The sequence below is a fragment of the Cyprinodon tularosa genome, unplaced genomic scaffold (assembly GCF_016077235.1).
Source record: "Cyprinodon tularosa strain WSP-4 unplaced genomic scaffold, ASM1607723v1 ctg797, whole genome shotgun sequence".
NCBI lineage: Eukaryota > Metazoa > Chordata > Actinopteri > Cyprinodontiformes > Cyprinodontidae > Cyprinodon > Cyprinodon tularosa.
This window is the reverse complement of record NW_024039559.1, coordinates 10,165-298,522: the sequence shown is the minus strand read 5'-3', so window position 1 is coordinate 298,522 and position 288,358 is coordinate 10,165. Positions and strand designations below refer to the sequence as shown.

At 39.4% G+C, this 288,358-nt stretch overlaps 4 protein-coding genes across 8 annotated transcripts in view; 1 reads left to right on the top strand and 3 right to left on the bottom strand.

Annotated features, from left to right (window-relative positions):
* nr2f6a (nuclear receptor subfamily 2, group F, member 6a) overlaps positions 1 to 15,243 on the top strand; it is a 17,072-nt gene extending 1,829 nt beyond the window's left edge. The window contains exons 2-5 of one of the 2 annotated variants that reach the window (XM_038271263.1): positions 4,236 to 4,330; positions 10,683 to 11,014; positions 11,092 to 11,338; positions 14,050 to 15,243. In XM_038271263.1, the coding sequence (XP_038127191.1) occupies positions 4,236 to 4,330; positions 10,683 to 11,014; positions 11,092 to 11,338; positions 14,050 to 14,324 (949 nt within the window). In that variant the 3' untranslated portion in view covers positions 14,325 to 15,243. Of the gene's footprint in view, positions 1 to 4,235; positions 4,331 to 10,679; positions 11,015 to 11,091; positions 11,339 to 14,049 lie in introns of both variants that reach the window. The other variant, XM_038271262.1, reaches the window with a different exon arrangement.
* Positions 15,244 to 37,172: 21,929 nt separating this feature from the next.
* Positions 37,173 to 66,410, bottom strand: zgc:154006 (uncharacterized protein LOC563016 homolog). Its single transcript, XM_038271256.1, has 9 exons — positions 66,255 to 66,410; positions 61,266 to 61,845; positions 57,814 to 58,017; positions 57,561 to 57,722; positions 44,216 to 44,346; positions 43,890 to 44,138; positions 42,562 to 42,733; positions 38,082 to 38,123; positions 37,173 to 37,275 (listed from the first exon to the last, which is right to left on the bottom strand). Exons 2-9 carry the CDS (start codon positions 61,812 to 61,814, stop codon positions 37,174 to 37,176), a joined length of 1,611 nt encoding a protein of 536 aa, XP_038127184.1. The 5' UTR covers positions 61,815 to 61,845; positions 66,255 to 66,410; the 3' UTR covers position 37,173.
* An 8,911-nt stretch (positions 66,411 to 75,321) lies between these two features.
* Positions 75,322 to 86,277, bottom strand: ocel1 (occludin/ELL domain containing 1). Its single transcript, XM_038271255.1, has 6 exons — positions 86,135 to 86,277; positions 82,319 to 83,432; positions 78,710 to 78,909; positions 78,460 to 78,631; positions 78,290 to 78,340; positions 75,322 to 75,936 (listed from the first exon to the last, which is right to left on the bottom strand). Exons 2-6 carry the CDS (start codon positions 83,429 to 83,431, stop codon positions 75,820 to 75,822), a joined length of 1,653 nt encoding a protein of 550 aa, XP_038127183.1. The 5' UTR covers position 83,432; positions 86,135 to 86,277; the 3' UTR covers positions 75,322 to 75,819.
* A 24,838-nt stretch (positions 86,278 to 111,115) lies between these two features.
* On the bottom strand, positions 111,116 to 284,778 carry LOC119774002 (small conductance calcium-activated potassium channel protein 2-like). Of its 4 annotated transcripts, XM_038271257.1 has the most exons (11): positions 283,295 to 284,778; positions 210,221 to 210,694; positions 191,394 to 191,489; positions 183,993 to 184,411; positions 169,639 to 169,647; positions 150,234 to 150,375; positions 148,193 to 148,303; positions 145,732 to 145,859; positions 145,342 to 145,350; positions 118,274 to 118,343; positions 111,116 to 113,328 (listed from the first exon to the last, which is right to left on the bottom strand). In XM_038271257.1, the coding sequence occupies exons 1-11, from the start codon at positions 284,471 to 284,473 to the stop codon at positions 113,023 to 113,025; spliced, it is 2,943 nt and encodes a 980-aa protein (XP_038127185.1). In that variant the 5' UTR covers positions 284,474 to 284,778; the 3' UTR covers positions 111,116 to 113,022. The 4 variants fall into 4 exon arrangements, with proteins under 4 accessions (XP_038127185.1, XP_038127187.1, XP_038127186.1 ...); XM_038271259.1 differs by lacking the exon at positions 145,342 to 145,350; XM_038271258.1 differs by lacking the exon at positions 169,639 to 169,647 and having other exon boundaries at positions 113,023 to 113,328; positions 283,295 to 284,777.
* Between the last annotated feature and the right edge of the window lie 3,580 nt (positions 284,779 to 288,358).

Genomic DNA, 288,358 nt, shown 5'->3' with positions numbered 1-288,358 from the left:
TAGAGATGAATACTATTATAAATAATGAATATAATATATATATCACTAGTGTTATGAACTAAATTTACAGCTGGATATGTACCGAATATATTATACAGGTGGATATTGCTATTAAAAAAAAGGTTTTTACAGTTATGTACAATAGCATAATAATAGAATTTTGTCAGTGAATATGATCTGTCCATCATGCTTTTAATTTACTTCGTTTTAGCTTTAAAGGACACATGTAATGAGCATTATCAACTGATGCGTCACAGCTGATTAAATAATAGGTAATATAGACAGACTTTCAATAAAAAAAAAGAAAAAAATTTAGCTTATGTCTTTTTTGATTCCTAGTGTGTAGGCCACCTTTAGACTATATTTCTAAGTAACTCCACCATGGAGCTACATTACGTTTAGGGCGGGGCGTTTTTATAATGAATTAATAATGAATATGACTTGCATGAAGTGCTGGTTTCAGGCTAATGGTGGCCAAGGCCTTTCTGCATGTTTCCAATAGAAGAAAACATCTCAACAAAAATGAACAGTTTTATTTGGTGTAAACCAATTAATTTTATTTCTGTTAGTCCATTTCAAAACACATCGTCTTAAAGGTTAGGGATTGAACTGCTGCAGAGAAGGAATGTCCTGATCCAATATTGATATCAGAAATTGGTCTAACAGCAAAAAACATTAATATTTGATGATATCAGCCTGCATAGTAGGGGTGTAAATCACATCCATCATGGCGATTTGATTCAGTATCGATTTCCTGACCCAACAATTCGATTGTTTTTGATACTCAAGAATACACCACGATGCAATACGATTAATCGGTTAATTTTTTTTTTACACCTTACAGGCTAAACAAAGTTTCAGGTTTGAAATAAATCAATGAAAGCTGTAATATCGTTATGCTTTTTTTTTTTTTTTTTTAGAAAACAGCAAATAACAGAAGTAGAAAAGTTGCATCAAAAAATACTGCAGAAAATCAGTGCAATGAGTGCAATGCAATACCTCGGCTCCAGACGTCCCGCCCCCTCCACAGACGCTCCGCTGCTCCTCTCAAATTGTAGCTGACCGCAGACAGCGCCGCAGACAGGAGGCCGGCTTGTTTTGTTTTTATGACCGAAATTGCGGAAAACAACTCGTGAAGTTTGACCCGCTAGAAGAGTGAGGTGCTCGAGTACGCTGGGACCCTTTTTCCACCTGGATCTCCGCTCTTTTTGGCCCTCATGTCCCTCCGTCGTCGGACTAAACTCGCCCCCACTTCCTCGCCGCCTCGGCCATATCTAGACCCACAGCGTGTAGCGCAGACCACGCTTCAATATTGACCATAATTTAAAAATGTCTGTGTCAAGCTCACTGCAACACACTGCTGTAAGAGTATAACCAGGAAGCGAGGTAGGAGGGAAAATAGGTTTAGCGCCACCGCAGCACGGGAGGGAGAATTACGCCCAGGAGCAAATGGATAAAAATAGACCGGAGGAAAAAAAAAACATGAATCGATTCTCTTGCGGACGTGTCGATGCATCGGATCGTCAGCTGTTGGATCGATGTATCGATACAAAACTAGGGATGCAGACCACATTTTTCATTAGTAAAAGAGATTGATATGGTGTTTTTAAATGGCAATATATCAGCATATGAAGATATAGTCATATTTTAATGTATCAATATTTTTTCCCTCGTCTTTAGAAGTTTTTAAGCCTGTAAAAAAGAAGTTTTTGAGGAAGAAGAAGAAGTAGTATTTTTAATTTTTTTTTAGACTTTAGAAACTCAGAAGCTGATCAAATATCGGGTTAAATATCGGTGGGGTGGCCGATGTCCGATATTCAGTTTTAAGGCCGATACCGATAGGGGGCCGATTATATCGTGCATCCCTATACAAAACGATTGATATTTACACCCCTACTGCATAGAACTATTATATTCCAGAAAATGATAGGTATGGTCTGCTTCTGTTTAAAGTCGTAGGGAAATCACATTAAAATGTCAAATCATTCTGGCTTAAATATGTATATAAATGTACTCTTTATCAGACCATATTGTCTGAAAAATGTGAAAATTTCTATTCTAAAAAAAAAATCCTGTCTTAAAACCTGTGGGGTTTTTTTCTCGTTATCTTATGCAGGCCAGTTACTTATGCATCTGCTTGTACACTGAAATTGGGCCAGTCAAATATCAACGGTCGCCTGTCAATCAAATTTTTTTTGGTCATAGCATCTTGATTCATGTGTCGCAGCTAATATACGCAACGGTTGAAATCAGAACCCTTTCCTTTCCCATTGAGTTGCGTCCCAGTGTTCACGGGGATGGACGTCTGTGTCTTCGGCAGGCGTAGAGCTAACAGAACTGGCAGCGTTGCGAGGCAAGGGCTCAAACATGTACGGCTGGAAGCCTTCTACACCAAACCAAGCTTCTGCCGCCCTGGCGTCCTCTTCCACAGCATCTTCGACCCCGCTTTCCTCCTCTAAATAAAAAATGGATGACGGAGGAGACTCATCCACGACCTCCGACCCCTTAACTCTACTCCTCTTGCATGTTTCCGCTGTCCATAGCGTTCCTTGACAGCGTCGTTTCTAAGTCACCAATTTAGTGCTACTTGGTCCCAATGGAATTTCCCATTGGGAACCTGCTAGACTAAGATGCTAACCGGTCAGCAAGATGCTTCCGACAAACCGACCACAACCAAACTTGCTTGCAAACCTTGCGCCTCAACAATCCCGGCCTCTTGATAATCGACCAATCAGATTCACTTTATTCACTCGTGTAAAGTCGAGCACCACTTGGTAGAATTCAGGAGAAACGGTTGGAACAGCCGCTTCCCTACGGCTTTAAAGTTCCGGTTCATAATAAATGGGTCAGTTGATCCCCCTCTCCATTTGAGGGAAAACCACAGGATAAAGCATTTTCTGACACGCATCTATTCTATTAGTTATAATTTAAAGCTGCAATATTGGTGTCCTGTGGAGAATAAACCAGTATTTAGTGAAACGTCTCCCCACAGAGGTGGAAAGAAGCTAAAAACAACTAATAGTTTATTTTAAATGAACACTTCGTACTGTCAAAGATGAAAAAAATTAACATCAGAATCAGTTCCATTGGTTAAACTGGGCCGATACAACGGTTTTATTTCCATCTACTTCCTGCTTGTTTTTTTCGCAGAATTGTTTGTGCTTCTTGTGTAATGGTGGGCAGGTTTGCTGGTGTCTTTAACTAAAGCAGTAGTTCAGAACTGTGGTCTGTTTTAGGGATGCACCATATAATCGGCCCCCTATCGGTATCGGCCTTAAAACTGAATATCGGACATCGGCCACCCCACCGATATTTAACCCGATATTTGATCAGCTTCTGAGTTTCTAAAGTAAAAAAAAAAAATACTTCTTCTTCTTCCTCAAAAACTTCTTTTTTACAGACTTAAAAACTTCTAAAGACGAGGGAAAAAATATTGATACATTAAAATATCACAATATCTTCATATGCTGATATATTGCCATTTAAAAACACCATATCAATCTCTTTTACTAATGAAATATTGCTATATGTCATCGTTATGCTACGAAATCCCCCGAAAATTCACAAAATTTTGCCATATTTTTATATGTTGATATATTGACGGGGTATCGATCTATTTTACTAACAAAATCTCACGAGAATTTGCAAAATATCACGAGAGTTTGTAACAGAACGATGAAATTTCACGAGATTTTGAAAGTAAAATAGATCGATACCGCGTTTTTAAAAATCAATTTGATATCAGCATATGAAAATATATTTGAGTATATTATTTTTCAAAGTGTCAGAAATGGATAACAAAACTGCTATTTTCAATGACTACTTATTTTTGTCCAGCTTTAACATCGGTATCGATATCGGTTATCGGCTACATGAGTTTTAAAATATCGGCATATCGGATATCGGCCAAAATCCCAATATCGTGCATCCCTAGTCTGTTTCTTATTCTGCATCCATATAGTAGAAAAAATGTATAATGCATCCCTGATTATTTCAAATAAAAGTGATTTTACTATCCGTATCTGTATTGTGCTACACACTGCTGCTCTACAACATGCAGCTTTAGCTTAATGTTTCCATCCCTCACATTTTATCTAACAGAAATATTTGTCTTTAATGGAAGCCAGAAAAAAGGCCTGCTGACGGGAAAAGCTTTGGTGTCCAAATGATCCTTTGTACATCCCTCCCATCCGAGGATCCACATGTAATGGTCTTTATTCTGGTGTTTCTAACAGGTCCAACAGGGAGTGTCAGATCGACCAGCACCACAGGAACCAGTGCCAGTACTGCCGCCTGAAGAAATGTTTCCGCGTCGGCATGAGAAAAGAAGGTAACTCCTCCAGGAACCGCTGGGTAAATCCCACCAGTTCTGATCTCTGAAAGAAGTCTAGTTTTCGTATCAGAAAAGCTGTTTTCTCTATTCTGGAGATTGAATGTTATGTTGATAAGCTTTATTCTACAAGGACAAAAAAAACAATATGAACTTCTGCACAAACTTCTAAAATGTCTGGTTGCAGCTGTCTAAATACAACAATCACATTTCTTAATTTAAATTACAAATTTTAAACTGTGCTCATATTATAACTTTATTCTAATTTATTATCAGTTTTAGTCACTTTTTACCTTTTAAAAGAACAAAAGTCTCTGCTTTTGGAGTTCCCAGATATTTCATTTACCGTATTATCCAGACTATAAGCCCTACTTTTTTTCCCACGCTTTGAACCATACGGCTTATAAGAAGCTGCAGCTTTTCTGTGGATTTTTACCAAACTACCAGAGGGGAAAGTCAGTTTGGGAAATAAAAGAATAAGGGGCTAATTTTCAATTGGCACAACAACATGCTAGCAGCGGCACAACGAAAAACAATTGTCACGAATTCAGACATTTTGACATTTATTTGCTGCATTAAAGCTGCCGAACCAATGAAGGGACTGTGCTAAATTCCTGAAATAAAGAGCTGATGAAGCCCCATCTTTCAGTAGAAGCTCTTACTGCTGTGAGCTAACAAGCTAACGGGAGCTAGCCTCCTTCTTCGTCCCTCCTTCAGGAGCTATATCCAGGAGCTCCCCCTACAGGTTTGGTGGGAGACAGTTCAGTAGATACCAGTGGCTTGTACATTTCCATTATTTATTTATTTGTGGGCGTGGCTTATAGTTGGATGCTATCTATACTCCGCAAAATACGGTAGCGTGTGACCCTATAAATAACAAAACAATGTTAAAAACTTCGGAGTAAATTTTCAAATGAAACAAATCTATTAAAAAAAACAGACTTTAAGGGTAACTAATGTTTTCATACATTTGATTTTTTCAAATAATTTTCTTTTTTTTGTTTTTTTAATTAGAGGCCTTAAGGAATCGGGAAGTCAGGAGAAAAGCAAACTTGTTTGAAATTCAGTCGGCCGTCATAAGGTTGTCGCGGGCAAATCGCTCTTCCTCTCAGACGAAAAACAGAAGCACGGGCTGTAGCTGCGTGCAACGATTGAACTAATCGTACAGTGTATGCCCGGCTTTAAGGAGTTCTCTAATGGTACTGCCACATGAGGCCGAGATGTAGAACTGCACCACTCTTTTGCTCTTTCTCATATTTTAATCTCCTACTTGATATTTTTTTAGTTGTTTTTGTCTTTATCACCTTAGCTGTAGTTGCCACTGGTGTTCGATTAGAGCAGGATGCCGTTCTCTTCTGAGTATAGAGAAAAAAACATCTTGAATATAAAACTTTGTTTGGTGAGGCCTATTTAATGTGAAGGCGCAGGTGCAGGAGCTTCCGACCCAAAGAAAATTAAGAAAAATAGGCCACAGGCTTATTGATGCATCAACGCTGAACAACTGAGGTATCACTCTGCTCATCAAACGATGTTTTAGTTCTAAAGGATCAAATAAAAAGGCTATTTTATAATATTGAAAAATATAAAATTAGAAGTATTTAAAAAAATGTGAGAAAACATCAAATTTGCTCTTAAACTTTTTTTTCATCAAGGATTTTTTTTATGCTTTACAACTTTTTGTTCCGAGATCCATTTAATTCAATTCAGTTTATTTCTGTAGCGCCAATTCACTACAGATGACATCTCAAGAAATTCAACCAGATCATTATCTAAGGAAAACCAGCTGATTGCATCGACTCTTTGACTCTTCAGCAATCCCTCACACTAAGCATGCTTGTAGCGACAGTGCAGAGGAAAAACTCCCTTTGAACAGGAAGAAACCTCCAGCAGAACCAGGCTCAGTGTGAGCGGCCATCTGCTGAGGCCCACTGGGGTTCAAGGAGACAGAAGCAGACATAGAAAAAGAAGCATAGATACTAAAGGCAACTGTCAACCAGCTCCACAGGCGGCCCCGTCCAGGAAACACACAGTCAGGCAGACGAGCTCCGAGCCAGATCCCATGTCAGAGGATGAAGAGAGCACATCCAGTTAGTCACAGTCAGAGAAACAGGACTACACTGGAAAACAGGCCAAGCTCCAACATCTAGAAACAAAGGTGTTGATGGCAGCAGCACAGCTGATATTTCTCTCCAGGATGGAGTCACAGCCAAACAGGAACAGACCAGATGAAGCTACTATGAGAAAAAGCAGAGAGAGCAGAACGTTAGAGATTGAATTTACAAAACATGTTTTTGCCTGAAAACAATTATAGAACAAAATTCTGTAAATATGGTCTCCCTGATGATTCACCAAACAATTGGCTGAAACGAGGAGTCCCCCGGCGCCTGCTTTCAGGTGGAAGCAGCCATCTATTTATCCACACACTGGTTTTCCACTTTAGCCTTTTGTTTTTCTTTAGGAAATGATTAGTTTTTTATCACTTAAAATGCAAGTTTTAGAGCAGCTTTAAGATCAATATGTCCGCTCACTCCCATCGTACTGCGCCTCTCGCTCTGTTTTTAGTCACTTCCTTCTGTCTTAATCACAGACCATAAAGCGTCCTAACGAGACGCATTACAGCTCCCTGTGGAAAAATTCTCCTTGCTGCACCCCCTCCATCGAGAGGTCAGGGGTTGGCTTCTCTGCAGCGTTCCTGTTTAGGATTCTAGATGAGCTCGTGCTTGCATAAGCTCACCACATGAACAAACAGGGCTGGAATCCACCGCCGCCGCTCGCTGCATGGCAGAGTAAATGCAGTTTTTCTGAAACAAACAGCTTTCAGGCTCAGAGGGAAAATCTAAATACTTGCATTTTTGCTTTTGTTTTTTAACAATGTTGATGTAACTTGTAAATAAGACTAAATATGCATCGACACACATTGATTGACTTAATCGGACCAATCTCAGGGTTCCTGCAGGTCCTTAAAAAGTCTTGAATTTAACTCGCCTTATGCTGTAGGAACCCTGAATCTCTTAAGAGGCAAGTAGGTTTATTCATAATGCATATTTTAGTGGCAAGATGATTCAGAGTGACGTATGAGGAAAAACGTATATTGGTTAAAGACAACAGATAATTAATAATGAATGTTTAAAATAAGATGATTATATTAAAAGAAAGATATAATAGGTAACAGCGGTTGACGTAATGGATTTTTACCACTTGCCCACTTTCACATTTCATTTGCCCAGAAACAATTTTTACTTGCCCAGTATAATGCTTGATAAATATAGTTCCTAATATTAATTTTTGTATATATATATCAATGAAACATGTTTGTTTTTTAAATGTTTTTTGTAATTCAGTATTTTTTAAGTTTCCAGGTTCCTGGTGTGTATCTGCATGCGTCAGATAATGAACTCAAGCCTACATTACCGTGTTAACATGCTTTTCAATCCTTCCTGCACATTCTTTTCAAACTAAACTACTAAACTACTTTCAAAACTAAACTACTTTGCTTTAAACTGTTGTGTGCTTGGAAAAATATAAATTGTAATGTTAAAAATCTAAAAAAAAACAGGTTAAGATAAATCACAAGACAGAAGTCAATGTCACAAATGAATAACTTTTATTTTAGAGTCACGGTATGTTTATAGAAGATAACACTATTAATATAATGTGACTTTTCTAGAGAATCATTATAGATGGTTATTTTATTCAGGGTTTCCACAGTCTGACATCATTTCAGAATTCCCTGACTTTTAACTGACTCAGGATTAGTTTTCCCTGACAAAATAAATGCAGCAACAAGACAATAATAATAACATAACAGGTCACCAATCTAACATGTTTTGCTCTATAACATTTAAATGCACCTCTCCAATATCTGAGAGAAAAAAACTTAATGAACATTTTTAATGTATGACCTGCATCACTGTACAGAAGACTGCCATATAATAGCCATATTTACTCTGCGCATGGCATACAATTATGTTAATTTCCCTAATCCCTGATCGATAATTTTTAACCTAGGGTTATCTGGGTGGTGGGTGAAATAGCCTTGTTGTTGTTTTTTAGCCTACCAAGTTGAAAAAATGTGTCTGATTCGCAGCAATTCCCAGACAAAAATCACACCATCTGTCAGAAAATCGTGCAGCTTTTTCAAATCACGCGCGAATGTGTGAAAAAACAACAAAAATGGCGCCGGCAACGCTTCTGGGTCGTTTTCATCAAATGTCGGTGGTTTTAAAGTAATTTTGAGTGATAAATAATTTTGTTTTGCGATCATTGTACTCGACCGGCGGCCAAATGCAATGAAATTTGTACTCTCCTGACAATAAAAACTACTTGCCCGGGGAGATTGGTTGATGGTTAACATTGAGCCCTGGGTAAGAAAGTTTCACTGAAAACTTGCAGTGGTTTCATAGGTCAGTCAAAGTTGTTTTGGATTTAAAGCATTTTAAGGTTTCAGCACTTTTCCAGTTTTCTAGGATTTTATTCCAGATTAGTATAAGAACGCATAAGAACAAAAAGCTGCTTCTTAATGTTTGGTTCTGCAGAGTAGATTAGAAACAGTAGACCTGAGTGGTCTGCCTGTTGATCCACTGACAATAAGTATGTATTTTTTTCGTTAAGATGTTCAGTGATTTCCAGACTAACAAAAGGATTTTAAAGTCTATTCTCTGAGATACAGGAAGCCAGAGGACCGACTTCAGAACTGGGCTGATGTTCTCGCTGTTCTTAGTTCTAGTGAGGATGCGGGCAGCTGGATCAGCTGTAGCTGTCGGACCTGCTTTTTAGGCCGACCTGTGAAGACGCCGCTGCAGTGATCGATTCTACTACAGATCGTTTTTCAATGTCCTGCTGAGACATCAATCCGTTTAATCCTTGAGATGTTCTGTAGGTGATAAGTCGACTTTGTTCCCATCTTTAAGAGCCTCTGAATGTTTAGTCTGGATTAGCTGGAGCTGTGTGCTAACTTTTAAACGCTCATTTGTTCCAAAAACTGTTACTTTTGTTTTAATATAAGATTTATTTCCTCTCTGCTTTTACCCAGAGCTGGAATGGGTTCCCAGTGATCGGTCTGAGCACGCTAACCGATATAACTGTTTAGTGTAAATAGCACGCACAACTGAACCGGACCGCGCCAGACGCAGCCGAACCGCCCTAACATGGTGCTGGTTCATCAGTAGGGCTCAGCGCCGTTCAGTTGTGGCGCAGTTCTCTGCGCCTAAGCAGACTGAGTCATCTCCTTACAGTCAGCTTCCTGTATTAGGCGGTAATGTACATCAGTAAATTGCTCGACAACGGCCACAAAACGGAAGAAGAATAAGGACTGTATATGGATGAATAAAAATACTAGCTTCCCTACGGTGTAACACAATTTCAAGGTTTGATTCTGCTCAGCAGTGTGATGAATGGTTTCTTCCTGAATCGTTACCTTTGTCTCTAAGCCCTAATTAGACTATCGTTTGTCGTATCTATTTCCCAAAAGCCGACTCTGTCAAGTAAATTCACCAAAGGCTGCCTTCTTCGCCCGACTCTCCGCAAACAATAAAATATCACAATGATAACAAAATATAACTTCCTGAATGTTACAGACGCCGCCATGTTGGTTTGCTTGTTTACATCTAGAGCGGAGGTCTTCCACAGGGGGTCTGTGACCCCTAGGGGATCCATGGAGGTACTGCATGGGGGTCGCAAAAGTTTTAATTGATTAGCCTTTTTATATATATATATATATATATATATATATATATATATATATATATATACTGCTCCCTGTATTTTTTTCCTCTAATAGAAATATCTTTAAATCCACATTAACATGAATTGAACAGACTGTAGTAAACAGATAAATGGAGGCAGAAGATGTCTTTCAGTCATCAATGCTCACATTCAGAGACACACAGGAGCTCTTTCAAGCTGGGCACCGTTTCATTCACAACACCTGTCCCATCAACCAGGAATCAGAAATACTTTAATAATCCCAGGGAGGGATTACTTTAGTTACATTACTCCATCTGTAATAGAGGGACTATAGGACCAGTTTGATCAAACACTATTTCATACAATATATATAATTAGGTCCCCGCTCCATCTAACCATCAGTTTGGGGTCCTTGGCCTGGAAAACGTTGCAGGCCGCTGCTCTACAGAGCAGTAGTACCGTAGATCTCCACTAGGAGGCGAGGAACCATGGTAGCATGGTGTATAAATGGTCGTAAGGAGCAGTTAATTCTCTCTAATTCTTTTAGACTGAAACGTTTCTTAACATTTTGTTTCTTCTCTTAACTTCCCCATATCCTGCTTCCTGTTTCACCCCCCCTTTTCCCCTCCCCGTCACCCCCCTCTGTCCCCCAACCTAACTACAGCAGTTCAACGCGGGCGAATCCCACCTCAGCCGAGCCTCAGTCCTTCCATCACGCCCATAGGTGGCGCCAGCGGCATCGGAAGCGGCGAGTTCTACAATAACAACAACGGCGGTGGGGGCAGCGGGGGTCAGCCGGTGTCGGAGCTCATATCCCAGCTGCTGCGAGCCGAGCCGTACCCCAACAGCCGATACGGACACCAGTACAACCAGCAGGCCGGGCCGGACGGCGCCATGGGGATAGACAACATCTGCGAGCTGGCGGCGCGGTTGCTCTTCAGCACCGTGGAGTGGGCCAGGAACATCCCTTATTTCCCCGAGCTGCCGGTTTCAGACCAGGTCGGATCAATCGGTCAATCTCAACTCATTTAAACCAGAACAAGGGATAAGAGCTGACCTTTCCCTCCGCTTCACAGGTGGCGCTGCTGAGGCTGAGCTGGAGCGAGCTTTTCATCCTCAACGCGGCTCAATCCTCCCTGCCGCTCCACATGGCGCCCCTGATGGCCGCCGCAGGCTTCCACTCCTCGCCCATGTCGGCGGAGCGCGTGGTGTCCTTCATGGACCAGGTGAGGATGTTCCAGGACCAGGTGGAAAAGCTGATGAGGCTGCAGGTGGACTCCGCCGAGTACAGCTGCCTCAAGGCCATTGCGCTGTTCTCACCAGGTGACTGTCGCTCGATCACTGTGAAGTAGATCTGAAAGACGCCTTTTCCTCATCTTAGATTTTCTTTCAGCAAGACACAGACTTTCATATAAGACCTACGGAAGAGGATTAGGGCCACTGAAAAAAAATTAACGGATTTTTACATTTTATTTCAGTTTAACATGGGAAAAAAGTCAAAATTCTGTCTTTTTTTCTCAGAATTCTGAGATTAAAGTCAGAATTCTGAGATCACAGACATTAAAGTCAGAATTCTGAGAAAAGAAGTCAGAATTCTGACTTTTTTCTCAGAATTCTGACAATAAAAAAGTCAGACTGAAACTGAAATAAAATTAAAGTCAAATTTCTCAGAATTCTGACTTTTTTCCCCATACTAAACAAAAAATTTTAAAATCAGTTAACTTTTTTTTAATTCCCCACTGGCCCTAATCCTCTTCCATAAAGACCTCCAGGCCTATAATACGCTATGATTAGTCACATGTTTTTGACTAGTGTCAAATTTCCATTTCCACATTTGTCTAAATGAAAAAAACAACGATTTGAGCTTCAAAACTAATTCAGTTAAATTCATTTATTTCTATTTTGCCATTTCACAACACATGTCATCTCAAGGCATTTTCCAGTTTAACCAGATGATCCAGTATGATTGATTCAAAGTTTTCTATCTAAGGAAAACCAGCTGATTGCATCGACCCATTGCCTCCAATACAATCCCTCACACTAAGCATGCTTGTAGCGACAGTGGAGAGGAAAAACTCCCTTTAAACAGGAAGAAACCTCCAGCAGAACCAGGCTCAGTGTGAGCGGCCATCTGCTGAGGCCCACTGGGGTTCAAGGAGACAGAAGCAGACATAGAAAAAGAAGCATAGATACAAAAAGAAGCTGTAAAAGGATGAAGAGAGCACATCCAGTTAGTCACAGTCAGAGAAACAGGACTACACTGGAAAACAGGCCGATCTCCATCATCTAGAAACAAAGGTGTTGATGGCAGCAGCACAGCTGATATTTCTCTCCAGGATGGAGTCACAGCCAAACAGGAACAGACCAGATGAAGCTACTATGAGAAAAAGCAGAGAGAGCAGAACGCTAGAGATTGAACTAACAGATTCTGCAGAGTGGGAGAATAGAGATAGAATGAAGCAGAATGATGAAAAAGGGGTCCCTATGTCCTCCAGCAGTCTAAGCCTATAGCAGCAGAACTATAGAGATAGATCAGGATAACCTGAGCCACTCTAACTAGAAGCTTTATCAAAAAGGAAAGTTTTAAGCCTAGCCTTAAAAGTAGACAGGGTGTCTGCCTCACGGACTAAAACTGGTAGTTGGTTCCACAGGAGAGGAGCCTGAGAACTAAAAGATCTGCCTCCCATTCTACTTTTAGAAATTCTAGGAACCACTAGTAAACCTGCAGATTGGGACTAACAAGATTCTCCTTTTTGTGGTTGGTTGCCAGCTCTGTTTCTTCATCGCAGCCACCATTATCACCTTCTTTAGGGACGCAATAAAATGCGGCTTCCTTTTTTCCTTGTTGGTAATTTGGAGGAAAAACTGCAACAGCTGGTGGGCGTGTTCTGTTTGTTTTAAGTTTGTTTGATAGTCTAAAGAGGAGGAGTCGTGGGCTTCACAGCCTTTGTATCCTTAGTAATAGGGCCTCAATTTCTTTCATTTTAGAAAGTTAGTGATAGTGATAATTTAAAATCGATCTTATGAGTCGGTCTTATGTACAGCAGCAGCCATTCCAAATGGATGGGTATCTTGAAATGATCTAGACAGATATGGGGCAACAAAAGAAGCCAAACGACCGCCATTCCACATCGCCGGACCGCTTCGTTTTTTCCCAATTTGCATGTTTTCAAAATAAGGTTTTGTTGGGTTACTGTATAAAACCTCAAACTCAACGCTATTCCTGACACTTTGATTTAGAAAAGCTTCCTGGATGGGAAGCAAAACGTCTTTAAAGTTGGAAACTAAGTCCAGTGGATTGTTTTTAATTTTCTGAAGTTGCTTTGCAAGTAGAAAGAAGAGAACAGCCTGAATTTCTATAAGAAAAACACTGAGAGTAAAAAAAACAATTTTTTTTTAGGTACGATATAACCTTAGAGGCATTAATGTTGATATTGGCAATTACATTTCATAGTTCATAAACCTAAATATAACTATTAACTGGTCTTATTAACTTTTTAACTTTGCTTTTCAATTAGCTTTTTACGTTTTTTTTTTCCAAATTAATTTCCAGTAGGTAATATATCATTCATGTGCTCATTTTATTGGTCAAATACCAAAATAAGATGTACAGACATGTAGCAGTATTGTTGCTGAATGTCTGGATATAGATCTTATGCTTCATTTTTAAGGGGCAAGTGATCAAAAACGGTAAGTTGCCCTTTAAAGGGTCAAGCTTATTAAAAAGCCGAATGAAATTTTAAGCAACTTTTTGATTTCATTTTGGACCACATCAGTTCTACAGTTCATGTTGCTCACAGCAACATATAAAAAGCAATAATTGATTGCTGTGATCTGCTGCAGCGCCATCTGTTGTTCAGACTGCAGTACTGCTCTGGTCATTGAGCAGATTTTAAGTTTTCCTGACCTGGAAACCATAAAAGATGTAATAGTTGAAAGATTTGGCTGTTTTCTTGTTTCTCTCAGCTCATCACGACTCTTTATGTAACCTTCCCACGCTGTTTAATAACCGCCTCCTCCTCTTCCTCCTGCAGATGCCTGCGGCCTGACGGACCCGGTCCACGTGGAGTCCCTGCAGGAGAAGGCCCAGGTGGCTCTGACGGAGTACGAGCGGATGCAGTACCCGAGTCAGCCGCAGCGCTTCGGCCGCCTGCTGCTGCGTCTGCCCGCCCTGCGCGCCGTCCCCGCCAACCTCATCTCCCAGCTCTTTTTCATGCGCCTGGTCGGAAAGACCCCCATAGAGACGCTGATCCGAGACATGCAGCTCTCCGGAAGCTCCATCAGCTGGCCGTACGTCCCGGGACAGTAGCTCCATGACGGGGGGGGGGGGGGGGGGGGTCTCCGTCTGGGATTAGTGACGACAAAGACCCACAGGAAACCTCCTGATCTCATCGTTGCCCATCTGCGTGGTTGTCAAGTCGCAGCGCCAGCTGGCCGTCATTCCATAACCCCCCCCCCCCGCCATGAAACAGGCTGGCGCCGCCTCATCGCCAATCCGCTGTCTCTGGTGCCAGAAAGCAGTTTGGACGCCCCGGCCTGCTGGTTATGCTGACTAAACTCCGCCTCAGGTGGAGGGGCGGCGGCGCCCTGCTGCGGCGGAGCCGCTGTCGCTCCACGCCGTCCCACTGGAACCAGAGGAAATGAGACCAACGTTTGTCATCTTCAGATTGTTAAACTAAATGAAGAAAAGAAAGGAGCTGCATCAGAGGAGTGACTCTAGTGGAAACAGACTAATACCTCATCAGACATCAGAATGCTTTAGTGCGATATTTCCTTACCATGAACCTCCTGTAAGATTTGTTCACCAGAAACCGCCTTCTTTTTCACAAACTGCTTTGTTTAAACGGACGATAAAGTCGAGCTCCACAGGCTAACGAGCTCATCCTCTTCTATCTGTACTTTTTTTTTTATTTCAATTTTTTTCTAATGGTGAGTTTTGAATCTCTGTATGGTTAACTCTGCTTTTGTTGGATAAACCTTTTTTTGTTTTTCTTTCTTTTAAAAAGATGTAAACATTGAATTTGGATTTTTATACTTTTTTTTTTTTTTTTTTAAACCTAAAAAAAAAAGATTAAAATAGAGCCGGTTTAAGATTTGACCGGTAAAATTCAAGATCATGTTCCTTCTTAAGGTGCCTTGCAAAAGTGTTCACACCCTTAAGCCTGTTTCTCACTAACGCCCTGGGATTGGTTTTACCCAGTGGTGACTAAGGCCCCGTCCACACGAAGTCAAACCCTGGCCTAAACGCACAAATTTTTCACCAAACCAGCCTCTCATCCATTCGAAGCCGGCGTTTCGGGGGTCTGTAAACAATCTTTTTTTTTATTAAGCCTTCAGAGTGGGAAGATTTTGAAACGCAGTTTTCGCGTCTCCATCTTTAAGCTCTAACCGCATTTTTTTTCTTACACGCATGCGTCATAGCGTCGCCTCTAAACACGCATGCGCGACACAGTATCACAACAACAATGGCGCCGTACTGTGTTGAATGGTTGCTGCTCATGCTACTCACCCTGCTGTCGGGCTTACAACAGAATCTTCTTCTTCTGGAATATCTCCAGGAAGAACAGAGCAATATCGACCACATAGTTCAGCACCTGAATTTGACTGAACCACAAAAATTGACCCGCAGAGCAACCGTGTATAAATATTAGTGCGCATGCCCAACATTTCGTCGCCTATTTTTGCTTTGGCACCACAGCGCCACTTATAGGCCTGGCATACATTTTGCAGCGTTTTCATGCATTCGTGTGGACGCTCACATTTATTTTACGTCTCCGTCTTTACGACAAATGTTCTGGAAAATATTAGCGTTTTGTATTCGTTTTGACTTCGTGTGGACGGGGCCTAACTTTAAGCCCAGTTCAAACACTCGTTCTTCACCAGTAAAAATGTTGCTGCTAACGTCCAACAGACCAATAGAAATGCACTCCTCACTCTAAAGGAAAACCTCCTGAGGTGAAGAGCATGTGATAAAAAGAAAAACCTAATCTTATAAGAAAGATAACTTTGAAAAAAGAAACTATAAAAATTAGAAAATGTTGAGTTTTCTATCAACTCTGTAACTAAATTCTCTCCATAAGAACATGAAGCCCTGGTAAAGTGAATTTCCCCCAATCAATAGCCCCATATACGCTACCCTTATGAAACCGTGCCGAGATCGGTCCCAGCACGGTAACCAAGGTAACTGCTGAGTGTAAATGGTAAACAAAACTGAACTGGACACAACCAAGTTGCGCTTAACTGGTGCTAGTTCATCAGTAGGGCTCAGCGCGGTTCAGTTCTGGCTCTGTTCTCAGATAACAATAATCGTATGGGCGGACCACGTGATCTCCTTACAGACATCCTCCGTAATCAGGAAATTTCGGACATTCATAAAAATACTAGCTTCTCTACCGTGCCGCACGATTTCCAGTGATGATTCCGTTTAGCGGTTTGATGAACCTCAGCTTCTGTCGTTTCCTGCGTCTGTAAGCCCTGATTAAGCCTGGCTTAAACTGTGCGATTTATTTTGCCCTTTTCTGGGCAGTCGTTCAAGAATTTTCCGATCGGCCAGACTGATGGTGTAGTGAACAGGGTGTAACAAGGTTACGATCACGCTCTCACAGCCACATCCTGATCAGGAATCGTGAGGTCAAGAGAAATTCAAACATGTTTGATTTTCATTTGACCATCGTGGGAAAATCGCTCAGTGGGCAAACAAGGATTCTTCTTAATCTTCTTCCTCTCAGATGAAAACATAGAAGCATGGCGGGGGTGCAATGAATGAAATGGAGTTCTTTCTGTAAAACTGACAGACCGTAGTAGCCACGTTTGCTCTTTGTCCAAATATGTCGTCACCTTTTCTTTTTAGGGCTTTCAGCGCAAAATTGCCAAATATCCAAGGTAGCGCGTTTCACTCTAGTGACCTTCAGATTCCTCATCTACTGGTTTGGCTTCTGGATAGACGAGTCCGAGTAGCGCAATCCCACTGCGGAGCTGAGTCCGATGTGGTTTTTAGACGTACAGTGTGAGCAGGTAGATCGGATCAGTGTCGAGCTGTAATCTCACACTGTACGGCGAAACCGCAGAGACGGTGAGAGCTGCAGCTGCGTACGACTAAAAAAATCATACGGTGTATCCCCGGCTTTAGACTATCCACTTCCAAAACGCCGACTCTGTGAAGTAAATTCACCAAACTCACAAATATCACAATAATGATAACAAAACTTCCTGAATGTTACGGACCCCGCCGTGTTGATTTGCTTGTTTACCTCTAGAGGGCAGTAGTACCGTAGAACGCCACTAGGAGGCGAGGAGCCATGCTAGCGCCGTTAGCAAACGGCCGTAAGAAAACAAGCTCGGCACGGATCGGTTTCAGAGGGTCGTATGTATAAAAACGCTTCCTGGTAATTTAAAACCTGCAAACCTATTAGTCACAATGGAAAAGAAGCTTTTTGAATTTTGTCGAGTTACAAACCAAAACGTTTCAATCATTGTGGTGGCGTACATGCTGCTGCGGGTTCCTGTTTGGATTGGTCAGGTTTTTATTAATAATCTTGGGCTGCTTCTGGGGCTAAATGAGGTGAACTATGAGATGTTCCCCACTTTAGAGTGTTTTTTTTAGGTTTTACAGTACTGGTGGCTCACATTCCTTTTTTTTGCTATATGAGAGAGAGGTCGGATTCGAACCCGGCCACATCCAGGACTAAGGCCTCTGTACATGGGTCGTACGCGCTAACCACTGCGCCACCAAAGCGTTCCCTTCCAGTATTGTTTTTTTCTCTGCTTGCATCAACGCTGAAGCTGGAAACAGAACCGCTGCATCAATTCACACACTGATGCTCTTTGGCTGTAGCCTCGTGAGACCATCCTGATCTCGTGAGCTTTCAAGGTTTCACTCGCAGATCAGTCTGGAGACTCTCCGTTGAAGAAAATTTGGAGCCGTTCACCAAACGAACGTCCAATCAGCATTGGCTTTGAGGCGGGTTGAGGTGTGACGCAACGAGAAGCGCGACAGTTCAGTTTAAAGAACATGGCGGCTTCAGCCGATGAAACTAGCGTTAGCGTGGCTATCGAGCAAGTTTTATGGGAATTACAGAGTATTTCTTCACTGAAATACTCTTTTTGCTCTTCTCCCGACTGGTTTCGGCAAGAGTTTGATCTATCAATTGGCTCCTCTTCGTCGTCGCTCTGTTAGTACGTCATATGCTTCGTTGATCTGATTGGTTTATTTGGCCCGTCTATCACCAACATAGGCCAATCAGCTAACCAGTATTTTCGCCTCTTCCCAAAATTACTTCAACGGAAGGTTTCCAGATGGATATGCGGAGCAAATCCATCTGGTGGAGTCAGGTTACTTTGGCTGCACTGGGGATTTATTCAGGAGTGTCAGAGTAAAGAGAAAATTAAAAGCACAAAACACTTCAGATTTTTATTTATACTAATACATCTTTCAACTTTGCAGTTACAGATCAGTTTACTTCAAATACTTCATATCTCACAATATGACAAAATATGTCAACAATCGGAGGGTGGGAAAACTTTTGCTAGGCACTTCACTGCGTCTGGAGTAACGATTTTCATAAAAATGTTTAAAAATCTGTATATATCTATATATATTAACGCCAACTCTTTCTTTCTGCATGTTCAGGTGTTTTTTGGATCTCTGATGGGACGATTTTTTTTCTCGTTTACACTATTATTCAAGTTTGATTTAAACGTTGAGCTATTCGTTTGATTCGTAGCTCCTAAATGTTATTTTTTATTTTTTACTACAATACCTCTGCTCCGACATCTTGAAGGAAGCGATCTGTTCATCCTGTGGCGGTGGGTGGTGATGGATGTAAATCTGCGATCAGAGGCTAGCCGATGCCAAAAAAAAAAAACCCCATCACACTGAGTGAAGCGGGCCCTGATCCTTTTGGATTTACCTCATGATTATTTCAAGAAGCAGGATTTACAAAAAGAAAAATGCACATTCTGTTGATTTCTGAAAGAATTTTGGTCATGAAATGATAGTTTGTAACGCTGCTTCTTGACGTACTGCTGGGCCCCGCGGGACATTATTTAAATGCTCAGCTACGTCTTAGAGGGTTCAAAATGAACATAGTTGCTTTGTCTGTTTTTCTTTTTGATCTGTTACTGAATTTCCTTAGATTCCGGATCTCCTGTAAATGGCTGTTATTAAAAAGACTCAAACATGACGACGTGTGAGAACTCATTTGGAAAATGTCATTTTCTGTATGACAAATAAATGCAACGTGATGACAACTTAGGATGTGTTCATGCAAATGTTAGGCTACAAAACAAATTCAATTCCGTTTATTTCTATTGAACCAATTCAGAACGCATCATCTCAAGGCTCTTTAAAGACAGTTTAGATAGATTGGTTAAAAGTATTAAGGAAAACCAGTTGACTGCTTCACAGTCAGAGAAACAGGACTACACTGAAAAACAGGCCAAGCTCCAACATCTAGAAACAAAGGTGTTGATGGCAGCAGCACAGCTGATATTTCTCTCCAGGATGGAGTCACAGCCAAACAGGAACAGACTAGATGAAGCTACTATGAGAAAAAGCAGAGAGAGCAGAACGTTAGAGATTGAACTAATAGATTCTGCAGAGTGGGAGAATAGAGATAGAATGAAGCAGAATGATGAAAAAGGGGTCTCTATGTCCTCCAGCAGTCTAAGCCTATAGCAGCAGAACTATAGAGATAGTTATGCTGCCCCTGGTTGAGCTTGCAATGCAGATTTTCTCTCACACCCAGCCTGCATACAGTGACAGTAGAGAGGAAAATTTGCTTTTAACAGGAAGAAACCTCCAGCAGAACCAGGCTTAGGACGGCCATCTGCAGAGACTGACTGAGGTTCAAGAAGACGGAAGCAGACATGAGCCCCATCTACACCACCCCCTGAAAACTGATCTGTGCTGAGCTTGGTTGCTTACGACCATTTCCACACCATGCTAGCACGGCTCCTCGCCTCCTAGTGGCGATCTATGATACAACCGCTCTCTAGAGGTAAACAAGCGATTCAACATGGCGACGCCCGTAACATTCAGGAAGTTTGTGGAGAGTCAGGTGAAGAAGGCAGCCTTTGGTTAATTTATTTGACAGAGTCGGCTTTTGGGAAGTAGATACGACAAACAATAGTCTAATCAGGGCTTATAGATGCAGGAAACGACAACAGACATGGATGCTCATCCCACTGCTAAGCAGAATCATCCCTGGAAATCGTGCGGCACGGAAGGGAAGCTAGGATTTTCATGAATGTCTGAAATTTCATGATTACAGAGGCTGACTGTAAGAAGACAACGCGGTCTGCTCATGCACTCTTTGTTACCAGAGAACCGAGCCAGAAGTGAACCGTGCCGAGCCCTACTGATGAACCAGAACCATGTTAGCGTGGATGCTAACATGCATTCCTTAAAAGTTCAAAAAACATGCATTCCCTTTCGTGCAAGTATCGCGTTGCAGTGAGCTTGTCGCAGGTATGATGCAGATATTTTTGATTTATGCCCAATTTTGTTATTTTGCTATGTTATCCACGCCAGAGGGACAATCAGGAACTAGCTGTGGGTCTAGATACGGCCGAGGCGGTGAGGAAGTGGGGGTAAGTTTGTGCGACAACGGAGGGACATGAGGGCCAAAAAAGAGCAGAGATCCAGGTGGAAAAAGGCTCCCAGCGTTCTCGCGCACCTCGCTCTTCTAGCTGGTCCAACTTCACGAGTCGTTTTCCACAATGGCGGTCAGACAAACAAAACAAGTCAGTAAGGAACCAAACAGGAAATACACAGTTTAGAGCGGATGTAGATTTGACCAATCAGAGGCCTCCTGTCTGCGGTCACCTACAACTTTTGGAGAGGTGCAGCAGAGTGTCTGCAGAAGGGGCGGGGATGTCTCTGCGTTCACTGCGACACACACAGACCAGTGGCGGCCTGCCCATAGGGGGCGCTGGGGCACCGCCCTCCCTGATAAGAAGAGAGAAACGTAAAATATATTTTTAGAAATTAACTCATAAATGTCAGTTTTACTCTCTAGAGTGTGTACCTATAAGCAAAATTTATTATTAATAATATAAACTACATTTCCCAACCTACTGTCATTCATTTGTGGATTTCCACAGACAGACTCCTACCGTCTCTGTCTTGGGGCTGTGATCAGACTGCCCTACATTTGCAGAGAATCTGCCAATCATGTACTATTGCTAGGTGAATTTAATAATTTAATGGCCAATCAGCGTCTCAGAATTTTATGGTCTTGGGGCGCTGAAAATACTGCCCTTTAACAGGCTTCTGCACCCAATGCACAGGTGCAGACGATTAGGGAAGATGGTGAACGTAACGAACGAGATGCAGCTTCCACCAAATTCGGTGAGATCCTTATTTATCTACCCGTTAACCAGAAGAACATCCCTGTTGTAGGGTATGAAAATTTCCTGTCATGGTTATTGTGACTGTGACGAATCCACCTCGTCACTTAAAATGACCTCTAACTTTGCGTGCCACACACACATTCCTGTTATACTGTGCTTGTGAGGACCAATCCGCTCGCGCTGAGACCAGTAGCTCCATGAACTTAAAACACACAAGCTGTTCCTGGTTACCTGCTGGCGTATTGAGGGTGCACACTTAATATTTCAGTGGGGTTAGCCGTGTGTGTGTGTGTGTGTGTGTGTGTGTGTGTACGTGTTTATGCGGGGACTTGTCATCTTCAGTCTGGCTGAGTCTTTGCTGGGTTCAAACCCAGTTTGGTGTAATTGAATAAGTCAATGAATCTGTGTAAAAGAATTAAGTTGTAAAAATTATTTGTTTTTTTACATCAATTGTTTGTGGAGGTAATATATGGACAAAACTGATTAATGAGAAGAAATCAGAAATAAGAGAGCCTGAGGGGAGGGGCTTAAACTATTTAATGAGGGCTGTGGGAAGAAGAGCAGCCATTTCTGTTTTCTGTTTCTTTGTTACATTGCTGGTAACTGGAGGGAGGCTGAGGCCCAGAGTATATTGCACATGTTTAGTTTCTTTTGCACCCTGTTTTGAGTTTTTGAGCTCAATAAATCACCAACACCGGTAACCCGACTGAGCCTGGATTCTTGGAGGCCAAACAACCATCAATCACAGTGACCCAAATCATCACTGTTACTGTTATTATATAGTAAATTAAATCATTACTGTTAAATTGTATTTCATTTCCAATTGTTTATTTGAATTCTTATTCCGGATTAGTTGGAGACATACACTAGGCTATATCAGCCCCACCAAAAATGTTTTTCACCAGCTGCCACTGACACAGACCACCCCTGGTTTCTGAGTATAAATCAGCCTTAACAGACCAGATGAAGCTAAAGCAGAGAGTATAAAGTTGTGGATGGGACTAACAAAAACTGCAGAATGGAAGAATAGAAATGCAATTATGAAAAAGTAATCCCTATGTCCTCCAGTAGCTTGAACATAAAGCAGCATAAATATATATATGGTATATAAAAAAAGGGCAGGATAAACCAACCATTTTGGATGAAGTATAGAGAAAGTTAGAGCCAGGGTAAAATTTCTGTCTGGACTGAATTCTCCCCCACTGGGATAGAGGGGATAGCAGTTTGATTAAGTCCCAACTGAGCAAAGCAGTAATCCAAAAGTTTCGATGGGGTTTTATTATGTGCAGCCGGTCTGCTCCTTACCAGATTGACTTAATCCTGACGGTTTAAGTTTTTAGTGAGAGTGTCTGTGAAATCCATTTATTCACCTGAATAAAAGAAAAACGACAGACGCCTGCCGTGTGAAGAGAGAAGTTTATCAGATAAAGGACTCTGAGCAGCTCCTCCCCAGGTGGGCCCAAAGCAGAATAAAGAATCTGCTTTTTTATTCACTCTCCGCTTCCCTCCCAGGTTCTCTGTCTCCTCCTTTGTTCCCAAGAGGTGAGGTTGAGGTTGAAGGAGCATCGAGGAGGAGTCGGATGAGCTTACTACAATGGTGGAGAAGGGGATGGAGGTGGGTTGTCTGAATCAAAGTCTGACATGGGAGCGCCGGATCTTGCGCTTGCTGAGGAGCAGGCCTAGAGATGATTTGGAGAAGCTTTTAAGGTGAGTGCTGGAAGATGATTCAATGGCGGAGGAGGGGATGGAGGTGGGTGAATTGTCGTCTGAATAAAATCTGACATTGCGTTTGCTGTATAGCGGGCTGAGACGGGGATTTGAAGGTGCTTATGAAGTGAAAGCAGGATGCTGATTGGGCTTCGTGGAGGAGTAGTTTGAAGCTGATTGGCTCGCTTCTGATGGATGAGGTAAGCCAGAGTTTCTTCAATTGAACTTCCACTAGAGCTTCATGTTAAAAGTCAAAAGTCTTCTTCTATCTTTTATTAGTGATTAAGTGTCGGTTCCGGGGACACAGAGGCTTAAATTTCCGGCTGCATAAAATTTTTTCACTGTCAGTATTTTTTTTTATTTTTTTTTTTACTCAGTAACGAGAGAGGGTTTTAAATGTAGCAAAGTAAAACTACTTAGGTTAAAATTTACTCGAGTAAAAGTAAAAATTACATATTTCAAAAATTATTCAGAAAATTACAAATTACTCATAAAAAGTACTCAATTACAGTAACTTGAGCAAATGTAATTCGTTACTTTCCACCCCTGGGTAGGTTATACAACTATTCATTTTAAAACCATTTTGATTACTGTTGTTTTAAGATTGACACAAAGGCCTTTAATAGAATATCCCGTGCTGCTGCCTTCTTCACCTGATTATCTGCAAACTTCCTGAATGTTACGGGCGCCGCCATGTTGGTTTGATTGTTTACCACAAGAGAGCAGTAGTACTGTAGATCGCCACTAGGAGGCGAGGAACCGTGCTAGCGTGGCGCGTAAATGGTTGTAAGGAACCAAATTCGGCACGGATCGGTTTTCAGAGGCTAGTGTAAATGGGGCTAATGTGTATAGCATGGAGGCCATAACCGATTTACACAACAGATGTATAAATACTTGTGTAGTAGTTGTATTAGCAAGGCCCCAAGAGGTTACTCATGTAAATATAATTCATTAAAACCACATTCTGCAAATAATAAATACTTAATTTTCACAAATTTTTTTCTCTTAGATTAAAAAAAAGCATTATTTTGAAAACAAAGGGGAATAGAGGCATTTTTATTCTTTCACATGTGGTGAAAAAATAAGTTTTATTTTGGTAAATTCGTCTGTGTCACTTTTTGTCTGATGAATCTGCTAATATTTTAACCATTTATGGAAATGAAACCCAAAAGGAACAATTGATACGAATTTTTTTTCTTGAAAGAAATGTAAAAAAAAAAAAAAAACTAAAAAATTAAAATACGAAAATATAAAATCTGTAAAAAATGAAAAAAACAAATAAAAAACATTTGAATTTCTTTTTGGAAAACCAAAAATCTGAGAAAACTGCCGGTACTTTTAAAACGTTGTTTGATTAGGACGTTTTTCAAAGTTTCATTTCTGGATTGCTTTTCTTCTTTTGAATTTGATTTTTTTCTTTGCTCACAACAATAATGGAACAACATTCACTCCATATGTTTTGAAAATAATTTAATATTAAGGTTTTAAAAAAAGCTGCAATAAAGTAGAAAATTTTAAATCTTGGAGAAAAAAAAAGAATTTTGCACCAACTTTGGAAAATATACTACCGTACTTCTGAGCTTATTGAAATCTTAAGTTAACAATTCTTTATGGTTTTAAGATCTATTATGTTTTTTTTTTTTTTTTTTTTTTTTTTTTTTTTTTTTATTGAGCATCAGTGGTACAATCTATAATTTCCATACAAGAGGCATGATACTCATATTTATATTTTAACCCCCCCATCCCGACAACCGTTTGGACACCAATCTAGCAGGAGTAGGTAGTTAAAAGTAATACAAAAATAGACAATAGCTAAAAAAATAAAAGAATAAAAAAATAAATAAAATTAGATAAATAAATAAATAGGGGACATATACATATATACACATGTATACATGCACACCTACATATACCCGTACTTATACATATATATATATATAGAATATTGATTAAATAAAAAAAAAAAAAAAAAAAAAAAAAAAAAATAATAATAATAATAGTAAAATAAAATAAATAAATAATTTATCGTAATAATAAATGAGAGTAATGAAATATATGGATAAAAAAAAAAAAAAAAAAAAAAAAAATTATAATAATCAGTTTTACATACATATATACATCAAGATATGCACGCACGCAAGTATACATAACGAACATTTATCTCAGTTCTCCAGCACCAAGACTGTGCACCTCACCGGTAATGGTACACATGGGTTGAATGCAAATCACATATACAAACTCAGAAGGACTGGCAGAGGGTATTTAAGTGGGCACAGTTTTAAGTTTACATATATGTGTCAGTAACGGACCCCAGACAGAGAAAAATTTGTCCTTAGATCCCCTTAGAGTATATTTCATTTTCTCTAATTGCATGAAGTGTGTCAGGTCACTAAACCACAAGGACACCTTGGGTGGATTTTTAGATTTCCAGTGCAGTAAGATTCTTCTCCGTGCGAGCAGCGTTGTAAAAGCGATTATGTTTCTATGGCCTTCCCTTAATGTCATATATCTTCCATCTATGGCACCAAATATGGCCATAGCGACGTTGGGTTGAAGGTTAATATTCAATCCTTCTGATAGTGTTTTAAAGATGGTTGATCAGTAGGTTGCCAGGGCTGGGCATGACCAAAACATATGTGTCAAGTCAGCTGGAGTGTTTTGACACCTGTCACATCTTGCATCTATGTTAGGATATATTTTAGCTAGTCTTGATTTGGAATAGTGAATACGATGTAGGACCTTAAATTGTATAATATTAAGCTTAGCACAGAAAGTGCTGCTGTTTACTCTTAATAACGCGTTTTCCCAAGTGTCCTTTTCCAAGTCCTCCCCCAGCTCTTCCATCCAGTCTGCTCTGGTCTTTTCTAGTGTTATGTTTTTAAAAGAGAGTATACTATCATAGATTCTGGAGACCAGTCTTTTGGAATTAAACTGAGATTTTAATAGATCATCTAGACCAGAAGGTAATATGTATGGAAAACTGGGGTCGTGATGTTGAAGAAAGTGGCGGATTTGGAAATATCTAAATAAGCTAGACCGAGGGAGGCCAAATTTATGTGACACATCTTCAAAGGTTCCAAAGCTATCATTTATGTACAAGTCCTCAAAATTAAGAATGCCACGTTTCTGCCAGAAAGTAAACTCAGAGTCTACCTTAGCTGGGAGGAAAAGGTGATTATTGTGTATAGGACCCAGATGGAGAAGGTTATTAAACCCAAAGTTCTGTCTGAGCTGAGACCATATTTTGAGAGTGTTTATAACTATAGGATTGTTAGTATATTGTGAGAAGGGGAGGGGAAGGTTGGAAGTGATCAGGGCTCTAAGAGAAGTAGAGATGCAAGATACAGCTTCAAAGTGGCACCAGTCTGCATCAGGAGTGTGGAGCCAGTACATAATTTTTTGAACATTTGAGGCCCAATAGTAGTGACATAAGTTTGGAAGGGCTAAGCCACCTTGGTTTTTAGGCCTCTGTAACAGTTCTAACCGTATTCTAGGCTTCTTCCCGTTCCATATGAATGAAATCAGAGCCTTATCAATAGATTTAAAAAAAGATTTAGGAAGATAAAGTGGGATACATTGAAATAGGTAAAGAAATCTGGGAAGCACGTTCATTTTGATACAATTAACTTTTCCTGCCAGAGATAGATGAAGTAATTTCCATTTCTTTAAATCTAATTTAATTTTCTCGAATAACTGATAGAAGTTTTCTTGGTAAAGATTCTGCAGATCTCTTGTAATATTAATGCCCAGGTATTTAAAGCCGTTTTTAGACAGATGGAACGGCAGGGCACCATCCTGTATTTGAAGGGCCAAGTCATTAACAGGATAGCATTCACTTTTATTTAAGTTCAGTTTGTACCCAGAGAGGGCGCCAAACCTCTTCAGGGTGTGAATGATATGAGGAGCACATAAAGCAGGGTCAGATACATACATTAATAAATCGTCAGCATAAAGAGATACCTTGAACTCTCTACCCCTCCTAATGATCCCAGTAATGGATGGGGAAGTTTTGAGAGTAATAGACAGGGGTTCTATAGCCAAGGCAAACAACAATGGACTGATTGGACAGCCCTGACGGGTGCCCCTTGATAGATGAAAGTACTGTGAGCGTTTACCATTAGTGATTACACAGGCTTTGGGAGAGGTATACAAAAGTTTAATCCACGAGACCAAATTGGGGCCATATCCAAATTTCTTTAGACATGCAAATAAATATCCCCATTCTACCCGATCAAAAGCTTTCTCTGCATCCAGCGCGATAACTACTTCAGGTACAGCGCTGGACACAGGAGAGTGGATAACATTTAAGAGCTGACGGATATTTGTGAATGAATGTCGGCCTGAAATAAAACCAGTTTGGTCAGCAGAAATAACGTCATGTATTGTGGTTTCAAGGCGTAAAGCAAGGGCTTTGGCCAGGATCTTCACATCACAGTTTAGGAGGGAGATGGGTCTGTACGAGCTACACTCTTTGCTATCTTTACCTGGCTTTAGCAGGAGGGTAATTGATGCTTCAGTCAATGTCTGCGGGAGTGATCCATGGGACAGTGAGTCGTTAAACATATCGAGTAGAATTGTTGATAGTTTATGAGAAAACTTTTTAAAGAACTCTATGGGATATCCATCTGGGCCTGGTGCCTTGCCACTCTGCATCGATTTTATTGCAGTAATAATTTCCTTACAATTTAATGGAAGTTCGGATTCTGTCCTGTGATTTGTTGTTACAGAAGGAGCTTGGAGGTTATTAAAGAAATCTTCCATGTCAGAGCAATTATTTGTCTTCTCTGAGGTATACAGATTTGAGTAAAATGAGGTAAATGTGTCCTTAATTTCTTCTGGATCAATAGTTAGGGTGCCATCTTCTCTACGAATTTGTGGGATTTGTTGAGAGGCAGAGTGGCACTTGAGTTGATGTGCTAATAAACACCCAGCCTTGTCACTGTGCTCGTAAACATACCCACGTGATTTTAATAGGAGACGTTCTGTTTTTTCAGCTGATAGTAAATTATAATGTGTTTGGAGGTCCAGCTTCCTCTTATAGAGCTCGGGGGAGGGAGAAACAGAGTATTGGGCATCCACCATAGATATAGCTTTAATAAGCTCCTCTTGCTTATTTCTATTGATCCTCTTCATTTTTGCTGAGTAGGCTATGATCTCACCCCTAATCACTACTTTTAATGTTTCCCACAGGAGAGAAGGAGAGATATCATCTTTTTTGTTGAAATTTATAAAGTCCTCAATCTTTTGGGATATCATTTCACAGAAGTTCTCGTCAGCCAAGAAGTTTCTGTCAAGTTTCCAGGGGGGATGTTGTAATTGATGAAGAGGAAATGTAAGATCAAGCAGTACAGGGGCATGATCTGATTCTACTATAGATGAATATTCAGCTTTTTTGACAGAGGGAAGAAGGTTCTGGTCTATGAAAAAATAGTCTATTCTGCTATAGGAGTGATGTACATTGGAAAAAAAGGAGAAGGACTTACTTTGTGGAAATAGAAAGCGCCATGGGTCAACACCTCCTATCTGATCCATAAAATCTGATAATAGTTTTGCCTTTTTGGAGAGGTTTGCAGTTTTAGAGCTGGAGCGGTCAAGTGTTGGATTCATCACACAGTTTAAGTCTCCGCCAAAAATCATCTGTTTTGAGTTCAGATCTGGGATTAGTGATATAATTTTGACTATAAAAGTCTCACCATCCCAATTTGGGGCATAAATATTTACTAGGACCACCGGCTTGTGATAGAGGAGCCCTGAGACCATTACAAATCGTCCCTGTGGATCAGAGATAACAGCAGTCGCATTAAACTGAATTTTTTTATTGATTAATATAGCTGTTCCGCGAGTTTTGGAGTTAAGATTGGAATGGAACACATTGCCCACCCATCTCTTTTTAAGTCTAACTTGATCTTTTAGTAATAGGTGGGTTTCCTGTAAAAATGCAATATCGCATTCTAAATACTTTAGATGGTTAAATATCCTGGCTCTCTTAACAGGCCCATTCAAACCCCTCACATTCCAACTGACGAATCCTATAGAAGCCAGTTCTGTGTTGATACTATTTACCATGTTTAACTAGAGTTGATATGAGATGGAACAGAAATATGAAATGGAGAGAGAAAAAAGAAGAAAATAAACAAATAAATGAATAAATAAGAGAGAGAAGAGAGAAAAAAACAAACAAACAAAAAAAACAAAAAAAAAAACAAAACAATGTACAGTTAAGCTATCTTTATCACTCAAGCTAGTAGAAAAAAGTATATGTTGCAAACATTCAGTGGTGTCCCTTTCCCCAGCCCTCCCCACAAACAAACATGAAACTAAAACTAAGCCTATACTTGTAGCTCTCTCTGAGGCAAGCTGCAGGCTAAACACTAAATAAAAAAACTTCCAGAAGCACATTTTCTCAATACTCTGGAAGGCTCCCAGTCAACAGTAAGCTGGACTCTCTTAACCTCAAAATTGAAACAAACCATGAAGGGGAAAAAAAAAAAAAAAAAAAAAAGACTGATGGTTAGACATCAGGATAATCAACAAACAAATAGGCACATATATAAGAATATATATAACCTCAAGATTGAAATGTAACGAGAGTGTTTTAATAGAGAGAAAAAGAGAAAAAAAAAAAAAAGTCTAGATATAATTCATCATAATGCTGATAAGTCTAATAGTTACATCACTGAGTGATCAAACCTCGGGTCCATGAGCCGCAGGTTGACATCGCATGTCATGGAGAGTTATTCTGAGTTACCGAACCTCCGATCATAGAACTTCTGAGCTTCCTCAGGTGAGCCGAAGGTGAACACGTCGTCTCCACACGTCACTCGCAGCCGGGCCGGGTAGAGCAGTTGGAATCTGATGTTCTTCTGATACAGGGCCTGCTTGACGCCGTTAAACGCGGCTCTCTTTTTAGCGAGCGTTGCACTGACATCCCGATAAATCCTTATTGTGGCGCCTCGGTATTTGAGCTCATGATTCCTGGCCCAACGCAGCGCAGCTTCTTTCTGTTGGAATCTGGAGAAGCAGACCAGGAACGCTCGAGGGGAAGATCTCTGGCCGGCTCTGGAGGTCGGGGTACGGTGGGCTCTCTCCAGCTCAGGCGGTTTAGAAAAAACATCAGGACCCATAACTTCCATCAAGACGTCCGACATGTACTTTAAGGGATCTTTGCCGTCTTCACTGCCCTCAGGAATATTTAATATGCGGAGGTTAGATCTCCGTGAGCGGTTCTCGAGTTCATCGCACCGGTCCAGCAGCGACTGGGTCTGGCTCTGGAGCATTTTGATGGTAGACTCGGCCGCTGTTACCCGCTCGAAGTTATCACCTGCCACCGACTCAACGGCGGTGAGACGGTTCTGGAATGAGGTCACTGTTGTCTGTAGGGAGTCAAGTGAAGCTTGTAGCGGTCTAATGGCGTCTTGAATAAGAGTAGAAACATCTTCTTTAAGTGATGTTCGCTGTTTAGCGAATTCCGCCGCCAGTTGGTCCATGGCCACCACCGTTGCCGCAGGTTTGTCGGGTGACACAGGGTCCTCTGTTGTTGTTGGAAGGTTGCTAGCTGCAAAGGCTGCTAGCTTGCCCGCCGCACGTGTAGCCGGAGTCTGTAAGTTAGCTGATTTCGCGTTTTTGGACATGTTAGTCACTGAAAAAACAATTAAATCAACTTTAGCATTTAATATTGTGTCAAAGTTCGTGCAGAAAGTTTGTTCCAAGGGAGCATAACAAAGTGGGCTGGGAGCCTTCGCGTGTGCGTCCTCTCCCTACATGTTCCGGAAGCCGTCTCAAGATCTATATAAGACTCAAACTCACTGCAGATCCAGACATTTGAATTGAGAAAGCTTCCTGGAGAGGTGGAGAAACGTCTTCAAATCTTGAAAACCAAGTCCAGTGGATATTTTTTGAATTTTTACGGAAAAAATATACTACCGTACTTCTGAGCTTATTGAAATCTTAAGTTAACAATTCTTTATGTTTTTAAGATCTATTATGTTTTATCTATATTTTTTAGGCACTTTTTTCACATTTCTATGTTAAAACCTTGAGGCTTTATGTTAATGACAGTGGCTTCACCGTGATACTTTGAACTTGGCTCATATAAATTTGATTTAGTTCTGTCCCCTCCTTTTTTATTTCTATATAATAAAGTCATTCAACTATAGATTGATAGATAAATCTATATAAAAATATTACCCATGTTTATTTTTTATATTTCCATGGAATTAAAAGGAGAACCAGATGTTTTTTTTAACACCTAAACCAATCCAAAGACCCAAGGCTGGGGTTTAAACCCAGGTTTTGCTTGCTACAGTGCAGCACTGCGCAGCCCCTTGCCCCCTTTTATAGAAATGCAGTTTTTCAAAACGAAGCTGTTCATTTTCCTCATCATTAAATAGATTAACTGTTTTAAAGTCTAAGAGGTCTGAAAAGTATAGAAGCACAGAGCTGCCAAGAAAACAGAGCTGAAAAAATTAAGCTGTAAATATAACAATAAAACATTTTATTATTCAAGCAACACCTTTGTTGAATGTATGAGAACAATAAATTGTCATATTATTTAAATTGTTACATTTGAGCAGTCTAACATGATGGGAATAAAAAAAAACGTCAAATGTATAAACACTGGTGTAGATGTATTAGCAAGGCTCCAAGAGGTTACTCATGTCAATATAATTCATTAAAACCACATTCTGCAAATAATAAATACTTAATTTTCACACATTTCTTTTCTGGTAGATTAAAATAAAAGCATTATTTTGAAAACAAAGGAGAATAGAGGCATTTTTTATTCTTTCACATGTGGTGAAAAACTAACAAGTTTTATTTTGGTGAATTCATCTGTGTCACTTTTTGTCTGATGAATCAGCTAATATTTTAACCATTTATGGAAATTAAACCCAAAAGGAAAAATTTATAAGAATTTTTTTTTATGTAAATGTAAAAATAAAACCTAAAAAACTAAAATACGAAAATATAAAATCTGTAAAAAATGAAATAAATACATTTGAATTTCTTTTTTGGAAAACCAAAAATCTGAGGAAAAAACAGCGGGTACTTTTAAAACGTTGTTTGATTAGCACGTTTTTCAAAGTTTCATGTCCTCATTGCTTTTCTTCTTTTGAATTTGAATTTTTTCAACAATAATAGAACAACATTCACTCCATATATTTTCAAAATAACTAAATATTAAGGTTTTAAAAAAAGCTGCAATTAAGTAGAAAAATTTAAACCTTGGAAAAAAAAAAGAATTTTGCACCAACTTTGGAAAATATACTACCGTACTTCTGAGCTTATTGAAATCTTAAGTTAACAATTCTTTATGTTTTTAAGATCTATTATGTTTTATCTATATTTTTTAGGCACTTTTTTCACATTTCTATGTTAAAACCTTGAGGCTTTATGTTAATGACAGTGGCTTCACCGTGATACTTTGAACTTGGCTCATATAAATTTGATTTAGTTCTGTCCCCTCCTTTTTTATTTCTATATAATAAAGTCATTCAACTATAGATTGATAGATAAATCTATATAAAAATATTACCCATGTTTATTTTTTATATTTCCATGGAATTAAAAGGAGAACCAGATGTTTTTTTTAACACCTAAACCAATCCAAAGACCCAAGGCTGGGGTTTAAACCCAGGTTTTGCTTGCTACAGTGCAGCACTGCGCAGCCCCTTGCCCCCTTTTATAGAAATGCAGTTTTTCAAAACGAAGCTGTTCATTTTCCTCATCATTAAATAGATTAACTGTTTTAAAGTCTAAGAGGTCTGAAAAGTATAGAAGCACAGAGCTGCCAAGAAAACAGAGCTGAAAAAATTAAGCTGTAAATATAACAATAAAACATTTTATTATTCAAGCAACACCTTTGTTGAATGTATGAGAACAATAAATTGTCATATTATTTAAATTGTTACATTTGAGCAGTCTAACATGATGGGAATAAAAAAAAACGTCAAATGTATAAACACTGGTGTAGATGTATTAGCAAGGCTCCAAGAGGTTACTCATGTCAATATAATTCATTAAAACCACATTCTGCAAATAATAAATACTTAATTTTCACACATTTCTTTTCTGGTAGATTAAAATAAAAGCATTATTTTGAAAACAAAGGAGAATAGAGGCATTTTTTATTCTTTCACATGTGGTGAAAAACTAACAAGTTTTATTTTGGTGAATTCATCTGTGTCACTTTTTGTCTGATGAATCAGCTAATATTTTAACCATTTATGGAAATTAAACCCAAAAGGAAAAATTTATAAGAATTTTTTTTTATGTAAATGTAAAAATAAAACCTAAAAAACTAAAATACGAAAATATAAAATCTGTAAAAAATGAAATAAATACATTTGAATTTCTTTTTTGGAAAACCAAAAATCTGAGGAAAAAACAGCGGGTACTTTTAAAACGTTGTTTGATTAGCACGTTTTTCAAAGTTTCATGTCCTCATTGCTTTTCTTCTTTTGAATTTGAATTTTTTCAACAATAATAGAACAACATTCACTCCATATATTTTCAAAATAACTAAATATTAAGGTTTTAAAAAAAGCTGCAATTAAGTAGAAAAATTTAAACCTTGGAAAAAAAAAAGAATTTTGCACCAACTTTGGAAAATATACTACCGTACTTCTGAGCTTATTGAAATCTTAAGTTAACAATTCTTTATGTTTTTAAGATCTATTATGTTTTATCTATATTTTTTAGGCACTTTTTTCACATTTCTATGTTAAAACCTTGAGGCTTTATGTTAATGACAGTGGCTTCACCGTGATACTTTGAACTTGGCTCATATAAATTTGATTTAGTTCTGTGCCCTCCTTTTTTATTTCTATATAATAAAGTCATTCAACTATAGATTGATAGATAAATCTATATAAAAATATTGCCCATGTTTATTTTTAATATTTCCATGGAATTAAAAGGAGAACCAGATGTTTTTTTTTAACACCTAAACCAATCCAAAGACCCAAGGCTGGGGTTTAAACCCAGGTTTTGCTTGCTACACTGCAGCACTGCGCAGCCCCTTCTGCTGGTGTATTTTATAGAAATGCAGTTTACAAAGCAAAGCTGTTCATTTTCCTCATCATTAAATGGATTAACCGTTTTAAAGTCTAACGGGTCTGAAAAGTATAGAAGCACAGAGCTGCCAAGAAAACAGCTGAAAAAATTGAGCTTTAAATATAACAATAAAACATTTTATTATTCAAGCAACACCTTTGTTGAATGTATGAGAACAATAAATTGTCACATTACTTTAATTTTTACATTTGAGCAGTCTAACATGACGGTAATGAAAAAACCGTCAAATGTATAAATATGTGTGTAGTTGTATTAGCAAGGCCCCAAGAGGTTACTCATGTAAATATAATGCATTAAAACCACATTCTGCAAATAATAAATACTTAATTTTCACAAAAAATTGTATGGTAGATTAAAATAAAAGCATTATTTTGAAAACAAAGGGGAATAGAGGCATTTTGATTTCCTCTTTCCATTGCTCCACTTTCACATGTGGTGAAAAACTAACAAGTTTTATTTTGGTGAATTCATCTGTGTCACTTTTTGTCTGATGAATCAGCTAATATTTTAACCATTTATGGAAATTAAACCCAAAAGGAAAAATTTATAAGAATTTTTTTTATGTAAATGTAAAAATAAAACCTAAAAAACAAAAATATGAATATATAAAATCTGTAAAAAATTAAATAAATACATTTGAATTTCTTTTTTGGAAAACCAAAACTCTGAGAAAACAGTGGGTACTTTTAAAACCGTTGTTTGATTAGGACGTTTTTCAAAGTTTCATTTCTGGATTGCTTTTCTTCTTTTGAATTTGAATTTTTTCAACAATAATAGAACAACATTCACTCCATATATTTTCAAAATAACTCAATATTAAGGTTTTAAAAAAAGCTGCAATAATATAGAAAAATTTAACTCTTGGAAAAAAAAGAATTTTGCACCAACTTTGGAAAATATACTACCGATGAAGGTTCTCAGTCATCCAGGTCATAGTCATTCCGTAAAAATTCAAAAAATATCCACTGGACTTGGTTTTCAAGATTTGAAGACGTTTCTCCACCTCTCCAGGAAGCTTTCTCAATTCAAATGTCTGGATCCGCAGTGAGTTTGAGTCTTATATAGACAACGCCTTGTATCGCTGGAAACATGCAATAGAAACCGATGAATGGGTCGTTAGTTCCATCGTTAGCCTGTAATATCTGAAACTGTCTATGATTCTAGGGGTCGGTCGTTAAAGGGGGGATTGTCATTAAGGGGGGGATTGTCTCCTGTAATACCTGAAACCTGTCTATGATTGTTAAGGGTTGGTCGTTAAGGAGGTATTGTTCACCGGCTGGAGCGGGACTTACCCGCTCCAGCCGGGACTTGAAAAGCTCTTGAAAAGCTCAAGAGGATTTTCTCCAAACACAAGATCCCAGTACATTTCCAGCCAAACCAAACCCTTAAACAGAGGCTAGTGCATCCGAAAGATAAAACCCCCAGACCAAATATGAGCGGAGTGGTATATGCTGTTCAGTGCAGTGAGGAATGCTCTGATCTTTATATTGGAGAAACCAAACAACCTCTCCACAGACGCATGGCCCAACACAGAAGAGCGGCCACCTCTGGACAAGACTCCGCAGTACACCTACACCTTGTGGACAAAGGACATTCTTTTGAGGACCAGAATGTCCATATTCTGGATAAAGAAAATAGGTGGTTTGAGAGGGGCGTGAAGGAAGCCATCTATGTTAAGAGAGAAAAACCAACTTTAAACAGAGGTGGTGGACTGAGATTCCAGCTTCCAAAAACATACAATTCAATCATAGACATGATCCCTTCCAGATATCACCAAACCCCCCACCCCATCACAGAGGAACGAGGGACCTACCCGCTCCAGCCGGTGAACAATACCTCCTTAACGACCAACCCTTAACAATCATAGACAGGTTTCAGGTATTACAGGAGACAATCCCCCCCCCTTAATGACAATCCCCCCTTTAACGACCGACCCCTAGAATCATAGACAGTTTCAGATATTACAGGCTAACGATGGAACTAACGACCCATTCATCGGTTTCTATTGCATGTTTCCAAGCGATACAAGGCGTTGTCTATATAAGACTCAAACTCACTGCAGATCCAGACATTTGAATTGAGAAAGCTTCCTGGACAGGTGGAGAAACGTCTTCAAATCTTGAAAACCAAGTCCAGTGGATATTTTTTGAATTTTTACGGAAAAAATATACTACCGTACTTCTGAGCTTATTGAAATCTTAAGTTAACAATTCTTTATGTTTTTAAGATCTATTATGTTTTATCTATATTTTTTAGGCACTTTTTTCACATTTCTATGTTAAAACCTTGAGGCTTTATGTTAATGACAGTGGCTTCACCGTGATACTTTGAACTTGGCTCATATAAATTTGATTTAGTTCTGTCCCCTCCTTTTTTATTTCTATATAATAAAGTCATTCAACTATAGATTGATAGATAAATCTATATAAAAATATTGCCCATGTTTATTTTTTATTTTCCCATGGAATTAAAAGGAGAACCAGATGTTTTTTTTTAACACCTAAACCAATCCAAAGACCCAAGGCTGGGGTTTAAACCCAGGTTTTGCTTGCTACACTGCAGCACTGCGCAGCCCCTTCTGCTGGTGTATTTTATAGAAATGCAGTTTACAAAGCAAAGCTGTTCATTTTCCTCATCATTAAATGGATTAACCGTTTTAAAGTCTGAAAAGTATAGAAGCACAGAGCTGCCAAGAAAACAGAGCTGAAAAAATTAAGCTGTAAATATAACAATAAAACATTTTATTATTCAAGCAACACCTTTGTTGAATGTATGTGAACAATAAATTGTCATATTATTTAAATTTTTACATTTGAGCAGTCTAACATGACGATAATAAAAAAACTGCTCCTCTAATAGTATTTAGAATGTGATAATATATTGTTCAGGTATATAAATATATATATATTTATATATAAACACAGTATTAAATTAAAACATGATTTGTACAGAGTTATATTATAGAGCAACAGTTTACAAAGAACACAAACAACTTTAAATATTGATGTTTTTTTTTAAGCTCCTTAACAGAAACCTTGATCGTAGATTTTCACCAGATGTTTGATGTGAAAAAGTTTTCTCCGAAGTTCTTTGGTTTGTATTTTCTTTGCTTGATAGTTTTCAGTCTGAAAACAAAGCAATAAAACTATTAAAACTAATAAACTTTTAAAACAACACAAATAAACTTTTACACTGCAAAAACAATATAAAAATAAGTAAAAAATTTTTAAATTAAGTGTATTCACCCTTAATTTGAGCAGGTAAATGAGATAGTTTGCCAATGGAATGAGTATTATTACTTCCGTAAAAATTCAAAAAATATCCACTGGACTTGGTTTTCAAGATTTGAAGACGTTTCGCCACCTCTCCAGGAAGCTTTCTCAATTCAAATCAAGTATTTTTACTCTTAAAATAAGATAATTGGATAAAATGCACATGAAATAAGTCAATGCAATTGTGTTTTCTTATTTTAAGTGTAAATTGTCTTGTTCCATTGGCAAAATGTCTCTTTTACCTCCTCAATCCAAGAACAAATGCACTTATTTTAAGAAAAAAACGACTTATCTAGATTTCGATTTTTTTGCAGTGTAGCCATTAGCAGTCTAGACCTGTAACCTGGTGCGTTCACACCAAAAGCGTTTTTGGTGTCAAAAATGCTTAAATGCAGAAATTTGGACGCTGGATCAAACTGTGGTCAAGATACTACTGCTAGCATGTTCTTGATCTAAATGAAAATTAGCCCATTATTCTTTCATTTCCAACTTTGACTTCCCCCTCTGGCGAAAAAATCCACAGAAAAGCTGCACCTTCTGATAAGCCGCATGGTTCAAAGCGCGGGGAAAAGTAGCGGCTTATAGTACTTTTTCTTTTGGTAAACTAGTGATTTATAAGTTAAAGATCGTGATTATTTGCATCAATTGTGTCTCCTTACCTTTTTAAGGTCCTTCAGTCGGTTGTACTCATCTGCCACACCCTGCAAATCATAACAGAGGTTTCACATTTTTTAACATTTTTTATTTTTATCTTGTGAGAGCATTACAATACAGAGGTAGTTACTTTCAGGGAACGTACAACGTTACTACCGCCACTCACAATTATTATAGACGAAATATACCAAATGTAAATTACATCTAACAACTTTGAACAACACGGAAAGATAAGTCCACCTTAAAAAGCAGGAATAAATTATATACCAGGCAGTTTTGAAATAAAGTATGAGAGATACATTAATAAATGAATCCTTAGATGCTACAGAGCATAAATTAAATAACAGGCACTGCCTGTTTTCGCGTAGGGCCACTTTGGGCAAGTGACTTTCACATTTCATTTGCCCAGAAACAATTTTTACTTGCCCGGTATAATGTTTGATAAATATAGTTCCTATCAGAGATGGGAAGTAACGAAGTACAAATACTTCGTTACTGTACTCAAGTAGATTTTTCTGATATTTTTACTTTACTTTACTACTTATTTTTATGGCTACTTTTTACTTCTACTCCTTACATTTTTACACAAATATCTGTACTTTCTACTCCTTACATTTGAAAAAATTGTCTCGTTACTTTAGTTTTGAATCATTTCAATGGAGTTACCGTTATTATTTTTCACGTCATCAATACCAAATTCAATCTAATTGGAAGGGAATCTACGTTACATTTGACGCACCACTACAAGATGAATCGACAGATTCGGCGGTATTCATTGGCGGCCAATCATTGCAGCTTGGTGGCGGTGGCGTTAGCATAGTAGCATGGACGACGAGATGATTGAAAATGAACACAACGGAGATCTAGTCCTATTGGCAGACATCCATTTAAAATATAGGCAACGGCATGAAAAAAGTGGTTTCTACTTTTACTTTTATACTTTAAGTAAATTTACAAGCCTGTACTTTGTTACTTTTACTTGAGTAAAGAAGTTTAATCTGTACTTCCACTTTTACCAGAGTATTTTTTAAAACAAGTATCTGTACTTTTACTCAAGTACGGAAAGTGAGTACTTTTGCCATCTCTGGTTCCTAATATTCATTTTTGTATATATATCAATGAAACATGTTTGTTTTTTAAATGTTTTTTGTAATTCAGTATTTTTTAAGTTTCCAGGTTCCTGGTGTGTATCTGCATGCTTCAGATAATGAACTCAAGCCTACATTACCGTGTTAACATGCTTTTCAATCCTTCCTGCACATTATTTTCAAACTAAACTTTGCTTTAAACTGTTGTGTGCTTGGAAAAATATAAATTGTAATGTTAAAAATAAAAAATAAACTTAACAGGTTAAAAACTTACACTACTACTACTCACCAATCTAACATGTTTAGCTCTATAACATTTAAATGCACCACTCCAATGTCTCAGAGAAAAAAAATTTAATGAACATTTTTTTTTGTATGACCTGCATCACTGTACAGAACACTGCCATATGATAGAAATATTTACACTGTGCGCATACTAGGGCTGGACGATATAGAAAAAAAGATTGAAAAGATTTGAAACCATATTTTATGTGCAGCTCTGCCTGGACTTTTTATGATATTGCTAAATGATTTAATTTTAATAAAGAACACAAACACAGACTTTCAATTAAATCTTTATTTAACCAACTTTTTTAACCATAACAGAATTGTTTTAAAGAAAAATAACTTAAGAGACCTGAGTTATGTTATTAAATACTGACAAAGAATAAACTAAAGTGACCAAAATAAATATAACAAATAAATAAATGGACCCCCCACCCCCCCATATTCTTCTAAGCTGAACCTGGTTCAGCTGAGTTTTCTGCCTTAACCTGAGTTATTACTTTGAAGTTTCTGGCCCCTCAGCATTTTTCTCTCAATTGTTAGAACTACGTGGTAAACTGCCCAGAACTGAAAATATATATATATTTTCCCGAAGATTCCTCAGAGGACGGCGCAGACGCGCGTCGGGGCCTACACAGCTCGTACTCCTGCGGGTGTGAGCGGCTGAGATGATAAAAAAAAAAAAAAGTTGGTTGTGTTATCAGACTGGTTTTCACTGGTTCCCGACACATTTTCCAGATGACTGTGGTTTGTTTTTTGGTCCGACTTGCCAGGACCGAAATACTGCCAGACTGCCGAACTACAAAAACCCTTCTTTGAAACAATTTCCTCCGCCTCGCCTTGCTGCGACATCTTCATGTGCTCTGTGTTGTGGTTTGAGAGGGCGGCGCTTGGTGACGGCGTGCCTGGGTCCGCGATTGTGATTGGTTGGGAGGAAGCAGTGACTAGCATAAACCTACATGCTAGGCTACAATGAGAAGGAAGGAAAACTGCGTTTCTTTATCGAACTTTTATCGACTCTCTTTTTTTCTATTGCGCCACACGTCTATCAATCGATATATATCGTTATTGAATTATCTCCCAGCCCTAGCGCATACAATTATTATTATTATTTTCCTAATCCCTGACTGATCATTTTTAATCTAGCGTGTATTATAGTATAGATTAAATTTATCGTCCAGCTGCTGCTCTGCAGAATTCTCTCCCCAAGGAGAGAAAAATCACGCCATCTAGCGGAAAATCACGCGGCTTTTTAAAATTACGCGAGAATGTGTACAAAACAACAAAAATGGCGCCGGCAACGCTTGTGGGTCGTTTTCAGGGAATGTCTGTGATTTTAAAGTTATTTTGAGTGATGAATATTTTTTTTGCGATCATTGCACTTGCCCGGCGGGCAAATGCAATGAAATTTGTACTCTCCCGACAATAAAAACTACTCGCCCCGGGCGATCGGGCGATGGTTAACATCGAGCCCTGGGAGGCTTAGTAAAGTTGGTAGAGACCAACTCCTAGAAGAGCTGCAGCTGTAGATGTTGGTTCTACAAACTAATGAATCAGAAGAGCTGATTGTAAATATATGGAGTGGATCGTGTTCCATTTAAGCGAAGGAATTTGTTTTTTTTAGTTGAAATTTGTAAAAAAGTAAAACACGTTAAACTTAGGCCCCGTCCACACGAAGTCAAACCCTGGCCTAAACGCACAAATTTTTCACCAAACCAGCCACTCATCCATACGAAGCCGGCGTTTCGGGGGTCTGTAAACAATCTTTTTTTTTATTAAGCCTTCAGAGTGGGAAGATTTTGAAACGCCGTTTTCGCGTTTCCATCTTTAAGCTCTAAACGGATTTTTTTTCTTACACGCATGCGTCATAGCTTCGCCTCTAAACACGCATGCGCGACACAGTATCACAACAACAATAGCGCCGTATCGTGTTGAATGGTTGCTGCTCATGCTACTCACCCTGCTGTCGGGCTTACAACAGAATCTTCTTCTTCTGGAATATCTCCAGGAAGAACAGAGCAATATCCACGACATAGTTCAGCACCTGAATTTGACTGAACCACAAAAATGGACCCGCAGGGCCATTTTCCGGTTTTGTTGTTGTATAAATATTAGTGCGCATGCCCAACATTTCGTTGCCTGTTTTCGCCTATTTTTGCTTTGGCACCACAGTGCCACTTACAGGCCTGGCATACATTTTGCAGCATTTTCATGCATTCGTGTGGACGATCACATTTATTTTACGTCTCAGTCTTTACGACAAACGTTCTGGAAAATATTAGCGTTTCGTGTTCGTTTTGACTTCATGTGGACGGGGCCATAATGTTATAAACAGAAACTTGAAAAGAAAAAATAAAATAGAAAATAAAATCTGTATAAAAAATGTTTACTTAATGAAAAAAAACATTCAAATGTCACAAGATAAAACATGAAAAATAAAAGAGTAAAAAAATACTGTGTGTATCAAATGTGGGAAAAAAGCAAATTGACTTTAAAAATGAATAAAAGCATTTTTCAACAAATCATTTCTGGGTGGATTACTTCTAGATTTCCATTCACAAACATGTTATTTGCTTGGAACAATAATGGAAGAAAATTCACTCCACACTGCAAAAATCATCTAGAGAGAAGTAAAAAAAAATTCTTAAATTAAGTGTATTTAGCGTTAATTTTAATCAGGTAAATCAGATGATCTACCAATGGGATCAGTATTTTTACTCTTCAAATAAGAAAATTAGATAATATTCACTTGAAATAAGACAACACAGTTACTTTGTCTTATTTTAAATGTAGATTATCTTATTCCATTGGCAAAGTGTCTCACTTCCCTCCTAAATTCAAGAAAAAGTGCACTTATTTAAAAAAAAAATGAACTTATTGAGATTTCATTTGTTACAGTGCATTAGAGGTGTACACCACACTTTTCAGATTCCTAACACTTCATCTGGACTGTGGTAGAAAAGTTCAAGGCCTTGTAGAGACAAGGTCATTTCTACAACAGAATAAAACGTGCTTAAGACGTGTATTATTCTGCAAGTCGTTCCTATAACGTGCAGAAAAATCCACCTCCATGTCCGTCAGCCCAGCATTTACCCTCCTGCTTCCTGTTTACCTGGTACTTCACGGAGCCTTCCTCCAATGTGTCCAGCTCTCTGCTCAGTTCCTGGATTTGGTCGCTGATGTCGTCCATTTCACGGCAGAGGCTCTTATAGCGGGCCAGATCAGAGTCGAACTCAGCTTTGTACCGCCGCCGCTGCTCGTCCCTAGTTATGGCCGGGTACAGCCTGAAGGTGAACCAGCTGATGATTATTCTCAGATGCAGAGAAAAGAACTTTCTATCAGCAAGTTTCTAGTGAAGATTCTCAGTCATCCAGGTCATAGCCATCAAAAACAGTAAAAAAAAAAAAAAAAATCCACTGGACTTTGTTTCTAAGTGTGAAGACGTTTCACTTTCCATTCAGGAAGCTTTTTCAATTCAAAATGTCAGAAATACATGAGTTCAAGGCTTTAAAGAGTGGCCCAGCAAAGCCTTGTTTTGGCTTAGAAAATACCTTCTTTGTCAAAAATTTTTCTCATTTTGGACAAAAAAGATAGGTGGTTTGAGAGGGATATGAAGGAATAACCTGACTCCATCAGATGGATTTGCTCCGCATATCCATCTGGAAACCTTCCGTTGAAGTCCAGGTGGCTTTTCAGATCCCTTGCACCTCCATTGGACACCGAGACATATGTGCACAAGGCCTCCCGTTTGTCTCGACCCGGTCTGAAAGCGGGGAAACTCTTTTGTAAATCGTCGGTAAACATACATTTGCGCTTTTGCATGTTGTTGGCGTTCTGACAGCCACTCTATCTATATTCTGATTAAGAACAGGGCTGCCCGCACTGACGCGGCTCAGGGATTACGTCACACGCAGCGCCGTGCGCAGTGCCCTAGTGCCTGTAAATTTAATGGTCCAATTAAGGTCATTTAAAAAATCAGGACATTTCCTCACTTCCTAAAAAAAACCCGGGACGCCCGGGACAGGACGTGAAATACGGACATGTCCCGGGAAATACGGACGTTTGGTCACCCTACATAAATCAAAAATATCTGCAACAAGCTCACTGCGACACACTGCTGATAAAGCATAACCAGGCCTTAATAAAGAAACCAAAACACACCTATTCCAAAGGGGCAGACTCGTTCTTCCGGTTCAATTTGCATGTTTTCTAAGCCACAACAAGGCTTTGTCTTTGGTCCACTCTGGATGGGAAGCGAAACGTCTTCAAACTTGGAAACAAAGTCCAGTGGATTGCTTTTGAACTTTTTTGGATCATTAGTCATGAAATCACACGTGAAGCAATGTAATGGCTATTTTTTCACTGATTTGACAGTAATGATCACTACTGTTGTGTTTTTTCCTGCTTTATCAACTTAGTTCAGCTAAAATGAAGGCCCACCTGTACAGGTTATCTCTGTTATCCAACTCCAGCTCATTACCAGTATCTCCGGAGGTGTAGCCAGTTTCGTATTGGGACTCGATCATTTCCTGAGCAGCAGGCTCGCTGGGTTCAGTGAGTTTTTTCTGCCGCTTCATGTGATGCGGAGCAGGTTTTCTCACGCTGTCGGTCTCATAAGAGCTGCTGGAGCACGCAGTGGCTCCGACGTTCTGGTACAGAGGCTCGCACAGTTTTTTAGCCTCATACAGACTGTATCATGAAAGACATAAGCTTTAAGGTTAGAGGACTGAGTCAAGCTATTCGGATGGGGCCATATAAGGACTCACCTGTTGCTTTTATTGTGTCCTTCACCCTGGAGGCTGACTGCGTTCTCCACCCTCAGATCAGGCGCTGCTCGCTCAGACACCACAACCGTCGGCGCCTGCTGAGTGCTGCGGGCCTCTCCGACGTCGTTCACCTGACACCACATCCAAAAACGCACTGTCAAAGTCTCTCATTTACGATTTTATAAATATCTCATATAAGTCAGATTTGACTTTTTTATTTATTTTTTGCCCAAAAAGAGGTTAAAGGACAGACGTGTTATTAAGTTCTCTGATTCCCTTATGGCCCTGATTCACAAAACATTCCCAACATGCATTTAGTTTAGTGTGGAGTTACTTTTTTTATTTGGGACGCCCTGATGATCAGCCAGAAATTTCTCTCCGTTATTGTTGCAAGCAATGAGTACGTTTTGTACATTGAAATAAAAGAAAAAAAAATTCAGAAATTATATTTTGAAAAACTTCTTAATGTCTGTTCCTGTTTGGCTGTGACTCCATCCTGGAAAGAAACATCAGCTGTGCTGCTGCCATCAACACCCTTGTTTATAGAGGCTGGAGATCGGCCTGTTTTCCAGTGTAGTCCTGTTTCTCTGACTGTGACTAACTGGATGTGCTCTCTTTCTCATCTGACATGGGAGCTGGCTCGGAGCTCGTCTGCCTGGCTGTGTGTTTCCTGGACGGGGCCGCCTTTTACAGCTGCTTTTTGTGTCTCTGCTTCTGTCTCCTTGAACCCCAGTCGGCCTCAGCAGATGGCCGCTCACACTGAGCCTGGTTCTGCTGGAGGTTTCTTCCTGTTAAAAGAGAGTTTTTCCTCTCCACTGTCACTACAAGCATGCTTAGTGTGAGGGATTGCTGAAGAGTCAATGAGTCGATGCAATCAGCTGGTTTTCCTTAGATAGAAAACTTTGAATCAATTTGACTGGATGATCTGGTTGAACTGGAAAGTGCCTTGAGATGTTGTGAAGTTGGCGCTATATAAATAAACTGAATTGAATTGAATTAATCAAAAACTTTTTAAGACAATTTATTTATTTATTTTAGTTTTTCAAATTTCTCCTTTTTAGATTTTGTTTTACGAATTTCATTCCTTTTTAGCTTTGTTTTACAGATGATATTCTCTTTTCTTCTGGGGGCGGGTTTTCCTCTTGAGTGAGGACAAAGACACATTTCTATTGGTCTGTTGTACGTCAGTAACAACATGTTATTGGTCTGTTTGTAATGGGCTTAAGGTGGACAAAATGTGAACTTCAAAAGAATAAAAAAAAAAAGATTCATAAAACTCAACCTGAAAAAAAAAGAAAACTAATCTGCAAGAAAAGAAATCAGAGGAAATAGCAAAGCATTTTGTTTTTAATTTATGCTACGCTCAGACAACACACTGCAGAAGCAGCTAGTTTACATGCAAAGTCAATGGTTGACGTTAGGGTTGCCAACTCCCTGAAAAAAAAGGCACACCTCATGTGCGTACTAGCGTACCTCATTGCCTTCACCCCTCCTGGGGTGGGGATTTTTTTAGTCCTCCTTCTTGTGTTAAATGATTTTTTTTTACCTATTTGACTCAAATCCTTATTGAATTAGAGGCATATTTGTGAGTGACATGAACACATGGAAAACAAATTATTATCCAGCAAATCACTTTAATATAAAATAACTAACTTTTCTGAATAAAAAAGTACCTTAAATCTAAGCCTGTCCTGCTTAACTTCAAACTGTAAAAATAAATATATAAAATAATTTAAAAATAGTGCAAATTTTTGGTGCAACAGCAAACCTGTGCAAACTTGTAAACATATTTGATGGGGAGTTGGTCGTTAGAGGCTGATCGCCCCTCGTTACCCCCTGTATATACGATGCACGATCAGGCTGAAAGTCGGCCCAATCGAAACACTGGAAGAAATTGGAATCTAGTTAAGTCATTTTTTCTTGAAATAAGTGCATTTGTTCTTAGATTGAGGAGATAAAAGAGACATTTTGCCAATGTAACAAGATAATTTACACTTACTATAAGAAAACACAATTGCATTGTCTTATTTCAAGTGCATATTATAGGGATGCACGATATAATCGGCCCCCTATCGGTATCGGCCTTAAAACTGAATATCGGACATCGGCCACCCCACCGATATTTAACCCGATATTTGATCAGCTTCTGAGTTTCTAAAGTCTAAAAAAATACTACTACTTCTTCCTCAAAAACTTATTTTTTACAGACTTAAAAACTTCTAAAGACGAGGGAAAAAATATTGATACATTAAAATATCCCAATATCTTCATATGCTGATATATTGCCATTTAAAAACACCATATCAATCTCTTTTACTAATGAAATATTGCTATATGTCATCGTTATGCTACGAAATCCCCCGAAAATTCACGAAATTTTGCCATATTTTTATTTGTTGATATATTGACGCGGTATCGCTCTATTTTACTAACAAAATCTCACAAGAATTTGCAAAATATCACGAGAGTTTGTAACAGAACGATGAAATTTCACGAGATTTTGAAAGTAAAATAGATCGATACCGCGTTTTTAAAAATCAATTTGATATCAGCATATGAAAATATATTTGAGTATATTATTTTTCAAAGTGTCAGAAATGGATAACAAAACTGCTATTTTCAATGACTACTTATTTTTGTCCAGCTTTAACATCGGTATCGATATCGGTTATCGGCTACATGAGTTTTAAAATATCGGCATATTGGATATCGGCCAAAATCCCAATATCGTGCATCCCTAGCATATTATCTAATTATCTTATTTTAAGATTAAAAATACCCATTCCATTGACAAACTATCTCATTTACCTACTCAGATTAAGGATAAATACACTTAATTTAAGAAATTTTTTCTTATTTCTGGAGCTTTTTTCCAGTGGGTCGACTGGAGAATTGGCCCCAAAAAGGGCAAAAAAAATCTTACAGTGTATGCCCCACTTTAGAAAGAACCCTAAGTCTGTCATACTGGCTGAAAGAAGCAGTGCAGCTGGGAAATTTAGTCAAACACAAGCCTTCAATTGTACCCACACACATTTACACACTGTATGTATGACAGATGTGACATCAGCCCCAGAGAGCAGAAGCCCTTCCCTCCAGGATTCCCTCGGTCTCATCTTAAATCCTTTCAAAAAGCAACAGAGCTAATTCCCTGGAAGGAAACACACAAAAACAAATCCCCTCACTGCGTTTGACAAGAAACGCGTGTTATTAATGCGAACATGGGTGCATCTCTGTATCATGGTAACTGCACTAAAAGCCTAAAATTCTGCAGTCATCGGAGAAGAAAATGAAAGTAACGCTAAAAGAGCAGGAAGTAATTCGGGAAAAAAAAAGGTGCGGGTTACAATATTATTTAAGACGGCAACATATCAAAGGGGAAAGACCAAAGGAAGCGTCAGTCTGATATCAGCTCTGCTCTCTTACTGTAAAATGAAATATTAAAGACTTCTTGTCTTTGACCTATTTCTGTATCGCTGTGTAGTCAAACAGAGTTAGGTCTGATGTGGGAGGAAGGGAAGTCGGTGAAACAGATCTTATGAAAGTGAAGTCAGAGGATAATAATAATCTGAGGAAGCTGATAGTGACAAATCTAGTTAGCTCACTGCAAAAATGATCTCAAAACGAGTAAAAATGTCTTAAATTAAGGGTATTTACCCTTAATTTAAACAGGTAAATAATATGATTTGCCAATGGAATTAGTATTTTTACTCTTCAAATAAGGTATCTGGATAAAATGCCCTTGAAATAAGACAATGCAATTGATTTTTTTCTTATTTTAAGTTAAATCCTTAATTCAAGAAAAAATTCACTTATTTAAGGAGAAATGACTTATTTAGATTTAATTTTTTGCAGTGTGTTTCTTAGGCTGGCTACTAGAGGAAAACACAGTATTTCACTTCTGATTCATTGTGTTTTCAATTAAAATAATACAATCCTTTCTGTATTCAAGCATTTTTCTACTTATTCGAAGTAAGAAAAAAAAAACATCTAAAAATGTTTTGCAAAAAATGTAATTCAAAATGCGTCTTTCTTACAATAAGTGCACTGCAAAGAAGGAAAATCTATACAAGTTTAATAAACTTGAATTCAGCATTTTGGTCTTATTACATTTGTTTTTCAATGTATTTTCTTAGTAAAACTGAATATTGTTAAGATTATTTGACTTGTTTTAAGAAAATTCATTGTTTTTTCATCCTAACTAGATAATACAACTAATTCTGAGCAACTTTTTTCTTAAAATAGCACACATTGCGGACTGAGTCGCGTTAACATTTAGACTGTGAGTACATTTTTACTTGTTTCAAGACAATAAGACAATCCATATTAACTTGTTTTAAGAGCTGACCCCATCTCATTAAGATATTCCGGCTGATCAAATCTGATTGCATTCAAATTGATAGGGTCATTGAGAAGATTTAGCTTTGAGATTCTGAACATCACCTGTGGACCATTCACTGTTTGCAGAACAAAGTAAACTACAATACATCATAACTACTGTACATAGGGTTGTCAAAAGTATCGATACTCAAAAAAGTATCGATACTGAAACGTATCCGGATACAATACTCATTTTCAAAAGTATCGATACAGTGCCACCACCAGTGGCACCTAAGCAGTCATTCACCTAAAGTGCAGAACAGAGGACAATGCACTTTCAGAACACTGTGTGATTGAATAATTCTGTGCACTTTTCAGTTTCAGGCCCCGTCCACACGAAGTCAAAACGAACACGAAACGCTAATATTTTCCAGAACGTTTGTCGTAAAGACGGAGACGTAAAATAAATGTGAGCGTCCACACGAATGCATGAAAACGCTGCAAAATGTATGCCAGGCCTGTAAGTGGCGCTGTGGTGCCAAAGCAAAAATAGGCGACGAAATGTTGGGCATGCGCACTAATATTTATACATGGTTGCCCTGCAGGTCCATTTTGTGGTTCAGTCAAATTCAGGTGCTGAACTATGTGGTCGATATTGCTCTGTTCTTCCTGGAGATATTCCAGAAGAAGAAGATTCTGTTGTAAGTCCGACAGCAGGGTGAGTAGCATGAGCAGCAACCATTCAACACAGTACGGCGCCATTGTTGTTGTGATACTGTGTCGCGCATGCGTGTTTCTTAACCGGTTTGGCTAGTGTCATTGCTATGTGTGCAAAGCATAGCCAAGGAAGGAAAATTTAATTTTAATTTTGTAAGTTTTTAATCAAGCTTGTTAATACTGTGCACAGCAAACAACCTCAAAATATAGTTCTTATTGTTTATTGTATTTATTTATTGTATTTTAATTATTAATTAAAATATTTCTTTTGAAATTTTGAGTTTTTATTCCTGTGGTATAGAAAATGGTATCGAGTATCAAATATTTTCCTTAGTATCGGTATCGAGTTGAAAAGTTTAGTATCGTCACAACCCTAGCTGTACATCATACATATGCTTATTGTAATAGAAGCTCTGGCTTAAAGGGGAACGCCGTTTTTTTTACATTTGGCCCTTGATTTTACGTGATTACATCGTGTTCTATAAGTTTTGTGTCATTTGGAGCCGTTCTGAAGATATTCTGTTATTCGGTTATATCCAGGTAACGTCTTCCTATGGGCAACGACTTGAAGCACAAACTAAACTGTTCATAATTTATTCTTTATGATACGCCAGCGTTCAGAACTTAGGCGAATCACTGTCCCCCAGACATCCGCGTCTATATTTTTTATGTTTTTATCTTTTGAAAACGAAGCGGTGTGTGTATGACATCATCCGCGTGCGCCGGCTACCGTTCATTCTTCCTGTCCGCTGAACTGCTGCTAGTTTCCCTCACATGCCTGGAAGATGTCTAGTGCTGCTACCACAGATGATCTCGCTCTCCAAATGGAATTAAACGATTCAGATTAGCTAGAATGAATAGAACATTTTTTTTTCAGAGCCCCTAAAGGGACATGGAGGGAAAAAATAAACTTTTGCGAGATCCCGCAATACTTTTGCGAGATCTTGCAAAACTATTGTAGGATCTCGCAAAAGTATTGCGAGATCTCGCAAAACTATTGCGGGATCTCGCAAAAGTATTGCGAGATCTCGCAAAACTATTGTGGAATCTCGCAAAAGTATTGTGAGATCCTGCAAAAGTATTGTGGGATCTCGCAAAAATATTGCGGGATCTCGCAAAAATTCTTTTTTTTCCCCTCCATGTCCCTTTAGGGGCTCCATAATTTTTCAACTTATTCAAAGTAAGAAAAAAAAAACATCTAAAAATGTTTTGCATAAAATGTAATTCTAAATGAGTAATTTTTTTCTTACAATAAGTGCATTTTTTCTTGAATTAATGAGGTAAGTGAGACACTTTGCCAATGGCACAAGACAATTTACATTTAAAATACGAAAAAACAATTGTCTTGCCTTATTTCAAGTGCATATTATCTAATCTTATTCTAAGAGTAAAAATTCTCATTCCTTTGGCAAATCATCTTATTTACCTACTCAAATTAATGGTAAATACACTGAATTTAAGACATTTTTGCTCATTTCTGGATAGTTTTTGCAGTGTATGAGGAACCTTCATGAGCTGAATCATTTAGTGCCACCACACTCTGAGGGATTTCACACAGAAACATAGATGCAACTCAACCCCTTTTATACATTATACATGACCCATACATTATATATGCTTTCCTGCAAGGCAAGCGTCTTCACTGCGATACAAGAGTGGCCCAGAATAGGACCTGCATCTCAATGGAGAGACCTCCTACACCACAGGCAGAGAGAATGCTGAGCCCCGGATAGATAAGAACAATGAATATGCTCCTTGGTTTACTGAGAGTTAGTGCAGAGTTGCCTGTTTCACAGCACACTGTTCCTCATTTCTTCCCTGCTTGGTAGGTTAAAGCTATGATGCTCAAACAGTACAATGGAAAAATGATCTAGAAATAAGTACAAATTTCTTAAATTAAGAGTATTTACCCTTAATTTAAGTAGGTAAATGAGATAGTTTGCCAATGGAATTAGTATTTTTACTCAAAATAAGATAATTAGATAAATTAGATAGTTTTCTTATTTTAAATTTTAATTGTCTTATTACATTGGCAAAATGTCTTTTTCCTCCTCAATCCAAGAACAAATACACTTATTTTAAGAACAAATGACTTATCTGGATTTCAATAGAAAAGTGTAGAGAAGAGGCATATCTCACTACACTGGAAAAACGATCTAGAAATAAATAAAAATGTCTTAAATCAAATGTATTGACCCTTAATTTGAGCAGGTAAATGAGGTAGTTTGCCAATGGAATGAGTATTTTTACTCTTAAAATAAGTTAATTCGATAATATGCACTTGAAATAAGACAATGCTATTGTTTTTTCTTATTTTAAGTGTAAATTGTCTTGATCCATTGGCAAAATGGCTCTTTTACCTCCTCGATCCAAGACCAAATGCATTTATTTTAAGAAAAAAATAACTTATCTAGATTTCGATTTTTTTCCAGTGCTACTACGCTGTTGAAAACCGTTAGTCAAGACCTACAGATTTCCATTTATAAGAAAAATGCAAGCTTTATACCTTATAAGGAAAACTTGAAGGAAAGCTTGAAGCCCATAATTCAAAGATGGCTTAAAATCTAAAATCCCAAATACACAATTTTAACTGCATGATACCATTAATTAGATCCATATTAGTCATTTTAGCTACAAACCTGTTGATAAGTTTAGTCTATTCTGCACTATGGGGTGCAGAATGTAAAAAAAAAAATTAGAAAAAAACTATTTTCATTGAAACATTTCAAGCAACTTAGAAGACCTGGCCCTGAATTACTGTTTCAGGTGTTTCGGGGTAGTGGTGGTATAGGTACCAGATCTGCTTGGGGCCCTGCCCGTCAATATATGGCAACTCCACTCGGACAAACTGTTTTGCATGCGTTTCCTAAGGATCGAATCTGTTTTGCAGTCTCAACATATTATTACCTATCTTTTCTAATATTTTACATTTCATCTGCGATCTAAAGTAGCCAAAAGTAGAAAACAATGATTGTGAGTCTTGAAGGTAAGTAATGCCTTCTAAGACAGACTCAGCTCTGCCATTTATCAAGGTGACAAAATAAGTCTTAGCTTATTTTTATTCTTTTTATTAAGATCTGAGGGCAGAGGAGGACAAATGGAACATCTTAAAAAATGACTTTCGTAAAGAATTTAGACAAACAAAATAATTATTCTACTTGTAGGAAATGAACAGTTGTTGTTGATACAAATTTAAAGAAGTGTAGCTTAGTGTGGCTAACTGACTGAGCTAAAAGCGGCTAACCTGTTAGCTACTGAGCACAGCTAGCCACAGCGCTACCCAGCTCTCCCCCTTTATATCTCGGCCTAACAGTTACTTTGTTCAGCATAAACAGATTTAATTCAGTTTTGATATCAATCGGGTAAAACTTCATCGGTCATTAGACACGCTAACGTTACAGATGCTCCTGACTTGGCCTACTGACGCTGTGTGATGTTATTATCGTTGTCTGGGCAACCACTATGCTTTACATCATGCGGGCATAGAGCTTGGAATCCTGAGGTTCTGAGTTCGAGCCCCAATCCCACATGCTGCCGCTCTGGGTCCCTGATCACCTGCATATCTCTTACAAATGGAGTCCCCCCAATTTTGGGAAGGGGCGAAAATACTGGTTAGCTGATTGGCCTATGTTGGTGATAGACGGGCCAAATAAACCAATCAGATCAACGAAGCATATGACGTACTAACAGAGCGACAACGAAAACACAACCACAAGCCAGGCTACTCTTGCCGAAACCAGTCGGGAGAAGAGCAAAAACATCTTTTCCTCTGAGAAAAGCCTCCAGAGCAGTGTTTTGCTCTTCTTTCAGTGAAGAAATACTCTGTAATTCCGATAAAACTTGCTCGATAGCCACGCTAACGCTAGTTTCATCGGCTGAAGCCGCCATGTTCTTTAGACTGAACTGTCACGCTTCTCGTTGCGTCACACCTCAAAGCCAACGCTGATTGGACGTTCGTTTGGTGAACAGCTCAAAATTTTCTTTAACGGAGAGTCTCCAGACTGATTAGCGAGTGAAACCTTGAAAGCTCGCGAGATCAGGATGGTCTCACGAGGCTATCTAAGGTTATGTTGGACCGAAAAAAAAAAATATCTTTCTTTTGCCCGGAGCAAAGAGACGCCGCCCAGGGGGACGAAAGACACTCCGGTTAGATCTGTACCTTATTTTTCTTTTTGGGGATTTTTGGTGGTACCACTCTTTTTTGTAATATTCTTTTGGAGGGGGTTTGTCGTTTGGATTTTTCGTTTTGGAAAGGACTTTGGACTTAAACGCTTCCAGGAGTTTACTTTATGCTCGGAGCATATGGAACTCCTGTTTGGACAATATTATAAAAAATAAAAAGAATGGACAGTTTTGGACTTTCAGTTATTAAGGTTGGTTTTGTTTGTTTTTTGCGGATATAAATTGAAAATTTGGGTTTACTTATAAATTGGTTATCGATCTATTTATACTGAAATATTATTGAATGAAACTTTGGATTCTTGGTAGTAGTGTGATTTTTTTTATTATTATTTTTTTTTTATATAAATCTTTGTTTGCTAACAAAATCAACATAATCCTACTAAGTGGTTGGATTTTTTTTTCTTCCGTTTTAGATTTATATTGTAACACTTACTGCCTGTTTTCCTGTGGGGAAAAAAACCCTTGAATATTTGAGAGTTCTTGTCACAGTCTTGGTTTTGTTTTGTTTATTTAGAGTATTCAGTTTTACTTTGCTCCTTGTTTTAGTGTTTAATTATTATTTTATTTTCTTATTAGTTCCTGTCTTCCAGGTTTTACATTTGTTGTCCTCTGCTGCCCTCTTGTGTCCTCTATCCCTGGCTCTGTTTTCTGCTCTGTCCTCACCTGTTTCCAATCGTCTCGTTAGCCCTCTCTTTGTCCCTGTCCCCTTTAAAAGCCCTCCCTCTTCAGTTCCTGTTTGCTGGATCCTCGTCTAACTTCTGTCTGCTTACCTCGTCTCTCCCTGGCTCCTAGAGTTTGGTTTCCCCTGATGTCTCCTTGGTTCTGGTTTGTTTGTTATTTTTGTTGGATTTTTTTATTCCTGCCTCAGTTCCTGTGAACCTCATTAAACCCACCTAAATTCACCTCTGCCTACTTGCCTCTGCTTTTGGGTCCTCAATCCAACACCAAATCGTGACAATGACAAATGTTTTCATGAATTTCGTATAGAAACACTTTTGTTATTTTTCTTAATATATTCGGGCAAGTTTCTTGCCATTACATTAATTTTTGCCATGAAAATATCCATATTTTGTAAATAACAAAGGTAATAACATGGAGTTCAATAACACTATTCGTTTGAAGTTTTAATTTTCCAAGTATTTAACTGAGTACCCTATAAACTGTTAACCCCACACTGCTCCCTGCGCGCCCCACAGTGGCAGCCCACTGCTCCCTAAGCGGATGGGTTAAATGCATTAAGTTCATTTCGTTACTCTGTACTTGTGACAGTGCAGTGACAATAAAAAAAGCTTCACAGAAGTTTTAACAACTTTATATCAGAGGACCGAACTTGCTGCACTTCAGACATGCAAAAGGATCTTTTATGTGCTTAAAATAACAACAATGAGCCGCTCCTCCAAAAGACTCACACTTTATTGGACGTATTTTACACCATATCTGAGGTGTGTATTTGTAGACGATATTCCAGCAAGGTGAAACCATAAATCGCTATGGTAACCATGCAGTCAGTTACTTTATAAAAGTCTTGTGATCTGCCTCCAGCCATAAAACACCCTATAATACCGTCCATTCGTTGTAGGAGCAGCAGAGTGTAGCTGTTATCTCTGTCCTGGTTAATGATCAGCCAGAGTGAAACTGGGGAGTGCCAACAGTAATCTCTGACTCAACACGGCTTAAAAAGACTTAGTGCGGAAACTACATATAATAAAAAGGCACATCCAGTTTACATCGACATACTGGTATTGACTATATGGGTATATGGTTTGATGATCAGAGCAGCATGGCAGCACAAGAACTCGGCTAAAAAGATGATTGGCCAGATGGGGCCACTAACATTTGGGGTGGCACACTAAAACTAAAAGCCATAATTTCAAGATATGGATCTACTTTTGTGATGAACCTGCCTATAGAAATCATAAAGACTTAAGTAAACACCTACTCATATTCAATAAAATTTTTCAATTCAGTTTATATCTGTAGCGCCAATTCACAACACGTCATCTCAAGGCGCTTTATAGTTCACCAGATCATCCAGTCAGATTGATTCAAAGGTTTCTATCTTAGGAAAACCAGATTATTGCATCAATGTATTGACTTAAATGCAATCCCTCACACTAAGCATGCTTGTAGCAACAGTGGAGAGGAAAACCTCCCTTTTAACAGGAAGAAACCCCCAGCAGAACCAGGCTGTCGAGTGGTGCCCGACGTTACACGAGTGAAAAAAGGGAATGTGATTGGTCGTTTATCAAGGGGGCAGGATAGTTGTGGCGGAAGGTTTGCAGGATTGTTTGGTTGTGGCCGTTTGTGGGAAGCATCTTGCTAACCAGTTAGCAACTTAGTGCTAGTAGGTTCCCAATGGGAAATTCCATTGGGACCAAGTAGCACTAAATTGGTGACTTAGAAACGTCGCTGTCAAGGAACGCTATGGACAGCGGAAACATGCAAGATTCTTATTTCAACCGTTGCGTATATTAGCTGCGAAATATGAATTAAGATGCTATGACAAAAAAATTTGATGACAGATGGCCGTGGATATACGATTTTAAGACAGGATATATATATATATTTTTTAATAGAAATTTTCTGAATTCTGGGACAATATGGTCTGATAAAGAGTGCATTTTCATACGTGTTTAAGCCACAATGATTTGACATTTAAATATTATTTCCCTACGACTTTAATAAAGGACATTTACTGCCTAGTTTCCCAGCACTGTTCCACTCTAATCCCTCTTGGAATCAATTATTTTAGCTTTTTTTCTTTTTTTAAACTGGATCTTTAACTGTAATTTTCATTTTTTATTATTTTTAATGCTAGGACAAACCTGCTTAACTCATTGTTTATCATCTGGGCACATGTGCAATATCATAGCTCATTTTTGTTTTTGTAAATATATACGTAGAGGGGTATATTAACTAACAAACTGAGCAAAAAATAAAAAAGAAACACCAAAATCCCAGATAATACGACAGCAGGATGCAATAATCTTTCAGAAAAAGTTGTATCAAGTAAAAAAGTGTTTCTGTTATGTTTTTTTTTTATGTTAAGCTTTGTTTTGCTCTGTGTTTTATAGTTTTTTATGGTTTCATTCTTATTTTGTTGTGTTATTTGGGTTTTTCTCTATTACTGTCTCAGTCTTGGTTCTGTTATATTTTCTTTTTAGTATTCAGTTTTTGCTTTACTCATTGTTTTCTAGTTTTAGTGGTTTTATTTTTGCTGTGTTCTCTGGTCATTCTTGGTTACTGTTTCAGTCTTGGCTCTGTTATGTTTTTCTTTTGAGTTTTCAGTTTTGCTTTGCTCGATGTTTATTATATATTCTTTGTGGTTTAATTATTATTTTGTTGTGTTTTCTAGTTATTTCCAGTCTTCCAGGTTTTTATTTGCTCCCCTCTGCTACCCTCTTGTGTTCTCCTTTTTCCCTAGCTCTTTTCCTCTGCTGCCCTGTGCTCACCTGTTCCCAATCTGCTCATTAGTCTTCTCTTTGTCTCAGTCTCCTTTGAATGCTCTCCCTCTTCAGTTCTTGTTGCTAGGTCCTCGTCTGTCTTCCTCCAACTCGTCTTTCTTAGCCATCCTCCTGGTTAAAGTTCTTCCCCTGATGACTCCATGGTTTTTTGGGTAATGTTTGACTTGTGTTTTCTTTTTCTTTTTCTTTTGGATCTCCTGGTTTCATGTTAATTTGGACTTTGGTTTACATTTTGGATTTGTGGATAACCTGCCTCTGTTTTCAGTTCTTTAAATTCATTAGAAATTTACTTACAATTCACCTCTGCCTTCCTGCCTTCGCTTTTGGGTCCTCAACCCATAACCAAATCCTGACAAAAAGTCAAATAATGTGACTAAGTAGCTTTAACGCATGAACAGTTCCTGGATGTATGAATAGAAATCTTGGTGTTTATGTTTAAGCTGGAAACAAAATTATTCTCTGACTGACAGATGAGGACAAGATGAGCCAATAAACACAAAAACTAAGAAAATCAATTCCAGATGTGACTATGTAAATTCAGATAAAAAAAAAAAAAGTATATTTGTGCCTATATTTACATTTCGTCATTTTTTTTTTTCTGAATGGATTTTCCTAATTATTAAAAAAAATATATAACATTAAATAGCACCGAGAGACAAACTCACCCAGTCCAGCACAGTATGCCCCTCTGCCGTCCGGCCCACTGCCTCGTCCCACAAGATATTCGATTTCCCGTGGCGCCAAATCTTGCTGCGGGTCTTGTACGCATAGTAAGCAGAAAGCGACAGAACCAAAACCACCAGCAGGCCCAAAACAAACCCAACTGCCTACAGAGAAAGAGTCAGACATTACAGCTTTATTACGATAAAAACAACACAAAATTAAAGTAAACAATGGAATAAAAATGTTTGTTCCAACCTCCTCTTGGTCCATGAAGCAGTAGTGGTACAGGTATTGATTATACATGGGAAACCCTCCAGGAAAGCCGGCCCCCACGCTGCCGCTCAGGCTCGGGGTCCCAGGGATGTTCTGACACATCCTCAGCATGGGGTTATACAGCATGCTCTGTGAGCTCTGAGACATGGGGTTCACCCCTATCACGAAGATAATATCGATGATGCCCTGTGGGACGTAAAACAGAGCATTGTAAAGGTTTCAGCCATTCCTAAACCTTATCCAATCACTTTTCCCTGAGGTAAAGTTAGAAAACGTGCTGATCGGGCTATAAGATGCACTAACCAATAGTTATTCCACATTTGATTTTGAAAGAAGTGGGTCTGATTGATGAGCTTTTGTTAAATCTTCACAGTTCTTTAAGTTAAACAGTGTTTTTTTTTCTGAAACCTTTTAAAACCTGTGAATTTTAAGTGAACAGCAGCGATAAAATTTACCTTTAAAAGATGCACAAATCAGCCTTTTCAGGTCGTTTTTTCCCATTATTGTTTCAAGCAAAGAACATATTTTCTAAAACGAAATAAGAAAAAACTATCCAGAAAAGAAATGGTATGTATGTATGTATGTATGTATGTATGTATGTATGTATGTATGTATGTATGTATGTATGTATGTATGTATGTATGTATGTATGTATGTATGTATGTATGTATGTATGTATGTATGTATGTATGTATGTATGTATGTATGTATGTATGTATGTATGTATGTATGTATGTATGTATGTATGTATGTATGTATGTATGTATGTATGTATGTATGTATGTATGTATGTATGTATGTATGTATGTATGTATGTATGTATGTATGTATGTATGTATGTATGTATGTATGTATGTATGTATGTATGTATGTATGTATGTATGTATGTATGTATGTATGTATGTATGTATGTATGTATGTATGTATGTATGTATGTATGTATGTATGTATGTATGTATGTATGTATGTATGTATGTATGTATGTATGTATGTATGTATGTATGTATGTATGTATGTATGTATGTATGTATGTATGTATGTATGTATGTATGTATGTATGTATGTATGTATGTATGTATGTATGTATGTATGTATGTATGTATGTATGTATGTATGTATGTATGTATGTATGTATGTATGTATGTATGTATGTATGTATGTATGTATGTATGTATGTATGTATGTATGTATGTATGTATGTATGTATGTATGTATGTATGTATGTATGTATGTATGTATGTATGTATGTATGTATGTATGTATGTATGTATGTATGTATGTATGTATGTATGTATGTATGTATGTATGTATGTATGTATGTATGTATGTATGTATGTATGTATGTATGTATGTATGTATGTATGTATGTATGTATGTATGTATGTATGTATGTATGTATGTATGTATGTATGTATGTATGTATGTATGTATGTATGTATGTATGTATGTATGTATGTATGTATGTATGTATGTATGTATGTATGTATGTATGTATGTATGTATGTATGTATGTATGTATGTATGTATGTATGTATGTATGTATGTATGTATGTATGTATGTATGTATGTATGTATGTATGTATGTATGTATGTATGTATGTATGTATGTATGTATGTATGTATGTATGTATGTATGTATGTATGTATGTATGTATGTATGTATGTATGTATGTATGTATGTATGTATGTATGTATGTATGTATGTATGTATGTATGTATGTATGTATGTATGTATGTATGTATGTATGTATGTATGTATGTATGTATGTATGTATGTATGTATGTATGTATGTATGTATGTATGTATGTATGTATGTATGTATGTATGTATGTATGTATGTATGTATGTATGTATGTATGTATGTATGTATGTATGTATGTATGTATGTATGTATGTATGTATGTATGTATGTATGTATGTATGTATGTATGTATGTATGTATGTATGTATGTATGTATGTATGTATGTATGTATGTATGTATGTATGTATCTATCTATCTATCTATCTATCTATCTATCTATCTATCTATCTATCTATCTATCTATCTATCTATCTATCTATCTATCTATCTATCTATCTATCTATCTATCTATCTATCTATCTATCTATCTATCTATCTATCTATCTATCTATCTATCTATCTATCTATCTATCTATCTATCTATCTATCTATCTATCTATCTATCTATCTATCTATCTATCTATCTATCTATCCTCCTGTCTTTGTGTTTCTGTGTTTTTCTCCCTTCCACCAGCAGGAGGCGCCTGGTTCTGGTCCGCCTCCTCCCACACCTGCTGATGGTTTCCTCGTTAAACGGAGTGTTCTTAAGCTGCTGACTGTCACTACTTTGTTGCCAGAAAGTTTGCCAGTTTTGGGTACTCTAGCCAAGTTGAGTTTTTGCTGAGTCAAGCTGAGCTTTTTGTCAACCTGAGTTTAACTTTATTTTTGTCTTTGCCTCTCGGCAGGAAGTCATCCTGCAAACTGAATTACTTGGACCTTCACTCCCTGGAAGGATCAACTGAGCTTCAAACTGCGCTGGAGTTCAAACAGGAGGTTTGGATCCACTTTCCCCAAGAGATCGTTTGAGCTTCTCACTGACAAAGGGATTATTCTCCACTACCACCCGTTCAAGTACAGTAGGAAATCTGAGTGGCAGACAGTTTCTCCGTTCACCAACAATCAACCGCATTCTGGGTAAACCCTGTTCCGCCCTTCACCGAATCGGACCAACACTGGAACTACAGCATACAGACAGGAGTCACGGATTCAACAACTTCTCTGGAAATGTGAGTTGGCAACCAAATCCTCTTCTCCAAGTTCACGAGTCAAATTCCCCACTGAGCCTGAACTAACCGCTGTGTCTTCCCCTCAATTTATAGTTCCGGTTGAGCAGTGTTCAGAGCAACACTTCTCCCTCTGTTTAACTACTTCAATAAAACCCGTTAAACCTTTTCCCTGGTCTCTCTGTTTGGTTTTCTGCATTTTGGGTCTGAACTTTGTAACATCATGACAATATATATATATATATATATATATATATATATATTGTTTTACAAATTTTATTATTTTCTTATATTGCCCTTATATTTCTTATGTTTTTATTTTTTAAGTGAATCTTTTTCAGACTGAGTTTAATGAATTTTATCCTCTGCAAGCGTTTTTTTCCAGATTACATTCTCTTCTTTACAGGATCAGAACACATTTCTTTTGTATGGGAGAATTATCCTGCCATAATGCAAGAGCGCATAATTTCAATTTGAGAAAAGAATTTCATCTTCTTGCACTCAAAACTTATAATGCTCACACTCAAAACATGCGCTCTCTCTCAAATATTTTCTCTTCTCTCTCACATCTTTGTTTCTTCTCTCAGATTTAATGCTTCTTGCACAGATAAAAGCCATTTATCGTGATTCTGCTTTTTGAGGACCCACCTGAAGCACAGCCAGGATGATGTCACAGATGAAAATCGTCAGGTAAAACCTGCATCCTCGCATCATCCGGGAACGCGAGAAACTTCCCACCAGAAAACCCAGTGAAACCAGGAAGTTGATGGTAGCCATGGAGATCATCGCCGCCTTGGCAGCCTGCGGCGTCATGTAGGAGCTGCTGTAGCCGTAGCTGCCTCCGTAATAACCTGAACCCGCTCCTCCAACGGGGCCCATGTCCCCAACGCCGTATCCTCCGTACCCGAAGCCATTTATGTCCCACACCAGGGTGGAAGCCACGCAGGCGAAGATGATGAAGCACATGAGGGCTGTAGCTCCTTGGAAGGTTTTAACAAAACCAGGAGGGGAGAACCATCTGTAGAAGTGCTGAGGCTGACCCTCCATATAGTAGGAGTCAGGAGGAGGATGGTCAGTGTATGAGGCATACTGGCTGGGGGGGGAATGGATGCTTCTTGGAGGGTAGAAACTGTGGGAGGTGGTGCTGTAGGGTGGACTGTACACAGGGGGTCGGTCATAGTAACGAGGCTCGTACATGTTTCTGGGAATGTTTCTCCTGGAATTTCACCTGGAAAGAAAACATTTGGTTTAATCTCACGTTACGCCCCGTCACTCATAACAGGAAAGCATAAAGAACTGCATCATAATCTGGTTGAAAAATAACTTTCTTCCAAATACAGCTTCACCCCAGCGATTGTAATTCTGCTCTAGATGTAGAGCGATACATCGACTGGCTGATATTTTTGGCCCATATTGCTGGTCTGTTTTTGTATGTGCATGCATTCAGCGATGCATTAGCACATTATGCAGCCATGCCATAACTGCAAAACTCACCTAAACATTGCTGCACCATCCATTCTTTTCCATTTGAGACAAATATTTTTCTTTTGTGTTTAGATTTACACTTGTTTAACATTGTATGGAATTAATTTTGTTCCATTATTGTTACTAGTGTTGCACCGATACAAGTATCAGGGGGTCCAGCTCTAAAATGGTGGTATCGGTGAGTACCAACAAATAGGGCACCGATACCATTTTGAGAGCCAAAAATTATTCAACTATTGTCACACATTCCAGGTAGGCAATAAAAAGTTCTACTGGATTCACTTTTAGTCTTTTTCCTGCTTCACAAAGGTAGGCAGCAGCTTGACATGAAGCCATGACGGGAATTATTTTACATCCCAGTAGGGATGCACGATATAATCGGCCCCCTATCGGTATCGGCCTTAAAACTGAAAATCGGACATCGGCCACCCCACCGATATTTAACCCGATATTTGATCAGCTTCTGAGTTTCTAAACTCTAAAAAAAATAAATAAATACTTCTTCTTCTTTTTCCTCAAAAACTTCTTTTTTACAGGCTTAAAGACTTCTAAAGACGAGGGAAAAAATATTGATACATTAAAATATCCCAATATCTTCATATGCTGATATATTGCCATTTAAAAACACCATATCAATCTCTTTTACTAATGAAATATTGCTATATGTCATCGTTATGCTACGAAATCCCCCGAAAATTCACCAAATGTTGCCATATTTTTATATGTTGATATATTGACGCGGTATCGATCTATTTTACTAACAAAATCTCACAAGAATTTGCAAAATATCACAAGAGTTTGTAACAGAACGATGAAATTTCACGAGATTTTGAAAGTAAAATAGATCGATACCGCATTTTTAAATATCTATTTAGTATATTATTTTTCAAAGTGTCAGAAATGGATAACAAAACTGCTATTTTCAATGACTACTTATTTTTGTCCAGCTTTAACATCGGTATCGGCTACATGAGTTTTAAAATATCGGCATATCGGATATCGGCCAAAATCCCAATATCGTGCATCCCTACATCCCAGTAGTCTGCAGTTCTTCAGATAAACACGCACATCAATTTCAAACAGACGGTATCGGTCTGGGCCGATACTGTCCAGCCAGGTATCGGGTATCGAGGCCAAAAAATGGTATCGGTGCAACACTGGTTACAAGCATACAGTAGGACACATTTTTTAAACAAAAAATTGAAGAAAAAAAATATGAAATCCAGAAATAAAACTTTAAAAGTTTTAAAACCAGGTTTTGAGACTAAATTTGCTGTCATTTCACATTTAATTTTTTCCAAGGATTCTTTATTCGATACTTTTTTCAGTTTTTTATTTTTTCTAATTTTTATTTTCCTTCTTACAGAAAATCTTTTCAAAATTTATTTTTTTAAATTTCTCTCTTTCAGTTTTACAAATTCTTTTCCAATTGCGTTTTACAGAATAAGTTTTCTTTTCTTTTGGATCTGGGATCTTCTCTGGAACGAGAACCAAAGGAGCATTTCTATTGAGGAAAGAGACTTTTTTATTGGTCAAAGTTGGCAAAGTTAATGGCATCCATTCTTAAAACTCAATTTGAAAAACAGAAATGTAAAAGTTAAAAATAAAAAAAATATATAAAATTTGCAAAAAGAACAGGTAAAAAATACAGCATATTAAAGTGAAATAAATAAACAGAAAAACAACAAAAAAGTTTCTAAAGTTTCATTATTGGATTGCCGTTTGTAAAGTTAAGCAGTCAAGAATTTGGAGCAATAATTATGGTTATTTATTGTGTTTTAAAAGAAAAATAAGTTGGTTATTTTTTTCCATGTCATTTTTTTCACAAGTCATTTATTCATCTATAAAAATCTTACTTTGGTAAAGAAACATTTAGTTTTTTTAAAGAAATATTTAGCTAGATATACTAAAATAACTAAATATATAAATTAAATATATAGTTTGTTAAATATTTAGCTCCAAACTAAATATTTAGCTAACTTTCTTGGTGGTAGCTAAATATTAAATTTGGAGCTAAATATTTATTTAACAAACTAAATATTTAGTTTGCAGCTAAATAATTATTTAAAAAAAGAAATATGTCATTTGGACCAAAATATTTATTTAACAGACTAAATATTTATTTAGCAAAGTAAGATCTTTGTAAATGACATAGTGAAAAAATGGTTTTAAAATAAATAACCGCATTATTTTTCTCTAAAAACAGTAAATAACCATAAATATTGCTCCTATTGTTTGACTGCTTAACTTTACAAACGGCACCCCATATTTCTGACTGTATGTTCCAGTGGCGCAACGACACAACAATAGGCAACAATAAGCAACATTATCTGGGGGCAACACGTGATAAAGGTTCAGGATACAGCGACGGTTCCATAAATCGGCCAAAAAGATAAAATTATCCAATTCTCAGTAGTATTTGATCACACATCACACATGAAAAAAATAGTGACTGTGCACGTGAATGGAACCATTAGTGACAGCGCACTACCACATGTTAGCACAACAAGCCATGGGGCTACCTCGAGCTGCACAGGCCTAACATGACTCCGCCAGATGAATTTGCTCCGCATATCCATCTGGAAACCTTCCGTTGAAGTAATTTTGGGAAGGGGCGAAAATACTGGTTAGCTGATTGGCCTATGTTGGTGATAGACGGGCCAAATAAACCAATCAGATCAACGAAGCATATGACGTACTAACAGAGCGACGACGAAAACACAACCACAAGCCAGTCGGGAGAAGAGCAAAAACATCTTTTCCTCTGAGAAAAGCCTCCAGAGCAGTGTTTTGCTCTTCTTTCAGTGAAGAAATACTCTGTAATTCCGATAAAACTTGCTTGATAGCCACGCTAACGCTAGTTTCATCGGCTGAAGCCACCATGTTCTTTAGACTGAACTGTCGCGCTTCTCGTTGAGTCATACCTCAACCCGCCTCAAAGCCAACGCTGATTGGACGTTCGTTTGGTGAACGGCTCCAAATTTTCTTTAACGGAGAGTCTCCAGACTGATTAGCGAGTGAAATCTTGAAAGCTCGCGAGATCAGGATGGTCTCACCAGGCTAGCACAGGCCTCCTCCTCACCCACGCTCTCTCCATTCATCTCCTGGTCGCCATCTTTACTCACTGAAGCAGCATCGTCCTCCTCTCCCTCTTCGGTTCGGTTTCCATTCTTCCAGCATCTCGTCTTCGTCGCTAACACATTGTACGTATTATGGTTTTAATCTACGCTCTGGATTACCCATAATCCCAGGTCGTAGTTTAAAAATCAAAATACTCAAATACATTGTTCTCTTACGATCTTTATTGCGGTTTGAAACATATCATATGAGTGTATTTTTTTTTTTACCAACTGTCTAATGAACTATACACAGTTATTAAAATAGTAATTAAAAACACTACTGTCTGCTTTATTGGTGTCGTGTTCAAACGGCTCACCATCATGGTGAAATCTGCCGTCAGTCACTTCAGGATCAGGTGGGTTTAAGAGGAATTTTTCTCGCCATTACATCTGCTAACAGACATCCTCGTCTACAATAGCGTAGGGGGCCAACCAGGTGTCAGTGATGGGGCCCCTAAGCGGTCGTATTTACGCCATTGGTATGTTCACCTGATCTTGGAATAATTAGTTTAGACAGAGATTCTACAGAAGTAGGATTACAAGAATATCAAATAAATTACTTAAATAAAAGTAAAAAGTACAGTACAGTAAAACTACTTCTAAATTTATCCTCCTTTATGTTACTACAGTAACTGTGTGAAAGAAAACAGCAGTTATTACCCCCTCTGGCTACATTATGTAGGAGTGAAAGAAATGCACCTGCCTCCCCTCCACTGTCTCCACTATCAATGACCTGGACTTTATTTCTGCAGAAGAACTCAACCCAGCAGGCTTCAATTATTCAGTCAGGCAGCATAAAGGAGGCAGAGCTGAGGCCCTATGACACATGGGGGCCCCTGCTGGGAGCCAGCAGACCATGGAGGAGGTCCCTGATCAATAGAGGGATCATTAAAGTTCCAAATGTTTCCTTTCTCCTGTTTTTATGGCTTTATTTAGTAGTTTCTCTCTATGATATTCACTGCAGAGGGAGAGTTGACTTCCTGATCACAACTTTATCAAGATAAACCAACAGAGAGTGAAACATGGCACCTACCCAGGCGGCTCCCAGCTGTGGCTCCCGCTCCGCTGCTGATCAGTGTCCGCTCTGACTGCGCTAAAACTCGGTCACCGATGATGAAAACACGCAGAGGAACGCAGACAGGTGTCCGCCTCCCCGGAGCCTCCCGCCCCCACCGGCCCGCTGTGGGACAGGCTCCAGCAGCAGGAAGCGTTCCCTCCCACACACCCAGCCAGGCTGTGGGGGGAGTTTGGTTACATTATTATGAAAAGCAGAAAACACTTTTTATTACGGAAGAGGATTAGGGCCAGTGGAAAAAAAAAAAAAAGTTAAATGATTTTTAAATTTTATTTCAGTTTAGTATGGAGAAAAACTCAGAATTCTGACTTTTTTTATTGTCAGAATTCAGTCAGAATTCTGACAATAAAAAAAGTCAGAATTCTGACTTTCTTCTCAGAATTCTTAGAAAAAAGTCAGAATTCTGATTTATTTTCCTCAGAATTCTGACTGAATTCTGACAATAAAAAAAGTCAGAATTCTGACTTTCTTCTCAGAATTCTGAGATTAAAGTCAAAATTCTGACTTTTTTCTAAGAATTCTGACTTTTTTCTCAGAATTCGACTTTAATCTCAGAATTCTGACTTTTTTTCTCAGAATTCTGATTTTTTTTCCTCAGAATTCTGACTGAAATCTGACAATAAAAAAAGTCAGAATTCTGACTTTCTTCTCAGAATTCTGAGATTAAAGTCAAAATTCTGACTTTTTTCTAAGAATTCTGACTTTTTTCTCAGAATTCGACTTTAATCTCAGAATTCTGACTTTTTTTCTCAGAATTCTGATTTTTTTTCCTCAGAATTATGCCTGAAATCTGACAATAAAAAAAGTCAGAATTCTGACTTTCTTCTCAGAATTCTGATTTTTTTTCTCTGAATTCTGACAATAAAAAAAGTCAGAATTCTGACTTTCTTCTCAGAATTCTGAGATTAAAGTCAAAATTCTGACTTTTTTCTAAGAATTCTGACTTTTTTCTCAGAATTCGACTTTAATCTCAGAATTCTGACTTTTTTTCTCAGAATTCTGATTTTTTTCCCTCAGAATTCTGACTGAAATCTGACAATAAAAAAGTCAGAATTCTGACTTTCTTCTCAGAATTCTGAGATTAAAGTCAAAATTCTGACTTTTTTCTAAGAATTCTGACTTTTTTCTCAGAATTCGACTTTAATCTCAGAATTCTGACTTTTTTTCTCAGAATTCTGATTTTTTTTCCCTCAGAATTCTGACTGAAATCTAACAATAAAAAAAGTCAGAATTCTGACTTTCTTCTCAGAATTCTGATTTTTTTTCTCAGAATTCTGACTGAATTCTGACAATAAAAAAAGTCAGAATTCTGACTTTCTTCTCAGAATTCTGAGATTAAAGTCAAAATTCTGACTTTTTTCTAAGAATTCTGACTTTTTTCTCAGAATTCGACTTTAATCTCAGAATTCTGACTTTTTTTCTCAGAATTCTGATTTTTTTTCCTCAGAATTCTGACTGAAATCTGACAATAAAAAAAGTCAGAATTCTGACTTTCTTCTCAGAATTCTGATTTTTTTTCTCAGAATTCTGACTGAATTCTGACAATAAAAAAAGTCAGAATTCTGACTTTCTTCTCAGAATTCTGAGATTAAAGTCAAAATTCTGACTTTTTTCTAAGAATTCTGACTTTTTTCTCAGAATTCGACTTTAATCTCAGAATTCTGACTTTTTTTCTCAGAATTCTGATTTTTTTCCCTCAGAATTCTGACTGAAATCTGACAATAAAAAAAGTCAGAATTCTGACTTTCTTCTCAGAATTCTGATTTTTTTTCTCAGAATTCTGACTGAATTCTAACAATAAAAAAAGTCAGAATTCTGACTTTCTTCTCAGAATTCTGAGATTAAAGTCAAAATTCTGACTTTTTTCTAAGAATTCTGACTTTTTTCTCAGAATTCGACTTTAATCTCAGAATTCTGACTTTTTTTCTCAGAATTCTGATTTTTTTTCCTCAGAATTCTGACTGAAATCTGACAATAAAAAAAGTCAGAATTCTGACTTTCTTCTCAGAATTCTGAGATTAAAGTCAAAATTCTGACTTTTTTCTAAGAATTCTGACTTTTTTCTCAGAATTCGACTTTAATCTCAGAATTCTGACTTTTTTTCTCAGAATTCTGATTTTTTTTCCTCAGAATTATGCCTGAAATCTGACAATAAAAAAAGTCAGAATTCTGACTTTCTTCTCAGAATTCTGATTTTTTTTCTCTGAATTCTGACAATAAAAAAAGTCAGAATTCTGACTTTCTTCTCAGAATTCTGAGATTAAAGTCAAAATTCTGACTTTTTTCTAAGAATTCTGACTTTTTTCTCAGAATTCGACTTTAATCTCAGAATTCTGACTTTTTTTCTCAGAATTCTGATTTTTTTCCCTCAGAATTCTGACTGAAATCTGACAATAAAAAAGTCAGAATTCTGACTTTCTTCTCAGAATTCTGAGATTAAAGTCAAAATTCTGACTTTTTTCTAAGAATTCTGACTTTTTTCTCAGAATTCGACTTTAATCTCAGAATTCTGACTTTTTTTCTCAGAATTCTGATTTTTTTTCCCTCAGAATTCTGACTGAAATCTGACAATAAAAAAAGTCAGAATTCTGACTTTCTTCTCAGAATTCTGATTTTTTTTCTCAGAATTCTGACTGAATTCTGACAATAAAAAAAGTCAGAATTCTGACTTTCTTCTCAGAATTCTGAGATTAAAGTCAAAATTCTGACTTTTTTCTAAGAATTCTGACTTTTTTCTCAGAATTCGACTTTAATCTCAGAATTCTGACTTTTTTTCTCAGAATTCTGATTTTTTTTCCTCAGAATTCTGACTGAAATCTGACAATAAAAAAAGTCAGAATTCTGACTTTCTTCTCAGAATTCTGATTTTTTTTCTCAGAATTCTGACTGAATTCTGACAATAAAAAAAGTCAGAATTCTGACTTTCTTCTCAGAATTCTGAGATTAAAGTCAAAATTCTGACTTTTTTCTAAGAATTCTGACTTTTTTCTCAGAATTCGACTTTAATCTCAGAATTCTGACTTTTTTTCTCAGAATTCTGATTTTTTTTCTCAGAATTCTGACTGAATTCTAACAATAAAAAAAGTCAGAATTCTGACTTTCTTCTCAGAATTCTGAGATTAAAGTCAAAATTCTGACTTTTTTCTAAGAATTCTGACTTTTTTCTCAGAATTCGACTTTAATCTCAGAATTCTGACTTTTTTTCTCAGAATTCTGATTTTTTTCCCTCAGAATTCTGACTGAAATCTGACAATAAAAAAAGTCAGAATTCTGACTTTCTTCTCAGAATTCTGATTTTTTTTCTCTGAATTCTGACAATAAAAAAAGTCAGAATTCTGACTTTCTTCTCAGAATTCTGATTTTTTTTCTCAGAATTCTGACTGAATTCTGACAATAAAAAAAGTCAGAATTCTGACTTTTTTTATTGTCAGAATTCTGACTTTCTTCTCAGAATTCTGATTTTTTTTCTCAGAATTCTGACTGAAATCTGACAATAAAAAAAGTCAGAATTCTGACTTTCTTCTCAGAATTCTGATTTTTTTTCTCTTAATTCTGACAATAAAAAAAGTCAGAATTCTGACTTTCTTCTCAGAATTCTGAGATTAAAGTCAAAATTCTGACTTTTTTCTAAGAATTCTGACTTTTTTCTCAGAATTCGACTTTAATCTCAGAATTCTGACTTTTTTTCTCAGAATTCTGATTTTTTTCCTCAGAATTCTGACTGAAATCTGACGATAAAAAAAGTCAGAATTCTGACTTTCTTCTCAGAATTCTGAGATTAAAGTCAAAATTCTGACTTTTTTCTAAGAATTCTGACTTTTTTCTCAGAATTCGACTTTAATCTCAGAATTCTGACTTTTTTTCTCAGAATTCTGATTTTTTTTTCTCAGAATTCTGATTTTTTTTCCTCAGAATTCTGACTGAAATCTGACAATAAAAAAAGTCAGAATTCTGACTTTCTTCTCAGAATTCTGAGATTAAAGTCAAAATTCTGACTTTTTTCTAAGAATTCTGACTTTAAAGTCGACATGTCGAGTTTAATCTCGTCATGGCAAAAATATTTGTTCTCTTCATGTATGGCCCTAATACTCCGTCGTATCTTCCGTATTTTATAAATGCAAATGTGAGGAAAAAAAGAAAACAGAAACGCAATTCAGAAATTAAACCTAAAAAGCCTCTGAGGGTAAATTTAAGATTTACTGATTAGATATTTATTCAATATGGGCAACTTATTTGTTTTTATTTTCAAGTTAATATTTACAAATGGCATTTTTATAAAAAAAAAAAAAAATGTTTTTCAGTGATAACATTTTCTGTATTTCAATTAAAATGCAAATGCTAGCAAATTGTTGTTGCTAACATCCATGCAATTTTTACAATTTATTTTTGTAAAAAAATATAAAAACGGAATAAAAAATAATATAAAAAATATGGAAAAACGATACATTTTTATAGCTTAATTTCCCACCTAATTTTCTAACTCTTCCCCCTATCTTGAAAAAAAAAAGATATTTAAAATCTCCATTCTTCAGTTAATACTAGTGACAATGATTATAAACTAAACATGAATAAAACATTGTAGGTATCAAAATTATATTTCTACTAGTAGAAATGTCATTACTGATATAAAGTACTATGGCAAGCTGTTTTAAGATTTAATAGCTTGCCTGGAATTTACAGCTCTGACTTGTAGATATGTAATTTTGATTCCCGAGAGTGATATGTTGGTGATTTCAAAATGGTACAAGCGAGAGGAATAAACTTTGAATAAATGTTAGAGAGACCTACAATTCAATTAAATTCAGTTTATTTCTATAGCGCCAATTCACAACACGTCATCTCAAGGAACTTTATTTTCAATTCAACCAGATCATACAGTCAGAATACTTAAGGGAAACTGACTGATTGCATCGACTCAAAAGCAATCCCTCACACCAAGCATGCTTGTAGTGACAGTGGAGAGAAAAACTCCCTTACTTCCTGCAGCAGCTGAAAAAAATAAACCTGCCAAGGACAATGATGGTGCACTTCGACTCCTCCATCATTGAGTCCGTCCTCACCTCCTCCATCACCATCTGGTGCACTGGTGCCACCTCTAAGGACAATGGCAGACTGCAGCGTGTCATCCGTTCTGCAGAGAAGGTGATTGGCTGCAATCTTCTATCTCTCCAGGATCTTTACGCCTCCAGGACTAATCAGCTTCTTTTTCAAAGACTATGACTTCTGTTTTGTCTGCATTCAGGAGCAGAAAGTTAAGAGTCATCCATGTTTTTATGTCTTCAAGACATGCCTGTATTTGTAATGGGTTAGCTTCATGTGGATTTATAGGCAGATATAGCTGAGTATCATCAGCATAACAGTGGAAATGAATCCCATGCTGTTGATTGAGAGCATTTATACTGTAAGGAATGAATATCCATCCATTTTCTCCCACTTAGTTCTTGTGAAGGTCGCCGTGGGGCCGGTGCCTATCTCCAGCAGTCTATGGGTGAGAGGCGAGGTCCAACCAGTACAGGTCGCCACTCTGTCAATCATGCACACACATACTTACACCTAAGGAGAATTTAGAGAAGCCAATTAACTTAACAGTCATGTTTTGGGACTGTGGGAGGAAGCCGGAGTACCCAGAGAAACTTAAATGCACATGGAGAATGTGCAAACTCCATGCAGAGAGACCCCAGAACCTTCTTGCTGAACCCCCAAGCAGTCCTCTAAAGAATAAATATATATATATATATATATATATATATATATATATATATATATATATATATATATATATATATAGATTAATTAGTTTGCTCCCAGTGGTGATAAAGGGGAGAGGGGTAGTAAGTAGTTACATTTGCTTAGTTACATTTAATTTAGTATGCTGATGAAGATTCTCAGTCATCCAGGTCATAGTCATTCCGTAAAAATTGAAAAAATATTTTTTGAATTTTTACTGAATTTAATTTAGTAACTTTTAGAAAAACTTGAACCATTGGGAGTAGTTGTATTTTAGTTTACTTTTGACCTTACATATTATTTTTTGGATAGTACTGATACTCTTACTTGTGAAAAGTTTGTGGTTATTCTAGCCATCACTCCACAAGACGTTTGGTTTCACCAAACCATGAGAAAAACAGGTTTGGTGAAAAAACATTAAACAGTTGATATTGTTTTTTTTGTTTTTTTTACTAGAAATTTCTCTCTTGCTCATATTTGTTATTTTGTCTGTAAATTATGTCTAATTTTTTCATTTAGATTTTCTTCATTAATATCTATATCATTTTCAATATCTATCTATCTATCTATCTATCTATCTATCTATCTATCTATCTATCTATCTATACATATCTATATCACTGACATGACTTCTACTTTATTTATTTTAATTGATTACTTATTTCAATTTCCATTTATTTTACTGGCAGCTGATTTTTTTTCTGTCTTTAATGGAAGGATGTGCACATTTTCAACACAACTGTATATACCTAAATAAATAGATACCCAATAAATAAAAAAGGCAAACAATTATATGCTCTAAAAATACAGCAAATAATAATAATATATATATATATATATATATATATATATATATATATATATATATATATATATATATATATATATATATAAACTAAATGAAAGAAGAAAGATGATAATAAATATCAAGATGAATAAATTAATTACTACAAAGATTAATAACTAGAAACGCTTATTGAAAGAGGTTTACATATTTATTTCTGATATTGTCTTTGCTGTATCTTCTATTTAATTGTATTTATTGAACATTTATAGATTTAAGTATTTACTTTTCTTATTTAACAGCTGGTCCTTGATAAGTTATAGGCTACTAACATCTGGATAATAATTTATAAAACCTGTTACAGATAATGTAGCTACATCAAAGAATATCAGATCAACAGATAAATAAATGAATAAGCACATCACAGATGAACGGATTCGTTTATTTGATCTTGTGAATAATTGCTCTTGTTGGTCATAAACAACAGCAGATCACAAAATGTGTGCAGCCTTCAATCTATTGGCTATAAATGTCATTCCGGTCCCTAATGTGCGTCTGGACGCCACAGCCCACTGGATGGTCATGGATGAAAAGAAAGGGAGATGCAAGGTACCAGCAAAGGTACACCTAAAGCACCAAAAATGCAATATCCACCTCTGTTTCACATCCACCAGCAACTGCTTCTTGAGGTTGCACAGAATAATACACTGTGTTTTGAAAGAAAAGAAAAAATGATAAAAGCTACTCCACAGGAACACATGTTCGTAAACACAAACACGCACTGCAGCTAATCTCTAACCCACTGATTCCTAAAACGTTGGCTGCTGACGCTTGTTGAAATAAAACTTAAATTGAAGGAAAACTGTTGTTGAAATAAAACGTCTTCTAATGCATTTATGGAGGTTTGTTCTTCATTCAATTTATATGAAAATATTGAAAACCTTTGCATTTTAGTACTCTCATACAGGGTTCCCGCAGGTCCTTAAAAAGTCTTGAAAGGCATTGAATTCTTCAAAATAAAACTAAGGCCTTAACTGGTATTAAAATGTCTAAAATCAGTCTTTCGTAGGTCTTAATTTTTAAAACATTATAAATAGGATTATTTTTATTACGATTTATTTTTGTAATCTAAATAAAACATTAAAATTGACAATTTTTTTTTATTGTTTAAAAAAAATAACGACTTGCCATTATTGGTTCCGTCCCGATAGCGGAACCAGTAAAGCGTTGTTGCGGCCGGGACATTTGGGAGATGCGCCATTAACTTTTTGTCTGGAAAATATGAGCAAGTGTAAATGTAACCAAAATTGTCTCCAGCCAAGAGTTTTCTCCATGGCTAAAACCAGGGAACATACATGAGGCTCAGTGGATTTAGTGCAAGAAGTCATTCAAGCTCAGAACGATGGGAATTAAGGCAGTGGAGTCACACATGCGAAGCGCGAAACACAAAGCGTCAAAATGGGGTTACAGAGAAACAGCCGGTATTTCTCAGTTTAGTTCCACCCTTGTCTCTGCAACGCCTCCACTTATCACCAAATCAAACATACTAAGAAAACCATACAAAGAAAAATAGCTGCAAAAAAGACTTAGCACTGGTTATGTTGGGGCTTTAAAACTGATTTTGTGAATTCAGTTAAATAATTGTTCAAATATATCTGTCATTTGTGTGTTTTTAGCTTTCTTCCTGTATGGGAAGCTTTTCAACATTTGAAACATTAGTGCAGTGGTTTATGTTAAAATAAACCTTTGGGTTAAGTTGTCGCAAGCAGGTTTTTCTTGTGTTTCTTGTGAATTTGGTCTTAAATTTTTATTTCAAGTGGCATTAAAAAGTCTTGAATTTAACTTTCCTTATGCTGTAGGAACCCTGGAGTAGCATGTTGTTGACGTGAAGCAACAAAACAAAATCTGGCTGATATGGCTGATATGTTATGAGGGATGCCCAAGCTCCCAAAAAACTAGGGTGAGATATTTTTTCCCCCCCCAAAATAAAAAAAAGGATGCCTTAGAGGGTTACGCTGGGTTAACTGGTGACAAAATCCATCCACATGAGACTGAATAGGACAGCTCAATCTGATTAGTTTATCTATGATCTATAGATGACCTAGCAATGCAGAGTCATAAAAGTGATGCAGACGGAACAAGAGAACCCATAAAGACTCACATCCTACCTGCTTAGAATGACTGACGGCAAAGAAAACACCATTAAGTCCTGAAGATCAATGCAAACTTCCATGGAAGTCCCCAGCTGAGTCTTTAATCCATGAATGTAGCAGTAAAAGTCAATACAGCTCTACTTTTAAACAACAACAGATTTTCACAGCTTCACTTCAAGTTGGTCCATTTTTTTCGATCTACAGGTTTAAAAAATTTATTTTTATTCAGAAAAAATATTTAAAGCTTTGCGAAATTAATGTTTTAATGGCATATTTCAAAATAAATAAAGGACATATAAAATAGAAAACACTGGAATCAACATAAAAAAGAAATAATCTTTTTAAAAAACAGCTACACTGAACTCTTGTTGTTCTTCAGACCTTATTTTACCTGAATGCATAAACGCTATTTGAAGTTGTTTGCTGGCTTGATAATAATTTTTCTAAAAACTGAAAGAAAAACATTTAAAATTCAACTGTGTTGACAATAATCCCAAAAAAAAAATATAAAAAATTAATCTTTCTGATAATATTTATGTACATTGAATGTGAGAGTTTTACATTTTTATAACCTATGATCTCTTTTTAAGCACAAATGTAATATAAAATATTTGTGAAATTATGATGCAATGTATATTTTATTATTATAAACCTGCCCAAGGACTTCAGATGCAAATTAGCATGAGCTAAATCTGGTTCAAAGCAGCTTTTCTTTGACAGAATAGTGTATTTTATACATTTTCCCTGCCACATAAAATAATAAACTAACCTACAGGAGAACTTATAATATCCTCTGGAGTGAAATACTGCATCAGAAAACCAAAAGTATAAAGTAAATAACCATATTTAGCATTTCTTATCAGGTCTGATGATTGGCTGCAGCCTCCTGGTCATAAAGCAGAATTCTGTTTTTAATGTGCCTTAATTTAGCTTTCAGGTAGTCGCAGCGTTCCTTCTTCTCAACGAAAGCAGGATCCTGTAAAACACACAGATCAGGTTTTACTTTTTATTGCCACATACATGTTCTCAAATCTACTTCCTGCTCCCTGGTTATGACCTGATCTAAGCTGGGTTTATGCTTGATGCACAACGCTCTGCGTAGAAATGAGATGACATTCACAGCATTTTAAACTCACTTTTCTCTATAGTAACTAATATTCAGGTCAACTCTAGGGGGCAGTGTAGAGCACATATTTGAAGCTACAGCATGACAAATGTAGATGTGGAAAAACATCCGCCTTAATCACTATGGTTGTGTCCGAACGTCTGCTCTAACCCCTCTAGGGGCAAAGCAGCCCCCTATGGGAATCGCATCATGGCAGGCGCCCTGGCAGCCGAAGGAATACACCTTACGGCGTTCTTAGGCACAGATGGTCTCAGTCAATTGTTCCCCTGTCCAGCTCTCCTTGCAAACCATTCCAGGATATATCGACTTGTCTAGTGACGATGGATGATCACTACTTTTCAAGGTGCATTGTGGGAAATTTCGAGTCCACTACTTTTTCACCCACCAGACCAGGGGTAACCAATTAAAAATCAGTTGGGTTCGAATAAAGAAAATCAACAACCAGTAAAGGTCCGGAGACATTTTTAATTATAATTATACATTCAGTCTGGTATATGGACAATTTCCTGATTCATACATTTTATAAAACACCTGAACTAACCATTTTTTGTTTTTGTTTTTTTTCTCATTTCTGTCTTAATGTTGGCAGTGGGCTTTAGGCTGCCCTGCAAGGCTTTAAACCTGAGTTTGAATGGAGACTAAGCCATTCTCAAGCACATATCAAGGTGCTCATTCTGAGCCCGGTTACTTACGACCATTTACACACAACACTAGCACGTTCCTACGATCTACGGTACTACTGCTCTCTAGAAGTAAACAAGCAAACCAACATGGCGGCGCCCGTAACATTCAGGAAGTTTGCGGAGAGTCAGGCGAAGAAGGCAGACTTTGGTGAATTTAATTGACAGAGTCGTCTTTTCGGAAGTGGATACGACAAACGATAGTCTAATCAGGGCTTCCAGACGCAGGAAACAACAGGTTCATCACACTGCTAAGCATCATCCCTGGAAAGCATGTGGCACGGTAGGGAAGCTAGGATTTTTAATGACTGAAATTTTATGATTACAGAGGCTGACTGTAAGGAGAAGACACGTTCTGCTCATGCTCTTTGTTATCTGAGAACCGAGCCAGAACTGAACGGCGCTGAGCCCTACTGATGAACTAGCACTAGTTTAGAACGGTTTGGTTTGCATTTACACTAAACAGTTATCTCGATTCCCGTGTTCGTTCCGATCTTGGCACGGCTACACAAAAGTAGTGTATAAAAGGAGCTATAGTTGGGACTAGGGGTGTGCAAAATAATCGCCATGACGATGCATCGCAATTCTAATTTTTGTGATCTACTTCATCGATTCTTGATGCCAAGTATCGATTCTTAATTAACAAAAAGGAATAAATAAAATACATGAATGGTTGGCACACATCAGCCAAAAACAAGTGGAATACAACTTTCAGTCCAGTAGATGTAGCTGCGGATACTGCGACGGGTCATTCATAAACAAAACATGGAGGAGACTGAGAAAATTTGCCCAGCTCCATCACATTTCAAGTCAGATACTTGGATGCATTTTGGCTTTAAAAACAAAGAATGTAAAAACGAAATTGATATAACGCATGTAATTTGTGAAAGGGGAAATGTCAAGGTTTAAAGGACCACTGAGGCCATGTAAATGGCACTGTTATTTTAAGTTTTAGAAATCCTAAGCAGTTTTTGTCGGTGTGTCCACTCCAGTAATAGTAATATTTGTGTCCAGTATTTGTTTTCATGGCAATACCTTTGTTAGTCATTTCAATAAATCCAGCTATGTATGTATTCAGTTGCTTTCAGTTATGTGTCAATTGAAGACACGATCCAGATCACACCCAGCCAGTCAGCCACTGGTAATAGCTGTATTTTTTTCTTACAGTGTTCAGTGAAAATATCGCAATGCATCGCGATGCATCGCAATATGTCAAGTATCGTGATGCATCGTGATAGAATCGCATGGTGGCATATGAATGGTGATTGGAATCGAGTCGTGACTTCTTTGGCAATACCCACCCCTAGTTGGGACCTATTTGGGGCCTCGTGGTTTTGGCCCTAAATTCATAAAACATCTAAAATGCGAAGAGTTGTTTACATGTGTGTGTTTTACTTAAACTGCTCCCATGTGTATTTATTAATATGTCTGCCATTTTGACAGACGTCTGACTTGATATTCTTCGGTTAGTTTTAGGTAAAACTTTCTCGTTAAAAGCAAAATAGTTCATCTTTTGTACTTACATTTCTCTTCTCTTGATATTTTTTTAATATATTTTGAATCCTCTGTTGATCCTGTTAAGTAAACAGGTACAAGATTAGTTTTCCGAGTCTAAACTGGATATCTCCTTTACACTGTCAGAAATGGTTTATTGTGAAAGTGGTTAATCAGTAGGGATTTACACCAGTTCTACCTCCAGGCTTTTCCCTTTTCTGGGAAGTTGTTCCACCATAGCATCCAGCTCACTGAACTTCTGAAGGGTGGTGATGATGTCTCTGTGAAGGTCCTTGTACTCTTGATACTGGTCATTAAAAACAGCCTTGTACTTTTCCCGTTCCTCTGCAGATCTGATCTCTGGATACTTCCTGTGAAGAAAGTGGATGTGATGCGAATCAGATTTCTATAGGAACAGAAAAACCTCCTTTGTTTGGGTCTGGACTTACATTATAAAGTCTGCAATGACATGCACCTCGGGTGTGTAGTTGGACATGGTAGATCTGTTAGGACTGATTTGGGATTTATGGACCTCAGGGGACCGTTCACACTTATACTTATCATCTTTATTCATCGATTTATCTGGTTCATCCCTGGATGATAGGTTGGTTTTAAGGGGATTTAGTGAAATTGAATGGTTAAAGTCACCCTGCAGAAAAGAGAAAATAAGATGACTATTTTTGAAACATCAACCAACAAAAGCAATCTGAGATGTACATAAATATTTTACCTTATATTACATGCACAAAATAACTTAAATTGGAAGGAAACCAGACTTTTGCTTGTTTTTTTTAAAGACATTTTGACATCCAGCCAGAAGTCTTTTAACCTGACTCCATTGAAGTAATTTTGGGAAAATGCGAAAATACTTGATAGCTGATTGGCCTATGTTGGTGATGGATAACAGATCAATGAAGCATATGACGTACTAACAGAGCGACGACGAAGAGGAGCCAATTGATAGATCAAACTCTTGCCGAAGCCAGTCGGGAGAAGAGCAAAAACATCTTTTCCTCTGAGAAAAGCCTCCAGAGCAGTGTTTTGCTCTTCTTTCAGTGAAGAAATACTCTGTAATTCCGATAAAACTTGCTCGATAGCCACGCTAACGCTAGTTTCATCTGCTGAAGCTGCCATGTTCTTTAGACTGAACTGTCGCGCTTCTCGTTGCGTCACACCTCAACCCGCCTCAAAGCCAACGCTGATTGGACGTTCGTTTGGTGAACGGCTCCAAATTTTCTTTAACGGAGAGTCTCCAGACTGATCTGCGAGTGAAACCTTGAAATCTCGTGAGATCAGGATGGTCTCACGAGGCTAGAAGTCTTTAGCCCAATTTCCACTATCCTTTTCAAACCATGTCGAGAACGGTCCAAGCACGGTAACCCAGAAAACTGTTGAGTGTAAATGCCACAAACAACTAAACCGGACACAAACAAACCGCACTAAACTGGTACTAGTTCATCAGTAGGGCTCGGCGTGGTTCAGTTCTGGCTCGGTTTTTTGAGATAACAAAGAGTGCATCAGCAGACCACGTAACCTCCTTACAGTCTGCCTCCATAATCATGAAATTTCAGACATTGTAGCTTCCCTAATGTCCCACACGATGTCCAGTGATGATTCTGCTTAGCAGTATAATTAAACTCAACATCTGTCATGCATCCTGTGTCTCTAAGCCCTGATTGGACTATCGTTTGTCGTATCTACTTCCCAAAAGACGACTCTGTCAAGTAAATTCACCAAAGTCTGCCTTCTTCGCCTGACTCTCCGCAAACTTCCTGATTGTTACGGGTGCCGCCATGTTGGGTGGCTTGTTTACCTCTAGAGAGCAGTAGTACCCTAAGTCACCACTAGGAGGCGAGGAATCACACTAGTTAGATGCATAAATGGTCATAAGGAACCAAGCTCGGCACGTTTAATTGGCTGGTTATACTTCTGCAGCAGTGTGTCACAGTGAGCTTGACGCACAGATTTTTGATTTATGCCCAGTATTGAAGGGTGGTCTGTCCTATACGCTGTGGGTCTAGATACGGCCGAGGCTCTGAGGAAGTGGGGGCAATTTTGTCCGACAACGGAGGGACATGACGGCGAAAAATAGCAGTGATCCAGGTGGAAAAAGGGTCCCAGCGTTCTCGCGCACCTCGCTCTTCTGGCTGGTCGAACGTCACGAGTTGTTTTCCGCAATTTCGGTCATAAAAGCAAAACAAGCCGGCCTCCTGTCTTCAGTACTGTCTGCGGCCAGCTACAATTTGGGAGAGGTGCAGCAGAGTGTCTGCGGAGGGGGCGGGGACGTCTTTTTGTTCACTGCAACACCTCTGCAGACGACCTAGTTTCTAAGTATAAATCGGCCTTAACTGATCAAAGCATCGGTTTTCAGAGGCTAGTGTAAACGGGGCTTTTGTCACTTCTGTTGGCTCGCACCAGATTAGTGTCTAGTTGGAGGGCTGATTTATTTCATCAGCATGGAGGTCCGTCCTCCTCCACACATTGTAAGTCCAGGGTTCATACAGGTGCTGGAAATTCTTGAAAATGATTGAATTTTGACGTTGTGTTTTCAAGGTTTGAAAAGTGCTTATATTTTGGAGGAAATGCTTGAAAATGCTTACATTTTTAACTATTTCTTTCGCAAAAAATACCTATCTAACTGAATCGTGTGTTTATTAAATGGAGAAACAAAATGTTGGAGAGCCCGAAAATGAAACCTGCTCGCTTATGTGTGACTGCGATCTGCCAGTCTATTTCCATGTGTGACTCCGCCCCCATGAAACCACTACTGCACCATGCCGGGAGGTTGTCGTTTCAATGAACGTTGGCTGGAAGATGAAAAATACAAATTATGGATTAAACAGGGACAAACCCCACGAGTTGCCTCTTGTAAAGTCTGCAAAAAAGATGTGCAGCTTTTCACAATGGGCGAGTCTGCGCTCTCGAGTAGCATGAAGGTTAAGTCATAGACTTTTTAAGTAAGCTAACTGAAGTAGCCTAGTACACGTTAACGTTAGCGCCTATTTGTTTACGCTAGTAACTGCTAGCTAGGAATTCACAGGCTAAGTTACTGAGTGACTGAGAGTACGGTGTGATAATGTAATGTTAGTGTTGCAGTGTTTCCCGCAGCACTATCTTGGCGAGGCGGCCCGCTAAAGCATTGATTTTGACTTTGGAAAAGGTGTACGAACCCTGTAAGTCAGATGCTAATCAAATAGCCACCAAATAGTAGTAAAATCTGAACCCTTTGGTCTGTCCTTTGATTTTGATGTGCAAAACAAAGATTTGGGACATAGAGGCCAGGTGGTTTCCTTTCACACCTACAACTGTTACGTTTTTTTCAGATCCACCACTTTTAACTATATCTGCTGTGGATTGCAGTAAATCCACAGCAAATTTAATTTCAAGCACCAAATTCTTCATTTATATGTCAGAACAAAATGTTTGATTATGATAATTCCACCCTGAAAAAGAGAGTAAGAAATAATTATCGGTAACTGTGTTCATTAGCTGCTTATAATTATTAATGCAAAAAAAAAAAAAAATTAGGGAATTACAAAAATTTATAATTTTAAGGAACAAATTCACTATAATAATTTTTTTTAAAGCTGATGATTTATATTACAATTTATAGGAAATATTCCACTGATAGGAAAGCAAGGAAGTAGAAACAAAAAATGCCTCATATTAAAGCAGTGGATAAATTTTAATAATTTTAAAGCAGGAAGGGGTCTTCATAGAGTAAATTTTGTTCCTTTAATGCTGCTAGCAATGAAATGATGATGTCACTAATAGAACAGAAAGAAATGTGTCTTCACTTCTCCCTCCAGAGGAAAACCCAACCCCAGAAGTTGCTGGGAAATGCAATTTGAAACCTCAAAATTAGAACTTTTATTTGTGAAAAAATAAAACGTATCAATTTTAAAAAATCTGCCAAAGAAAATGGCAACGTTTTATAAAAAAAAGTTTTTCATAGTTTCATTCTGGATTGCATTTTATTCAGATTTTCAATTACAAAACGTGTTCTTTGCTTTCAACAACAATGGAACAAGATTCACTTTATAGTCTGCAGGCCTTACCTGCTCCTCAAACTTCCGCCTGACCTTCCGAACAGCTTCATGCCTCCACATCTTAAGACTCACCAGGAAACTCCCCAGGTACATCGTCATGTTAATAAAGATAAACGCTGTTCCGGCCATTTGGCCTCCGTCGACCCGACACAGATTGCCCATGATGGGGTTGACCCCGATCGTCATGAAGCACAGCCCCCCTCGATTCAAGTCGTTTATATATACGATCCCTCCTGCCATGTAAAGCAGGAACAGAGCCACGTTGATGAACGCCTCAGTCAGGGGCCACCAGGATGAGTCCAGGAGGATTGTTCGGTAATACATCGTCATTCCCATCACCAGGAGACTCAGAGTAATGATCCAGGAAACTCCGGCTACAGCTAAAACAAAGGGAGTCATAGGCCCTCTGTAACTGTACCCGGACAGACCAAGTCCGTTGTTGTTTATTCCGTTGTAGACACCATACGTGTTGTACCACTCGCTGTCTTTCTGGATGTAGGCTATGACACATGCCAACACCATACCACCAAAGAGGAGCTGCAGCCCAGCCAGGAGCCTCAATAAACCGGGCCATGATTTCAAATAGGAGTACTTCTTCTGGTAAACCTCTACTTTGGCGGCATAATGCTCTGCAGGGTGGATGCTGGTCAGCAGAGACTCTTGTTGTATTCCTGTATAAAAAGATTCATCTGGAGGGGTTTGCCTTAGCAAAGACTCTTTGGCAGAGTTTCCGGATGATTGGTCCCAGTTGCTGCGCTCCAGAAAGGGACTTACAGGTGGGCTCACCCTTGTCCCATTAGGAAGAATCTGGATCCCAGTTGTGGTGGTTTCATAGTCACTTCCACCCGTGTGCTTGCGGATTATCCCGCTCAGTGATTTTGGTAGGAGAGATCTCAGTCTGCTCTTGGTGTTGCTGTTGTTCTCACTGCTCTCCTTCTCAGTAAAGGACGTAGAGTTGGACATGCCATCTCCATCGCTGTCATCTGTCCCACTGTTTGGTGGGGGGGTGTGAGTGACCCACACAGGCACTGCCGGATCACCGACTGAGTTCTGGTTGTGAGACGAAGACCCATTTTCATCCCCATTTTCTTGTCTCTTGTGATTTTTGCTCCAGTTTTTCATCCTGTGGGCACATTTAAAATCTTTATGAGGCAAGAGGAGGAAGTAAACTAGGAGAGCTAAAATGTTATGGCTCTAAAATTAGCACCTCATGAAACAGTCACATGATTTAACATTGTTTCTCAATTATAAAGGAACTAGAGGTTCAGGAAAATGTGCCATCAACTTTCAGATATTTTGCTTTTCAGAATTGTAAAGTGGAAAGGAAATGGTGTGTAATTTCTTAAAATTATTTAAAAGAAAAAGAGAAATATTATTAAGGTTTGGAAGTCAAATTCCTTCAGTTCACTTGAATGGTACCCTGAAAGGCAACAGGTTGGTTTGGTTGCATTTCTACCAGGTTTATACATCAGTATATCCATCTGGAAACCTTCCGTTGAAGTAATTTTGGGAAGGGGCGAAAATACTGGTTAGCTGATTGGCCTATGTTGGTGATAGACGGGCCAAATAAACCAATCAGATCAACAAAGCATATGACGTACTAACAGAGCGACGACGAAGAGGAGCCAATTGATAGATCAAACTCTTGCCGAAACCAGTCAGGAGAAGAGCAAAAACATCTTTTCCTCTGAGAAAAGCCTCCAGAGCAGTGTTTTGCTCTTCTTTCAGTGAAGAAATACTCTGTAATTCCGATAAAACTTGCTCGTTAGCCACGCTAACGCTAGTTTCATCGGCTGAAACCGCCATGTTCTTTAGACTGAACTGTCGTGCTTCTTGTTGCGTCACACCTCAACCCGCCTCAAAGCCAACGCTGATTGGACGTTCGTTTGGTGAACGGCTCCAGATTTTCTTTAACGGAGAGTCTCCAGACTGATCTGCGAGTGAAATTATGAAAGCTCGCGAGATCAGGATGGTCTCACGGGTTCACGGGTTCACCCCCGTAAACTTGTTCACCCCCGCTAAGGCGTCCTGTGGAATTCATCCCGGTGGCCCAGAGGGTCGCATCCCAGCACCTTCTGCTGGGGGGGCCTCTGATTGTTGTCTCGACCAATGGGTTGAGAGACATTATGTAATACCGGCCTCTTAGCATCCCCGGTGGGGGTGCCATTCATCATTCTTCTTGGGAACCTCAATGCCCATGTGGCATGATCAGAGGGAACGAACCCCCTCGTGAGACCATCCTGATCTCGCGAGCTTTCAAAATTTCACTCGCAAATCAGTCTGGAGACTCTCCGTTAAAGAAAATTTGGAGCCGTTCACCAAACGAACGTCCAATCAGCATTGGCTTTGAGGCGGGTTGAGGTGTGATGCAACGAGAAGCGCGACAGTTCAGTCTAAAGAACATGGCGGCTTCAGCCGATGAAACTAGCGTTAGCGTGGCTATCGAGCAAGATTTATCGGAATTACAGAGTATTTCTTCACTGAAAGAAGAGCAAAACACTGCTCTGGAGGCTTTTCTCAGAGGAAAAGATGTTTTTGCTCTTCTCCCGACTGGTTTCAGCAAGAGTAGCCTGGCTTGTGGTTGTGTTTTCGTCGTGGCTCTGTTAGTACGTCATATGCTTCGTTGATCTGATTGGTTTATTTGGCCCGTCTATCACCAACATAGGCCAATCAGCTAACCAGTATTTTCGCTATTTTCGCCCCTTCCCAAAATTACTTCAACGGAAGGTTTCCAGATGGATATGCGGAATAAATCCATCTGGCGGAGTCAGGTTAGTTGTCTCATGCATATAAATTGCTTTATTATAATTATACAGGGAGTTTTACAGTTTATATGGACACTGCAATGTAAATAGAGCAGAACAAGAAAAACAGAGGAAGAAAAAAAAAAAAAGAAAAGATGAAAGAAAGAGGAGATAGAAAGGAGACAATAAGAGTACAACTTTTTAAAAGTAGAAATAGACTGAGGTTTTGCCTACTTGTTCTGTGCTTAATGACCTAAAGGTGCGTCACAGCTTAAATTCATGCTTGTAAAAGTTTAATTTTTTTTCTATCCCATATGTCCTAAGAATTGCCCCCAATGTAATTTTGCAGCTACTTCAAAATTACACTGCCCGCCGGGCAAGTGCAATGATCCGGGCAAGTGCAATGGTCGCAAAAAAAATATTATTTATCACTCAAAATTACTTTAAAATCACATACATTCGCTGAAAACGACCCACAAGCGTTGCATGCGCCATCTTTGTTGTTTTGTACACATTCTCGCGTGATTTGAAAAAGCCGCATGTTAACACGGTAATGTAGGCTTGAGTTCATTATCTGACGCATGCAGATACACACCAGGAACCTGGAAACTTACTGAATTACAAAAAAACATAAAAAATAAACATGTTTCATTGATATATATACAAAAATGAATATTAGGAACTATATTTATCAAACATTATACTGGGCAAGTAAAAATGGTTTCTGGGCAAATGAAATGTGAAAGCCACTTGCCCAAATGGCAAGTGGTAAAAATCCTTAACGTCGACCCCTGAGGTTAGAATAAAGTTTGTAGCTTTAGCGTATTGAAATGTTGGAAAAGTTGACTTGAAGGGAAAGCTTTTACACAACACCTTTTATTTTAACTATTTTATAAAGCACCAATAAAAACAGTTCAAATGTATTTTAAACCAACTAATTACACAACAGTTCAAATATGTCGTTGCCTCTGCCACACCATGACCAGTCAGAGAAGGAGCACAGTGGGCCTCCGCTATTAAACAGCAGCAGTTTGAGGGGGGCTGTGACTCAAAGTAAAAAAAAATAAATAAATAAACTTACCTTCGCTTGTATTCTGCAGCTTTATGGCCATGTAGATGAAACCTTTGTGCTATTACAGAAACAGGAGACCTGAGAAAAAAGGCCAAAACTGCTGTAAAACAGGCCCAGTCCCTGCAGTTGACTCACTACAGGTTTCACACACACAAGGCAATGTGCAAAAATGTGTTGGGAACTGTGAGGGGAGTAAATGCTTAATCATTAAGCCGTAGGGCACGGCTGTGCAGCCGCCGTGGTTAATCTGTATGAAAGACAGACAGGTTCAAACTGTTGACGTTCACAAGAAAAGGGGAGTAAAACTGAGCTATAAAAGGTATAAAAAGGCTTTTTATAAAACCTGAAAACAACATTAATGCTGTTTTCCTTATGAGAGAGAGAAAAATAATAATTAACTACCTGCACTGTATCCTAGTTGGCCTGGAGGTCTATTATTACTCATAACTATTAAGACATATCACTTTGAACCATCAGCAATATCAAGTTATAAAAAAGATTAGGCTTTTTTTTTTAGACACAATAGAGAATGTAATCCGCTTATTATCAGTCAAATCTCATATCGCCCATCTCTGAAATACTGCTTTATCATTCTTAGATTTATGAATAATTCATTCCCATCTCAGCGGTTCTAATACTGTTTCACAGAGAGTCATCGATGTGCCACTAGAGGGCAGCAGGATTCTATGTTTCACAGTTTCTCCTTTCTGCAGAAAATTTTAACTGATTGATTTTGCCCTTAAAATGTAATAATTACATATAATGCAATTAAAACAAGACAATTGAGTTTTTTTTTCTTATTTTAAATGTAAATTTTTTATTCCATTTACTAAATGTCTTACTTACCTACTTATTACAAGCAAGAAAAACATTTATTTCCTATCTCATAGTCACCTTAGTGTGCCTCTATTCAGAGGCATAGCCAGAAAATTTTAATAGGGGTGGCAAGTCATAAACCAATGTAAACTAATGAGTGGGCGAAAGCGGACAAGCGTCAGAACTTCAGGGTAAATCTACGCTGTTCCAACAGCAACGAGCACAACATCCATATTTTCTAAAGACAAACTATACTTTTCTACAGCCTTTGCTAACAAATAGATGCATATATTTAAACATCCAAGCTGTCCAAATAAAAGGTGTAGTGGACGAAATGTCTGGGGCGAACTTCTTTTCCATTGTCATTACTTACATACTTTTATAAAAAAAAAATTTCTGCATAAAATTAATATTTACATGTACTAATATCTACGTTAAATGGATTTTTAAGTTATTTTAAAAGTAGTTATTTATCAATGATTTCACTGAAGACTCCTAGATGACTTGCAGATAAATGGATAAATGTTAAATGGGTTTGTTTAACCCATTTAACATAAAAATAGGTTCTTAAGAGCATGAATTCAGTATATATCTACTTCAATGTTTGTATTTTGATGAGCATAATTAACCACAGCGTTTTAGTCAGTGTTGGGCATGTTACTTTGAAAAAGTAATTAGTTATAGTTACTAGTTACTTCTCCCAAAAAGTAACTGAGTTAGTAACTGAGTTACTCCACAATAAAAGTAACTAGTTACTAGTAAAAGTAACTATTGCGTTACTTTTGCGAGTGTATGAAATTAATAACTGGGGATGTCTAATTCTGAAATCCTGTGTTTGGGTTGTTATAGATACTGCAACATGTAGCTCCATCCATCCATCCATCCATCCATCCATCCATCCATCCATCCATCCATCCATCCATCCATCCATCCATCCATCCATCCATCTCCATATAGGCTACTGATCGTTCACGCTCTCCGTAGTTCCCCTGTGGCGCGAGCACAGGGCGACTGTTACGCGCCTTTAGCTAGCATGCGCGTTTCCTGTCACTTGCGCGGTGAATCGTGCCGCCGCGCTGTGCGGAGATGCAGAGGAAACCGTATCTGATGGGGAAACGCAGCTTGACGTAACACCGGTATTTCCATCTGGAAAGCGCTGTTTTGCTGCTGGAGTCCTCCTCACTCTCCATCCTCCCCTCTCTCATGACGCGCACGAGTCCTATCATGAAAAAAGGTTAATTGTGCGACCTGAGTAACGCGCAGTAACGGGGTGTCGGCAATTGTAACTGCGTTATAGTTACAGTAAGAGTTATCATTTTGATTGTTACTATCAATGCTGTTACTCCCATCACTGGTTTTAGTTTATGAAAAAATTAAATGTTTAATAAGTTTGAACAATCCTCTTTAGAGTATTACTGCTGCCACCGTCTGTATTAGAAGGCCAAAAGATGGTTGGGGTGGCCACAGCGGTGGCTAATGAATAGCTAAGGGTGGCCATCGCCACCTCTGGCCCGCCATCTGGCTCCGCCCCCATGCCTCTATTCAATTAGTTACATTTTGAAATGCAGAGAATTCCTTTTCATCGCTTTGTACATGTGATTGTGGAATGACAGTAAAGTTGAATTCTATTCTATTTTAAAGCTCATTAAAAATACTTATTATTTGCCAGATTCTAAGAAGTCTTTAAGAAAAAATAATCATAAACATAAATGATAATCTTCACATTAAATGGTAAATGGCTGGTACTTATATAGCGCTTTTACAAGTCAGGAGACATGACCAAAGTACTTTACATTATATTCAGTCATTCAGTCCAGGGGGGGGGGGGGGTGTATGGTTAATTCAAATATTCCTTATTTGTTTGATATGTTATTTGAAATGATGTAATATCTGTTGTCATTTCTCAACTGAAAAGAAAAATAGATATGTATAAAAAATTTTTATATATTTTTTAAATAGTTTTATGATTCAACAAAGCAAATGGCAGCAATGCCTAATATGATAACCTGTAACCTGTATGATTATAAAAAAACAACACACACACAAGGTTATATGTTGTTAGTTTATTGTAGAGTTTGTATACATGACTGGCCTAAAGACTCGTATTACAGCATAATCTGATTCTGTTCTGTGCCAGCGATCCTTCCAAAAACAGCATGGGTTTTCATCAAGCTTGAGGCAAGGACATCTGCAGTCCGTTCCCCACTGCCACTCTGGAAAAAAAACACGCACTTGTGTAGACTACAATATGTGTTGTCGATAAAATACAGCCAAGAGGTATCATGCAAACCCACTCTCTCAAGTGAGTCCCACCAGTAGCCTTGGCTCGGGGCGCGCTAGTCTGCTGCTCCCCTGCATGCCATCCTCTGCTGGCAGAGGCATCTGTTCTGCAACTTACAAGAAACATTGTGATATAATGTAGGGTTTATTTATGTTTCATGTATCAATGTGTTTTTAATGGAAGAAATGAATCTCTAACTGGTCTGGTTTAAAATATTTGACAAAAAAAATAAATACACCTCCATTGAGATAAAGATATCTTGAATAAAACACACCTGCCCATTTCAGCTGCTCAAGACAAAAATAATAAAAATAATTATTCTATTGATCCCTTCACCAAGACAAAAAACATTAACTGATACCTGGCTGCAGCTACTGGTCAAAGCCACTTCCACAAATTTCAATAAATGGACCACTTTTCCTCTATGTACATAACAACCCTTTGTTAATTCCCTTAAGTGTTAACTGCTTTAAGGGTTTATGGTTATTAGCGGTGGGTAAAGCAGTAAAAAAAAAAAAAAAGTATGATATTCTCTCTGCAGAATCTGTTAGTTCAATCTCTAACGTTCTGCTCTCTCTGCTGTTTCTCATAGTAGCTTCATCTGATCTGTTACTGTTTGGCTGTGAATCCATCCTGGAGAGAAATATCAGCTGCTGCCATCAACACCTTGGTTATAGATGTTGGAGATCGGCCTGTTTTCCAGTGTAGTCCTGTTTCTCTGACTGTGACTAACTGGATGTGCTCTCTTCATCCTCTGACATGGGAGCTGGCTCGGAGCTCGTCTGCCTGGCTGTGTGTTTCCTGGACGGGGCCGCCTTTTACAGCTGCCTTTTGTATCTATGCTTCTTTTTCTATGTCTGCTTCTGTCTCCTTGAACCCCAGTCGGCCTCAGCAGATGGCCGCTCACACTGAGTCTGGTTCTGCTGGAGGTTTCTTCCTGTTCAAAGGGAGTTTTTCCTCTCCACTGTCGCTACAAGCATGCTTAGTGTGAGGGATTGTGTTTGAGTCAATGAGTCGATGCAATCAGCTGGTTTTTCTTAGATAGAAAACTTTGAATCAATGTAATTCCAATGTATTCCAAGTGTCCTGAGTGGGTAGCGTCCATAATTTACTCGAAACGAAGTCATTTAGAATGTTTTTAGAGCATAAACAGTAGTGTACAGGATTTCCTGAAAGCGCGTTCACGACGCTACGGATACCGCGGCAGACCAAACCAGACGAAAGTGCGCATTCAGCTCGGCAAAGAACTCATGCTCTTCCTCAACACTGAAGTCCTCAGACATTTTTCTTTCGTTGTTTCTTTCTTTGCACAGGTAAACAGAACATTTCTTCTTCTATGCTTGCATTACCGGCAGAGCAGACGCTGAATGCGAACTTTCATCTGGGTTGGTCTGCCGCGGTTTCCGTAGACTCGTGAACGCGCTTTTAGGAAATCCTATACACTACTGTTTGTGCTCTAAAAACATTCTAAATGACTTCGTTTCGAGTAAATTATGGACGCTACCCACTCAGGACACTTGGAATACATTGGACGAGCAGTATGGAGGAATATTGAAACGTTTTTTGTGGACTTTTATGGACCTTTCTGCCTCGGGCGCCATAGACCTCCATTATTTGAATGTCAGCAGACAGCAAGAAGCCTCCCAGATCTCCAGATGCATTTGAGATATCAAAAAAGTACTCCAGAGTGTTGTTCAGCATGGGGGTGAGTAGAAAATGAAGGCTAATCATGTTTTGGGTGTACTATTCCTTTAAGGCATATGGTAAAAAATGCATCGCTCCACGCTCCGCTCTCATGCTCAGGAGATCACATACAAGTCACATATATTTAGAAATGTGAACGGCAGCGCAAAAAAAAAATTTGGAATTGAGCAATAAGGCCTGCAGGGTGAACGTAGCATTAGTCAATAAAAGTCTAGAGTTCCTCCTGGCTGATCACTACTCTGCCATAACCCTGCTCTGCCTTGTTGCTAACGGATCTCTCATGATCTTCTGGTCACTGGCTCTTTTTTTCTTCCTTGGTTTTTGTCTCCCTCTGTCTTCCTGGATTTTACAGATTACCTCTCCTATACCTCTGACCCAACTTACTGGTTATAATTTGTAGATCTCCCTTCTAGTTATTAAGTTCAGATCCTGCCTCTCTGGTTCTAACCCTGTTCTGCCTCCTGACCAGTTATCCTTGCCAGTCCCCTATTAAATCTACCAAGATTCCTCCCTCAGAAACATCTGACTTTTCTGAGCAGTTCTTATCTCCAAACCACCAGAGATACCTCCATCATTGAGGAACTAAAATGTCAGATCCAAATCCCTCCCTGGATTTATGAGAGGTTGTGTGTCCAATTACCTTATATTGATTCCTGTGCCATCTGGCGGAGTTTCCTACTGACCTGATGCAGTTTAAATCCCAATAAACTTTATTTGAAAAAATATTTTTGAAACTGAAAAAGATTTTAAAAAAGAAAAAAATTCCCAAATAAAACAAAAAAGGAAAAAAAAATGCAATCTGAAAAGTATTTTTAAACAGAAAAAAAAGTTAACGAAGCATAAAAAGCAAAATACTTTTCAGTTTCAAATCTTTTTTGTTTCAATTTTAAAATTATTTTTAATATTCATAGATTTTTTATTTATTTAAATATCTTTTGAATAAAATTTTGCTCCATACAGTTAGTAATTCATCCATCTTTTTTTGTCGCTTCTGTTAGGTTTCCGTTTCTGTTATGTTTTTCTTTTGCTCCTTGATTTCTATTGTTTAGTTTTCTTTTCACCATGTTTCTTTATCCTAGTTATTTGGTTATTATTTTGTTGTTGTTTCCTATTAGTTCCTGTCTTCCAGGTTTTCCATTTGTTGTCCTCTGCTGCACTCTTGTGTCCTCTTTCTCTTGCTCTGTTCTCTGTTCAGCCCTCACCTGTTTTCAATTCCCTCATTAGCCCTCTTCCTGTCTCTGTCCCCTTTAAAAGCCCTTCCTCTTCAGTTCCTGTTTGCTGGATCCTCGTCTTACTACTCGTCAACCTCTGATCATCTTCTGTCTGCCTTCCTCATCTCTTCCTGGTTATTAGATTTTTGTTTTTTCCCCTGATGTCTCCAAGATTCTGGTTCTTGAGCTTTTTGTTGGATTTTTGACTCCTGCCTCAGTACCTGAGATCCTAATTAAACCATTTTATTCATCTCAACCTACTCGTCTCTGCATTTGGGTCCTCAAACCAACACCGCATTCTGACAGAGGCTGGATCCTTCTGTCAGTTTTTACCATTAAATTATGCAAAAGGTGTCAGACGCAAAACATTTCAGAAACCGTATGTATCAAATATGATACATTTGGCATAACAGGTTTAAAAAGTAATGGAAGCTGTTAGGTTCCCGTTTCTGTTATGTTTTTCTTTTGCTTCTTGATTTATAGTGTTTAGTTTTCTTTTCACCAATGGTAAAAAAGGGCAGAAGACTACACAAAAAATAATCTTGACTTATCGCATAGTAATAAATTATTGATATCAAAAATGTATTTCTGTTTTTTCTTTTTACGTATTTTGTTAAAAGGCCAAATGAGGACTTCAAACCAAAAAAAAAGTAATTTTCTGTTTTGTTTTATTCTTGGATCGGGCTTTAAAGGGTTAAACATGTAAATATTGTTACATACGTAAAACTCACCTGATATCGTGACTTATTTATCTAAACGTGTGAATTAAATTATAATTTTAAAAAAGATAATTAATTTTGGATATTTCAACACTGGAAAAACAATCCAGAAATAAGTCAAAATTTCTTAAATTATTATTATATTTCTAGATCGTTTTTGCAGTGTAGTTAATCGATAAGCTGCTGCACTTCAAAAACGAGCTAGAAATTAGTAAAAATGTCCTGAATTAAGTGTATTCACCTTTAATTTGAGAAGGTAAATGAGAAAGTTTGCCAATGGAATGAGTAATTTCACTCTTAAAAATAAGATAATGAGATAAAATGCACTTGAAATAAGACAATGCAATTGTGTTTTCTTATTTTATGTGTAAATTGTCTCGTTCAATTGGCAAAAAGTCTCTTTTACCTCCTCAATCCAAGAAAAAATGCACTTATTCTAAGAAAAAATTACTTATTTCGATTTTTTAAAGCGAGCCTCTTCTTACCGCCGGTGCTTACTATGAAAAGTCTCCTGTTATTTTACAGCCTGTCCTACTCGGTGCTAGCATGGTGCACTGGATCATCAAGCAGTGGCAGACGAAGCACCGGTGAAGGATTTAAGCTGTCAGTGCAAATATCCGTGTCCTTTTATGTGAAGGAAGTTAGTCAGCTTTATCGTGCAGCAGTTGATGTGAAATGTGATCATAGATCTTACTGTCTAGCCTTGGCTGAAACGATTCTGTCATGTTAACGACAATAAGCCACGAATGATAGGAATCTACCTGTGTTTACAGGTAAGCACGTGTGCATACTCCCATTCTCAGTATATAATAAGCAAAAGCACATACTGTAGCTTCATGTTTTTTTCACAAGAAGCAGGAAATATTGTGCAGCTTCAAACCCAACGCTGAAACTGTGAGGCGTTTCACTGTTGGGTGATGAAACAAATTACAGTAAAAAGACGTTTGGTGGAATAAAAAGGTCCTTCACAGCCACTTCCCACCACCAGACAGCGTGCATTAAAGCAGCCAAAAAGCAAAATCAATACACCCATTCCGTCTGATTCTCCCAAGTGCGTGTCTAACCACGTTAGCTGAAAGTGATATGCAGGGTGTTAAGCGTATGCAACTGACCGCTACTCCCTCTCTGCTCTTGCAGAGGGAGTTAAGTGTGGCCTCTGATGAATTCGATCTGATTAATGAAAACTTTCCTCTTTCCGGCTGCTAGCTGTTCCCAAAGGCCCTTTTCATGGTTAGATTGACCTCCAGTTCTCTGCATATTGTGGTTCTTCAGGCTTTCTTTTGTAGCGTTTTCCATCCATGGTTGGTAGTTGAAATCAGTGATTTCATCGTAGATGTAGTTTGGCACATTGAGGGTATCTGATTTTCTATTCAGCTTTTTTTGTAAATGTTCAAGTGGTATATTTATACTAATCTGAAATGAGTGCTGTAAACGGTTCCGTAAAAAAAAAAAAAAAGAGCCTGATAACTTAAAATGTTTAAGTGGAGTCAAAGCAGAAAAGGTTGAGGATTTGAAAGTGCTGTGGACCCGACAGATCAGTGCGACCTGATTGGCTGGTATATTTTTGAAAATGGATGTGTCATGATGGGGTCTAAGAGAGTAAAGCCCAAGATGCAGAACACACACGGAGAACGTTGGTAAAAAGTCCAAAGAGTTTATTGTAACACAAGCACGTAGTAAATATGCAGGAACAGTTCAGTCCGGGGGCTGGTTCACTGGGGTATGTGCGGGGAATGGAGGATGGCTGGTACTCTGAGATCATGAGGGGCTAAGCTTCTAGCTGTGAGCTTAGCAAGGCTAAGTTGGATCTGAGCTTCCAGCTCAACACAGAGAACAACAGGGGATAATCCACACGGAAACCTCTGGGGAAACTCCTCGAAGAAGTCTTCTGGTTTCATCCACGTAGGTATCTGTGGGTTGGCTCACCAGGGCAGTTTAGCAGGTTTGGCTTCCCAAGAGCTTCTGGCTTGAGACTGGTTTCCTGTGACACAGCTCTCCCAGAGCTGCGGGTCAGAGACAGGGTTCCAGTGAGGGTGCTCTCCCTAAGCTTCACCAGGAGACAGGAGGTTAAGCTCATCCAGAGCTTTCACGAAGAAACAGGTGGTTAAGCTCATCCAGAGCTTTCACGAGGGACAGGATTCCTGTGAGGCAGAGATAAGGAAGATATTAGAATCTGGTCTCGACCTAGGAACAACCAAGACTCAGTTAATAGCAGAAGGTTCAGGAAGCTAACCAACTAAGATCAACACTGCGGCGTGGGATCAAGGTCAGGCAGGAGCTTATAAAGGAGAGGTCTTCTAATGAGAGGATTAGGAACAGGTGTGCAGGAAGGTTCCAGCTCCAGAAGACCCACAGCGCATCCTGCTGGAGACAGAGGGTAATCTCCAGATCCCCACAGTAACTCCAAACCTAAGGGAAAAACAAAGAGAGCAGAAGAGGATCCTCTGCGCCCTCTGGTGGGCAAGCCTGAGGATCCCAACAGAGCCCCCCCCTCAAGGGCGGATTCCAGACGCCCCCAGAAAAAATCCAACAAAAATAAACAACCCACTCAGGGTGGGCGGAGGTGGAAACAGGCCAGGAGTGCAGAAAACAAAACCAGAGTCCAGAACAAAAAACGATCCACTTATGGTGGATGAAAACAAAAGAAAACCCAAAAACTTTCATGGGCAAAGTCTCTGGTGGCCGGCCGAGGGACCAGCAGCGGGACAGATTCTCAGATGACCGGCCAAGGGACTGGCAGCGGGACACAGTCTCAGGTGGCCTGCCGTGGGGCCGGCTGCAGGACACAGTCTCAGGTGGCCTGCCGTGGGGCCGGCTGCAGGACACAGTCTCAGTGGGCCTGTTGTAGGGCCGGCTGTAGGACACAGTCTCCGGTGGCCTGCCGTGGGGCCGGCAGCGGAGGCGTAAAAGCTGCTCAGGAGGCCGACCACGGGGCTGGGAACGAAGCAGCGTCTTAGGAGGACCATCGCCGGGCCGGAGGCATGGCAGAGGTTCAGGGGGCCGGCCTATGATCCGGCAACGGAGCAGAGTCTTAGGTGGCCGGCAGCGGGGTCGAAGGCGACGCTGACACTCTGGGGGTCTGCCACGGGGTCGGCGATGAAGATGGTGCTCCGGGGGTCTGCCGCGGGACCGGAGGCGAAGCTGACGCTCTGGAGGTCTGCCGCGGGACCAAAGGCCGAAGAACCTTCTCAGGAGGAAGATGCCCAAACTTCAGCAGGTACCCCCACGGGGTACCCCGTCCCCTCCTCGGCAGCTCAGGCTCAGTAGCGACCGCCGACTGCGGCTCAGGAGGAGGCTCTGGGGAGACCATCGAGTGTGGCTCTGGAGAAGGCTCTGAAGAGGCCGCCGACTGCGGCTCTGGAGGAGGCTCTGAAGAGGCCGCCGACTGCGGCTCTGGAGGAGGCTCTGGGGAGACCATCGAGTGCGGCTCTGGAGGAGGCTCTGAAGAAGCCGCCGACTGCGGCTCTGGAGGAAGCTCTGAAGAAGCCGCCGACTGCGGCTCTGGAGGAGGCTCTGAAGATGCCGCCGACTGCGGCTCTGGAGGAGGCTCAGAAGAGACCGCCGACTGCGGCTCTGGAGCAGGGGAGCCCGTCGATTGCGGCTCCCTATCAGGAACAGGGGAGCCCGCCGATTGCGGCTCCCGATCAGGAACAGGGGAGCCCGCCGATTGCGGCTCCCGATCAGGAACAGGGGAGCCCGCCGATTGCGGCTCCCGATCAGGAACAGGGGAGCCCGCAGATTGCGGCTCCCAATCAGGAACATGCGAACCCACCGACCGTGGATCCGTCTCAGGAACATGCGAACCCACTGACCGTGGATCCGCCTCAGGAACATGCGAACCCACCAACTGTGGATCCGCCTCAGGAACATGCGAACCCACCGACTGTGGATCCGCCTCAGGAACTGGGGAGGCCATCGACTGTGGTTCCTCCACAGGGACAGGAGAAAACACCCATGGAGGCTCATGTTCAGTCTCTGAGGTGGCTTGAGGTGTCTGTAGAGGGCTCTTGATGATTAGTGGTCCCTGTAGAGAGGCTCTTGGAGGCCTATCTCTGTCAACTCCAAATTCTGAAGTCCTTCTAATCTTTAGCTCAGGGGTCTCTGGACGGCACAGGGCAGGCTCAGGGGTCTCTGGACGGCACAGGGCAGGCTCAGGGGTCTCTGGACGGCACAGGTCAGGCTCAGGGGTCTCTGGACGGCACAGGGCAGGCTCAGGGGTCTTTGGACGGCACAGGGCAGGCTCAGGGGTCTCTGGACGACACAGAGCTGACTCAGGGGTCTCTGGATGACACAGAGCTGACTCAGGGGTCTCTGGACGGCACAGAGCTGGCTTAGGGCGACGCCTTTTCTTTCGCCGAGAGGTCTTTGGAGCTAGGCTAACTGGTTTATAGGTAGAATCTGACGCAAAATTAACTGGTTGAGAAATGATAATTCCAGAATGGATTACAGAATCAGAGGCTAAAGGTTCAGGCAAGGGGTCAGGTTTTAAATTAACTGGGTCATTAACTGGTTCAGGATCTGGGTCTGGCTGGCGTGTAACAGAAAGCGGTGGCTCGAAAGGGCAGAAATCATCTCTATCTCCATAGAAAAAGTTCCATAGATTAGCTTCATGGATGTGGGGAGCTCGATTAACAGGTGAGGGAACTGGTTCAGTTTTAACGGTGACGGGTGCAGGTGTCTGATCAGGCTGACGGGGAACTCTAACTGTATGATGAGAATTAGATGGGTTAATCTTAAGTCCTTTAACGGATGGAGCTAAATGGAGGTTGAGAACATGAGAACTGAGGCTAAACTGGCGTGGAGAGGAACTGGTTTGTGATGCAGTGTTTAATCCTATGGCTAGTTTTATGAGATCCTCGAGGTTATCTGATTCGACGAAAAAAGAAAACTCTTTTCTGACGGATTCATTTAAAGCTACGAGTAAAGCTGACTTGAGTGCAGACTCGTTCCACCCGGAAACAGCTGCTCTACTCAGGAACTCGGAAGAAAATTCAGCTACGGACCTATTACCCTGTTTTGAATTCAGAAGGTAACTAGAAACGGAGAAACTAGAGGACTGAGTGAAGGTTTTTTCTAACTCTCGGATGAATCTTTCATATGTGCGGTTTGTTCTGGTTTTAAGCGGAAATTTGGTCTCTGCCCATTCGAGGGCTTTACCAGAAAGAAAAAGAAATAATAAAGGCTAACCTATCCTTATCAGAACGAAAATTAGAAGCGTGAAAACTAAAAAATAACCGACACTGAAATAGAAATCCCTTGAGCTTACTTGGGTCGCCAGAAAATCTCTCAGGTAGAGGAGGACCGGGTGACGAAAACGATGGGATGAGTTCAGACCAGAAAGGAGGGTTATCATCTTGACTCGGAGGTGACGGACGGAACTCCGGAAGTGACGAATCCGGAACCGGAAGTTGAACTGGCGCCATCTTGTGATTCCCACGAAGCTTGTGGGATCTTGAAACGAGTGTTTTCTTAGAGTCAAACGGGGATTTTAACTCACGGAGGGACTGAGTGTGATCAGGAGTAGGAGCGTCCTGTTTCTCAGAGCTACGACGGAGGTGATCTGCTGGGCTTTGTGTTTGGCCGCAGTGTTCTGTCATGATGGGGTCTAAGAGAGTAAAGCCCAAGATGCAGAACACACACGCAGAACGTTGGTAAAAAGTCCAAAGAGTTTATTGTAACACAAGCACGTAGTAAATATGCAGGAACAGTTCAGTCCGGGGGCTGGTTCACTGGGGTATGTGCGGGGAACGGAGGATGGCTGGTACTCTGAGATCATGAGGGGCTAAGCTTCTAGCTGTGAGCTTAGCAAGGCTAAGTTGGATCTGAGCTTCCAGCTCAACACAGAGAACAACAGGGGATAATCCACACAGAAACCTCTGGGGAAACTCCTCGAAGAAGTCTTCTGGTTTCATCCACGTAGGTATCTGTGGGTTGGCTCACCAGGGCAGTTTAGCAGGTTTGGCTTCCCAAGAGCTTCTGGCTTGAGACTGGTTTCCTGTGACACAGCTCTCCCAGAGCTGCGGGTCAGAGACAGGGTTCCAGTGAGGGTGCTCTCCCTAAGCTTCACCAGGAGACAGGAGGTTAAGCTCATCCAGAGCTTTCACGAGAAGACAGGAGGTTAAGCTCATCCAGAGCTTTCACGAAGAAACAGGAGGTTAAGCTCATCCAGAGCTTTCACGAAGAAACAGGAGGTTAAGCTCATCCAGAGCTTTCACGAAGAAACAGGTGGTTAAGCTCATCCAGAGCTTTCACGAAGAAACAGGAGGTTAAGCTCATCCAGAGCTTTCACGAAGAAACAGGAGGTTAAGCTCATCCAGAGCTTTCACGAAGAAACAGGAGGTTAAGCTCATCCAGAGCTTTCACGAAGAAACAGGAGGTTAAGCTCATCCAGAGCTTTCACGAAGAAACAGGAGGTTAAGCTCATCCAGAGCTTTCACGAAGAAACAGGAGGTTAAGCTCATCCAGAGCTTTCACGAAGAAACAGGAGGTTAAGCTCATCCAGAGCTTTCACGAAGAAACAGGAGGTTAAGCTCATCCAGAGCTTTCATGAAGAAACAGGTGGTTAAGCTCATCCAGAGCTTTCACGAGGGACAGGATTCCTGTGAGGCAGAGATAAGGAAGATATTAGAATCTGGTCTCGACCTAGGAACAACCAAGACTCAGTTAATAGCAGAAGGTTCAGGAAGCTAACCAACTAAGATCAACACTGCAGCGTGGGATCAAGGTCAGGCAGGAGCTTATAAAGGAGAGGTCTTCTAATGAGAGGATTAGGAACAGGTGTGCAGGAAGGTTCCAGCTCCAGAAGACCCACAGCGCATCCTGCTGGAGACAGGGGGTAATCTCCAGATCCCCACAGTAACTCCAAACCTAAGGGAAAAACAAAGAGAGCAGAAGAGGATCCTCGGCGCCCTCTGGTGGGCAAGCCTGAGGATCCCAACAGGATGTTTGCCAGATGACACCATGAACATAGTTGGTATTATAGTGAATTAGATGCAATGTTGCTGTAACAGGATTGTAATAGTGTTTGAATAATGTGACCTGTTGCATGCTTTGGTAAATCAAACAGCTGACCTCAAACTGTGGTTAAATTCCTTCAACGTTGCAGCCTGAGATCTGGATAAAATGAAGAGAGGTCATATTTCTCCTATCTTAGCTTCCCTTCATTGGCTTCCTGTTAAATCCAGAACTGAATTTACAATCATCCTTCTCACATCAAAAGCTCTAAATAATCAGACTCCATCTCACACCAGAGATCTGATTCCTCCTGATTTGCTCTAAAGCTGCAGGTACACTCGATTCCTAGCATTTCTAAATCTTTTAGTTATCAGGCTCCTCTCCTGTGGAACCAACTACCAGTTTTAGTCTGTGAGGCAGACACCCTATCTACTTTTAAGGCTAGGCTTAAAACGTTCCTTTTTGATAAAGCTTATAGTTAGAGTGGCTCAGGTTATCCTGAGCTATCTCTATAGTTATGCTACTTTGGGCTTAGACTGCTGGAGGACATAGGGACCACCTTTCCTCACTCTGATACTTCTATTTTCCATGTTTGTATTATTTTAACTTAATGTTTCTCTCAATGTTTCCTTTAAATGTCTGCTTCTGTCTCTTTGAACCCCCAGTCTGTCATGTTGGGCTTCAGGTGCCTAACCCACATGCAGAAACACTCGGAGACTGGGAAAAAGTTCAAAGATTTATTGAAGTTAAGCACAATCAATAAACAGATCCAGGGTTATCAGATCCAGGACTGGTCACGAGTGGGTTCACTGTTCAGGAGTTTGAGCTGAGCGGCAGAGGGGGGGGGAACCAGGAGGGTCCAGAGGCTGTTGGCAGGCAGAGGGCTTGGCGGAGGCAGAGCTTGGTTTGAGTGTTGGCAGGTTCTGATTTGAGTTTCCCTTCCAGATTCTTCAGAGAGCGGACAGGCAGGTCTTAGACAGGAATGATTCTCCAAGATTCTTTCAGAGATCAGACAGGCAGATTTCCAACAGAGAAACTCTTCAGGGTTTCTGGTTTCAGGCAGGTTCAATCTAGGAAGCAGAGAGGAGAAAACAGATCAGGTTCAGGTTTTCAGGGGGTCAGAGATTCAGACAGGCAGGTTGGTTCAGGCTTGCTAACCATAACTTGCAAACACTCTGGCACTGGAGAGACGTCCTCTGCCTCCTTATATACTGGTCTCCTGATGAGCAAACGAGCGACAGGTGGTACAATCAGCTCCGGCTCCAGGTAAACCTCGTACGCCCTCTGGTGGAGAAAGTGGACAGACCTCCAGATCCCAACACAGTCAGGCCTCTGCAGAAGGCTGTTCATACTGAGTCCAGTTCTGCCTCTAGCTTTCTTGTCAAAAGGTAGGTTTTCCTCTCCACTCTCGCTGCATGCATGCTGGGTGTGAGCGATTGCTATAGAGTCAACAATGCAATGTAGACGAATATCTCCACATGCTTATCCAGGAGGAGAGAATCTTGAATACTCTATCTAAATTCAGCTGTCTGAGGATTATTTATTTAACGGTTTTAAAATATGCACAGAAACTATTCAAATGGAAGATTTTAAACAAGAATTTAAACAGATTCATATGTAAAGTTCTGAAGCAAACCTAAATGCAGCCTGAATTATTATAAGTCTTTAACAAAGTCTTTCTCACCAATTTATTAAAGCTCAGTTCTTCTTCCTCTTGTGATGTATTTGGCTCAAATTCACACATGGGAGAATTTGCTTTTCCTTCTTCAGTGGGATTTTTTAAAAATCCTCATGATTTAAAAAAAAAAAAAAAACAAGAAAAAATCCTGCAGTGAAAATCCATAATTCATTACCCAGATGTGTTTTTAATTATCAGTACATTTGTTCATAAGATGTACAAATATGAAACTGAATGTCGTCTTTAATGTTTTTTTTCCCTCTGCTCCTCTTGATTAAAATCGTTTTCTGTTATTAGAAAAGAAAACAACGGAACGCTTACCTCCTCCGGATATTATCAAAACTGGGCATCTTCTGTAACCAGGGTGATGTTTATTCCCATTTTATTTTATTTTCTTTTATTTTTTTCATCCCACAGTCTCAGATGATCTTTATCATCTTGTAGCAGCAAAAACAATTTCTCATTTTGTGCTCTTTCTGATGCGGTGGAGCTGTTCCCTGTGTTTCTCCTGCTGCATTTGCCTGCATGGGGTTGTGTAGCAACAACTGCAGGGTGAATGACTCTGCCACTCTTGCAGGATATCGGTCTGCTGCCAAATCCCTGCTGAATTGACAGTAATTAACCAGCCTGAGCCTTGTTTGTGCATGTGGACACAAATAGTAGCTTGTTATTTGAACATTAATGGCAGAGTGTGTGAATGTGGGTGTGTTTTAGAGTTCACAGTTCATCCTGGAATGGCGCCCCGGCAGCTGCCCGCCCTTTTGTAGCAGTGTTAATGTGTATATCAATACGTTTTTCCTGTAATCGTGTTTTAGGATTGATTCACAGTTTCACAGGAGAGAAAAACAAAAAACTGTGATATCTGTATCTGTCAACACATTTTGCCAAGCATCCTCTTAAGTGTGATGGTTGGTGTTAGACTGCTGAACTTCCTATTTCCATAGGAAGGAAAATATGAAATAAACTGTTAATATTTTATATATATACAAATATCTATCTATCTATCTATCTATCTATCTATCTATCTATCTATCTATCTATCTATCTATCTATCTATCTATCTATCTATCTATCTATCTATCTATCTATCTATCTATATTCTGTGTGTATATATATACTGTGTATTTATATATATATATTTTATTTTTATATATAAAATATATATAAATATGTATATATTTATATATATTTTATATATATAGGCACCAGCACCCTTCATGACCCCGTTTCGAATAAGCTTGATGGAAAATGGATGTACATATAGTTAAGATTCATGTTAAACATTAAAGAAAACACGGTGATAATCAGAGCGGAAGATGGTTTTAATGGGTTTGAATTCCTCATTGCTAAGACAAAAGTTCACCTGTAAAAATATAAAAAAAAAACAAAAAAAAAACAGCAAAGAAAATACCAGAAACATGGTGATTTCATTTGCCATCCAGGAAAAAGTTTGTTTATTCCAGTGCTATCATGTACATTATGCATCATGTGGTAGTGTACACAGAACAATGACTGGGTTACAGTTCTCCTGCTTTTGGGATTTGTTATTGTTATTATTCAGCTGAGCTATGTGCTGATGCCACTTCTACATGGAAACCTACATGTCAGGATAGTTAAAGAGTCTGGGGTTCTATCACTTTTTTTGTCATAGGAATATAACTGGAAATCTCCCAATCACAGCAAAAAACTTCTTTTTTGCAAAGAACAAGGAAGTTTCAGATTGCAAATGGTGTTATGGCAGACAGAGCGTCTAACCTTGATGTTGAATCCTATCAAATATCTCATTAGTAACTTTTATTCAAATCCGATCATATGCATCTGTTGGAAAAATTGTCGAGTATGTTCAATTAATCAATCAATCATTACAAAACCATGAGGAAAGATGAGATGCTTCCCGAGCCAATGGCCACTAGATACCTTGAAGACCTATCAAACGCATTAGCTAGCTATTAGTCAACAATATTCAGTTATGTGTAACACAGCTATGGCAAATTCATTGTGTTTGGTGCAGAGATGTTCAAAAGTATTTTTTCTAAAGTTGTAGAACTGTAGAATGATGATGGTGACTCTCTTTTCCAAAGCAAGTACAGAGAATCAATTAAAATACCACTTTGGGTGTGATTTTGATATAGGAATGGCCTAGCCATTAAAGGGCATATCAAGTCTAAAATCTTTTTGGAGGAAATGTTAGTCAAGTTTAAAATGTTTCGCCCAAAACTCAAGCAAATGCTTAAATCTTTAAAAAGCAATGCAGAGTTTAAAGACTTGGAACCAAAGTTCAATTTCAAGCTAATGTTATTTTCGGAGGAAGGTCTTTGGTGGATTGTTAAATTCTTTTCTGCTTCTCTGGGACTGGTTCTGAGGACTTTCCCCCTCCAAAAACACTTTCGCCAGTTTTGCTGTGAGAAGCCTGAGGCTTTCCCTGGACAGTCAAGAGAAATAAGCCCCATTTCCAATACCCCTTTGAAACCGTGCCAAGATTGGTCTGAGCATGGTAACCAAGATAACTGTTGAGTGTAAATGGCGCGCACAACTGAACTAGCCTCGTGAGGCCATCCCGATCTCGCGAGCTTTCAAGGTTTCACTCGCAGATCAGTCTGGAGACTCTCCGTTGAAGAAAATCTGGAGCCGTTCACCAAACGAACGTCCAATCAGCGTTGGCTTTGAGGCGGGTTGAGGTGTGACGCAACGAGAAGCGCGACAGTTCAGTCTAAAGAACATGGCGGCTTCAGCCGATGAAACTAGCGTTAGCGTGGCTATCGAGCAAGTTTTATCGGAATTACAGAGTATTTCTTCACTAAAAGAAGAGCAAAACACTGCTCTGGAGGCTTTTCTCAGAGGAAAAGATGTTTTTGCTCTTCTCCCGAATGGTTTTGGCAAGAGTTTGATCTATCAATTGGCTCCTCTTCGTCGTCGCTCCGTTAGTACGTCATATGCTTCGTTGATCTGATTGGTTTATTTGGCCCGTCTATCACCAACATAGGCCAATCAGCTAACCAGTATTTTCGCCCCTTCCCAAAATTACTTCAACAGAAGGTTTCCAGACGGATATGCGGACCAAATCCATCTGGCGGAGTCAGGTTACAACTGAACTGGACTGTCAGACACAACCAAACCGCCCTAACATGGTACTAGTTCATCAGTAGGACTCGGCACGGTTCATTTCTGGCTTGGTTCTCATCTCCTTGCAGTCGGCCTCCGTAATCATGAAATTTCAGACATTCATTAAAATACTAGCTTCCCTACCGTGCCACATGATTTCCAAGGATGATTCTGCTTAGCAGTGTGATGAACCTCAACTCCCGTCGCCATTTCCTGCGTCTGGAAGCCCTGACCCCAAAATCCCACATCACCGCCTCGCCCCGCTCCAAACCTCCTGTGCGAAGCAAAGCCTACAGCCTCCGCTGTTCCCTCAGTCCTGCTCCGCTGCTTCACAAGCTCTGAGGAAGTCGGAGCTTGAGGAGAGCATGTGCTATATTATTATTGAATTCATAGGAGCAAAATATGCTGAAATTAACGCTTAATTTAATATGACATTAAAAAAATTCCCATCAACATATGTGCAGTTTTTGCCCAAATATCTTGTTTTTGTTGTGGATTTTTGTAGCAGGAATAACTAGGATCATACAAAGTTGCTTTTTATGAACTATGTTTGATCTACTTCCAAACTCAGCATCTCTTCATCCAATCCTGCAATAAGTTTCATTGCAATGGATTTGATTAAACTGTTAAGCCTCTCGGTATAAAATAAATTAGGGATGCACGATATTAGGATTTTGGCCGATATGCCGATATTTTAAAACTCATGTAGCCGATAACCGATATCGATACTGATGTTAAAGCTGGACAAAAATAAGTAGTCATTGAAAATAGCAGTTTTGTTATCCATTTCTGACACTTTGAAAAATAATATACTCAAATATATTTTCAACTGATATCAAATTGATTTTTAAAAAACGCGGTATCAATCTATTTTACTTTCAAAATCTCGTGAAATTTCATCGTTCTGTTACAAACTCTCGTGATATTTTGCAAATTCTTGAGAGATTTGTTAGTAAAATAGATCGATACCGCGTCAATATATCAACATATAAAAATATGGCAAAATTTTGTGGATTTTCGGGGGATTTCGTAGCATAACGATGACATTTAGCAATATTTCATTAGTAAAAGAGATTGATATGGTGTTTTTAAATGCCAATATATCAGCATATGAAGATATTGGGATATTTTAATGGATCAATAAAAAAAGAAGTTTTTGAGGAAGAAGTAGTAGTATGTTTTTTTTTTTTTTTAGACCTTAGAAACTCAGAAGCTGATCAAATATCGGGTTAATATCGGTGGGGTGGCCGATGTCCGATATTCAGTTTTAAGGCCCGATACCGATAGGGGGCCGATTATATCGTGCATCCCTATAATAAATATTTTGATGGAGATGAGAAATCTGCTTCCAATAGTTTGCATTCAATCTTTTAAATAAACGGTGTTGGTTTTTTGGAATATATAAGAATTGTGCTCTAATTTGTAGTTACCGATCTGTCGTTACTATATTTTAATTTGGTAAACCGGATATTCTTGCCCTTCTTTTTCCTGTTTGGTGCGATTGCATTGGCTAATCCTGTCCTGGCCGGACTGGAGCAGAGCAAAAAACTAGCTCGGGTTCGTATTTTTGATGGTGAAGGACGGGGAAGATGTACGTGGACAGTGAGATGCGGAGGAGTAGCAGTGTATGTGGAACGGCTCTCATTGATTAACATGACAGACAAATACTCCGTATCTGAGCGGAGAGCTGATGGGGAGTAATGCTAAAACCAGACTGAAAACCAAAGGTGACCGTGCCTTTGTGACAGCGGCACCGAGGCTCTGGAACAACCTGCCCTCGCACATTTCATCTGCAGGATCTTTTGAGGTTTTTAAATCCTCCCTAAAAAAACACTTCTTCTTCCTGGCTTTTAATCAAGTCTCAGTGGACATCTGGCAAAAAAAAAAAAAAATTAATTTTTATTTAAATTTTAACTTATTTTATTTTCATTCTATTTTATTGCGTTGTCTTTATGTATCTTAGTTTTTACCTTATTTCCTGCAACTGTGATATCTGTACAACACTTTGATCAACCCTGGTTGTTTTAAATGTGCTTTATAAATAAAGTTTGAGTTGAGTTGAGTTTGCTTGAAACAATAATGGAACCAAATTCACTCCATAGTTTTCAACTTTTCAACGCCTTAAATGACGACAAATCTGCAAAACTTCCGTCTCTCTAAACTGCTGAGCCAAAAATACGTCTGTCAGTAAATATTCAGCTCCGATCATTTTTCCGTTTTATTCCTGGGAATTTCAATCCATCTGTCGCATAGGTTCAATGGAATATCTCAGAGTATCTGTAAAACAAAACATTACTGTGATCTTTTCTTTTTTCACTATTCAAAGGCCTTTTTGTTCATTAGGTTATCTAGAAGCATGAAGATAAAATGCTCCTTTTCTGATGCTAGGTTTCATAACGGTGTGAAAATTTGGAGTCGCCCTTCATGTTAGAAAACCTTTTATTAACCATCTTGAATCTGTGCTGTGCTCAATGGTGATGGAGGGGAGCCACACAGGGGAAGACGCAACAGTAAAGGGTCATTATTCATTAACTAAAGTAAAAAAAAAAGACAATGTTTCTTGATTGAGTTCCACTTAACTCAAATTTGAGGGAAAAAATAAATGTAACACTTAAATAAAGGGCTCTCTGGTCAGTCGAGGCTCAAGGAAAGTGTCACATGGTTCAACTTGGGAGCTTTTTAAACATGCAGCTTGGAGATACCGAAAAACACTGTTAGATTTAACAGACAATAGGGTAACTTTTTATAACATCATAATCCAGATGTTAGCGGAACAGTAAGCTAGCCCTGTAAAGGGCCTTCAGATGACATGTGGCACAAATTGACTTAAACTGAAATTATATTAAAAGGTAAGATGGTAAATTGTAGGGCTGAAAAAAATTTATCAGATTAATCTGTTATTGAAATAATCCTCAACGAATTTAGTAATCGATTAATCGCAAACTGGAGAGTAGACTCTAAAACAGAATTAAACATTTCTACATTTATGTAAACATTTTGCATTTAAGATAAAAAATCTTTTTTGTCTGTCAATATGCTCTATCCAGATACGGAAGAGGATTAGGGGCAGTGGAAAAAAAAAAAAAGTTAACTGATTTTTAAATTTTATTTCAGTTTAGTACTGGGAAAAAAGTAAGAATTCTGAGAAAAAAGTCAGAATTCTGAGATTAAAGTCAGAATTCTGAGAAAAAAGTCAGAATTCTGAGATTAAAGTCAGAATTCTGACTTTTTTCCCATGTTAAACTGAAATAAAATTTAAAAATCAGTTAACTTTTTTTTTTCAGTGGCCCTAATCCTCTTCCGTAATCCAGAACACCTCAAGTGGAAAAGTTTGTTTTACCTTATTTGCTAAATAATTGTTAGTTGCAGCCGGAGTAAGATGTAGGAAAATGACGGCTAATGCCAAATTGGAACCAAGGCGCTAACAGATCTAGGAGGGAGGGAGACCCTTCTGGGGGACTCTAGGGTATTCCTCGGACAGATGAAATCTAAAATATATTTAGGGAGACATCCTACAGCTAAAGCTAATTTTTTGCTGTTCATATTTTGGATCACATCCATTCAGCCAAAGGTCATGAATACAGCTGAGTGCTGGAAGGTAGACAGACAGGTAAACTGCAAGCTTTGCTTTTTGAGACTCAGTTGTTTGAGATGCAGAAAGCCTCAGCTTAAAATATATTAGCAGGGTCTGCATTACTAGAGATGAAGCCCTAACCTTTCTTTTCATCAAGCTCCATCCAAGCTGTATTTTTTTTAAATTGTAAAACCCAAAAATTTATAAAACCATCCACTTAAAACAGAGATTTGCAAAGAGAGCATGCCCTTAGACGATGTGACCTTCAATGGATGGATTGCAAGTGGTTCCAACATGTGGAAGAGTGCCTCCTGTGTTACCCAAGATGATGGGAATTCCTAAGATTTCCCTGATCCTGTTAAGCAGGGCATACGCTGTACGATTTTTTTGCCCGTTTCAGGCTAATTCTCCAGATGTGTGAGATTTTTTTCCATCGGGCTGACTTTCAGCCTGATTGGCGTCATGTAGTGTACATGTGTGTAATTTCAAACGTATTTGATTTTCTCCCGACCTTACGATTCCTGATCATGAGGTGTTCGCGAGAGGTTGATCGCCCCCCGTTGTCCCTTGTATACTACACAACGCAGGACGCACAATCCGGCTGAAACTCGGTCTGATCGAAAAATTCTCGCACGACTGGAGAATCGTAGCCTCGTGAGACCTTCCTGATCCCGCGAGCTTTCAAGGTTTCACTCGCAGATCAGTCTGGCTACTTTCCGTTAAAGAAAATTTGGAGACGTTCACCAAACGAACGTCCAATCAGCGTTGGCTTTGAGGCGAGTTGAGGTGTGACGCAACGAGAAGCGCGACAGTTCAGTCTAAAGAACATGGCGGCTTCAGCCGATGAAACTAGCCAGTTTTATCGGAATTACTGAGTATTTCTTCACTGAAAGAAGAGCAAAACACTGCTCTTTGCCGACATGTTGCTTATTTGCTGAGCTAACGAGCCTTCACCTGCAGCAGCAAGAGTAGCCTGGCTTGTGGTTGTGTTTTCGTCATCGCTCTGTTAGTACGTCATATGCTTCATTGATCTGATTGGTTTATTTGGCCCGTCTATCACCAGCATAGGCCAATCAGCTAACCAGTATTTTCGCCCCTTCCCAAAATTACTTCAACGGAAGGTTTCCAGATGGATATGCGGAGCAAATCCAGCAAATCCATCTGGCGGAGTCAGGTTAGGAGAATCGTCCCAAAAAGGGCAGAAAATCGTACAGCGTACGCCTGGCTTAACATGTTTCCGGTCTTTTCTTTAGACCAGCCTCCAGCAAATACAATTAAATCAGAGTCAAGTGTCGAGTCAAGAAGAGTTGTTTGAAAGTCAAGTCCCAAGAAATTCTTTAAATTTCAAGTCATTTAAAGTCTTTTTGTGTAATGAAATCTGTGCAACCAAATATTCCTTAATAAGATGAAGTTGGCTAAAACCAGCTATCTTATGGTAACCTGACTCCGCCAGATGGATTTGCTGGATTTGCTCCGCATATCCATCTGGAAACCTTCCGTTGAAGTAATTTTGGGAAGGGGCGAAAATACTGGTTAGCTGATTGGCCTATGTTGGTGATAGACGGGCCAAATAAACCAATCAGATCAATGAAGCATATGACGTACTAACAGAGCGACGACGAAAACACAACCACAAGCCAGGCTACTCTTGCCTAAACCAGTCGGGAGAAGAGCAAAAACATCTTTTTGTCTAAGAAAAGCCTCCAGAGCAGTGTTTTGCTCTTCTTTCTTTGAAGAAATACTCTGTAATTCCGATAAAACTTGCTCGATAGCCACGCTAACGCTAGTTTCATCGGCTGAAGCCGCCATGTTCTTTAGACTGAACTGTCGCGCTTCTCGTTGCGCCACACCTCAACCCGCCTCAAAGCCAACGCTGATTGGACGTTCGTTTGGTGAACGGCTCCAAATTTTCTTTAACGGAGAGTCTCCAGACTGATTAGTGAGTGAAACCTTGAAAGATCAGGATGGTCTCACAAGGCTAATCTTATGGTAGCAAAAAACAAAACAAACAAACAAAGAAATGGCTTCTTTAGTTTATCCAATTTCAAACGTCGGTCATAGTTGTACGTTTTTCCTCTTCTTACACGTTTGGAGCATTTTATAGTTTTGGTAAAGAGAAATCGTTCTTTGGAGCGCATTCATCTATTTATTTTTTCTCCTGGTTGATGTTATTGGCGGCGCTGCAGCTCATGCAAAAGTACAGAGTGTGGAAAAGACAAAGAGATGGTCTGTGTTTATTAATACAGGATGAGTGAAACGAATGAATGCACTTTGTAAATAACAGGACTATCAAACTTTAGGACCTTTGGGGAAATATTATGTGTTTTCGAGTAAATAGCTTCAAGTCCATTTCCACTCCTGAGTCAGAGGTGTAAAGCCTGGCTTGTGGTTGTGTTTTCGTCGTCGCTCTGTTAGTACGTCATATGCTTCGTTGATCTGATTGGTTTATTTGGCCCGTCTATCACCAACATAGGCCAATCAGCTAACCAGTATTTTCGCCCCTTCCCAAAATTACTTCAACGGAAGGTTTCCAGATGGATATGCGGAGCAAATCCATCTGGCGGAGTCAGGTTAGTAACTTATGCCCCACATATGGCATATGCTGGCGTACGTCGAGACATTTTGAGCATCCTCAAAGTTTCTTGAAGTACCATGTCGACATGTCCCAGCGTGTTTCGGTGTGCTCATAACTTATCGAACGTATGCCAGTGTTTTTGCCCGATTTTTCGTACATCAGGCATACGCTGGTCTAAATTGTAAAGGTGAGACTGGATTCCCAGCTATTGCTCAATGGGATGGTCTTGTTTTACAGAAGACACAGTCTCTACATGTTTAGTTAATCTATGTTGGTAAGAAACAGATTCCCTGGAGCTCTTGGTTTCTCTTTCATTTTCTTCTTCTGTGGTTTATGACATTAGGATAGGGGCCATCGTTTGTAGTGAACAATAATATAATTTTTACTTGTTTATTTTTGATAAAACCAAATTGTAAACTTTATGAACACATCTTAATGTCTTAGTCTCTGGAATCGGAAAAAAAAAGAGCTGATGTTACCTTAACCTGATGTGATATTTACAGTTCAGACGTAGGAGTGATAACAGTCAAACAGTCAGCATGAAAGCCAGGAAGAAAGGCAACCTTTCTGCCTCATTTGAAGAGCCATCAGTTCAATGTTCCGTAGGTATTTTCAACACTTTTATTTGTAGCCTTTTAATAATCTTTTGTAATAGTGTTTTTTTTTTTACTTCATATTTTGAACAGGGAATGCATTACAGAATTAACATTACTGCAACTCTCTAAGATCTGCAAATCTAAAACGCTAGATATTCTAGTTAAAAATGTAAAAATGCATTTAAAAAAGGATAGAAAGCGAAAAAAACAAACAGAAGTAACATAATCAAAAGCAAAAATTGTGAATATTCAAGGCAGGAAGATTGTGATTTCTTGTCATTTTTCAACAGAACCATGCAAAAAAAAAAAAAAAAAAAAAAAACCCCGTCTGGTTGGTTTTTATTAAAAACCCGACCGGTGACGCGTGGCTGGGTGGCTTGTAGGATGCGATTCAAGCCATGCCACTTTAAAAAAGACCACAGGAAGCTCTAATTAATCGGTGAGTAAGGTAAGACTACTTCATTTTTCATCGTGGTGTGCAGCACTCTCCGTCCCGACGAACAAATCCTCTCCAAATTAAACCTCTGAACTTTTGATCTGTTATTGTTAGTAGAAATAGAAAAAAAAATATATATATATATTTAACGTTTGGAGTTGCAGTGTAATGGAGGCAATGATATGCATTACATTAAGACAAGTTTCTTTACATTTTTGGAGAGGAATGTATCTGAAAAAGGAATGCAATGTTGTATTCAGACTGTTGACATTGTAAAAAAGCTTTGAAATTAGTAATTAAATAACCCTCTACTATTATACATTCAGGCACTGAAAAATCACATGTCAATATGTAACTAAAAAAGATAGTTGCTCTCTTTTTTTCCTCGGTAAGAACAAGGAAGGTGATACCTTGAAGTTGGCAAACGAGTACATTTCTCCTACCTTGTAGTAAATGCCATAAGCATCCTCTTAGCGACTCTTTCATGTGACAGTTTCTCCTCCCTTTGAAGTGCATTTTTTTTCACACCCTGACCTGAACGTCAGAGCTTCCGTGGTTTTTTTCTCCTAAAGCTTTCACCCTAAACTATGACAAAGAATCCATGACACTTGTCTTTTGTGAGGGAAATCAAATGTTTTATCTCTCCTTGGACAAACAGAGAAACGGACAGATGGACGGACAGATGTCCTCCACGGCCTCAGAGGGCCAGCAGGTGACCCGACGACCTCCGTTTCCCCCAGACCAACATCCTCCCGTGCGGTTAAGGACTCTCCGGTGTGATAGCCAGCTCTCACCCCAGCGACCCTGAAGCGACCCTCAGTCGTTTTTTTTTTCTTTTTTTAACTATACAAGGGCTTTTACAAAAAAAGCTAACAGGAACAGCCATACAATGGCTAAAACATAAACCATATCTCTACTTTATCTCGGCCATTTTTTTTCAAATTGATTTTTATTTATTTTCTCTTTGACAGTTTTGGATGCATTTGTGTTTTCCCGTCTTTATGTTTGCTTTTGCTTGTTCTCTTGGAGACGCTTTAATCCAGACCTGTGCTGAGAGGCTCAGTCACAGAGAACCTGGATTATTTTGAGGTTTCAGATTAGTTTTTTTTTTTCTTTTTCGGTTGATGTGTGGGAAAGAAAAAAAAAAGGCAGAGAAAGAGAGAGAAGAGATGAGCAAGATGTGGGTTTGTGTTTAGGTTTCAGGAAAAGGTGTTGGAGCTCGTGGGAGGCTAACGGAGGGATCTGTCGAGGTTATCCGCTGTCAGAAGACGTGTGTGGTGCTGTGGAGGGAGAGCGCCGCCTTCGGGTGGTGGAAGTCCAAGATCTCTCTGAGCGCTCGGAGCGTTCCGACGCTAGAGAGGCAGGCCGAAAGCGGTGAACAAAGCCGTCCAGGAAGTCCTGTTGCTGCTGGGTTATGGCTTGGGAGATGAGGCAGGGCAGTGCCTGCAAACTGCCCGCCACAGAGTCCAGCTTGTCCTCCAACGTGCCGATGCGCTTGTCCAGCTCCTCGCTTCGCTCCTGCAGCTCTGACACCAGGTCGTACATCACATTCTGGGTCTGATGAAGGAGAGGATGGAAAGACACGTGGACAAAAAAAACAGAAACAATTACATGTGCAAGAATGACACAATAATAAAACAGGAAAAATACATTTCACAATAAAATCTAATGACCAACTAAGCAGGGGCAGATTTAGGAAATTTGGGGCCCTAGGCAAAGACAGGCTGGGGGCCCTCTAAATTGAGAAGACAACACAGAAAGCAGATTCATTATACAGATAGAGAAATTTTAATACAATAGACATCCATTATTTGTTCTAGGTTTTGTCCCTCTCTTCGTTTATTGCTGTTTTCCTCTCTATGCAGGAGGCGGGTAACCTGACTCCGCCAGATGGATTTGCTCCGCATATCCATCTGGAAACCTTCCGTTGAAGTAATTTTGGGAAGGGGCGAAAATACTGGTTAGCTGATTGGCCTACGTTGGTGATAGACGGGCCAAATAAACCAATCAGATCAACGAAGCATATGACGTACTAACAGAGCGACGACGAAGAGGAGCCAATTGATAGATCAAACTCTTGCTGAAACCAGCCGGGAGAAGAGCAAAAACATCTTTTCCTCTGAGAAAAGCCTCCAGAGCAGTGTTTTGCTCTTCTTTCAGTGAAGAAATACTCTGTAATTCCGATAAAACTTGCTCGATAGCCACGCTAACGCTAGTTTCATCGGCTGAAGCCGCCATGTTCTTTAGACTGGACTGTCGCGCTTCTCGTTGCGTCACACCTCAACCCGCCTCAAAGCCAACGCTGATTGGACGTTCGTTTGGTGAACGGCTCCAAATTTTCTTTAACGGAAAGTAGCCAGACTGATCTGCGAGTGAAACCTTGAAAGCTCGCGAGATCAGGATGGTCTCACGAGGCTAGGAGGCGGGGTTACCAATGTACTTGCTCAGGAGAGCAGAGTTCGCTGCTTTTAGATGTTGTCGCCAGAGTCTCCAGTAGCAGAAAAACGTTGCTAAATTTGGCGCTAGGCGCTAGAGGGGTCTGAAAAGTGGCTAAATATAGCGACTAAAGTGCTAAGTTGGCAACACTGCTCTTTGCATCGTTTGTTTTCAAATGGTTTGCTGCTGTCTGTTTGGACCTTTCTGAACATGTGCAGCAAATGGATTGATCCAATATGGTGGACACTGAGACACACTTGGTATTATAAGCGTTCTGATGGCATTTTAGCAAAAACTGTTTTAACAAAAGCATAATTAATGTGCACAAATAAGGAATAGTTGGATTAACTATGAACGTAAACAGAGTTTTATGGGGCAACACCTGTAGAAGGCAGGAAGAACTGGAGATGCACAGTTTTTAATATGTCAGTATTGATTATATCTTCTCATAGATTTAACAACCAGCCTCTCCAGTATATTTATAGCCAGAGAAGGCTTTTAATGCTTTGTGCATTTGATTGAGAAGATCCATTTATGTAATTAAAAGGGTTTCCATAATGAAGGATCAGCATCGGTGGTCATGTTACTGTGCATGAGTTTTTCAAATGCACGAAATAGCATTTGCTGTTATAATAGTACAAATATATGTATGTGTGTTATTGTGCTTAGATACACTTTACATTTTACTCTAAGGACTACATATATATAGAGGTTTAAAAGGAAAAAAATGAAATACCAAAATATGTCATGGAATAAATAACTGTATGATTGAATATAATATAAAACATGAAATTTAAAATTAAATAAATTTACCATTATATTTACATTTAATGAACAAATCAACCATTTATTTTGTATTTATTTATTTCTAACTTTTATCATTTTTTTTATCAATAATTTTTTTTCATCATTTATATTTATAATTTATTTATTTTCTATTAAAAGTCATTAAATCATTAAACATACCATCAAATGTAAGATTGAATAACTCAAAGCACCTTTAAACAAGTAAATATTCAAATTCAGAGTTAAAAAATTGGATAATTAAATAACAGTTTAATATGCATTTATTTACATACACCGTTCATAGTTTTACTCTGTATTTATTTATTTCATGGCTTCTGTGGGGCAGACTCTTCATGAAATGTCAACTTGACCCATCAAACCCAGTGGGCGGGACTAGGGCCAATTCAATAGAAACCCTGACGTTTGATTCGCTGTTTCTCACAGAGAAAGAAAGGAAAACAAATATTTATCAAATATACGGAGAGGGGCGGATTTAGGAAATTTGGGGCCCTAGGCAAAGACGGGCAGGGGGCCCCTCTGAATAGAATGCGCACTTTCATCTGGTTTGGTCTGCCGCGGTTTCCGTAGACTCGTGAACGCGCTTTCAGGAAATCCTATACACTACTGTTTATGCTCTAAAAACATTCTAAATGACTTCGTTTCGAGTAAATTCTGGATGCTACCCACTCAGGACCCTTGGAATACATTGGACGAGCAGTATGGAGGAATATTGACACGTTTTTTGTCGACTTTTATGGACCTTTCTGCCTCGGGCGCCATAGACCTCCATTATTTGAATGTCAGCAGACAGCAAGAAGCCTCCCAGATCTCCAGATGCATTTGAAATATCAAAAAAGTACTCCAGAGTGTTGTTCAGCAGGGGGGTGAGTAGAAAATGAAGGCTAATCATGTTTTGGGTGTACTATTCCTTTAATATGATATTTTTGTTTTACCATTTTTTTTGGTCACCATTACTCTGCAAAGATTCTTATTTCGACCGTTGACATATGAATCAAGATGTTACGACCAAAAAAATATGATTGACAGATGGACCCTTGATATATGATTAGCCGAATTTAGGTGTTCAAGCTGACGTATAACTTACAGATTCTAAGACAGGATTTTTTTTTTTTTATATGGAAATTTTCTAAATTTTGGGACAATACGGTCTGATAAAAAGTACATTTATAGACACGTTTAAGCCAGAATGATATGACATTTAAATATGACTTCCCTACGACTTTAAAATCAAGTTGCTACGTCTTTGGACGATGCAGGTTTTCTAAAGCTGGGCGTACACTGCATTTTTTTTCAATCATTGCACTCAGCTACAACCGCAGGGTTTTGTTGTACAGTTGTCACTCTGTGCAGCACCTGCTCACACTGAACGTCTAAAATCCACGTGGGACTCAGCTCCGCAGTGAGATGGCACTCGGACTCCTCTATCCGGAAGCCAAATGAGTAGAAGCGGAATTTAGAGTGAAACGCGCTGCCTTGGAAATTTGCGCAATTTTGTGCTGAAAGCCCTAAAAATAAAAGGTGACGACATATTTGGACAAAGACATGGTTGAGCAAACATGGCTACTACGGTCTGTCAATCTTAAAAGAAAGAACTCCATTTCACTCATTGCACCCCCGCCATGCTTCTCTGCTTTCATCTGAGAGGAAGAAGAAGAATCCTTGTTTGCGCACTGAGTGATTTGCCCACGACGGCCGACTGAATTTCAAACGTTTGATTTTCTCCCAACTAGTGTTGCAACGATACCAATACCAGTATCGGACGGGGCCCCGATACTGCCCTAAAATGGTGGTATCGGTATTGGCGAGTACCAACAAATAGGGCACCGATAATATTTTGAGAGCCATAAGTTTCTTCAACTATTGTCACCCATTCCTGGTAGGCAATAAAAAGTTCTACTGGATTTACATTGTATTAGATTTTTTCGTGATTCACAAAGGTAGGCAGCAGCTTGACAAAGCCATGATGGCAATTATTTTACATTATTATGGTATCGTATCGGCTGATACTGCACAGCCAGGTATCGGGTATTGGGGCCAAAAAAATGGCATCGGCGCAACACTACTCCCAACCTTACGATTCCTGATCGGGAGTTGGTCGTGAGAGGCCGATCGCCCCTCATTACCCCCTGCACACTACATCAGGCTGAAAGATGGTCGATCTAAACATTCTGGCATGACTGGATAGTCGGCCAAAAATCATACAGTGTATGCCGGGCTTAAGCCATTACAAGGCTACTCTATAAAAGCCTGGAACTCAATGCTAATCCAGTAACTTTGAATTGAGAAAGCTTCCTGGATGGGAAGCGAAATGTCTTCAAACTTGGAAAACGAAGTCCAGTGGATTGTTATTTAACTTTAACTTGTTGGACTCACTTAACAATATGTACAAATAAATAGGAAATATCTGTTCTAATAGATACAATCTCTCTATAGCAAAAACTTAGTTTGTTTTCACTAATTCACTTAGGAGACACTCTACATTACACAGAAAGGAAATCCATCCCATAGATTGGAGCTTTTGGGCTTTAGACTTTGTTGGCTCAGTGCTCGCCTGCCTGGCTGTGTGTTTTCTGGACGGGGCCGCCTTTTACAGTTGCTGTTTGTATCTCTGCTTCTGTCTCCTTGAACCCCAGTGGGCCTCAGCAGATGGCCGCTCACACTGAGCCTGGTTCTGCTGGAGGTTTCTTCCTGTTCAAAGGGAGTTTTTCCTCTCCACTGTCACTACAAACATGCTTAGTGTGAGGGATTGTCTTCAAGTCAATGAGTCAATGCAATCAGCTGGTTTTCCTTAGATAGAAAACTTTGAATCAATTTGACTGGATGATCTGGTTGAGCTGTAAGTGCCTTGAGATGACTTGTGTTGTGAATTGGCGCTATAGAAATAAACTGAATTGAATTGAGACTGCGTGCATGTTGTTTCACTGCTGATTCTGTACCATTGTCTCTGACTTGTTAAAGTGTTAGTCTATTTCTATTCAACATGATTCTTATATTATTTTATTGTGGATTCGCTACAGGAATTAAAGGACCACGGCAAATCTCAAGTCCACTAAGGGTTTAAAAAATGTTACACAGTACCTCCTCAAATTTGCATTAGCCTCATACATTTCAAAGCAACTTGTTGCAAATGTACGAGCGCTTGTTATAATCTTCATTGATCTTAACTTTTGATGTCAAGCAGCATTAGAAAGTAAGAAAACATCTTTAATGCAACTTTGCTTAATTTGTAAGAAGCCCCATAGAAGGAAAGAAGACTTGCCTTTGCAAGGTCCACCAATGTGTTGGCCTGATCGTTGAGTTTTCTCTGCTCCATCTTCACACTGCGCAGTCTGGGTGGGGCAAGGTCGGGTGTTAATAGAGGGAAGATAGAAAGCAAAGTAGAGAAAGAAGAATGCAATGAAAGACAGGAGGAAGGAAAGAGATATGTGGATTTAAAGATTAAAGAAGGGGACAGAAAAGGCCGATAAAGAAGAAAGAAAAAGCAGGAAAATAAAATCTTATTAGCAATGTTCTCATATCATTCACAGTCAAATGTGATACATGCACTTAAAAAACATCTTCCAAATCTGTGCATACATATACTTTGCAAAACTGTATATGTATAAATATATATACAAAGATGTGCATAAAAGCAAGCATACTTAGCCTTGGTAAATACACTGCCAACCAAAACATGCAGAATTACAGAAGCATACTACACTCAATTTTAATGATTTTAAAATTTATGCCTTTTTGCGTGAAAAACAAACTTTGTTTATAGACTTAACAAATAAATCAGCTGACAGCAGCAAGTCTTAAAAGGTTCTTTTTCTGAGATTTCATCTTGTTGTAAATAGGGTTGGGCGATGGGGCAGTCTTCTTTCTGCTTTTTGGGATTTATAAAATAAAGTTGTCAACAATTTACAGTTCAAATTCAACTGTATTTTCAAAAACTTTTCCCGGGGAATTTGGATTTCATTAAAGTTGGATAAAAGTATTGAGCTTTATAACACCTTCAGCCCTGCTCCTGGCGATGTGATCTCCCGTCTAGCAAAACTAAAATAAATTACGTCGCCCTAAACAGACTTCACTGCTTGCATCAGTCCTTTACTGCTCTTATACGATGATGGTCACATAATTACAATTTTATGAAAAAGTTTGTTTTTTTTCAGCAATTTCATTCCATAATCTTTTATATATAATCATTACACTCAGACTAATATATTTTGTTAGGTTTATTATTTATACATCAGATTAAGACAGAGTAGAAGGCCTTCCTTCACATTGTGGATGTCACTGTGTGTACGGAGGTCATCTAATCAGGACAGCCTTCGTGTCTTTAAAAATACACAGGATATGGGAACATCTTGGAGCCGGTCTGATAGAGGAGAGCTATCTGTAACCCTGAGGCATAGAGGCAAGCTGCATGAAGTTCAAAACATGGATGGCGTGTCGGTTTCTGATACGGACAGCTAAACATCAACATGATGCAACACATAGGGCCGGATCTATCAAAGGTTTGCGTGTATAAAAACGTGAGCTATTTCACTGCGCACGCTAAAAAATGTACAAACTGATCTATCAACAGCGTGCTAAAAGGATTTGGTCTTTAAAGGAATAGTACACCCAAAACATGATTAGCCTTAATTTTCTACTCACCCCCATGCTGAACAACACTCTGGAGTACTTTCTTGATATCTCAAATGCATCTGGAGATCTGGGAGGCTTCTTGCTGTCTGCTGACATTCAAATAATGGAGGTCTATGGCGCCCGAGGCAGAAAGGTCCATAAAAGTCCACAAAAAACGTGTCAATATTCCTCCATACTGCTCGTCCAATGTATTCCAAGTGTCCTGAGTGGGTAGCGTCCATAATTTACTCGAAACGAAGTCATTTAGAAGGTTTTTTAGAGCATAAACAGTAGTGTATAGGATTTCCTAAAAGCGCGTTCACGTGTCTACGGAAACCGCGGCAGACCAAACCAGATGAAAGTGCGCATTCAGCTCGGCTAAGAACTCATGCTCTTCCTCAACACTGAAGTCCTCAGACATTTTTCTTTCGTTGTTTCTTTCTTTGCACAGGTAAACAGCACATTTCTTCTTCTACACTTGCATTATCGGCAGAGCAGACGCTGAATGCGCACTTTCATCTGGTTTGGTCTGCCGGCTTCCGTAGACTCGTGAACGCGCTTTCAGGAAATCCTATACACTACTGTTTATGCTCTAAAAACATTCTAAATGACTTCGTTTCGAGTAAATTATGGACGCTACCCACTCAGGACACTTGGAATACATTGAACGAGCAGTATGGAGGAATATTGACACGTTTTTGTGGACTTTTATGGACCTTTCTGTCTCGGGCGCCATAGACCTCCATTATTTGAATGTCAGCAGACAGCAAGAAGCCTCCCAGATCTCGGGATGCATTTGAGATATCAAAAAAGTTCTCCAGAGTGTTGTTCAGCATGGGGGTGAGTAGAAAATGAAGGCTAATCATGTTTTGGGTGTACTATTCCTTTAAAACGTGCTAAATAGCGCCTCTTATCCATTTAGTACTTTTTCTGCAATGAATATGCAATATGGGGCGTTTACACGCAAAAGTGCGTCTTGTGGGAGGAGAACATGTAAATATATTAATTTAGCACTCGCAAAGTGATTTATCAAACCTGAAAGCAATTTTGCTAACGGTATCTGACTCTATATTTAACACGTTTCAAAAGAAGGTGCAAATGGTCTGTATGCGTAATTGCGCACACATGGCAGCGGTTATTGTCGCAAGAAGGAGACATGGAAATGAAGCAAGGAGACGCAGAGAACGCATTTTTTCACTCCGTGTCAATATTTTTGGAATGAACGAGGAAACGATCATCAAAGCATTTCGTTTATCCAGCATTGCCAATTTGGAGCTGTTGGGGGAACTCCGAATGGATTTTGAGCCAGCCACAAGGAGGACCCACGCAATACCAGATTGCTGTCCGACGTTCTAAATGCCATGTCGCCCTGACGCCCTACCGGAGAACCCCGACCTCCCCCCCTGCACCTGTGGAGCAACATGTCAATGCTGCGGGGATGCGTACGCGCAGTAATCTCATCCACAGTCACTTGTTGTGAGCCATTTGGTATGTGCATTTTTCTACAGGCCAATACAAAACACCTGTTGTTTTTTTTAAACTGCAGTGAAGTAGAAATTCAGCCACATACCACCTTAGGGAATAACGGTTGCCAAAGACTTTATATATATATATATATATATTTTTTATTTTTTTTTTTGGAGGGGGTGGGGGTGTCACTGTAAGATTAAAATTTCTTAATGCACTAGTTTGTACAAACTACAAACTACTTTGCCGCAAACCACAAAACGCGCAAAACCATAATTTAAATAGGGTGTCTCCTACAGTTTTGCACCTGCCACCAGTTACGCAATCACTCTTGTTAAATCACCCGCAAACCATGGTTCAGCCCCTCGCGCAAAATTCCAGCTTGCGGGCAAATTACTGCACGCAAAATTGGATCTTGATAAATCCGGCCCATAGACTCATGAGCTATAAGAAGCAGGAGATGACCTTGTTCGGGGCTCAATCTTTGCCGGACGCTCGCGGACGTGATTTTTGAGCCCAGAGCTGTTCAAGCTCCAAGCATTTTCTCTGTCCTGTAACGACCTGATCTGGAATAAACTCTGTTATTTTTTTACTTCTTTTTTATAGTCCTTTTTTATATGGTTTTACCAAGTTTGAGTTAAGAGTAGTAAATAACTTGCTCCCAGGAAAAGAACCGTGAGGACATAACCGTTAGGGGACATAACTTCCTCATTTTAACAATTTCAAGTGTTTTTTTTTCTTCGACAACTAATGAAAACACCAAATTCAGCATCTCAGGAAATTTGAATATTGTGAAAAGGTGAAGACACCTGGTTTTAAACTCTTATCTGCTGAAAACACCTGCCTGTAAACGGTCTCTCAGCGTAGTTCTGTAGGCTACACAATCTTTGGGAAAACTACAGACTTGACAGTTGTCCAAACGACGACCATTCACACCTCGCACAAATGGAGCCAGACATAAAAGGTCACGGCTAAAGACGCTGGCTGTTCACAGGGCTAAGTGTGAAATCACATTAATAGAGAGATAAAGAAGATATGTTAAAGAAACATGTACAAGCAATCAGGATAAATGCACCCTCAGGAGGATTGTGAAGCAAAACTATTCAACATTTGGGTGAGATTGACTAAAAGTGCTTTCAGATGCTGGGAGTTCACCTCTCTCCACAGTGTTTACACCCTGGTCTGCATCAGCAAATAGGAGGAGCTTCAGCTGATAGGATGAATGGTGTGTGCTTCGTTAGTGCAGGTTTTTGCTGTTAAAAGGGTCATTTTTAAAAAATAAAATAAATCAATATAATAAAAAAGATCATATGTGCTCATTTTGTTTCAGAGCTGTTAAAGATTCAGTTTTAGGTGATCTGGGGTTCAACTAGCTGACTATTAATTTTGACCGCTGACGTCACCATCGGAGCAGACATTAATGCTAAGCCCGTTTCAGAGCATAAACTTGCATAACATACGTAATATGACATTTTTACGCTGGCATTTTATTTTATTATTTATTACAGTGTACATGTTTACCTAAGTTAGTGGCTGGAATGATTGTTTTAAAATATCAAGTTGTCCATCAGCCTCCCAGATTGTTCAGTTTAGACCTGCTGTCACCCCTGGCAACCTCCCTGCTTTACCTGTCATGGTCTCACTTTCGGCACTTCATAATAAAAGCACAGGTTAAACTTAGCCTAACATTATAGACTGCTGAAGCCCAAGATGCGCTGAAAAAGTAGATCACTGGTTCATCCAGAGTTATGTCTGAATAACAGTCCTAACTTCCTTGTAGATCTACTCGTGCAGAAAATACTGGTTAGCTGATTGGCCTATGTTGGTGATAGACGGGCCAAATAAACCAATCAGATCAACGATGCATATGACGTACTAACAGAGCGACGACGAAGAGGAGCCAATTGATAGATCAAACTCTTGCCGAAACCAGTCGGGAGAAGAGCAAAAACATCTTTTCCTCTGAGAAATACTCTGTAATTCCGATAAAACTTGCTCGATAGCCACGCTAACGCTAGTTTAATCGGCTGAAGCCACCATGTTCTTTAGACTGAACTGTCGCGCTTCTCGTTGCGTCACACCTCAACCCGCCTCAAAGCCAACGCTGATTGGACGTTCGTTTGGTGAACGGCTCCAAATCTTCTTTAACGGAGAGTCTCCAGACTGATCTGCGAGTGAAACCTTGAAAGCTCGCGAGATCAGGATGGTCTCAAGAGGCTACTGCAGCGCAGCGAGTCTTTTTTAACTGGAGCAGCTTCACCTAAACTTTAAGAAGCTGCATCAGCGGCTTTTTTAAGCTGAGGTGGAGGCACTACTGCTATACTGCAATGTTGAACTGGAAGAAAATAATAATGGAAAAAGATTTTATATATCTTAAATACTAAGCTTTTGTGTAGTATTTCTCTTTAAACATTTTTAACATAAAACAAAAAGAATATTTATTGCCATAAGCTGGAGGGGCTTCTGGGGAGCCTTCCTCGATCACCCTGGTAACGGGCATGCTTATAATAAACAAAATTAAAAGAAATAAACATTTAAAATATTTCAGTCTTCTTGTAATGAATAAAATATGAGATAAAACTTTCACTTTTAGAACAGATTAAACAGAAGTTAACTAACATGTGAAACTAAGTCGTATTTGCGGAGCAACATCAGCAAGCAGTAAAATGAGACTTAGTTAAAAAACACCTGACTTAGTGTCATGGTTCTGTGCTTCCTGGTTCTGTTTAAGCTTTATTTTTAAGTTTGATCGATTGATTCATGTCATTCTGTATTTTCTAGCTTATGTGTTTGATTGTGTGTCATTCTGGTTGTGTTTTATTTCTTATGTATTTCTTGTTTACTCTCTGTTGCCCCTTTGTATTAGTCTCCTTTCCCAGAGCTCCCTTCTACATCTTTCTGTCCACACCTGCTCCCAATCAGTTGATTGCTCCATTCTTGGTTGTGGTTGGCATTTATACTCCTCCTCTGCAGCTACTCAGAGCTGGATCCTCTACATTCATTCATTCCCTCCTTGACCTCTGTGTTCTCCTTTGTTCTGGTTCCTGTGTTCAGTGATTAGTTATTTCTGGATTTAAGCTTCTGTTACCAGCATTTGGTATTAAATCTGCAAAAAAAACACCTTAAAGGAATAGTACACCCAAAACATGATTAGCCTTCATTTGCTACTCACCCCCATGCTGAACAACACTCTGGAGTACTTTTTTGATATCTCAAATGCATCTGGAGATCTGGGAGGCTTCTTGCTGTCTGCTGATATTCAAATAATGGAGGTCTATGGCGCTCGAGGCAGAAAGGTCCATAAAAGTCCACAAAAAACGTGTCAATATTCCTCCATACTACTCGTCCAATGTATTCCAAGTGTCCTGAGTGGGTAGCGTCCAGAATTTACTCCAAACGAAGTCATTTAGAATGTTTTTAGAGCATAAACAGTAGTGTATAGGATCTCCTAAAAGCGCGTTCACGAGTCTACGGAAACCGCGGCAGACCAAACCCTTTGAAAGTGCGCATTCAGCTCGGCAAAGAACTCATGCTCTTCCTCAACACTGAAGTCCTCAGACATTTTTCTTTCGTTGTTTCTTTCTTTGCACAGGTAAACAGCACATTTCTTCTTCTACGCTTGCATTATCGGCAGAGCAGACGCTGAATGCGCACTTTCATCTGGTTTGGTCTGCCACGGTTTCCGTAGCGTCATGAACGCGCAGGCGCGCGCTTTCAGGAAATCCTATACACTACTGTTTATGCTCTAAAAACATTCTAAATGACTTTGTTTCGAGTAAATTCTGGATGCTACCCACTCAGGACACTTGGAATACATTGGACGAGCAGTATGGAGGAATATTGGCACGTTTTTTGTGGACTTTTATGGACCTTTCTGCCTCGGGCGCCATAGACCTCCATTATTTGAATGTCAGCAGACAGCAAGAAGCCTCCCAGATCTCGGGATGCATTTGAGATATCAAAAAAGTTCTCCAGAGTGTTGTTCAGCATGGGGGTGAGTAGAAAATGAAGGCTAATCATGTTTTGGGTGTACTATTCCTTTAAAACGTGCTAAATAGCGCCTCTTATCCATTTAGTACTTTTTCTGCAATGAATATGCAATATGGGGCGTTTACACGCAAAAGTGCGTCTTGTGGGAGGAGAACATGTAAATATATTAATTTAGCACTCGCAAAGTGATTTATCAAACCTGAAAGCAATTTTGCTAACGGTATCTGACTCTATATTTAACACGTTTCAAAAGAAGGTGCAAATGGTCTGTATGCGTAATTGCGCACACATGGCAGCGGTTATTGTCGCAAGAAGGAGACATGGAAATGAAGCAAGGAGACGCAGAGAACGCATTTTTTCACTCCGTGTCAATATTTTTGGAATGAACGAGGAAACGATCATCAAAGCATTTCGTTTATCCAGCATTGCCAATTTGGAGCTGTTGGGGGAACTCCGAATGGATTTTGAGCCAGCCACAAGGAGGACCCACGCAATACCAGATTGCTGTCCGACGTTCTAAATGCCATGTCGCCCTGACGCCCTACCGGAGAACCCCGACCTCCCCCCCTGCACCTGTGGAGCAACATGTCAATGCTGCGGGGATGCGTACGCGCAGTAATCTCATCCACAGTCACTTGTTGTGAGCCATTTGGTATGTGCATTTTTCTACAGGCCAATACAAAACACCTGTTGTTTTTTTTAAACTGCAGTGAAGTAGAAATTCAGCCACATACCACCTTAGGGAATAACGGTTGCCAAAGACTTTATATATATATATATATATATTTTTTTTTTTTTTTTTGGAGGGGGTGGGGGTGTCACTGTAAGATTAAAATTTCTTAATGCACTAGTTTGTACAAACTACAAACTACTTTGCCGCAAACCACAAAACGCGCAAAACCATAATTTAAATAGGGTGTCTCCTACAGTTTTGCACCTGCCACCAGTTACGCAATCACTCTTGTTAAATCACCCGCAAACCATGGTTCAGCCCCTCGCGCAAAATTCCAGCTTGCGGGCAAATTACTGCACGCAAAATTGGATCTTGATAAATCCGGCCCATAGACTCATGAGCTATAAGAAGCAGGAGATGACCTTGTTCGGGGCTCAATCTTTGCCGGACGCTCGCGGACGTGATTTTTGAGCCCAGAGCTGTTCAAGCTCTAAGCATTTTCTCTGTCCTGTAACGACCTGATCTGGAATAAACTCTGTTATTTTTTTACTTCTTTTTTATAGTCCTTTTTTATATGGTTTTACCAAGTTTGAGTTAAGAGTAGTAAATAACTTGCTCCCAGGAAAAGAACCGTGAGGACATAACCGTTAGGGGACATAACTTCCTCATTTTAACAATTTCAAGTGTTTTTTTTTCTTCGACAACTAATGAAAACACCAAATTCAGCATCTCAGGAAATTTGAATATTGTGAAAAGGTGAAGACACCTGGTTTTAAACTCTTATCTGCTGAAAACACCTGCCTGTAAACGGTCTCTCAGCGTAGTTCTGTAGGCTACACAATCTTTGGGAAAACTACAGACTTGACAGTTGTCCAAACGACGACCATTCACACCTCGCACAAATGGAGCCAGACATAAAAGGTCACGGCTAAAGACGCTGGCTGTTCACAGGGCTAAGTGTGAAATCACATTAATAGAGAGATAAAGAAGATATGTTAAAGAAACATGTACAAGCAATCAGGATAAATGCACCCTCAGGAGGATTGTGAAGCAAAACTATTCAACATTTGGGTGAGATTGACTAAAAGTGCTTTCAGATGCTGGGAGTTCACCTCTCTCCACAGTGTTTACACCCTGGTCTGCATCAGCAAATAGGAGGAGCTTCAGCTGATAGGATGAATGGTGTGTGCTTCGTTAGTGCAGGTTTTTGCTGTTAAAAGGGTCATTTTTAAAAAATAAAATAAATCAATATAATAAAAAAGATCATATGTGCTCATTTTGTTTCAGAGCTGTTAAAGATTCAGTTTTAGGTGATCTGGGGTTCAACTAGCTGACTATTAATTTTGACCGCTGACGTCACCATCGGAGCAGACATTAATGCTAAGCCCGTTTCAGAGCATAAACTTGCATAACATACGTAATATGACATTTTTACGCTGGCATTTTATTTTATTATTTATTACAGTGTACATGTTTACCTAAGTTAGTGGCTGGAATGATTGTTTTAAAATATCAAGTTGTCCATCAGCCTCCCAGATTGTTCAGTTTAGACCTGCTGTCACCCCTGGCAACCTCCCTGCTTTACCTGTCATGGTCTCACTTTCGGCACTTCATAATAAAAGCACAGGTTAAACTTAGCCTAACATTATAGACTGCTGAAGCCCAAGATGCGCTGAAAAAGTAGATCACTGGTTCATCCAGAGTTATGTCTGAATAACAGTCCTAACTTCCTTGTAGATCTACTCGTGCAGAAAATACTGGTTAGCTGATTGGCCTATGTTGGTGATAGACGGGCCAAATAAACCAATCAGATCAACGATGCATATGACGTACTAACAGAGCGACGACGAAGAGGAGCCAATTGATAGATCAAACTCTTGCCGAAACCAGTCGGGAGAAGAGCAAAAACATCTTTTCCTCTGAGAAATACTCTGTAATTCCGATAAAACTTGCTCGATAGCCACGCTAACGCTAGTTTAATCGGCTGAAGCCACCATGTTCTTTAGACTGAACTGTCGCGCTTCTCGTTGCGTCACACCTCAACCCGCCTCAAAGCCAACGCTGATTGGACGTTCGTTTGGTGAACGGCTCCAAATCTTCTTTAACGGAGAGTCTCCAGACTGATCTGCGAGTGAAACCTTGAAAGCTCGCGAGATCAGGATGGTCTCAAGAGGCTACTGCAGCGCAGCGAGTCTTTTTTAACTGGAGCAGCTTCACCTAAACTTTAAGAAGCTGCATCAGCGGCTTTTTTAAGCTGAGGTGGAGGCACTACTGCTATACTGCAATGTTGAACTGGAAGAAAATAATAATGGAAAAAGATTTTATATATCTTAAATACTAAGCTTTTGTGTAGTATTTCTCTTTAAACATTTTTAACATAAAACAAAAAGAATATTTATTGCCATAAGCTGGAGGGGCTTCTGGGGAGCCTTCCTCGATCACCCTGGTAACGGGCATGCTTATAATAAACAAAATTAAAAGAAATAAACATTTAAAATATTTCAGTCTTCTTGTAATGAATAAAATATGAGATAAAACTTTCACTTTTAGAACAGATTAAACAGAAGTTAACTAACATGTGAAACTAAGTCGTATTTGCGGAGCAACATCAGCAAGCAGTAAAATGAGACTTAGTTAAAAAACACCTGACTTAGTGTCATGGTTCTGTGCTTCCTGGTTCTGTTTAAGCTTTATTTTTAAGTTTGATCGATTGATTCATGTCATTCTGTATTTTCTAGCTTATGTGTTTGATTGTGTGTCATTCTGGTTGTGTTTTATTTCTTATGTATTTCTTGTTTACTCTCTGTTGCCCCTTTGTATTAGTCTCCTTTCCCAGAGCTCCCTTCTACATCTTTCTGTCCACACCTGCTCCCAATCAGTTGATTGCTCCATTCTTGGTTGTGGTTGGCATTTATACTCCTCCTCTGCAGCTACTCAGAGCTGGATCCTCTACATTCATTCATTCCCTCCTTGACCTCTGTGTTCTCCTTTGTTCTGGTTCCTGTGTTCAGTGATTAGTTATTTCTGGATTTAAGCTTCTGTTACCAGCATTTGGTATTAAATCTGCAAAAAAAACACCTTAAAGGAATAGTACACCCAAAACATGATTAGCCTTCATTTGCTACTCACCCCCATGCTGAACAACACTCTGGAGTACTTTTTTGATATCTCAAATGCATCTGGAGATCTGGGAGGCTTCTTGCTGTCTGCTGATATTCAAATAATGGAGGTCTATGGCGCTCGAGGCAGAAAGGTCCATAAAAGTCCACAAAAAACGTGTCAATATTCCTCCATACTACTCGTCCAATGTATTCCAAGTGTCCTGAGTGGGTAGCGTCCAGAATTTACTCCAAACGAAGTCATTTAGAATGTTTTTAGAGCATAAACAGTAGTGTATAGGATCTCCTAAAAGCGCGTTCACGAGTCTACGGAAACCGCGGCAGACCAAACCCTTTGAAAGTGCGCATTCAGCTCGGCAAAGAACTCATGCTCTTCCTCAACACTGAAGTCCTCAGACATTTTTCTTTCGTTGTTTCTTTCTTTGCACAGGTAAACAGCACATTTCTTCTTCTACGCTTGCATTATCGGCAGAGCAGACGCTGAATGCGCACTTTCATCTGGTTTGGTCTGCCACGGTTTCCGTAGCGTCATGAACGCGCAGGCGCGCGCTTTCAGGAAATCCTATACACTACTGTTTATGCTCTAAAAACATTCTAAATGACTTTGTTTCGAGTAAATTCTGGATGCTACCCACTCAGGACACTTGGAATACATTGGACGAGCAGTATGGAGGAATATTGGCACGTTTTTTGTGGACTTTTATGGACCTTTCTGCCTCGGGCGCCATAGACCTCCATTATTTGAATGTCAGCAGACAGCAAGAAGCCTCCCAGATCTCCAGATGCATTTGAGATATCAAAAAAGTACTCCAGAGTGTTGTTCAGCATGGGGGTGAGTAGAAAATGAAGGCTAATCATGTTTTGGGTGTACTATTCCTTTAAACTCCAAACAATCTGACACTTAATAGCCAAAAGTTAAATTGTTCAGCCATTTTTAATTTTTTTTTCGCTAGCAAATAATGTGATTAATCCTTATAGGGTTGAATATTTGGAGACTAAGTCCATGTGGCTCATTTAAACTTCTATCTGGAGTCATTTAACTGAAAATGCCAGAAAAATAAGAGAGCCACAAATAAAATAAAGACCTTTGGCCCATGAATTTAGCTTACCTAATTTAGCCATATTAAATATGGATGTTATTTTTGATTTGCCAACTTCAAGTCAAACAAAAAAAAATGATAAAGCTTCTATTTTCATACTAAACTAATATTTCTGAAATATTCAGAATACACTGGGAGAGAGCAGACCAGACCAATGTAGAGCAGTTGTTTAAAAATTCATACATTCCTGATTATATTATGGATCACCTCCAAAATCTAACGGGTTGTAATTTAGGCTAGGATACACCTTTTGAAAAAAAAAAGAAATCAGAGAAATCTATCCATAGCTTTTCCGTAATCTTGCCAACCAATAAACCAACAGTACCGAAAATATTATCCATAAATGTTAAATGAGCACTTGACGGTGTTGTGAGCTGGAGAAATTCCACCTTTCTCCAGCAGAGTCCGCCGTGGATCCTCTGAGGGAGCCTCCGGCACAGCTGCAGCTCGTCAAGATCATCAGAGGATCCACTACTTAAGCTGTCTTCAGACCTTGCCTCAACGCCACAGTGTTGTTCCAGTTGGTCAGCGCTTAAGCCTAGATCCTCAGAGTATTTCGATGACTTTTGAATCCAGCTTGGATTTTAATCCCTGTTTCTGTTTTCCAGGAAACCTGTGCCTCCTCTGTGAAAGCTCAGGAAGAGCTAACCTGCCGAGCCGACCCTCAGAGCCAAACCTGAAGATTCACAGAGAACCTCCAAGCAGCTCTGGACTAGAGCTGGAAAACCCAAAGCCAAGGTCTGTTCAAATTAGACGTGAGATGCTGAAGCAGCAAACGGACTCTGCTGAGGAACTCTTCTCCAGAACCAACAGTGACTCTCCCAAAGCTAACCTCAAGAACCCTCAAGGTACAATCAGTAAACTTCAGGAAATCAAACCTCCGTTGACAACGCTAACTGAACTATCTCTCACGCAGACTCCGGTGAACCAGAATCCAGGCCCCGAACCTGAACCAGTATATTCTGTGTGTTTGTCCATAAATAAACTGTTAAACTTTCATCCTTGTGTCCGTCAGTGGTGTTCTGCATTCTTGGGTCGCTTTTAGTGAACCCATCATGACAGACGGATATAAAATTTACTGGATTCAATTTTTATAGAAATGTAATTGCAAGTTGGTTTACCTGAAAAAGTTGGCTTAGAAAGGCAGCTCCTGCACTAGCCTAATTCTGCACGTTTCAAACACGCATCAAGGGTAGTGATGGTGAGATGAAGCCTCAGGAAGCATTGAACCATTTGGCCAAATTGCTTCAACGATCCCCACAGTTCATGAGGCTTCATGTAAACATGTCACCACCTACTGGTGGACAGCAGAAGTACAGTTTGTAATAAAATCTGTGATTTGAACTGTTTTTCTTTTTTTTCCCTTTTTAAGTTCCCTTGAAATTATTAATGGTTGGTGTGTATAATACAATCTTTTGTAAGTTTTTTAAGTGTAAAATTTCTTAGAAAAATAATTTAAGGTGCAGCGTTTTTCTGCCATTTTCGTGAAATAAACTCAAGCAGACAGTGACAGTGTTTGTGCAAATTGGGCAATGATGAGCCAAATGAAAGGTGTTTTTCCACATTTTTTGGTTTTAATCAGGTTGGAAGTTGTATTTAACCAATCTTTTGACTAAACCGACCTAATTTACCCAATCTATATTTTTACTCGGGCAAAACAATGCAAATTAGTCTCATCAGCCAAAATAATTAAGTTTAATCGAAATTTTCAAAAGTCAAAGACAGGACTTGAACCAGCAACCTCTGGAGGGGGAGTGTGACTCTTACAGATGACGCCAAAATTCTTGCGCATTCTGAACCACTTCCCGAAGCGGTCACGTGGTATCACGGTAACAAGGCCTCAGACGTCATTTATTTTGGCCCCTCCTCTACATGAATCACGCCTCGACACGCGCTTCGGGGAAACGCCCCCTCCATTACTCGACACACCCCTCGAAGCCTTGGCTCATCTCATAACATCACTAATCAAGGGGCATCAAGGATTGCTGAGGCTTTATCAAAAGTCTGGTGCAGCGCTCCTTAAAGCATTTTGAGCATCGAGCAAGGCTCCTTATGAGCTTTTGAGAGTCGAAATCTGTTAAAATATAGACTTAGAGACTTAGACTTCTTTATTTGTCATTTTGTATGCACAGGGTGCATACAGAACGAAATTGCGTTACATACAGCTTATGAACGTTGCATTGATATTTCACAATGGCACGAGTTATAGAAAAATACAAAAAGTGCAGCAGTGGTCAAAGTGTGAACAGTGCAGAGGATAAGAGACAGTGTGCAAGTTGCAGTGGTTCAGTGCAAAATGGCATTTGTGCAAAAAATGCGTTATTGAAAAATACAATGAGATGAACAATTTAAAGGGCTAAAAGTTAAAAGTTCAGCAGCATTTGATGCCCGATAATGTGCAATAGGTGCAGAGTTCGGATTGTGGATCAAAGGTTCAACAGTCTGATGGCAGTGGGGAAGAAGCTGTTGCACAACCTGGTGGATCTGCAGCGGATGCTGCGGAACCTCTTTCCAGAGGGCAGCAGGGAGAACAGTCCATGGTGGGGGTGTGAGGGGTCTTTGATGATATTACGGGCTCGGGACACACAGCGCTGTGATGAAATGTCCTTAATGGAGGGAAGAGGAGCCCCAATGATTCCTTCCGCTGTCCTCACCACCCTCCTCACATTCTTCCAGTCAGAAGCTCTGCAGCCTCCACACCACAGAGAGAGACAGCTGGTCAGAACGCTCTCTATGGTGCTTCTGTAGAAGGTTGTGAGGATGGGCGGGGGCAGGCGGGCTCTCCTCATCCTCCGCAGAAAGTACAAGCGCTTCTGTGCCCTCTTCACTAGAGATGAAGTGTTTACAGTCCAGGTGAGGTTGTCCGTGATGTGCACCCCCAGGAACTTTGTGCTGCTGACCACCTCCACAGCTGAGCTGTTGATGAGCAGTGGAGCATGGTGGGGGCGGTTTTTCCTGAAGTCGACGATGATCTCCTTCGTCTTCTCCACGTTCAGGATCAGACTGTTTTCACTGCACCAGTCCACCAGCTGCTCCACCTCCTCTCTGTAGTCCCGGTCGTTGTCGTCCCTGATGAGGCCCACCACCGTGGTGTCGTCCGCAAACTTCACGATGTGATTGGTGGTGAACCTGGGGACGCAGTCATATGTCATCAGGGTGAACAGCAGGGGGCTCAGGACGCAGCCCTGAGGGGAGCCCGTGCTGAGGGTGATGACATCAGAGGTGTTCTGACCGACCCGGACCCGAAATATATTCTTAATCTTATGATTACCTAACAACCTGCAAAAAAAATCACCAGTCTCATTAGCTTCTGCTCTCCTGACGATGCATTAAAACCGAACATGATTATTTTGCTGCTGAAGTGAACGATTTACACGTTCTCTCTATGTAGATAGTGACTCAGGAGCACTGTGGGGCAAAGATCGCTATTTTAACAAGGCTAAAGGCATGTTTTGGGTGGAGAAAATAACATCGACCTGGTAAACTTCTCTATCTTCCACTTCTTCCACCTCACAGGCTCATCGCTACTCTCACTTCGCTGTTTTCACCAAAAATGTATCTTTTTTCAGCACAACAGCCACAACCAAAAGGATTGCGAACCTTACGCCACAACAGTCCCGCCCCATTGATAAATGACCAATCACATTCATTTTATTCACTCATGTAAAGTCGGGCACCACTCGGGAGAATTCGGAAATGCAACGGTTGGAACAGCCGTTTCCCTGCGACTTTAACTGAATCCGTGGTTACTTCATCAATGCATAGCTGCTAAAGAGTCTTCACAAGTCTTTGCTTGTTTTCTACTTCTTTATCGACAAAGTAAACAGGTGAAACGCTCAGAGCTAAGAAATTGTCCCCTTTTGTTTACCATAATTAAAGATTGCATCACACCATGACATCTTCCATTGGATGCACCACCACGTATGTTCATATAAAATATGATCGATCAACTACACTTATAACTTTAAAATCCTAGTAAAACACTACTTTCAACTGACTAATTTTAAGGCTAGGCTTAAAACTTTTCTTTTTGATAAAGCTTAAAGTTAGAGTGGCTCAGGTTATCATGAGCTATCTCTATAGCTATGCTGCTATAGCCTTAGACTGCAGGAGGACCTAGGGACTGCTTTTAATGTGTTTAATGTGCTTCCTTCTATCTCTATTCTCCCGTTCTGCAGCAACGTTTAACTTTACGTTCTCTATGTATTTTCTCATCATAATAGCTTTATCTGACCTGTTCTTATTTGTTTGTGACACAATCCCAGAGAGAAATATCAGATGGGCTGCTGTTATCAAAACCTGAGATTATAGATGGTAATGATGGGCATGTTTTCAGTCTTTAGTCCTGCTTCTCTCCTATACATGGGCTCAGCTTTTACTGTGAAAACTGGATGTGCTCTCTTTGAAAATTGGCCCAGAGCTGATCTACTTTACCATTCAGTTCCCAGGCAGAGTCGCCTATGAATCTAGTTTACCATACCACACTTATAGATCAGTGCTTCTATGTTATTTTTCTATGTCTGCTTCTGTCTCCGTGAAACCCCGTCAGGCTCGGCAGAAGCCTGGTTTTCTGGAGGATTCTTCCAGTTAAAAGTGAGTTTTTCTTCTCCACTGCTGCTGCTTGCATGCTCGCTGTGAGAGACTGCTGGAGAGACGATGGCCGTTTCTCAATTCGCGTTCTCGTCAAGTCCGTTCTTGGCGAGAACGCAGGAAGATCGGACTTGAAGAGAACGCGAGCACGCAAGCACTTATGTGTACTGGAACAGAAGCGTACTCGTGACGTCACTTGTGGCTGGTCACTCTGGTCCGCTCAACGTCGGACTTTTTTTTTTATTTCGCACTAACTCTGTAAACAGGCCACACAAGGAGGCTTAAATGTATAATGTTATCAGCTCAAACGATTTCAAAACGTACTTTTGAAGAACAACAGCAGCAGAAAAGGGAATGTTTAACTTACCACTGTGAGCGCTGTCTCGAATCAAGCTGCGGCCGCGGGGCATTCTGGGGAAGCGGTCAGTCTGAAGAACGCACAAGTCTGCTCTGATGCATGCTCGATAAAGAGGGCAGGGCGAGAACAACATCCGGGGATTTGGTGCGTTCTCGATCTGGCGTTTTCGAGAATTGGAACGGTACTCGGGCTGAGGCTGATGACGTGCCACGAGTACACGAGCATACGAGAACGCTCAAGAACGCATATTGAGAAACGGCCGATGACTCAATGGAATCAGCTGGCTTTCCTTAACCAATTTAGTGCTACTTGGTCCCAATGGAATTTCTCATTGGGAACCTACTAGCACTAAGTTGCTAACTGGTTAGCAAGATGCTTACAACAAAATGGCCACAACCAAAAAGATTGCGAACCTTCCGTCACAACAATCCCGCCCCATTAATAAATGACCAATCACATTCATTTTATTCACTCGTGTAAAATCGGTCACCACTCAGGAGAACTCGGAAATGCAACGGTTGGAACAGCCGTTTCCCTAAAACTTTAACTGAATCCATGGTTACTTCATCAATGCAGAGCTGCTAAAGAGTCTTCACAAGTCTCCTTGAAACCCCGTCAGGCTCGGCAGAAGGCCACTCACGCTGAGCCTGGTTTTTCTGGAGGTTTCTTCCAGTTAAAAGTGAGTTTTTCTTCCCCACTGCTGCTGCTTGCATGCTCACTGTGAGAGACTGCTGGAGAGACGATGACTCAATGGAATCAGCTTTGAGCCGGTCTAACTGCATGACCTAAAAAGAACCTGGAAATGACATCCGTTGTGAATTGATGCTATATAGATAAACTGAACTGAATTTTATTTTTTTCAATACATATAATTCAAGTATTTTACATAGAGTTTAGGTGTTAGGCATAGTATAAAACTAATTATAAAGAAAAATTTAGTTATATATAGATCTTGAGTAATAGGAATTTTGGCCCAATCACCCACCTCTAGTTTTAAGTTAAGTAAGCCAGTACTGGAGAGAGAAATCTTTCCCAAAAGAATGCAATATGCTTCTATAGAGACAACTATTAAATCCTGTTTAAAATATATATATAAAAAAATTCAATCTCTTTCTATCAAAAAAGTAAAACAATAACAAAAAGGAAAAAGATGGCATGCCCTTTTTTTCCCCAGTGCTACAAACAGCTTGGTGATAGGTTCTCATATATTCACACTGGTCACTCAGTAAACGTGCAGTGGCTATGACTGACTTTGTGCACAATGAAGCTAGAACTGCAGTAGGGGTGCAGTAAGTGATGTATGTGAGTCGATGCTACAGATAAAAGATGAAGCTCGCCAGAGATAAAACGCCTGTTTATGCTGCTAAAAAGACAATTTTTAAAAGGTTGTGGTGATACTAGTACACCTAACATGTTTTAAATCAGATATGTTATGTTACGACAAGCCCTCATTTGTATGTATGAGAGGAAGAATTTACTTGTCTGGCGAATTATGACCCAGGATGCCATTCAAGAACATCTAGCCATGATCAAATGAGAATATCAGAGCAGAGAGAGACAGACAGACATACAGACAATTACTGAAGTCTATGGAAAAACGACCTAGAAAATAAGTAAAAAAATTTACTAAATTAAGTGTATTTACCCTTGATTTGAGAAGGTAAATGAGATAGTTTGCCAAAGGAATGAGTATTCTTATTTTAAGTATAAACTGTCTTGTTCCATTGGCAAAATGTCTCTTGTACCTCATCAATCCAAGAACAAATGCACTTATTTTAAGAAAAATTACTTGTCTAGATTTAGATTTTTTTCCAGTGGGGACCTCAATGGGACACGGCTTTATTATTTGGATTATTTGAGATGACGTAAATATTTCTACGTTTTCTGGAAGTCAAAGCAAAGATGCGACAGTGGCGTCAGGTGTTAGCCTGGGTGCCATTCCGAACTTAGTCCCGCCCACAAATTGAGTTCGGGAAGTTCGGTCTGGCATTGCTCAACAGTAGCGCGAGCATGCTCGCACAATATCTGGCGGGCCAATCAAATTGTCAGGGCGGGCTTTATACAATGATGGACAGATGATCAAGCGCGCTTGGGTGACAACAACAATGGCTGCCGCTGGAGAGTTGAGGTGAGTAGATTCTGCTATTAGGTCTGTTCTAGAAGATATCGACAGCAAATTAATTTTAAAAGAGGAACAGAGAAACGCGATCAAGGCTCATCTTCTTATTCTAGGCGTGAAACTGCACGCTTTGATTTTTGTTGACAACAACTATGCATCGCTTAACATACGTCACGCACTCCGTTGCTCTTATTGGTTGTAGGTCTATCCAATTGAGTGCAGAGGCATTTTTTTTCCTGGTTCGTTCGAAACACGCCCCATAATCACAGCTCTATGGAGCAGCATCAGACTCATTCTGACTAGAATCGAGTAGGACTACGTCAGGCTAGTCGGGTGTAGGAGTTTGCCCTGAAATCGAAGGATTGACGGTTTAACCCCCAGCTCCGGCTTTCAGTGTCGTTGTTTCCAGCTGCACCATCTACCGATGGTGGTCAGAGGGTGGCGCCAGTGTATGGCAGCCTTGCTTCTGTCAGTGAGCCCCAGGACAGCTGTGGCTACACTGTAGCTTGCCACCATCAGTGTGTGAGTGTGTGTGTGAATGGGTGAATGACTGAATGTAGTGTAAAGCGCTTTGCTGAAGTCTCCTGATTTGAAAAAGCAAGTACATTTACCAAAGAGTTCAGGTCTCAGCTTTTATCTCGCATAAAAGGTATGTCCTACAATTGTTTTAAAAGATTATGGTTTCAAAACTGCAAAAATCTTTGGGTTTTAAAGTTCATGCACTGCATTTCAAACATTTCCGGCCGTGAAATACAGGAAGTCTTAGCTTTAATAAATGAGAAACATTACCAACACTGGAAAAACGATCTAGAAATGAGTAGAATTTTCTTAAATTAAGTTTATTTACCCTTAATTTGAGTAAGTAAATGAGGTAGTTTGCCAATGGAACCAGTATTTTTACTCTTAAAATAAGATAATTAGATAAAAATGCACTTGAAATAAGACAATGCAGTTGTGTGTTCCTATTTTAAGAGTAAATTGTCTTGTTCCATTGGCAAAATGTAACTCCTCAATCCAAGAACAAATGCATTTATTTCAAGAAAAAATGACTTATCTAGATCTGGATTTTTTCCAGTGAAGCTTTGCTTTTAGGGGAACTCAGATTTAAAACAGTGGTTAACTGAAAGCTATGCAATTTAGCACACCTCACATTACTGGATATGATTTTCAGCCTAAATCATTCAAGCAAACACAACTGCTTCCTTTAGTGAGCGCATTGCATACTGGCTTCATATTGACTAATCTACCATCTCTCATTCTTCAAAGTTCTAAATTATTATTGTCTTTTTAGTCGTGCTGATATAGGCTTAGGCTGCTGGAGGACAAAAAATACCACTTTTTTCACTCTGTTATAATATACCTCTATGTTAAATGTGTGGACAACCTTCAGATCTGCGTTTTTGTCCTATTTATCTGATCATCTTTAAAACTGGTTAAATATATCCACAACTATGCACTGTTGCCATCTAACTTACTTTTCACTATATTTAGCGACTATTAGGGGAACTCTAGGGGCTTTTTTTGTTCAAATAGTGACTAGCAACAAGTCATGCAACTTTTTTCAGCTGTGTTGAAGTCTTGAGCAACAGCAAAACTGATCATTCTGAGTCTACTGTCTATAGTGAGTAGAGATTGCTGCTGCAAACCCCTCCCTCCTCAGTAAGTAAGTCACACTTGGGCTTTACCCCCTGGATTACAAAAAAGGATGTCAATTTAATATTGAAAATAGCTTTTTTTCTATAAAACTGCTAAAATAGATCCACTACAAGCTTAATTCAAACAGACTTATGCAATGTGTGCCTCTGCTAAATCTTCTTAAGTTGAAATTAGCAACACAAGACTGATTTATGTAGTTTGGATTCAGTTTGAATATTAATGAATCTAAAATTTATTCATGTTTCATTTTTAGTTTTATATATAAAAGAGTGTTTGGAATAACTTTCTGTTGATAATCTTCTCTACTACTGGTTGGAATAAAACATTAACAGATATGCAAATGATGCGATGATGTCATCTAGCAAATTCTAGGTACTTTTTAGGATGAAAAGCTTGCAACAGTACAGATACATCATCATCTCTAGTGCTACGTTCACACCGGCCGCAGCAAGAGCAGCAAAATCGCGTCTGCTGCTTCATTTTTTGCTGCTTGTACCAGTTAGTGAAACTTAAAACTTAATCATTGCAGTCAGTTCATCCAGATTACCATCCTGCCTTCCAGTATTATTTCTGTCGGAATCGCTCAGACCCCCACATACCAGCGGTGCGCTGTCAGTAGGAATACCATTCAACAGCAGCCTCTGGCCGGGTTGCCGCCTTGTGGTTTGCCATGGCGACTGGAAAGTGGTTTTCATATATGTAATTCAAACTGCAGGCAGCAGGATAATGAAAGCAAACATATTCTGCCGGCAGATTTCAGCATTTTAAGTTAATTTAGGCGTTAATAAACTGTTTCAGAGGAGTGATCACAGCCTCTGATCATCAGCGATGTGTCTGTCTCTCTGCCAGCTCCCAGATCAGCATCACAAGCGTCAGATGCTTAAACGCGCCCGACGCGCTGCTTCAGCTGCTCAGACGCGCTGCGTCTGCTGCTCAAAACGCGCTGCGGGACCTTTTGCTGCGCCTTGACGCGCGTCAACCATTGACTTTGCATGTAAACTCGCTGCTTCTGCCGCGCCTGCTGCGTCCGGTGTGAACGCAGCATTACGTACGTGAAAAACGCCTTCCAGTCACTGCAGCAAAGCGCCAAGAGGAGACCAGGCCAGAGGCTGCTGTTAAATGGGATTCCCAGTGACTGCGCACGTTTAATAGCGTTCCCTCTCAGGAGCAGGTACAGGGTTGTGCATGTGCGTTCTTTTTAAAAAGTCAAAGTCACAAAGATTCTCCATTATACCTTTTATTAAATTAGATGACTGGACATGAATGTGTATCTTCTGTAGCTACGCAGCAGAACCATGATCCAAGGTAAGGAAATTTCACCTGACATAAGGGATTTCTCTGGGTATCTTTTTCATCATTAAGTTAGTATTAAACATTCATTGAGTCCATGTCTCTGTCATTAGTCTGATGTAATTTTCTAATACCAAATCCACCATATCTCTAGTTTTCAAAATAACAACAATTCATAAAAATTACACCAGCCTCATTGCAATTATTCAGGGTTCTCGCTAGCACATTTCAACATAGTATTTAGCTCCTTTTTGAGCCTAAATAGAATTCTAGCGCTGGGCGCAATGAGCTGACATTAACACACATGGCGCCATAGGCTGGTAGAATCACAAGACTATCAGAAAGCGAGGTCGAGACTACTTAATAGAGCCTAAATATCCTGCAATGTCTAAAAGATAAGAAACAGGTTGGGCGTTTTCGAAGGCAGAATGATATTAATGAAATAAACCGATCTATAGCAACTCTAAGTTCTATCAAAACATCAAGGCACCAGCAGGGCTTGGTATAACTTTCAGAAAAATAATTGTGTGCAACCAGAGTAAGCTACTATAAAGAAAAGTCCTATAATACTGCAATTCAACTTTAATATTCAAATTTATTAAATATTTTACAAAAAATATTAACCTGTTAACGGGCCACAAAACTATCAAAAATATCTGTGAATAAAAAAAATTCTAAATCAAATCAGCTGTTGTTCATTAGAAGAGTCGACCATGCTTCATTATATCGTTATGATGGTGGACAGTAGCCTAACTGCTGCACTATGAGGCGGTTCACTAACAAGCAAAGAAACCTGCATAAACGAAACTTTAGCAGTTTTGAAACCATAATACTTTATTCCTTAGTCTGATATGAACCTTAATCTAAATGTGATTAATCCACATTTTTAATTCTTTCAATTTTTTTTTGTGTATTAAAGGAAAAGTCCGGTCACAATCAGAATACAAATTTCTGAAAGTACTTTAAATAATAAATTATTAAATACTGTTCAATAAATAAGTGTTTTTAATTCAGAGTAATTTTTATTTGAATGTGCTTTACTGGAGGCATCCATGTTTGTCAAAGAACACTACTGCCACCTACTGGTTTGTGACGTCACGGTGCGGTATCGGCTGTTGATCAAGTCCCAGTGCTGTATCTGGTGTTTGTCACAACGCGCTATTATCCAAGTCCTCTTGAAAACATTCTTTATCCAAATGTTGGCTACATATTACGGGTTTTTTCTCTGGCCAGAAGTTCGATGGCAAATCCTCCCTCTTCAAGTTGGCAAGGAATCGGAATCGGAAAGGTGAAAAAAGTCACTTTTTTCCACTTTTACCCGATGTATTCCAACATCCAGCTGCCATGCACGTGGGCATTGTCAGTTTCACTATAGCTCTGGTGAATTTCAATGGTGAAGTCCTCTGGAAATCTTCAATAATTGTTGTTGATTGCAGATGTGTCTAGTAGTTCCCATTGATTTAGCTTACACCAGCCCACTTATGGACTAGCCTCGTGAGACCATCCTGATCTCGCAAGCTTTCAAGGTTTCACTCACAGATCAGTCTGGAGACTCTCCTTTGAAGAAAATTTGGAGCCGTTCACCAAACAAACGTCCAATCAGCGTTGGCTTTGAGGCGGGTTGAGGTGTGACGCAACGAGAAGCGCGACAGTTCAGTCTAAAGAACATGGCGGCTTCAGCCGATGAAACTAGCGTTAGCGTGGCTATCGAGCAAGTTTTATCGGAATTACAGAGTATTTCTTCACTGAAAGAAGAGCAAAACACTGCTCTGGAGGCTTTTCTCAGAGGAAAAGATGTTTTTGCTCTTCTCCTGACTGGTTTCGGCAAGAGTAGCCTGGCTTGTGGTTGTGTTTTCATCGTCGCTCTGTTAGTACGTCATATGCTTCGTTGATCCGATTGGTTTATTTGGCCCGTCTATCACCAACATAGGCCAATCAGCTAACCAGTATTTTCGCCCCTTCCCAAAATTACTTCTACGGAAGGTTTCCAGATGGATATGCAGAGCAAATCCATCTGAAGGAGTCAGGTTACTTATGGACGCCTCCCCGACCCGCCCCCTAGAATTAACCATTTTATCTTCCAGCATCACACGGCAACATCACCAAGACTTCTATAATGCATTTTTACTGGCTTTGGTTATTAACACAGACGCGACAGTGACTGCTGCTGTGCAACGTCCAACAGCGTTGCCAGATGTCACTGACTCACATTTTCCAGCCCAAACAAATTTTCATAAACCGCCTGGATATATGAAATCTTGCCCAATTTGAACCAAAGTCTATTGATCTTTTAGGCCATAAATAAAAAGAAATTTTTTTTTTACCCATAGACGGCCATCCTAAACTGCCAGATTGGGAAACATCCCAACCTGGCAACAATGCACGTTAGACGGGAAACGTTAGCCTTTAGCTGAAAAACCCATCATGCACTGCAACATATTTTTGCAAAAATATTCTAACATAAATTCACCAAATACAAGAGGAACATCGTAGTTTGGTTTAAAGAAAGCATTTTAGTTTTATTGTAATTTAGTTTGTTGCAATGATTTTACAGTTTAAAGAAATAGAAAATTACACCATATGAATGTTCATGACAAGCAAGGGCTATATTAGCCTCGTGAGACCATCCTGATCTCGCGAGCTTTCAAGGTTTCACTCGGCGATCAGTCTGGAGACTCTCGGTTAACGAAAATTTGGAGCCGTTCACCAAACGAACGTCCAATCAGCGTTGGCTTTGAGGCGGGTTGAGGTGTGACGCAACGAGAAGCGCGACAGTTCAGTCTAAAGAACATGGCGGCTAAGGCCGATGACACTAGGGTTAGCGTGGCTATCCAGCAAGTTTTATCGGAATTACAGAGTATTTCTTCACTGAAAGAAGAGCAAAACACTGCTCTGGAGGCTTTTCTCAGAGGAAAATATGTTTTTGCTCTTCTCCCGACTGGTTTCGGCAAGAGTAGCCTGGCTTGTGGTTGTGTTTTCGTCGTCGCTCTGTTAGTACGTCATATGCTTCGATGATCTGATTGGTTTATTTGGCCCGTCTATCACCACCATAGGCCAATCAGCTAACCAGTATTTTCGCCCCTTCCCAAAATTACTTCAACGGAAGGTTTCCAGATGGATATGCGGAGCAAATCCATCTGGCGGAGTCAGGTCAGGGCTATACACTCACCGGCCACTTTATTAGGTACCCCATGCTAGTAACGGGTTGGACCCCCTTTTGCCTTCAGAACTGCCTCATTTCTTGGTGGCATAGATTCAACAAGGTGCTGGAAGCATTCCTCAGGGAGTTTGGTCCATATTGACATGATGGCATCACACAGTTGCCGCAGATTTGTCGGCTGCACATCCATGATGCGAATCTCCCGTTCCACCACATCCCAAAGATGCTCCATTGGATTGAGATCTGGTGACTGTGGAGGCCATTTGAGTACAGTGAACTCATTGTCATGTTCAAGAAACCAGTCTGAGATGATTCCAGCTTTATGACATGGCGCATTATCCTGCTGAAAGTAGCCATCAGAAGTTGGGTACATTGTGGTCATAAAGGGATGGACATGGTCAGCAACAATACTCAGGTAGGCTGTGGCGTTGCAACGATGCTCAATTGGTACCAAGGGGCCCAAAGAGTGCCAAGAAAATATTCCCCACACCATGACACCACCACCACCAGCCTGAACCGTTGATACAAGGCAGGATGGATCCATGCTTTCATGTTGTAGACGCCACATTCTGACCCTACCATCCGAATGTCGCAGCAGAAATCGAGACTCATCAGACCAGGCAACGTTTTTTCAATCTTCTATTGTCCAATTTCGATGAGCTTGTGCAAATTGTAGCCTCAGTTTCCTGTTCTTAGCTGAAAGGAGTGGCACCCGGTGTGGTCTTCTGCTGCTGTAGCCCATCTGCCTCAAAGTTCGACGTACTGTGCGTTCAGAGATGCTCTTCTGCCCACCTTGGTTGTAACGGGTGGTTATTTGAGTCACTGTTGCCCTTCTATCAGCTCGAACCAGTCTGGCCATTCTCCTCTGACCTCTGGCATCAACAAGGCATTTCCGCCCACAGAACTGCCGCTCACTGGATGTTTTTTCTTTTTCGGACCATTCTCTGTAAACCCTAGAGATGGTTGTGCATGAAAATCCCAGTAGATCAGCAGTTTCTGAAATACTCAGACCAGCCCTTCTGGCACCAACAATCATGCCACGTTCAAAGTCACTCAAATCACCTTTCTTCCCCATACTGATGCTCGGTTTAAACTGCAGGAGATTGTCTTGACCATGTCTACATGCCTAAATGCACTGAGTTGCCGCCATGTGATTGGCTGCTTTGAAATTAAGTGTTAACGAGCAGTTGGACAGGTGTACCTAATAAAGTGGCCGGTGAGTGTATATACAGCATGCATCAATAAGGTAGTTAACATTGGATTACTTCTCGAGCTCCTTGAGTTATTTACTGTCACAGGAAGGAGCTTCGGCCAGAGAGTAAGTTTTGGGGCCGGTATGATTTAAGAAGGGCTGCCATTGCATGTTGAAATTAGGAGAGACCCACCGGGGCAAATGCCCGGTATCACAGATTACCAGTCCGAGCCTGAGCGCTAAGCTAACCCCAACATGATGTCACTGCCGGAAGATGTTAGTAAGGTGTTACTATATTTGGGCAAAAATGGCCGCTCCCGGTGTCAGTGATTGCAACAAAAAACATTGTTTTTATTAATTTGTTTACAGATTAACGTTAAATTTATTAAATCACCTCAAACATATTATTTTTAGGTATAATGACCCATTGGTTATTCCTTGCTGACCAGACTTTTCCATTGAATGTGCATAAATCAAGATTTAAAATATTTTAAACAGTTTAGCTCCTTTATGTGACTACAGTGTTGTTACAAGCTTTGGATAAATGTCATCACAAAACCATCAGGAATATGTAGGATGAGTTCTGCCGATGACGGTTAATATAGCCCCGGGAGCGGCTATATTAGTCATACTTGTGTGCGGTAGATGAGTATGATCTTGGCCTATAAAAAGGTCCAAGCTCACTCTCTGTGAGAATCTTTGTTTTGTTTTTTTTCTTTCACACATTCTCTCCAGACAACCTTTAATTACTGACACTGGTGGCAAAATGTTGATGCTTTTTTTTTTTTGCGTCATTCCATTCAAGAGAGAATGGGAAGGAGAGGGGAGGAAATGGAACACCAAGAAAAGAACAAAACCGAAACAAAAAAAAATAATTAAGTCAGCATCCAAAAATTATCATTCTTTTTCTCATGCATGTCAAACGCAGACATGGAGAGAAGGAGGAGGAAGAGGAGGATGTTGAGGAAACAGGAGGAGAAGGATAACATAGAAGACTTAACTTACTTCTGAGCTCTGCGGTGATAGAGCAAAACAAGGACAGAACACAATACAGAGTTTTAACCTTACAACATTCACGAAACGAGTGAAACTGTTACACTTGTCGCTGTAAGCGCAGGGTAGAAGAGGGTTGGAGGGGGTAAAGGGAGGAGGGGAGGGAAAGAGGAAGGACCATCACAATAGTTTGAGTGTGTTTGTGTGTATCTGTTTAAATTTACACGACAACAACACTATAACAACAACTCTATACAGCTATGGCTACAGTTTTTTACCATATTAGCAAAATAACCAGTACACTGAATGTATTTATTTATTTTTACTTTCTGGAGAGAGATTTTTAAAAGGGCAGCAACCAGTTTAGACAGTCGATCAGAGCGCAGGAAGTCCAGGACTTACTGGTGGATGGCTTGGAGAAACTTGCGTTGGTGTTTCCGCACCTTGGCATGATCTATCTTCTTGACCAGCTTGGTGTGTTTGTAAATGAGCCATGTTTCCCTGAGTACATTGGCAGCTGTGTTCTTTACCTGAGGGTGAAAAAGAGATTCAAGATGGCAGAACTTGTGCACTGCAAAAAAGGAAAATCTATACAAGTGTAATAAACTTTAATTAAGCATTTTGGTCTTATTACATTTGTTTTTCAATGTATTTTCTTAGTAAGACTAAATATTGTTAAGATTATTTGACTTGTTTTAAGAAAATTCATTTTTTTTCATCCTAACTAGATAATACAACTAATTCTGAGCAGCTTTTTTCTTAAAATAGCACACATTGCGGAGCTAGTCGCGTTAACATTTAGACTGTGATTACATTTTTACTTGTTTTAAGACAATAAGACAATCCATATTAACCTGTTTTAAGAACTGACCCCATCTCATTAAGATATTCCGGCTAATTAACTGTGATTGCATTCAAATTGATAGAGTTATTCTGATTGTCATTCATGATTTAGCTTTGAGATTCTGAACCTCACCAGTGGACCATTCACTGTTTACAATACATCATCACAACTGTACATCATACATATGCTTATTAAAATAGAAGCTCTGCCTTAAAGGGGGAACGGCATTTTTTACATTTGGCCCTTTAATTTACGTTATTACATCATGTTCTATGAGTTTTGTGTCATTTGGAGCCGTTTTCGTTTCGTTTCGCTTAATTCTGTGACATTTCTGCTAAAATATTAATAAAAAAAACGTTTTGAAGTTTTTGTCAAGTGTATTCTTCCCATACATTCACTACACCTAAATAATGAAATTAATTCTAGCTAAGAAAAACAGACTAGTTTTAAGCCTTTAAATGAACTGGTATCGACTATATTTGCCTTGTTTTTAAGCCTGTTGTCTGCTTGTTTTGAGCAATAATTGGTTAGAGGTTATTTAGTTCTAAGCAATAATGACTAATAAATGAGAATAAATTGCTTAAAATAAGAGAAAAAATCTTAACAAGTAAAAGAAGAAATAGATTTTTCTACACTGCAAAAAATCTAAATCTAGATAAGTCATTTTTTTATTATAATAAGTGCATTTGTTCTTGAATTGAGGAGGTAAAAGAGACATTTTGCCAATGAAACAAGAATTTTTACACTTAAAATAAGAAAACACAATTGCATTGTCTTATTTCAAGTCCATTTTATCCAATTATCTTATTTTAAGAGTAAAAATACTCATTCCAATGGCAAACTTTCTCATTTACCTACTCAAATGAAGGGTGAATACACTTAATTTAAGAAATTTTGACTTATTTTTATATCGTTTTTGCAGTGCAGCAGCTGATCGATTAACTACACTGCAAAAACGATCTAGAAATAAGTAAAAATTTCTTAAATTAAGTGTTTATCCTTATTCTAAGTAGGTAAATAAGATAGTTTGCCAATGGAATGAGTATTTTTACTCTTAAGATAAGATAATTAGAAAATATGGACTTGAAATAAGACAATGCAATTGTGTTTTCTTCTTGCTTTAAGTTTTTTTGGATGCTTACTATGTTCTTGTTTTAAGAAATCTTACCAAGTCTCATTTGCTTGCTGCACTGGCAGAATTTTTTGCTAAAAATAAGCAATCATTCACTTAAAACACTATATATTTTTCTTATTTCTTGGAAGGCATTTTTTGTTGTGTACAGCTTTCTTTGCATCACACTGCAAAAAAATCTAAATCTAGATAAGTCATTTTTTTCTTAAAATAATTGCATTTATTCTTGAATTGAGGAGGTAAAACAGACATTCTGCCAATGGAACAAGATAATTTACACTTAAAATAAGAAAACGCAATCACATTGTCTTATTTCAAGTACATATTATCTAATTATCTTATTTTTAGGAGTAAAATTACTCATTCCATTGGCAAACTTTCTAATTTACCTACTCAAATTAAGGGTGAATGCACTTAATTCAGGACATTTTTACTAATTTCTAGCTCGTTTTTGCAGTGCAGCAGCTGATCGATTAACTACACTGCAAAAACGAACTAGAAATAAGTAAAAATTTCTTAAATTAAGTGTTTATCCTTATTCTAAGTAGGTAAATAAGATAGTTTGCCAATGGAATGAGTATTTTTACTCTTAAGATAAGATAATTAGAAAATATGCACTTGAAATAAGACAATGCAATCGTGTTTTCTTATTTTAAGTGTAAATTGTCTTGTTCCATTATTATACAGCGCTGAGCTGTCGAAAAACGATTTAAAATTACACCCCACACACAGTTTTCCATCAGTATAAAATGTCCATTGTGTCTAAAATATTATTGAGATAAATTATTGACTCTGGCAAAAATGGTGACACTACAAAATGAAATTCAAAATGCATCTAGCAAACATCTACAAAATGTGCAGTTTTTATTCGGTTGAACTCAACTCACTCGTTTGCAGAGTTGTGTGTCCATCATAAAGTTGTGGACATGCTTCTCAGCCTTGGTCAGCTCCAGCTTCCTGGCAACCACTGCAACCACCAGCGCAGTGCAACCAGCTCCCTGTTGTTCAACATAATGGTGGACAAACAGCAACACTTTACCAATTAATCATAACATCATAGCAACATTACACCCCCCCAAAAAACTGAAAAGTGTTACATGCAGATGTTTTCAGCCCTACTTTTACTCTAATTCTCTATAAGTGCTCTTATGCTATGTTCAGACCGCAAGCAGCAGAGGCAGCAGAAGCAGCTAGTTTACATGCAAAATCAATGGTTGACGCGCAAAGGTGCAGCAAAAGAACTGAAACAGTTCAGAAACATCTGAAAGATCTGAAAGATCAGTTCTGAAAGATCTGAAACAGTTTATTAACAGTTATATTAACTTAAAACAGTAGCGAACAGTAGCGGAAAACCGCAAAGAGGCGACCGGACCGTTGAAGGGGATTCCCAATGACAAAGCACGGCCAGTGTACGGGGGTCTGAGCGAAAAAATCTAAAACAAAGTGAATCCAGTAGAACATTTTATTGGCTACCAGGAGTGGGTGACAATAGTTTAAGAAACTTTTGGCTCTCAAAATGGTATCAGTGCCCTATTTGTTGGTACTCGCCGATACCGATACCACCATTTTAGGGCAGTATCGGGGCCCCGTCCGATACAGGTATCGGTGCAACACTAGTCTTTTTCCTGCTTCACAAAGGTAGGCAGCAGTTTGACAAAGCCATGATGGCAATTATTTTACATGCCGTTTTTCATACATACACACAGACACATCAATTTCAAACAGATGGTATCGGAATGGTATCGGTATCGGCCGATACTGCATAGCCACGTATCGGTTATCGGTATCTGGGCCAAAAAATGGCATCAGCGCAACACTATTTTAAATGAAAATCTTTAATCTGGACTCATTTTGGGGGTTAATGAATCTTATACCTGTTACAGGCGTAACACTGGTGCTTAGGCGGAGGAGGCATAGGTTTAATTGCTTATGAATAAGAAGTGGAAGCAAATCATCAAACCACCAACGTCGTCTCGTTACCTAAAAGTTGAACGTAGGATTATTTACAGAATTAAATAGGCTGCCATGACTTATACTTATCCTAAATCATCTCCCGCTGTTGTGGTATTGAAGGATGTAATTGGTTTAACACGCACCAATCATCTCGTTATGAGAAAACGGATTTCATTCTCTTTAGATAAAGAAAAAAATTAACTCATTTTCTCAAGAAAACCACAGTGAAAAGTATCGGAGGGACACGACCGCTCTCAGCTTCCGTAGATACTTTTTTTTATTATCCTTGCGTTAATATAGGGGGGGGGGGGTGGGGGGGTTCATGGGGGCACAGAATAAAAAATGTGGTCTGTAAAAGGGGATCCGTAAAAACAATTTCAAGAGCCATACCATTCATAAAAGCCAATCTGAGAGAGGAAACAGGAAATTGAAAATATAAAATATGCTAAAATGTTTTGTTTTTTACGGAAGAGGATTAGGGCCACTGGGAAAAAAAAAAGTTAATTGATTTTTAAACTTTATTTCAGTTTAACATGGGAAAAAAGTCAGAATTCTGACTTTTTTTCAGAATTCTGACTTTTTTCTCAGAATTCTGACTTTTTTCAACAGAATTCTGACTTTAATTTCATAATTTTGACTTTTTTTATTGTCAGAATTCAGTCAGAATTCTGAGAAAAAAAGTCAGAATTCCGAGAAAAAAGTCAGAATTCTGACTTTTTTCTCATACTAAACTGAAATAAAATTAAAAAATTAGTTAACTTTTTTTTTTTTTTTTGCACTGGCCCTAATCCTCTTCCGTAGTTTTTACAGATGCAACATGTTTAGAAATATAACGAGCAACAGAAACGGTGCGTGACCTCTGATGGGGTACCATTCACGCTCTTTAAAGGCGCAGAAGTGCATTTATAATATAGAAAATGAATTTTCCTTCCACACGTTCAGAGAGATCTTTACCTAAACCCAAGAAGAACATACCATGATTCCCGTAAGCAGACACACGCCTTTCCCACAGTACGTGTGCGGCACCATGTCACCGTAGCCAATGGTGAGGAAGGTGATAGAGATAAGCCACATGGCTCCCAGGAAGTTACTGGTCACTTCCTGTTTGTCATGATACCTGAAACGATAAAGACAGGGAGAGATGCGAGACATTCTCAGAAAAGGTGGAAACAGTTTCAGAAACGCTAACATGCTAAAGAGCTGCAGGATGCTCTGAGTCACATAAGGCAAGTGGTTGGAGGAAAATAAGGAGGAAGTTCATGATGCATTATGAGACCGCTGTTCTCTAAAACAAAGTAGCAAAAGTTCTTGTGCAAAACCAGTTATTTGTGGTTTGAAATCTGACGTGGTTTTAGGTACATCACCACCTCTCACCCCAGAATTAAAAACACATGTATTGGAGGAATTAGGAGTGAATTTTGTTCCATTATTGTTTGAAGTGAAGAAGGCATTTAGTAGCATGCAATCCAAAAATGAAACTTAGAAAAAAGTTTTCTTTGATTTTATTTCACTAATTTCTGCTTCTGTTATTCATTTAAACTTTATTTTTTTCTACTTTGTTATTGTTTTTAACAGAATCTGTATTTAATATTTTTTTCAGATTTCTGTTTTTCAGATTGAATTTCGTGTTTTATGAATTGCGTTCTTTTTTTAAAATCGCATTCTCTTCACTTAAAGTCCAATAAATCAAATGACCAATAAAAAGTATTTTGTTTCTGTCCATGCAGAGCTACGGAGCCCCCTAGGGGACATGGGGATTTTTTTTTGTTTTGCATTCCCTCACAAAAGTATTGCGTTACCTCGCAAAATCTTTTGCGAAAGTTTTGCGTTACCTCGCAAAACCTTTTGCAAAGTTTTGCGTGGGAACGCAAAACCTTTTGCGTGGGAACGCAAAACCTTACTTCGGTAAAGTTAGAAAGATATTCACAAATTCGGACTTCCGGGATCAATAACTCTCGTTGTTGAAACACAAATGGCGCCTCTTTCATGTCCTGATAGCACAGACTATGTATTACAAGAATCAAAAAGCGTTATTTTCGAGAAAAACAAGCCGTTCTCCGAGCTGGATGTATTACATTGATCTCTATGCACAGGCAGCAGCCAGGCGAGTGGTTAGGGACCGTCTGCAAATGTTAAAACAACAGCAAAACGTTGCAAATAAAAATCAATAACTCCACTGCAATAAAGTGCAGAGACTCCAAAATCACCACACACACCAAGGGGCTCTTGGTGATCGCACTGCAACAGCTGGTTTGGAAAAATAACGCTTTTTGATTCATTCTTGTAGTACGTAGTCTGTGCTATCAGGACATGAAAGAGGCGCCATTTGTGTTTCAACAACGAGAGTTATTGATCCTGGAAGTCCGAATCTGTGAATATCTTTCAAACTTTAACGAAGTAAGGTTTTTCATTCTCACACAAAAGGTTTTTCGTGGGAACACAAAACTTTCGCGAAAGGTTTTGCGAGGTAACGCAAAAGGTTTTGCGAGGTAACGCAATACTTTTGCGAGGGAACACAAAAGAAAAAAAAAATTCCCCATGTCCCCTAGGGGGCTCCGTACAGAGCAAACTGAATCTGAAAAGGGAGTTAAAAAAAAAAACTCATTATAAAAAAGTTCTTAAGAACAAAATTAAAAAATAAAATATAATATTTAATCTAATCTGCTAAGTTACTTTGGAAACCTGTTTTTTTTTGTAAAAAATTGTTTTGAAGTTTCAATTCTTGGATGCATTTTTTTTTCAAACTTCCATTTACAAAACATCTTTGCTTGCAAACATAATGGAACAAAACTCACTCCATAGTTTGGAAAGAATTTTGTTTAACAATATATCTGTATCTGGATTGCCGGATTTGTATTTTTGTTCCATTTGTAAATATAATTTGGTGCATAAGAAACTTGTGTGTCTTCAAAATCAAATTCAAATACAATTAATAAAAAAAAATATCTACGCACATGAAATTCACATGAAACACACGGAAAAAAAATTACCCGGTTTTCCACCAGCATTTGAACGCACCATGTACACGAATCTGGGAGCTCACTAGAAGCGTGAAATGTCTCGCAAAAAAACTTTGTGAACTCGTAACCTGATTTGTGTGAGCTGTCCTATTGTCCATGTGTTTCTTGTGAATGCATTTAATGGTTTGTATATGTGAAAATTATCAGATTTGCATGTGTATCTTTATTTTCATAATTTCATTGTATTTGTATTTAATTTGAACACAAATTTATAAGTACCTGAAGTTTTGAACAAAATTATATTTACAAATGACAAAAAATATAAAGCCAGCAATGCAGGTAAAGATCTATTTCAAAATAAATTCTCTCCATATGTTTCATTGTTGGTTTTCAAAGCACATTAAACTCAAAGAAGTATTTTAATAAGTCAAGGATGACCTCTTTCTAGGTTAGTTGGTGTCATTTCAGGTTCGCCTGAGTTTCCAGAGCATCTCCACATGTTGTGCACTTTATATTACACATTATATAAACTGGACTAATGTTGATTTATCTATAATTTATGGGGAGTGGCGGCCTAGCGGTTGGGGCATAGAGCTTGGAATCCTGAGGTTCTGAGTTCGAGCCCCACTCCCACAGACTGCCACTCTTGCTCTCTGAGCAAAGACCCTTAACCCCTCGTTGCTCTCTGGGCGCCCCACGATGGCAGTCCACTGCTCCCCAAGGAGATGGGTTAAATGCAGAGATCAATAAAGTTCAATTATTATTATAAAAAAATTGGATGACAGGATGTAGTTGCCCAATTATGACACTAATGCTTGATATGACGTTTCTGTGGGTAACCAGAAATGTCTAGCTTTCATTGACCTGCAGTCATATTCAGAATTTGTTTTTCTTTATTAATATGGAAGTAAATCTGTGTCGCTGGGATTTGAATAAAAAATGCCACTGAAATTTAAAAGTTGTATGTTTGTAATTACTGTTTCAGTGTTAAAATATATTCAGGAAACATTTTTGACCTAAAAAAAAAATTCATTATCATTATTTCTAGACAGTTGAAATTTCATTTGTCATTTTCTCTTCAAGCTAAAAATTCATATAACTATTTTAGAGTGATTACATTTTCAATACTTATTTTTTAGCATATAAGAAAATTCTACCTTTCAAAATTCAAACTGAATATTTTCAGCCTCCTGAGATTCAACTGGCTCTATTTCATCGTCTTAAATTCAGCGTCTAAATTCAGTGTAAAAAGGGAAGGGTTACTTCAGGTCACAGACATTAGCAATGGATTGTGGCGTCCAACACCCAGCCAATCCCGTTATGGTTTCTTAGTCACGTGACGTGACGCTTGCGGCGCTCATACTGAAGGAAAACCAGCATGACGGAGCCGGTCATGCAAGCTAACGCTAACTCAACTACAGAAAAATTAAAGTAATAAACTCACAGTTGAGTTAGCGTTAGCTTGCATGACCGGGTCCATGATGCTGGTTTTCCTTCCGTATGAGCGCCACAAGCGTCACGTCACGTGACTAAGAAACCGTGAAAATATTGAGTTTGAATTTTGAAAGGTTGAATTTTTTTATATGCAGATTTTTTTAATATTGAAAAATTAAACTGAAAAATAAGTATTGAAAATGTAATCACTTTGAAATAGTAATGTGAATTTTTAGCTTGAAGAGAAAATAACAAATGAAATTTCAACTGTGTAGAAATAATGACAATGACATTTTTTTTAGGTCAAAAATGTGTTCTGAATATATTTTAACACTGAAACAGTAAGAACAAACATACAACATTTAAATTTCAGTGGCATTTTTAATTCAAATCCCAGCGACACAGATTTACTTCCATATATTAATGTCTGTAGTCGTTTTTTATTTTTTTCAACCTCCCAACAACAATGATGTTTTTATTTCTCTGTCCAGCATAAAGTAGCTAACGGATAAAAACAGTTTGAAAACATTCTGAAGTTTTTAACTATAACCAGAGATGGGAAGTAACGAAGTACAAATACTTTGTTACTGTACTCAAGTAGATTTTTCTGATATTTTTACTTTACTTTACTACTTATTTTTATGGTGACTTTTTACTTCTACTCCTTACATTTTTACACAAATATCTGTACTTTCTACTCCTTACATTTTAAAAAATTGGCTCGTTACTTTAGTTTTGAATCATTTCAATGGAGTTACCGTTATTATTTTTCACGTCATCAATACCAAATTCAATCTAATTGGATGGGAATCTACGTTGCATTTGACGCACCACTACAAGATGAATCGACAGATTCGGCGGGATTCATTGGCGGCAAATCATTGCAGCTTGGTGGCGGTGGCGTTAGCATAGTAGCATGGACGACGAGATGATTGAAAATGAACACAACGGAGATCTAGTCCTATTGGCAGACATCCATTTAAAATGTAGGCAACGGCATGAAAAAAGTGGTTTCTACTTTTACTTTTATACTTTAAGTAAATTTACAAGCCTGTACTTTGTTACTTTTACTTGAGTAAAGAAGTTTAATCAGTATTTCCACTTTTACCAGAGTATTTTTTAACACAAGTATCTGTACTTTTACTCAAGTACGGAAAGTGAGTACTTTTGCCATCTCTGGTGACCAGATGTCCTGATTTCTGCTGGAGAGTGCCACATTTTTCACCTCTCTCGCTGTCCCACAAATCAAAACAACGTTCAGATTTTGACTGGGTCCAATTAGAAAACAAATTCAACACAAAAAGATTGTTAAAAGGCGCTAATGGATTTTGACTGACTGACTTTATTGATGTCATAGTGAAGAAATGTAGGTGTTACATCAGCTCAAATAGTCAAAGGCGAAGAATGTGCCAAAGGAAGAAAAAGGTGCATGGGAAGTGGCAAAAGTTTTGATCAACCTGTGAACAATGCTCTGGAAACAGAGCAGGTAAATAATTTTTATATGTTTATATAAAATGGTATAGAACTGACCAACACAGTTACACCGGAAAAACGATCTAGAAATAAGTAAAAATGTATTAAATTAAGTGCATTTACCTTTAATTTGAGTAGCTTAATGAGATGATTTGCCAATGGAATGAGTATTTTTACTCTTAAAATAAGATATTTAGATAATTTGCACTTGAAATAATAAAAGTGCAATTGTGTTTCCTTATTTAAATGTAAATTGTCTTGTTCCATTGGCAAATGTCTGTTTTACGTTCTCAATTTAAGAACAAATGCACTTATTTTAAGAAGAAAATGACTTATCTAGATTTTGATTTTTTTTCCAGTGTAAAGCTGTTTCTCAGAGCATTGTGCCTCATAAATGTCCTAGTTGTTTCACACTTTTTTTTTCTTCAGATCTGGTCACCCTATATGTTAATGTCTGATTATATAAATAAATGTACAATGAAGCAAGTAGATGTAATTTTTTTACTTTTTGTAATCTAAAAAATATAAAAAATACCATTCAATTGTAAAACCATTAAATATTTAAATGTCGCATTAGAAAATTAAAAATACATTTAATATAATCATCAAATGTCCCTTTAAAAAGGATGCTCTAACTGGATCTAATTATTTTACTTTGTATGGATATATAAATATAGAGTAGGTTAATATGAATTTTAAGGGGTTACCAATCTGCTGCAATTGCTGAAATGTTTGGAAACCCTTGCTTTAAACATTGCTTTAGTATTAAATATACAGATACAGATGGTGTCAAATGTATAAAAGCAAAAGGATCTATAAAATGAAAGAAAATTTGTATCAGTGCAAGGTTAACTGGGGGCTTTTTTCATAATTTAGTTTCAGCCAATCGCCTGTTGTCAATTAAGTTGATCAGAGAAATAAAAGTGTAAAAACTTTGGTTTCTTGAAGAAAAAAGAATCACATGTTTTATTTAGGATTTTTTTGGCTCAATAACCTCCTCCAAGACAGTTCATTGCTATCAAATACCCTTAGTTATCTACTCATGCCTTCTGCAGTGCTTAAAACTCCCACTCCTCGTGTTCACGTTCATGCTCAAAGTCAAGGGGGAAGATTTCCTGTGAGCAGTTTGGTGCCACAGAAGTGTGTGGTCTGCAGGAGTCCAGCTTTTAATGACATGCACAGAAGCAGTCCGTGTTGTATCATGCAGGAATTAAAAGTTGTCTGCATCCTGCATGCTTCAAAGCCAGTATATTGAGAGCAGAAGTGCGAAGGCGCTGTAATGTAGGCCTGGGAAAGGGAACGAAGTGTCTCTGAGGACCGGCTCTCATTTGTAAAACATGAAAGGAAGATGCTCATTGAATTCGACACCCCTTGTCTCTTTTACCTGCATCCCAACACTTCACCAGCTGGCCTTTGATAGCTGCCAGGGGGCTAAACTTGATCAGATGGTTAAATATTGTAATTACAAATGACTAGTATGCAAACTTCATTCATCTTGGCATGAAGGCGTGCAGAGAATGAGTCATGTCTTCAGTGCGGGCTGAAATGTGCCGCATTCTTTTCAACTTGCTCAACACAGTGCAGTACAGTGGGCTTCTTCCTGCTGTAAACATAACCCATAAATATGCTGGGAGAGATGCTAAAGGTGTCACTTCTTCCTCTTTTATTATTAGCTCTAACTGTGGATGTTTCTGCTCTTTCTTCTCTGTAAAAGGCGTCATTATGCAAACAGAGGGGATTTGACATTTTTAAAGCTCTCAATATACTGTGGTGGGTTTTTTTGGGCAGGGGCGGGGGTAGCATGGAGAAGAGCTGGCACCACTTTCAAGCTAATCCAGGGCAACAGATATTTCCAACAACTAGAGTTTATTCCCAACTTTGACCGCATTGTTCTCAGGGCATTAGTGAAGTGTTTCAAAGATGATGATGATTACAGGTGCTGGTCATAAAATTAGAATATCATGAAAAAGTAGATTGATTTCAGTAATTCCATTTAAAAAGTGAAACTTGTATATTATATTCATACATTACATACAAACTCATATATTTCAGATGTTTATTTTGTTTAATTTTGATGATTACAAATGACAACAAATGAAAATCTCAAATTCATCATATCAGAAAATTAGAATATTACTGAAGACCAATAAAAACAAAGGATTTATAGAAATGTTGGCCAACTGAAAAGTATGAACATGAAAAGTATGAGCATGTACAGCACTCAGTATTTAGTTGGGCCTCCTTTGGCCTGTATTACTGCAGCAATGCGGCGTGGCATGGAGTCGATCAGTCTGTGGCACTGCTCAGGTGTTATGATAGCCCAGGTTGCTCTAATAGTGGCTTTTAGCTCTTCTGAATTGTTGGGTCTGGTGTATTGCATCTTCTTCTTCACAATACCCCATAGATTTTCTATGGGGTTAAGGTCAGGAGAGTTTGCTGGCCAATTAAGAACAGGGATACCATGGTCCTTCAACCAGGTACTGGTAGCTTTGGCACTGTGTGCAGGTGCCAAGTCCTGTTGGAAAATGAAATCTGCATCTCCAAAAAGTTGGTCAGCTGCAGGAAGCATGAAGTGCTCTAAAACTTCCTGGTATGTGGCTGCGTTGACCCTGGACCTCAGAAAACACAATGGACCAACACCAGCAGATGACATGGCACCCCAAACCATCACTGACTGTGGAAACTTTACACTGGACTTCAAGCAACGTGGATGAAGTGCCTCTCTTCTTTTCCTCCAGACTCTGGGACCTTGATTTCCAAAGGAAATGCAAAATTTACTTTCATCAGAGAACATGACTTTGGACCACTCACCAGCAGTCCAGTCCTGTTTCTCTTTAGACGCTTCTGACGCTGTCTGTGGTTCAAGAGTGGCTTGACACAAGGAATGCGACAGCAGAAACCCATGTCTTTCATACGTCTGTGTGTGGTGGTTCTTGAAGCACTCACTCCAGCTGCAGTCCACTCTTTGTGAATCTCCCCCACATTTTTGAATGGGTTTTGTTTCACAATCCTCTCCAGGGTGCGGTTATCTCTCTTGCTTGTACACTTTTTTCGACCACATCTTTTCCTTCCCTTCGCCTCTCTATTAATGTGCTTGGACACTGAGCTCTGTGAACAGCCAGCCTCTTTAGCGATGACCTTTTGTGTCTTGCCCTCCTTGTGCAAGGTGTCGATGGTCGTCTTTTGGACAACTGTCAAGTCAGCAGTCTTCCCCATGATTGTGTAGCCTATAGAACTAGACTGAAAGACCATTTAAAGGCTTTTGCAGGTGGTTTGAGTTAATTAGCTGATTAGAGTGTGGCACCAGGGGCCATCAATTTTGAACCTTTTCACAATATTCTAATTTTCTGATATGATGAATTTGAGATTTTCATTTGTTGTCATTTGTAATCATCAAAATTAAACAAAATAAACATCTGAAATATATGAGTTTGTATGTAATGTATGAATATAATATACAAGTTTCACTTTTTAAATGGAATTACTGAAATCAATCTACTTTTTCATGATATTCTAATTTTATGACCAGCACCTGTAATTATCCAGAACTGCATAAAACACATTAAGCACACTGGAACCTCAATGGGAAGAGTCTGATCTAAATGTCTTCTTCCTAAAAAAAGAAAGAAAACTTAAATATAAAAAATAACACTTTCAACAGTTGGTTCAAATCATCGTCTATGGTCAACCCTTCCATCAACGACATAAGAGGAGTTTATGACACAAGACCTAGGTGACCAAACCTAAAAAGTACAGCAGCATCGCCAAGATGTGAAAAAAGCCTTGAAATAAATCAGTATTTTATTGTAGCAGCGAAACTCTAGAAGTCAGTACATTTAGCAATTAGGGAAATATCCTACAGTACAAATTTAAACACTTTTTTTTAGCAGAACAAATGGTATGATTATTTGAAACCAATTGAATTAAAAATGATGCATTTTTTCGCATTTACAATTAAAGACGTTTAAGTTGATCAGAGATTTAAGGAACATGGCCGTTTCTCAATTCGCTTGAATGCGAGTTCTCTATCTTCTCTGCAAGTTTGTTCTTCACAAGAACACAGGAAAGTGTGGACTCAAGGAGAACGGGAACCACGTTCAAAGCTAGTCTGGAGCTAAGTTTCACCTCCAGATATTAATAGTTTCTAAATAATAATAAATTATGGCTTTTTTTTTCATTTAATGAGGTAATTATGATCAACAGTCAGATAAACACAAATCAAATGAACATTTTGCCAAATAAAGCAAAATAAACTCCATCAGAGCCAGCGGTAGTTCACACACGGCTACGCCAAGTGAGCCCTGGCTACGGCTAGCCTCGGAGCTTCGCTGATTGCCGCGTTTTAAATTATACACTAATTCAGTAAATGGGCCATATAATGAAGCTTAAAAGTATAATGTTCTCGCTTCAAATGATCTTAGAACGTACTTTTGTAGAGCAACGGCAGCAGAAAAGTGAACGTTTTCACTTAATACTCTGAACTCTGTGAGCGCTAACCTGAAAGCTGCTGCTGCCGCAGTGCATGCTGGGACAGCTGCAGAGATGGGAAGTAACGAAGTACAAATACTTCGTTACTGTACTCAAGTAGATTTTTCTGATATTTTTACTTTACTACTTATTTTTATGGCGACTTTTTACTTCTACTCCTTACATTTTATACAAATATCTGAACTTTTTACTCCTTACATTTTTTTAAATTGGCTCGTTACTTTAGTTTTGAATCATTTCAATGGAGTTACCGTTATTATTTTTCACGTCATCAATACCAAATTCGATCTAATTGGATGGGAATCTACGCTGCATTTGACGCACCACTACAAGATGAATCGACAGATTCGGCGGTATTCATTCGCGGCAAATCATTGCAGCTTGGTGGCGGTGGCGTTAGCATAGTAGCATGGACGACGAGATGATTGAAAATGAACACAACGGAGATCTAGTCCTATTGGCAAACATCCATTTAAAATGTAGGCAACGGCATGAAAAAAGTGGTTTCTACTTTTACTTTTATACTTTACAGGTGCTGGTCATAAAATTAGAATATCATGAAAAAGTAGATTGATTTCAGTAATTCCATTTAAAAAGTGAAACTTGTATATTATATTCATACATTACATACAAACTCATATATTTCAGATGTTTATTTTGTTTAATTTTGATGATTACAAATGACAACAAATGAAAATCTCAAATTCATCATATCAGAAAATTAGAATATTGTGAAAAGGTTCAAAATTGATGGCCCCTGGTGCCACACTCTAATCAGCTAATTAACTCAAACCACCTGCAAAAGCCTTTAAATGGTCTTTCAGTCTAGTTCTATAGGCTACACAATCATGGGGAAGACTGCTGACTTGACAGTTGTCCAAAAGACGACCATCGACACCTTGCACAAGGAGGGCAAGACACAAAAGGTCATCGCTAAAGAGGCTGGCTGTTCACAGAGCTCAGTGTCCAAGCACATTAATAGAGAGGCGAAGGGAAGGAAAAGATGTGGTCGAAAAAAGTGTACAAGCAAGAGAGATAACCGCACCCTGGAGAGGATTGTGAAACAAAACCCCTTCAAAAATGTGGGGGAGATTCACAAAGAGTGGACTGCAGCTGGAGTGAGTGCTTCAAGAACCACCACACACAGACGTATGAAAGACATGGGTTTCTGCTGTCGCATTCCTTGTGTCAAGCCACTCTTGAACCACAGACAGCGTCAGAAGCGTCTAAAGAGAAACAGGACTGGACTGCTGGTGAGTGGTCCAAAGTCATGTTCTCTGATGAAAGTAAATTTTGCATTTCCTTTGGAAATCAAGGTCCCAGAGTCTGGAGGAAAAGAAGAGAGGCACTTCATCCACGTTGCTTGAAGTCCAGTGTAAAGTTTCCACAGTCAGTGATGGTTTGGGGTGCCATGTCATCTGCTGGTGTTGGTCCATTGTGTTTTCTGAGGTCCAGGGTCAACGCAGCCACATACCAGGAAGTTTTAGAGCACTTCATGCTTCCTGCAGCTGACCAACTTTTTGGAGATGCAGATTTCATTTTCCAACAGGACTTGGCACCTGCACACAGTCCCAAAGCTACCAGTACCTGGTTGAAGGACCATGTTATCCCTGTTCTTAATTGGCCAGCAAACTCTCCTGACCTTAACCCCATAGAAAATCTATGGGGTATTGTGAAGAAGAAGATGCAATACACCAGACCCAACAATTCAGAAGAGCTAAAAGCCACTATTAGAGCAACCTGGGCTATCATAACACCTGAGCAGTGCCAAAGACTGATCGACTCCATGCCACGCCGCATTGCTGCAGTAATACAGGCCAAAGGAGGCCCAACTAAATACTGAGTGCTGTACATGCTCATACTTTTCATGTTCATACTTTTCAGTTGGCCAACATTTCTATAAATCCTTTGTTTTTATTGGTCTTCAGTAATATTCTAATTTTCTGATATGATGAATTTGAGATTTTCATTTGTTGTCATTTGTAATCATCAAAATTAAACAAAATAAACATCTGAAATATATGAGTTTGTATGTAATGTATGAATATAATATACAAGTTTCACTTTTTAAATGGAATTACTGAAATCAATCTACTTTTTCATGATATTCTAATTTTATGACCAGCACCTGTACTTTGTTACTTTTACTTGAGTAAAGAAGTTTAATCAGTACTTCCACTTTTACCAGAGTATTTATTAAAACAAGTATCTGTACTTTTACTCAAGTACGGAAAGTGAGTACTTTTAAAATCTCTGGACAGCTGTCAGTCTGGAAAACGGAGTGGCCTGCTCTGATGCATGCTGGGTAAAGAGGAAGGGGCGAGAACAACATCCGGGGGCTTTGTCTTTTCTTGGTCTTTTGTTCTTATGAATTAGAACAGTACTAGACCTGAGGCTGATGACATTACACGAGCACATGAGAACACAAAAGTACACATATTGTGATACAGCCTCTGTTTCCCAGGGCTGCACCGTGCAGTTTGTGGAAGGTGCCTGGTTCGTTTCCCGGCCCAGGTTCTTTCTGCATGTGTCGGCACAAAGAGAACCAACAAATAGGGCACCGATACCATTTTTAGAGCCAAGAGTTTATTTTATTGTCACCCATTACAGGTAGGCAATAAAACATTCTGCTGGATTCACTTTGTATTAGTGTTTTTCCTGATTCACAAAGGTAGGCAGCAGCTTGACAAAGCCAATCTTTTACATCCAAGTAGTATGCAGTTCTTCAATTATACACACAAACATCAATTTCAAACAGACAGTATCGGTATGGTATTGGTATCGGCCGATACTGCATTACCAGGTATTGGGTATCATATCAGGGCCAAAAAATGGCATTGGCGCAACACTACTTTCTGCATGTAGTTTGCATGTTCTTCCTGTGCATGTGTTCATTCTCTCCTGGTACTTCGGTTTCCTCCCTCAGTCCACGGACATTACTGGCATTGAAATTTCATTTTAACAAAATGACAATAAAGTTTGTTAGGTTAGTTGGCTCTTCTAAGTTGTCCTTACAGTAGGTGCATGGTTGTATTTCTTAGTGTTTCCCTGCGACAGACTGGCGACCTGTTTAGGGTGTACCCTGCCTTACGCCCATAGACTGTCAGAGAAGGACACTGGCCCACCTCCGACCCTAACGGTATAAGCGGGACAAGATGGATGGAAGTTTTACCACAATCCACAGCTTATTTTTTTCCCTGGAGTATAAATTAGTTGACAAAAGTCTATATCTAGGAGCTATTTCCCAATTGGAATGAAAAGAGAGCATTCCAGTTATGTCAAGGAGATGGATGGGTGGCATATGTCACTACTGGCGACAAGAATAAACAAAACTTGAGGAAGACCCAAGTTCATCCTGACACCTTACTTACTGAGAAGATTGTTCCCTTTTGTGTTTATGCCCTACCACCGCAAACATCTACAGTCATGGAAAACAATAATAGACCACCTTTGACTTTAGAGAACAATGGTTAGGCAATCATGTACTAAGTCCTGTAAATGTCAGGTGACTTCAACAGACAGAAAATAAAATACATGCTTTTCTGTTGCAGTAAAATGCCATAGCCATTGATGTAGATATTTAACGGACGCCTGAAAATCCACTTTTTTCAAAGTGTTACGAATCAAAGAACCTGATAATTCAGCCACACCTGGTGTTGCACTTATAATGTTAAAAGAGGTGGATCCGATCGTCTGAACTGGAGATGTAGGCAGATGGGTGGTGGCAGGCCGGAAAGGGCTACTGCGAGGATGAAGGTGGCAAGTGGGAGGCAGTTCAGGCAATAGCCAGAATGAGAAGCCAGTTTGAACCAAATGAGGGCAGGACAGGCCCTGCAAGACAGGTGGTGCACACAAGTACTGGAACAAAGAACCAGTAAGGGACACTGATCTGCATAGAACCCATAATCACCAAATGATTGCTCAGCAACCGTCCCCATCCGCTGCTCAGAGGCCTCAGGGGGGTCGGCTCAGGACCACTGTCCTCAACCAATTAAGACCCCTCCATTTGTCTCTGATGAAGAGAAATCCTCTGCCTTATTCGACCACTCCGTCACAGAAAGGTCATCACTGTACTCGCTACTGTACACAGTAGCTAACAGGTTAGCCTCTTTTAGCTAGATCTATTAGCCATATTAAGCTACACTACTTTTAAATTCGTGTCAACAACAACAACCGTTAGTTTTCTACAAGTATAATAACTGTTTTATTCGTCTAATCTCTACGAAAGTCATTTTTTAAGATTTTCCATTTTTCCTTCCCGGCCCTCAGATCTTAAAGGTATACTATGCAACCGGTGTTGATTTTCCAGCGAGGCTCCCCCCAGAGGGCGAAAGTAAAAGTGCACTGTCGTAAATATGCTCAGCTGTTCTCCTGGTTTCTCCGTCAAGCCAGGCACGGTTGTTTTGAGCTTAGCAGACAGGCTTTCTTGCCTGCTCCGACATGGGCTTTGGTTGTTTTCTCGCTGGTTCTGCCATGATAGATGCACAAATATCGCCACTGCGCTAGCAACGAGCATGCCTTTCACTGGGGGCGTGTAGCAGTTCTCGCCGTAAAGCAAGACCAACTCTCGCGATCCACGAGACTTCTGAGCCTGTGGGTGCGGGCCTAGGGCTCCTGCAATTGCAAGTACGGTATTTCCCCTACAGACCACCAGGGCGGCCGAGAAAACCTTTGTTTAACTGAAAAATGTTGCATAGTATGCCTTTAATAAAAAGAATAAAAATAAGCTGAGACTTTTTTTTGTCACCTTGTTAAATGGCAGAGCTCAGTCTTTCCTAGAAAGCAGTACTTTCCTTCAAGACTGACAATGATTGTTTTCTACCTTCGGCTACTTTAGATCGGGAGCTTTGGGGGAGACACTTCCTTGCTGACTTTTAGATAAAAATGGAAATTATGCCGAGGATCTCTGCAATTCAGCCGGTTCCCTTCCTCTGCAAATAGGGACCCCTTTTTCATCATTCTGCTTCATTCTATCTCTATTCTCCCACTCTGCAGAATCTGTTAGTTCAATCTCTAACGTTCTGCTCTCTCTGCTTTTTCTCATAGTAGCTTCATCTGGTCTGTTCCTGTTCGGCTGTGAATCCATCCTGGAGAGAAATATCAGCTGTGCTGCTGCCATCAACACCTTTGTTCCTAGATGTTGGAGCTTGGCCTGTTTTTCAGTGTAGTCCTGTTTCTCTGACTGTGATTTACTTGGATGTGCTCTCTTCATCCTTTTACAGCTTCCTTTTGTATCTCTGCTTCTGTCTCCTTGAACCCCAGTGGGCCTCAGCAGATGGTCGCTCACACTGAGCCTGGTTCTGCTGGAGGTTTCTTCTCGTTAAAAGGGAGTTTTTCCTCTCCACTGTTGCTACAAGCATGGTTAGTGTGAGGGATTGCCTTCAAGTCAATCAACTGGTTTTCCTTAGATAGAAAACTTTGAATCAATTTGATTGTATGATCTGGTGAACTGTAAAGTGCCTTGAGATGACATGTGTTGTGAATTGGCGCTATGGAAATAAACTGAATTGAATTTTTGCTTGCATCAATGACTTTGTTAACCATGACTGGAATAAAACAAGCATGCTTCCAGCCTAGTAGTTACACTATCTGAGAAAAAATACCTCCACGGATTCGACCTGGGTAATCAGATGATGACCCAACAATAAGTTCCAAAAAAATAAAAACAATCCACTGGACTTTGTTTCCCAGTTTGAAGACGTTTTGCTTCCCATCCAGGAAGCTTTTTCAATTTAAAATGTCAGGAATAGCGTTGAGTTTGAGGTTTTATACAGTAGCCCAGAAAGCCTTGTTTTTGTTTTGAAAACATGCTAATTGGAACAGACGAAGGGCTTCATCCATTTGGAATGAGGGTCGTTTGGCTTGTTTTGTTAGACTGAAATGCCCCATACCCATCTAAGTGTGGGTCCTCCACTCTCCTTTACAGGGGGTGGGGGTTGTGATGATAATGGGAAGGGATTATCTCAATAGCTGCATTGTAGATTTTTGAAAGCTGGAGTCCACTCTCTCTGTTTAAGGTTGGTTATTCTTTCTTAACATAGGTGGCTTCCTTCATGCCCCTCTCAAAAAACAAAGAATGAAGAACATTGGACATGCTTTGGAGGGATGGAGCCAACTGTCGGGAACAAAAAAGCTCAGAAGCCACATAAAAAACAGAGCTGTACTTTATATTTGTCATGCTTAAATCTGATAATATCACTATTCTGCGTTAATTACTGCTTAAAAATGTATTGATATATCGGCCTTTGTCACAATTTTAAGTTTTGTGACATTGCAGTCAGAAAATACTGTTTGGATGCAGTTTTTGGTAGGATAATATGCTTCAACATTCATGCTTTCACACTTTTATAATATAGTTGGTCAGATGAATGGAATCTATTACCCCTAATGTCAGCATCTGATTTATGCCCTCGTGATTGGGGTGTTAAAGGAGTGCTGGGAACATTGTGTAATAGTAAAATGAGAAAAGAATTAGAATTTACCATTACTATTTTCAGTCTGTATTTTTTCTAGTTCTTCAGCAGTTAAAAAAGATTCTTAGTTTCTGATTTCTTGCTAATAAAACATATTGTTGAGTTTATCTTCCCACTGCCAGACACTAAATAACTTGGGGAGTGGGGAATGTGTCTGGAGGCTTTCTAAATCTTCTCTCTAAAACTTAGAATGAGAGTTATGATGATCCAGTTTAGAAATTGCAAACAAAAAGCAATTTTTTTCACTCAACTAATGTGTAAAGCAGGTGAGTAAGCAGGTGCAGCTGCATTTAAATCTGCAAACACAAGAATATCACGAGTAATTGTCAACATTGGATATAAACGTTTTTCTTTGTCCTTAAAAAAAAAATCTTGCTTTTAACAATGTTATACTCAGCATATAGAAAAGGCTTATCAGCAGTAGATTAATTATAATGTTGCTAATGGTTTGAGACAATAAAGGCAATGCAACATTACAGAGAGAGAGCAGAGGTAAAAATTGACTGACAACCACTTATTTTGGCTTTTTGCCTTGATTTAAAATGGTTCAATTAAAATAAAATTTAAGTAAATGTTTAACACAATGAGACCTGAAAGAGGCTCAGAGTTACAACGACCCTTCAAAAAATCTAAATATACTAGATGATGAGGCAGCTTTTAATGGCTAATGTCTTGATCAATGACTGTGCACTGGAAAAAAATCAAAATCTAGATAAGTTGTTTTTTCTTAAAATAAGTGTATTTGTTCTTGGATTTAGTAGGTAAAAGAGAGATTTTGCCAATGGAACAAGACAATTTACACTTACAATAATAAAACACAATTGCATTGTCTTATTTCAGGTGCATTTTATCTAATTTTCTTATTTTAAAAGCAAAAATACTCATTCCATTAGCAAACTATCTAATTTACCTACTCAAATTAAGCATAAATACACTTAATTTAAGACATTTCTACTTATTTTTAGATCCTTTTTCCAGTGTGTCGAAATTCCAGTCTGTGTCGAGAAGTCTACGTTTCTCGGACTCGACTTAAGAGGAAAGGAGATCGGGCCTTCTCTGTTGTTGCTCCAATTCTGTGGAACCTTTTACCTGTTCAAATTAAATCTGCCCACAGCCTGGATCATTTTTTAAAACTTATTTTTATTCTTCGGCTTTTAATTGAAGCAGTGTTTCACATTCTGTTTTATTAATTGGTGTTGCTTTCTTTCCTGTAAAGCAACCTGGTGCTTTACAGTTGCAAATTGTTCCAAATGCAGTCTAAACTTAACCAGTAACCAATCTAAAAGTTAACTCAATTGGTGCATTAGATGTGGTCCAAATCCACTCCTAACAAATTTATTTCTATAAACAAAAACAAAAAAACGCTATTAGAGCAGTGCACTTGTGCTCTGAGAAGGTTGCAAGTACATTGACCCCTATCTGGGTCCCTGAGCAGGACCCTTAACCCCACACTGCTCCCTGGTTGCCACACAATGGCAGCCCACTGCTCCCCAAGGGGAGGGGTTAAATGCAGAGAGTGAATTTCTCCATTGTGAGTTAAATTTCTATTTCTATTTCAACATTACTAGAAATCTATACAGGTCTTCATGTAAACATGCATCCTGTTTACACAGGATGCACGTTTACAGGATACAGGATCCTGTATACACAGTAAGAAGCAGCAGTCTTAAGCTGAGAGCAAAACTAAATGGAACTTTTGTTTCAGATATAAATTAACACAGAGAGGGAAAGACAATTATGTAACTACTGATGAAAGGAAAGCAGGGCAGGTGCTCTTCCAAAGAGACAACACCGCAAAAATTGCCCATTTAAGCTCTTGGACACTAGGCCTGTTTTCGAGAAATATGCTTGAAAATAACATTGAACATATCTCAAGAACTACAGAGTTTATTTTAATTGTTTTGGTATCAAAATAAAGGCAAGACCCCAGAGAATATGTTACATGTCTAAAAACCATCTTGGGGCGAGTGCTGAGGACCCAAATGTGGGTCCTCATGTTATGAAAAGGTTAAACCAAGTTTTACAGTCTTAGACCTGGCCAAAAAGTCTTTTTGAACTTGTTTTGAGTTAAAAAACAATCCACTGGACGGAAGTTTGACGACGTTCCGCTTTTAACCCAGGAAGCTTTTTCATTTAAAAGTGTCCGAAATCGCGTTGAGTTCCAGGCTTTATAGAGTGGACCAAACCACGCCTTGCTTTGGCGCTACTTTTCACTGGTTTTGTCTGTTTGGAAGAATGGTATAAGGCATTCTCTCATGTTTTTTCCATAATAACTGAAGAATCTAAGGAAGAGGAAGTGATATTTGGAACAAGGAGCAATTGAACCAACAAACACGATCATCATATTCTACAGTATCTCCTGTTTTTAAACAGATCTCTACATAAGGAAGTCACAATGGGAAACAACAACACTAACTTGTTATAACTCCATACACCAGGGCCACACAAATAGACTAAAGAGCCTAAAGCAAGGGTCCTCAAAGATTTCCAGGCCAAGGACCCCCAAACTGATGGTGAGATGGAGCGGGAGCCCCCTAATTATATATATTGTATGAAATAGTGTTGTAGGGTTAAACTGGTCCGATAGTCACTCTATTACAGATGGAGTAATGTAACAAAAGTAATTTCTCCCTGGGATTATTAAAGTATTTCTGATTCCTGGTTGATGGGACAGGTGGAAAGAGCTCCTGTGTGTCGCTGAATGTGTGCATTGATGACTGAAAGACATCTTCTGCCTCCATTTATCTGTTTACTACAGTGTGTTGAATTCATGTTAATGTGGATTTAAAGACATTTCAATTAGTGGAAAAAATTGCAGAGGGAGGAATATTAAAAAAAAAGTCTTATCAACATAAACTTTGGCGACCCCCATGCAGTACCACCGTGGACCCCCATTGAAGACCTGCGAGCTAAAGGAATAATAATAGTCATCTAAATGTTCTGATTCAATATACAATGGACATATTTCTTTTTCTGGGATTTCTAGCAAACTGTATTTGGGTAGAAGCAGCAAATGACTTTGCGAAACCATTAGAAAGCTGTTCAATCAATTTGGTAAGAGGGAGACACATAATGAGATGGTAATGCACGAGGAAAAAGAGCAAAATGGGTTCTTCTCCTCAGATAATCTTTGCAGATGCTGCTAGCATGTCTTTTTTTGTGTCGTATGGATCTATACCAATTCTATAAGACAAGAAACGAGGCAAATCGCCCTCTGCCAGATTTCTGAAGGTGACATCACAAAAATACATTGTTATAAAAAATCCTGTTGTCATTCAGGTCCTCTTTGCTTTAAAGAGCTTCTCACGACGTTACTTCACCTGTGCTGTGCTTAGCAGAGAATCAATGCCACATTGTTGCCAAGGAGAAGGCCCACCTGATTCTTCTTTGGCCCACTAAGTTTGTCAGTTTATCTCTTTGGAAGTGCTGCCCCTATCCCCTCCTATTACCCCTACCCTTCCAGTCAGGGCAGCAGTGGCGCCAGCTCAGTGAAGATGATGCATTTTTGTAGTTTTTTTTGTAGTTTTTTGCAGCTAGAGAAAGAGGACTCACATGGTATCCCTATGGAGCAGCATGGTGGGGAAATAGAAAGTACAACAAAACATTATACAAACACACACACAGCCACGCACAGCCACACATGCATGCTTGAATTCATTCTTAGAAACACAAAAAGACATACAGACACAGCTCTGACCATCTTATTTTGGTGGATTAAAGCAGACGTCCCTAAAGTCGGTCCTCGAAGGCCGCTGTCCTGCAGGTTTTAGAGGTTTCCTTGCTTCAGCTATAGCTGCTTTTTATTGACAGCTGATTACCAGAAGTTTGCTCAACTGCTATCATCGAAATCAGCTGTGCTAAAGCAAAGAAACCTCTAAAGCCTGCAGGACAGCGGCCCTCGAGGACTGACCAATGGGATGCCTGGATCAAAGTATCAACGTCATGGTGTATCAAGCTGGTGCCTCCTTTGTCTAAACCTTCTTTCTCTAAGTTTAGGAGTCACTGCAGACACCTGGAGAGACTAAACCAAAACATGAATCCAGGTTCATGTGGCATCAATCCAAGAGTATTGAGGGAATTTGTGTACCCTGAAGCATCTCTTCAACTTAAGCCTGTCAAGAGAAAAGATTAGAGTACCATGAAAGACATGCTGCCTCCTTCAGTTCCCCGGAAACCCTGTCCATCAGTGCTGGACATGTATAGCCCCATTGACCAAATGTCATACATCTTGAAAGTTCCAGAGAACATCTTATTGACGTATTCAAGAAGGTAAACAAGCCCCTAAAAACCAGGCAAATTTAGGGGTCATCTTAAACCAGCACTGGGAGGTTTATGTTTTCCTCTTTCATACCCAACCAGCCTGGTTTAGTGTGAAAGAAACTCTGGACAACAAAGTCGGACTCAGATTCTTGTCCCTCAAGGAGAAATTTGTTTTTTCAAGGGTACCTAAACACATAGTGAGGTATTAAGAATAATATTCAAACAAATTAGTACCTTCCTGACAAACGGACCGCAACCATATTCCCAAAATGAATGTTTATACTGAACAACTCAGACTTCCCAGTACAAGTCAGAGTCATGCCATCTGCAAATACCTGGGCGTACCAGAGGGTGAGCACAGACACCTTACAGATTACTCTGTGTAGTTGTCGCACAGTAGCCTCGTGAGACCATCCTGATCTCGCGAGCTTTCAAGATTTCACTCGCTAATCAGTCTGGAGACTCTCCGTTAAAGAAAATTTCGAGCAGTTCACCAAAGGAACGTCCAATCAGCGTTGGCTTTGAGGCAGGTTGAGGTGTGATGCAACGAGAAGTGCGACAGTTCAGTCTAAAGAACATGGCGGCTTCAGCCGATGAAACTAGCGTTAGCGTGGCTATCGAGCAAGTTTTATGGGAATTACAGAGTATTTCTTCACTGAAAGAAGAGCAAAACACTGCTCTGGAGGCTTTTCTCAGAGGAAAAGAGGTTTTTGCTCTTCTCCCGACTGGTTTCGGCAAGAGTTTGATCTATCAATTGGCTCCTCTTCGTCGTCGCTCTGTTAGTACGTCATATGCTTCGTTGATCTGATTGGTTTATTTGGCCCGTCTATCACCAACATAGACCAATTAGCTAACCAGTATTTTCGCCCCTTCCCAAAATTACTTCAACGGAAGGTTTCCAGATGGATATGCGGAGCAAATCCATCTGGCGGAGTCAGGTTAGTCGCACCGTCATCTTAAGCCAAACCACACAGAATTCAAGCAAAACATCAATAGTCTTGGGAAAAGCAAGACTGCATCCAAGGATATTTCCACCATGGAAAAGTGAATACAGTGAAAGCTTACTTGGGTGTTCATCTGGACCACAAGATGAGGCAGCATAAAAGACTTACACAAGGAGAGATTGAGTGGGCTGTGCTTTTGGAGGAAGTTTGGCTCCTTCAATGTTTATACCTAGATGTTGCAGATATTTTACCAGTCTGTTGCAGAGAGTGCAAGACTATCTGAGGCCATCTTTGAAATGTTGATAAGGCTAATAAAGAAGCTTAGCCCTCTTCTAAAGATCATTAACTAGATAGTGGTTTAAGAACCTAATGTCTTTAGAGGGTTGCTTCTTAGATCTGCCATGACCAGATCATTCCTTCCTAAAGTCATCATTATGATCACCATGATTCTTTGAAGAAGCAGTGCTTATACAATGTCCAATTTCTTCATAGGACTGCTAATGTTCAATTTATCGACTTTAATTTCACTGATTGATTGGAGAAGAACATTAAAAGAATAGTTTGAATTTGAAAATACATAAAAAGCACTATCAAAATGCTTATGAGAGTGACAGAAATTATTTTTTTTCCTACTGTATCTAATAGAGCTTTGGAAATAGACTGTATATGAAGTCAGAATTCTGCCAAAATAATGCTTGTGTGATAAATACTCATCCAAGCATTAATTATTTAAAACACAGCCATGTTAACTACTCTCCATGAGAACATTTAATGCATGCAGATTTAATGCCGTGAGGCTCTCAATACGTCCCAACCATGAGTGCATGCTCCTTCCCTGCACTGGTGGCATGCTTTTCATGCTCTCACTCCTACTGTGGAACTCTTTCCGTGCGCTGGCTCTCCTTTTTTCATGCTGAGGGTGTACTCAACCAGAAAAAGCAAATTGCGTTTAATTGGCTACTTCTCAGAAAACCCTTCCTTCTGAGAAAGTACTGTTTGTAACGTCAACATTGCATCTTCAAGCTAGTCATTGTTCCCTTAAAGCAGGCATCCCCGAAGTTGGTCCTCGAGGGCCGCTGTCCTGAAGGTTTTAGAGGTTTCCTTGCTAAAACGCAGCTGATTTAATTTATAGTTGATTAATAGGCTTTTGCTGAACTGCAATCATTATAATCAGCTGTGCTAAAGCAGAGAAACATCTCAAATTTGCAGGACAGTGGCCCTCTGGGAGCAACTTTGGGGATACCTGCCTTACAGGTATAGTGGAGGATGTTGTTTTTCAGGTTTGATCATCTAAATAAGTGGTCCTCCTAAATAACTCTATAGTTATATGTTTACGTAAGGCCGTCATTATTGCTAGTGCCATTAGTTATTTGCTGTGCATGAGCACTTTCAGGTGTATATTTGTGGTGAGCTATGGTTTCAGACAGTCATTGAAGATCACCTTTCTCATGCAGTTCTTTGAAAACTGCAGAGGGTCTTAAGAGAAAAAGTGTATGAGAAGAAAGGCCTGAGAAGAGGCACATATATCCAAGAATTATAGGATTTGATGTCACAGTGGCTGTCGGCACCCGACAGCAGTGACTAGTAACAAAGATGGAGCAGGCACCGCGCAGTGGAGGAGTTACGTGACCAACGGAGCAAAAAAGCAATCATCTGTCCAAACTAGGGATGCGATCCGTTCAGTTCGACTGTCTCGGTTTGGTTCGCGTGTGTTGCGTTCGGTTCATGCGCTGCTCCTTTTTCTCATAGGCGAAGCGTTTACACTCCAGAGCAGAAGGTGGCGGTACTGCGACCAATGCCAACCACCAGTAGTAAACAAGAAGAAGAAGAAGCGAAGCAGTGTAGCCGGGTGTAGCAGAAAAAAATCAGTTGTTGTGGAGAATTGTGTGGGTATGGCGAGTGGGAAAGAACAGGAGTTGGAAGACGCGCCAGCAGCACTTTATAGGTCTGCTGTATGGGACCACTTTGCATTTAGAGTGACCTACGATGACGGCGGAAAGAAAGTTGTGGATAAAAGTGCAACAGTGTGCAAGCATTGTGCAACACGTTTTGTTTATGCTAACAGCAACACGACCAACATGTCAGGCTAACCCCTAAATCCCTCATACTCCATCAGCGCTGCGCTCAAAGCAAAGCCTACAGCCTCCACTGTGGCTCCCGTCCACTCCGCTCTGAGTTCCTTGGAGATCGTAGAGGGCATGCGCCAGATGATTAAATTCAAAGCAGCAAAACATGCGGAAATGATCCAGGGTTTCCGCAGATCATTAAAAATAATAACAATTCATTAATTTTTTTGGTATTTTTTCATTAATTTCATTAATTTTTATGGGATTTCGATGTAATAATCAACATATACCAAACCGAACCGAAAACCGTGACCACAAAACCGTGAATCGAACTGGGTTTTGTGAACCGTTCCACCCCTAGTCCAAACAGTAATGCTAAGTTCAGACCACAAGCAGCAGAGGCAGCAAAAACATGCGTGCTGCTTCATTTTTGATGCTTGTACAAGTTTAGTTCTGATGCTCCGCTGAAGCATCTTTGCTGCTCTAGCTGCAAGGTCGAAAAGTAGATCTGATCGCCTTGTGCGTAGCTACCCTTTCCTTTCTCTCTCTATATTTGCTGTGATAAAGTGGGTAAAAAGTAGTTTGGATCTATTCTGAAGTGAGAAAGTCCACCTGAATGCACCTCATCTGTGCAGTCAGTTTATCCAGATTACCATCCTGCCTTCAAATATAATTTTTTTTGTCGAGGCCGCTCAGACCAGACCACATACCCGGGGTGCGCTGTCACTGGGAATTCCCAGCAGCAGCCTCTGTTTTCTCCTACTGTACGTGGCGCCTGGAAGGCATTTTTTAGCAGAGTAATAAAATGTAACATATTTTGCTGGCAGGTTTCGACATTTTAAGTTAATTTAGGCGTTAATAAACTGTTTCGGAGGAGTGTTCATAGCGCTCTGCATCATCAGTGCTGAGTCTGACTCCCTGCCAGCTCCCTAATCAGCTTCTCTGATTAGTTGATGTGGCGCCTCAAGCAGCAAAAATGTTTCCAACTCCAGCAGCTGCTGCTTCTGAAGCACATCTGATGCTCAGAAGCTTATGAGGCGCTGCTTCAGCTGCTCAGTCGGTCTGCTCCTGCTGGTCAAAACCCGCTGCAGGACCTTCTGCTGCACCATTGACTTTGCATGTAAACTCGCTACTTCTGCTGCCTCTGCTGCTTGAAGGTCTGAACGTAGCATAATTTAACTGAGTTCGCTATTAAGTCCAATATATAGTCCCCGCTCAAAATAGTGCTTGAGGGATTTAGCGGTTAGTGCGAACATTCGGACACAGTAAGCTTGTATGAGCTGTGAGAACGGCAACTTTTAAACAGAGCGTGCACGAGGAGAAATGGGCTTGTGCACGCTCACACACGTGTTTAAAAGGCGTTCCCTCTCGGGAGGGGATATAGAGTTGTGCATTTACATTTCTTGTTCAAGTGGAGAGTGCGGGTCTTCTAAAACATTTGCGAAAATCCTCCACTACACCTTCAAAGAGTAGAATTTTGACTTCATATCCAACAGCCATGGCTGTCAATCTAGGCTTATTTCTGTAAGATAGACCAACACAAGGCAGAGCATGAATGAAAAATGCCATAAAGTTGTTTCTTCTGCTGCCCTTTGATTAAAAACAATAGCCCGTGGTTAATATAATCTCAATAAATGTAGCTTCCCTGTAAAGTTTTAAGAGTGTTAATAGAGAAGATCTGTGGACAAACAGAGGTACAAAGCTGACAGGTGAGGGAGGAAGCTGTGGAGAAGTTTTAAAGCAGGACAGAGTTCAAAACTTTTAGCAAAGCGTTGAAATTCTCCCAGAGCTCTGTTGAATACATCCGCTGAAAAAGAAGGGATATCACTGTAAAAAAGCCGAGATGTGGCTGCATGAGGAGAAGATTGATGAGAAAAGGAACCAAGAGGCCCATGGGAGCTTTGGAGGAGCTGCAGAGATCCACAAATGTTCAGAAAAAAAGTAACTTCAAGTTTTAAACTCTGAACAAATCTGAAGATGACAAAAAGATGTTGATCACTGGAAGAAAATCCAAAGAAATCTTATTTGTAATTTCAGCAGAAATATGGAAGAAGGAGATCAATTCAGAGAGCTGCAAATGTATTTAATTATTAAGATATTTTAATTCTGCAACGTGTGGCATTAAACTAATACTGCATAAGACTCTAAACGCACCATATCCAAATTCAACGTGGATTGCTGGCAGCTGCAGGCTGTGGAGACGCTTTTCCTTTCTGAGATGATGGAAAGATGGATGGTCCAATTCAGGGCCATCCTGGAAGAACACTTGTTAGATGTGGAAGTTTATGTTCCAACATGAAAATGACCTTAAAGATGTTTCCAGAGCTACAGCGGAGCTGCCAGAACTGCGGTGAATTAAAAGCATATTCATGTGTCTGAACATCTATGTCAGAACAAAACCGACTCTAAATAGGTACCTATAGCAAGAGGTTAAAAATCAAGCTTCAGCCACTTTCCCAAAATGATTGACATGAAGAAATGGCAGAAATTTTTCCCAAAGGACAAAAGCAAGTATCGTTTTCCTTATTTTATTTTGGGCTTTCATATAAAAATACCATTGTAAGGCTATGTCTGATGGCTCTGAACACCTGATCCAGACCTCCATCGGGACTTTCTATTTCTTTAACAGCTTGTCTATAACAGGTCTCCTATGGATTTAAAACCATACATATCAAAAAAACAAAACAAAAAAAAAACGCCTTGCTGTGATTAGGTCAGGTCCAGTTGTGATCTAAAACATATCATACAGAATAAGCTGCCATAAAATCAACATATTTCTAAAAGAGATCCGACAAGCATGGGCGTAGGTTTGCATAGGGACCATAGGGACATGTCCCTACCAAAATTTTGAACCGACCTAATTGTCCCTACCAATAATTTGATGTGAACAACATGTTTATAATTTACAGCAGTAGTTGTTGCAGCAGTGGCTTCTTTTCCTCTCGCAGCTCCTCTGCCTGCTCTCTCCTGTCCCTTTCATGTAGCAGCGCATGGAACTGCGTTGCGCTGTTTAACTCCACTCTTATTGGTTGTTCTGCCTTGAGTTCCGCCTTCTCTCTCTCTGATTGGCTGTTTTCTAGTCCGCGTGTGCTTGGAGCACAACATTGAAAATTTATTCACACTAGAATGCTGCGGTTACTAAAATTAATATTAGGCTACAAAACTAGTCCCAATAAAAAAAATGAATATCATGTACACTAAAAAACAAAAACCTTTTTTTTTCTTTTATAAAACGAAATATTCTGAGTCAGCCAGGAGTTCTGAAGACTGCTGGAAAAATGGGCAAATAAAGGCTGTAAGCCATCAACATTTCTGATTCTTAGCCACAGCCAACTAAAAAAGAAAATGTGAGGGTTTCCTTTTTACCGATATTTAGTTGCTATTACTGTTTTCCTTTTTTTGTTTTTATTTTTACAATTTTGATATAATAACTGATCTAAGTGGGTTGGTCTGTGGGGAAAGGCACATTTTACATTTATATTACTGTATGTTTTAAAGTCTCTATACTCCAGTTAATGATGAATCACTCACTAAATTAGTTGACGATTATTGAAATAATCAATTAATACGATTCATTTTTTTCAGCCCCAGATTAAATACATGAAATGGGCGACACAGAGTAACAACATCCCAGATGTTCAACTTTTATAGTGAAGTTAATATTTTAATGAATGTATTATTTTGCTTGCTAGAGAATAGTAGGTACAAATATTAGAGTGGGTTTAACTCTGCACAATTCTATATCTTCAGAAGAAAATACTGTATTTACCTTCTCTCTTAGTCGTTCAAATCAAACCGTTTTCAAAGTGGAAAACAGTCCTAATTCCACATTCATCAGAGCCGGTGATACTTCAAACATTGATAAACAGCATCTAATGAGTGTAGAGCTTATAACATTTTTATTAATGGAGCAAAATGTTGCTTTTCTCTTTTAACAATGAATTCCTCTTATCAGTACGGATGCTCACATCGATCATAAAAAAGGGCATGCAAATTGCATAGCACCAATGACACCAGACCAATAGTGTCCCTACCTAAGATCAAATCAAACCTACGCCCTTGCCGACAAGTAACACATTTTAATGAAACCATTGGTTTATGTGATATAGATTTAATAAAAATATCGATATGAATATACAGGGTATTATATCGCCCAGCCCTTTGGCATACTATTTATTTATTTAACAAAAGCAATGCACTTAAAATCCTTTACTACTAAAATAGAAACCATGGTGGCCCAGAGGTGTTAGGTCAAAAAAACAAAGCCACAGCATGAATATAAAGCCATGACGAAAAAGACGTTTAGCAGAGATAACGGTGCTGAATTTTTCACAGACAGAAGGAGAAGGAGCAAACACTCCTCTCCAGCAGGTGGCGGTAATGCTCCTTTAGATTGTTAAGAAGATGGGAGCTTAATTGCAGGTTTAAAACGTAAGCCAAACCTTTTTCTTTCGTTGACTGACAGTCATTATCTGATCCGTACCGGAAGCACAACTAGGGCGGCCATTTCTATAGCGCCAAAAACGAGGACATTGTACGGCATATCAATAAATTACTAAGGTGTACATAAGAATCGGGTGAAGTCACATTTATACTACAATTCTTTGTAGTTTAAAGAGGATGCTTGGGTAGCTGAATATGGAGGATAAAAAGTGCCAAAATTAAATAAATAAATACAGCATTAAATAAATAATTAAATGTGTCAATAATTAATTAAATGTGGAATTAAATAAATAAATGTGTCATTCATTAATTAAAACCACGTCACTAATATAAAGTGCCACAATTAAATAAATAACTACAGCGATAAACAATTAATTAAATGTGTAATTCATTAAATAAATAAGGAATTAAATATATAAATGTGTCATTAATTTAATAAAATACGTCTTCATTTTATCAAAAAAATATATAATTATTTCAGTGTGCATTTAATTATTTCATGGTCCTGTGTCGCAGTGCATCGAAACCATTAAAAGAATCTGTCAAACTCACCCATCAAAGTTAGGGGGCGGTTATCTAACACCTGATTGGTCACCCTGCACATTAAGGCGAAGCAAATCGATTACAGAGACTTGATTCGCGTTAACCCCGCCTCCTAACTTGGACGCTGGACAGTGGAAAATCCGGACTGTCCGGCTTTAGGGCGGCCACCCTAAGCACAATCCGATCCACATGTGCAAGCAGATATTCGTCGCCATTAATAATGTAATCATGGTACTAAAAGTACTTATTTCTAACACTGAAGAAGACTTTTTACATTTTCTCTGTTCAACTGCAGTAGACCCTACGGAAGAGGATTAGGGCCAGTGGGAAAAAAAAATGTAACTGATTTTTTTATTTTATTTCAGTTTAGTATGGGAAAAAAGTCAGAATTCTGAGATTAAAGTCAGAATTCTGAGAAAAAAGTCAGAATTCTGACTTTTTTCCCATGTTAAACTGAAATAAAATTTAAAAATCAGTTAACTTTTTTTTTTTTCAGTGGCCCGAATCCTCTTCCGTAAGACCCAGAGTAAGTGCAATGGGAATCCCCAGTGACAGCTTCCCAGAACCTGCCAAGCTGTCGGGATTTCCCACAGCCGTTAGTAGCAGCCGAAACTAAACAGAAAGTTATTTTTTTTTAGGCCCCGTCCACAAGAAGTCAAACCCTGGCCTAAACGCACACATTTTTCACCAAACCAGCCTCTCATCCATTCGAAGCCGGCGTTTCGGGGGTCTGTAAACGATCTTTTTTTTATTAAGCCTTCAGAGTGGGAAGATTTTGAAACGCAGTTTTCGCGTTTCCATCTTTAAGCTCTAACCGCATTTTTTTTCTTACACGCATGCGTCATAGCGTTGCCTCTAAACACGCATGCGCGACACAGTATCACAACAACAATGGCGCCGTACTGTGTTGAATGGTTGCTGCTCATGCTACTCACCCTGCTGTCGGGCTTACAACAGAATCTTCTTCTTCTGGAATATCTCCAGGAAGAACAGAGCAATATCGACCACATAGTTCAGCACCTGAATTTGACTAAACCACGAAAATGGACCCGCAGGGCAACCATGTATAAATATTAGTGCGCATGCCCAACATTTCGTCGCCTATTTTTGCTTTGGCACCACAGCGCCACTTACAGGCCTGGCACACATTTTGCAGCGTTTTCATGCATTCGTGTGGACGATCACATTTATTTTATGTCTCCGTCTTTACGACAAACGTTCTGGAAAATATTAGGGTTTCGTGTTCGTTTTGACTTCGTGTGGACGGGGCCTAAGATTTTGGTAAAAACTGCAAATAATCTAGAACATATATTTTCCTCTGAAAGTTGGTGATGTCATAAACATGACTAACTTTGTACTGTTTATTAACCATTTATTGACGATAGATAAAGAGGTTTGTAAATCTAGTCAGAAGAAGTTATGTCAAAGTATTTCACAAAGATACATTTGCAGGAGCTGAAAGCCACATTTATAGGACATCAACATCCAACCAAAGCATTGAAAGCTGGTGGTCTTAACTGCTCCTTACAGTGGCTACATAATCCAGCCTGTTGGACAACATAAAGATCAATTACTGGTTTGATCTGAGCTCTAAAGTGAATATCTATAATACCAAAATGCTCCTATTTTTTTTTTTCTTTTTGAAATCTCTTGGTATCACATACCAGCTCTTGGTAACTACATACATGCTTGTATTTTTATTGCGGCTTCTGTTTTCATATTGTGACTTGTATTTGTGTTGCAGGGTTAGTATTTGTAGTCTGATGTTAGTATTTGATCTGACACCTCTGGACCATTGAAAAAACCTCAGTTGATTAAATGTACAGTCTGTAATTAGCATAAGATAAATTGTAATAAACGTGTCAATACTTTATCGAAGTATGTGAAAAAAGGATTTGCACTTAAATGTTTGTTCATTTTAGTTTATCAAAATTAAGCTAAGTTTTCATTAAAACCAGTTTTAAAAAAGCAGCTACCAAATGATAGCTTTGGTTTATTAAGTGAGAAAGATATCCAAACCAACCTGGCACCATTGGGAAAATCTATTGACCCGTAAAACCTTCTAATCAGAGTTGGTCCCATACTAACGTCAATAACTCATGTTACAGTAGCAGCCATTCAAAATGGCCCTTCCCAGTCAAACGCCAGCTGGATAGCATCCCACTTCCCTGCAGCTGCCAGTGAAATGTCAGGGCTCCTGTCTGTGTGTTTGTTTTTGTGTTTGTCTCCCTTCCACCAGCAGGAGGCGCCTGGTTCACCTCCTCACACACCTGCTGACGGTTACCTCATTAACGTAGTGTTCTTAAGCTGCTGGTTTCCACTACCTCGACGCCAGAGTGTTTGCCAGTTTTTGGTACTCTAGCCAAGCTGAGTTTTCTCTGAGTAAGACTGAGTTCTTGTCTTCCTGAGTTTTAACTTTGTTTTTTGTCTTTGCCTCTCGGCAGGAAGTCATCCTGCAAACTGGACCTTTTCGGACCTCCTCTCCCTGGAGGGATCAACTGAGTCTTAAACTGAGCCGGGGATTCAAACAGGAGGTTTGGATCCAGTCTCCTTTTTGAGGACGTTGAAATTACTCTCTGAGCAAGGGAATCATCTTCACCACGACCCGTTCAAGTACAGCAGGAAATCTGAGTGGCAACCATTGTCTCCGTTCACCTACACAGTCAGAGTTCTGGGTAAACCCTGTTCCGCCCTCCACCGAGTCAGACAAACTCTGGAAAACAACACACAGATTGGAGTCAAGGATCCTTCACTTCTCAACAACCGTGAGTCAACAACCAGATCCTCTGCTTCTAATCAACGAATCAAATTTCCCACTGAGCCTGAACTAACAGTCTGTCTTCCCCTCATCTTCCAGTTCTGGCTGAAAAACTCTGCACCGAGCTCAACATCTTCAATAAAATCCGTCAAACTTTTCATCTGTGTCTCTCTGTTTGGTTTCACTGCATGTGGGTCCGAGCTTTAGATAAAATCATGACATGAAATCCCATCCACTGACCAACCACTGACCTTCTCCTGGGTGTGCAGTTTACTCTGACTCCGCCCTTTCACTGAATTACAGGTTCTGACCAGCAGATGACGCTTCTCCTTAGATTTTAATGTCGATATTGGTTCTCATCTGTACTTTCATTTCTTTAGATCAGGACATGATACACTATGTCACCTTTTTGAGATATTCAATTCAATTTAATTCCGTTTATCTATATAGAGCCAATTTACGTAATCTCAAGGCTCTTTACAGATACAATTAAATTCAGATCATCCAGTCAGATTGATTCAAAGTTTTATATCTAAGGAAAACCAATTGATTGCATCAAATCATCATCTCTCACACTAAGCATGTTTGTAGCGACAGTGGAGAGGAAAAACTCCCTTTTAACAGGAAGAAACCTCCAGCAGAACCAGGCTCAGTGTGAGCGGCCATCTGCTGAGGCCCACTGGGGTTAAAGGAGACAGAAGCATATTTTAGCCCCGAGTAACGCAGTGGGAAAGGCTATTTTAGACTCTACAGGTCCGGGATAAATGGGTGTGGAGAGTGAAACTGAACCCAACACAAGAAGATCATTCTACACTGCAAAAAATCTAAATCTAGATAAGTCATTTTTTCTTAACATAAGTGCATTTGTTCCTGAATTGAGGAGGTAAAAGAGACATTTTGCCAATGGAACAAGACAATTTACACTTAAAATAAGAAAACACAATTGCATTGTCTTATTTCAAGTGCATATTATCTAATTATCTTATTCTAAGAGTAAAAATACTCATTCCATTGGCAATTTATCTCATTTACCTACTCAAATTAAGGGTAAATACACCTAATTTAAGAAATTTGTACTTATTTCTAGATCGTTTTTACAGTGTAGAAACGACAACAGGGAAAAATAATTTTTTCCATTAGAGCCAGGTTGGTTACATATTTTTCTCTCTACTTAAAAAACTAAGCATAGTCCTAATTTACTCAGGTTTTATCTGACATCATCATTTGTTTAGAGACGAAAAAAGAAACAAAAAAAAAAGAAATCCTTAAGGAGTTATGTTCATTTTTTTTCTTTAAAAAAAAAGGTTATACTGCGAAAATTTGTTTCAGTGATAAAATCCTCCAGCTAACAGCTAGAGGTGCTAAGGTTAAGGCTCACAAAGAGGAATGGTTAGTGACAGGATAAACAAGGACTGAGTTAGGAGAGGTGGAGGAGAGAAGGATTGGAAAAGTTAAAGCAGGGAGGGTTAGCTAAGGGAGAAAACTAGGGATGCACGATATTGGGATTTTGGCCGATATCTGATATGCCGATATTTTAAAACTCATGTAGCCGATAACCGATATCGATACCGATGTTAAAGCTGGACAAAAATAAGTAGTCATTGAAAATAGCAGTTTTGTTCTCCATTTCTGACACTTTGAAAAATAATATACTCAAATATATTTTCATATGCTGATATCAAATAGATTTTTAAAAACGCGGTATCGATCTATTTTACTTTCTAAATCTCGTGAAATTTCATCGTTCTGTTACAAACTCTCGTGATATTTTGCTAATTCTTGTGAGGTTTTCTTAGTAAAATAGATCGATACTGCGTCAATATATCAACATATAAAAATTTCGTGAATTTTCTGGGGATTTCGTAGCATAACGATGACATATAGCAATATTTCATTAGTAAAAGAGATTGATATGGTGTTTTTAAATGGCAATATATCAGCGTATGAAGATATTGGGATATTTTAATGTATCAATATTTTTTCCCTCGTCTTTAGAAGTTTTTAAGTTTGTAAAAAATAAGTTTTTGAGGAAGAAGAAGAAGTAGTATTTTTTTTTTTTTTAAGACTTTAGAAACTCAGAAGCTGATCAAATATCGGGTTAAATATCGGTGGGGTGGCCGATGTCCGATATTCAGTTTTAAGGCCGATACCGATAGGGGGCCGATTATATCGTGCATCCCTAGAGAAAACTAAGCATCTGTGGTCGGGAGCTTGACAAATTCCCAGCGTATCTGTGATGTAATACACACATGTACCAGAAGGGGATTATTTGGTGCATTAGATCTCCTTAACATCACCAAACTAAAGTGGCAAAAAAGACTCAAAGCTGACTTTAGTGTCTCATTTTCCAATACAAATCTTTTCTTGTGTGATTCCTTGTGCCCCTCAAATTACCTCCCCCCCACCCCCCCATACCCCAGAGACGGACCAAGATGCTCAGTTTTCGGGGGGGGAAGGGGGGGTTCCGTGGGGCTGCTCTGCTTTACCAAAACAAACCACTCAGCAAACAAACAATTAGCCCCTCATGAATTATGGACAAGCCATCTAAAATAGCAATATTCAACTAAAACAAGGAGTGGGAAGTTATGGAGCGAGTGCTGAGCTAATGAGACAGATGTCAGGGTGTTTTTAAACACTTCAGCAGTGCTGTCCTATGTGGGCGAATCACTGAATGCCTTCCTGCAAACATGTAAGCTTTGTTTCCATTTGACCTGCGCTGAGGATTTCACAAATTTCTGTGGACCGCTGCAGGTGAGCGATGCAAGCGAGACAACGCTGAATAAGAACCTTGGAAGGAAAAGTAATCCACAAAAAAAAAAAAAAACGCCTATAACCCACTTTGTGTCCTGGCCTGAGCCGAGGAACATCTATTATTCACAGCCCTGTGTTTACCTCTCACAGACACGCACAGTCCATGCAGCAATGATCCAGGAGGATATACTGAACACCAGCAACACCGTTCCCGGACAGATGGTCATGAGGGTTTTCATGACAAAGCGGGTGTTGAAGTTGATTTTGTTGAGGGCGCCGATACTGCGGGATGAAGCATCCGTGAACAGCTTGCTGTGGAGTAACATGACTCTGCCAATCAGGTAGAGTCTCAGGAACATGGGAATGGAGAGGATGATGTCCACGTCGGCGTCTGCCACGGACGGCGTGTAGGTGAAGGCCAGCCGCGCCGTCCAAGTGAAGACGTACTGGCCTGGGATAGGGTGAATGGCACACACCAGAAGCTCCAGCACGATGAAGAAGATTCGTTCATACGTCATGGCTATCCTCCAATCGTCCGCGCCATTGTCGACCATGAAAAGCTACAAGGAGGAAGGAAAGTGCAGAGAAAAATTTTGAGTTTTTTACTGTAAAGTCACTGCGTCATTAATCTGTTTAAGCATCACATACACTGTACGGTATTTTCACTTGTACTCAGCTACAGCTCAAACTGTACAACGAAACCACAGGGTTAAAGGAATAGTACACCCAAAACATGATTAGCCTTCATTTTCTACTCACCCCCATGCTGAACAACACTCTGGAGTACTTTTTTGATATCTCAAATGCATCTGGAGATCTGGGAGGCTTCTTGCTGTCTGCTGACATTCAAATAATGGAGGTCTATGGCGCCCGAGGCAGAAAGGTCCATAAAAGTCCACAAAAAACGTGTCAATATTCCTCCATACTGCTCGTCCAATGTATTCCAAGTGTCCTGAGTGGGTAGCGTCCATAATTTACTTGAAACGAAGTCATTTAGAATGTTTTTAGAGCATAAACAGTAGTGTATAGGATTTCCTGAAAGCGCGCGCCTGCGCGTTCACGAGTCTACGGAAACCGCGGCAGACCAAACCAGATGAAAGTGCGCATTCAGCTCGGCAAAGAACTCATGCTCTTCCTCAACACTGAAGTCCTCAGACATTTTTCTTTCGTTGTTTCTTTCTTTGCACAGGTAAACAGCACATTTCTTCTTCTACGCATGCATTATCGGCAGAGCAGACGCTGAATGCGCACTTTCATCTGGTTTGGTCTGCCGGCTTCCGTAGCGTCGTGAACGCGCTTTCAGGAAATCCTATACACTACTGTTTATGCTCTAAAAACATTCTAAATGACTTCGTTTCGAGTAAATTATGGACGCTACCCACTCAGTACACTTGGAATACATTGGACGAGCAGTATGGAGGAATATTGACACGTTTTTGTGGACTTTTATGGACCTTTCTGCCTCGGGCGCCATAGACCTCCATTATTTGAATGTCAGCAGACAGCAAGAAGCCTCCCAGATCTCCAGATGCATTTGAGACCATTCTCTGTAAACCCTAGAGATGGTTGCGCGTGAAAATCCCAGTAGATCAATAGTTTCTGAAATACTCAGACCAGCCCTTCTGGCACCAACAATCATGCCACGTTCAAAGTCACTCAAATCACCTTTCTTCCCCATACTGATGCTCGCTTTGAACTGCAGGAGATTGTCTTGACCATGTCTACATGCCTAAATGCAATGAGTTGCCGCCATGTGATTGGCTGCTTAGAAATTAAGTGTTGACGAGCAGTTGGACAGATGTACCTAATAAAGTGGCCGGTGAGTGTATATATATTGCTCATTCTTAATGCACCTTTTTCCTCCCTGTTTGCACCTTCTGTAACCTCTATGCCAATATGTGACGAGTGAATTTCTCCGCTGTGAGATCAATAAAGCTCTAATCTAATCTAATCTATTTACAGCTGAATTTTTCAGTTTGTCTTGATTTCTAATTCAGATTTTATAGAAAACGGTCATTTTAACTTAAATTTAGTCCAAAATATGAAAAAGTCCTAAATTATGAACGTATATTGACCTTTTCTTTTCTTTGGCTTATGACACCATGTAGAGTGTTGATTTTATGTATAAACATGTTGATTTTATATATACACATGCATAGTTTTATCCTGTGCGGGCAGTGCTTTTATTTTATTTTAATTTCTTTTATTTATTTTATCTTTTTTGTGCAGCACAAGGTTTGTGGAAACCTTGTGTTTATTGAAATCGTGCTATATAAATAAAGTGGATTGGATAATAAGAAATAGAATTTTAATATAACCTAATTGAATAGAAATTTCACTTCATGCAGCTCTCTTAATATATTTGAATCTTTGCCCTGTTTTTTATTTCATGTTTTTTTGTTCCCCTATGAAAACACGCTGGCCCCCTCCTGGCCCCCTGGTACATTTGATAAAGAACAGCCACTGGTTCACAATGAATGTTCTTAAACTATAGGGGCTGACGCTGTGTAACATACAGTCTGCTCACACTGTAGGCGTTTCTCAATTCACGAGAACGTGAGTACGTACGTTCTCGTCAAGTCCGTTCTTGGCGAGAACGCAGGAAGATCGGACTTGACGAGAACGCGAGCACGCGAGCACGTATGTGTATTGGAACAGAAGCGTACTCGTGACGTCATCACATGCAACGTTCTTTAGCATTTCTTTAACAGTCAAAACTATTTATTCCCTACACAAAACATTTTGAAAACAATATTTTTAATTTCTAAAGCTTAAAAAACATTAAAAAAAATTACCGAACCGCAAAAAACCGCCATCAGAATGAGCGGTAGTTCACACATAACTAGACCGAGAGAAGTGCACTACAGACGGGGTAAATTTAGCCCTGGCTGCGGTTACCCTCGGAGGTCTGCTGGTCACTCTGGTCTGCTCAACGTCGGACTTTTTTTTTTATTTCGCACTAACTCTGTAAACAGACCACACAGGGAGGCTTCAATGTATAATGTTATCGCCTCAAACGATTTCAAAACGTACTTTTGAAGAACAACAGCAGCAGAACAGGGAATGTTTAACTTAACACTGTGAGTGCTGTCTGGAATCAAGCTGCGGCCGCGGGGCATTCTGGGGAAGCGGTCAGTCTGAAGAACGCTCAAGTCTGCTCTGATGCATGCTCGATAAAGAGGGCGGGGTGAGAACAACATCCGGGGATTTGATGCGTTCTCGATCTGGCGTTCTCGAGAATTGGAACGGCACTCGGGCTGAGGCTGATGACGTGTCACGAGTACACGAGCACACGAGAACGCTCAAGAACGCATATTGAGAAACGCCCTGTATGTCCAAAAAGCACATGTCAGACTCAGCACAGAGAGATGGTGCTGATCGGACGTGTCAATCTGGAAGAAGAAGAAAAAGAACTCTATTGTTTGCACATGCTTATGACTTATCACTTTACTTGGATTTTCACTTTATTTGGATTTAGTTTTTACATATGCATAGATATACCTATAGATATATATACAGAAGAGCTATATGTGTATATATTTTATCTCTTTTTATTCTTATTTTTTTAATCTTTATTATATTGTATAGTTGGATGTGTGTATATATTATATAAAACTGAAACTGGAGCGTGTAACAAAAGTAATTTCCCTCTGGGATTATTAAAGTATTTCTGATCTGATCTGATGCTTAGAGTGTGTGAGGTTCAGGTAAATCGGCTCGTAGCTCTAATTCAACAGCAGGATTTGGCCACGAACACCTCACAGTGAAAAAAATGGAAACCTAGATAGGTAATTTTTTTTCATAAAAAAGTGCATTTGTTCTTGGATTGAGGAGGTAAAAGACACATTTTGCCAATGGAACAAGACAATTTACATTTAAAATAAGAAAACACAATTGCATTGTCTTATTTCATGTGCATGTTATACTATTATTTTAATTTAAGAGTAAAAATACAAATTCTTTTGGCAAACTATCTCTTTTACCTACTCAGATTAAGGGTTAATACACTTAATTTAAGAAAGTTTTACTTCTTTCTAGATCGATCCTACGGTGCAGTAGCTTCGTGAGACCATCCTGATCTCGCGAGCTTTCAAGGTTTCACTCGCAGATCAGTCTGGCTACTTTCCGTTAAAGAAAATTTGGAGCCGTTCACCAAACGAACGTCCAATCAGCGTTGGCTTTGAGGCGGGTTGAGGTGTGACGCAACGAGAAGCGCGACAGTTCAGTCTAAAGAACATGGCGGCTTCAGCCGATGAAACTAGCGTTAGCGTGGCTATCGAGCAAGTTTTATGGGAATTACAGAGTATTTCTTCACTGAAAGAAGAGCAAAACACTGCTCTGGAGGCTTTTCTCAGAGGAAAAGATGTTTTTGCTCTTCTCCCGACTGGTTTCGGCAAGAGTTTGATCTATCAATTGCCTCCTCTTCGTCGTCGCTCTGTTAGTACGTCATATGCTTCGTTGATCTGATTGGTTTATTTGGCCCGTCTATCACCAACATAGGCCAATCAGCTAACCAGTATTTTCACCCCTTCCCAAAATTACTTCAACGGAAGGTTTCCAGATGGATATGCGGAGCAAATCCATCCGGCGGAGTCAGGTTACCGGTGAAGGAGGGCCGACTAAATCTCAAACATGTTGGATTTTTTTCCGGTACTTGCGATTCCTGATCGGGGGTTTGTTTTTGCGAGAAGCTAATCACCCTCCAGTATACTACACAGTGTAGGACGCACGATGAGGCTAAAACTTGGCCTCATCTTGGCCTTATCAGGCCACATCCTGACGGCCCAAAAAGGGTAAAAACTTGTGGAGTGTATGCCCGGCTTTAGCTAAATCTAATTTACATAATTTACTGGTGGCAGACGTTTACAGTAAATACGGCTGTTGCATGGTAGCCAAAAGTTGCAAACACACAATAAATACATGAACATATAGCCAACACAAAAGTTCTGCATACACAGAAATTATATTAGCCAATACAAAATGCAGATAACAAATACTGATAAAAAGGAATATATGGGATAAGATAATTCTCCCAAAAAGTATAGGTAGGTGTCTGAATTTCCAAATGTAAATCATCAGCCATTTTAAGGGCCTTTCTAAACTATGTAGTGCGTAGGGCGAGTAACCGTTAGGGTTGCCAAACGGTGCGGTGCCTGCGTCACCTTTGTTATTAGTAGCCGCTGTCGGGTAGCGACAGCGGACTGCTGTAACAGCAAATCCCACTATGCTTTGCGAGGAGAGCTCTCAGCGCAAAGCATTCTAGGCAGTGGAGGCCGGCCCATAGGGGGCACGGGGCACCGCCCTCCCTGATAAGAAGAGAGAAACTTAAAATATATTTTTACAAATTAACTCATAAATGTCAGTTTTACTCTCTAGAGCAGGCATCCCCAAAGTCGGTCTTCGGGGGCCGCTGTCCTGCAGGTTTTCGAGGTTTCTCTGCTCTAAAACCTGCAGGACAGCGGCCCTCGAGGACCGACTTTGGGGATGCCTGCTTTAGAGTGTGTACCTATAGGCAAAACAAATTATATAAACTACATTTCCCTACCTACTGTCATTCATTTGTGGATTTCAACAGACAGACTCCTACCGTCTCTGTCTTGGGGCTATGATTAGACTGCCCCACATGTGCAGAGAATCTGCCAATCATGTACTATTGCTAGGTCAATTTAATAATTTAATGGCCAATCAGCGTCTCAGAATTTTATGGTCTTGGGGCTCTGAAAATACTGCCCTTTAACAGTCTTCTGCACCCAATGCACAGGTGCAGACAATTAGAGGGAAGATGGCGAACGTAACGAGCGAGATGCAGCTTCCACCAAATTCGGTGAGATCCTTATTTATCTACCCGTTTGCCAGAAGAACATCCCTGTTGTAGGATATGAAAATTTCAAGTCATGGTTATTGTGACCAAAATCATCACTGTTACTGTTATTATATAGTAAATTAAATCATTACTGTTAAATTGTATTTATTGTCCAATTGTTTATTTGAATTCTTATTCTGGATTAGTTGGAGACATACACTAAACTATATCAGCCCCACCAAAAATATTTTTCACCAGCCGCCACTGATTCTAGGAAATATCTGCCTCTTCTGAGGCTTTTCTTTTCTTCTCATATAATCGTAGACACTTTTCTCTCTTACAACCCTCTGCCATTTTCAAAGAACAGCCGTGAGAAAGGTGAGCTTCAATGACTGTCAGAAACCGTAGCTCACCACAGATACACGCCTGAAAGTGTGCAGAAAAAGATAGCTAACGGGGACGAGCACTTAGGACGGCCTTACGTAAACATATCAACAGAATGATTGACAATTACTAGGACCACTTATTTAGATGATCCAGCCGGAAATATAAGACCGTCCTCTATACCTTTAAAGCTACAGTGTGTAATAATTACAGGGATATACAGTCAGAAATGTAATATATTATACATAACTATGTTATTTATCATCATCTACGAGCTCAGCCTCTTAACCTTAATATTTGCGTTGCTTTAGAATTCGTTATTTATAATTACATAGGAGCGGGTCTCGCAGCCATGGAGGCAGACATCTTTGCGCTACGGCAGCGCAGAGCCAACAAACTAGCGATTGCGAGATCGCCAAAACGTCACAACGATGTAGAAAAAATAACGGGTATATTTATTATCTTAAGTCTACATGAAATCTATACCCTACACAGACTAATGAAATACTATCTGTAAAATTATCTATGTAAACAAACCTAATCACTTGAGAAGGTAGGTGATGCGGACGTCGTGGAAGACATTTTGTCCCGTAACGCTCGCCGTACTGTTGGGGGGGAGAAGCGGTGGGAGAGAGATGTTCATGTTGCTGCAGTCTGAACGCTAGATGTCACTAAAAGTTACACACTGTAGCTTTAAGTTGCAGTTGTTTTTAAATACGTACAGTATTCTCCCTTTGCATCTGTTTTGTGTGGTAGAATAATCAATGACTGCATCACATTGTTGTATTTTCAGTGCATTTCCACTTTGCCTCTCTCGGTTTTCTTTGCTGCAAATTTCTTTTGCAAATTTTTTTTTCCTTTAGGGGTTTGTATTTAGGTCTAGTTTTCCTTCTTCTAGTTTAGTTTTTTGTTCTTGCAGTACTTTTTTTTTTAACCTGCAGTGTATTTGCACCCCATAGCCACTGTAGAAGTAGGGTGTAACATGTCAGCAGCCAACCAGAGAACTGCTTTAAAATCCCCATCCATCCATTCCCCATACCTGCCTAATCCAAAGGAACATGAGAGCCTTCCCTAAAAGGTATTGAGTGAGAGGCATTTTAAATTTTGATCAAATTTCCAATGAATCAGAAACACATAATTCATCAAAAAAAGAACACCAAAGAGCATTTTCAGTGTCTATTAGCCTCACACGTTTTTTGGTTAACAGTTAAGATTCATAAAACAGTGTTCTATTGGGAAAATAAATCATTTAGTCTTTTCTTTTCTTATTTAGTTATTCTGTAAATGTATTCACCTACATTAGCATATTTACAATCAATTTCAGGAACAAAATGAAGGTGTATTTACAGACTCACCTGGATTTCCCGGGCGTGGTACATTATTATAAGACCAAGCAAAATAACAGTGGAAAGGCTGATAAGGCATTTCAGTGCAAATGAGTATGAAGATTCCTGCAACAGAAAGAAAACACACAAAATAAAATATTAATTCAGTTCAGTTTATTTCTATAGCGCCACTTCATAACACACGTCATTTCAAGGCACTTTACAGTTCAACCAGATCATCCAGTCAGATTGATTCAAAGTTTTCTATCTAAAGAAAACCAGCTGTGCATCGACTCATTGACTCGAAGGCAAGCCCTCACACTAAACATGCTTGTAGCGACAGTGGAGAGAAAAAACTCCCTTTTTACATGAAAAAACCTCCAGCAGAACCTCAGTGTTAGTGGCCATTTGCGAATGCTGACAGGTTCTAGGAGACAGAAACAGAGATGCAAAAGGCAAGTTTAAAAGGTGGCCCCGTCCTGGAAACACTTAGCCAGGCAGATGAGCCAGCTCCCACATCAGAGGATGAAGAGAGCACATCCAGTTAGTCACAGTCAGAGAAACAGGACCACACTGAAAAACAGGCCGATCTCGAACATCTATAAACAAAAGTTGTTGATGGCAACAAACCAGATGAAGCTAATATGAGAAAAAGCACAGAGAGCAGAACATTAGAAATAGAAGCAACAGATTCTGCAGAGTGGGAGAATAGAGAGAGAATGAAGCATAATGACGAAATGGGGGTCCCTATGTCCTCCAGCAGTCTAAACCTATAGCAGCATAACTATAGACTTATTACACTGTAATAACATTGCATATATTATTACACATATATTTAGCAACAGAAACAGATAATAGCAACAGTTACTGTTGCCTTTTCTAACATAGAACGTTTTTATGGATCAGGTCTGCTATGTTAAATTTACGTGTGTGCTTCTATCTCCTGTAACCCGGCGTCAGTAGAAAGCCGCTCACACTTAGCCTTCTTCTGCTGGTTTCTTCCTAGCAAAACAGTTTCCTCTCTACTGTCGCTTCATGCATGTTAGGTGTAAGGGATTGTGGTCAAAGACTTCATGCATGCGACTGTCTGCTGTTGCTGCATCCTCATCCGGGAGAAAAGAAATCTGCAAAGTCAGGGACTGGAAGTAATCAGCTGGATCTGTTGATGTCGGGTTCATAAACGTAGAAGAAGAACTGAAATACACAGTAATGGATACAATTTATGCAGAAGGAGAGACAGTTGAACCCCAGACTCAAACATACTGTCTCCCACTGGACCTCCTCTGCAGAGCATTTTATTAACAGAACATGACACATGGTTACAAACAGAGCATTGTTCTGACAGAACAATTGATCAGTTCATAAAGACAGAATGCTCCATCAGAATGACAAGGAAGGATGGTCTCCTGACTGAATCATGACACAGGAGTGGAGCATCCCCTCGCACAAATGTTTCATAAGCACACATTAATTTTATAATCATCATTGAATAAACCTAACAGCTGAGATAGATCATTTTAAATAATTTGAATTTATGACATGTGCTGGTGAAGATTCTCAGTCATCCAGGTCATAGTCATTCCAAAAAAAACAAAAAAACAATGCACTGGACTTTGTTTCCAAGTTTGAAGATGTTTCTCTTCCCATCCAGGAAGATTTTTCAATTCAAAATGGCAGAAATAGTCATTTAGAATGTTTTTAGAGCATAAACAGTAGTGTATAGGATTTCCTAAAAGCGCGCGCCTGCGAGTTCACGACTCTACGGAAACCGCGGCAGACCAAACCAGATGAAAGTGCGCATTCAGCGTCTGCTCTGCCGATAATGCAAGCGTAGAAGAAGAAATGTGCTGTTTACCTGTGCAAAGAAAGAAACAACGAAAGAAAAATGTCTGAGGACTTCAGTGTTGAGGAAGAGCATGAGTTCTTTGCCGAGCTGAATGCGCACTTTCGTCTGGTTTGGTCTGCCGCGTTTTCCGTAGACTCGTGAACGCGCTTTTAGGAAATCCTATACACTACTGTTTATGCTCTAAAAATATTCTAAATGACTTCGTTTCGAGTAAATTCTGGACGCTACCCACTCAGGACACTTGGAATACATTGGACGAGCAGTATGGAGGAATATTGACACGTTTTTTGTGGACTTTTATGGACCTTTCTGCCTCGGGCGCCATAGACCTCCATTATTTGAATGTCAGCAGACAGCAAGAAGCCTCCCAGATCTCCAGATGAATTTGAGATATCAAAAAAGTACTCCAGAGTGTTGTTCAGCATGGGGGTGAGTAGAAAATGAATGTTTTGGGTGTACTATTCCTTTAAGATTATGTATGGAGTGGAACAAAGCACAGCCTTGTTTTGGCTTAGAAAACATGCAAGTGAGGTTCAATTTGCATGTTTCTAAGCCAAAACATTCGTCTGTGTGTAAGTATTTCAATAATATCTTAAATGACTGAATAAGTCTCCATTTAAATTAGCAAGAAGTAAAAATGTACCTAAAGTATGCTCACAAAGAAAACAAAAACGTGAAACCACACAGACGTTGGGGTCCACCACAACTCACACAACTATAGACAGCTCCTATTAGTGTAAGTGGATAATGTGATCCTACACAGAAAGAACACTTAAGATGGTGCTCAAACAGCAGGTTTGAGTGCTATCAGGACGCTGCTCCTCGCAACCGAAAGCACATATTAATCATAATATCACATAAATAGGGAGAGTTTTTATGTAGCGGCTGGAGCCAAAAGCACAGGGCCACCAGCATGAGCAAGCGCCTGTGATAAATAGACTAGCTGGATGCTAGAGCTCCGGTGCTGTTTATGTGTGCACATGTGTATGAGGGGGGTATATCTTGTAAATGAGAACCTTTGCTCCTCAAGCCTCCTTTCAATGTTGGTAAAATGCCAGATGATAAATCAGTTTAACAGCCCTGGTATAAAGGGGCCCCTCTGCAGTAGGCTAATGATCATAATATTGCTTTTATAATAACAGTGAAAGCGACAAATTATAAGAAGGAATAAAAAAAACTACCAGGCATTATCAGCAGTGTGATGAGAGTCAGAGCAGCTCTGCATTACTCTGTGCTTCGGTGGTCTATATAACCAAATGTATTTTTAGCCATCAACTAGATTGCTTTGCCCCTCAGTTCAGAGAAATGTTCTCAAGACATTTGAAAATTGTTTTGAGAAATCCCCAGTGAAATAACATAAAGTAAACCAATTAATCCACCTGCCAGTGGTTCAAGGATTTTTTAGTCCCAGCTGCTCGCCGTCTTCTCACCGGTTTCCGTCCTTCAGGGCTCAGAAAACCTCAGCGAGGCCTCAAGTTGCTCTACAGAGATATTGAACTGAACATTTCTTTTTTAGCTAAGCTCATTCAGACTTCTCATGTGTCTGAGCAAACAGACAAGCCCCCAGAGCAGACTGGTAATACTTCAAAAGTTTCAAAAGATAAAGAATAAAAACATATTGGTCTAATTGATTTACAGTTTATCGGATTTTATTTTATGCGCTACATTGATTTTCTTGCGCGCAGCTTAAAGAGAATAAAGGTCATGACCTACTGTAACTCGAGGTCTTTAATCAACAGAAAAGAGGTTTTGATATCCACTACAGAAATTAAACTAAACAATAAAAATTATGTTAAGGTGCTTAAAGATAAAAAAGGTTACTGAATGGTAGCCCATTTCCATGCAACTCCAAGCAAATTCAGTGTAAAAAGGGAAGGGTTACTTCAGGTCAGACATGTTCACAAGTCATTTTTTGCAAGTCCAAGTCAAGTCTCAAGTCTTGAGAAGGCCTGTCGCAATAATCAATTAATCGCACAAAAATTTCTAATCACTTGGTTAATTAAAAAAAGTGCAATAATTTGCGTGCTTGCTTGTTTCTCCTTGTGTTTTCATCTCCGTCACTGAGACGGTATAGCTTAAAGGTCGCGATTATATCTATGGAATTATCAATATCTTGAACTGTGCTAAATGAAAAATACAAATAAAAAAAGCACACACGCAATATTTTTTTCCAGTTAAATTTTGCATCTTTAGTTTTTTTTCTTTCAAGAAAAACCTATTTTCTTACAGTATTTACCTGAAATTTGTGGTTACAACTTTTTCTAGTTTTAGCAGTAAATGTCTGCGTGAAAATGAAATATTTTTTTTTTTCTCCTGGTGGGGGTTGCGGGCAGGTCGTTGTCTGGTGTCTACTGTCGCATTGGGGGGGCTTTTCTGCTTGGCGTTCTTTTTCCGGGGGGGAATTGGCATGTCTGTTCTCTCGGGGGGCGGCCCCGTTGGGTGGGGGTCCTGCTGGCGGTGCGCCGCTGGTGTGTGCGAGTCTGGGCGGCTCCGGCGGGGTTGGTGTTGGGGGGCTGGTGTGGATGGGCTGGCTGCGCTGATTGGGTCTTCGGGTGGGTTTTCCCGCTTGGAGGCATGGTGGAGCTGCTTTGGTCCCGCTGATCGCGGCGGGTGTGGCTGCGGGGTGGGTGGGGGTTGGAGTGGCTCCGGCCGGCGCGGCGGAGGTGCTTCAGCGGCGTGTTGGGGGCTTGTGCGGGCGGCACGGGGGGGCGGCGGGCGCGGCTGTGCTGCTCTGGCTTGGTCCGGTGGGGGAGAGGCGTGGTTAGCTCCGCTGTGGCTCTGTGCTGCCCGCGGGCTGCGGGTGGGGGTGGGGGGGGGGGGGAGGGGGGGGCGCCGGCTACGGTCTGCTCTTCTGGCGGTCAGGCGCCGGGTGGCTTTTCTGCTCTTGGGTCAGTTCTGTGCACGGTGTGTTGCGTTGCACGCTGTTGGCGTCTGTCTTGGTGGGGCGGGGCCGCGCTTTTGGTCTGGGGGGCATTTTGGGGGGGTTCCGCGGTGCTCACGGCCTGTTCGCGGTGGATGCATGTGGGCACCGGCAGTGGGCACGGCCGCCTGAGTGTTTTTCGGGGGTGGTGCGGTCGCGTTGGGTGTTGCGGCCGGTCGCCGGGGCGTTTCGGTCGGTGCCGTGGGGGGGCCGGTGTTCTTTGCCCGACCCTACTTCAGGGTGGCCGGCTGCCGGCGGAGCCCGCGGACTCGCCTCCGCGGCTCCCCGGGGCGCCGGCATGGCGGTGGCTGGGGGGCTTCTTGGGGGCTGTCTCTCCTCCTCCCTTGGTGGGGATCTGGCCCCTTCTTGGTGCCTTCGCTCTTGGGGTCCCTTTGGGCGCCTGGGGCTTTGGGTCTCCCGGCGCTGGACTCAGTGCTCTGGGGGGTGTGCTTCTCCGGCTCTCCACAACCGCTATTGAGCATTTTTTCTATGGATAAACTTTACATGCACAAGTTCACCCTCACAAACAATTACAGGTGCTTGGGTCCAGGTACTTAGAGATTCACTTCCAAACAGAAACCCCACATTCATATCTTCAGGTAACACAGAGTACATGTCAGACTTAATAATATTACTTTAACGATAGTTTCAAGGTGTTGCTTTATTGTATATCTCGTACCATGTCTTTCGGTTGTGCTGTTCTTTTTCATCTCGTTACAGGTGATGAAGCAGACTGAAAATGTTTTGTCATTGTCTCCTTTCTCTTCTTTCTTTCATCTTTTCTCTTTCTTTTTTGCTTTTCTTCTTCTGTTTTCTGCTATATTTACATTGCAGTGTCCATATAAACTGTAAAACTCCCTGCATAATTATAATAAAGCAATTTATATGCATGAAACAAGTGGAGCAATATGGCAATTGCCATAATGCTACACTTGTGAACGTAAAATCTGTTGGGCTTTTTTTGGCATCAGGACAATTATTCTTATTGCCACATTGCCAGACAGGACACTGTAAAAAAAAAAAAAAAAAAAAAAAAAAAACCCTAAACCAATAGCAGGACAATAACAATACTTTTATAAAAGAAACATTGTGGCAATAACTTTTTGTAACTTAATGCCCGACTTGGTGGGCAGTATTTTCAATTCAATTCAGTTTTTTTATTTAGCGCCAATTCACAACATTATTCACAACATATTTCTCCTCTACCACTGCCATGAAGCTTTTAAAGCTGGGCTTGTCGATCAAAGACAAGGGGAGGTTGCATGAAATAATTAGCCTGGGTGCCAGTCCGAACTTAGTCCCGCCCACAAGGTTTGAGTTCGGGGAAGTTCGGTCTGGCTCTGCTCCATAGTAGCGCGAGTATTATCGCCCACTGTCAGGCGATCCAATCAAATTGTCAGGGCGGGCTTTATACGATGATGGACAGATGATCAAGAGTAACGTAATCAACCACGTGACCAAAGCGCGCTTGGGTGACAACAATAATGGCTGCCGCTGGACAGTTTGGGTGAGTAGATTCTGCTATTAGGTCTGTTCTAGAAGATATCGACAGCAAATTAATTTTAAAAGAGGAACAGAGAAACGCGATCAAGGCTCATCTTCTTATTATAGGCGTGCAACTGCACGCTTTGATTTTTGTCGACAACAACTAAGCCTCGCTTAACATACGTCACGCACTCCGTTGCTCTTATTGGTTGTAGATCTATCCAATTGAGTGCAGAGGCATTTTTTTTTCCTGGTTCGTTCGAAACACGCACCATAATCACAGCTCTATGGAGCAGCATCAGACTCATATTCTGACTAGAATTGAGTAGGACTACGTCAGGCTATGAAATAATAAGGTCCTGACCTGAATTATTGCCTTATGTGTGTGATGTCCCTGGCTGTACACCTGCACTGCACTGTGGCTGATAAAATTAGATGTGGTGGACCAAGCATTGTGTATTTTTTTCTAAAGAAGCTGCAGTTTGCTGCTCTTTTATTCCCGCCTTATGTAAAGTTTTTATTATGAACGGTGGGACCGAAACAGGGGGCTAATCATCGCTTCCATATCTGTATGGGTTGCACGCATGCATGCGCACGGGCATATATGTCACGTAGCGTTGCGTCAGTGCTACATGACAGTTTGACAGCCCCTCTGCCGTTTTTTTTTTTTTTTTTTTTACCTCTTCTGTGTGCGTGTAAGGCGAGCGGCGATCAGTCAAGTCAGTAAAACAAAAAACATTTACAAACAAATAAAACAAATAAAATATTGTTCACAAGTCGGAAATCACGAGTCTAAATCACGTCTGAAGTCATTAAATATGCGACTCGAGTACGAGTTGCAAACTCGAGTCCCCATCTCTGCTTCAGGTCACAGACATTAGCAATGGATTGTGGCGCCCAACACCCAGCCAATCCCGTTACGGTTTCTTAGTCGCGTGACGTGACGCTTGTGGCGCTCATACTGAAGGAAAACCAGCAACTCATGCAAGCTAACGCTAACTCAACTACAGAAAAATGAAAGTAATAAACTGACCGTTGAGTTAGCATTAGCTCACATAACCGGCTCCATCATGATGGTTTTCCTTCAGTATGTGCCACTGGGCATGCCTTTTTCTTTACTCTGATTCCACCCTTTCACAGAATTACAGGGTCTGACCAGTAGATGTAAACACTTCATCTCTAGTGAAGAGGGCACAGAAGCGCTTGTACTTTCTGCGGAGGATGAGGAGAGCCCGCCTGCCCCCGCCCATCCTCACAACCTTCTACAGAAGCACCATAGAGAGCATTCTGACCAGCTGTCTCTCTCTGTGGTGTGGAGGCTGCAGAGCCTCTGACTGGAAGAATGTGAGGAGGGTGGTGAGGACAGCAGAAGGAATCATTGGGGCTCCTCTTCCCTCCATTAAGGACATTTCATCACAGCGCTGTGTGTCCCGAGCCCGTAATATCATCAAAGACCCCTAACACCCCCACCATGGACTGTTCTCCCTGCTGCCCTCTGGAAAGAGGTTCCGCAGCATCCGCTGCAGATCCACCAGGTTGTGCAACAGCTTCTTCCCCACTGCCATCAGACTGTTGAACCTTTGATCCACAAACCGAACTCTGCACCTATTGCACATTATCGGGCATCAAATGCTGCTGAACTTTTAACTTTTAGCCCTTTAATTGTTCATCTCATTCTATTTTCAATAACGCATTTTTTGCACAAATGCCTATTTGCACTGAATCCACTGCAACTTGCACACTGTCTCTTATCCTCTGCACTGTTCACACTTTGACCACTGCTGCACTTTTTGTATTTTTCTATAACTTGAGCCATTTGAAATATCAATGCAACGTTCATAAGCTGTATGTAACGCAATTTCGTTCTGTATGCACCCTGTGCATACAAAATGACAAATAAAGAAGTCTAAGTCTAAGTCTAAGTCTAGATGGTGCTTCTCTTTATATCTTAATGTCCACAAATCATGACAGAACAAATATTTTAGTGCAAACATTGATGTTTAAAAAAGAATTGTTGGGGACCAGCCAAGGACCCATCAAGGAAATTGGGGCAATTTTGAATGGCTACTATTGTTTGTTAGATCTATAGCTTTGCTCATGACTGGACTTTGATTTATGGGTCAGAAGCTCAAAGCTCTGAACTCCACTTAGTTACAATCAAGAAAAATCTATTGATGCTCTTAGATCCCTATAAGTCGTACTGTGGAATACCTCCCTATTTATCACAAACACACCAAATGCATCCATAGCTCAATGAGTCACAGTTCCTTATCTGTCACATGCAGGGGCGGAGCTAGATGGGGGGCCAGGGGTGGCCATGGCCACCCTTAGCCAATCATTGGCCCCCCCTACCATTTTTCCCCCTCTAATACAGATGGTGGCAGCAGTAATACTCTCAAGGGGAATGTTTAGTGAAATCATAAATAAATAACAGTTTCAGTAATATCAAATGATCAATTTATTTAGATATTAGTGCTTGTAAATATCAATTTCATGCAGAATATTTACTGATAAAAGAAGGTAAGTAATGACAATGGAAAAATATTTAAGCCCCAGAACTAAAACCTGAAAGAGTTTTATCCGCTATACCTTTTATCTTGAAATTACAGATGTTTAATAAATATATGCACCTATTTGTTAGCAAAGGCTGTTGGATAGTTTGCCTTTATTTAGAAAATATGGATGGTTTTTCTAGTTAATTTTCCTGTTGGAACAGAGTAGATTGACCCTGAGGTTCTGGTGCCGATCCGCTTTCGGCCCTCCCTGAATGTACATTGGTTATTGTCTGGCCACCCTTATAAATAATTTCTGGCTACGCCTCTGGTCACATGTAAATGATTTATCAAATGAGTTTGAAGATATTTTTCTTACCTCTGTTTACTTAGTGATAAGTGTGAAGTTAGGAAGCTGAGACAGAGGCATTTCTTGCAAGAAAAAATGTGCAAATGTATTTAACAGGGACGTGGCTAGACCTATTTTAGGGTGGCTGAAGTCATCCCTTCGTTGGTATTAGCCACCCCATAATTATTTTGCGATTTTTATTGTTATTTTTTTATTTATTGATTTTTTTTCCATATAACCCCAAACAATTGCAGTAAAGCACTGAAAACGAGCCACCAAGAAGGCAAGTTAATCTGAAGATAAGTTCCTGTTAGTTTATTTACAAACACAATTATTTATACAATTATTAATATCGTTAGGATATTCATTTCCTTCATTGGCTCCGCGTCACGTGGTACACGGCCATCAACTGGACCATAGCAGCTGTGCAGTGCAGCAACAGCGCGCCCTTTGAATCTCCACACAGTCATCGAGCTTGATTAGGAAAGTTATGGTTGCGTGCAGATACATACGGTGAGTTTGCCATTTGATGTCAGCGGTTTACATTTTCTTCACTTTACCTGGAGTGAGGAAAGAGACAATATAGGCCTAATAGCTTGTCTGATTCAGTAGGAATTACGTTACCATGGTGAACAAAGTCAGTGGTGTGGGAAAACACGATGTTGTTGTAGCCTACTAGCATCATTATAATAGTTTTGTCACAGGAGCAGTGATGGGCAGTAGCGCCGCTACATGTAGCGAAGCTATTAGTTTAACTACATTTTCAAGTAGCTTGACCGTAGCGTCGCTGCTTTATTTATCAAGTAACTTTCCTGTAGCGACCTTATTGTTTTGATCAAGTAGCGACGTAGCGTCCACAAACGCTACAAAATCCAGGGCAAAACTAAGAAATGAAACCAGGTTTTCTATTTCTAAACAACAATCAGCCACAAAACTACTGTAAATAGCAGTTTCAGCTGACGCTTTATAAGTGGCGTAGTAGCACAGGCACACTCCGTAGGGTTAAACAAGCGCACCTTTTCCGAGGCTGTCGTTCTATTGGCTGGAAAGGTTGCTAGGCAACGATCCAACTGCAGTCTGAGAGAGCAAAACAAATCCGCAAGCAGAGCGTAACTGAGACCCGTGCAGAGCGGAGATGGAGGCAAGCGAGAGGAAAAAATATCTGTGATAATATAGAAAATATCTGTTTAAATCTGAGAGAAGAAACAAAGATTTTTGAGAGAAGAGAAAATATTTGAGAGAGAGCGCATGTTTTGAGTGTGAGCATTATAAGTTTTGAGTGCAAGAAGATGAAATTCTTTTCTCTAATTGAAGTTATGTGCTCTTGCATTATGGCAGGATAATTCTCCCATATCTATGTGCCACCAGTCTGATAGGGCGACACTGTGTGATATGGTAGTGCTTCCTTGGGTTGACTATAGTTCTAAGTTGTACGTTTCATATACTGTTGATTTTGTGTTTTCATTAATACATTGTACTTAAAAATACTTCCTTTATTTGCATTAAAACTTTGTCAGACTGATGTGAAAAAGTCTCAAGGATATCCTTCTTTGCAATGATGCTATTGCCTATTGCCTACTGTCCATTTATGCAACTTGTATTTTGTGGTTAAACTTTAGATTAAGCAGAAATCTATCAAAGATAATGCTGCATTTATTGTTAAGTTCCTCACATATATGTGTTTCTCTCTGTGCCAGGTGTAGAGAAAGACATGCCAAAGTCCAGGTCACACACACACACCAAGCACACACACAGAAACAGGGTTATTGCAAAGCAGACAGGGGTTCCTGACAGGTTGTGGGTGCAGGGGAGATGGGGAAAGATGAATGGCCAGGTTAAGGGTTTATGAAGATGTTGGGAGTCTGTTGGTTAGACAACTGTCTTCTGTAGAAGGTTTCCATTATGATGAGTGGCGAACCACTTGCCTTCTTCCATTTATGCAGTAATGCATGGCACCTACCATTTACTCTTTGTAATTTAGCACATTTTAACTGGTGTAGTTTAGTTGGTGAAGTAGCATTAGTGAGGGAAGTGTTTCCCAGGTATGTTGCTCTTAAAATAATGAATTTATAGACAGCGCCTTAGAAAGTGCACTGAAAAAATTTCGGCGCGCGCTTTGCGCGCGCAATATCTTACCTAGGGGCTAAGCCACCCATGTCTCTCAAACCTAGTGACGGCCCTGGTATTTAATGTACTCAGACGGAGAGATAGTGCTCTTAGTGAGGGATCCTCAGCACATACATTTATACCTTACAACATCTACACTCACTCCCCCCAGGGGAACCAACCCACCCCCTGCATAAAGAACTTTCTCACTGTTATCTTAATATATCTTTCCCTAGTCAGAAAGATTTTCTTAAACAACAGTCCTCCCCTTCATACCATGAAGGAGGCTGTGAATTAAGAACCACAGATTAAACTCCAGATTAAATACTAGTGGCTCCATAGTGGCCACTCGTGGGTTCGAGCCCCATGTTGGGTGATTGCTCACAGGGGAGTGGCGGCCTAGTGGTTAGGGCATTGCGCTTAGAATCCAGAGGTTCTGATTTCAAGCCCAACTCCAACAGACTCCCAGTCTGGGTCCCTGAGCAAGACCCTTAACCCCCACAATGCTCCCTGGGCACCCCACAATGGCAGCCCACTGCTCCCCCAGGAAATGGGTTAAATGCAGAGAGTCAATTTCGTTATGCTGTACTTTTGACAGTGTAATGACAATAAAAAATGAAAAATGGCCAAAAATTGCACTTTGACCCAAAATGGCCGACTTCCTATGGGTTTTAGGGCATACCTTCAAGAGACCTTTTTTCATGATTTGAGGAGATCTACCGGTGTGCCAAATTTCAAATCTGTGTGACTTACTGTTTCCCCCAACTCACGTTACAGTAGGTGGCACTGTGGCGTAATTTGGGGGCGGCCATTTTGGATTCCATTACAGACCGGCTATTTCACGCGGGGGACAATTTACTGCCACGTTTTCCTGAGTTTTTGAATATGCGAAGTCCCCGTAAAATGCGTTCGAAATGCCAAAAGAATAATAAAAAGAAACCATACAGATACAATAGGCTCTCGCAGCCTTCGCTGCTCGGGCCTAAAAATAAAAAAAAGTAAAGTAAATAAAGTTGCTGGGGGATTTGACAAAGCATAATTTTTGTCTACTTGCACAAACAAAAAAAACAACCTTTTTTGGTTTATTCAAGTTGTATGGTATCAAGAGAGACTGGGATGTCCAGCAGACATTCGGACTGCAGCCTCTTAGCTCTGTTCCAACCTGTCTGTCCTGGAAAGGTTTCGGCTTGAAAATGTTGGCAGGGTTTTTATAAAGTTAACTTTGTTTCTTAACTGTTGAAGTAAAGAACAAATTTTATAAATGGATATACGAAGAATAAAAATCAATTCAGAGGTGAAACTTTGAAAAATGTCTTAATAAAAAAAAAGCATTTTAAAATTAAATTTTTTTCATATTATCAAATTTGAATTCTTCAAATTTCAGTCCAACAGATTTAGTTTTCATCTTGAGGGAGGAGAAAAGACACATTTCTATTAATCAATAAGCGCTTCAAGAGTGAGTGCTTGTATTAGGCTTGAAGTTTAGAAAAATTGTGATCTTTAAAGCTCAGTTTGAAAAATATTTGTTTAACTCGAGCTGAAAACAAACTTTGAAAAAAAGAAAATATAACTTTTATAATTTTGAAAGAATAAAATTAATTGAGAAAAAATACTTTCAAAACCTCTTTTTAATTAAAACCTTTTTTTCAAAAATTCTTTCCGGCATTTATTTTAACAAAATTCCCATTTACAAAATGTGTTCTTTGCTTGCAACAATAAAGGAACACAATTTACTTGTTTTTAAAAATATAAGAGTTAAGGTCGAGGCTTTCCATAAGGAACTCTTGTATTTTTAGGTACATTAACCAGAAACATTAAGCCCACTGATTTCTATAATAAGAAGCAAACTACTGACTAAAATATCAGCATTGAAATCACTTGTTATTTTAGTTTTAGCGGTATTAGAGCCCTGTTGTGCATTGTGTGCACTTCTGCACAGCAGACTGATGTCACCTCCGCTTATAATAGAGATAATAAATGGCATCACAACGTCACATATTGTAGCTTATAAAGAGAAATCCCAATCGGCTGAAACTGGCATTGTCAACATATCAAAGCTTGGCAAAAGCTCAACAACAGTGACTACAGCATTTAAAGACAATTACAAGGTCGGCTTTCTATCACCTGAAGAACATTTCCAGGATTAAAGGACTAATGTCTCAGAATGATCTGGAAAAACTAATCCATGCGTTTATTTTTAGTCGAATTGATTACTGCAACGGTGTTTTTACAGGTCTGCCTAAAAAGTGGATCAGACAGCTGCAGCTGATCCAGAACGCTGCTGCCCGTGTCCTCACTAGGACTAAGACAGTAGAGCACATCACCCCAGTTCTAAAGTCCTTCCACTGGCTCCCTGTATCTCAGAGAATAGACTTTAAAATCCTTCTGTTAGTCTATAAATCTCTGAATGGCTTAGCACCTAAATACATCACAGACTTGCTATCAGTGTATCAACCCTCCAGACCACTCAGGTCTTCTGGCTCCAGCCTGCTCTGCAGACATAGAACCAGAACTAAACATGGAGAAGCAGCATTTAGTTCCTATGCTCCACTTATCTGGAACAAACTTCCAGAAAACTGTAAAAGTGCAGAAAGCCTGAGTTCCTTTAAATCCAGACTAAAAACACATTTGTTTAGGATTGCCTTCCACTGTTCTAGTTAAACAGTTCAACTAAAACATATTTTCTTTAGTCCAACTGTCTTTTTTGTTTCTGCATTTTTATTGTATTTTATTATTTTTTTCCTTCTTGCTTTGATTCTGTTTTATCTTCCTGTATTTTAATCATGTAAAGCACTTTGCATTGTCTTTGTACTGAATTGTGCTATGCAAATAAATTTGCCTTGCCTTGCCTTGCCTTACAGTCTATAAATTATTTATGCAATTAATTTCTTAGAGTTTAAAATCCTTCCTTTCAAAATGTTACTTTTGGCTAGCTTCCTTTCATAAAATCATAAAATAATCTTGCTCGTCTTAATGGATTGAACCAGTAAGGAACCTGCTGGAGAAGATTCTCAGTCATCCAGGTCATACTCATTCCAAAAAAGTAGAAAAAAAAAAACAATCCGCAGGGCTGAAATCTGAGTCCCCCCCCCTCTGTTTAAGGTTGTTTTTTCTTTCTTAACACAAATGGCTTCCTGTTTTAATATGCATCAGGAGTCCAACTTGTCCTTAAAATCTAATCGGTGGATATTCTAATTAGAAAACATTGATTCTATCTTGTATAACTGACACAGGAGTGTTAAGCAGCAATCAGGTCCTTTTCTGAAAATGCTGTAAAATGAAAAGTGGAAAGTTAAAGTTGAACGTATGCGGTACTTTTTAAGATTGTTTAAACTACGCGTAATTACGGTTGGAAGTTTCCTGATTACAACCGTGTGAAAACGATGAGGTAATGAATCTTTTTTTTTTTTAGCTTTTTTTTAATGATAATTACACTCTCACATGTACGGAGTAACGACATTCGCTTTCTGCATTTAACCCATCCCCTTGGGGAGCAGTGGGCTGCCATTGTGGGGCAACGGGGGAGCAGTGGGCTGACATTGTGGGGCAACGGGGGAGCAGTGGGCTGACATTGTGGGGCACCAGGTGAGTAGTGTGGGGTTAAGGGTCTTTACTCAGAGACCCAGAGTTGCAGTCTGTGCAAATGGGGCTTGAACTTGGAAACTCTGGATTCCAAGCTCTATGCGCTGACCACTAGACCGCAAATTAGGCCGCCACCCCCCAAACAATCTAAATGTGGCGAAACAATTCATATGGCAATGCTGAAAATAAGAAACTTTTGACGTTTTGTACCACATTCCTGCACATCCTTTGTTTTGTTTAAGGCAAAACCTAATACTGAGAAACTTAACAATATTAGCAATCTTTATTATGTTGGTTCTCTTCCTATTCTGTACAAGTAGAGTGCAAGTATGTTGAGATTAAACTCACAAACATACAAAAACATCAACTGTGTATCCTACAGCTGTGAGAAGATCAAACTCAACTGCCTAATTGATTTCTAGAATAATTCTAATCTCTTCTTTAACTCTGATTAAAGCAGTAAACTTCTTCCTATTAAACACAGTCTCCTGTTTTCTCCTGGCAAATGATCCCACCTGTTTACTTTGCTGTTGATGTTGTTTTTAGGGCACTTTGTCAAGCATAGATGGCCTATTTAAGGCCTGGTAGGAATATATTTGTTTATAAAGCAGATAGATGAAAAGGGTATGTCGTAAATATGGCGCTGTCTCACCCTAGGCAAATAGGTACAACTAGTGTTCTTGGTCTTTAGCACCGTATTTAAAACTGTAATCTCCAACAGACTGCAGATCAATTTGCTTCACCTGGGTGTTAAGTAATACAAACTGTAGTCCTCTCCTCTGACCCTCAACATAGCTGTGAATTAAGTCATCTGCTGTTCAGAAAAGTAAAAATCAACGAGGACCAATTGTCAGAGTCTTGGTCTGTTTGTTCCTGTTTTTTCTTGGTTTTCCATTTGTTGTCCTCTGCTGCCCTCTTGTGTCCTCCCTTGCTCTGTTTCTCTGTTCTGCCTGCACCTGTTTTCAATTTCCTCGTCAGTTCTCTCTTTGTCTCTGTCCCCTTTAAAAGCCCTCCCTCTTCAGTTCCTGTTTGCTGGATTCTCGTCTAACATCTCGTCTAACTTCTGTCTGTGTTCCTCGTCTCTCCCTGGCTTCTAGTTTTGATTTACCCCTGATGTCTCCTTGGTTCTGGTACGTTTGTTATTTTCAGTTGGACTCTGATTCCTGCTTCTGGATCTGTGAACCAAAATAAGCAGACTTTAATTCACCTCTGCCTACTGGTCTCTGCGTTTGGGTCCTCCAAACAAACACCGCCTCATGACACCAATGAAGAATAGAGAACAAACAGGAGAAAAAAAGAACAGAGGTGGACCAAGATCAATAAAAAATGGACATGAATCAGGAACAATAAAGAATAGATGTGGACCAGAACTAACTGGGAACAGATATAAACCAGAACTAATAAAACATTTAAATGGACCAGGACCAGTTAAGAATATACATTGAACAGGACAAATAAAGAGTAAACACTGAAAAGCAAGAATAAATCTGGACCAAGGACATTAATGAACAGGCATGGACCAGGACAGATGGAAAAACAAGCATGGACCAGAACCATCCATTTTCTGTCACCCAAAGCGGGGTCACAAGGGGTGCTGGAGCCTATCTCCAGCTGTCAAGGGGTTAGAGGAAGAGTCCACCCTGAACAGGTCGCCAGTCCAACGCAGGGCAAAACAGAGACAAACAACCATTCACGCACACACTCACACCTAAGGAAATATTAGAGAAGCCAATTCACCTAAAAGTCATGTTTTTGGACTGGAGGAAGCCGGAGTACCTGGAGAGAGACCATGCATGCACAGAGAGAACATGCAAATTCAATGTAGAAAGATCCCGGGCTTGGATCGAACCCAGAATCTTCTTGCTGCAAGTGCTGCACCCACTGTTCCACTGAGCAGCCCAGACCAGAACCAATGAAGAACATGAACCACAACTAGTGAAGAACAGTATGGACTAGATGCAATGAAGAAATGGAATGGACAACAAATAATAGACAAAGACCAGGCCCAAGAGGGTTTGAACTATATTCAACGACATGATCAATGAGCAGTTTAGAGGAGGTTCTACATTCGTAATTATGAAAATGTCCCAGCAAGAGTTGGAGTCATCTTGCAAAAGTTATAGGCAGGCCATTTTGACATTCAATAGAAGCGCTGTTCTCTCTTTTCTTCCATTTGTTTATCTCTAAGATAAGATTGTTCCTGGTCAAAGCTACATACCTACTAGTCGGAACTGTAAATATAGATATCCTGAATTACATTTTTGTCAGAATTTTTTTTTCAAAATGTTAAAACATATAATTATACTAGTAAGAATAAACTTTCAGATACCTAGAAATATTTACAAATACTAAGTGGCCTTTTGACATTTATTAGCTCGAGTGAATATATATTTCAGATGTCTCAAATTAATTTCTTCCTAGTCAAAATAAACATTTAAGATATCTAAAATAACATTCTTCCTTTCTAAAATAAACATTTCAGTCAAGCTAATAAATGTCAAAACGGCCTGCCATAAATGTTCTCTATTTATATATCAGCTTTTCATGTAATTAATATTTTGACAAGAAGTGGAAGCTTTTAGGAATCCAGTTTGTGTGGGTTGTGTTTTTTGTGTCTTTCTCTTCCTCCACCACCAGGTGGCGCCCTGTTCTCATTGGTCCTCCTGCATACCTGCAGCTGGTTGGTTCATCACTGTGGACTACCTAAGCGGTGGACTGTCACTATTTCGACGCCAGACTGTTTGCCAGTTTTGGGTACTCTAGCCAAGCTGAGATTAGCTGAGTCTAACTGAGTCTTTGTTTCTCTGAGTTCTGTGTTTTTGTCTTTGCCTTTCGGCAAGAAGTCATCCTGCAAGCTGGATGTTTTTGGCCTTCTTCCCCTGGAAGGATTGTTTGAGTCTCACACTGAGCAGGGGATTAACCTCCACAAGTTCCGTTCAAGACCTCCTGGATTCCAAGTGACAGTCCACTCCATAGTGCCTCAGGAACCAACCAAATGAAAACCTGTCTGCCCTCCAACGAGTTCCCCCCTCTGGTTAACTCACACAAGACGGGATTCTGGGAAGAAAGTTCTCACGGACCCTGAACTAACCTCTGATACTTCCCTTCCCACTTCCAGTTCCGGTTCACCAGTACCCTGAGTTTCCTGAATCCAACCCCGTTCATCTCCTCAATAAACCTGTTGAACTTTTACCCTTGTTTCTCTGACTGGTTTACTGCATGTGGGTCAAATCCCTTAAGAAAATCATGACAGAAGCAAGAGAATGTTCCAGTGATTTCCTTACTGTGTGAAACACGTACTCTACCTAAAGCAGAGCAAAAGTATCTCTACCAACATGTTCTGAAAAAGTCAACAAAAACATAAAGCAGAGATATAATTCACATTATTATCTATGCATCCAAATTGTAAATGTCCTTTCTTATAATTTTTTTATTTTATTTTTGACCAGAAACGTCATTAGTTTTTTTTCTTTTATTTTTTTTTACACAGGTATAGGAATGGGATTTAAAAACCTTTGATGAAAGGCAGATATTCTTGATCCATTCTTTTTGAGAGAACTTCAAAATACTGACTCATTTTATATGGACTAAAACTTCGATTTTTCTGGGAATTAATCATTGGGAGAGATGATTAAGATCTGCATCAAAATTATAAAAAAAAAAAAAATCTATGTTTATTTAGTTTTCAGATCTGTGCATCCAGACGTTGCTTTAATTTCTTGCATTTTGATTTCTGCTTAAGTTCTTTTTTTGATTAACCAGGAGTTCTTTTCAAATGTTTCAGCTAGATCCCAGAAGACCTCTGCAAACTGAACTAAAAAGCCGTTTATGTGTTTGGGGACAGAGGAGGGCCGATTTGGCCTTGGTGCATCTTGGGCTGTGATTTAGTTTTAGCCTCTTGGACCAAATTATAAGGATCTACACTAGAGGATTTTTTTAAATTCCATTTCCATTGAAAGCAAAGAAGATACGTTTTTTAGCTCTATCGGAAAATGTGCTTCCTCATAAAGATGAGGTCTGTACTCCTCACACTCATTAGTTTGGCTCATGCTTTTCACACACTCATACTCAACCCACCTTAGTGTAAACCCCCCATGAAAGTTCTGTCTCCGTCACCATGACAACAATTCCGAACATCCCGAAGATGAGTGCGTAGTCACTGAGTCGCTTTCGCTTCTCGAACAGCGCCCTCCGGTGACCGAGTTTGTAGCCAATGTCCCTGTTCTTCTTTTGTGGAGCCCGGCCTCTGCTTCGCCCGCTGCCCTCCCTGACGAGGCTCTCGTTGGATGCCTTACTGGGGTTTTCACCGCCGTTTCCCTTGGACACTACCACCTCCAACCCGGAGCTGTGCAGGGTCTGCAAGGGTTGCGTTTCTGAGTCGAGCTCTGCAAGGTTTCGGCGCGACGAGGACGCCAGGCTGCCCACTAGTGGTCTTACCACTCCGCCATTGTATTTGCAGGTGTTCATGGCTATCTGAGGGAGTCTGCCACTGCTCTCAGAGAGGGAGGGCTTGGATCCAGCATGGCTCAGCTTCTTCTGCTCAGTTGAGGCCTGTAAAACAGAAAAATATAAACAAATGAACAACAACAAATGAAGGGCTTTAACGTTGGTAAACAACACACAGATTTACGTTCTAATAAGGGTGCTGATACAGGAGTTTCAGCAACAACTGAAAAATTCGTCAATTTTTAAGGAGTTCTAACAATTACAACACTAAAGCTTCTAGTTTGAAAAACACCAGCAACGCCTTGCAAGAATCCATTCAACTTTAAATTTTGAACAGCTTTTTATAGCAACTAAAGCCCCTATCTGACCTTGACGATTTAGCCAGCCACCATACGGAAAATCTGGCAAAAACGCTGGCATTCGTTTGATAAGTTAAGGGTGCGTTGAAACACAGTGGCACACGTGGACATAAGGCAAGAGACAGGTAAGTTATCGGATCGTTGACATACATTAAGTGTAAGTTACTCATAAGTCGAGGCGTCTAGCTTATCCAAAACATATGAGTAACTTATGCATAACTTATCAAGAACTTCTCTCCAACGCATATCAACATATCTGACGTGTTCCAGACGAGTGCTGAATGTGTTTCTAACTTCCAGCTACTGTATAATGGCGTATTGGCAGCGTTTTGCTATAAAGGGGGTTCATCATCAGTTCTCCTCCAGACTTCATCCCCATCATAGGGTGAGTCAGAAGGTGAGTGTGATGGATCCTCCCTGCGTTCACCACCAACAAACTTCCTAGCAGACATGAAGCTCAATCTGCTGCAACTGCAAACCTTCTTTTATCTTTCTTTATCGTTTAATTTATTCTTTATTTTTTGGGCGGGTGGTTTCATCGCATGCTCCCCTCAGCGCCTGCTTCGTAATCGAAATTATGGTTGTGCATTATGCTGCCATGCATTATGCAAAAGTTAGGCTGTCGTTAGACATAAGTTCTGGACTCATTATGAATACTCTATGTATACTAGGGATGGAACGGTTTATGAAAACCGTCCGAACCGTTTGGTTCGACTGTCTCGGTTCGGTTCGCGTGTGTTTCGTTCAGTTCATGCGCTGCTCCTTTTTCTCATAGGGGAAGCGATTACACTCCAGAGCAGAAGGTGGCGGTACTGTGACCAAAGCCAACCACCAGTAGTAAACAAGAAGAAGAAGAAGCGAAGCAGCGTAGCCGGGTGTAGCAGAAAAAAATCAGTTGTTGTGGAGAATTGTGTGGGTATGGCGAGTGGGAAAGAACAGGAGTTGGAAGACGCGCCAGCAGCACTTTATAGGTCTGCTGTATGGGACCACTTTTCATTTAGAGTGACCTACGATGACGGCGGAAAGAAAGTTGTGGATAAAAGTGCAACAGTGTGCAAGCAGTGTGCAACGCGTTTTGTTTATGCTAACAGCAACATGACCAACATGACAGGCTAACAATCAACATATACTGAACCGAAAACCGTGACCACGAAACCGTGAACCGAACCGTGGATTTTGTGAACCGTTCCACCACTAATGTACACTCACCGGCCACTTTATTAGGTACCCCATGCTAGTAACGGGTTGGACCCCCTTTTGCCTTCAAAACTGCCTCAATTCTTCGTGGCATAGATTCAACAAGGTGCTGGAAGCATTCCTCAGGGAGTTTGGTCCATATTGACAAGATGGCATCACACAGTTGCCGCAGATTTGTCGGCTGCACATCTCCCGTTCCACCACATCCCAAAGATGCTCTATTGGATTGAGATCTGGTGACTGTGGAGGCCATTTGAGTACAGTGAACTCATTGTCATGTTCAAGAAACCAGTCTGAGATGATTCCAGCTTTATGACATAGCGCATTATCCTGCTGAAAGTAGCCATCAGAAGTTGGGTACATTGTGGTCATAAAGGGATGGACATGGTCAGCAACAATACTCAGGTAGGCTGTGGCGTTGCAACGATGCTCAATTGGTACCAAGGGGCCCAAAGAGTGCCAATAAAATATTCCCCACACCATGACACCACCACCACCAGCCTGAACCGTTGATACAAGGCAGGATGGATCCATGCTTTCATGTTGTAGACGCCAAATTCTGACCCTACCATCCGAATGTCGCAGCAGAAATCGAGACTCATCAGGCCAGGCAACGTTTTTCCAATCTTCTATTGTCCCATTTCGATGAGCTTGTGCAAATTGTAGCCTCAGTTTCCTGTTCTTAGCTGAAAGGAGTGGCACCCGGTGTGGTCTTCTGCTGCTGTAGCCCATCTGCCTCAAAGTTCGACGTACTGTGCGTTCAGAGATGCTCTTCTGCCCACCTTGGTTGTAACGGGTGGTTATTTGAGTCACTGTTGCCCTTCTATCAGCTCGAACCAGTCTGGCCATTCTCCTCTGACCTCTGGCATCAACAAGGCATTTCCGCCCACAGAACTGCCGCTCACTGGATGTTTTTTTCTTTTTCGGACCATTCTCTGTAAACCCTAGAGATGGTTGTGCATGAAAATCCCAGTAGATCAGCAGTTTCTGACATACTCAGACCAGCCCTTCTGGCACCAACAACCATGCCACGTTCAAAGTCACTCAAATCGCCTTTCTTCCCCATACTGATGCTCGGTTTGAACTGCAGGAGATTGTCTTGACGATGTCTACATGCCTAAATGCACTGAGTTGCCGCCATGTGATTGGCTGCTTAGAAATTAAGTGTTAAAAAGCAGTTGGACAGGTGTACCTAATAAAGTGGCCGGTGAGTGTATACGCCCAAAAAATGAAAAAGAAACAAATGCATAGAAAGTTCAGTGTATGCCAGCATTTTACGAGATTCTGGGACATCGGGCATGCGCTGGCTACATCGGCAAGGTGTGATAGGGCCCTAAGAATTACAGCTAAAATCCTCAATGCCTAGTGCAAAGTGCCCAAGATGAAGATAAGCTCTGAGTCTGTGGTTCTCGCCAGGAAATGGGGAAGTTCCCTCTTTAGGTCAAAGGATCGTTTCTGCCTCAAGCAAATATTTTTAGGTCCTGTTTACAAGCGGGAGGGAAGAATGAGCCAAGAGGTGGATAAATGGATTGGTGTGGATGCCGCTATAATTCGCACACTGCACTGGTCTGTTGTGCAGTGTTGGGCACGTTACTTTGAAAAACTAATTAGTTATAGTTACTAGTTACTTCTCCCAAAAATTAACTGAGTTACTCTACAATAAAAGTAACTACTTACTAGTAAAAGCAACTATTGCGTTACTTTTGCGAGTGTATGAAATTAATAACTGGGGATGTCTAATTCTGAAATCCTGTGTTTGGGTTGTTATAGATACTGCAACATGTAGCTATATCCATCCATCCATGGATGGATGATGAATTGATTCAAGCTAATTGCTTCGACTCATTGACTCTTCAGCAATCCCTCACACTAAGCATGCTTGTAGCGACAGTGGAGAGGAAAAACTCCCTTTTAACATGAAGAAACCTCCAGCAGAACCAGGCTCAGCATGAGCGGCCATCTGCTGAGGCCGACTGGGGTTCAAGGAGACAGAAGCAGACATAGAAAAAGAAGCATAGATACAAAAAGCAAATGTAAAAGGCAGTCCTGTCCAGGAAACATGTCATGTCCATGTCAGAGGAAGAAGAGAGCATATCCAGTTAGTCACAGTCAGAGAAACCGGACTACACTGAAAAACAGGCCAAGCTCCATCCATATTTCTCCCTTTCTCCATATAGGCTAATGATCCTTCACACTCTCCATAGTTCCCCTGTGGTGCGAGCACAGGGCGGCTGTTACGCGCCTTTAGCGAGCATGCGCGTTTCCTGTCGCTTGCACGGTGAATTGTGCCGCCGCGCTGTGCGGAGATGCAGGGGAAACCGTATCTGATGGGGAAACGAAGCTCGACGTAACACCGGTATTTCCATCTGGAAAGCGCTGTTCTGCCGCTGGAGTCCTCCTCACTCTCCATCCTCCCCTCTCTCATGACGCGCGCACGAGTCCTATCATGAAAAAAGGTTAATTGTGCGACCTGAGTAACGCGCAGTAACGGGGTGTCGGCAGTTGTAACTGTGTTATAGTTACAGTAAGAGTAATCATTTTGATTACTCGTTACTAAAAAAAGGTAGCGGCGTTAGTAACGCTGTTACTTTCAACGCAGTTACTCCCGTCACTGCTTTTTTGTGAAAAGATGGCTAAGTAAAAAGCAGCTCTTTTTATCAAATGAAACATTATTTTAAAAATTACTTTGTAAAGTTAGCCTTCCTATGTTTACTCTGCAGTTTCCAATCTAGAAAGATATGTGTGTCATCAATCAGGATGCATTGCACATGAAAAAAATGTCAACCTCCATTGGTGAAAAACAATGAATATATAACTTTTAAACTAACTGTATGTTTTTGTATGTCACAAACAGCAATTTTTAACTAAGTAAGAAAATAAAAAACATTTAGGCCAGCATGTTTAACTTGTCATGGACCCATTTAAGACAGTTTGATTCATAATTTTACCTGAGATAACAGCAATGGTAGAAATGTACTTCATGCAGAACTTTATTTTTTACGGAGCCCCTCTGATGACATGGTCAAAAAAAATTTTTAATTGTGGCCACGAAGTAGTATTTCGTAGCCACGCAATAAGTTTAACGTGCGCACGAAATACTTATTAATAATATTAATATCATTCCTGGACAACTGGGTAAGCAAATCGAGTGCGCCTTCTCTAAGGTCTAAGGCGCGCTCGATTTGCTTACCCAGTCGGTCTCCGCCAGTCACGTGACATTTGTTGCTAAGACGCCATTTTAGGTGGAAAAGGCGTAGTGTAAACAACCGCAGCATAGCTAAACGAAGGACTAAAGGCCCGTTTACATAGCAGCCTGTCCAAGATAAGTCATTACAGTTAACATAAGCCAAAAAACAGGGGCGGATTTATTGATATTATTAATAAGTATTTCGTGTGCACGTTATACTTATTGCGTGGCCGCGAAATACTACTTCGCGGCACGAAATACTACTTCGTGGCCACAATTAAAAAATTTTTTTGACCATGTCATCAGAGGGGCTCCATAATTTTTAAATACATTTTGGGAAAGAAATTCACAAATGTTATTTTTATTTTTTATAAGGCAACTTTTTATTTATTTTTTTACTAAATAAAGCCTGAATATGCATTAAAGTCTATGGATTGAATGTGACAAAATGGGAAAAAGGTTTAACAGGTAGAAAATAAGGCACTGTAACTTTGATACAACTAAATTATGCTTTTTAATTATAATCTAGTCCAAGCAGCTCCCCTGTTTCTCCTTATTTTTTTTTTCCAGAAAGGCATTACCTCACAGCTTGACGTACTCTTCCCTCAACAGAATGAAATGAAAATGGGAACTCTCAAAAACAACTGAATTATGAATAACTTTAGATGTATAAATAAAACCATATAACCAACAGTGGACCAAACAAAGTGCAGAAAATTGAATCTGTGCTTTGCACAAATGCAGATATAAATGATTAATGCTTGCCATGACCCCTTTTTCCTGTCACATAAGCACTCGTTACTGTGGAGAGCTGTAGTGCACCGCTAGAAACAGAGAGCACAAGAAAACATACACTGTCTCAAGTGGAGCCTGTTATAATTATATATAATAAATAACAAATTTAAATGGATATAAAAATACATTTGTAGCTTGATATAAAAGTGCTTTTAGCTTCCTTTATTTAAGCTATTAAATAAATGCCACAAGCTTGTTTTTAATTAATTTCTGGTTATCCTGATAGATCAAACCAATCAGTCTTTTGCAGTCTCTTAACAGTTTTACCTACAAAGTTTTTCCTATATTTACTGGCATCCATCTTCTGAAAAACTTCTGTTTGTGTGACCTGCATGTGACTGATTGGTTACATTGTATAAACTAGTGTTTTTTTACAACACAAATCCATTAATTTTACCCAATAAATTCACCAGCCTGCGTTCAAAAACATAAACTTTTGAAACATTACTTAATAAATCCTAATAATGTAGTGTCCGATAGCAAGACATCAATTTTTCTGGCTCTAATGGAGATTTATTGATTTCAGTTCCTGAAAATGTTAATAAAGACATAAAAGACTAAAAGCACACTTTTTAACAAACATACATTTTTTTAAATGGACATTTAAAAAAAATGCAAACCAGAAATAAATCGATAAAAAAATGTCAAAGTAACTTTACATTTTTTTCTAGTTATGATTTTTTTCCCCCAAATTCTTAAAAAAAAAAAAAAAGGAAAGTTGTGTTTTCTAGATCACATTCTATTTACTTCAAGCCCAATAAAAACACTCACTCATGACCCATAAAAAGTTGTTGTTACTAACATTCAGCACGTGTTGGATCAGACAGCTGCAGCTGATCCAGAAGTCTGCTGCCTGCATTCTCACTACAACTAAGAAAGTTGAGCACATAAGCCTAGTTCTGAAGTCCTTGCACTGGCTCCACTTATCTCACAGAATAGACTTTATAGTCCTTCTATTAGTCAAGAAATCACTGAATGGCTTAACTATAAAATACATTGAATGGTTGTTGTTTATACCGTGGTATCAAACCCTTTGCATTGGACTGATTTTAGGTACACCCCAGAAACAGACTCTATGTCATGGAAACAAATTCCCTTAAGTTCTCTAGACATACAATAGTTTTTTAGTAAATCTAAATGCACCGAACCTCTAAACCTAATGCAAAGATGTCACCACCACATTTGGCATGATCCCGCCACTGCTGCTGATCTGATTCCTAATTAGATTAGATTAGATTCAACTTTATTGTAATTACAGTACAGGTACAAGGCAACGAAATGCAGTTTAGGTCTAACCAGAAGTGCAAAAGCAGCAAGTGCAGGATAAATAATGATTCCATAAATACAGGACGTGGGTTAGAGTCTTGCACGGGTCGAGTTTTACCAACCCACACCCGCCCGAACCCGTTAGGATGACTACCGAACCCGACCCGTCACCCATGGATATCTTCAATTCACATCTGAACCCGACCCGTTGATATTTAACCCGCAACCCGACCCGTTAACACATCAAGTAATAGGCTATAGTACGCTGCGCTGCAGAACATTAACACTGCAGCAGACGTGTATGCACTGACTGTGGCCTTTTTGGAGGGAAGCCCACACTGCCGGCAGGGCTTTAAGCTACAGCAAGGGTGACCCCAGTGCCTGATTAATAGAACATTTCTGATGTCCATAACAACACACACACATAAAAAAAAATCACCAACTACCCGCCCGCACTAAAAAAATATCGGCCCGACCCGTTTATTTTTATTTATGTATTTTTCACCCGCAAAAGAGCATTTTAGCGGGTGACCCGTTGGGGACCTGAGGGTACCCGACCTATTTGCAGGACTCTAACGTGGGTATTTCTACTGAATGAGTATAGAGATGAATACTATTATAAATAATAAATATAATATATAGATCACTAGTGTTATGAACTAAAGTTACAGCTGGTTATGTACTAGAATCAGGAATGCTCAGCTCCGCCCCATTTTTCATCACCACTCATCTTATTCCACCTACTCCTAAAGGCATATAACCAGCCTTCAGACCAGAAATCAGTGCCAGATTATTTCTGGTCCCATGTGCTTGATGAAACGTTCATTCCGGAGTTCCTGACTGCCTGATTCCCGACCTTTTTCTGCCTTTCGATTGCTGAGCCTACCTGATCCCTGTGTGACCGGACGTCTTGCCTGTTCTGCCTGACCCTGATCTGTCGAACCTGGAACTGTTTCTTGACCTCGTCCTGGATTCCCCCACTATGGACTCTGGTTTGTCCTCCTGCCTACTATTGTCTTCACAGTTCTGACCTTCTGCCTGACCACGGATCATTGTAGCTCGACTGGAGTTATTCTCTGGGACTTCCTGACCAGTGACAGCAGCATCAGCGCTACTGATTGAACATAAACTCATGGTTCATCTCAGACTGAGGACCAAGAGAAGGTTAGTGATAATTACGTTCCTTATTTATGCACATCATAAAGCTAACCTGGTCACTAATCCTCTGCCTCCGTTTCCAGATGTTCCAGGCCTACCTGCTGACACTACTTGCAGCAGTTTCATTTCAATAAACTGTATTAAGATTTCACAATGGTTATCTGGTTTAATTTCTGGGTCCATCTGATAATTAAAATACGAAAATTCAACAAGGGTGTATTCACAGCGTGTATTTTCTCTACTTGTTTGGTCCTCAACAAAATCTGACTTTATTTTCTTTTTCTTAAGGTCCAGTTCACATTCAGATTGTACTTTGTCTCTATTTTGCACATTTATGCTGCAACAAATATCCTTATAGGTGTCAAAAGTGTCTCACTCAATGCACACATTTTATTTACAAGCTAATCTTGGAACCTTGTCGGAGAATGCATCCTACAAGGGGAATGGCATGGTGCCAGGAGTGTTGCCAAGCAACAGATGGCAGATCAGGTATGATTTTTGATACTTCATTCACTACTTTGGTAGTTTCTGTGAATTTGGGCTTGGCTTATGGTATGGTCTTTTCCTTATACACAACATGTATCAACAATATTTTCCATGGCAATCAGTCATGCACCTTCGATTCACCATCTTTGCTGGGTTCCATGTGCTTGATGCAAGGTTTTTGGCAACCTTACATAATCCCTTGTCAGTGTCATTATTATCTTCTAACCCAACGAGAGCACCTTTCAATTGCTGCATCCTCAGGCACCTGTCCCCTCATTTATGTTGTTGTATTTTGTCCCTTGTAAGGAGTTTTTCTTGGGATTATTGCGTTGTGCAAAGAGGTATACTGCATAGATATATAGTTGGACTTAAAACTTGGTGAGTTCTTTTCAGAATCCATTTGGAAGGTGACCTTAGAAAAAGTAAATTTGCCATCATGATTGGTCAGCAAGACGTAGGTGTTTAAGCCACAGCCTCTTTTTCTTGCAACAGTTTTACTCATGCAGAACATTATCCTCCCGTAAGCCCTTGTGTTGGTCTTATAGATATATTTATTGTATATATATATCGAGATATTATATATTATATATCATCAGTAGGGCTGGGTATTGTTCAAAAGTTTTCGGTCCCGATACCAATACCGATACCTTAACTTCGATACCGGTTCCTGAACGATACTTTTTTCAATACCAGTTTTATAATATCAATTCGAAGAAAAAGAAAATTACACAACATAAAAAAGTACAAATCGTGAGTTTTATTTGAAGCTCTGATTTTACCTTTTACATTTTTCATCTTACATAAAAAAAAAAAAAAAAATCAGTGTCTAATATTCACTGTTACATTGTGAGGACCTTTTTACTTAGCAGTTTTCCTTTAGAAAAATTACCATGTCTGACAAACAAGCCCGTTGAATGGGATCCAGCGCACCGCTGGTATGTGGGGGTCTGAGCGGCTCCCACAGAAATATTGGAAGGCAGGATGAACTGACTGCACTGATTAAGTTTTCAAGTGGATTTTCCAACTTAAAAACATAATAAAACTACTTTATTCCCACTGATCACAGCAAATATAGCTGCAAGGCAAAGAAAGGATAGAGTAGCTCCACCCAACGCGCATCAGACACACTTTTCGACCGCGCAGCCAGAGCAGCAAAGCTGCTTCAGCCGCGCGTCAGAAACTGGTACACGCAGCAAAAAATGAAGCAGCAGATGCGATTCTGCTGCTCCTGCTGCGTCCAGTTTGAAAGCAGCATGATTCACTCCGGTCTGGCTTTGCTCAGCCCACGGGCTGCTGAGAGGAGGATGGCTGCGCCGGCTGCGGTCCGCTCTTCTTGCAGTCAAACACCGAGCAACTTTCTGCTCTTAAATTGTTTCCGTGCACGATGTATTGCATTGCGCACTATTAGCATCAGTCTTAATAAAGTGAAGCCGCACTTTTGACCTGGGGGGCATTTTAAAGGGGTTCCGCGACGCTCGCAACCAGTTCACAACAGATACACATGAACCCTGGCTGTAGGCGGGACCACCTGTGTATTTTTCCTGGATGACGCAATCACGTTAAGTGTTACAGCCAATCACCGAAACTTGGTACCGAAAGACGAGGCATGTTTCGATACTCTGTAGAACCGAAGCATTTCGGTCGGTACCATAAAAGAACCGAAGTTCGGTACCCAGCACTAATCATCAGGAAGCAACCCACCCTCAATGTGTAAAATCAGTCTTGAATGGGCCAATGTCTATCAACTAAAATGACATAAAGCGTTGGATCTTTGAGTCATGGGTTGTAGGTTAGCAGCAGTAAGTCACAATGGTTAATTCAGGGATTGGAAATTCCATTTCCTGTAAGCTGGTAATATTTAACTTTTAGATTGTATGAAACACTTCCATTGACATTTCAATACATCTTTACTATTATTAAATATTCAGTACCTTCCATTTACCTAATAGGTAAGAAAACATTATTATAAAAAGCTTTAAATATGTACTGAGATTTGTAAATGTGTAAAAAATCCACAAATCTGTATTCAGATCTACAAATGTGTACTTTTTGTAGATCTGAATACAGATTTTTGGATTTTTTACACATTTGCAAACCAGATTACACACACAAGTAGTTTTGCACATTTGCAGATTGATGTACAGACACACAAATCTCCTCCCACATTTACAGTTTCATTTACACATTTTCAAATCCCCCTGCAGACGAACAAATCGAGATACAGATATACAACTCTCCACACACATTTGTAAATAATAAAGCAACAATTTTGGCCCCATATTTATTTTGATATCTCAAACTGTATCCTGTCAAGGATAAAGTGTGAAATATGCTTTTTTCCCCCCTCTCCCTCCCCAATGTGGCTCCTATCTTTTCACAGAGATTAAGGCAACAGTAGGGCTGCAACTAACGATTATTTTAAAAAACGATGAATCGGCCGATTATTTTTTCGATTAATCGATGAATCAGACAAAAAATATTTTTTATATTAACCTCTTTATTCCAAAATAAACATTTTAGACGGAACAAACAAGCACACAAGTACAGGTTGCTCATTAACTGTACTGGTGCAATATGAAAAATAAATGTTTGTGTTAAAACTACGCAAACTTACATGAGAAATGTAGCTGTACATCCACAAAATATAGGCTACTTTGTTTGATAAAGTGCAAAAAAAGACATTTTTGTTTTTAAAAGCCTCTAAGGGGTTCAAACAATAGCCCCCCCCCCCCCCCCCCCCCCCCCCCCCCCCCATTTCAACAAATGAGAACTAGAAGAGGTCTGCCTTTTAAGACAGGAAAGTATAGCAGTTAAAGTTGCTACTTGAGAAAATACTGAACCATAGAGATAAAAATATCCCTGTGATTCAAATTATAAATTGTATTTGGAATAAAAATGAGAGAACTAGGGGTGCTAAAAAACACATCCTCCAAAGACAGATATTTACATGGGAATGTGGCAGATAATTAATTGACATATTACTGATCTTGCTGGATTTTATTCTGCTTTACTTCCATAAATTGCAGGATCTTCTTTACTTTATCTTTGCCAGAAGATTTAAACTTTAAAAGCCTTGCCCTCATAATTTGCAAGTTAATTTATTTATAAAGAAAATATAAACGCTGCTTAAGCTAATTGAAATGAAATTAAAAGTAAAATAAGTAGCCAACCTTATCACTGTCTGTAACCTACTAACACGGTAAGGAAAGCATCAGATGAGCTACCTGAGAAACTAACGTTACGTTTCCCCACTTTAAAACCAAACAAACATGGTGCTTCCGTGCCATGTTAATTTGTTTTTACTAAAGTTGCATGTTACGACTTTTTTCACTTTACAAAGCGCAGGCTATTTTAATTATTGTGATCAATTTGCGCCGTCAATCCCAGCGCATGCGCGCTTCATTTGCAGTCTGGACGCTGAGGGTAAACATCCTCTGACTGCAGCGCTGAGAGGGACTCCTGCGGGAGAACGGGGTTGGGATGGGGGAGGCGCCCCACAGCAGAGTAGGAACGATACATGCTTTCACGTAAGAGTCTCCAAAAGCCGCCAGTGACACCGTAAAAAGTCGCCAGATTTGTCGCTTTTTTATGGAAGTAAATCTGTGTCGCTGGGATCTGAATTAAAAATGCCACTGAAATTTAAATCTTGTATGTTTGTACTTACTGTTTCAGTGTTAAAATATATTTAAAAAACATTTTTGGCCTAAAAATTGATTGTCATTATTTCTGCACATTTGAAATGTCATTTGTTATTTTCTCTAAAAGCTAAAAATTCACATTACTATTTCAAAGTGATTACGTTTTCTTAGTGGCACTCATACTGAAGGAAAACCAGCATGACGGAGCCGGTCATGCAAGCTAACGCTAACTCAACGGTGAGTTTATTACTTTCATTTTTCTGTAGCTGAGTTAGCGTTAGCTTGCATGACCGGCTCCGTCATGCTGGTTTTCCTTCCGTATGAGCGCCACAAGCGTCACGTCACGTGACTAAGAAACCGTAACGGGATTGGCTGGGTGTTGGACGCCACAATCCATTGCTAATGTCTGTGACCTGAAGTAACCCTTCCCTTTTTACACTGAATTTAGACGCCGAATTTAAGACAGTGAAATAGAGCCAGTTGAATCTCAGGAGGCTGAAAATATTGAGTTTGAATTTTGAAAGGTTGAATTTATTTATATGCTGAATTTTTTAACACTAAAGAATAAGTATTGAAAATGTAATCACTTTGAAATAGTAATGTGAATTTTTAGCTTGAAGAGGAAATAAATGAAATTTTAACTGTGTAGAAATAATGACAATTATTTTTTTAGGTCAAAAATGTGTTCTGAATATATTTTACCACTGAAACAGTAAGTACAAACATACAACATTTACATTTCAGCGGCATTTTTAATTCAAATCCCAGCGACACAGATTTACTTCCATACTTTTTTGAAAAATACTCGCTGGAGGGGTCTGAAAAGTCGCTGAGTTGGCAACACTGCACCTGCGGCGCTGGCTCGTATTTTTTTTTCTTCCCCCGTTTCAGTCAAGTGGATGTGATGACGGCGGCGGCGAATGACGCATTAATCGCGTGACACAACTAATCGATGATGAAATTCGTTGCCAACGCTTTTAAAAGTTGATTTTTATCGATTTTATCGATTCGTTGTTGGAGCCCTAGGCAACAGTATAGGTAACCGCCTACGGGCTAGGGCCCTCGCTAGAAGTAAGAATGCGCCAAAAGGCAGCGTTCTGCGGCACGCATGGCCTCAGTAAACCATTCTCCCTCTCAGCCTTCCCCCACCCAGATGTATGTGATGTACTGTGATGAACGGTTTGTACTGAAACTGAAATCTCGATTGCAATGTAAATTATATTTGACAATAAAGTTGATTGATTATAGACTCAAAACCAAGTAAGTGGATTTAATTCAAATAATGAATTACTTGAATTAAACGTAGAACATGCTTCTCTTTAAGCATGTGTCAAGTCATGACTAAGCTATATTTCATAAGATGCAGCACTAACAGACAGGAAATGCTCGGCCCATACAGGGGCCGCGGAGGCGTCGTGCTCGCAGCATCTATCTGGCTGTCTTTGCCAGGCCCTTCGGAGACCCGGCAGATTATCATAATGGATTGTGAAAACTTCACATGGAACAGTGCCTTCTCTCCCCCCTCCCAAAAAAAAATCAAGTTTGGGAGGGTGGGGGATACCACTGCAGGCCCTTTTTATTAGCCTTGACAAAGCATGCCTAATGCCTTTAAAAGTGCTGGTGGGAATACAGAAGAGCAGCCCTAATGGAAATTTACTTACTCTAGGACCGCGATGCTATCGTCTTCCACATATTGTGGCACATAAGAACAGGACTAAAGGTTAAGGATTAGTGCAGCCCATAGTGTTTCTAATCCCCTTTTCTGTAATAAATTGCTTTTTAATCTGTGCCATTAGAAGCCCTCTATACTTCAGAAGTCAGTGGAGTATAGTGAACTTTGGGTTTGAATGACAGGAAACAGTGCAGAAATAGATGCTGATATGGCAGAGGAGATCAGGCTGCTGTTCTTTGTGCGTGGACGAAATTAGAACAGCGAGTACGCTAATCAGAGCTAATTTGATATCATTTCAACAAATTAAGATAACAGCTGAGTTCCCTACAGAGAGTTTTAAATTGTTGTGACAGATTCTAATTTTAATTCTACCAACAAAGTCTTTGGCTACAGAGATTAGAATCCCTACATGTTAGAAAACGTTGCTGCCCTTAATAACTGAAGGAGGAAGTGCATCTAGCATGAAGGTTATTAGCTGCAGGAGTTTGTTTTGTGACTTGACAAGTCAGTATCAGGAATGTCTCTGAGCATAAATCACTGATGTGTGCAGACAAAAACAAACAAACAAACAACTTATGTTGTTTCTCAGAAAGGTTTTGGCATGAATTGATTTCACACATAAAATATTAAGTTAAATGTTAAATGTTAAGGTAAATGTGTTGTTTTTAAACTATATATTTATACAAGCTCAGACATAAACATTCGGATTTGAACCGAATTTAATTTTCTAGCTTACGAAATATTTTTTTTGCTTTGTATGGAGGACCAAAAGAGTACGTGAAAAAAATATATATATGTATTTTTTCAAATTAAACATTTAAATCTTAGATTTAGAAATTAGATATGAAAAGAGTTAAAATTAAATTATACTTTGATATTAAATTACCTATATTCAATATAAATATAAATTCATTATTAAATACTGAAAATGTATTTTCAACTGTTTCTTAATGGAGATTTAAAAAAAAACTATTCATGAATACGATCGTAAATGCCTATTTTTATCAAACATTTAAAAAGGTAATATTTTATTGAATTTTTAATTTTCAAACCCTTTAGATCAACTTACCCTTATTGGTTTCATTTTTCCATTTAGCTTTTTTATTACTCTTGTTCATAAGCTGCAACAAAACTGTTTATGAGATATAGTAAAACTAAACTATTAATATATGGAAACTAAACTGTTAATAAGGGTTGGAAGAATACTAGATGAAAAGAGTAAAATAGAAACAAAAATTAAAAAGTGACAAAGGAAATAGAAGCAAAATAAGAATAACTAGAAAGAAGATGTATAATAATCAGATTAATGAATTGTGTTTTTTTAATCTCCATTTAAACCAGGATTTGAAAATACATAATCAAATTGCAGTATTTGATTAAAAGGTGCAGTTTAAGATTTTTTTTAAACACTTTTTGAATTGAATTTCTAAATCTATGATTTAAAATGTTAAATTTCAAATTGTTTTATTTCTTTTTTACTCAATCTCCTGGTCCTCTATGGTTATCAAGCTGTAAATTAAATATTTAGCTTCATAACTAAACATTTTGTTTAGTGCTGAATTAATGAACATGTTTTATATTCTTTCTAAAGTATATATTCAGCTTTCTAATTAAATGTTAGATTTGGAAATGTGATATATGCAAATGTATAAACGATATGGGGATAAAATGACTGATAAATGAACCCCCCTTTTTTCTGCCATTACAGGTCAAATAACCCAAAATATTGCTGTGAATATTTGACTAGATAATTTTCCAAAATGGCATGGCATACAGCAAAGGTCACGGATTACTGGACCAGGGTCCGGATCCGGACCCACCTGCTGGCTAATCCAGACCCAACCTGATTGGGAACATTTATAAATTACTGCATGTTGTCCGGCGACAGTGTCTGTTAATATGGCTACCAAATGAGCCAATGAGCTGTCAGTCTGGGTTGCTGCTGCTGCTACTTTTAGACCCAGCAGGCAAACCTGTGGCGAGCCGGGCGATGGGAAAGAAGGAGAAGACCATGAGAAAAAGAGAGCAAAGAAAGTGTGGACTGCTGGAAGAACTGCGGTGAACTGGTGAAAGAAAAGTGAAATGGCGTGCTCAAAGATGACGCTGCACATTTAGAGGATGTTTGGCTCAACCTGCTGCTGTGAAGCAGGATTCTCCACCATTAACAGTAGGGGTGGGTATTGGCAAAGAAGTCACGGTGCGATTCGAATCACGATTCACATGCCACGATGCGATTCTATCACGATGCATCACGATACTTGAATTATTGCGATGCATTGCAATATTTTCACTGAACACTGTTAGAAAAAAATACAGCTATTACCAGTGGCTGACTGTCTGAGTATGATCTGGGTAGTGTCTTCCAATTGATAAATAACTGAAAGCAACTGAATTCATACATAGCTGTATTTATTGAAATGACTTTTGGAGGTGTTGCCATGAAAACAAATATTACTGTAACAATATATCAACTTCATTTTTACCTTTGTTTTTAAAACCAAAATGCTTCCAAACATCGGATTTGAAATGTGATGGAGCTGGACGAAGTTTCTCAATCACCTCCATGTTTTGTTTTTGAATGACTCGGCGCAGTATCCCATGGCCGGAAATGCTTGTGACACAAGGCAGCTGGCGTCAACACATCCGCAGCAACATCTACTGGACTGGAAGTTGTATTACACTTGTTTTTGGCTGATGTTTGCCAACCATTCATGCAATTTTATTTATTAATTTTTTTTAATTAATAATCGATACTTGGCGTCAAGAATCGATGCAGTAGATCACGAAAATTAGAATCACGATGCATCATCATGACGATTATTTTGCACACCCCTAACTAACAGAATCAAAAATGAAGCTAAGGTGGAAATTCAACTGAAGAAACTCTGATTACTTCCATTCAATCTGAGGCTGATCCGCCTCCGATGCAGCCAATCCGCTTCAAGCTACTTTCCTCGATGCCCAATCATCTTCTAGCACTCTACTTAAAGCCACTCCAAATCATTTCTAGGCCTGCTCTTCAACAAGCGCAAGATCCGTCGCTCCTATGTCGGACTTTGATTCAGACAACCCACCTCCATCCCCTTCTCCACCATCGTAGTAAGCTCATCCGACTCCTCCTCGATGCTCCTTCAACCTCACCTCCAGTGTGTACTCCCTCCAGACTTTCATGGAGTTCCCTGTCACTTTAAACGGTCCGGCAGAATACCGCCATGTTGAGCCTGGTTCTGCCAGAGATTTTTTCCCAAAGGGGAGTTTTTTTCTCTCCACAGTCGCTCCATGCTTGCTCTTCATGGACAGTTTATGCAAACTTAGTTCATTCAGTGACATCTAACTCAAGCATCACCCTGTATACCAGCCTCTATGGATTAACCAAACTTCATCTATCTAAACTCCACCACCAGTTTCAGGCCCGGTGGAAATATCCTTATTCTCATACATCAGTTTATCTGCATTAAAGTATAAATCAGCGTTTATGTTTCCTGCCGAGGCCTGAGTGCCAAAGTTTAAACTATTGTATCAATAAACTCTTCTAATTGCATCTTTCTCTCTCTGTGAGTTTTTCAGATTGAAATAAATCTGGATCCAGGCTCAAAATGAGCACCTTGATATGTGCTTGAGAATGGCTTAGTCTCCATTTAAACCCAGGTTTAAAGCCTTGCAGGGCAGCCTAAAGCCCACTGCCAACATTAAGACAGAAAAAAGAAAGAAAAGAAAAACAAGTCGAGGTGGTTTATAAAAAAAAGTGAACCAGGAAATTATCTATTTACCAAACTGAACCGTTTTTGTTCTTTACTTCAAAAAGCACAATTTTCTATTTTTTTATTCATTTTTATTTAAAAATTCAATGTATAACATGGATGCTTAACCCTATAATGCTAAATGTATCATATTTGATACATACAGTTTCTGAAATGTTTTGCGTCTGACACCTTTTGCATAATTTAATGGTAAAAACTTTGCTCAAAATCCTATTGTACACAATCAGATATACCTGATAACAGTCAGTAGAAGACTACACAAAAAAATAATCTTGACTTATCGCATAGTAATAAATTATTAATATCAAAAATGTATTTCTGTTTTTTCTTTTTACATATTTTGTTAAAAGGCCAAATAAGGACTTCAAACCAAAAAAAAGTCATTTTCTGTTTTGTTTTATTCTTGGATCGGGCTTTAAAGGGATAAAAAACTCATTTTATTTCAGTGTTAAATTCTTTTTAAAGTAACAGATTATAATTTAAAATGTCTCCGGACCTTTACTGGTTGATGATTTTCTTTATTCGCTGGTTTTTAATTGGTTACTCCTGCCATGCAGGAAGGTTTGTGAGATACTGCAGCCCAGTGGTTTGTTTTTCACTGACCAAAAATAGATGTAGGCCTACTATTTGTGAAACGAAGATCTAAAGCTCAACATTTAGTGTGTTTTGAGTCGAGATTACAGCGACTGCTTTTGATTTGTCACGGCATGTCAGTCATGTTCAAAAGAGAATCTTCTATTCTTGTTTAGGGATTTCTCTGAAGTCCTGCTCTAAGCTGGGACTAATTTTAGTGCACTGGGTGTTTGCTGTGAAAACATTAGGCGACTATGCTCACTAAAGCTTTGATTGAGCGACTGCACGTGAAAAAAGATTCTAACATGAATATTGGGCTCAATGACCAGTTTAAAATATACTGGGTTTGTTTTTCACTCAGGTCTTAAAGCTATTCTTCTTTCACTGTGCACAGATTAAGTTTCTTTTCTTACTGTCATAATGCACCAAATGTTTGCAGAGGTTTTTGTTGTTTTTCAGTCTACTACCATTACTGCCAGGCTGCCTTAAAGTGGCTGGGGCATTGTCTTGCTGGAATGAAGAAAGCCTTCACTGATGAACAAAGCCGTCTTTTTATTTTCCCTCGTAATGTGGATGTGGAAATGACATGGCATCCAGCTTAACCGTGTTCCAGTTGCAGTTGGATGCAGTAAAGCTAGTCAATTAATGCGCTGCTCAGTGGGGCTTTGGGTAAAATAGCTTTTACTATATCGAGCTCCAATCTCCTTACAGTCTGGGTGTATTTCATACAGATAAACAAATGCGTGAATACAGAATTTTTGTGCATCATGCTAAAGGCTTACATTTTTAGTCTTGCAGAACTGCGCCGTAATAATCGAGACAGGATGGAAAAGGAAAATGAAGGAATAATTTTTTTTTTTGGCTGATTTTCAGGCATTGTTTTTGGAAAAAAAAAAGCAAAAACAAATATGGAGTTTTAATGAATAAATTCTGTCTTCGGCACAATTTTATTGCCTGTTCTGCTGCTTAGGATTCTGGCTGTTTTTGTTTTTTTTTTTAATTGGGAAAATAAAGTCTTATGATTAATAAAAGTATGACCCATTAGACCAAAATAACACAAATTCACCTCCTGCTTGTGGGAATGATGCACCTCTTAATATTTTCAGTCATTGCATGCAGCTACAGCTCAAACTGTACGGGTTTTAAACTGAAGGGTTTGAAAGTTCACAGCTCACGATGCATGTTCTCACAGCAGCTCTGATGTGATCTAGCTGCTCAAACTGTACGTCCAAAAACCACGTGTCGGACTCGGGGCCGAGAGATGGCGCTGGTCAGACTCGTCAATCCGGAAGAAGAAGAACTCCCTTGTTTGCACATGCGCAGTGCCCAAGGTTCTGGTAAATCAGCTCTTAGCTCTGCTTCAACAGCAGTATTTGCCCACGACCAGGCACGGACTGGTAATCTGTAATACCGGGCATTTGCCCGGTGGGCTGGTCCAAATTTCAGCGTGCGAGGGCCGGCCCTCCTTAACTCATAGCGGCCCCAACACTTACTCTCCGGCCGAAGCTCCTACCTATGACAGTAAATAACTCAAGGAGTAAGGGTATTTACCCTTAATTTAAGTAGGAAAATAAAATGATAAGCCAATAGAATTGGTATTTTTACTCTTGAAATAGTAATAAGTAGATAATATGCACTTGAAATAAGCAATTCAGGCATTTACAATTGTATTTGTCTTATTTTAAATGTAAATCGTCTTGTTCCATTGGCAAACTGACTTACCTACTCAATTTAACACAACATGCACTAATTTTTTAAAAGAGATTACTTTTTTAGATGATAATTTTTTGCAATGTATGGGAGAAAAATAAAAGGAGGTGGTGAACTGTTCTAACCTGACTCTGCCAGATGGATTTGCTCCGCATATCCATCTGGAAACCTTCCGTTGAAGTAATTTTGGGAAGGGGAGAAAATACTGGTTAGCAGATTGGCCTATGTTGGTGATAGACGGGCCAAATAAACCAATCAGATTAACGAAGCATATGACGTACTAACAGAGCGACGACGAAGAGGAGCCAATTGATAGATCAAACTCTTGCTGAAACCAGTCGGGAGAAGAGCAAAAACATCTTTCCCTCTGAGAAAAGCCTCCAGAGCAGTGTTTTGCTCTTCTTTCAGTGAAGAAATACTCCGTAATTCCGATACAACGTGCTCGATAGCCACGCTAACGCTAGTTTCATCGGCTGAAGCCGCCATGTTCTTTAGACTGAACTGTCGAGCTTCTCGTTGCGTCACACCTCAACCCGCCTCAAAGCCAACGCTGATTGGACGTTCGTTTGGTGAACGGCTCCACATTTTCTTTAACAGAGAGTCTCCAGACTGATCTGCGAGTGAAACTTTGAAAGCTCGCTGGATCAGGATGGTCTCACGAGGCTAGAAGTTTCACCTGGACAACACACTCGACTGTGAAGTTGTCTACACTAAGCAGACCGTACTTAGCAAGTTAAGGTCCCTTAGTGTTTGCAGCACCAGAGCAAAAGCTAAGCCAGCTGATAAAGAAGAACCAGAACATCCTCAGACTATAAATCAACAGAAATCCTTTGGTCAGATGTGGTTTCAGAACTGCTGTAATACGGACCACTACAGCAGATCCTCCCTGTCCCCCACCATCCACTTCTAAAATAATACGAGTTATAAAAGAACATTTAACATGCCTTTGGTTTCAGTAAAGTATTTTCTAATCATATTTTATATTAATTAAGTTAAAGAATGACTCTAATCTATTCTTATTCCATCATCCTTTCTTCAGACCTTCCCAGGCTTGGAGAAGGCGTCCTCAAATGCACTCCCAAAATCACAAACCCTCGTTCCTTTGATTTTGGTTTTCTTTTTTTATTGTTGTTGCTTTTTTTTCCCCATTTGCATGTCAACTGCAATCCAAACTACAGAGAATGGCGGCCAGCATGCCCTTGACTTCTTGTTATGCCCCCGGACAGACGCGGAGGCAGCTTGTCCAGCTAAGCAATGGGTCAATTGTATTCTCAATAGCGCACAGCATCCAGGCTCTATGAAATGGAAACTCATAATCAAATTGAAAAGCTACAGTGCAGAACAGCTTAAATGAAGGCAAACCCCTCTGCCGGCTTCCTCTGTCTGTCTCACTCTGCAGCCAGCTGAGATGTAACATAAAGTTCTCTCTTTAATTTTTGGAACATGCCAAAGTGCAGTACTTTTAAAAGAAATTTATAGATTTGTTAAATTGAACTGTGTCTGCGTTTGTAGGGTGGAGGAATGATCATTTTATGTGTGCAGATGAGAACAGATGTGTGTTAGCTAAAGCCCTAAATCTCATCCAGAATCTGTTTGGAGTCGAATAGTGATATGGACTTTATGCAGCAATTATAGCAGAAGCAGGATGTAGCCATGCAGAGAAAATGTGTGTGTGTTTTGACAGAGTTCATGTGGAAAGGAAGACCACAAAGGAGACAGAGGAAGGGAAAGCGACAAAATGAGGCAGTTCTGGAAATGGAGGAAACAGGAACGACAGAGCGAAAGAGATAAATGAAAGAGAGGGGAGACAGCTCCCTGCGGGCGTCTCTGCCAGGCCGGCAGTGATTGAGAGCTGCAGGCTACCCTTTCCAGTTTGTCCCTGTCAGATTTCTGTGACAGGCCAGCAGGCAACAGGGCTCCTCCGTCCATCACTGACCAGCATGTGGATCATTACTCAGCGCTGGTAACAGAAAAAAAAAGAAAAACTGAAAATTCACATGCATAGTGAAAAAACTTGATCACAGCTGTCTTTGAGGATCAAAATGTAAAAATTTACATATTTTGCCTTAATCTACTACGGACTCGAAGGCGGTGCATATATTTTATGACCAGGACAGAGTTCACTCTAATGTAGTGGTGTTAAAAGTCCACACATTTGTTACTTAAGTAGAAGTATAGATACTGCACTTTAAAAACACTAGTTTTTAAGTTCAAGTTAAGTTTGAGGTTGAAGGTATACTATGCAACCGGTGTTGATTTTCCAGCGGGGCTCCCCCCAGAGTGCGAAAGTAAAAGTGCACTGTCGTAAATATGCTCAGCTGTTCTCCTGGTTTCTCCGTCAAGCCAGGCGCGGTTGTTTTGAACTTAGCAGACAGGCGAACACAACAAATCACCATGTCTACTGCGGCAGAGAGCCCTTTTCCTCTTTCTTGCCTGCTCCGACATGGGCTTTCGCTGTTTTCTCGCTGGTTCCGCCATGATAATTGCACAAATATCGCCACTGCGCTAGCAACGAGCATGCCTTTCACTGGGGGCGTGTAGCAGTTCTCGCCGTAAAGCAAGAGCGACTCTCGCGATGCACGAGACTTCTGAGCCTGTGGGTGCGGGCCGAGGGCTCCTGCAATTACAAGTACGGTATTTCCCCTACAGACCACCAGGGCGGCCGAGAAAACCTTTGTTTTCGACCTGAAATGACTCATTTAATCATCCAAAACGTTAATTAACTGAAAAATGTTGCATAGTATGACTTTAAGTTTGAGTTTTTACTCAAGTAAAAGGGAAAAAGTATGTGCTCCAAAAACTACTGAAAGTATAAAAGTATAAAGTAACTTTTAAAAAAACAGCCAGATGCCACTATATGAACTGAAAGCTCAATTTCTCTAATATTTCGAAAACTCCTTAGAGATAGGGCCAAGGATGAGGGAGGTCTTGTTGGTCTCCGTCTCCCGATACGCTCTCGCCTGTGTCCGACCTTTCAGACATTTCAGCATCTTTTCCTGAATCCCACATTGTAGCATGGCATAGACAATTCACGTTAGCAGTTTGAAGAACACCTGCTTGCTTCTGATGATTTCCTTTAGCTAACCAATGAGTGTTTGCGTTCTATGACTCATCCAATCACACTAGTTTTCACTAGATGTGGGTGGAGCCAATGATCTGCATCTGATGGAGCACATGACGGGAAATAAATATTTAGAAACATTAAACCGAAGCCAAGAGTAATGAGTAACGTTTGTTTTAAAAATGTGATGAATAGAAAGTACAGATACTTGTGTGAAAATGTAATGAGAAGTAAGAAGTAGGAAGAAAAATAAGTAATAGAGTAAAGAATAGATACCTAAAAAGTGTACTTAAGTACAGTAATGAAGTGCTCTAATGGTTTACACTTAAATAATTGGTGTAATAATTGGTATGAAAATGTTCAATGCTAAGCTTGTTCCACAATAAATCTATGATTTCATTAATGGATGCGGTGTCAAAGCTAACATCAAAGCCTAGCCTCGTGAGACCACCCTGATCTCGCGAGCTTTCAAGGTTTCACTCGCAGATCAGTCTGGAGACTCTCCGTTAAAGAAAATTTGGAGCCGTTCACCAAACGAACGTCCAATCAGCGTTGGCTTTGAGGCGGGTTGAGGTGTGACGCAACGAGAAGCGCGACAGTTCAGTCTAAAGAACATGGTGGCTTCAGCCGATGAAACTAGCGTTAGCGTGGCTATCGAGCAAGTTTTATCGGAATTAAAGAGTATTTCTTCACTGAAAGAAGAGCAAAACACTGCTCTGGAGGCTTTTCTCAGAGGAAAAGATGTTTTTGCTCTTCTCCTGACTGGTTTTGGCAAGAGTAGTCTGGCTTGTGGTTGTGTTTACGTCGTCGCTCTGTTAGTACGGTACGTCATATACTTCATTGATCTGATTGGTTTATTTGGCCCGTCTATCACCAACATAGGCCAATCAGCTAACCAGTATTTTCGCCCCTTCCCAAAATTACTTCAACCGAAGGTTTCCAGGTGGATATGCGGAGCAAGTCCATCTGGCGGAGTCAGGTTATCAAAGCACCCCTAAAATCTGAGAATTTTTTACACTGTCTGCAGATTTAAACATAAAAAACCTGCATATATACGTATAATGTATATATATAAATAAAGATTGTGGGGTTGCAAAGTGGTTAATCAAAGCGGCTGTTGCTGATGTGCATGTTTACTATTATCTACATCCAATAAGTATAAAAGAAACAACAACTTGCTTCCAAAGCCTTTTTTCATTCAATTACTCCCTTTCCTTTTTTTTACATCTTATCAAGAAATTTAAATTAAAAGTTGCCAAAAACAAAGCTAATCCTCCATGGAAGACTAAAAAGGACACAGGTACATGCCTGTGGGAGCCGGTTTAGTTCGGACAAATAACACAGTGTTCAACAGAGCCTCTGTGCTATTATAATCAGGACCCAACAAGGTTATTCCATGTGTGTGTGTACATGAGTGTGTGCCTTATAAATTAGTTCCTGGGGAGATTGGGGTTAGAATGGAAAGGGGTGGTGGGTTACTTTCCCTGTGGGATACACACTGTCTGATTTTAATTTCCAGCAAATTAAAATAGTTAGAAAACAGATTTGTAAATTGGGGCCATAAAGGATTTCCTGATTCTAATAAAGTGGGTTACAAATTAAACCTTCAAGTAATACAGCCTTTATCAGCCTGGCTAACCAGCCTCCCACTGTTCTACAAGAGGAATCACATCTGAAAAGAGTCAATATTCATTAATACCTGCACAACCCTGATAACAGCTCAGTTTATTTTTTAGACTTTACACCTGAATTGAAAAAAATTAATTGAAGTATTTTAGGGGAAAACTATGACAAAAAAGAAAATGAATGAAAAAAATTAGAATGAATACAATTAGTCAGGATCTGCTCTGATAGCTGGCCTTAATTGTGCTGCTTTTTTCCCTGCCTAACTCTGCCTGGTTTCCAATTTTCGCCAATGTCATCCACCTGCGTCTGTTCCTTTATATTGAGCTCAGTTCCAGCTATCGGGGCCAGATCATTGTTTGTTTGTTCCCTGTTAGATGTCTTTAGTTTCTGTTTTCATAAGTTCTAGTTTATCCACGGTTCATGTCCTTCTTCTAGCGAGGAGATTATTCTCACTACATCGAGGGGGGTTGGGATTTTGACGCGAATTGAGACAAAGTCTTTCTTTAGCAGCCAATCTGCAAAGTGAAAGCAACAGCTTTTTTAGCTAATGTATAAAGACAAAAACATAAAATACAAATAAATTAAAGCAGCTGGAAAATATATATAGGGTTTAAAAACTAAATGCCATTGAAATACTTTTAATAGTTATACAAAATAAAGGTGCAGCAAAAATCATGAAATAAATGTATAAATTCATACATAAATATATAAAGATAAACACATTTTTAAATGAAATGAGGATCTCAAACAGGGTTCCTACAGCATAAGGCAAGTTAATTTCAAGACTTTTTAAGAGTTTTTAATGCCACTTGAAATGAAAATTTAAGACCAAATTCACAAGAAAAAACTGCTTGCGACAACTTAACCCAAAGGTTTAATTTAACATAAACCACTGCACTGTTTCAAATTGTGAAAAGCTTCCCATACAGGAAGAAAGCTGAAAACACACAAATGACAGATATATTTTAACAATTATTTAACTGAATTCACAAACTTTGTTTTAGCAGGGAACAAAACAAATCAGTTTTAAAGCCTCAACATAACCAGTGCTAAGTCTTTTTTGCAGCTATTTTTCTTTGTATGGTTTTCTTAGTATGTTTGATTTGGTGATAAGTGGAGGCGCTGCAGAGACAAGGGTGGAACTAAACTGTGAAATATCGGCTGTTTCTCTGTAACTCCATTTTGACTATTTGTGTTTCGTGCTTCGCATGTGTGACTCCACTGCCTTAATTCCCATCGTTCCGAGCTTGAATCGCTTCTTGCACAAAATCCACAGAGCCTCATGTATGTTCCCTGGTTTTAGCCAATTTTAGTTACATTTACACTTGCTCATATTGTTCCAGACAAAAAGTTAATGGTGCATCTCCCAAATGTTCCGGCCACAACAACGCTTTTATTGGTTCCGCTAATCGGGACGGAACCAATAATGGCGAGCCGTTATTTTTTTTAAATAAATAAAAAATTGTCAATTTTAACGTTTTATTTAGATTACAAAAATAAATCGTAATAAAAATAATCCTATTTATGATGTTTTTAAAAATTAAGACCTACGAAAGACATTTTAATACCAATTAAGGCCTTAGTTTTATTTTGAAGAATTCAATGCCTTTTAAGACTTTTTAAGGACCTGCGGGTCGTGGGGGGGAACTGAAGCCTATCTCAGTAGCCAATAGGTAGGTGGCGGGGTACACCCTGGACGGCCCGCCAGTCCATTGCAGGGCCACAGAGAGACACATAACAACCTGAACAATGATGCACACTCACTCCTAAGGGCAATCAACCTATATGCAGGTTTTTGACTGTGGGACGAAGCCGGAGAACAAGAGAAACCCCACGCAGACACAGGGGAACATGCAAACTCTACACAGAAAGGTCCTGGTTCCCCCAGAACTCGAATCCAGAACCCTCTTTCTATGATACTAACATCCACTCCACCCTGCCAGCCCTTGTACTACTATTTTATTGAAATCTGAAAGATAATCAAGGACCCATAACGCTCTAATTCTGAATGCTTAGCATTCACAGCAGTGAATGTTCCTTTCTAAAACCAGTGAGTGACAGCAACCTAAATGATTAGAAATGGTGCACAGCACACACGGCTGCCCACTTTAAACCCACAGACAAACTTGGCTCAATCTTGTCTTATTTCTCCAAAATGTAAGAATGACAGTCAGCTTCAGTCCCCAGTTTCATTTCCCTTCTATGGATGTAGAGTGAGACCTAGATAGCAGGCCTAGATTCCATCTGCAAAGTCTTTTCAGAAAGCAGTTACAGTAACATGATCAGATGTGTTAAAGCTGCTGTTAAATTATCCATTATTTCTTATATCCACCCAGTTATCCTAAGACCTGATGAAGACGTTTACTGCTGGAATCTTTTGGTAAAACACAAAACTACATTATTACCGTATTGTGTCCTATATGGTGCTTTGAGGTAATCAGTTTATCACCAAGAAATCTTTTCACAAATACCTGTGCAAATTCTCAGTCATTCGGGTCATGGTATTCACAAAATGGGCTTAAAGGTATAGTGGAGTATTTTCGCAAATTTTCTGAAAAGACAATTTTGTGTTTTCCTGAAAAGACAAGCTTTTTTAAAATCAAAATGGAAGATAAAGAAAATAATATAGACAAAGGATGACGTGGGAAAAGCTCTTAAGAAGTTTGTGGGCGCCTTTTTAAAAATCTGTTTTTAATTTAGCCCAAGAAGGACTGTTTCGTCATTCTACCTCCAGCTCAGACAGCATTCAGCAGCTGTCTTCTCTCATCTGCTCTGTCTGCCCGTGAAATGACTCAGAACAGAGGAACCCAGTATTCAGGAAAGACAGACAGTGGGATAACTTAAAAAGCGCTTAATAAAGCAGCAACAAAGAGTTTGCGGATCTGCAGCAGCAAGGCTAGGGTGTCCAGATAGGTAACTGTGTCGAGAGGAAACACAGGTTAGTGACCGCGAAAACCTGACCGAGGATGACCTGAACACGTGAGTCACTAACCCGGTTTAGAGTTCAGTCTATGACCAGAGAACAGAGTTGCCTACTGATGTTTCTGACCGGCATCAGTAGGCAATGCCATCACAACGAGACTAAAAGGCAGAGGCAGGGCTTGAACCGACAACCCTCTGGTTGCAGTGTAAACTTGTGTAAACTTATGTTATTTATTATGATGGTAATTAGTATTTTTAGTATTTAATAAGATGAGATAATAACAATAATATCCATCCATCCATCCATCCATCCATCCACCTTCCCCAATTTATTCCATCAAGATCGCGGTGGGGCCAGTATCTATCTCCAGCAGTCTATAGGCGAGGGCCGGGTCCTACCCAGGAAAGGTCGCTGGTGTCTTGCAGGACAACAAAGTGACACAACAATGCACACAGACACCCACACCTAAAGTGTCAAGGCACGGAACAGGGGGCCCAGTATTCAGACAGATTCAAAAATATTTAATAGCAATTAGGGTGTCTAAGGCAGAGACCTCTGGCTTAATGGTTCAGTCCAAGCCCAGAGAACAAGTAATATCCAGCTGGTGGGCTGCCAACAAGATGCGCCACCCAGAATGTCCCAGACGCCGCAGCCCCGGAGGAAGGAGAACAAGCAGAAGACCCGATCAAGGCAGAAGAAAGAGGGCAGGATAATTCTGAGGGAGAAGCCAAAGCTGGGGTCAAGGACGTGCTCAGGATTCAGAACCAGGAGATCAGAGGTCCAAAGAGGGGAATTCAGGTTGGTGTCAGGAAGCAGCACCAGGTTAATTAAACAGGCAGAATCCAGCAGGGGTCCAAAACAGGTCAGACAAACAGATCAGAGGGGAACAGGCAGGCTCAGTGGTCGAGAGGCAGAACAGGTCAGGATCAGGTAATCAGAAACACCAATAATCTTGCCTGAAGACTGGAAACAGGCAGGTTAAAACAGATCAGTGGTTGAGAGGCAGAACAGGTAATCAAACACACAAAGGTAACGTTAGACACACTCTCCCCCCTGGCTTGAGAGAAATAATCTTGCCCTGATAACTGATTAGAGAGCTGGATAAATAGAAGCAGGAACAGGTGGATCTGATGAACTGTAATGAGAAAACGGGTTAAGTTAGGCAGCTGAATGAAAGGAGTAATCCAGGCAGTCATCAGAGACCTAGATCTTTATATAAGGACAATTTATGCCAATGTCATGTCATGAGATGTCATGCTTTTGGAAGGTGGGAGGAAGCCAGAGTACCCAAAGAGAACCCACGTATGCAGGGGAGAACAAGAATAATAACAATAATAGTCTAATAATAATAATGTCTAATAATGTCTATCAAATTTTCAAAGTTTTGATGTTGTACATTTAATCAATTTTAAAGGGATTGTGATTATGTCTCTGTTTTAGAGTAGAGTAAGACTGATAGAAAAGGAGAGAGGAAGAAGATGGGAAGACCAATAGAAAGAAAGAAGGTTAAATGAGAGGAAATAGAAAAAAGTGATGGAAAGGACCTCTGAAGGGAAAGGAGAAAAATCTACTTATAAGAGTAAAACATACATCAGGCAGACCTCAGTAACCAGCCAGACACACCTTGATTAATCAACTTGTCCTGTAATGAAAGACAGGAAACAAAGAAGTTGCTGAAGTTCAGGAAGTAGTGGAGCTGTGTGTACAGCGCATTAGTGGGAGAAATTAATCTACTTCTTTGAGACGCACAGGCCCCTGATCCAATCACTCTACTGTATCAGACATGCAGAATCCTTGACCTGCAGGCTTTGTTTTTTAGTCCATGTTAATGCAGAAAAACCTAATTCTCATACGTATGTAGATGTGAACAGAATTTGTTGTACTTTTTTTAAAGAGGTGGAGGACTCTGTCAACATTTAGCCACAGGATAAATGTTAAAGAAAAGTTTGTATTTACTTTTTTTGTTCTTTTTTTTCCTTCAATTTCTTCATGTCATTCTCCCCTTAAGGGTCGACTGAGCTCTTTAGGCCCGACAAAATTGGCCCCTCCACTCCCAGCCTAACCCCTTTCCCCCAAACTAGAGACACTGTTCTACTTTTCTATTGATAACATTATCAATTTATTTAGGGATGCACGATATAATCGGCCCCCTATCGGTATCGGCCTTAAAACTGAATATCGGACATCGGCCACCCCACCGATATTTAACCCGATATTTGATCAGCTTCTGAGTTTCTAAAGTCTAAAAAAAAAAAAAATACTACTTCTTCTTCTTCCTCAAAAACTTCTTTTTTACAGACTTAAAAACTTCTAAAGACGAGGGAAAAAATATTGATACATTAAAATATCCCAATATCTTCATATGCTGATATATTGCCATTTAAAAACACCATATCAATCTCTTTTACTAATGAAATATTGCTATATGTCATCGTTATGCTACAAAATCCCTCGAAAATTCACGAAATTTTGCAATATTTTTATATGTTGATATATTGACGCGGTATCGATCTATTTTACTAACAAAATCTCACAAGAATTTGCAAAATATCCCGAGAGTTTGTAACAGAACGATGAAACTTAACAAGATTTTGAAAGTATTTTTTTCCAGCTTTAACATCGGTATCGATATCGGTTATCGGCTACATGAGTTTTAAAATATCGGCATATCGGATATCGGCCAAAATCCCAATATCGTGCATCCCTAAATTTATTCATTCTAATAATATTGGGAAATACTAACAGTGTAAAGAGGCATATTCCTGGCTTTTACACCTGATTTTTTATGTTTAAATTTTAATAAATGAAACCATTACCTTCCCAGATTCCTAATTCATCTTGATAAGATGTATTGCTTTTTATCAACAAGCTGGAGATGTCCCCAGATTTGCCACCTTACAATAAGACAGAGGTAAAGTAATTTTTTTTTTAAATCAGTTTTTTTTTTCTTTCTGCCCATTCATATCTGGAAAATTATGCACAGTAAATTGCTATATGTCATCGTTATGCTACGAAATCCCCCGAAAATTCACAAAATGTTGTCATATTTTTATATGTTGATATATTGACGGGGTATCGATCTACTTTACTAACAAAATCTCGCAAGAATTTGCAAAATATCACCAGAGTTTGTAACAGAACGATGAAATTTCACGAGATTTTGAAAGTAAAATAGATCGATACCACGTTTTTAAAAATCAATTTGATATCAGCATATGAAAATATATTTGAGTATATTATTTTTCAAAGCGTCAGAAATGGATAACAAAACTGCTATTTTCAATGACTACTTATTTTTGTCCAGCTTTAACATCGGTATCGATATCGGTTATCGGCTACATGAGCTTTAAAATATCGGCATATCGGATATCGGCCAAAATCCCAATAACGTGCATCCCTAAATTTATTCATTCTAATAATATTGGGAAATACTAACAGTGTAAAGAGGCATATTCCTGGCTTTTACACCTGATTCTTTATGTTTAAATTTTAATAAACGAAACCATTACCTTCCCAGATTCCTAATTCATCTTGATAAGATGTATTGCTTTTTATCAACAAGCTGGAGATGTCCCCAGATTTGCCACCTTACGATAAGACAGAGGGAAAGTGATTTTTTTTAAAAATCAGGTTTTTTTCTTTCTGCCCATTCATATCTGGAAAATTATGCACAGTAAATTGCCTTATGTCATCTTTATGCTACGAAATCCCCCGAAAATTCACAAAATGTTGCCATATTTTTATATGTTGATATATTGACGCGGTATCGATCTATTTTACTAACAAAATCTCACAAGAATTTGCAAAATATCCTGAGAGTTTGTAACAGAACAATGAAATTTCACGAGATTTTGAAAGTAAAATAGATCGATACCGCGTTTTTAAAAATCAATATGATATCAGCATATGAAAATATATTGGAGTACATTATTTTTCAAAGTGTCAGAAATGGATAACAAAACTGACTACTTATTTTTGTCCAGCTTTAAAATCAATATCGGTTATCGGCTACATGGGTTTTAAAATATCGGCATATCGGATATCGGCCAAAATCCCAATATCGTGCATCCCTAAATTTATTCATTCTAATAATATTGGGAAATACTAACAGTGTAAAGAGGCATATTCCTGGCTTTTACACCTGATTCTTTATGTTTAAATTTTAATAAACGAAACCATTACCTTCCCAGATTCCTAATTCATCTTGATAAGATGTATTGCTTTTTATCAACAAGCTGGAGATGTCCCCAGATTTGCCACCTTACGATAAGACAGAGGGAAAGTGATTTTTTTTAAAAATCAGGTTTTTTTCTTTCTGCCCATTCATATCTGGAAAATTATGCACAGTAAATTGCCTTATGTCATCTTTATGCTACGAAATCCCCCGAAAATTCACAAAATGTTGCCATATTTTTATATGTTGATATATTGACGCGGTATCGATCTATTTTACTAACAAAATCTCACAAGAATTTGCAAAATATCCTGAGAGTTTGTAACAGAACAATGAAATTTCACGAGATTTTGAAAGTAAAATAGATCGATACCGCGTTTTTAAAAATCAATATGATATCAGCATATGAAAATATATTGGAGTACATTATTTTTCAAAGTGTCAGAAATGGATAACAAAACTGACTACTTATTTTTGTCCAGCTTTAAAATCAATATCGGTTATCGGCTACATGGGTTTTAAAATATCGGCATATCGGATATTGGCCAAAATCCCAATATCGTGCATCCCTAAATTTATTCATTCTAATAATATTGGGAAATACTAACAGTGTAAACAGGCATATTCCTGGCTTTTACACCTGATTTTTTATGTTTAAATTTTAATAGATTCCTAATTCATCTTGATAAGATGTATTGCTTTTTATCAACAAGCTGGAGATGTTCCCCAGATTAGATTTACGATAAGACAGAGGGAAAGTAATTTTTTTAATAATCAAGTTTTTTCTTTCTTTCTTCCCATTCATATCTGGAAAATTCTGCACAGTAAAACAGTTCTAGATTTTTCCAGACTTTACGAGAATGCATATGCAGCCTGCTTGCATACACATCTACATTGCATAATCACACAAATAAAACTATATGATGTCAGATGTTTATGACTGAGTAATGCATGAGGAACAGCACCTCTACTACTGGTATTACTCCTACATTCATATTACCTACTGCAACATAAACGTAATGTTTAGAGTGTTGAAATTGTCTATAAAGTTTCATACATTTACAACAATTACTTACAACACATTTCTAAGTCAGTGCAGAACAACTAGGGTGAAAGCATTTTAGCATCTCCAAAATGATAGTTCAGATAAAAATGATGTGAAATCTAAGAGTTATTCAGTTAAAAAAGAAGAAAACCTAATTCTGAACATTCGCTGATAATTTAGGGACTACACTCCCGTGCTCATTGAGAAGCTCTATCCGCTGAGGATGTGTGTTGCTGGGCAACAACACCAATAATAGGGCTATCTTACAAGAAGCAAGTCATTTAAGTCTTACACAGTGTGGAGGTGGACGTCTTTCTCGAAACGCTGAGGCAAGACAATCACAATGCAAACAATAAGCAAGCAAATGAAAAGAACAGTGCTTGGTCCAAAACAAAACAAAAACATGATCTATTATTTGGCCATGATGCTTTGAAGACTTCCCTACCCGTGTTCAAAATCAGCACATTTTCTCAAAACCACAGAAAATGCCTTTTTTTTTTCATTCTACCCTATTTTGTTCTTTGACTGTTAAAATGTTGTTTGATCTAAACACATTTGCACACATTACCTCAGTCTGACAGGGAAACTGTCTTTAGAAGATTTGCAAGTATAAAAACGTGTCCAGTTGATAGCGTAGGCAAAGCTGATCAATTAATCAGGTCCAAATAAAATTGTATGTCTAAAATGAACAGAAAAGCAGGTACAAACTTTTCAGCATATTTGTGTTCATAAGGATCATATTCCAAAGAAGAAAACAAATAAACAGAAGGATGATGTGCATATTTAAATCCAATGAAAGAAATCTCAGGTACAGTTTTTGTGTCTATATTTAGTAGGTTTGTAAGCAGTTTGTGGTTTAGTTCAAGGTATATGCGAGCGTACGGCTAGGGCTGGGCGATAAATCATAACGATATATATCGATCCATAGACGTGTGGCGCAATAGAAAAAAAGAGAGTCGATAAAAGTTTGATAAAAAAGAAACGCAGTTTTCCTTCCTTCTCATTGTAGCCTAGCATGTAGGTTTATGCTAGTCACTGCTTCCTCCCAACCAATCACAATCGCGGACCCAGGCATGCCGTCACCAAGCGCCGCCCTCTCAAACCACAACACAGAGCACATGAAGATGTCGCAGCAAGGAGAGGCGGAGGAAATTGTTCCAAAGAAGGGTTTATGTAGTTCGCCAGTTTGGCAGTATTTCGGTCATGGCAAGTCGGACAAAAAACAAACCCCAGTCATCTGTAAAATGTGTAGGGAACCAGTGAAAACCAGTCTGATAACACAACCAACTTTTTTTTCATCATCTCAGCCGCTCACACCCGCAGGAGTACGAGCTGTGTAGGCCCCGGCGCGGCTCTGCATCGCCTCCGAGGAATCTTCGGGAAAATATATATATATTTTCAGTTCTGGGCAGTTTACCACGTAGTTCTAACAATTGAGATAAAAATGCTGAGGGGGCAGAAACTTCAAAGTAATAACTCAGGTTAAAGCAGGAAACGGGGGCGGGGGCGGCGGTGGGGGGGCATTTATTTATTTGTTATATTTATTTTGGTCACTTTTCTGGTCACTTTAGTTTATTCTTTGTCAGTATTTAATAACGTAACGCAGGTCTCTTAAGTTATTTTTCTTTAAAACAATTCTGTTATGGTTAAAAAAGTTTGTGTTTGTGTTCTTTATTAAAATTAAACCATTTAGCAATATCATAAAATGTCCAGGCAGAGCTGCACATAAAATATGGTTTCAAATCTTTTCAATAATTATTGATATCGATCAATATGCATTTTTTTTATCGATAAGCTTTTTTTCTATATCGCCCAGCCCAACGTACGGCATATACCATCTTATTTTTCAATCAGCATTCTGTATCCCCACTTCTAAATCCCCGGCGATCCGCACCATAGACATTATATAGACGTCACACTGGATGCTGGCCGATGTGCTTAGAGCGCCTTAGATCTCATTTTAATCACATGGAAGATGAGATAATATTACAATAATCTCTTACATGCCACAACCCCTTAATAGACTGAAACAAATTCTAAAACATACATATATATATATATATATATATATACACTATATTGCCAAAAGTATTTGCTCACCCATCCAAATTATTGGAATCAGGTGTTCCAATCACTTCCATGGCCACAGGTGTATAAATTCAAGCACCTAGGCATGCAGACTGTTTTTACAAACATTTGTGAAAGAATGGGTCGCTCTCAGGAGCTCAGTGAATTCCAGCGTGGAACTGTGATAGGATGCCACCTGTGCAACAAATCCAGTCGTGAAATTTCCTCGCTCCTAAATATTCCACAGTCAACTGTCAGCTGTATTATAAGAAAATGGAAGTGTTTGGGAACGACAGCAACTCAGCCACGAAGAGGTAGGCCACGTAAACTGACGGAGCGGGGTCAGCGGATGCTGACGCGCATAGTGCGAAGAGGTCGCCAACTTTCTGCAGAGTCAATCACTACAGACCTCCAAACTTCATGTGGCCTTCAGATTAGCTCAAGAACAGTGCGCAGAGAGCTTCATGGAATGGGTTTCCATGGTCGAGCAGCTGCATCCAAGCCATACATCACCAAGTGCAATGCAAAGCGTCGGATGCGGTGGTGTAAAGCACGCCGCCACTGGACTCTAGAGCAGTGGAGACGCGTTCTCTGGAGTGACGAATCGCGCTTCTCCATCTGGCAATCTGATGGACGGGTCTGGGTTTGGCGGTTGCCAGGAGAACGGTACTTGTCTGACTGCATTGTGCCAAGTGTAAAGTTTGGTGGAGGGGGGATTATGGTGTGGGGTTGTTTTTCAGGAGCTGGGCTTGGCCCCTTAGTTCCAGTGAAAGGAACTCTGAATGCTTCAGCATACCAAGACATTTTGGACAATTCCATGCTCCCAACTTTGTGGGAACAGTTTGGAGCTGGCCCCTTCCTCTTCCAACATGACTGTGCACCAGTGCACAAAGCAAGGTCCATAAAGACATGGATGACAGAGTCTGGTGTGGATGAACTTGACTGGCCTGCACAGAGTCCTGACCTCAACCCGATAGAACACCTTTGGGATGAATTAGAGCGGAGACTGAGAGCCAGGCCTTCTCGTCCAACATCAGTGTGCGACCTCACAAATGCGCTTCTGGAAGAATGGTCAAAAATTCCCATAAACACACTCCTAAACCTTGTGGACAGCCTTCCCAGAAGAGTTGAAGCTGTTCTAGCTGCAAAGGGTGGACCGACGTCATATTGAACCCTATGGATTAGGAACGGGATGTCACTTAAGCTCATATGTGAGTCAAGGCAGGTGAGCAAATACTTTTGGCAATATAGTGTATATATATATATATATATATATATATATATATATATATATATATATATATATATATATACATATATATATATATATATATATACAGGGCTCGATGTTAACCATCACCCGATTGCCCGGGGCAAGTAGTTTTTATTGTCGGGAGAGTACAAATTTCATTTCATATACCCGCCGGGCAAGTGCAATGATCGCAAAAAAAAAATTCTTTATCACTCAAAATTACTTTAAAATCACCAACATTTGATGAAAACGACGCGCGGAAGCGTTGCCGGCGCCACTTTTGTTGTTTTGTACACATTCTCGCGTGATTTGAAAAAAACGGGTGATTTTTCCGCCAGATGGCGTAATTTTTGTCTACCTAGCGGTAATTTTGATGTAGTTACCAAAACGACAAACTAGCTAGAAAGCGCTATCATATGGCTGTCTTCCGTACAGTGATGCAGGTTATACATTAAAAAATGTTCATTACATTTTTTTTCTCTCAGACATTGGAGAGGTGCATTTAAATGTTATAGAGCTAAACATGTTAGATTGGTGACCTGTTATGTTATTATTATTGTCTTGTTGCTGCATTTATTTTGTCGGGAAAACTAATCCTGAGTCAGTTAAAAGTCAGGGAATTCTGAAATGATGTCAGACTGTGGAAACCCTGAATAAAATAACCATCTATAATGATTCTCTAGAAAAGTCACATTATATTAATAGTATTATCTTGTATAAACATACCGTGACTCTAAAATAAAAGTTATTCATTTGTGACATTGACTTCTGTCTTGTGATTTATCTTAAGTTTTTAACCTGCCAGGTTTTTTTTAGATTTTTAACATTAAAATTTATATTTTTCCAAGCTCACAACAGTTTAAAGCAAAGTTAAGTTTGAAAAGAATGTGCAGGAAGGATTGAAAAGCATGTTAACACGGTAATGTAGGCTTGAGTTCATTATCTGACGCATGCATATACACACCAGGAACCTGGAAACTTAAAAAATACTGAATTACAAAAAAACATTTAAAAAACAAACATGTTTCATTGATATATATACAAAAATGAATATTAGGAACTATATTTATCAAACATTATACTGGGCAAGTAAAAATAGTTTCTGGGCAAATGAAATATGAAAGTCACTTGCCCTTTGGGCAAGTGGTAAAAATCCTTAACATCAAACCCTGATATATATATATGTAATCTACTGGTTTTCCTTAGATAGAAAACTTTGAATCAATTTGATTGGATGATCTGGTGAACTGGAAAGTCCCTTGAGATGACATGAGTTATGAATTTGCGCTATAGATTTATTTACATTGCAATGTCAATATAATCTGTAAAACTCCCTGCATAATTATAATAAAGCAATTTATATGCATGAAAACTTGTGAAAAGTAAAATCTGTTGGGCTCTTTTTGGCATCAAGAAAATTATTCTTATTGCCACATTGCCAGACAGGACACAGTAAAAAAAAAAAAAAAAAAAAAAAGAATTTGCGCTATAGAAATAACTGAACTGAATTGAAATTTTAGTGCTAGGGCTATAAAGTAAGGCTAGGTGTTGTATTGGGGTTGTCCTTAAAACTAGTCATGCTACCTAGCTATAAACTTTGCTTTGTTTAAACTAGGGCTGCAACAACGAATCGATAAAATCGCTAAAAATCGACTTTTAAAAGCGTTGGCAACGAATTTCATCATCGATTAGTTGTGTCGCGCGATTAATGCGTCATCCGCCGCCGCCGTCCAGACATGGGCAATGTGGAGTCAACAAGTCATCTCCATGTCATGTATTTAATCTACCCAGCCAATTAACCAGGTGAGTCCAATCTGCACAGGTTAATTCACGGTGAAGATTGGACTCACCTGCTTCAGTGGCTGGGTAGAACAAATACATGACATGGAGATGACTTGTTGACTCCACATTGCCCATGTCTGCCGCCGTCATCATATCCACTTGACTGAAACGGGGGAAGAAAAAAATTACAGCAGAGCGAGCCAGCGCTGCAGGTGCAGTGTTGCCAACTCAGCGACTTTGTCGCTATATTTTGCGACTTTTCAGACCCCTCCAGTGACTATTTTTCAAAAAAGCGACTAGCGACAAATCTGGCGACTTTTTACGGTGTCACTGGCGGCTTTTGGAGACTCTTACGTGAAAGCATGTATCATTCCTAATCTTGTCCTCCAGCAGCAGCTGCTGCCGTGAGGCGCCTCCCCCATCCCAACCCCGTTCTCCCGCAGGAGTTCCTCTCAGCGCTGCAGTCAGAGCCGCAGGATGTTTACCCTCAGCGTCCAGACTGCAAATGAAGCGCGCATGCGCCGGGATTGACGGCGCAAATTGATCACAATAATTAAAATAGCCTTTATAAATAAATTAACTTGCAAATTATAAGGGCAAGGCTTTTAAAGTTTAAATCTTCTGGCAAAGATAAAGTAAAGAAGATCCTGCAATTTATGGAAGTAAAGCAGAATAAAATCCAGCAAGATCAGTAATATGTCAATTAATTATCTGCCACATTCCCATGTAAATATCTGTCTTTGGAGGATGTGTTTTTTAGCACCCCTAGTTCTCTCATTTTATGAGAACTTGAGTTAATTACTGAAGATTAGCTTCTTTAAATGTTGTTATTCAGATCATGAGTGTAAATTAAAGATTGAACAGAAACCCTGATAGAGCTGTTTGTGACGCTCACTTCGGCTGGCTTTATCTAAAGTAATACATTTGCATGTAGAGTAGGGAAATCCCAATCAGGAGCATTTGCTCCAGATATGTACTAAGACACCTGGGAATGACAGGTGTAAAGACACTGTTTGTTGCGCAATTTTACATCACAGCTTATCAGACATCCCTGGCAGACCAGTTAATGATCAACTATATATTGAGCTTCCATTCTAGGTTTGAATGAAACTGTTTTTTGTTTTGTCATTGTGTGTTTGCCATCATGTAATGCTGGTAATGATCTACTAAGCACCATCTGGTGACCTTCAGTACCTGTTGCTCCAGCAACCGCCTGATAAAACTATGGCTTCACCATCTTTACCTACTGATCCTTGGAAATAAACACATTTTTTATTGCTGGTCTGCAGATGACATCTGCTAAATACTAGTTTACTACTTTACTCTATTTATCGGCCGTCTAAGTGATCTATTGACATAAAACTGCATTTCTTTATCTTATTATTTCACCCTTCAAGATTATAGATGGAAATTAATTATTTTAACATTTCAGTCCATTGAAACACATCAGATTAATTCAAATAGCTGACTTTAAACTTTTAGGCCTCTGGATTAGCATGTGGTGAATTTAGACAGACTGTGCTTTACTCAAGCACTATTAATTATGTTAATTTTCCTTTTTGTAATAGTGACTAAATGTTTGCCGCCCACTTCCAATGAGCGTAAGCACTGTGGGATGTGTGTTTTTGAAAGCTGCTAGGATGCAACGGAAAAACAAAACAAAAATAAAAATGTAAAGCACAGGATGGCTTAATCATTTATTTAAAAAATACTTGTGGTTCAGGATAAAACCACAAGTATTTTTGTGCTCCAAGATAAAAAAAAAATAAAAATGAATATATTTGCACACAGTGATAACTGGTGACATTTTTTTAAATAAAAAAAAGTAAATAAAAATTAAATAAATAAATAAAATAAATAAAATAAAATAAATGAAAAAAAAAATTAAATTAAAAAAATAAATACAAATTGGTGACATTTTAATGAGCTGTTAAAATACTAGCTGTCAAATTTTAGCTGGACACAAACGATAATTTTTTCATTTAACAAATCTGTAATTTCTGTAATTTAGTGAAAGTGTCACTTTAAGACATAGTTCAGGCTTTTCAAAGTGTTAAGTTCAAAGGTCAAAATCCTTTTCTCATTATGTCAATGGTCATAAATAAAGACAAGTCCCTTACTTTTTTATTGAATTTGATAATTACTTACAAAATACAGAAAACTAAGCTGCTCTGATTTTTGAGAATAACTTTATTTTCAATTCAGTTTATTTCTATAGCGCCAATTCACAACACAAGTCGTCTCAAGGCGCTTTACAGTTCACCAGAAAATCCAGTCAGATTGATTCAAAGTTTTCTAAGGAAAACCAGCTGATTGCATCGACTCATTGACTCAAATACAATCCCTCACACTAAGCATGCTTGTAGCGACAGTGGAGAGGAAAAACTCCCTTTTAACAGGAAGAAACCTCCAGCAGAACCAGGCTCAGTGTGAGCGGCCATCTGCTGAGGCCCACTGGGGTTCACGGAGACAGAAGCAGACATAGAAAAAGAAGCATAGATACAAAAGGCAACTGTAAAAGGCGGGGCGGCCCTGTCCAGGAAACACACAGCCAGGAAATCCTATACACTACTGTTTATGCTCTAAAAACATTCTGAATGACTTCGTTTCGAGTAAATTATGGACACTACCCACTCAGGACACTTGGAATACATTGGACGAGCAGTATGGAGGAATATTGACACGTTTTTTGTGGACTTTTATGGACCTTTCTGCCTCGGGCGCCATGGACCTCCATTATTTGAATGTCAGCAGACAGCAAGAAGCCTCCCAGATCTCCAGATGCATTTGAGATATCAAAAAAGTACTCCAGAGTGTTGTTCAGCATGGGGGTGAGTAGAAAATGAAGGCTAATCATGTTTTGGGTGTACTATTCCTTTAATGTAGATGTAATGCACAGCAGGTCCATTGGAAGGGGAAATGCCTTGAAATGTTACAGTGCAGAGATACTGTATAGTCCAACCTCTACAAATGAATAATGACCTTTTAGGTTCTAACAGCAATGAAACAAACACATGGAGATGCAAAGCTCTCCTGTCTTATAATTGCACTGTTATGTTGAGGTTGAAACTATTTCAATAACCCTGCCTAAGATTTACCATAAAACATAAAAGTGGACTCATTTTGGCAAATCAGCTCTTTAAAGCATCCTCTAATCAACAGTATTGGCCCATTTGCCTGTGTAGACTCCCATTATGCCTGATTGCTTGATTGATGCCAGATTTGGGCTGAAGTCTTGATCACAAAGAGGAAAGCTTTGACGCATTTCACACAAAAAAAAAGATAGAAGTTTTAATCAGAAATCAGTGTTTCACCGAGTTCACACATACACTTTCGTAAATAGCATATATTTACACTGTAAAACATCTAGGGACAGGGGTGGATTTGGGAAATTTGGGGCCCTAGGCAAAGGCAGGCATGGGGCCCTCTGAATTGAGAAGAAAACACATAGAACAGCCCCATTCTATAGATAGAGAAATGTTAATAGAATAAACATCCATTATCTGTTCTAGGTTGTGTCCCTCTCTTCTTGTCCCTTTTCTTATTTTTTTCCTCTCCATGTTTTGTACTCAGCTGACTTTTCATGCTGTCTCTAAAGGAATGAAAGATTTTTTCCAAGCACTAAGCTCACTTAGCTGATTGCTCCTTCCTGTGTTTCCAAAAAGGCCAAAGTAAATAACCCAGTCCTTCTTTTCACTGTAGACAAGCCATGATCTGCTTATCTGTTCTCCATTTTTCATTTGGATGAAATAATAGCTGCATGAATCATGACAGCAGACAAGATAGAGGAAAGCAGGAGGCGGGGTTACCAATCTACTTGCTCTGGAGAGCAGAGTTCGCTGCTTTTAGATGTTGTTGCCAAACAGAGCATTTTAGAGAAAGGATTTCTATCAAAACCATAATTAATGTAAAGGATTTTTATATATTCAAATATTTTTATTGGATTTTGAGTTGTTCATATAAAATAACTAGCCTCGTGAGACCATCCTGATCTCCCAAGCTTTCAAGGTTTCACTCGCAGATCGGTCTGGAGACTCTCCGTTAAAGAAAATTTGGAGCCGTTCACCAAACGAACGTCCAATCAGCGTTGGCTTTGAGGCGGGTTGAGGTGTGACGCAACGAGAAGCGCGACAGTTCAGTCTAAAGAACATGACGGCTTCACCCGATGAAACTAGCGTTAGCGTGGCTATCGAGCAAGTTTTATCTGAATTACAGAGTATTTCTTCACTGAAAGAAACTCTTCACCGACTGGTTTCGGCAAGAGTAGCCTGGCTTGTGGTTGTGTTTTCGTCGTCGCTCTGTTAGTACGTCATATGCTTCGTTGATCTGATTGGTTTATTTGGCCCGTCGATCACCAACATAGGCCAATCAGCTAACCAGTATTTTCGCCCCTTCCCAAAATTACTTCAACGGAAGGTTTCCAGATGGATATGCGGAGCAAACCCATCTGGCGGAGTCTGGTAATAAAATAACAGCCAAACAATAACCCCTATGTAAAGGATTTTTATGCGGCCCCCAGGAACTGTTTGCATCCCTGCCAATAAGATAAATCTACAGTAGATTTATCTTATTGATTTAGTAATGATTTTATCCAGCAATAAAAAAAATAAAACTGTGTTTTCTCTTGTATCAAAAATATTTCCACAACTTTAAGGGCTTAAATACTTTTTTTGCAATGTGCTGCATTAAGAAAATGTAGATCAATTATATTGAGCATTTTGAAATATGAACAGGTTTTATTTATTCAGCTTTACCCCTGCGCCTGCATGATCCTGATGTTTGAGCAGCGCACACGCCCTGTGGTCATTCTAAGCAAATTAGATATTAACCCCGCCTCTTAACCATACTTATTGGAGTGGTTGTACTTAAAACTTCCCTAGAGAAACACACATGATGGTAATATCCTGTGTTATCACAACTCAAAAATTATGGAGTGAACTATGTTCCATTATTATTGCAAGCAAAGAGCACATTTGGTCAAATGTAAATCTGAATAAAATGCAACCCAATAAATGATACTTTGACATTTTTTCAAATAAATAGGTCTTGAAATAATTAACTTCTGGGGCTGGCTTTGCTCTGGAGTAAGGAGTGAAGACGCATTTCTATTGGTCAGCATGAATTCAAGCAACAACATTTCGATTGGTCAGGAGCAACCGTCTGTTTTGAGGTGAAGAGAGTGGGATCTAAATTTGAGAAGAAAGCAATTCCTAAAGCTCATTCGGAAGCAGAAATAAAAAAAAAGTAGAATAAAAAAAATATAAAATCTGTAAATAAAGTTAAGAAAATAAAAATGATAAGGAAATCTGAACAAAAAAAAACATTCTTTGAAAAAATATTGAATCTGAGAAAACAGGTGAAATCCAATCCGGTAATAATAACTTATAATATAAAGTTTCAGTTCTTTGCATTTTTTTTCTAGTTTGCATTTTAATCTGTTCTTTTCCAACAACAATGAAACAAAATCATTCCATAATTTTTAGGGATGCACGATATAATCGGCCCCCTATCGGTATCGGCCTGTATCGGCCTTAAAACTGAATATAGGACATCGGCCACCCCACCGATATTTAACCCGATATTTGATCAGCTTCTGAGTTTCAAAAAATATAAAAAATACTACTTCTTCTTCTTCCTCAAAAACTTCTTTTTTACAGACTTAAAAACTTCTAAAGACGAGGGAAAAAATATTGATACATTAAAATATCCCAATATCTTCATATGCTGATATATTGCCATTTAAAAACACCATATCAATCTCTTTTACTAATGAAATATTGCTACAGCGGGGCAAAAAAGTATTTAGTCAGCCACCAATAGTGCAAGTTCTCCCACTCAAAAAGATGAGAGAGGCCGGTAATTTTCATCATAGATATACCTCAACTATGAGAGACAAAAACAGAAAAAAAAATCCAGAAAATCACATTGTCTGATTTTTAAAGAATTTATTTGCAAAATATGGTGGAAAATAAGTATTTGGTCAATAACAAAAGTTCATCTCAATACTTTGTTATATACCCTTTGTTGGCAATGACAGAGATCAAACATTTTCTGTAAGTCTTCACAAGGTTTTCACACACCGTTGCTGGTATTTTGGCCAGTTCCTCCATGCAGATCTCCTCTAGAGCAGTGATGTTCTGGGGCTGTCGCTGGGCAACACGGACTTTCAACTCCCTCCAAAGATTTTCTATGGGGTTGAGATCTGGAGACTGGCTAGGCCACTCCAGGACCTTGAAATGCTTCTTACGAAGCCACTCCTTCGTTACCCGGCGGTGTGTTTGGGATCATTGTCATGCTGAAAGACCCAGCCATGTTTCATCTTCAATGCCCTTGCTGATGGAAGGAGGTTTTCACTCAAAATGTGACGATACATGGCCCCATTGATTCTTTCCTTCACAAAGATCAGTCGTCCTGGTCCCTCAGCAGAAAAACAGCCCCAAAGCATGATGTTTCCACTCCCATGCTTCACTGTAGGTATGGTGTTCTTTGGATGCAACTCAGCATTCTCTCTCCTCCAAACACGACGAGTAGAGTTTTTACCAAAAAGTTCTATTTTGGTTTCATCTGACCATATGATATTCTCCCAGTCATCGTCTGGATCATCCAAATGCTCTCTAGCAAACTTGAGACGGGCCTTGACATGTACTGGCTTAAGCAGGGGGACACGTCTGGCACTGCAGGATTTGAGTCCCTGGCGGCGTAGTGTGTTACTGATGGTAGCCTTTGTTACTTTGGTCCCAGCTCTCTGCAGGTCATTCACTAGGTCCCCCCGTGTGGTTCTGGGATTTTTACTCACCGTTCTTGTGATCATTTTGACCCCACGGGGTGAGATCTTGCGTGGAGCCCCAGATCGAGGAAGATTATCAGTGGTCTTGTATGTTTTCCATTTTCTAATAATTGATCCCACAGTTGATTTCTTCACACCAAGCTGTTTACCTATTGCAGATTCAGACTTCCCAGCCTGGTGCAGGTCTATAATTTTGTTTCGGGTGTCCTTTGACAGCTCTCTAGTTTTGGCCATGGTGGAGTTTAGAGTGTGACTGTTTGAGGTTGTGGACAGGTGTCTTTTATACTGATAACGGTTTCAAACAGGTGCCATTAATGAAGGTAACGAGTGGAGGACAGAGGAGCCTCTTACAGAAGAAGTTACAGGTCTGTGAGAGCCAGAAATCTTGCTTGTTTGTAACTGACCAAATACTTATTTTCCACCATATTTTGCAAATAAATTCTTTAAAAATCAGACAATGTGATTTTCTGGATTTTTTTTTCTCATTTTGTCTCTCATAGTTGAGGTATATCTATGATGAAAATTACCGGCCTCTCTCATCTTTTTAAGTGGGAGAACTTGCACTATTGGTGGCTGACTAAATACTTTTTTGCCCCACTGTATATGTCATCGTTATGCTACGAAATCCCCCAAAAATTCACCAAATTTTGCCATATTTTTATATGTTGATATATTGACGCGGTATCGATCTATTTTACTAACAAAATCTCACAAGAATTTGCAAAATATCACGAGAGTTTGTAACAGAACGATGAAATTTCACGAGATTTTGAAAGTAAAATAGATCGATACCGCGTTTTTAAAAATCAATTTGATATCAGCATATGGAAATATATTTGAGTATATTATTTTTTCAAAGTGTCAGAAATGGATAACAAAACTGCTATTTTCAATGACTACTTATTTTTGTCCAGCTTTAACATCGGTATCGATATCGGTTATCCGCTACATGAGTTTTAAAATATCGGCATATCGGATATCGGCCAAAATCCCAATATCGTGCATCCCTAATAATTTTACAAAAAGAGAAAAATCTGTAGCAAATGTGGGACAATCATGTCAATTTGAACCACCGCCTCTAAAGGACCATCTGTTAAACCTCTTCAAATAAACACCAACAAGTTAAACCATCTAGCAACAAGCTGTAAGTCATGGATTGTAACAGATTCCCAAAACATGAGGATATATAGAGCCCAAATCTATTAAACATCCAAACATCTCTCCATAGCTCACAGAGACTGACACTCTTAAGTGCCCCCCCCCCCCGACTTTAACACCTATACTTTCCCATTCACTGTTGTGAAAACCAACAACTGCATTAGGGATATAAACGCCAGTGAACCTGACAGCTTCTATTTTCATTGATATGTGATTGTGAGGCATTTGAAAATGAACCCCCCATAAATCTGGCTGAAGCACTTTCTATCTACCCCAAGGGGGAAAATATCAATTGTAGTGAGAGCAGTCAGCACAACCTATAGCACAGGACAGATCGATAGCGCAACAAAGTCAGTAAAGATTGACTGGAGAGTTGCCTGGAAACATCCTGCGAGGGATTTATGGAGGGAGGAGGACACAAGCCAACGAGGAGGGGGGTAAGAGATCAAGAGAGGCAGGGTCAAAGCATATCTTTGTCAATGGTTACTGTTAAATATATGGATTCTTAATGACAACAATATTAGCTCCAACTCTCTGTTTACTGTTTGAGATTATCCAATAGGAAAACAGAAATTCTTAAAAGGAGCCACAATTAAATGTATTCTCCAGGTGCAGGATTTTTTATTGTTAAAACACTTTACAGTACAGCATTTCATTGTTTATCTTTTAAGTCTTCCCAATTATGTTTTTTTTTTTTTTACATTTTTAAGGTCCACATTTGTGTGACCATTTTATCTATATTTTTTTGCTGCTGTAAACACCAGAAACACCAGAAATACCAGAAAACATTCTCATTGGAATCTGCGATTTTTTGTACACTGATTTTTAAACACTGAGTTTTATTTTACAAATTGAATTCCTTACACTGAATTTATATCTGGTAAAAAAAAAAATTGCCTGAAAAAAATTCAACTGCAAAAAATTCCGCGGCAAAAATTCACCGTTTGGTGAATTCAAGCCAAAGCAATCAACCCTCGATGCAGTCGAGCAGCTTCTAGCCAATGAAATTAGCTCATTTGGTCATGTGACACAACAGTTGGGCTTAGCTTTGTTCTTTCTTGAGTTTGAGTTTTTCTTGTTAAATAGTAGGGATGGAACGGTTTATGAAAACCGTCCGAACCGTTCGGTTCGGTTCGCGTGTGTTGCGTTCGGTTCATGCGCTGCTCCATTTTCTCATAGGAGCGTTTACACTCCAGAGCAGAAGGTGGCGGTACTGCGACCAAAGCCAACCACCAGTAGTAAACAAGAAGAAGAAGAAGAGAAGCAGCGTAGCAGAAAAAAATCAGTTGTTGTGGAGAATTGTGTGGGTATGGCGAGTGGGAAAGAACAGGAGTTGGAAGACGCGCCAGCAGCACTTTATAGGTCTGCTGTATGGGACCACTTTGCATTTAGAGTGACCTACGATGACGGTGGATCATTAAAAATATTTACAATTCAATTAATTTTTTTTGGATTTTTCATAATTTTTTATAATTTTTATAAATTTTTTTATTTTTCAGTGTAACAATAAACATATACCGAACCGAAGCGAAAACCGTGAACCGAACCGAATTAAATATTGTTACAAAACGTCAGGTAGCTACTAATAGACAGCCGTTAGTATTTTCCATCTAATCGGACTGGGTGAAATAAATAAGCTGATCACAGCTGGTGCAGCACCCCCATCTGCCAAAGCTCAGGGTTTGATGTGGAAGAAGTCATCCGGTGACAAACTTCCTTTTTTTTTTTTGACAAAATTTGCTCATTTCATTGGCTAGAAGCTGCTCGACTGCATCGAGTGTAGATTGCTTTGGCTTGAGTTCACCAAAAGTTCAACACATTTGCAGGCAAATTTTTTACGGCTGAATTTTCACCAGATAAAAACTCAGTGTCAAGTAATTTAATGTGTAAAAAAATTATGACACTGTTTTACTTCCATACCTCACTGTGGGACACTAAAGGGATTTTCTTTTCTATTCTATTCTATTCTCTTCAATTAGTAATAAGAATATAATTTATTTTGTATGTTTGTTTATGTAAAAACAACATAACAAAATAATGTTAGCTGTTTAGTTTTATCAAATTTAAATAAAACATTGTCACAAAAAGGTTGCCATGTTTTTTTGTTGTTGTTGGTTTTTGTTTTGCTGCAATCTGTTGTTTTAGACTAGCCTCGTGAGACCATCCTGATCTCGCAAGCTTTCAAGGTTTCACTCGCAGATCAGTCTGGAGACTCTCCGTTAAAAGAAAATTTGGAGCTGTTTACCAAACGAACGTCCAATCAGCGTTGGCTTTGAGGCGGGTTGAGGTGTGACGCAACGAGAGTTTGTTCTTTCAGTCTAAAGAACATGGCGGTTTCAGCCGATGAAACTAGCGTTAGCGTGGCTATCGAGCAAGTTTTATCGGAATTACAGAGTATTTCTTCACTGAAAGAAGAGCAAAACACTGCTCTGGAGGCTTTTCTCAGAGGAAAAGATGTTTTTGCTCTTCTCCCGACTGGTTTCGGCAAGAGTTTGGTCTATCAATTGGCTCCTCTTCGTCGTCGCTCTGTTAGTACGTCATATGCTTCGTTGATCTGATTGGTTTATTTGGCCCGTCTATCACCAACATAGGCCAATCAGCTAACCAGTATTTTCGCCCCTTCCCAAAATTACTTCAACGGAAGGTTCCCATCTGGTGGAGTCAGGTTAGTTTTAGACAGCCATTTTGGAATTATTATTTGTCTTAGTCTTCAGGACGGAAAATATTATTAGTTTTAGTCGCATTTTAGTCATTACGAAATGTGATAGTTTTAGTCGGTTTTAATCGACTAAAACTTAAAAAGGTTTTAGTCTAGTTTTAGTCAGTTTCATGTTGCAAAACAAAAGATTTACCTTTACGAAGTGATTGAGTGATTTAAGGGGTTTGGGGTTTTAACAGATACGTCATGTATAACAGCTTATGAACACTTTGAGGCAGCGACATAGTGTGGCTTTGTCAAATTTTCAAACACAATATGCTGAAAGCCTTCCTGTCTTTACCCTGAAGGTTCCAGTCCAGTAGAACCTAACTGTGCCATCAACCCAGCATGCATTGCACATTTGAAAACATCATGACCTCCATGGTAAAAAACGAAAAAAAAAAAAAACACTAATTAAGTTAAAGGAAAAGTCCGGTCAGCACGGAATAATTAACAGATCTTTATTTGTACCAAAAACGATTACGTTTGCAGGGATTTAATTAATTTAGTTTTATCAGTAAAAAAATCAAAACAATAACTTTTGATTGCGATCAGGAAGTCCGGGAGAAGCCATTTTTTCCCAAATATAGTAGCCCCTCCCTCCTGCCATCTTCCAGCAGTGACGTCACGGTGCGGTAAGCCTAGCGCCATTCTCCCCGCTTTCCAAGCTAAATCAATGGGAACTACTAGACACATCTGCAATCAACAACAATTATTGAAGATTTCCAGAGGACTTCACCATTGAAATTCACCAGAGCTATAGTGAAACTGACAATGCCCACGTGCATGGCAGCTGGATGCTGGAATACATCGGGTAAAAGAGAAAAAAAAAGAATTATTCCACCTTTCTGATTCCTGATCCTCCACGGACGGGTTGGTCGTTGGATTGCCGACTTGAAGAGGGAGGATTTGCCATGGAACTACGAAAAAACACGTAATATGTAGCCAACATTTGGAAGAAGAATGTTTTCAAGAAGACTTGGATAATAGCGCGTTGTGACAAACACCAGATACAGCACTGGGACTTGATCAACAGCCGATACCGCACCGTGACGTCACAAACCAGTAGGTGGCAGTAGTGTTCTTTGACAAACATGGATGCCTCCAGTAAAGCATATTCAGATGACAATTACTCTTAATTAACAACACATCATTTATTGAACAGTATGTAATAATTTCATATTTAAAGTACTTTCAGAAGTTCGAATTCTGAATATGACCAGACTTCTCCTTTAATAAGCAATTAACAACATATTTAAACCAACATGCTCAACTAATCATGGATCCCTTTAAAGAACCAATACAAAAATTATGCAGGATGTCACCGGCTCTCCAGTCAGACACAGGGACCATTATCCTCTGTCGGCTTCCTTGATCTCAGACTAATTGAATATCTATATCTGGACACAAATACCCTCTTTTTTATAGAGGGAAAAAAGCAGGCATATAAGAATGAGAGTCCATTTGAATTCGCCTTGCAGACACAAGGTGAAATATTACACCCACATACATATTTCTATAGTTCATTGCACCGCTCATAATCTTGGTTCCAGATGGATGACCCATAACCAGGACTCACAACACACTGTATAACAGCCAAGATAAAAGTTGTCGGTATTATGCTAATACCCTTGAGCTAAACCGGTTTCCCTCTATGACTTTTTTCTTTTTACTTTCCGTTTTTTTTAGTTTTGAAATTAAGTGTCTAATATCCTTTGGGTCTTTTGGCGTAAATTGATTCTATTTAAAAAGGTTTTTCAGTCCGTCAGAGAAAAAAAAAGAGGTGGCAGGGGAGAAGAGAAGTGATTGAAAATGGACTCTCAAAGAAAGAGAAACCAGACGGCTAGTGAAGCGGGCATTGTTTGGTGAAAGGGTTAAAGAGAAAATTGGAATGACAAATGGGGATCTGAAACAAAACCTGCTCATCCATTAAGAGAAAAAAAACCTTAAGATGTACTGGAGGCTGGAGCAGTACAGGAATTGAGACAAATTAAGGAAGGAACGAATGAATGAAGGAACAAACGAAGAAAGGAAGGAAGGAACGAATGAACGAAGGAACAAACGAAGAAAGGAAGGAAGGAACGAATGAACGAAGGAAGGAAAGAACGAAGAAAGGAAGGAAGGAACGAAGGAAGGAAGGAAGGAAGGAACGAATGAAGGAACAAACGAAGAAAGGAAGGAACGAACGAATGAAGAAAGGAAGGAAGGAAGGAACGAACGAAGAAAGGAAGGAAGGAAGGAACGAACGAAGGAAAGAACGAACGAACGAAGGAAGGAAGGAAGGAACGAACGAACGAAGGAAAAAACGAACAAAGAAGGAACGAATGAAGGAACAAACAAAGGAAGGAAGGAAGGAAGGAACAAAGGAAAGAACGAACAAAGGAAGGAAAGAACGAAGGAAAGAACGAACAAAGCAAGGAAAGAACGAACGAAGGAAGGAAGGAAGGAACGAACGAACGGAAGGAACGAACGAACGAACGAACGAAGGAAAGAACGAAGGAAGGAAGGAAAGAACGAACAAAGGAAGGAAAGAACGAAGGAAAGAACGAACAAAGCAAGGAAAGAACGAACGAAGGAAGGAAGGAAGGAACGAACGAACGGAAGGAACGAACGAACGAACGAAGGAAAGAACGAAGGAAGGAAGGAAAGAACGAAAGAACGAACGAAGGAAGGAAGGAAGGAAGGAACGAACAAAGGAAGGAAGGAAGGAACGAACAAAGGAAGGAAAGAACGAAGGAAGGAACTCTTTAATATTGTTTTCTGCATACAAAATGTCCCCAAATATTGTTTTTCTTCTACAAATTCAGCTTGTTTTGGCCTGAAGTCCTGGACCATCACCAGGATTGACTCCACCTCCACACTCTGAAGCACTCAACATCAAAGCAATTTTAAGGTACTTGGTGATAATAAAATGCAAGGGCTTTAATCTTGTTTTATATTATTTAGCAGCAGGAAAATCAAAATGGTTCCTGATGATCAGGATCTGATGAACAGTAAGGTGGCTGAATGGAAAAACAAACGGTTATTCTGTTGATGCTGTCAGGTTGGGTGGAGGTCTATAGACCATCTATAGACTGACCAACTTCTTGTTCTTTACTCCTGTTCACGCATATCTATCAACATTCAGCGCCATGTTTCCTGCTGAGGTCTGAGCGCCAACGACTAAAGTAATTGTATTAATAAATTTCCTTTGATTGTCTTTTCTCTTTGTGTGAGTTTTTTAGGATTCAATTCTTTTACGGTGACATGGCTTTCATTGACTGATTTGATTTGTTTATCGACCTCTGGTGTTGAACGCTGTGCAGTTAATTTCTAATATTTTTTAAGGAATGCTTTTTTGTTTTTGGTTATTGAATATGATTCTTAACAATAGCAACCCTAACAAGTTGATTTTCCACCTAGCAGCTCATTAACATAATTCTTATCTGTTTCTGTGGGGCCCAGCTGAGATGAAAAAGTAGCCCAGAGGACGCAGAAAATGAGCAAGGAGAAGAGAGAGAGGGAGGAAATCAAAGCCATAACTTCCATCAATCATTATGGGCAATGCATTCTAACCATACGAGCCGACAGCCGTTTAAAGGCTGGAAAACTCAAGGGAAGTCCTCCTCTCCTCCTCTAGAGCCTCTTGGGATTATTTCACAAAGAAGAATAGTTAAAAAAATTAACATAATTATAAACAACCATAAGTGTCCTTTTCTGTGTCATCAGTCAAAGTCTTCTCGAGATCCGGGTTTGTTCTGTAACAAGTGCTGATCTTCCTGAGGTCAAGCTATTTTTTTAATCCTTTCATTCATGCATGCATTCATTCAGCATATTACAAAAACGTAAATGTTTCATTAAAAACTAATGGAATCCCAAAACAAGATAAAAACAACTTCTACAAAGCTTAAATTTAAAGGATTTAAAGATTTCCATGCAACCATTTTCTGTGTAGTACCATGTTCTCTGAATAGCCTCTCTAACGGCTGATTTATACTTCGAAAGTAGGCTGCTGCATAGGTGTCACGGTGAAAGCACAGATATGCCCCGCCCCCTTCCGCAGACACTCTGCTGCACCTCTCCAAAATTGTAAGGAGGCCTCTGATTGGTCAAATCTACATCCGCTCTACACTATGTGTATTTCCTGTTTGGTACCTTACTGTTTTTTTTTATTTGTATGACCGCCATTTTGGAAAACGACTCATGAAGATGGACCAGCTAGAAGAGCAAGAACGCTGGGACCCTTTTTCCACCTGGATCCCCGCTCTTTCACCCTCATGTCCCTCCTTTGTCAGACAAACTTGCCACCACTACCTCACTGCCTCTGCCGTACCTAGACCCACAGCTAGTTCCTGATTTTTCCCGTTTTGCGTTGTGGGGTGGAATAACCACGCTTCAATATTGGGCAAAAATCAAATCAGGCCTGCGACAAGCTCACTGCGACACACTGCTGCGGGAGGCTAACCAGCCCTTAACGGCGGTGGATAAGTAGTGCTCATGTCTATCACAGTAACACAATAAACTATTAAATAAGCCTTGTTAGTGTATTGCACAGGGGCGGAGCCTAATGGGGGGCCAGAGGTGGCCATGGCCACCATTAGCTGTCCCTGTGGCCACCAATACCATTATTTTCACCCTCTAACACAGACGGGGAATAATACAAATGGGAATGTTCAAACTTATTAAACATTAAAATGTTTCATATATTAACAGTTACTTGTAAAACTAAAACGCTGTGGTTAATTATACTCATCACAGGGTTCCCGCAGGTCCTAAAAAAGTCTTAAAAGGCATTGAATTCTTCAAAATAAAACTAAGGCCTTAATTGGTATTAAAATGTCTTATATCAGTCTTTCGTAGGTCTTAATTTTTAAAACATCATAATTTTTGTAATCTAAATAAAACATTAAAATTGACTTTTTTTTTATTTAAAAAAAATAACGGCTCCCCATTATTGGTTCCGTCCCGATAGCGGAACCAATAAAGCGTTGTTGCGGCCGGGGACATTTGGGAGATGCGCCATTAACTTTTTGTCTGGAAAATCTGAGCAAGTGTAAATGTAACCAAAATTGTCTCCAGCCAAGAGTTTTCTCCATGGCTAAAACCAGGGAACATACATGAGGCTCAGTGGATTTAGTGCAAGAAGTCATTCAAGCTCAGAACGATGGGAATTAAGGCAGTGGAGTCGCACATGCGAAGCACGAAACACAAAGCGTCAAAATGGAGTTACAGAGAAACAGCCGGTATTTCTCAGTTTAGTTCCACCCTTGTCTCTGCAACGCCTCCACTTATCACCAAATCAAACATACTAAGAAAATGATACAAAGAAAAATAGCTGCAAAAAAGACTTAGCACTGGTTATGTTGGGGCTTTAAAACTGATTTGTTTTGTTCCCTGCTAAATCAAACTTTGTAATTGTTCAGATATATCAAATATATCTGTCATTTGTGTGTTTTTAGCTTTCTTCCTGTATGGGAAGCTTTTCAAAGTTTGAAACATTAGTGCAGTGGTTTATGTTAAAATAAACCTTTGGGTTAAGTTGTCGCAAGCAGGTTTTTCTTGTGTTTCTTGTGAATTTGGTCTTAAATTTTTATTTCAAGTTGCATTAAAAAGTCTTAAAAAGTCTTGAATTTAACTCGCCTTATGCTGTAGGAACCCTGCATCAAAATACCAACATTAAAGTTGATATACACAGAATTCATGCTTTTTTAAGAGCTAAATTTTGTGTTATATGGGTTAAAGAGAAAATTGTGTCTCTACAAGTCATCTAGGAGTCCAGTAAAATCATAAATCCATTTAATGTAGATATTAGTACATGAAAATATAATTTTTTTTTTTTTTTTTTTATAAAAGCAGGTAAGTACTGACAAAGGAAAAGATGTTAACAACAGAAATTTTCTCCACTATAACTTTTATTTAGACAGCATGGATGTTTGAATATAAGCGTCTATTTGTTAGCAAAGGCTGTAGGAAAGTAAAGTTTGTCTTTATTTAGGAAATATGGATGCAGTGCTTGTTTCTGTTGGAACAGTGCAGATTGAGGTTCTGGAGCCTTTCATCTTTCAGCCATCCCTCAGTGTACTTTGGTTTTTGACTCCCCACCAATATTAAAATTCTCTCGCTATACCTCTAGTATTGCACTGCTACAGTTTTTGGCAAAAGTCTTATCTTTACTCACTTGGAGTTGTATCTGGAATGGAAAATCCTAATCAGTGTATTCCAAATCCCCAGTGAGGCTGCTCTAGAACCAACTTTGTCAAAGCATGGTGTGAGTTAACCTTGAATTCCATATTTCTTTTTTTCACAATCATGTTAAACGATCCAGCAAACTGTTTTAGGAGAAGTGTTTTAGCTGCCATGTGTGCACACAGCCCAGCAATGAACAGCAGAGATCTTCTCGCAGGAACATTTTTCCTGATCTCATGCTCTTTGTGTTGTAATCATGCTCTAATGCAGGAGAAACCTCAGATCAATAACCTAATTAGCCATAAAGCATATGCATTGTGGCCATACATTATATGCCCGACAACTACTGGCACAGTGTCCCACAAGAATTAGCATATAAATAAAAGGCAGTCATTTATTAAGCTAAGAGCTGTGATGGGAGACTTGGCGTACTACAGAGGTTAAGAAAGATTACACTGTTAGCTACAATCCAAATTATAAAAGTAAAACTGAAGCAAAGGTCGGAGAGCAGAGCTGCGGGTTGTGATGGAGAAGGAACACGCTGCCGCCGCAGTTATGGAGCAGGTCAGCAGTGACGATCTGGCAGCTGAGGAAAACGTCATTGCTTTCTTTCTGCTCATTGTTTCCAGCGAGACCACGAGTAATTTAATACACCTCAACCTGTGCAAACTCACTCAAATGAGACATGGGCTGATTGAACTATAACAGGTGAAGCACTCCCTCAGTCTATAGAGTGATATCAGTGTTTTTGTGGACACTGCCCTGCACTTTGTTTGCAGCATCAAGCTCTTATGTCCAGGAAAATAAGGCGGCAGCTGGCGCCTTATTTTAGTAATTGTTTGTTGAACTGAGGATTTTTTTCAATTATTGGTGGGAAAAAAAATCTTTCACTAAATCAACATTCTCCAATAGGAAGACAAATTTATAATAAAATAAAAAATTAATAAAACATTCTAAACTTCCCATGAAAGATAAATTAAAACCATGCAGTTAAATCAATAAGGCTTGTTTGGTAATTGATTCACATGTGGCCTTTTTTTTTTTTGCAGATTATTCATTGGGTAGCAAAGGTGCCTTTATTTCATTCATTTCAACCAGCTGAAGCTAAAATGTGGTTTGGACATATTTCTTTTTTCAGATTTCATTCTCCTTTTTTCTAGTTTTACGTGGAAGTATCAAAAGCCAGGCATACACTGTGCGATGTTTTCAGTCGTTGCACACAGCTACAGCTCAAACTGTACAACGAAAGCACAGGGTTTCAAACAGAGTCACGAATTATTGGACAAGGGTCCGGATCCGGACCCAACCTGATTTAAAACATTTAGAAATTGCCGCATGTTGTCTGACAGCAGTGTCCAATTTTACTTGCACCGCTACTCTTGTTAAAGGAATAGTACACCCAAAACATGATTAGCCTTCATTTTCTACTCACCCCCATGCTGAACAACACTCTGGAGTACTTTTTTGATATCTCAAATGCATCTGGAGATCTGGGAGGCTTCTTGCTGTCTGCTGCCATTCAAATAATGGAGGTCTATGGCGCCCGAGGCAGAAAGGTCCATAAAAGTCCACAAAAAACGTGTCAATATTCCTCCATACTGCTCGTCCAATGTATTCCAAGTGTCCTGAGTGGGTAGCGTCCAGAATTTACTCGAAACTAAGTCATTTAGAATGTTTTTAGAGCATAAACAGTAGTGTATAGGATTTCCTAAAAGCGCGTTCAACAACGCTACGGAAACTGCGGCATACCAAACCAGATGAAAGTGCGCATTCAGCTCGGCAAAGAACTCATGCTCTTCCTCAACACTGAAGTCCTCAGACATTTTTCTTTCGTTGTTTCTTTCTTTGCACAGGTAAACAGCACATTTCTTCTTCTACGCTTGCATTATCGGCAGAGCAGATGCTGAATGCGCACTTTCATCTGGCTTGGTCTGCCGCGGTTTCCGTAGACTCGTGAACGCGCTTTCAGGAAATCCTATACACTACTGTTTATGCTCTAAAAACATTCTAAATGACTTCGTTTCGAGTAAATTATGGACGCTACCCACTCAGGACACTTGGAATACATTGGACGAGCAGTATGGAGGAATATTGACACGTTTTTTGTGGACTTTTATGGACCTTTCTGCCTCGGGCGCCATAGACCTCCATTATTTGAATGTCAGCAGACAGCAAGAAGCCTCCCAGATCTCCAGATGCATTTGAGATATCAAAAAAGTACTCCAGAGTGTTGTTCAGCATGGGGATGAGTAGAAAATGAAGGCTAATCATGTTTTGGGTGTACTATTCCTTTAATATGGTAAAGCCCTCCGGAGCGTCCGGCTCCAGGATACACCTGATACAAATTAGCCAATGAGCTGTCAGCAGGGGTCCTACAGCATAAGGCGAGTTAAATTCAAGACATTTTAAGACTTTTTAATGCCACTTGAAATAAAAATTTAAGACTAAATTCACAAGAAACACAAGAAAAATCCGCTTGCGACAACTTAACCCAAAGGTTTATTTTAACATAAACCACTGCACTAATGTTTCAAATGTTGAAAAGCTTCCCATACAGAAGGAAAGCTAAAAACACACAAATGACAGATATATTTGAACAATTATTTAACTGAATTCACAAACTTTGTTTTAGCAGGGAACAAAACAAATCAGTTTTAAAGCCCCAACATAACCAGTGCTAAGTCTTTTTTGCAGCTATTTTTCTTTGTATGGTTTTCTTAGTATGTTTGATTTGGTGATAAGTGGAGGCGTTGCAGAGACAAGGGTGGAACTAAACTGAGAAATACCGGCTGTTTCTCTGTAACTCCATTTTGACGCTTTGTGTTTCGTGCTTCGCATGTGCGACTCCACTGCCTTAATTCCCATCGTTCTGAGCTTGAATGACTTCTTGCACTAAATCCACTGAGCCTCATGTATGTTCCCTGGTTTTAGCCATGGAGGAAACTCTTGGCTGGAGACAATTTTGGTTACATTTACACTTGCTCATATTTTCCAGACAAAAAGTTAATGGTGCATCTCCCGAATGTCCCGGCAGCAACAACGCTTTTATTGGTTCCGCTATCGGGACGGAACCAATAATGGCGAGTCGTTATTTCTTTCTATTAAAAAAAAATTGTCAATTTTAACGTTTTATTTAGATTACAATAAAAAATCATAATAAAAAATAATCCTATTTATGATGTTTTAAAAAATAAGACTGATTTAAGATATTTTAATACCAATTAAGGCCTTAGTTTTATTTTGAAGAATTCAATGCCTTTTAAGACTTTTTAAGGACCTGCGGGAACCCTGTGTCAGTCTGGGTTGCTGCTGGAAAAAAGAAAAAGAGAGCAGAGAAAGTGTGGACTGCTGGAAGAACTGTGGTGAACTGGTGAAAGAAAAGTGAAACGGCGTGCTCAAAGATGACCCTGCACATTTAGAGGATGTTTGGCTCAACCTGCTGCTGTGAAGCAGGATTCTCCACCATGAACAGAATCAACAATAAATCTGGATCCAGGCTCAAAATGAGCACCTTGATATGTGCTTGAGAATGGCTTAGTCTCCGGTTAAACCCAGGTTTAAAGCCTTGCAGGGCAGCCTAAAGCCCACTGCCAACATTAAGACAGAAAAAAGAAAGAAAAATAACATATGTGAATCAGGAAATTGTCTATATACCAAACTGAACGACTGTTGTTTTTTACTTAAAAAACATTTTAGATTTTAAAATGGAAAAAAATTTCTTTTTTTTTTTTTTTTTTAAAGTCAATGTATAACATGGATGCATAAAAACCTTTTATTTCAGTGTTAAATTCTGTTTAACGTAACAGATTTTAATAAAAAATGTCTCCGGATCTTTACTGGTTGATGATTTTCCTTATATTTGGACCCTGCTGCTTTTTAATTGGTTAAAAGTTCTCACACTGCATGTCCAAAAACCGCACGTCTGACTCAGCGCTGAGAGATGGCGCCGGTCGTACTCGTCAATCTGGAATAAGAACTCTGTTGTTTGCACATGCCCATTGCTCGAGGTTCTGGTAAATCGGTTCGTAGCTCTGCTTCTACAGCAGGATTTCAAACATTATTGATTTTCTCCCGAACTTGCGATTCCCGATCAGGAGGTTGTCGTGAGAGGCTGATCGTCCCTCGTTAGCCCCTGTATACTACATGACGCCGGACGCACGAGGAGACTGAAACTCGGCCCGATCGAAAAAATTCTCGCACGATTGGAAAATCGGCCCAAAAAAGTAGCTGCAGTCTGAAACTGAAAAAAAAATTAAAATCAAGCTAAAAAGAAATTGCATTTGAATTTTTTTTTTAATCACCTGTTTTAATTTTTAAATGTTGCTAATCTTTTATTAGCATTGTTTCAAGTGAGGAATCATGGGTTTAAAACAGACCACTACTTTCCTACTTCTGTGGCTTTATGCATTGAAGTGCAAACTGGTCATGATTTGGACCATGAACTATAAATATTGGCAACTTTTCTTAATTTAGATAAGAGATGTTTCGAGTTGAATCCAGTGTGAACTAAACTGTAAATCCTAGAGATAATCCTTCTTCTGCAGATGATTTTCTAACCAAACTCAACACTCTAGAGACACACTGCTACACAACACCAGCCGGATCTCTCCATGGCAACACGAGCACGGTAACACAAGTCTATTTCAGAACAGTGCGGAGTAGCACTTCAAAAACAGCAGACAATAAAACAACAGTTATCAAAAGAGCTTCATGTTCATACTTACTATCCATGTGTTCTGCCAGCTGCTAAACAAAACACTCCTGCACCTTCTAGGCTGTAAAGTCCTTTAGCCTTTATCAGGCATCTGCAGCATGGCCACTCCTTCATCACATGTAGAGGATGTGAGCTGGGGATCTACCCTGGCTCTGACATTTCATTGTTCAGTGAGATGTATTTACTTTGAAGGTGTTGGCTCCACTCACAGAATTCAGTGCAAGGAGTCAGTGGAAAGCGGGACGCCTAATGAGAGAAAAACAAACGGAGGCCCCCCTCCCCGTGTAAAAACAACGCACAGATGACCGATAGAAAGTTTACATCGACGTAATGTTCCTCCTGGCACAGAACCACGAGTCAATTAGGCCACGAGCAGATCTCTCTGCATCAATTGTTCCAAGCTTCGGCATTCAACATTATCTCTGTGTTATAACAGAGCCACTGATAGGATAAAGGACTTTTTAAAAGAGAAGCGACAAGCAAACTATTCAGGTATTTTCCATGAGTTATACAGCAGTAGAAGCGGAGACATCCTGTGTAAATAGGTGATCTTAGTTACAGGAAAACTGCATATGGGCAGAGAAGATACTGTTTGTGGATCCAAAACAATGAAGCTGCAAAAAACACAAATCAAGAATCAGAAAACAAACAAAAAATTTAAAGGAGAAGGCCGTCATATTCAGAATTCAAACTTCTCAAAGTACTTTAAATATGAAATTATTCCATCCTGTTCAATAAATAAGTGTTTTTATTCCAGAGTAATGTTCATCTGAATGTGCTTTACTGGAGGTATCCATGTTTGTCAAAGAACACTACTGCCACCTACTGGTTTGTGACGTCACGGTGCGGTATCGGCTGTTGATCAAGTCCCAGTGCTGTATCTGGTGTTTGTCAGAGTAGCTTTGCCTCATCTGTTCCTGTTCGGCTGTGACTCCATCCTGGAGAGAAACATCAGCAGTGCTGCTTCCATCAACACCCTTGTTTATAGATGCTGGAGATCGGGCAGTTTTCCAGTGTAGTCCTGTTTCTCTGACTGACTGGATGTGCTCTCTTCGTCCTCTGGCATGGGAGCTGGCTCGGAGCTCGTCTGCCTGGCTGCGTGTTTCCTGGACAGGGCCGCCTTTTACAGCTGCTTTTTGTGTCTCTGCTTCTGTCTCCTTGAACCCCAGTGGGCCTCGGCAGATGGCCGCTCACACTGAGCCTGGTTCTGCTGGAGGTTTCTTCCTGTTAAAAGGAAGTTTTTCCTCTCCACTGTCGCTACAAGCATGCTTAGTGTGAGGGATTGCATTTGAGTCAATGAGTCGATGCAATCAACTGGTTTTCCTTAGATAGAAAACTTTGTATCAATTTGATTGTATGATCTGGTAGAACTGTAAAGTGCCTTGAGATGACATGTGTTGTGAATTTGGCGCTATAGATATAAACTGAATTGAATTGTCACAACGCGCTATTATCCAAGTCATCTTGAAAACATTCTTCTTCCAAATGTTGGCTACATATTACGTGTTTTTTCTCTGGCCAGAAGTTCGATGGCAAATCCTCCCTCTTCATGTTGGCGATCCAACGACCAACCCGTCCGTGGAGGATCAGGAATCAGAAAGGTGGAATAACTCTTTTTTTTTTTCACTTTTACCCGATGTATTCCAGCATCCAGCTGCCATGCACGTGGGCATTGTCAGTTTCACTATAGCTCTGGTGAATTTCAATGGTGAAGTCCTCTGGAAATCTTCAATAATTGTTGTTGATTGCAGATGTGTCTAGTAGTTCCCATTGATTTAGCTTGGAAAGCGGGGAGAATGGCGCTAGGCTTACCGCACCGTGACGTCACTGTTGGAAGATGGCAGGAGGGAGGGGTTACTATATTTTGGAAAAAAAATGGCCGCTCCCAGACTCAGTGATCACGACGAAAATTATAATTTTTATTTTTTTTACTGATTAATGCTAAATTCATGAAATCCCCATAAACCTCTTAGTTTTAGGTATAGATAACGATCTAATGGTTATTCCTTTAATTACATCCCAGGTGTACAATGAAATGTTACTTTTTTACAATGTTGGATAGCTTTAATTGAAATTGAAATTATCAATTGAATAAACCGTTACTGAACAAAATTGCCAATGTCTTAATTTTGAGATATTATTCGAACATTTATAGCCAACTGAACTGAACCTAAATAATTATACATACATTTCATAAATGTTGTTTTTTTTAAATCATCTATTATACACTGTATATATTTTTTTAAACCTCACCATAGCTGTTTTTATTACATTCACCTTTTATATATGAGCGATTGTAATCTAACATTACTTAGTCATTATAATCAACTTTAAATTCATTATTTATTATTTATTATAATCTTAATTAGGTTGCCTTTTCTTCCTGTGGAAGATGACCAGAGTCATACAGTTACTGCTACTACGAGTTGCACTCAGGGTTTCCTTTAACACATTTATCTATCTTCTTTTATAACCATTTTTATCGATATGAACAACCCCAGCAGTAACAGTGCTTCGTGCTGCTTAAAGCTCCACATTTACTGCCTGGATTGTACCTGCCTGAAATACACTGCAGATGTCAGAGACTTCTGTCTTGCCTTAGTAGCAGCAGTTCCCCTCCTCTGTCACCCTTATAGGAAATGCTGCATATTCTGTGTTGCATTTAAGCTGAGGTGTTTCACAAAATTGTTGATGCTGCCACGATTTTTCCCTGTTTTACCACAAATTTCATACGTTTACTTTTGCTATTTGTGGAGCAAAAATGTGTAATGTAAATGATTTTACTGTTTCTATGTGTGAGTAAATAAGCAGAATTTGTTTGGGCTTCACACTGAGCAGGGGATTTATCTCCACGTGTCCCGTTCAAGTACTCCTGAAAATCTAAGTGGCAGTCCGCTCCATTGTTCCTCAGGAACCAACCTAACCAAAACCTGTCCGCCCTCCAACTAGTCCTTCTATTTTTGGAGAAACCCACACCGACTGGATGCTTGGAAGAATAACTTCCACATAACTTCCGGTTCATTAGCTCTCTGAGTTCACCTGAATCCTACCCATTTGGACTCCTAATAAACCTGTTTAACTTTTACTCTGGTTTCTCTGCGTGGTTTCCTGCATGTGGGTCTGACCTCTTAGAACATCATGACATAGACATATTTAAAACAAAAAAATATTCTCAACATTTTTTGCTGATAATAGTACTTTTTAGTACTTCAATGCATTATAAAGTTGATTTATCTGACTTACATTTTCTGAGGTAGTTGGTTTCCACATAAGCTTTGAGTTCATGTAACTTACTCAGTTCTACCGTAAACAGAAAGGATAATTTAAACTCAAATCCAATTTTCTCTGTTTCTGGCCTTAAAGGTTTGTTAGAGAAGATTATAGCCGTCAAGGAGCCCATTGAGATAGAGAATTCACCCACAGGTGCCTGATCTGGGTACAAGAGCAAAAAAAGAAGGTGATCTGGTCCGATGGATCAATTTACTTACACCATATGGCTGACGGATCTGAGCAGGCAGACCACATGTCAAGGTTTGACAAACCTTGTCTAGTGTCAAGGTTTGTCCCTTTGAGGGTAGTAAGCTCTTGAGAAAGTAAACCACCTGTGATTGGCTGTGTTTTTAGGAAATCCCGCCTCTTGAGACAGCACTATTCTTTTTGTGGCTGTGACTAATAACAGTAGAAGCTTCTTCAATCTAGTTGCTGTTGTTTTCAAGAGCTAAAAAAGGGTTCATTGAAAGATTTGTTAAACTACTTAATCTACTTCATACTGACTTTACATAAGCGCAAGATCCGTCGCTCCTATGTCGGACTTTGATTCAGACAACCCACCTCCATCCCCTTCTCCACCATTGCTCATCCGACTCCTCCTTGATGCTCCTTCAACCTCACCTCCAGTGTGTACTCCCTCCAGCCTTTCATGGAGTTCCCTGTCACTTTAAACGGTCCGGCAGAAGACCGCCACGTTGAGCCTGGTTCTGCCAGAGATTTCTTCCAGAAGGGGAGTTTTTTTCTCTCCACATTCGCTCCATGCTTGCTCTTCATGGACAGTTTATGCAAACATTGTTCATTCAGTGACATCTAACTCAAGCATCACCCTGTATACCAGCCTCTTTGGATTAACCAAACTTCATCTATCTAAACTCCACCACCAGTTTCAGGCCCGGGGAAATATCCATACTCTCATACATCAGTTTATCTGCATTAAAGTATAAATCAGCGTTTATGTTTCCTGCCGAGGCCTGAGCGCCAAAGTTCAAACTATTGTATCAATAAACTCTTCTAATTGCATCTTTCTCTCTCTGTGAGTTTTTTGGATTGAAATGTACTTTGTACCTACGTATAGTTCAGGAATAATTATGAAAAATGAATATTGACCCCCAGGTTGGTATCTCATGGGCCCTCCGCCCTAGACTGCCTTTAATTCTCTGAGAAAGATTAGCTCACTGAGTTTTCCAACACTGATCAGCGCCAGAAAAGTTGAAAACAGCCCATTTCTGTTCCATTTATGGTCAAATGAATTTTTCACGAGTGATAAGAACAAAAAAAACAAAAAAAAAACGTGCTTGTTTGCTTTCTAAAAAGATGATTGACTTACAAAATGATATATTGTTCATATAGAGAAAAGAACGTTTTAAATAATTTCTAACTTTTTAAAAGCCGTCGTTTTGTAGCAGATGTTGCATCTTGAAGTATTTTCTAAAGTGTATATAAAAATATGCATATTTATCTTTTCTTTTCAATAAAAAAGAATGTTTTCAGTACAAAGGCACGTCTGCACAGCAGGTCTCCAGTCTTAACGACACAATTCACTGAATCAGCAGAAAGCGAAGCACGAACTCTGTGTACTGTTTGTATTATCGTCGTCGCCTGTCGCAGCTCTCCAGTGGGACAGTAAATAAAACTTTGATTGTTATTCCCTTTTAATTCTAAAACCAGAATCTAAACAGAAGGAAAAAAGCATCGGAATCACATCCTTCCTCAGCAGTCCCGGTCTATACTAAGTGTGTTGATGCATTTTTTATCTAGCGATAGACGTTTTCCAGCGTCATGATAATATCTCCCTGACTCGCCTTTAATCAGACGGCCTCTGCTCACCCCTCCCTTTTTGAAATGTCTTAAACAAAGCAACTGTGACCGAACACGTCTGACCTAGTGTATAACATTACAGTATCCCGCTGCACACCTTGAAACTCTATAGTAATAGCCTCTGAATAGATGGCAGTTAGTCAGATATTGTACCTACCTCAAGAACACTGCTACTTCTTTTGTGGTACGCTGTGTAAGTACTCTGATACTTGCCACTTACTGCCATGGCCGGTATCCCTCCTTACAGGGGCATTCTAGGTCATACACACTGGGAGGTTCTTTCTTGTTTCACTTATTTATGTGAATAATGCCTAAAAAGAGCCTTAAAAAGAAAAACCAACACTTTTTTTTGCTTGGCTTATGCAACAATCTGAGTTTAAAAAGGACATCTGAAGAGTACGGAAGAGGATTAGGGCCACTGAAAAAAAAAAAAAGTTAACAGATTTTTTTTATTTTATATCAGTATAGTATGGGAAAAAAGTCAGAATTCTGACTTTTTCTCAGAATTCTGACTTTTTTATTGTCAGAATTCAGTCAGAATTCTGAGATTAAAGTGAAAAAGTTCACAAGCAAGTTTGATTGTGGCCTGTTTCCCGGGAGCATCTTGCTAACCAGTTCGCAACTTAGCGCTAGTAGGTTCCCAATGGGAAATTCCATTGGGACCAAGTAGCACTAAATTGGTGACTTAGAAACGACGCTGTCAAGGAACGCTATGGACAGCGGAAAAAATGCAAGAGGAGGAGAGTTTAGTGTCGGAGGTCGTGGATGAGTCTCCTCCGTCATCCATTTTTTTATTTAGAGGAGGAAAGCGGTTACGAAGATGTTGTGGAAGAGGACGCCAGGGCGGCAGAAACTTGGTTTGGTGTAAAAGGCTTCCAGCCGTACATGTTTGAGCCCTTGCCTCGCAACGCTGCCAGTTCTGTTAGCTCTACGCCTGCCGAAGACACAGACGTCCATCCCCGTGAACACTGGGACGCAACTCAATGGGAAAGGAAAGGATTCTGATTTCAACCGTTGCGTATATTAGCTGCGACATATGAATGAAGATGCTATCACCAAAGGAAAAAAAATTGATTGACAGATTACGGTTGATGTTCAGGTTGACGTATAACTAACTGGCCTGCAGAAGATAACAAAAAAAAACCCCACAGATTTTAAGAAAGGATTTTTTTTTTATAGAAATTTTAAAAATTTTGGGACAATATGGTCTGATAAAGAGTACATTCATATACATACTTAATCCAGAATGGTTAGACACTGAAATACGATTTCCCTACGACTTTGAGCAAGGTGTTCCATACATGCTATAGTTTACAATGTAACAGGGTCAAGGCAGCTTTAAAATAAGGCATTACTTCCCCTGAATTGAAAGCCAGGTCTGACTGGCCCCTTTCAAGGTGTTATAATGGGCCCCCTTTCCTGCCTGCTTTAAGCCCGGCCCCTGCAAACAGCTGCAGCATGATAAAAAGCAGTCCAGCGCTCTTATTTAGATGCTGCACCTTCATCAGTGCCACCCGGTTGTTTTCTTCCCTCTTGTCCTGTGATGTAAAAACTTCACCTTGACTGGACTTAGAGGAAATGTCAGGGGAGGAAAATGAAAAACAGTCAGTGGAAAGGCAGATAGAATCTTACTGATAAAAATAAAACGGGTTTGGTTACGATGTCTGTTTCCATCAGTAATTAGCAACGTTTCACCAACTAGATTAAACAGGAAAGATAAACAGCGGCACTTAAGAAAAAGTCTTGAACTGCTATTATTTAGGATTAAAACCATTATGAAGATAATCCTGATTTTAGTGCTGTGCGAGTTTGGCTGGGGATATTACTAGGGCTGATTTTCAACAGAAAACATTTATTCCTTAAGTTACAAATGGAGTGTTTTGATTGTAACAGCTTTTTATTTAGGGATTCACCATATTACACAAAGTGTCACATCCCGGTTTGTTAAATTAATTTTTTGGCCAGTTTATTCATATCCCCATCAATCGCCAAATATAAAAGAGGAAAAAATAGCTTAAAGGCTGCAGATCTACAGGTTTTCACTTGAAAATGAACCAGAAAAAGGACAAATCGGCTTTTAAATCGGATGGATAGCGCTTTGATTTTCTATGGTTTCTCTTATTTCAGTTGAGTAATATGTTCTGACTGTTGTATGTTTGAGTACTGTGATCCTCAGCTGAGCATTCAAGCCATCAACAGCACCATAATCATGTCCTACACTGCAAAAAAATCTAAATCTAGATAAGTCATTTTTGTCTTAAAATAAGTGCATTTGTTCTTGAATTGAGGAGGTAAAAGAGACATTTTGCCAATGGAACAAGACAATTTACACTTAAAATAAGAAAACACAATTGCATTGACTTATTTCAAGTGCATAATTAAACTAATTATATTATCTTAAGAGAAAAATTACTCATTCCATTGGTAAACTATCTCATTTACCTACTCAAATTAAGGGTGAATACATTTAATTTAGGAAATTTTTACTTATTTCTAGATCGTTTTTGCAGTGTACGATACCAACATCATATCTAAGTATTGACCAATACCGATATTGACCCGATGCAAAAAAAGCAAGAATAATACCAATTTTTCTTTCTCATTTTGTTGTCTGGATTGTTTTTTTAAAGGCTTCCTCAAGTGATAACAGTTGAACAAAGATCGATAGTCAACAACGATGGATAATTAGGTAGAAGTGCATTGTTTCCATTACCCTGCTTTAACTGAGATCTTAGAGAAAGGCTCTTATTTTCAAATATTTGATTTTTAGCTGATATAAATATATAAGGCTACGCAGGTTCAATTGTTTTGAAATAACAACAGGAGAGTTTGAAACAAGCAAAGATAAAGGACCGATTTTGAGATAATCCTGTCACGTAATAATGAACATGTGTTTATGCTAATTAATATTGATCACAGTTGCTAACCGTATAAGAATTTAAATTGGGACATGATCAGATTAGTATTTAAAATTACATCATAAAGTTAAACAGGTTTGGTTGTATTTGATCAACAACAAGAGGTTTTCATTAAAGATAACCAAAATAATTTGTCATCTTCTCACTTAGGATTCCGATACTTTTTCACGGTGGTTTTCTTGAGAAAACTAGCTAATTTTCTCTTTATCTAAAGACAACGAATTCCCTTTTCTCATCATAAGGAGATGATTGGTTTGTGTTCAAACTGATTCAATCTTTCAATACCACAACAGCGGGAGAGGATTTATAAGTTTAAGGCATGGCAGCCTATGTGTAATCCTGTGTTTAACTTTTAGCAATTAGACCTATGCCTCCTGCGCCCTACCGTCGGGTGTTTTCTGAACAGCCCCGGTGTTCTGGATTAAAGGTTTTCATGAAAAAACAGTCTGATTTGTTTTTAGTGTATCCCATGCAATCCAGTCTTCCACAACGACCTGAAAATGAGTGAAAAGAAAAAAGAAACTAAAAGACTGATTATTTGAGAACATGCGGTACGGCAACTGCACAACTACGGGCAGAGGTGGAAAGTTACGAAATACATTTACTCAAGTTACTGTATTGAGTAGGTTGTTTGTGTATTTTGTGTTTTTCAAGTAGTTTTTAAAATCTGTAATTTAAATTTTACTTGATAACGTTTTGAGTGAAGTATTGTATTTCGTTACATTACAAAAACTTTGGAAAACCGAAAGGAAGACAAAAAATCAGGCCCGGAAGCGCTACAGTGAGTGACGTGATCAGCATGTAGATCTAGGCTACCAGGCGCCAAGTCTTTCTGTAGGAGATTGGGAACGAGATGGAGGTGGATCAGGAGAGCGACGACGGTTCAGAGAACGTTTCACTAGAAATGCTAGCTGAAACATCCAATTCTGCTGCCCAAAACGACGAAAATCCTTCGCCACATTTGAAAGACTGCTTTTCATTTAAATTCAAGAGGGCCAACAGTATCATCATGCAATGCCAGATGTGTCTGCCAAAGGTGACTGAACTGGCAGCATTCAATAACTCCACATCTAATCTGCGGAAGCATGTTTTGGTAAGTATTTAGTGCATTGGTACTACAAACAAAGTTTTCATGACTAATAAGCAATTAGCAAAACGACCTGTTTCGTGGCATTGCTGATTTTGTCTAGCACAGGGGTCGGCAACCCGCGGCTCCGGATCCACATGCGGCTCTTTCATCCTTATACTGCGGCTCTGAGTGGCTTGGGAAAATAAATTGCTAAAAATAAAAAATAAACTAAGTATTGTTGTTAATGTTTGAAGAAAAGAAGGACGGCCCTCAGAACCAACAATTTATGGCACTTTTACCTTCAATTGATTGTTTGAAAAAGTTTTATGGGATGGTCTGAACTAAAATTGCACATTATACCTTTCTAAGGGTCTTAAATGTCATGTGTGACACGTGTTATCTTGTCATTACATGTGTATACATTTGTATGGATAAAAACTAAATAGTTTTGGATTTATGACTCCTTGTCCTATTTTCACTACATGGGAGAGATCTCCTGCCCCGTTCAAGAGTTATTTTTTTATGTAACTAAGTAACTTTTACTTAAAATACATTTTAAATTAGCTACGTATTACTTTTACTTGAGTAATTTTTCTGATGGGTAATTTTACTTGTACTTGAGTAATATTTCATCCAAGTATTGGTACTTTTACTTGAGTATGATATTTTAGTACTTTTTCCACCTCTGACTACGGGCATCTCAGGCATGGATGGACTGGGAATCCAGGGCTGTTGGTCAGCCTCATTTATTACTCATAAAGGTCAATCATCTCGTTATTTCAAGAAATCAATAACTGTTTTCTCCTAATAACGATAATTACCTTGTTATCTCGAGAAAACAATGAATGGTTTTACCGTGATAATTGTGCCATTTTATTGAGAAGGCAAAGGGGGAAAAAAGATGCGAATATGACCTCTCTCAGCTTCCATAGGATGCATATAATAGGTATACTGGCAACTTAATATTGTTGTAGCAGTTAGCAGTTGTAGCAGATGTCTCCTTGAAACCTAGTCGGCCTCAGACGGAGGCTGCTAACACTGTGCCTGGTTTCTTCCTGCAAAAGCAAGTTTTTCTTCTCCACCATCCCTGCATCCATGCTTGATGTGATGGATTGTTGTAGGGTCAACAACACAATAAAAGCGAATATCCATTGACGTCACAAGCTCATCTTGGAGGAGCTAATCCTTCAAAGTCAAAGACTGGATGCAGGAACTAGTTTACTTTACATATAAATCCTTTCACCAATCTGACAGGATGATCGGACTGAAATGTCTCTTTAAAGTGCCTTGAGATGACGTGTGTTGTGAATTGACGCTATATAAATTAACTGAATTGAAATAAAATTAATTGAATACATGCATGCTCCACAGTGGCGCGGATGTGCTATATGTGCCCTTTTGTTTTCCTTCTGCCCTTGATTTCAGAAAGTCTGTGCACGCCACTGCTGGGACCTACATGTTCACTACATCTAGCTGAGTTTTGAGTAATTCACAATTATTTCAAAGGCCTAGTTGCTAAAACGTTAATCAGAGTTACACTAATTTAATTCATATACATTCTAGGCTTTGTTCCTTTGGTTTAACAATAATCTAGCATTAAAAAAATGAAATAAAAACATGCATAACCATTAACTAATAATTTTACAAACACACTGCTAAAGAAATGATGTAATTTCTTTTTATTCAGCTGTACCAGTTATAAAGTTTATACCTACAAAGGTTTGTTCCCTGGAATTTTGCCATTCAGGATGGATCACCTGAAGGATGATGTGGGTCTTTTTGTCGGTTGTTGTTTTCCAGTCTCTGAAGGACACAGTGCTGCATTTGGCATAGAAACTACCTGTCCAGCATCCTCAGAACGCTTAAGGACAGACAAGCAATCACCTTTCTGCAATAAAATGTCTTTTCCCTATTAGCACTATGGGGAAAAAACAACTTTTAAGCAGACAAAATTTGCTTCTTGCAGAGCTGCTCAGTTTGATGGCTGCAGCTACATAAATAAGGCTGAATAAATATGAGTATTTAAAGGTGTGGAAGGGATCTGAGTGAAGCAAAAACAATTAATCGGATAAATAGTTTTAATCAATTATTGAAATATTCATCAACTAATTTGTAATTAAGTCTAATCATTGCATACACTACAGATACACACTGTTTGCTGAAAAAATAACCGATTTACAGCAGTAATTAAAACAAAACTCCACAAACAGGAACTATAAACATAAAATAAATGAAACTGTTCTATAAAAGATTAACTCTTTGTGTTATATTAGGCATTTAATATTTTGTGCATCTTTGAATTTTTACTAAAATGTGCCATTTGTGTCATTTTTTTTCTATATTCAAAATCAGTTTGTTTAGAAATGTTAGTCTACTGGCAGTGTCTCTCTTCAGATTGACTGAAAAAATACTCAATAGATTGTTTACTAAAATATTCACTAACTGCACTGAAAATAAGTGATTTGAGTCTAAATTAGTAATGACAGGTAAATTACTCTTCAGAGACATATAAGCGTCCAAAGGAAACCCTGAAAATCAGTTTCCTCTAATGTCTATACCCTTTAAGAATTATATATATATATATGTTTGGTAATATAAATATATCTATATATACCAGCCTCAATCTGTTTGGTTCTGCTGTTTTTTTTTTATTTAGCTTTTTTGCTTGTTTGTATTAACAAACTTCATAAAGTCATAATAAGTGAATAACTTATTGGGAGATAATAGCTTTTTTTTTTAGACTGGTTGATATGGACAGTTTGTTTTATGCCTTGATGAATCGAAAACATAGTTTGAAAGATGTTTGGTTTTTTTGTGCCTATTTATCAATGTTATGTTTGTCTATTTTGAAATATTTAGGTAAAGAAATGTACATGGAGTACGGAAGAGGATTAGGGCCACTGAAAAAAAAAACAGTTAACTGTTTTTTAAATTTTATTCCAGTTTAACATGGGAAAAAAGTCAGAATTCTGACTTTAATGTCAGAATTCTGAGATTAAAGTCAGAATTTTGAGAAAAAAAGTCAGAATTCTGAGATTAAAGTCAGAATTTTGAGAAAAAAAGTCAGAATTCTGAGATTAAAGTCAGAATTTTGAGAAAAAAAGTCAGAATTCTGAGAAAAAAGTCAGAATTTTGAGAAAAAAAGTCAGAATTCTGAGATTAAAGTCAGAATTTTGAGGAAAAAAGTCAGAATTCTGAGATTAAAGTCAGAATTCTTAGATTAAAGTCAGAATTTTGAGAAAAAAAGTCAGAATTCTGAGAAAAAAAGTCAGAATTCTGAGAAAAAAGTCAGATTTCTGAGGGAAAAAGTCAGAATTCTGAGAAAAAAGTCAGAATTCTGAGAAAAAAGTCTGTATTCTGAGGAGAAAAGTCAGAATTCTGAGGAAAAAAGTCAGAATTCTGAGAAAAAAGTCAGAATTCTGAGGAAAAAAGTCAGAATTCTGAGGAAAAAAGTCAGAATTCTGAGAAAAAAAGTCAGAATTCTGAGATTAAAGTCAGAATTCTGAGATTAAAGTCAGAATTCTGAGATTAAAGTCAGAATTATGAGATTAAAGTCAGAATTCTGAGATTAAAGTCAGAATTCTGAGATTAAAGTCAGAATTCTGAGGAAAAAAGTCAGAATTCTGAGGAAAAAAGTCAGAATTCTGAGGAAAAAAGTCAGAATTCTGAGGAATACTCAGAATACTTTTTTCCCATACCTAACCGAATAAAATTTAAAAATCAGTTAACTTTTTTTTTCCCACTGGCCCTAATCATCTTCCGTAGGTACAAGATATTAGTGCGGTTTCTATTAATTTCCCTCAGCTTTCGAATAATTCTGAGTTTCTTATCTCTTTCTAGGCAGAACATTTAATATATTCAATGTCAATGAAAGAAGTTAGCCCGGCTCCCATGCAGGTGTAGGCCTGTGTTGGTATAACCTTTCTTTTTTATGTCAGGGAGGCAGAAATGCGAACATTTCTGATCCCCCAACAAACACGCTGTAATTCGGCTTCATTAAGCGGCTGTCAGCGGGGGCCCCCAAAACAAGCCTGCAACACGGAACAGGTGTGTGCGCGTGACACAACGCCATTGCTTCTTCTTCTTTTTTCTTTAGGTGTCTATTCGTGCGCGCACTTGAACAATTGAGACAATTAGCACACGCGCGCAACATGCTGGATCACATGTGAAATACTTACATCAATGTGTTTTTGTCGACGCTGGAATAATGTGAAGCACCACACACACACACTCACGCGCGCAGAGAAGCCTGTTCTTTATCAAAATCATATGACAGGCGTGGTCATTGAGTGAAAACCTAACAGCAGTTAGTTTTGTTGCCAGGATCAGCTAATTAGCGCGCAGCTGTGAAGGAAAAAGGAAGGGATGTAGGCTACCTGATGGAGGTCGATGCGTATCCTCTCCTCTCCTTTATGCGGGCTCTCCGGCCACAGGTGATAGCTGGAGCCGTAGTTGGGGCTGTCTCTGCTGCTGTGGCTGCCAGTAGCAGACGAGTTGCCCGCGTAAGTGTGCCGCGGCGGCGGCGGCGGTGCTGCAGGGGGGGTTACGCGGGAGCCGCGGCTGTGTTGCTGCGCCTGACCGCCCTCCGCGGTGATCCTTCCACACTTATTGCGATCTTTGTCACAGTGCTGCTGCTGCTGCAGCAGCTGCTGTTGCAGCAGTGGATCCCGGTGAGTCCTACATAGCTCTCCGGAGCCGCTTGCGCAGTGGTTGACGGGCAGACTGCTTCCCACCAGTAGCTGTTGCTGCGCACGCAACTGTGGGATCTGTTGCTGCTGCAGATCCGGAGTCTGACACTGAAACGCTTTCTCAGCCTCGTTTGACTTGCATGCATCCAAAGAGCGCCCTTTTTGTGAGCTTCCTTCAGGGGAGGGGTCCCTCTGTTGGAGTCCTAAATGACAGTGATGTTGCTGTTGCTGCAACAACTGTCTGTGGTCTTGGTGCCCTCCTGCTCCTCCTCCTCCCCTGCAGCGTTCCACAGCGTTCGCCTGTTGGTGATTATTGGCACTCCTTCGGAGACGGTTCTCTCGTTCACATCCCCGGGAAAAGAGCAGAGAGGAGGAGGAAGACGTTGGCGGCGGCGGTATGCGTGGTGGGAACGGTGGGGAGGGTTTCGGGAGGAGAGGGTGACAAGGATGGGGTCGGTTATCAGAAAGGCTCGCTTCTTGCTCCGAAAAGCTGCAGTGGCAGCTTGGAAAAACAGCCTCCCTCTCTGACTGCAGCGGCGGCGGCTGCTGGGAGCCGTCCGGGGCCCAGGGATCCTGCTGACCGGTTTCGCCGCCTTGGCGTGAAGGTCGCCGGCCGGTGCTGTAGCTTGCCAGCGGCAGAGGGTCGCCGCTGCGCACCGTTCTCCGGGAGGGCTGGCTCACGCACGGGAGCTCCTGGAGGCTCTGGCGCTGAGCGGCGGTGGCTGAAGTGCGGACTCGCTGGTGAGAAGAGGGCGGGGGCGGCAGGCTGAAAACGGGAGCGACTTGCTCTCGGCTCCGCTCGCTGCTTCCTTGCTTTTCGCCGGGTATGTGGTGCTGATGGACAGCTCCCGCGTACCGATGCCGCATCCCCTTATCCGCCTGGTTGCGCTGCGGGTGCTCCTTAGCCGTGTAGAGCTCCGACACCCATTCATTGCGCTCAGTCCTAGCAGAGTAGGACCGACTTGTACCATTGGTAGGTTTGACCAAGACCTGCCTTTAAGACGTCACCATATACAGCCACAACACCGCCTTCCACTCAGTATCGGTCCTATGCGTGCCATGCGCGCACAGGTTGCAGGAGATCGATCTCTCCTTTGGGGTGCTCCGACAATAGGCTACATTATATGCTGCTGAAGAAGAGGTTGAATCCAGCATCCACACTCAATCTACTGCGGATTTCCCACCTTTTTTTTTTTTTTTTTACAATGGCACAACGCACCCCTCTTGCAGTGTTAGAATATATTCCTCCACCATGTCACCTGTCTTGATCCAGTGAACTAATATTTTGAGATGACATCATGTCATGGAAAATACATTCTAAAGTGTGAGTTGGTTAGAAAAAAAAACAACATCCTCTAACAGATTTTAGCTTTTTGACCAACAAAGATACAAAGAATTAACCAGGTTATTTCGCGCCATAAGATCTAATCCTAATGTGAGAGTTTCTCTAAGCTAATATAAAGCCACTGGGCCTACACCATCATTTCATCTATATATCAAGCTTGCATCTGTCTGTTAAATGCCCATATCATTTAAGCAGTGGCGGTTCTAGACCAAATGTACCAGGGGGGCCGGGAGGGGGCCAGCGTGTTTTCATGGGGGCACAGAAAAGCATGAAATAAAAAAACAGGCCAAGGGATTCAAATAAATTAAGATAGCTACATGAAGTCATTTCTATTCAATTAGGTTTCATTAAAATTCTAAATGTCTTAATAGGTCAATATACATTCAGAATTTAGGAATTTTACTTTTTTTTTTACTTAATTTAAGTTGAAATTACAGTTTCCTATAAAATCTGAATTAGAATTTAAGAAAAACTGTTAAAATTAGCTTTAAAAAGTTTTGGAAAAAAACATTTAGCAGATGAAAACTGGGATCCTATCTCAATACCACTATGTTTTTAAACAGTTAATAAAAAAGAATTTGTAAAGAAAAAAATAAAATATATCAACCTATTCTCATTATGAGTGTGTAGGAAATCATACGAAAAGTTATGCACCGTAATTTCGTACGTTTTGGACGTTTTTTTCGTCGTATGCGCATGTGACGCACCATTCACGAATATAGAATATAAATTGCAATTAGCCCTAACCCTAACCCTAAGATATAAAACAGCAAGCAACCTAGTTAGAGACATGAATAAGTGATGATTGCACCGTTTATCCCAGTTTTACGTCCGTCCACGGATCTGCTTTTTTTTTCTGTCTGCCAGCGCATGCGCACTGATGTGTTTTTTTGAGGAAAAACGTCCAAAATGTACGAAATAGTGTGCATAACTTTACGTACGATTTCATACGCACTAATAATGAGAATATGTTGAATAGATCCAAAGGATCTATCAGTAACCATGTCTGTTTCAGCGCATATCAACATTAGAATTTCTTTGAGTATTATGTCTTCATTACAGGGGCCATAATAGGGGCCAGAACTTGATCTACAGGGGCCCTGGCCCCCGTTGGCCACTGTCTAGAACCGCCCATGCATCTAAGCATGGGCGTAGGTTTGCATAGGGACATGTCACTACCAACATTTTGGCACCGACCTACTTGTCCCTACCAATAATTATAACATGTTTATAGTTTACAATACAGTGTGGCTGCAGCAGTCACTTCTTTCCTCACAACTTGTATATTGAAGTTAATATTTAAAATGATTAGTGTCACTTCCTCTTATAGTTCCCGCACCCATATAAATAAAATAAATCTATTTGCAGTCCCTTGAATATCTTATTTTGCTTTGTTTTTTCAATTCAGAGAATATCAGCATATCAGATAAAAATAATAAGCGTGGGTTTTACCTTTGTTTGCCGCTGCACAATTCTATTTCTTCAAAAGAAAACATCCGATAAATACACATACAACAGACATATTTAGACTATATTTGGTTAAAAAGGCACGTATTTACCTTCACTGGTAAGTTCAAATGTAAAAGTGTTGTGTTGTCCCAATTTTACATTATTCTGAGCCACTGATGCTTCAAGCATCGATAAACAGCATCTTGTGTGTAGTGCTTATAAAATTTGTATAAATGTAGTAAAAAAATCCTGTTTTCTCTCTTAAATGAAACGTGCCCTGATGCTCACGTCAAGCATTTAAAAAAAAAATAGGAGCATGCATAATGTTTCAGTGTATTCTCATTATCAGTTCGTACGACATTGTACGAAAAGTTATGCACAGTATTTCGTACGTTTTTTTCGTCGTATTTCGTCGTATTGCGTCTCGCCTCGAGACAAGATATCATTGCGCATGCTCATCTTATGCACCATTCAATAACATAGAATTTAACATACAATTAACCCTGACCCTAACCCTAAGATACAAAACAGCAAGCAACCTAGTGAGAGACATCATGAAGTAATTATTGCACTGTCCGTCCCAGTTTTACGTCCGTCCGCGGATCTGCTTTTTTCGTCTGTCTGGCTGCGCATGCGCACTGACCTGTATTTTCGAGGAAAAACGTCCAAAACGTACGAAATACTGTGCATAACTTTTCGTATGATTTCATACGAACTGATAATATAATATAAGGGTGGAGGTTATGATTAATTGAAGATAAGTATATTAATTTTTAGTTCAATGGAGGAAGCAGAGTCAGGGTAAACCACCCTGGAATGGGCTAAGGGTCAGGGTTAGGGTTAACTGTATGTTAAATTCTATGTTATTGAATGGTTAGTAAGATGCGCATGCGCAAGGATATCTTGTCTCGAGGCAAGACGTAAAAATACGACGAAATACGACGAAAAAAACGTCAAAAACGTACGAAATACTGTGCATAACTTTTGGTACGATTTCATACGAACTGATAATGAGAATACACTGGTAGGTTTGATTTCACCTTTGGTAGGGAAACTGTTGGTCTGATGTCGTTGTTCCTAGACAAAAATATGCATGCTTGTTTTTTTATGCTTGACGTGAAAACCAGGTTGTATTTCATTTCAAGAGAAAAGCAGCATTTCTTGCTACATTTATACAAATTTTATGAGCACTACGACACACTAGATGCTGTTTGTCAATTTTTGAAGCATCACTGGCTCTGATGAATGTGGAATTAGAACTATTTTCCACTCCAAATTACCAGCAACTAAGACAGTAGGTAAATCTGTGCCTATTTAACCAAATATAGTCTAAATATGTCTGTTATATGTGGATTTATCCTGTATTTTCTTTTGAAGGTATAGCATTGTGCAGAGGTAAACAGAGGTAAAACCCATTCTTATCTTTTAAATGTTCTCTTTGTATCATTAAATAAAATAAAATAATAGATTCAAGGGATGCCGAATAAATGTATTTTATTTACATGAGCACTGGAACTAGAAGTGGAACTGACACTGAGCATTTAGAACATTAATTTCACTCTACAAGTTGTACATCTAGGCTGTAGTTACTCTGTTTAACCCAATTCATGTGTTTTATTTAGGGCTGAAACAATTCATCGGATTAATCGATTATTGAAATAATGTCAACAAATTTAGTAATCGATTAATCGTTAGCTGGAGTATAGAGACTCTAAAACATGTGTTTAGCTCACAGTGTGACCCACTTAGAGCAGGAATTATACCAAAATAGTAAAAAAATAAATACAAATTTTGCATTTTAGATAAAAAAAAATTTCGTCTGTCAGTATTCTCCATACAGAAGTCCTCTAATACTGCAACAATGCTGTATTGTAAATTATAAACATGTTATTCACATCTAATTGTTGGTAGGGACAAGTAGGTCAGTCCATAACTTTTGGTAGGGACATGTCCCTATG

Excerpts from the sequence above, each read along its gene's own strand:
- ocel1 (XM_038271255.1), bottom strand. The coding sequence starts at position 83,431 with ATGAAAAACTGGAGCAAAAATCACAAGAGACAAGAAAATGGGGATGAA. Across the intron at positions 78,632-78,709 it reads GTCATTGCAGACTTTATAAT|GAAGTATCCAGAGATCAGAT; the intron begins GTAAGTCCAGAC and ends CTTTCTTCACAG. Across the intron at positions 78,341-78,459 it reads GAAAAGGGAAAAGCCTGGAG|GATCAACAGAGGATTCAAAA; the intron begins GTAGAACTGGTG and ends TTTACTTAACAG.
- zgc:154006 (XM_038271256.1), bottom strand. The coding sequence starts at position 61,814 with ATGTACGAGCCTCGTTACTATGACCGACCCCCTGTGTACAGTCCACCC. Across the intron at positions 57,723-57,813 it reads GCTTCATGGACCAAGAGGAG|GCAGTTGGGTTTGTTTTGGG; the intron begins GTTGGAACAAAC and ends CTTTCTCTGTAG. Across the intron at positions 42,734-43,889 it reads AACAGAGATAACCTGTACAG|GCTGTACCCGGCCATAACTA; the intron begins GTGGGCCTTCAT and ends GTTCACCTTCAG.
- LOC119774002 (XM_038271257.1), bottom strand. The coding sequence starts at position 284,473 with ATGCGGCATCGGTACGCGGGAGCTGTCCATCAGCACCACATACCCGGC. Across the intron at positions 148,304-150,233 it reads GTCTGCTTACGGGAATCATG|GGAGCTGGTTGCACTGCGCT; the intron begins GTATGTTCTTCT and ends GTTGAACAACAG. Across the intron at positions 145,860-148,192 it reads ACACACAACTCTGCAAACGA|GTAAAGAACACAGCTGCCAA; the intron begins GTGAGTTGAGTT and ends TTTCACCCTCAG.